This window comes from Heteronotia binoei, unplaced genomic scaffold (genome assembly GCF_032191835.1).
Source record: "Heteronotia binoei isolate CCM8104 ecotype False Entrance Well unplaced genomic scaffold, APGP_CSIRO_Hbin_v1 ptg000154l, whole genome shotgun sequence".
NCBI classification, from domain to species: domain Eukaryota; kingdom Metazoa; phylum Chordata; class Lepidosauria; order Squamata; family Gekkonidae; genus Heteronotia; species Heteronotia binoei.
Window position 1 is genome coordinate 703,979 of NW_026799997.1, and position 288,358 is coordinate 992,336.

General features: G+C 40.5%; 2 protein-coding genes across 12 annotated transcripts; one reads left to right on the forward strand and one right to left on the reverse strand.

The window, feature by feature from the left end:
- Positions 1–30,876: 30,876 nt before the first annotated feature.
- On the reverse strand, positions 30,877–38,003 carry LOC132590532 (cytochrome c oxidase subunit NDUFA4-like). Of its 2 annotated transcripts, none has more exons than XM_060263450.1 (4): positions 37,479–38,003; positions 35,854–35,942; positions 35,305–35,365; positions 30,877–31,112 (listed from the first exon to the last, which is right to left on the reverse strand). In XM_060263450.1, the coding sequence occupies exons 1-4, from the start codon at positions 37,518–37,520 to the stop codon at positions 31,056–31,058; spliced, it is 249 nt and encodes an 82-aa protein (XP_060119433.1). In that variant the 5' UTR covers positions 37,521–38,003; the 3' UTR covers positions 30,877–31,055. The 2 variants fall into 2 exon arrangements, with proteins under 2 accessions (XP_060119433.1, XP_060119432.1); XM_060263449.1 differs by having other exon boundaries at positions 35,854–35,938; positions 37,475–37,646.
- Positions 38,004–62,357: 24,354 nt separating this feature from the next.
- LOC132590533 (PHD finger protein 14-like) lies at positions 62,358–231,692 on the forward strand. 10 transcript variants are annotated; one of them, XM_060263454.1, is made up of 21 exons: positions 62,424–62,606; positions 63,076–63,186; positions 72,536–73,215; positions 80,919–81,063; positions 89,244–89,403; positions 97,714–97,825; positions 98,900–99,037; positions 99,617–99,763; positions 100,735–101,005; positions 101,748–101,854; positions 104,026–104,121; positions 106,007–106,110; positions 107,789–107,920; positions 115,701–115,869; positions 128,308–128,358; positions 128,468–128,589; positions 160,738–160,855; positions 169,338–169,370; positions 191,683–191,796; positions 231,354–231,424; positions 231,506–231,692. In XM_060263454.1, coding segments are annotated over exons 1-20 (2,841 nt in total). In that variant the 5' UTR covers positions 62,424–62,605; the 3' UTR covers positions 231,384–231,424; positions 231,506–231,692. The 10 variants fall into 10 exon arrangements, 9 of the variants coding, with proteins under 9 accessions (XP_060119435.1, XP_060119437.1, XP_060119440.1 ...); XM_060263452.1 differs by lacking the exon at positions 231,354–231,424 and having other exon boundaries at positions 62,358–62,606; XM_060263457.1 differs by lacking the exons at positions 231,354–231,424; positions 231,506–231,692 and adding an exon at positions 190,966–191,020.
- Positions 231,693–288,358: the final 56,666 nt, after the last annotated feature.

Below are 288,358 nucleotides of genomic sequence, written 5' to 3' on the forward strand. Positions count from 1 at the left end.
CCCAGGGTCCCATCAAACACTTCTGGGAATTCCCGGCACACTTGCTCAAAATTTTGTGTTCGCATCTGTTGCACCCCCACTATTTGAATACCCAGCAGTCAAAATCAGGCCAGCCCCAATAATGTGGTGAGCTGGCGTTTGACCACAAGAATGTCCAGCTTGCCCTTAAAGTTCTTAAACTCTACCCTTACAGTGGCCAAACCCAAAATCTGTACAGGGTTTTTTTGGAAGTCCCGCAGTATGAAGTCCACCGGTCGCAGCTGGGGCCGGCCATGGGGACAAAGTTTTCTTAGAGACTATGAAATTATGGAGATGGAGGAGCCCGAGTCCAGCTCCATTAGGCATGGAGCACCCTCGATTAGGACCGACACCCTGACCTTATCTGGGGTGGTGAGGGGCAAGTTCATTACCTGCAGGCTAGTCGATGTGGTCAAGTAGGCATCAGTCGAGTCGTGGTTGGTGGACTGGCGTCTGCGGTGGCCTTGGCCCGGCAAGCCCGCGCTATGTGGCCCACAGTTCCTGCAGTCCACATTGCGGTGGGACAGTCCCAATGCTCGTGTGGATCCCCACAGCTGGTGCACTTGGTGTTGGCTGGTCTCTCTGTTGCTCATGGCTGCGTGGGCACTCTTGGCCCCATTCCTGGTTGGTGACGTAGCTGGTTTGCCTCCTCCTCCTCTGGGTTGCCGGTGCCATCTCCTCCTGGTGGATGGCTTCCGCTCACGGGTTGTTGTAAGCTTTGGTTGCTCTTTTGAATGCGGTGGCTTTGTTGAAGGCGAGTTGGAGGGTGAGCTCTTCCTTTGCGAAGAGCTTTTGCTGCAGTCTTTCATCTCGGAGGCCCCAGACGAAGCGATCCTTCAGGGCTTCCTCTAGCTTGTCGAAGCTGCAGTTCCCTGCAATTTGGCGGAGGGCAGCCAGGTAGACGGCGGATGTCTCTCCCGCCCCTTGATCCCTCTTGTGGAAGAGGAATCGGCGGGCGATGATGGAAGGCTGGGGCAAGAAGTGCCCGGTCAGGAGTCTGACTATCTCCTCGTACATTTTCTCCATGATCTTCACAGGGGCTGAGAGACCCTTTGCGATATCAAATGTGGCCTCCCCGCAGACACTCAGGAGCACGTCTCTCTTACGGCTGTTGTCTGTAATCATGTTCGCTCGTAGGTAGCAGTTGACCCACTCAGTGTAGGTCTCCCACCTATCAGGGTTGGCGGGGTCGAACTCTGCAAGGTGGCCCGTCGTCCCACTTGGGTTAGCCATGGTGGCAGCGGGCGCTTCCGTCTCCCTCGAATGCGTGCCTTCCTCATCTCTGGCCAGGTCAGCTAAGTCCCGCTTGGGGAGTTACCTGGCTAGAATCCCACCTTCGTCGCCACTGTAATGTACTGAGTGACAAGACGTGTTGAAGGCAACATGCTTTATTAGCGAGTACATCACAAGGTAAGGCAACGCAGGCCGGGTCTGCCTGGTTGTGATTATATACATACATATGGGGAGGGACGGTGGCTCAGTGGTAGAGCATCTGCTTGGGAAGAAGAAGGTCCCAGGTTCAATCCCTGGCATCTCCAAAAAAAGGGTCCAGGCAAAAGGTGTGGAAAAACCTCAGCTTGAGACCCTGGAGAGCCGCTGCCAGTCTGAGAAGACAATACTGACTTTGATGGACCAAGGGTCTGATTCAGTATAAGGCAGCTTCATATATTCATATTCATACCCTGGAACAACCCTCAGTCTGGCCAGGTCCAATCCTGGCCAGTTAAACTTCCCGCCACAGATCTTGATTGGCGGAGCTACATCCAGGGACCAGTGGACTTCCACTGGTCACCTCCATAGCGTCTGCTGTGTTGTAATTTCGGGACTGAAATGCAAGACACAACAGTGACCAAACTTGCTTAGCATAATGTCAGATGTGTGAGAGCCACAAGACATGAATATTGGATATTTGAGAGCTACAACACATGAACGACAGAAAAAGAAGGAAGGAAGGCAAATAGATGGGGGATGGGAGGAGAGGTGGAATGAAAGCAACTTTAATGTTAAATACATTCTCCAAGCTGCCGAGAAGTGATTTAAAGAGACAAATGCCTTCTCCAAGCCAGCCAGCCAACGGGGTTGGGAGGGGGCTTCAAGAGCCATACAAGATGTGTGAAAGAGCCACATGTGGCCCCCAAGCTGCAGTTTGGTTACTCCTTGTAGAAGATACTCTCAAAGTTGCTGGTTACCCTGCAGCAGAAGATACCCAGTTACCAAATTTGTTTTTGGCACCCCCAGAGAATGAGAGATTTTAAAGTGGAGCTGGGATTTGAGCCCTGGTCTCCCCAGTCCTTCTCTAACACACTACATGGGCTTTTGTAATAGCAACAAAGATCAGACAGTTCATGTGGCTGGTCTTAAAAAATTTCAATCAGTTGGCCCTGATCGGGCAGAAAGGCAGAACATACATTTTGTAAATAAATAAGCTTATGGTAAAGGCAGATGCGAGGTGGTCATGAATCTCCATCTATTTGTAACATTCTAATTCCAGTCTTGCACAGTCTCAGTTTGCATCAGGAATGGCAGGAAAGGGAGAAAGAGGTTTATCCGGAAACCTAATCAAAACTGGGCAGCCCAGTTTGTTGCCAGTATTTAAATGCTAATTGAAGTGTGTGTGTGTGAAAGTGCTGGTTTGCAATTAAATAAAGCTGGGGTTGAAAGGTTAAACCCTCTTCCCTTTCCCTGCATGGTCCCAATTCAAATTGGAGCTATACAAGCCTAAAAATTGCATTTTACAGAGAGATGTCTGTTTTCCTCTTACATTATTTCCTAATTCCTAAACTAGTATTTTCATGTGGCTCCCCCCAAGTTCTAGCCTGTGTTAAACACACTGGGCTCTTGTGCTGTACCCTCACAGAGCTTGTGTTCACAAGCTGGCTGTGTGTGCGACTACTAAATGCAAACTTTGTAAACCTTCTCCAGTTCAAAGAAAACTTTATGCGGCCCTTGGTATGCAGTCCATTGCCCTCTTCTTCTTACAACTATTTCCATACAATACTTTAAATTGCTGGTTTCTTTCCTCAGAAGGCATCTGAAGAGTCTTAAAAGAGAGTGAGGGAAAAGTTGTGCAGGACCAAAAGCCAAATGTCATGTAAGGAGAATGGAAACACTTTAACATTCTTTAGAATGTGAGATACCCAGAAGACTACAATGAACAGAAATTTACTGTTTTTCAACTATAGGGCTGAGTAAAAAGAACTCTCACTATTAAAAAAAAAGAGAGAGAGAAATGACTGAGTAAAACTTTTTCTTGGTATGTATTGCACTTTGAATCACAGTGTTTTGAAAATGTCATGTCCTTAATCAAATAGAATACAGTCTGAGAGAGGACACTATAATGGATAACACAACAAAAAATACAAGCTAGTGACCAATTTACTAAGAAATGTATAGAAACCAGTCCAAATGTTCAAAACATGTACATTCAAGTCCCAATGTAGTGTGGTGATAAGCCAATCAATTAACTACTTGTTTCTTTCCAGTCTTCATCAGACCTGGGACCACTAACAAAAGAAAATAATGGTGCAACTAACATATTTAAAAAAGCAAACATCTCAATGGCAGCTGTAAATGAGATGTTTGCCTTTTTAAACATGTTAGTTGCACCATTAGGGTGCGCAAGAAGCCTCATACTGAGCTGTAGCCGATGTGAAATTGCTGTTGGAGACGCTCTGCATCCCCTTTTTTAAAAATTATGTAAAGAATCTATATAATTGAATCAATATGTAAGTATGATATTTTTTCACTGGAAGAGGGTTGGTGGTGTCTGAATGTCCTTCAGATATTTTTGTATAATATTTTCTTTTGTTAGTGGTCCCAGGTCTGATGAAGACTGGAAAGAAACAAGTACTTAATTGATTGGCTTGTCACCACACTACTTTGGGACTTGAATGTACATGTTTTGGACATTTGGACTGGTTTCTATACATTTCTTAGTAAATTGATCACTTGCTTGTATTTTTTGTTGTGATGTCCTTAATCAAGACCAGTAAATGATACCTACTCTCCAAAGCAGGTCTTTCAAAGTTAATCAGAATACCATTTTTTATTATGCACTTATTGTGAATTGATGTCCTGGAAAACCACAGGTGTCCTGTTACCTCTGATTTACCTAAAGCCCTTATGGTTTGATCTTTCTTCACAGAACAACCAGCTCATAGCCATGTCCATTCCAGTATGACATCTATTTAAAAATTGGGAAATGCGGAAACCAAGCAAGTGCCAACACATCCCCTGTCTTTTTGTTCAGTCGCACAGTCAAGTCCAACTCTTTGCAACCCATGGACAAAGTCACACCAGACCCTTCTGTCTTCCACCATCCTCCGAAGTCTGCTCAAATTCGTGTTTGTTACATCAGTAACGCTGTCCAGCCATTTCATCTTTTGCCGTCCCCTTCTTCTTTTGCCTTCTGTCTTTCCCAGCATCAGGATCTTCTCCAGTGAGTGCTCCCTTCTCATTTGGTGGCCAAAGTATTTGAGCTTCATCTTCAGCATCTGACCTTCCAGGGAACAGTCTGGGTTGATTTCCCTTAAGACTGACTGATTTGATCTTGCAGTTCAAAGGACTCTCAAGAGTCTTCTCCAGCACTACATCTCAAAAGCATCTATTCTTCTGCACTCAGCCTTCCTTATGGTCTAGCTCTCACAGCCATACATTACTACTGGGAATGCCGTCGTTTTGACTATACGGACTTTTGTTGGCAGGGTGATGTCTCCTTTTTATTTTACTGCCCAGGTTCGCCGTAGCTATCCTCCCAAGGAGCAAACGTCTTTTAATTTCATGGCTACAGTCACCACCTGCAGTGATATTGGATCCCAGAAATGTGAAACCTGTCACTACTTCCATGTCTTCCCCTTCTATTTCCCAAGGTGTGATGGGGCCAGATGCCATGATCTTAGTTTTTTTGATGTTGAGTTTCAAGCCTACTTTTGTGCTCTCCTCTATCACCCTCAACAAGAGGTTCTTTAGGTCCTCCTCACTTTCTGCCATTAGAGTTGTGTCATCTGCATATCTGAGATTGTTGATGTTTTTCCTGGCAATCTTAATTCTGGCTTGTGCCTCATCCAGGCCAGCATTCCACACGATGTACTCTGCATATAAATTAAAGAAGCAGGGTGACAATATACATCCTTGTCGAACTCCTTTTCCTATTCTAAACCAATCAGGTGTTCCATATCCCATTCTGACAGTTGCTTCTTGACCCTTATACAGGTTTCTCAGGAGACATGTGAGGTGGTCTGGTACTCCCATCTCTTTAAGGACTTGCCACAGTTTGTTGTGATTCACACAATTAAAGGCTTTAGCATAGTCAATGAAGCAGAAATCGATGTTTTTCCAATACTCCCGTGCTTTCTCCATAATCCAGCAAATGTTGGCAATTTGATCTCTAGTTCCTCTACCTCTCCAAAACCCAGCTTGAACTTCTGATAATTCTTGATCAACATACTGCTGAAGCCTAGCTTGTAAGATCTTTAACATAACCTTGCTGGCATGTGAAATGAGTGCAATGGTGCGATAGTTTGAACATTCCTTGGCATTACCCTTCTTTGGGATCGGAATATAAACTGATCTTTTCCAATCCTGTGGCCACAGTTGTGTTTTCCAAATTTGTTGACATAATGTGTGCATCACTTTAACAGCATCATCTTTTAGGACTTTGAATAGCTCAACTGGGATACCATCATCTCTGCTCACTTTGTTGTTAGTAATGCTTTCTAAAGCCCATTTGACTTCACACTCCAGGATGTCTAGCTCAAGGACATCGTTTTCACTGTCATGGTTGTCCGAGACATTGAGATCCTTCTTGTATAATTCTTCTGTGTATTCTTGCCACATCTTCCTGATCTCTTCTGCTTCTGTTAGGTCCCTATAGTTTTTGTCCTTTATCATGGCCATCTTTGCATAAAACGTTCCCTTGATTTCTCCAATTTTCTTGAAGAAATCTCTTGTCCTTCCCATTCGATTATTTTCCTCTATTGCTTTGCATTGTTCCTTCAGGAAGGCCTCCTTATCTCTCCTTGCTGTTCTCTGGAAATCTGCATTCAGTTGGGTGACTCTTTCCTTTTCACCTTTGCCTTTTGCTTTCCTTCTTTCCTCAGCTATTTGTAAAGCCTCATCAGACAGCCACTTTGCTTTCTTGCATTTCTTTTTCTTTGTCATGGTGCTGATTGCTGCCTTCTGTACAATGTCACAAACCTCTGTCCATAGTTCTTCAGGCACTCCGTCTATCAACTCTAGTTTCTTATTCTTCACCGCCACTGTATATTCATAAGGGATGTGATCAAGGTCAAACTTGAATGGCCTAATGGCTTCCCCAGTTTTCTTCAGTTTAAGCCTGAATTTTGCAATGAGTAGCTCATGATCTGAGCCGCAGTCAGCTCCAGGTCATTTTTACTGACTGTAAGGAGCTTCTCCATCTTTGACTGCAGAGTATATAATCGATCTGATTTCTGTGTTGCCCATCAGGTGATGCCCATGTGTAGAGTTGCCTTTTAGGTTGTTGGGTGTTTGCTATGACCAGCTTGTTCTCTTGACAAAACTCTATTAGCCTTTGCCCGGCTTCATTTTGTTCTCCAAGGCCAAACTTGTCAGTTGTTTTGGTTACCTTTTGACTTCCTACTTTGGCATTCCAGTCCCCTATGATGTGGAGGACATCTTTTTTTGGTGTTAATTTTAGAAGGTGTTATAGATTTTCATAGAACTGGTTCACTTCAGCCTCTTCTGCATCAGTGGTTGGGGCATAGACTTGGATTACTGTGATATTGAATGGTTTGCCTTGGATATGGACTGAGATCATTCTATCAATTTTTGAGATTACTGCCTTCCTCACTCTCTTGTTAACTAAAAAGGCCACACCATTTCTTCTATAGGACTCTTGCCCACAATAATAGATGAGGTGATCCTCTGAGTTAAATTCACCCATTCCCGTCCATTTTAGTTCACTGATTCCCAAGATGTAGATGTTCAGTCTTGCCATCTCTTGTTTGACCACATCTAGTTTACCTTGATTTATAGATCTTACATTCCATGTTCCAATGCAGTATTGTTCTTTGCAGCATCAGACTTTTCTTTCACCATCAGACACATCCACAGCTGAGCATCCTTTCGGCTTTGGCCCAGCCACTTCATTCTTTCTGTAGTTACTTGAACGCTCTTCCCCAGTAGCATATTGGGCACCTTCTGACCTGAGGGGCTAATCTTCCAGCACCATATCTTTTAGCCTTTTGTTTCTGTCCATAGGGTTTTCTTGGCAAGGATACTGGAGTGGTTTGCCATTTCCTTCTCCAGTGGATCACATTTAGTGGACATTCCCTGTCTTAGGGGTCACCAAAATAGTGCCTCTATTGGCACCCACCAACACCTTTCCTAAAAACACCAAGGTGATAAACAGGAACAGCTCTGAGAGAACACCAAGTGTTTTTTGGCTGTGAGGGAGTGGGGCTAGCTGAGGTGAAGAAGCAAAAGAGGAGGAGGAGGAAGAAGAGATTGGATTTATATCTCATCCTTCACTCACTGTCTCAGAGCAGCTTACAATATCCTTTCCCTTCCCCTCCCCACAGTAGACATCCTGTGAGGTAGGTGGAGCTAAGAGAGCTCTTTCGAGATCTGCTCTTGAAAGGAACAGCTCTGAGAGAACTTCTGGCTGAGTCAAGGTCATATCCAGAGGTGCATGTGGAGGAATGGGGAAGCAAACTCAGTTCTCCTAGATTACACACTCCTAACCACTACACCAAACTGGCTCTCAGGGTTTCTGATTTCTAGTAGGGTTCCTCTTTGACCACTGGGGATCCAATGGGCCTTGCAGATTAAAATAATTTTGTTTTGATGGCAGCCCCCTCCTGCAACCATTTTGTCGGAATTCCAAAGGTGCCCACAGGCTTAAAAAGGGTGGGATCCCTGTCCTATCTCTTCCAAGTTATGCGGCATGAAGTAATAGGGGTATACATGAAGGAATGCCTAGCATTTGCCCTGAAACTGTTACATTACGTCTTGTGAAGGTTGAAACTCTGGTGTTAGGAGGGCCAGTGTGAAGCATTGTAATCATCTGGGAATACAGTTAGTTACTTTTGAATTTCCTTGGTGTGAACTTAATAGAAGATTATTTACTATATGAGCTCCTAATAGTATGGCTGATGCTACAGTAGTGTTGCATGAGTGTGTGGGGGATCTAGTTAACATTATCTTGGTACTGCTGTTGCATGGTCTAATCCCTGGGTTAGGTGGCCTATCACTATTGCTAAATATCTATTATAGATTAGAAAAACTGCCTATAATCAGCATATCAAGGACTGTAAAACCATTATCAAACATCTCTATTGTGAAGGGTTAAAAGAAAAAACTTTATATTCTTAGGAAGAATTTCTGCACAAGAATCCCATGCTATACTAGCAGCACAATCCCTGTACAAAGTTACTCTTGTCTATTCCTATTGAAATGAATGGGTTTAGACTGGAGTTACTCTGCCTAGGATTTCACAGTCACCCATTAGTTTATACTTCTTATAAACTGCAAGCAAACAGCTTTGAACATAACACATTACTTTAATAAACTTGCAGTGACAATGTAAGCAGAAAGAACACTTTTATCAGGTAAATTTCTGTTGCATCTCTTATTTTAAACATAAAAATTTAAACCAGATAAACATTTTCAGTGCTATTATTTTTAATAAAAATGTGACTAAAAATAATTACTTGGATTGAAAACATTTCATCATATTTTGTAATGAAGAAAGCACATTTTAATAACCTACCTATATTGTTAACTCTTCCAAACAGACTCTATAACAGAAGAGCTGATAACCAAAATCCAAAGCAAAGATATGAGAACAGGATGTTCTAAATGACAGAGGAGAGCTACAAAGATGTCATTTGGGCTCTCTAGAAGTCAGTGCAACAAAGAGAGTGCTTTACATGCAAACCATTTTATTTCTGCTAGAAACTGATTTCTATAGTCTTGACATTTCATTTTTGTTTGCATACAATTTGTGCCTCACTGACTAAATAATTTCCAAAATCACCTTGATCCTGTCATCCTCATTTATTGCTTGACATAACAACCAAATTGTTTTTGATCAATTTACATATTAAAAGCAATAGAATACCTTTTGCCTAAAGAAGTGACATGTGTGGCTGTGTTTTAATACAGTCACAGATGAATGAAGTAGTAATGAAACCTGGATTATTAGAGAACAAATCAGATTGGATCGGGGTGTGTTTCAAGACCAATTTGAATTAGTAGGAATCTTTTGCTTTTGCCCTGCAACATTCCACCGATGAAAATGGGGACAGATGTGCTTGTAAGTAATGCTCCAGTTCTCATAGGGATAACCTCATTCGCTCCTTTTTGACATTACCCATTATTGTTGGATATATACTGTGTTCATTTATTCAGGAATAGTTTGTCCTTTGTGAATTCAGAGCCAAGAGGGTGATGTTCTTTACGGAATACTAGAAAAATGTTATTATCCTGCAATATGTGGTCAACAATAAAAACTAAAAAACTGCAAAATGTGAAGTGGCAAGGCTGCACACCTAGCTAGATAAGTTATACATAGGGATGCCAGATGCATCACTACAAACCCCAGAAGACGTCGGCTGGTGAGGCATAGGAGGAAAAAGATGTTGCGTACATGTTGATGTCACTTTTGGCAAAAGCCTAGAAGTGACATAGCTGATGCGCTATAGTTTTACCTTAGACATCAGCAAAATCCTACAGCATCAGTGATGCCACTTCCAGGCTTTTGCCAGAACTGATGTCAACACATTTGTGATGCCTCTCTCCCACCATTCATTTGAGCAGCAGTGGAAGTGAGGAGTCAGTGGCGGGAGATCCCCTGCCTCAGACGATGAGTAGGCAAGCCTAATTAGAGGCCGAAGAGATGAGGAGTGTTCTTGGCTGACAAAATACCTTGCACCAGCCCTGGACACTTGGAGATCATGATTAAATTCCCACCCCAGCATTCTTTTTTTTTCATTTGCACTATGCAAGGTAGACATAAGATGTATCCCTTCCCCAAAGCAAATCAAGGGAAAACCTGGAGAGTGGGGAACTGGAGGAAGATATGTGGATGCTCTGAAAAGCATGGCTGTAGTTTGGAATCCAAGGCAGACCAAAACAGCCATGTGAATACTGCCTGAGCAAGATGGCTTCCTGGATACCAGAAAGATAGCTCCCAAGGGTAGCTGCAATGGTCTGCCATAGAAAAACTAGATTCAAATCCAGGAGCACTTTAGAGACCAACAGGATTTTTGAGGTATGAGCTTTCAAGAGTCAAAAGGGAGCTTTGACTCTCAAAAGCTTATACCCGGGAAATCTGTTGGCATCTAAGTGCTACAATCTTCCTGTTGGATACCAGTCACCCCAACCTGATACATGTTATTTATCAATTTCTATTCTGAACATATTTGAAGCCTTCTTTATTCCCAGTTTCATTCCAGAAAACATATAGGCCTGGCATTCTATTTTAGAGTTGCCAGTAATAAAGGCATATATTAGTGCTCTCATAGACATATACCTGCATGTATTGTCACAGCACACATGCACTATAAGGAACTACTAGAACACCTGCATTTTTAGATCACTGAATGTAAATGTATATACCTTACTCTGTCATGGTAGAGATGCCAGTCTCCAGGAGAGATCTGGGGATCCCACAGAATTGCAGCTCATCTCCAGATGATAGTGATTAGTTTCCCTGGGGAAAATGGATGGTTTGGAGAATGGATCCTGTGGCATTGTACCTCACTGAGAATCTGTCCTCCCAGATTCCATCCACAAATCTCCAGGAGTTTCCCAACCTGGATGTGGCAAACCTACCCCCATCCCTTGTCAATGGACAGGGGGACCTGGCAACCATAGTCATGTGGCAATATATGCCTCTAAAAGATGTTCATACACTGCTCTGCAGAAACAAAATGGTAGTACAGAAATCTCCTAGCATTGATGGTTAGAAACTCTCTAAACCTAATTCGACACTTGATTCAGCTCTTCAGTCATCCAGACTGAATATTTGGACATCAAGGTCCTTAATATGGCAGTCCTCTTACTGAACATGGAATTTACGGAGAAAAGTCAAAATAACTCTTACAAAGATCGGAGGCAAAAGAAACTGGCCATTTTTTGGAGCAACAGAAGAGTTCTGCATAGGCACGGCAATAATTTTTTTTATGCCGGCAATTCTGACAAGCAGGGAACTCTCAGTCCATTGTGGTTTGCCTTTTAAACAGACCCAGTTATTCAGAACGAGTAAAAAGAACAGCTAAATAATATCCAAAGTTCTGTTCAAATAATGGCTTGTTCTGAAGCTATTTAAAGAACATCACTATCACAATAAACTAGGGCAACGTTCTTGCATAAAGTTACAGAATATTACCTACAAGGTATATTACAGCTGCATTATTTTTAAAAGGGTATATTTCAGTGATAGCACCTCCATCTACCCTGAAAACAGCTTCTAAATGAGGTAAGACAAAGATTCCTGTGCTCTCATTCTGCCCTAGAGCAAAATGACTGCCGAGATGGGAAAACTATAAATCTCTTGAAAGCCAGTAACTTTTATTTTTGCCGCAGCTGCAGTTCTTTGCAGGGAAGACCAGCTGGAAGATTGTCTTTTTTTGCCTTAGATCATGTGCATGTTTTGGAAGTAGTTTTCTCACATATTGAAGATGAAGGCTTGCTGCTAATTTTAAAGGGATTTATTGTACGCCTTGCTTATAGCTATCTAGAAGCCAGCTCATTTATACAATATTTTGATCCTACAAATGAGCTCCTGCCCCTTATACCCCAAAAGTAGATGCAAGAGTCACGTAATGGGTTCAAGTTCATTAATCTGATGGTTGAACTGCACATTGTATTAATGATTTCTACTTCTTTAATAGAAGAAATAGAAAGGTTCCGTAAAAGCTAGCCTAGGAGCCCTGTGGCACAGAGTGGTAAGCTGCAGTAATGCAGTCCAAGCTCTGCTCATGACACAGTGGAAGCTGGGTTCAAGTAGTCGACTCAAGATTGACATCAGCCTTCCATCCTTCTGAGATCAGTAAAATGAGTACCCAGCTTGCTGGGGGTGAAGTGTAGATGACCGGGGAAGGCAGTGGCAAATCACCCCATAAAAAGTCTGTCAAGGAAACATCATGATGTGACATCACCCCGTGGGTCAGTAATGACTCGGTGCTTGCACAGGGGACTACCTTTATCAACTAAAAGGTAGCCTTAAGGGGCCCCTAATAATGAATAGTAAAGCTACTGCCCTCATTTTTCCTGGCCTGCACAGAAACATTTCTGATAGACATTCATCAGACACATTTCTCTATGTTGGGTAACATGAGGGTTCAAACAATGATGCTCACCTATGAAGAAATTCTCCTCCCAGACTTCAATAAGGTCAGTCAAGAACATTTGGTTTTGGTACATTCCCCCGTCCTCAGATGCCACAAGTTGCTTGCCAATGCAGTTTAATTTTAGCCTCTACACTAACCTGATACAACATACAACTTAAGTCATTGAGATCATGCCTATTTCATAAAATAACCTTTCCAAAATGTTGTGTATGTGAACTGGAATGTGTATATTTAATGGTGTTCTTGCATGGCTCGCTGGAACCTGTAGGACTGAGCTTGGGGACTTGGGAACAATGGGCAGTAGGATCCAAATCCCTGCTGCCCTGCTCCAATCTCAGGCCCCCTGCTGGTTTGAATGATCCAATAGCATGCTTGTGCAGGAACCCTGAGTGTAAATAAGTTGGCCCCATTGACCCAGTCTGCAGTCTTAGAGTGCAGCGCTATTCTATGCTGAACTGAACTAAAGAGCTATGATCACTTTCACCTCACCTCTTCCTTGCATTGAACCCACTATATTATACAAAAGCAATGGGAAGTCAGGGAGAAAGGTCCCTCTAAAAAGCAATTGGAAAAGAAAGATAGTGGCAGCTTTGCCAACCACACCTAGTACAGAGGGATAGGAGTAGTTTTTCCTTTACCTTAGCTATTGACTAAGCTGCACAAGGCAGCCAATGAGGGACCCACACCATAGACCTTTCCATCTCTCTTTCATAATGGAAGTAGAGACAAAAATTGCTCCCATCTAAGGTTGCCAGGTCTGTGTGGGGAAATACCTGGAGACTTTGAGGGTGGGGTTTGAGGAGGGGAGAGGCCTCAGCATAATACAATACCATAGAATCCACTCTTCAAGGTAGCCACTTTCTCCAGGGAAGCTGATCTCTGCCAGACGGAGTTCAATTGTAGAAGTGGGAGATTCCCTGGTGAGGGATCCCCTGGTTTTGCAGGCTCCTCCCTGCAACAAGCCTGCCAGCAGGTGGGGAAAGCCCTGCCCCAATAGCCATGATGTGCATTTAAACCTTGGCAGTCTAAAAAGAACCTTGCAAGCTGCTTGTATTTTGGATTGTGTGTACGCCTTTAAATCTCAGATGGAGGAAAGTTGTATGGGCGGGGTGAGCAAGCAGAGCCATGTGGCTCTTCCCAGTGAGTGTGTGAACCATGTGAGAAAGGAAGTGAAGTCCCTCTGTTTGTTTTGTGTTGATTTCAGAAGTTGTGTATATAGTAAAATGGAGTTAACTAGAACCTGATTAGGGAATGGAGGAAAACTCCACCCCTTAGGCAGCTCTCCTTTCATTTAAGAACATAAGAGAAGCCATGTTGGATCAGGCCAACGGCCCATCCAGTCCAACACTCTGTGTCACACAGTGGCAAAAAATTTTATATATACACACACACTGTGGCTAATAGCCACTGATGGACCTGTGCTCCATAGTTTTATCTACCCCCCTCTTGAAGGTGGCTATACACAGGGGAACTTCACTGCTATATTTTGGTGTAGTGGTTAAGTGTGCGGACTCTTATCTGGGAGAATCGGGTTTGATTCCCCACTCCTCCACTTGCACCTGCTAGCATGGCTTTGGGTCAGCCATAGCTCTGGCAGAGGTTGTCCTTGAAAGGGCAGCTGCTGTGAGAGCCCACTCGAGCCCCACCCACCTCACAGGGTGTCTGTTGTGGGGGAGGAAGGTAAAGGAGATTGTGAGTCACTCTGAGACTCTTCTTCTTCTTTATTTGTTTTAGAGAACAGGAAAGTCTCCTGGATCCACCCCCAAAGTCCCCAGATATTTTCTGAGATGGACCCAGTGGCAACCCAACCTGAAGTATCCCTAGAAGTTAAAATGATCAAACTGAGACTACTGTACTTTGGGCACATTGTGAGAAGACAAGACTCACTGTAAAATACAATAATGCTAGGGAAAAATTGAAGGTAGCAGGAAAAGAGGAAGAACCAATGTGAGATGGAGTAATACAGTCAAGGAAGCAATGGCTTTCAGTTTGCAAGACCTGAGCAAGTCTGTTAATGAGGACATTTTGGAAGTCATTATTTCATAGGATTGCCATAAACCAGAAAAAACTTGACAACGATTAACACTCCAAACAGAAAACAATATAGAAAAACATAAAAACTACAAGAAAAGCACAAGAAGCCATAGAAAAATAGGGTACCAAAAGCCAAACTACTAACTGAAATGTCAGCTTAAACGACAGCAGCATATTTTTAAAAAAAATGACATTACCTACCATATCCCAGTAGTAAAAATTTTAAAAACCCTAATAATCAAATATTAGCACAGGAATTGAAAAAAAAATAGTAATACAAAGTAAGAAACAAAAAGACAACCCGGTCTCTCGGAGAAAATCTTCCACATAAGTAGGTAAACGGTTTGGAGGTTTGCATATATGCAATACATGCTGACCCCATCAGACTGAGCTTAAACATAAAAGGGCCTGAATACTAGGCTGAGATCAAGGAAACCAAGCAGTGACAGAAAAAAAGTAATCTCTCTCACAGAAGAGCCATTGGGCTTTACATGCCAGGAAATCAGGAAACAGCATGGGCTGGCTGTAAGAATCCTACTGACAAGTCAAAGATGTATGAGGGAGTAGGATTTTCCAGACTGATCAGCTGGAAGGGCAGAAATTGAACTGAGAAAAGGATGAGGGAATAAAAGTGAAAGAGTAATTGAGACCCCAAGCAATGTACCTGTTTACCAAAAACATTTAAGGCTTATCCATATAGAAAATCTGATGAGCATTCAGTTTGCCTTTCCCCTCCCTCAAAGTCTCCCTCCTCTGAACTGTACTGGAGATATTCTGCTTTAGGGGCATTTTCAACTCCAATTCATAGCAAACTATTTTGTGTAAGATGCCAAATCAGCATTAGTTTGGCAGATGCATCTAATATCATTCACCCATCATTCTGATCCTAAAGGGCAGGGCAAACAAGGCCACATTATAGCAGCTCAGCCTGATTCAGGTTGCGTTGAATTCATAGAAAGCTTGAAGTGAGAAGGACAAACTAAATGGATGGGCAGGAGGAGGACATTTTCTCCTTTTCCATTTTTCCCAGCATTTTTCTTCCTGTGGAGGATTAGTTCTGGTCTCAGAATCCCACTGTGAGAAAAACAGTTTGGGTATGGAAAGTAGGGGACACAATTCAGCTCTCCCCATTCTTCCCTTCAAATAGCTCCCCACCCTTACTGTTTATGAGTTTAGCAGCAACCCAACCCTTAACCCTATAAAGTCTAGTTTAATCTCAAACTGGATTGTCAGTCTGTCCACAGTCTTTTTTCTTTTCTTTTGCTTTCAGAAAGTAATTTAAAACTGTTGGCAGATTCATTTTTTCCCTATGACCTAATTCACACCGCATCCTAATAATACAAAAATAAATGAATCACATTTCTATCTAATTATTGTGCACACACTGAGCAGCTTTTGCATTTTCCATCCCTGAGTGCACAAGGACACATTTTAGAAAACTCTCTTCAGTTTGTTTTATGACAACTTCAGCGGATTTTTCTCTCTTTAAGTTACCTCTATGTGCCTCTACATCTACAAAGTTGTGCCATTTCTGACAGGAATTTTGTGGTAATTCCTCACAAATTTATAAAATATTTTCTTCTAATAGTTTGCATATATGGAAGGTCAAATTAGTTGTAGGTTTTATTTTCGTATCCCACCACTCTGCCACCAAATACGTTTTCTAGTGTTCCTCAGGGACAGGATTTTCCCTTTGTTTCTATTTGCCTTTCTGACTGAGCGGTCCAGGTGGCCTGTTTTCATCTTTCCTGAAGAACTCTGGCTGTCCCACCCTGTCTCAGGCCCTGTTCAGACGCACAGTATAATCAGATGTCACTGCTGTTTCCTTCTGGATTTAAAGTGACTGATCAGACAGCAACATCTGCCTCCCGGTAACAAAATAATCCAGTTCCGAGAAGGATTCTTAACTCGTGGTAGCCCTCCCCCCCAATCCTTCTCGGAAACGGATTATTTTGTTACCTGATCCTTTGCGGTGTTTTTTAACTTCTCCGGTTTCACCTCATAGTTTTCTCCATCTGGATAGTTCGGCTGCAATATTAACCAACTTCCAGATGTCTGAAGGCTGTCCCAGAGCAAAAGAAGCCTTAGACATCCGGTTTAAGGTCACTTTTTTTTTTTTACTATTTAGCGATATGTGCATAACCACATAATGTTTAACCTATGTGCATGCGTATAATGCACGCATGTGCATAATAGTGGAGGAAAAAAACTGTGTGGTGCCGTCATGTGGACAGCAGAAGACGGTTTCACCACGGAGTGATTCAAATTGCAATATGGCAGTCTGATTGATAATATCCGGAACAAAGATATTCGGAACAGAACTGGGTCAGTTTAACATGGACTCAACACAACATGAACAGGGCCTCAGTGTGATATTTTACTGCCAGTTCATCCCAGGAACCTGAAGGAAGGGTTGTGATCACGCTTTAACTTAAACCACAAAAAAATGGCACTTGAGACATTTTGAAGTTCAAAATTAACAAAATATTTTATTCAACATAGAGGGGAAAGGTCAGGTGAAATCAGGGGCAGAGATTTCTGAAGTAATTCAACATAGATAACTCTGACGTAATACTAGTACATGCACAAACGTTGAGAGTTTTTAACAATTCAGATTTACTTACAATCTTTATGTTGAGAGGCTTTTGTTTCAATGTTTTCCAAACACTCCAGTACACTTTCTTTGACTATTCACTAACTCTTTTGGTTTCCAGAAGGCTGGTATGCTCATTCCAGTATCCCAAACACCTTTCCTTGGAACACCAGTACCCATCTTGAGTCAAAAACCTGAATACAAACACCCCTCTTTCCCCTTCTTTTTTTCAAAGCAAGCTGGAAAGAAAACCAAATTTGTGCTCTCCTTCTCTTCCATTATTCTCTCGAACATTGTCTGGCTCAAATAAACAAACATTAGCAAGAGTGAAATCCCATCACAATGGGACCTAATAGATACCCTTGTCTTGCTTGTCCTGGATTGTGCCCTGAGTGTAGAGTGATATAGGCATATAGTCTCCTCCCTCCCTTTCTTCCAAGAGCTGACTTCTGTGCTAAAAAAAAAAAAAAGCAAACCCAAAGTTATGGCAGGAGAATAAGATATAAAATTTAAGATTCTTAGTCTATTTTGTTTATTTTATATCATTTATGGTACTTCTCATTTTTGATGAATTTGGTTGTATTTAAGAAATGGACTAAAGTAACAGAAAGCATCAAGAGAAGGAAAGGGTGTCTTTATGAAATGGTCTTTCAAGCCCCATTCCTGTTTGTCCAGGTGTTTGGATAGGGTTGCCAATCCCCAGGTGGGGAAGAACATTGGAGGATTACAGACCAAAAGACAACTTGTTCTGTGAAATTGACAAGAGACACTTAAAGAGCCTTACAAGCTTCTAATTCATTACTACAGAGCAAGTTTACTTTGGAAACCAATCCACACTTTCAAGAAGACATTCAGTACAATTAATAAACCTCATATAAGGAAATATATAAGCACTTTATAAATAAATATAAAAATAGAAAAGTCTGTCATACAAAAGTCCACTAGGACGCGCTACTCCAATGTAGCGATGTTGTGATATTGACACGCAGACCTCTCCATGAAGAAAATAAATGTTGGGGGAAAAAAACTTTGAATAGATTCTTATCTCATTTGATGAAAGAATTCAGATTCAGTCGTGATTACACGACTCCTAGGTAAATTTCATGTTTCAATTCAGGCTTCCTCTGATCAATATACTTCCTTGTTCTGGAACTAAAAAATATTTCTTGCAAAGATGATATAATACTAAACAAAAACATAAACAATTACAGAAATTTATGAGCAACATTCTACTTACCCAATGCTCAAAATAATTTACACACAGCAATTTCATTTCTTACAACAGCATTAGCGGTTCTCAGAAAGGAAGACGCTCAGTCTCGGCTTTATATACAATCAGGTGATGTTTAAAACATTTCTTAAAGGAAGAGTCATAAGCCTTTACCAATGAAGATATTACATATGTGCAAATCATAAGAAGGGAGTAAAGTCCAAAGATACATTTAAGCCAGAAGGCGCAACTGTATTAAATTTTTGAATAAAATATGTTTCCTTTTGCAGCAGTTTATGTAAGTCTTTCACATCATATGTATTATTTTGCTGCACCTTGTATATAATGCCACTTCTAAGTTGTTTAGGATCGTGACCACACTCAACCATATGGCTAACCATTGGAGCCTCCATGACTTTCATTTTAATGTGAGACAGGTGTTCCAAAAAGCGGACCTTAAAAGGTCTAATTGTAGATCCTATATCATACAGTATAGAGGTGCAACACAAATAATAGATAATTCTAGAAGAATCACAATTAGAATAATGTCTTATATACCATATGAAGTTATTTATACACACCTTATTCAACTGTATAGTATGTTGACAAATAGTACAGTTCCTTCTGAATTTAAAATGCCCAGAGGGTAAGTTCTTGGAGGTGGAGTCTCTCTTAAAAGACAAGTCCAAGTCCACAAGCATATCTTGTAAGTTTCGTCCCCGCTTCCAACCTACTACAGGAAAATCCAAGCATCCTAAAGCCGTCTGCGCTACGTGCCAATACTTATGCAGGATCTGAATTACTTGCCTGCCTTTTGAAGAATAAATCATAGAAACAATCATATTGCCCTGTTCTTTACTCTTACATTTATAAAGGTCTTTCCTGGAGACAGAATCAGCCCTGCTTTTAGCCTGTTGTATAACCTCAAAAGGATAGCCACGACTTCTAAAAACATTTGTCAATTTCATGCTGCTAGTCTGATAGTCATGCACAGAGGTTGAGTTTCTCTTTAAACGCAGAAACTGGCTATAGGGTAAGTTTTGCTTTATATGCTGTGGGTGAAAAGAATCAAACTGTTGTAAGGCATTACTATCTGTTGGTTTTTGAAAAACCTTAACTCCCAAAGTGGTGGAACTGCGGAAATAGACAGTGGTGTCAAGAAAATTTATTTGTGAACCACTGCTGGAAAAGCTAAATGAAATGGTCCAGTGAAGTGTGTTATGCCAATTGACAAAAGGTTCAACTATTGAGGAATCACTCACCAGGCAAAAGATATCATCTATGAACCTATAATAAGCCACAATATGATGAAAAAAAGGATTAACATCCATATTATAAAAATTCTCAATCTCGAATTGCTTCATGAAGAGATTGGCAATAGAGGGCGCTGCATGGCTGCCCATCGATACCCCACAGACCTGTACAAAAAAGTCAGCCTGGAATCTAAAATAGTTATGTTCTAGAATACAATCAAAAACATCCATTAAGAAATGAGTTGGTGGCCATTTCTCTGTCCTAAGATCCAGATATTTTTCTACAACAAGCCTTGCTTCTTCCTGTGGAATGTTAGTTTACAACGCACCAACATCCATAGTTTAAAAAATCAAAGAACTGCCTGAGACAGTAAGAGACTCAATGATCTGAAAGAAGTGTGCCATGTCCTTAACATAGGATTTAATATTAGGAACAAAAGGTCGCAGGAAATGGACCAAATATCTAGACAATGGTTCCAATAGAGACCCTGAGCCCAAAAGAATAGGCCTGCCAAGGGGATCAGAAAGAGACTTATGAATTTTCGGAAAAGCATATAAAACAGGGCATTTTGGAAACTTGTTTATTAAGAAATTAGCAACCTGCGTGCTAATATATTCCTGCATCTCTGCTTCTGTCACCATTATTTTGATGATATTGAAAATATGTTGGGTCGGGTCTTAAGGAATCTTTTTATAATGCTTTTCAATGCTTAACAAATTAGAGACCATTCCAATATATTTAGATGAATCCATGATTACAATGGAGCCACCTTTATCAGCAGGCTTGATTACTATTTCATTATTTGACATCAGGCTTTTTAAGGCACTGCTTTGTGCTCAAGTTAAATTATATCTGTGAGTAAAATGAGGATCCCTCTAAGAAAAAGGGATGTCCTTTTTTAGACAGAGGTGCCAAGAAACGTCCTATGAATACAGGCAATGAACAAGGAAGCAGAAAGAGCAGAGGAAAAATAGAGTGGTAAATTTATCTAGTAAGGTTTTATTATCAACTGAATTGGAAGTTCTTAATCTCAGTTTAGGCTTTGTCCCGGTAACTCAGTATAATTCTTTTGATACCAGGGTTGATTTATTTTGTTTTTTAAGAACGTGAAATTAAGATTCATGTTTGGTAAGGATTCTGAAAAACATGTGGATATATTTAAAAGTAAATCCTCCTTTATGCCAGGATAGGATAGTTATTTAAAGTTGCAGCATTTAAAATCCTCTATACCTACGTTGTCAGAGTCTGGGGCTAATTCTTTGCTTACAACAATTATTCCATAAATGCCTGCACTGATTGGGTATAATTACTGCCAGGTTGAATCTTCATCTAGCCTACCTTGTTTCCACAGTAGACAACCTCTGGGCACTCTCACCAAGAAGGGCACACAGGTGATGCCTTTCCCTTTCAGTCTGTGCCCAGTATTTGATATATTACTTGTTGTTGTTGTTCAGTCTCACAGTCAACTCTGACTCTTTGCGACCCCATGGACCAAGTCACACCAGGCCCTCCTGTCTTCCACCATCCTCCAAAGTCCACTCAAATTCATGTTGGTTATATCAGTAATGCTGTCCAGCCATCTCATCTTTTGCCATCACCTTCTTATTTTGTCTTCTGTCTTTCCCAGCATCAGCGTCTTCTCCAGTGAGTGCTCCCTTCTCATTTGGTGGCCAAAGTATTCAGTTTCAGCATCTGATCTTCCAGTATACATGAAAGTTCCAGTTACCATGGTTCATAGCTGCTGAAGCATTCACCATATAATAAAGATCCAAGTGGTAGGATGATCTCTTCAGCATGGCAGGAAGTTCCAGCCACAGGAGTAAGGAATGTGCTCAATAGCAGTGAAATGAGGGAACAGAAGAATATCGTATCCTTCTGTTTTCAGATATGATAGTAACAAAATTTTAAAAACCCTATTAGGGTCCAGTTTGGTGTAGTGAGAGCCAGTTTGGTGTAGTGGTTAAGTGTGCGGACTCTTATCTGGGAGAACCGGGTTTGATTCCCCACTCCTCCACTTGCACCTGCTGGAATGGCCTTGGGTCAGCCATAGCTCTGGCAGAAGTTGTCCTTGAAAGGGCAGCTGCTGTGAGAGCCCTCTCCAGCCCCACCCACCTCACAGGGTGTTTGCTGTGGGGGAGGAAGGTAAAGGAGATTGTGAGCCGCTCTGAGACTCTTCGGAGTGGAGGGCGGGATATAAATCCAATATCTTCTTCTTCTTCTTCTGTATAAGGTATTGTGAGGAAAATACCCCTATTTCCAGAACATTGTAGTCACCCTCTGGGCTGCCAGGGTGCCTGGAGCCTCAACTCACACACATCTGCCAGGAGAACGGATGGTTTCTAGTCGCTCCATGGGATACCCATCTCGGCCATGGAGCAGAAGAAGCTGTGCCACCAGGAACTGTCCAGGCAAGTGGTTTTCAGCCTTGACCAGAGAATCCATCTTGGGAGGCTTACACCACCAGCGGCTATCTTCCTGCAGTGCCAGACTCCATTACAGCGAAGCGGGAGGCTCACGTACTCAACAGATGTTACCTATGCATAAGAGCCATCAAGCTTATCTTAGGCGGGGATACTGTCAGACCATCTAAGCCTTTGTCCAATGGACAAAGACTGGTGCCAATAGAAGATCGAAGAGGAGGAAGAACATCTTCACCCAGAGCCAAGTTTCTTTGTATAGACCGGGTGTTACCTAGGTAGCAATTTGGCCATCTATTGTCATCTTTTTAGATAAGTTTGATAGACTTAAGTATCCCCCACCTTAACAATTTTTCCCATTCTTTCCCTTAATGGTCATCCTGGAGCCTCCCCCTTGGCCCATTGTTACCTGGAAGTCCAATCAGGTAACTAAGGCCAAGTCTGCTCATTAGCTAGTTATGAGCATCCAATCGGGGAACGCCAATGAACTGGCTATTGGCTACTGCAGAAGTCCAGCCCTTATGGTCACTGCAGAGCCTCCCCTTTTTCTGAGGTCATGTACAAGCTGACCACTGTCATCCACCCCTGTACCTCCCATCCCCTGAGGGCTCAAGGTAGTCCTTATAACCTGTGACCCAGCTCCTCACAGGTGTGCATCTAGAAGTACCCCAGTTCCGCTGTCTAGATACATCCCCGATTCCTGATCAGTTGAGGACCCCTCCCCCTAGTCCTCATTTGTCGCCATTGGAGCCTTCCTTGAAGACTACAATCGGTAATTATCACCCTGTTTGTCCATCCTTGTGTTGTCTCTGAATCTCTCTTTATTTTTGTTAGGACTGTATGTATGTTTTATGAGTTATTTGTCTTGTATATATGCCTGTATTTTTCTGGAATAAATTTTAATTGTTTTTACTTAATTAGTGTCCCTGGTAATTTTAAGCAATAATTTCTGGACATGTATCCTGTATACATAGATTAAAAGATCCTGTTTAAGCCAGGTGCCCACCTGTCAATTCCCCAACCTCATTTTGAGGGCATTTTGGCTTACAGTATATTAAATCTCTGGAGGGAAAAGATTGTATTTATATGTTTTGTGCTTATAATTTAAGATGGTACATTTGATCCTAATGTAATTTACACTATATTACCTGTCAGTTTACAGATTTCTGGCCATAGATTAGGAAGGGAGTTTTAAAATAAGGATAATCCTCCTTTAAACTATTTATTCAATTTACACTCCACTTTTCTCCCCCATGAGGACCCAAAGTGTCTTACAACATTCATCCCTTCTCCCTTTTATTCTCACAACAATCCTGTGAAGTAGGTTAGTTTGAGAGTGAATGACTTTCATGCTGACAGCTACACCATCCTGACAAACGAGCTGATGTCATAAATCAGTCCTGGCAAATGGAAGATGGAAATTTGGTCATGTTGTCTGTATGACACCATAATTTAGCCATTTTATGTTTGTTTAGTAATTAAAAGCAAAATTTATGAAAACATTTTATTTAAAATTGTTTCCCAGGCTATTAGGTCTCTATTACTATTATATTACCTGAAAACAAAGGGTATGCTGGTTGCTGGAAGTAACATTTCTCTCAATTGGTTGTTGCCTTTTTACTTCACCAGAAGACAATACAGCTTTAAATAGTTACATCTTTCTAACTCCCTTGAAGTTAGTGGGATCAGAAGGATGTAGCTCTGTTTTGGATTGCACTGTAAATACTTTGGACATGAATTGCCCAAGGTTGAGCTGTTTAATTTCCATGGTTTGCACTACATATGAAAAACAGGCTATTGTACTTGTCTCTGAATTGCAGTACTGGTTTTAAAGTTGTCTCCTATATTGTGATTAACTATAAATGGTAGTTATTATTTTGCTGACAAAATTCAGACTAATGAACTGTGAAATATTGGGTGAGGTGGACAGTGTAAAACCCACTGCCAGCATATATGAATTCTTGCCAGTGAATTCCATTGATATTTGCCTTTAAAATGTGCACATTCTTAGGCTGTCTTAAGGGTGGGGGCGGGGGTGGAATTCTCAGCTCCAAAGTGGTATAACTAACAATCTTTCTCTCTGCTGTTTTGAGCACATGATGACTGCTCAGTACCCTTTCTTTAGAATTTAGATTTGAGGCTGATGCAGCTATCAAACTGTCAGGAGCCCTAATGGCATTGTTCGGACTCCATCTCTCTAAAAAAAATCCCCACAGTTCTCACCTGGCCTCACCCAGAGCAATCACAGCAGCTCATTCAAGCTCCCTTTCTGAGAGAAAGAAAAATGTTCAGCAAGCCAAAAATGCAAAGCAAGAGATAAAATCTTTGGAAATACATTAATAGGGTACAGCAAAGACTTACATTTCTCACATTTATTTATGAGTTGGTAATGCCCCCTCCCTATATTTGGCCTGCCATTTTCACCTAATGAGGATTTCTGAGAGCCAGTACGGCGTAGTGATTAAGTGTGTGAACTCTACTCTGGGAGAACTGGGTTTGATTCTCCACTCTTCCACATGCAGCTGCTGGTGTGTCCTTGGGTCAGCTACAAGTTCTCAGCAGAGTTGTTCTCTCAAGAGTAATTCTCTGAAAGCTCTCTCAGCCCCACCTACCTCACAAGAGAGGTGTGAGGAGAGAAAGACTCTGAGTGAAGGGCAAGGTATAAATCTAATCTTCTCTTCTTCTGAGCATGGTCCTGCTAAAAAAAAGAAAAAGAAAAAAAAGCCCTGCTTCTTCACATGCTGCCTCCGCCTAGCTCTGAGCCAATGACACGGACCTGGTTGCTAATTGTGCAGAAGGAGGAAATTATGGGGTTGCCAATTCCAGCTTCGGAAATTCCTGAACAGTTGGAGAACATAAGAGAAGCCATGTTGGATCAGGTCAATCATGGCCCATTCAGTCCAACACTCTGTCACACAGTGGCAAAAAAAACCCCAAGGTGCCATCAGGTTCATCAGTGGGACAAGGACACTAGAAACCCTCCCACTGCCTCCCCCCAGCACCAAGAATATAGAACATCACTGCCCCAGACAGAGAGTTCCATCAATTACACTGTGGCTAATAGCCACTGATAGACCTCTGGGTGAAGAAGTACTTACTTTTATCTGTTCTAACCCGACTGCTGAGCAATTTCATTGAGTGCCCATGAGTTCTTGTATTGTGAGAAAGGAAGAAAAGTACTGCTTTCTCTACCTTCTCTATCTCATGCATAATCTTGTAAATCTCTATCATGTCACCCCTCAGTCGACATTTCTCCAAACTAAAGAGTCCCAGGCGTTTTAACCTTTCTTCATAGGGAAAGTGTTTCAACCCTTTAATCATTTTAGTTGCCCTTTTCTGCACCTTTTCCAATGCAATAATATCTTTTTTGAGATGCGGTGACCAAAATTGTACACAGCACTCCAAATGAGGCTGCACCATTGATTTATATAGGGGCATTATGATACTGGGGAACTGGCTGATTTGTTTTCAGTTCCCTTCCTAATAATTCCCAGCATAGCATTGGCCCTTTTTATTGCAGTCACACACTGTGTCGACATTTTCAGTGAGTTATCTACCATGACCCTAAGATCTCTCTCTCTCTCTCTCCCCAGAAGATAGTGCCTGGGGAGGAGAGGGAGCGCAACAGGAATGTGACACCATAGACTGCATCCTCCAAGACTGTAATTTCCTCTAGGGAACTGACTGGAGTAGTCTGAAGGTCAGTTATAATTCTGGGAGAACTCCAGACCCCCCCTAGAGGTTGGTTTCACCTCAGTGGGTATCATCACACCTGGGTCCAATCTGTGAAGCAGCCAGTGCTGCAGAGACCACTCAATTCATCTTCCTTGGGAACCATTTTAACACATCAATCCCCCTCATGAATGCTATTTCTCACAATATATTTTTTCTTACATCAAAGCCATGTAAGATTCATACCTTATAAATGAGAATTTTAAAGGATGCTAATCTACTTGGACATACATCCAGCAAAATGCAATTACTATGTGAAACCTATGGACAATATGGATCATAGAATCAGAGAGCTGGAAGGGATCTCCAGGGTCATCTAGCACAATGCAGGAAATTCACAAATATTGCCCCCAAAATTCACAGGATCCTCAAGTATCAGCAGGAAGATGCCACCATGATGAAAACAAAGCCAAGAATCTGGCATTAATTACTGGGGTTAGTGGGATCATTCACCGAAACATAGCTCATAGATTTTTGCTACCATGGATGAAATAAAATTTTGCCATTGACTGACAGCATTTTGTAACCAGCATAGGATCAGCATATTGGTTGGTCAAGATGACATTATCTTGTTGATCAGGTGATGACATACTTACTTTCTTCTCCTTACAACTGTATCTATGCTCTATAAACCATATCCTGTTGTTCCAGGATTTGGACAGATCCAAAACCTTGCTATACCTAAGCAGATGTGGTTCAAATCAGTGTCTGATGGGAGATCACTTGGGAACTGTATATACACTGCCTCAAGATCCATGATAGAAGAAATGTGGAATATAAATGTAGTTAGTAAATATACATCGTGTCCCCCAGAATTTAGTCATGTGTTACTAAGTTGTCTATGTGATCTTATTCTGAAAGTGTCAGCTGCTCTAGAATTTTGGTGCCCCAGATGGATAACAAGTGGTTAGGGTGGTCCTACATTCACCAGATTCACTCAGGTAGAGACAATTTTTAGTACTAAAGCACTTACTGGGAAACCACCAAAAAGATCTTCCCAGAGAATGATTCCAACATGCTTCTTACTGTGTGAAGCCCAGCAAATAATCTGAGAGTATACAACGTCATTGGACTTCAAGGCATTTGAACCTACACAGGTGATTAGCATAAGCCCCAGGGGTTAGATCTAGAGGAATCCTTGCATATACAGAAGGCATTTCTTGGGAATTTTCACCAGTTTATTTTCTGACAAGGTCCTAGCAGACAGCAAAAATCTATCTGGGGACCTGATGAAGTTCCATAGATGACTAGCTGACAATTTGGGTGGTTGGTTTTCAAGTTGGGCAGACCTCCTATAAGCACTACTTTCCCTTCCATTTCCCTTTATTTAAATAATAGGAGGTAGACATGTGCTGCCATATGTGCAAGAGATACAATAGACATTTGTAATATAAGCATTACAAATACATAGGAGTGATTTTACTTTCATCTGTGAAGCAAAAGAGGTTATGAAATAGTTAAGTATCAGAAATAACATGTCCCCTAGAATTAGTCTGAAGAACATGGTTAAAGTGATGCTCTGTATTCTTGGTGCTTGGGAGGGGCAACAGTGGGAGGGTTTCTAGTGTTCTGGCCCCACTGATAGACCTCCTGATGGCACCTGGGTTTTTTTGCCACTGTGTGACACAGAGTGTTGGAGTAGATGGGCCATTGGCCTGATCCAACATGGCTTCTCTTATGTTCTTATGATTTTAACAATACTTCTCAAGAACCATGAATGTGAAAAGCAGAACACACACGGCAAATTTTTGTTTTTATTTTAAAATAATAGCATGTAAAGTAGGGGTATGAACAGCCCATGGCCTATGGCATAGAACTAATTAACAGCCTTCCCTTTCAAATTATCCTTCAAGTAATAACCATTAGTTCTCATTGTTTCAGAAGAAGTATCTCTTTCTCAATCAGTTAAATTCAAAATAATGGTTAGAATATTGAAGAGGATAAACTGCTTTGACTTCTCTGCCTATTCGAAATTATTCATCTCTTGTTAAAGTATGCTATCAGCCTTTAGAACTCCTCACCTTTGACTTCAGAGAAATATGACAGTTCAATCCAGCTTCAATGGAGCAATTACTCAGTTTTATAGGTCATTATATAGCCATTCTTCCAAGTCACCTTTTAAGACAAGACAGAGTTGAAACATATCTGCAGTACGACTTCTCAGATTATATTTGACAAAAGAACCCATGCAAAATTAAAGTAATTCCCTTCAATGCTAGGCATAGATTAATTCATTTTAACTTCCAACTGTCTGACATTCATGACAAAATTTTATACCTCATTCTTTTGTGCTGTTCTATAAATACATAGGGCATTATAGCATGCTCATTTGTCACGTTGTTTCAGATGCAATCACTTGGAAAGGATGTATTGGCTCAATCCTAAATCAACAGCATGAAATTTACATATTATTACTTCCTTTTAAGATCTGTGAAACTGGAGGTAAAGAATTGTCCTTTTAATTAATCCCCAATAGGTGCTCTTTGCCTGAAAAATGTTGCTGATAGATTGGCTTACAAGCTTCTGAAGGCAATCATATAGGCTTGTGTGACAGACTATAAAGTGTTAATGCATAACAGGAGGAGAGTGACAGATTGTTCAAACAGAATTCTGTTTTATTTAATTATTTGATTTCTATCTTGCCTTTCTTGCAAGTGGGTTCAGGGTGGGTTACACATAGAAATATCTAACAAGCCAACTAAAACCTAAAACACATCATTTCTTAAAACCAGAGGAAAGTCAATTGGGCCAGCAGAGGACACCCTAGTTTCTTCAGATACTCAGATGGGCATCCATTTTAAGTAGCACAGAGCTCTCCAAGATCAGAAATCAAGACTGCTCCAGCACTAAGGTTCAAGGCTATCCTAATTTTTCCACTTGTTTCAACTGAACTATAGGCATTGTCAGTTTCTTCTCATATCTTTTGCTTATTTTTAACAAGTCATTGTTTTCTTGAGGAGGGATGAAGGCATACAGGACACACTTGTACCTATGATTTACAATACAGATATTCAACCTCAACTACCAAGGAGATAGATTCACTCTTTTTGAATAATTATTCTACTCTGATCTCCCTACAATGACATTTCCTGGATCACAGAACAAAACATGTAAAGCTCTCTGTGTACAGTGAAAAGAGACACATTTTCATAATTGCATTAGTACAAGCCTAGCAGCAGTGAATTAAAATTAGGGGAGTGTTATTTCTGAGTTTCCAAATTCGTCAGCTGTCTTTGAAATTCACAAAATAAGCACATCACTGATACGATACGAGACTCCACTTGCATTTTGATTATGATCAGTTTAGAAAGGCTTTCTGCAGCCCTTCCAGGAGCTAGCAGTTGAGCAGAACACAATGAAGTAGGGTCCTTAGCCATGTTTTGCTTTCATCTTCAAAATGCTCACTGTGTTTCAGAAGGAAAACATGGAAATAGTTTACAGGAGTAGGAATGGTAGAGGCAAATAGCCTATGACTAACACCTGTTTCTGATATGAAGCTATAGTTCAATGAAAGCTAGAAATAGTTCCCTTTAATATGCTATAATGAATTTAGAGGAACACCAGTTCCTATATTGCTTGAAGTTGCTTTTGGTGTTGCACGGCTCCAGACATTCTGTACGTTTGTACAAATTATTCACCTAATTCAGCACATTATATAGCAATAGCATACACTGAATGATTTTACAGAAAGGAAAACTAAAGTCTTATTTGAGAGTAGGCAGAGGAACAGAGGCAGTTTGGAAATGAAATTAGACAGTCACCCCCCCCCCCAAAAAAGGTATTTCCCTAAAAGAAGACAATAGGTTTTCATTTTTCTATATACATCATGGATTAAAACAATGGTTGATTTAATCTGGCATTCTTCTTTCCACAGAAGTCTACTAGAAGGCCCAGGAAAGCACACAAAATATACACACACAAAGGCACTGTTATTCCCTCTTTGCAGCTTTCACCACCTCATATGACCTCATAAGTGCCCTATAAGATGCTCATGCCACTTCATTGGAGTGCGCAGCCAAATTCACTCAAGTCATCTAAGTTCCCACTTCATCCATGAGTTCCACAGTATACAAGGGGATGACCTTTGACAGGAATGAAGAGGATATCAGGAAACTACCTCTTTGAGGGCTTCAGAAAGGCATTCCAATCTTTCTCATCCAACAAGCTGCCAGAAAGCATCAGATTCCACACAGCATCCTGGAACCCAATTGGGTCTATTAATCTCCAAAGACAAGTGTAAAATCCTTCCCCTCCTTTTGCCACTAAATACCAACTAACAGCTCTCTCTGGTAGAACATCTGTGTCTTCACCATTCTGATCTTCCTATTCAAAGGCAGACACTTGTAGAAAAGCTGCACATTATTATTTTTTACTTTATATAGAATATATTGGATTTATATCCTGCACTATACTCTGAAACTCTGAGTCTCAGAGCAGTCACAATCTCTTTTACCTCCCCCCAACCACAACAGACACCCTGTGAGGTAGGTGGGGCTGAGGGAGCTCTTACAACAGCTGCCCTTTCAAGGACAACTCCTATGACAGCTATGGCTGACCCAAGGCCATTCCAGCAGCTACAAGTGGAGGAGTGGGGAATCAAACCCAGTTCTCCCAGATAAGAGTCCGCACATTTAACCACTACACCAGACTGGCTCTCAAAAAATGTATATCCCTAATTTCTCCCCAATGGGAAGCCAAAGTGGCTTAAATCATTCTCCCGTCCTCTGTTTTATTCTCACAACAGCTCTGTGAGGTAAGTTAGGCAGAAAGTGTGTGACTGGCCCAAGGTCACTCAACAAGCATCCATGGCACAAGTAGAAATCTGAATCTGGGTTTTCCAAATCCTAGTCCAACACTATAACCACACCACCATGCTGGCAGAGACAGCTATTTGAACTTTTAGCCTCTCTCTCACAACAGATCCTGCAATATTCAGCAGGAAACACAAGAGAGTTATGTAACAGAAAGCATGGTGGCTTTGCCTTCTACAAGGGCACACTAGAAGAAGATTCTTCCAAATTGCTGTGCTTTTTTAAAGGTCTGTAGGGGACTGCAACCCACTGAGGTTTATAGGATACACTGCAGAAAGAAATAATGGAAACAAAAATAAAAGGCTGTAAGTACTTTTTGTAACTGGTTTTAATTTTTTTCTTTTTTGAAAACTTATTTTTCATTCATAGTTCACATAAGAATTTTAGCTAAACTGTATTTTTGAATCAGTGACATATTTTCTGCAACAGCCCAAGTCAGGAAAATGTTTCACAAAAGATGACAGTATTAATATTTTGAGTTCACAATTTTATTAGGCCCCAACAAGCTCTTTTCCAGAACATGATTGAAGTGCCACGTGCAACAAAATTCAGTATTTCCTGGATGATTAAGCATATGAGTTGTGCGGACAGCTTCTGGAAGACCTAAAGACCTTCATTTTGTGCAGCTTGTAAAGGGAGTATGTTTGTTCTTTAGAAGTCTGGACCTTCTTTTTTCAGTTTTTTGTAGTCCATGTTAACTGCAACAAACTAGAGAAAGGAAAAAATATTAAGACGAGAATCATGTTTGTATAAAAATGTTATATCTAGTTTTCTGTGGATATGTGCTATTTTATACTTTCTTGCAACATTAGAGCCTGCAGTTACAAATTCATTAATATGAGCCCATTACTTTCTTTCTACTTATGTTTACAGACATGTCATTCCTGTATGGCCTATAAGATCTAAGCTTAAAAGAAGCTTCAATTCTCCTTTAATCCCTAGTTTTAGATTTATGCAGTGAATCACTATACAGTGAAAGAGCCGTTTGCAAAGGCATCATAATTACAGTCCCTTTGTCTAAGTTCAGCTATTTAAACAGACAACATTACGGCTGTTGGCCAGCTGCGGGAGATAGAGGGAAGCTGTTGTCACCTCATGAGCCAGACAGGCAGAGGCAGTGGCACTGCAGGTCGGTGGAGGGAAGGAGAAACCGCTGCCACCATCACTCCCTAGACTAGTGGGAAGGGGAAATGGTAGGCAGGCAGAGTGATGAGAGAGTAGCAGTTCAGGTGGGCAGAGCAGCAGGCAAGACTCCCCCTCTAATTGTTTGCTGGTTCCTATTTGTGAAGGAGTGGGAGTCCAAGAGTGGCTAAGGTGAGTGAACTGGGGGTGGCAACATTGGCACCTACCTGCATGAGTCTCATGGATTCACTGTTATGATTCAGTACAGTGGTGTATAAACACTAATGCCAACAGCACAGTACCCCCACAGTACCAAATAGTAGATATATATGCCACATGTTCTAGCTGTCATACAATCTTATGTGGCATAGACACTACCATAGTTCTGCAAAATTCAAGCCATCTGAAATCAGAATCAATTTCAGCTCACAAAATGGAAGAAATATTTACATTTATTTCCACAAGAGTACTACAATGTTAGTAAAGTTAAGAATGTTCTATTTAGGGCCCTGATTTCCAGAAAAGTCTGCATCTATGATAAACTCTGAGCAGAATCAGAAAGTTGATTAAAATTGTAGCCAATTGTATAAGTTTTAATCAATCATATATCAACACATAAAAACTTTGAAGGAATGCACACTATCTTGAGATGACGCATGACTATGCCATGGCAGGCATATACATGAACGTGCACTGAGTTTCAGCATCTCTAAACTAGTTTCCCTCCTACAGATCTTGGGATAATGTTCTGCCAAGGAAGTGTTACTAAAACATCTGAAGTTATTTTAAGTCAAGTCTACATATTTATTCTTTCCACAAGCCTTTAGAGCTCCTTTTAGAAACACAGCTGGATAACATCTTTTATACAAAACCAAATATGGGAGAAATGAAGCTAAGATTGCCTTAACTGGTAGGCTGTTACACAAGTGCAGCTGGCTTACACTGAATCTGCTTACAAGACATTTCACTGTGGCTCCAAATGATTTCCTCAGACAATAGAAACACAGGAACACATTTTCAGATTAAATAAACTAGGTCAGCGCACAGAAGGTCTACACAGGCAGTTTAATTCAATTTTAGAATTATTTTGCAAAAATGACACATTCCCTATAGGAATCAGTCAAAATGTCTACATTCTGAGGTGCAAGACAACTCAATAAAAATCTAAGTCAAGTTTGATTTTTTCAGCTTCAGATTTCAAAATCTCCTCTTCCCAGGAACAATTAAGAATCAGAAGGTGGCTGGAGTTCTACATTTACTCAGTCAGAAACATTTACAAAAGAATTAATTTTTAAAGTAAAACAACAAAAATTCCAATTCAAAACTGAAATGTGACCCTGTGAGGCACTTCCCTTCCTTGGCACATATACACAATCTTATAAAAGGTTTACTTTTTTTGTTGTTCAGTCGCAGTGTCGAGTCCGACTCTTTGCAAGCCCATGGACAAAGTCACGCCAGGCCCTCCTGTCTTCTACCATCCTTTGAAGTCTGCTCAAATTTGTGTGAGTTATTTTGGCTTTTACTATAACTAATAATTTTTAAAATGTAGGTTTATATTTCCTTTTACTTTGAACTCTGGGGTAGGGAGTGGGGACTCAATGGTAGAGCATCTGCTTGGCATGCAAAAGGTCCCAGGTTCAATCCCCAGCATCTCCAGTTAAAGTGTCCAGGCAGTTAGTGATGTGAAAGACCTCTCTGCTTGAGACCCTGAAGAGCTGCTGCCAGTCTGAATAGAAGAACCTGACCAGAAGAGATAAAACTGACCTTGATGGACCAATGATCTCAATCAGTATAAGGTAGTTTCATGTGTCCAATACATTTCAGCTGTCTTTGTTTCTCATTCAAGAGAGTTTACAGCTGATCCAAGTTATGTTAATTCACAAACCAGAATTCATTTTATAGAATTCATTCTACATGAAGCCAATACAATAGGCCAGCATTAATTTAGCTGAAAATATTTTCAGGTCAACATGCCGCCAAAGTTTATTTATTTAGATTTATATTCCCACCCTCTCCGCAAACGGACTCAGTGATATCTGCCTTTCCTAATTTGAGTTATCCATTTTGCCATTTGAGGGTTCTACCTCAAAATATTTTAAACTGATTCTATGAGACCAAATTAAGCTAAAGAAAGACATGCCAGTTATCTACCTAAGCATGGCATCTGTTATATACTGCTTTGTCTCCAAGAGTACTGAAATCCTGTTTGTAATTTAATCTGAAGTAATGTCTGAAAATCAGCCAACAAACTGAGCATTAACAGGCTGAAACTAATGTCAAACAAGACAGAAGGGATGTTAAAGGGAAATCTACTGCTCTAGGACTCCAGCATTTTACCAAAGAAGGATACGCTCCGGGAATATTCCTGAAAAAACCAAGTGTCAAGACAACTTCTAGCAGCAATATATCAGCTACATCCCTTTGGGTGGGGGGCTGGAATCTACCTACTATAATTCATGTAGCCTCTCAGACTGATTATCACAATGAATTCTGCACATAGGAGATATACCACTGATAAAAATTACCTTTTATTTATGAATATTGATCTCATGGGGGTAAGCGGTGTCATGAGACAGGAAATGCAAGGAACCTTTATATATTCTGTCTAAATATACCTTTTCTCTATGCAGCCCTTCTAGCAACTTTGTGTAACAGACTTGTCCAAGCACATCAGAGTTGAGGTAAAGGGAGCAGCAATAACCTATACTGCTACAGTAGTCCCACAGAATGAAAAGGTACTTTTGTTTGCAAATAAAAGTTTTTCTTTTCAGTCCATGGTGTTCAAAGGCCTATACGATAACTAGTTGTGACAAAAAATTTGCATCACTGTGACCAGAAAAGGGGAGAAAAATACAACCCTACACAAGAAAGGTAACCAAAAAGGTTGAGACAACTGCCCCCCCCCCTCAAAACCCTAAAACAGGGGTGTCGAACTCATTTATTATGAAAGCCGGATCTGACCTAAGTGAGGCCTTGTCGGGTCACGCCATGTGTCTCATAAAATGTAATGCCAGGTAGCAGAGACATACACTTTATAAAGGACACAGACAAACACAATTAAAAGTTGTTTTTTTTAAAAAACCTTTAAATAAAACATGCTTAAAAGATTAGCACTCTTGGAATATTTTATTTAACAGTCTCTGATAACTGCAGTAAGCAAGAGAGGCAAAAGGAAGCAGACTTGCTTGTGGGTCTGATAGGAGCCTTCTGGGGCTTCATTCGGCCCCTGAGCTGAACATCTGACACCCCTGTCTTAAAATATACCTAACGCACATAGTGTTAAAGTACTATATATATATATATATATATATATATATATATATATATATATATATATATATATATATATATATATATATATATAAATAATTTAAATACACATTTAAAAGTGCGAAAATTTCATTTAAAAACCACAACCCTATGGTTCAGCATATAAATACCTAATCCTGATATAAAGACAAATGTCCAACCATATTAATACAGGTTAAAAAGTATACATTATATCCATATAGAAGACCCAATACCAAATGCATTTGGCTAAAAGCCTTCCTCAGTGGTAAAATTCAAACTGAGCAGTCTACAAATGTAACAAAAATATACATAAACCTCACTGTATACAGAATGGAACTTACACTGAGATATTCACTAGTGGAGTAAGCGGTGTTAATCAACTGTACAATATTTCATATGCCCATAGATCTGCTTAGGTTGAATAGGGTTGTGGTTTTTATATATGTCAGCACTTTTGAACGTATTTTCAAAGATTTCTGCATTATACCTTGTATTGGTCATTGGGTCCCAGCTTGTTGTAGGGCTCCGGGTTATTCTTCTTGTCCCAGCTACACAGAGAAAGATTACAAAAGTATATCTTACAGCAACCACTACACATTCATAAAGAAAGTTAATAAAATGTATGGCATAAACCCTGTCACCCATCACCACTTATAAGCACAGAGATCTTCTGCAACCCAGGTTATAACAATTAAGTGGAGTAAGTTTCATTTTAACAACCATATTTTAAAATATCATTTAAAGCCAAAATTGTATATCACAGAAATGTGAAGTTCTGCTGCCATTTTGGATGGATGCTTGTAACTCAATCCTACATATTCTATAAGCAGTAAATTGGGGGGGGGGGGGGGGGGGAGAGCCCTGAAAGCCATTTTTAGTTAAGTTGTTCTTTACTATGCACAATACAAACCCAAAGTTTACAGTTTAAGCATTACCATTTAATTTCACATTGAGAATGCTAAGGAAGTTTTATGCTATAATAGGCCATCTTCTACTGCACAATTAAATAGAAACCCCACTTAAAAATTATACTTACCAGACATCAGGATTGAAAAGAGCCAGACGCAAGACATACAAGGCTGCACCAGTTCCCCCGGCGCCAATAAATATGAACAGAGGAACTAACTATAAGAAATAAAAAGTCGTGATGTTAAAGAGCAAATCTCAAAAGTTATGATTTATGTAGCCAATCTGTAAATCATACATTGGCACACAATAGATAAATACTTGGTCGGTCGCTAATTAGGGATGAAAAAGATGGAACCGAGTGGTAATATGCAAAGGGGGAAGAGTTTCATGGGAAAGAAAGAGTACCAAGTTCTTGTGCTAGCCAACAACATATTAAACCTGCCAACAATTGCAAAGAAGACAAAAAGAGTTATGGGTAAGAGAAACAAGTTTTGTAGGATGCAGTACTGTTTCCACACAATTTATTTTCTAGTGGATGCCTTCCTAATCTACTTCCATGGCAATTTTAGACATCCCAAGCACCTTTATACATCTCTAGGGAGGCACCCAAGGGTCAGCAAATCAGCAGAGCATAACCTCACGTATATCATTAAAACAGGGTTTCAGGCTTGAACAACACTCGAAGCATGGGACCTGCAAGTTTGAGAAAGGAAGGTGTTGACCTCTCTCCAACAAAGTCCAAGTCATAAAATATTTTTTAAAAAAACAAAAAACCTGAGGCCAGCCACCTCAAACTAGCTTGCATTTGCAGTAGAAAAATATCCCATTTATGAAGTTAATTAGTCAAAGACTATAGTACGAGATTAAACTCAGCCTTTTCTTTCCATTAAGAGCCCCGTGGCGCAGAGTGGTAAGCTGCAGCACTGCAGTCAAACTCTCTGCTCACGACCTGAGTTCGATCCCGACGGAAGCTGGCTTCAATAGCCGGCTCAAGGCTGACTCAGCCTTCCATCCTTCCGTGGTTGGTAAAATGAGTACCCAGCTTGCTGGGGAGAAAGTGTAGATGACTGAGGAAGGCAATGACAAACCACCCCGTAAAAAGTCTGCCGTGAAAACATAGTGATGCGACGTCACCCCAGGGTCGGAAACGACTGGTGCTTTCACAGGGGACTACTTTTACCTTTTTTTTTCCTTCCATGGGTTCGAATTAAAAGAGCAGAGTACCCTTAGCAGGCAATGGCAGCCCCAACCACCCCTCCTGTGACGGCGTGGAAGAGGTCAAGGTAGAAACACTCGAGCTTGGCCGAGCTCACGGCGCTTCCTCAGTCCTCCATGTTCCCCGCCCCCGAGAGCAATGATTGTAGGGGGAGAGAGAATGGGGAAACCCAAGCAGTTTGCTTAACTGTCTCAAACGCGGTATTTTCAAGCCGCCTGCCATACACACATATCTGAAGACCGCCCGCTGCAGGGAATAGTGAACGAAAGAGCCTGCGAAGCATTGCAGTGCTTCATCCACAACCTTCCTACCCACCCCAATGAAAACAGCAGGACTGGAAGCTGTCAGGGGTTCACTGCCACATAGAGAGAGCCCTTCCCTACCTCCACAGGTGGCCAGAAAAGAAGGGACAAATTTCTCTAGCTTTCTTTTGTTTTTAACTTTCCCACTGTTAGAAAAGGTGGGAGGGGGGTTGTAAATTGGGGCAATGTGCGGGAGGACCGGCGCCCGCCTCCGCCAGCCGCAGAAACACTCACGCTTGGGTGTTTTTTAGCATGGCTCAACATGAGGCGGAACATGGCGACGAAACGTCCGAGAGCCCAGCGGCCTCCTCTCCCACTTCAGGTCGTCTCTGCTATTCTTGAGCGAAGCGCAATGTCACTTGAGGACCCTCCAAACCTTTTCCGAGGGCCTGCTGAGGTTGTCTAACGTAGAGCCTGGAAAGCGTTTTCTCTTAAGAAAGCGGTTGCTGCCCTGACCGCGCACTCAGTCAAATGACATGAACGGCGCGAGGAGTTCGATCCGAGATGCTCGTTTCCTAATTTGTCCTATAAACCACTATTCCCTTCACTCCACGCCAAAGAAAACAGGCAGTGGATTAGACACTTGCAAAGGACGACTGCAACAGGAGAATAGCGCATGTGCGAATTTCAATAGGGGAAAACAAGAGGGAGAGGCGGTGTGGTTTTCCCACCAATGAGTTGGGATTGGTGGGTTTTGTCACCGCGGTGGCCGCTCGTGCACGTTGGAACGTGCCTTAGCGAGACTGGCGTTCGCTGCGGGTGGGTGCTTGATGATCCTCGGCAGTTTGCTTATATTAATGACAGCCCTGAGCAATTCCAGATGGATAGCAGTCTTCGTGTTTAAATGCCGCAGGACACCTGCTTTACCGTTCTACTACAGACTAGCAAAATGTATTCCGGTGTAAGATCACGAAAGCATTTGCTAGAATCGGTTTTGTTCGTCTTCAAGGGGCCACGGGACTCGAGTACAGTAGATGTCACACTCCTCTTGTCTTAAGAGTAGCTGTTAAGCACCTGAGTCCAAAGTACCAGCGTTTTGTGGTACCTTGAAGACTACTGGATTTATGGTAGCAGAAGCTTTTGTGAGCCACAGCCCACCTTGTCAGATGCATGACATGTTACATGCAGGTGGTAGGGAGTTCAACAGAGACTTCAGCGTTGCTGAGCAATGGTAGCTTTCCAGTGTGTTTCCTGAGGTTTCCTCACCTAGCAGCCTCCGACTAGGAGCCAGAGTACATAATACCCCTGCCCTCCAAACTTCATCCCACTACTATATTATTTCTCAGACATATGTGTCAAGTCCCAGTGTTCTGTCCATAGAATCCAGTTCGTGAAAAGAAGATATTAAAAATAAAGCATGCCTTCTTGGCAATACATGTTTCATCTTGAATTCAGCACATCACACAATTGCATTCATGCTTTTTTAACAATTCGAAACAAGTTTTGAGTGTTTTTCATCTGTGCTGTGGAACCACTGATTGGGTAACTACTTTTGGTGCTTACAGTACTAACATCTTGCTGGTTTGGCTGGGTAATGAAGAAACAGCTGTGGTGCAATGATTTAGCGCTGGATTAGGAGTTAGCTTGCTGGGGGGAAAGTGTAGATGACTGGAGAAGGCAATGGCAAACCATCCCGTAAAAAGTCTGCCATGAAAACATTGTGAAAGCAATGTCACCCCAGAGTTGGAAACGACTGGTGCTTGCACGGGGGACTACCTTTACCTTTTTTAGGAGCCATACAACAGTCACCACCAGACTAGACTACTGTAATTTGCTCTGTGTAGGGCTACCCTTAAGACTAGCCCAGGACTCCAACTGGTAACAGAATGTGGTGGTGCATGCCCTGACGGAGGCCCTTCAAACAGCACACATATTCAACCTGTGCTGAGCGAGCTGCACTAGCTCCTGGTGGAGTACTGGGTAAGGTTCAAGGTTTTGGTGTTAACCTTTCAGGCCCTTGGTGGTCTCAGACCCACATATCTTCAGGACTGCATCTCCTGCTATACCCCCAGAAGAACATTGCTCTCAGTGGATAAGAACTTATTAGTGGTCTGGTCACCAACTCAAGAGATATCCAGCTGTCCTCAACCAGAACCTGGTGGAATTCTCTGCCAGACAACAGCTGTGCCCTGTGGGACCTAATGCAGTTCCCCAAAGGCTGTAAGGTCGAGGAAAGTTACAGTTCCATCTGTCTGGCACTCCTGTTCCTGTTCCCTGCCTTCCCCCTCACTGTGAGGCAGTGGCACAACTGGAAGTTTCTAGCGTCATCTATTAGGCTGGTTGTTCTGCTTTTTACTGTATTTTAAATGTTTTAATTATGTATTTATTAATGTATCCCACCCTGAGCCCTGGTTTTTTTCACAGGCAAGGGCAGTTTAAAATCCAATTTAATCAATAAAATATTATTTATCTCCATGTTGTGAAATGCTTCAGCTGCACATTAAGCCTTTTTCTCCATGCCTGTTGCCAATCCTACTTAGAAGCCCTGTCTCCATATGATTAACATCTCAGTCTATTTTTTAAGACTATGGAGGCACACTTCTTGGGTTGGCATCCCTAAAATATTGGTGCTAAAGCAACTGTTGGGGGCTGTGGGATATGCTGTTCTATCCCTTTGTCTTTGCTTCTCTGAAAACACATATTCAGTCTGTTGATCAAATCCTTACTGTGTGTTCCTGTTTGCTCCCATCAATATATGTTTCAGATTGCCTGTGGTTCAGCAGAAGCACCTTTGCTTTGCTTGCAGAATGTTCCTGATTCAATTCTTGGTATTTCCAGTTGAAAGTACCAGGTGGTAGTAGGTGATATGAAAGGCCTGAGCCTGAGACCCTGGAGAGCTACTGCCAGTCTGAGTAGAGAATACTGAACTGGATGGACTGATGATCTGATTCAGTATAAGGCAGTTCCATGCATGTTCACTTCTCATTTTTCCCCACTTAAAATTCTGTTATATTTACAGTGCAATCCTAAACAGAGGTGATCTAAGCATGTATTATTATTAAGCTGAGCCTTGCCAGAGGCTGAGCACATTTCAGAGAGTTCTGAGAGAGAGCAGAGAATAAGTTATATAAGCTGGGGAAGTTGCTGAGAATTTCTGAGTTTGTGTGACTGCTGAAAATTCTGAGTTTGTGGTTGCTGGGGAACTGCTGTCTGTTTGGTTTGAGCGGGCTGAAGGTGAAGGTGATTGAAGGTGATTGTTGCTGATTGATTAGGAGTGGCTGTGTTCCCCACCCTCTTTGCGTTATTAAGCTGAGCCTTGCCAGACAGCTAAAGGGCTCTTGGCCTGTGGCTCTTCACCTGGGGGCTCTGTAAGGACCAGGAACCCAGATCCCTAATTTCCTTGTGCTCCCAATAAGGTAAGTTGACCCTCCAGAAGGGGAGCCACATAAACAAACAGGATTTAAAGGGGACTGTATATATATTTTTTAAAAAGCTATCATGAAGGTAGAATGCCAGCAGGGGGGTGGGGGCTTTCCAGTGTTTTGCACTGAGTGTCACTTGTATGACTATCTGCCCACAGGACAGAAGTCTTAGGTGTGTTCTCAATGCAAGGAGCTCCTGGTCCTCAGGGAGTGAGTTCGTACCCTTGAGGCCAAGGTGACTGACCTGGAGAAGCATAGACAGTCAGTTAGGCACTTGGGGAAGACTCTCGGGGACATATTAGATGAGCCCTGCTCCGAACGTGGCAGCCCTGTTGCTGCCAGGGAGCATGAGGGTCAAGAGGGAACACGGCACCATGCTGAGGATAAGGGGAATGCACCGTCAGAAAGGACCTCTTCTTCAGTTGGTGAGCGGGAATCCTTTTGTGCCAAGGAACCATCCCTGGGCAGGGAGAGAGGAGGGGTCTTGGTAGTTGGTGATTCGATCCTTAGGCAAGTAGACAGCTGGGTGGCAAAACCGCGTACTGACCGTATGGTGACCTGCCTGCCTGGTGCAAAGGTAGTGGACATTGTTAGTATTGAGTCTGCCTTTACACAGTTTGACAGCTATAATATGACAGCAGGTGATCTAGCTGGCAGGCTAGGTCACAGTGACCTTATCTACAAGCCGGTTCCAGCCAGTAAAGGACAGGTGGAAAGAACCTGCTGAGTCAGCATGACTGTGGACTGCCAGGATTGGCTGATGGAACTATATATGGACTGCACTACCAGTGCACAGGTCTCTCTTCGAGGAGTCACATGCTGGTGGAGCACTTTGATCCTAAGGTTGATGTATAGAACTGCACTAGTGGACACGTTGTATATATTCTGTAAATACACTGTTTTAGCACTAGCTGCAGGTGTCTGGCTCACTTCTTTACTGGGGCTCACCGTTGTACATATCACACTGCTCACTCTGCAAACACCCGCACCGACAGGGTTATGGGCCCAGTGCGGTTCCGCTGTACGGAGGAGCAACGTGAGTGTTGAGCTGACCGAGAGTTGTGAAGGAGCCGGAGGCGAGGAATGCCGTGGAGAACGAAGCTACCAGCTATCTCAGTTCGAGAGCCAGGGGGAGGACGGCAGCCAGCTGTTTGGAGGAGTCTGCGTCATGGCTCAGCAGCAGCTTGGACTGGCCGTGGAGAAGCTCAATTCAGCCAACTACGCGGTGTGGAGCCTACGAATGGAACACTATCTGAAGCATGAGGGGCAATGGCTGTTTGTAAGTAATCCCCCTGCCGTGTTATCTCCTGACCAGACTGTGTTGGCCGAGAAGGCGCTGGCAAATATTGTGCTAGCCATGGGAGATGACCAATTAGTATATGTGCATGGGAAGGACACTGCCAAGGCTGCCTGGGACGCGCTCAGTGGGGTATATGTTAGTGCCACTGCAGGCTCCCTAATGGCCTTGACCAGGAAAATGTTCCGCACTTTAATGCCGGCTGGAGGGTGTGTGAGGCAGCACATCAAGAAGCTGACAGACTGCTTCGTGGAGCTTGAAGCCCGGGGCAAAACTGTTGCTCCTGATGACAGAGTCTATATCTTGTTGTCATCGTTGCCGCCGGAGTTTACACCACTAATTACCTCCCTGGAGACGGTTGATGTGGCTACTCTGACTATGGAGTACGTGTGCGCCCACTTGTATGATTTCCAGGAGCGGATTGCAGCTGTGAGCCATCCGGGAGTATCGGCTGGAGAGCGTGTGGCTATCGGAGTGTCTGGGAAGACGTCCAAGCAGGAGCCGGCTTGTGCTGCTGGCAGACAACCAAAGGCTGAAGAGGAGCCGACTGCACTGTCGGTCAGGCATTGCTTTGGTTGTGGCTCATCCTCGCACCTTTTACGCGTTTGCCCCGAGAAAGGGAAGCGGCGTGGACGGAGGCAGCGGGGGCAGAGGACCACCAGCAGATGTGAGGAAGAAGCCCGGCTGGTCACTTCTTTAGGAGAGAGTACCGGGTCTTTGTGGATATTAGAATCTGGTGCAACAAGCCATCTCTGCTGCGATGAGAGGCTGCTCCGAGATGTTGACATTCCTGAACTCTCCCATGTGAGATTAGCCGACGGTTCTTCTGCGGCTGTAACATGTACTGGCAATGTAAATTTTCCTGTTTTGAATTGCACATTCCAAAATGTATTATGTTTCCCCTCATTAAGATCTAATTTGCTAAGCGTCAGCATGTTAATTGATGACGGCTATGAGGGGGTATTTAAGAAATCCTGTTGTAAGATCTTAGGAGGTGGGGGGAAGCTACTTGCTACTGGCAAAAGGGATGGAAATGTATATGTGGTCAAGAGTGATTGTGCCCAGGCTGCACAAGTGTCTAATGTGCCAGTGCACGACCAATGTATCCATCTGTTACATAGAAGACTTGGGCATTGTGGGTTTAATGCACTGAAAAAAACCCTGCAGATGGTGCCAGGTTTGAAGGTGAAGCCCTGCAAGTGTTACCTAGACTGCCAGGTCTGTAAGAAGACCAAGAGCAGGGCTTGTGCTGTGGCTAGAAAAAGCACCAGAGAGAGCAAACGTGCTTTAGAGCTAATACACCTCGATGTAATTGGCCCATTTCCCAAAAGTCTGTCGGGGAGGCGGTACTGCCTAGTGGCTACCGACGACTATACAAGGTATTCCTGGGTGTTTGCCATGGAGCACAAGTCCGAGGTGTACAAATTGTTTACAAAATGGGCTAAAGCGGTTGAAAGGGAGTTGGACTTGCATATTAGGGCAATTCAAAGCGACCACGGAGGAGAGTTTACTTCTGATGAGTTTAAATGTTGGCTGGAGACCAAAGGCATTGCTCACAGGTTAGCAAACCCAGCCACGCCCCAAGAAAATGGGCTAGCTGAACGGCATGGTTCAATCCTACAGAATTTAATGTATTCTATGTTAGAGGATGCCAACTTACCAATTGCATATTGGGCCGAGGCCATTTGCTCCGCGGTGTACCTGTATAACAGAATTGGGAGCAAAGCTGTGTATGAGATACCTTATAGAAGGTTATATGGTAGAGTGCCTGACTTAAGATTTTTAAAGGTCTTCGGGACGCAGGCTTGGGTTAATATTCCCTCGGAGAACAAGAGGGAGGGAGCTGGCCGGGCAGTACGCTACAAGCCAGAAACTAAGTGTTATCGCTTTTGCGATAAGAAAGCCAAGCTGACTTTCAGTCGGTCAGCGAAGTTTAACGAGCACACCAGCTGGCCTGAATTGCACGGTGAAGTCGTTTTGCTGCCAAGTACTGATAACAGTGCTGGAGTCCTGCCAAGGGAGATTAAGCAGGTGCCAAAATCTCCCGGCCGAGAGCTAGCACCAAAGGAGGCTGAAGAAGGTGAGCCCAATGCTAGCGCAGAACCTCAAGTGTCAAGTCAGGAGGTGGAACATGCAAGCCAGGAGGTGCTGCCAGCCCAGGAGGTGGCAAGCAGTCAGCCTGGAGAAGACGAGCCCAGTGCTAGTGCAGGGCCTCGAGTATCCTCCAGAGCTACTAAGGGTATCCCTCCTGCTAGGTATAAAGTACCTCATGTAACACTGATAACTAAACCAGACCCACCAGGGTTTCATGAAATGCTAAGGAAAAAGGCTGAAGCTTGGAAGGTCTGGGTTGCAGAGTGTGAGGCACGTAACAAGGAGGCTGAGGCCAAACGCCAGAGGGAACTGGCTGACCAGGACAGTGATGATGAGTGCCTGGATTGGAAATTGTAAATCTGTAAATGACAAAGTGCTAATGTATGATACTGCTGTCCAGAAAACAATGTACAGGCATGTGAGTGAGCACTGCAAAACATTGTGTATGGTGTGAAGTTGTCAATAGTCTATGTAAACTGTGTACGGTAGACCAGGAGGTGTGTTAGTATTGAGTCTGCCTTTACACAGTTTGACAGCTATAATATGACAGCAGGTGATCTAGCTGGCAGGCTAGGTCACAGTGACCTTATCTACAAGCCGGTTCCAGCCGGTAAAGGACAGGTGGAAAGAACCTGCTGAGTCAGCATGACTGTGGACTGCCAGTATTGGCTGATGGAACTATATATGGACTGCACTACCAGTGCACAGGTCTCTCTTCGAGGAGTCACATGCTGGTGGAGCACTTTGATCCTAAGGTTGATGTATAGAACTGCACTAGTGGACACGTTGTATATATTCTGTAAATACACTGTTTTAGCAATAGCTGCAGGTGTCTGGCTCACTTCTTTACTGGGGCTCACTGTTGTACATATCACACCGCTCACTCTGCAAACACCCGCACCGACAGACGTTACACGTGTAGTAAGGCTGATAGACAGTGCTGGGGAGGAGCCAGTGGTCGTGGTGCATGTTGGCACCAATGATGTGGGGAAATGCAGTCGTGAGGTCCTGGAGGAAAAATTTAGGCTGCTAGGCGGGAGACTTAAGGCCAGGACCTCCAAGGTAGACTTCTCAGAAGTGCTACCTGTTCCACGTGCAGGGCTGGAGAGACAGGCACAAATTAGAAGTCTCAATGTGTGAATGAGACGATGGTGTAAGGAGGAAGGCTTTAAATTTATTAGGCACTGTGATGCGTTCTGGAACAAGCGGGAGCTGTACAAAAGAGACGGTCTCCACTTGTCCCCAGATGGAACCAGGATGCTGGTGCTTAAAATCAAAAAGGTGGCAGAGCAGTTTTTAAAATAAATCTTGGAGGAAAGCCGACAGGAGATGAAATGTCTCTGGTTCGGGAGGACTCATCTCAAAGAGATGGTTAGCTGTTACTTTTCTACTGGGTAAGGGATCAGAGTTGTCCACTGAGATGGTGGCAAACCGTATGGACTGTCTGCCAAAGTCTCGAGGCGGCAGGAGGAAGGTTGCGGGCCTAACTTGCCTGGGAAATTATAGATGTTTGTATACAAATGTTAGAAGTGTTCGAAGTAAAATTGGTGAGTTGGAATGTTGAGTTTAGTGTTGGGGAAAAACATAGACATTGTGGGAATTTCAGAAACTTGGTGGAATGAGGAGAATAATAATAATAATAATAATAATAATAATAATAATAATAATAATAATAATAATAATAATAATAATAATAATAATAATAATAATTTTATTTTTATATCCCGCCCTCCCCCGCCAAAGGCGGGCTCAGGGCGGCTCACAGACATGGAATTCCATGATTCAATAAAACAATGCAAACAGTCTCAAATACAATCAATTACATAATAAATTATTTAAAATAGATAAAATATATAAAATGGGTGCTAAAATACTGTAAGTCATAATATCCACAAGATGGCTAGGTGGCTGCACGTCAAGTTAATCAGGTTCTGTTTCAAAAGCAAGCTGGAAAAGAAATGTTTTGCAAGCCCTGCGGAATTGATTCAGGTCCCGCAGGGCTCGTATCATCTCTGGAAGGTGGTTCCACCAACGCGGGGCCATTACTGAGAAGGCTTGCTCCCTAGTAGCCTTCAACCTAGCTTCTCTTGGCCCAGGGACTGTTAGAAGGTTCTGAGAGCTAGATCTCAGTGCTCTCTGGGGAACATATGGGGAGAGGCGGTCCCTTAGGTAGGATGGTCCTCGGCCATATAGGGCTTTAAAGGTGATAACCAGCACTTTATAGCGAACACGGTACACAACCGGCAGCCAATGCAGATCCCGCAGCCCAGGCCACACATGTTCCCACCGTGGTAGTCCCTCTAGCAGCCTGGCCGCCACGTTCTGGACTAACTGAAGTCTCCTTGTTCGGTATAAGGGCAGCCCCATGTAGAGGGCATTGCAGTAGTCTAATCTCGAAGTGACCGTTGCGTGGATCACAGTTGCTAGGTCGCTGCGCTCCAAGAAGGGAGCCAACTGCCTCGCCCTCTTGAGATGAAAGAAGGCGGATCTAGCAGTGGCAGCTATCTGGGCCTCCATTGATAAAGAGGATTCCAGTAGCACTCCCAGGCTCTTGACTTTGCACACTGGTGTCAGTGGCGCACCGTCAAAAGCCGGTAAGGTAATCTCCCCTCCCGGTCCGCCGCGGCCCACACAAAGGACCTCAGTCTTCGCCGGATTCAACTTCAGCCTGCTCAGCCTGAGCCAGTCAGCCATGGCTTGTAATGCCCGGTCCAGATTTATAGGGACATCACCAGCCCGGCCATCCATCAATAGATAGAGCTGGGTGTCATCTGTATATTGATGACAACCCAGCCCATACCTCCGTACGATCTGGGCAAGGGGGCGCATAAAGATGTTAAACAACATCGGGGAGAGAACTGCTCCCTGGGGCACGCCACAGTGAAGTGGGTGCCTCTGGGACAGCCCCCCCCCCAATTGCCACCCTTTGTCCCCGACCTTCAAGAAAGGAGGAGAGCCACTGTAAGGCTAGCCCCCGAATTCCTGCATCGGCGAGGCGGCGGGTCAGCAGCCGATGGTTGACCATATCGAACGCAGCCGATAGGTCTAGCAGCAGCAGTACTGCCGAACCGCCTCGATCCAGTTGTCGTCGGAGGTCATCCATGAGGGCGACCAGGACTGTTTCCGTCCCATGGCCCGGGCGAAAGCCGGACTGGCATGGGTCTAAGACGGAGGCGTCCTCCAAAAAATCCTGTAACTGCAACGCCACAGCCCTCTCAATAATTTTGCCCACACAGTGGGCAATCAGTGGGACACGGTGATTCCTGGATATAAGTTATATCGGAAGGATAGGGAGGGAAGGGTTGGAGGTGGGATGGCTCTGTATTTCAGAAAGGGTATACAGTCCAGTAAGACTGAGGTCACAGAATTAGATTCCCTTCTAGAAACGCTTTAGGTTGAAATAGAGGTCCCAAAAGAAAATTTAACTATGGGAGTTTGTTATTGCCCACCAAATCAAAAGATAGAGGACGATTATAATATGATGGAAGGATTAAAGATAGCAGCTAAATGTAAAAACTGTGTCGTAATAGGTGATTTTAACTACCCGCAGATTGATTGGGTCAATATGTGTTCAGGTCGAGAGAAAGAGATTGAGTTTCTAGATGCTCTCAATGACTGTGCTATGAAGCAGATGGTAACGGAACCTACCAGGAGTGGGGCGATCCTGGATTTGGTCCTATGTAATGCCCAAGACTTGGTGAGAGATGTAAAAGTGATCACACTGCTTGGGAGCAGTGACCATAACGTTATTGATTTCACCATTTGTATAAATAGAGAGCTGCCCCAAAAGACCAGCACAACCACATTTAACTTTAAAAGGGGTAAATTCTCTGAGATGAGGCATGTGAAGAGGAAACTGAAAAGAAAGGTAAATACAGTCAAAACCCTTGGGGAAGCTTGGAGGCTATTTAAAACTACAATCCTAGAAGCTCAGATAAAATATATACCACAAGTTAGGAAAGGCACAAACAGGTATAAGAAAAGGCCTGCATGGTTAACAAACAAAGTAATGAAAGCTGTAAAAGGTAAGAAGGACTCCTTTAAGCAGTGGAAAGCTAGTCCAAGAGAGTTTAATAAAAGGGAACACAGGCTGCGGCAAATCAAATGTAAGACTGTGATCAGGCAGGCAAAAAGGGACTATGAGGAGCATATTGCAAAAAAACATAAAGACCAACAATAAACAATTCTTCAAATATATTAGAAGCAGGAAACCAGCCAGGGAGGCAGTGGGGCCCTTGGATGACCAAGGGGTAAAAGGATTACTGAAAGAGGATAGGGAAATGGCTGAGAAGTTGAATGCATTTTTTGCCTCCATCTTCACTGTGGAAGATGAGAAGTGTTTGCCCGCTCCAGAATCACTTATTTTGGAAGGGGTGTTGAAAGACCTGAGTCAGATTGAGGTGACAAGAGATGAGGTCCTACAACTGATAGACAAATTAAAAACTAATAAGTCACCAGGTCTGGATGGCATACATCCAAGAGTTCTGAAAGAACTCAAAGTTGAACTTGTGGATCTTCTGACAAAAATATGTAATCTTTCATTGAAATCTGCCTCTGTTCCTGAGGACTGGAAGGTAGCAAATGTCACCCCATCTTTAAAAAGGGTTCCAGAGGAGATCCGGGAAATTGCAGGCCAGTCAGTCTGATTTCAATACAGGGAAAGTTGGTAGAAACCATTATCAAGGACAGAATGAGTAGGCACATTGATCAACACGAGTTATTGAGGAAGACTCAGCATGGGTTCTGTAAGGGAAGATCTTGCCTCACTAACCTGTTACATTTCTTTGAGGGGGTGAACAAACATGTGGACAAAGGAGACCCAATAGATGTTGTTTACCTTGACTTCCAGAAAGCTTTTTATAACATTCCTAAGCTCAAGTGTCATGGAGTAAAAGGACAGGTCCTCTTGTGGATCAAAAACTGGCTAATTAATAGGAAGCAGAGAGTGAGTATAAATGGGCAGTCTTCACAGTGGAGGACGGTAAGCAGTGGGGTGCCGCAGGGCTCGGTACTGGGTCCCATGTTCTTTAACTTGTTCATAAATGATTTGGAGTTGGGAGTGAGCCGTGAAGTGGCCAAGTTTGCAGATGACACTAAATTGTTCAGGGTGGTGAGAACCAGAGAGGATTGTGAGGCACTCCAAAGGGATCTGTTGAGGCTGGGTGAGTGGGTGTCAACGTGGCAGATGAGGTTCTCACAATACAAGAACTCATGGGCATTCGATGAAATTGCTGAGCAGTTGGGTTAAAACGGATAAAAGGAAGTACTTCTTCACCCAAAGGGTGATTAACATGTGGAATTCACTGCCACAGGAGGTGGTGGCGGCTACAAGCATAGCCAGTTTCAAGAGGGGGTTAGATAAAAATATGGAGCAGAGATCCATCAGTGGCTATTAGCCACAGTGTGTGTATATATATATAATTTTTTTGGCCACTGTGTGACACAGAGTGTTGGACTGGATGGGCCATTGGCCTGATCCAACATGGCTTCTCTTATGTTCTTATGTAGATGTCAAATGGAAACACTGCTTATGAATGCAAGGCAAATAGCTAAGAATATTTGTGTAATACTTATAAACAAACCCCTATCTTTTAAAAAAACAACTTTAAAATGAGCTTAGAGAATGAAGAATGTTGACCAGCCATGGGTACGAACTGGGGAAAATGGGGGTTCATGTTGATTCATAGTTTGTTCAATTGTCTGAACCAGTGGTTTGCATTGGTCCATGATTCGTTTGATTTCCTGAACTGGCTCATTTGGTCTGGGAAGTGCAGAACAGCCCCCTCAAAAGTTAGTGATTCCAAACTCACTGGGAGTCTTCAGCAGGCTCTCCTCTACCTGGCCTCCAAGTTTGGAGAATATTGGATTTGAGTGTCAGTTATAGCCCCCCAAAGCAGGGGCCCCCAGGAAAGCTCAGCTTCAGCTCTCATGACAACTAACTATTCTCTCTTCATGCTGCAAAGTGAAACCTACTGAGTTGGGGTGTCTACTCCCACAGAGCAGAATGTGAGCACTGTGTCTGGCTCCCAGACCTATATCTATAGACAATGCTATAATCAAGCTATAGACCTCAGTCTTCGCCGGATTCAACTTCAGCCTGCTCAGCCTGAGCCAGTCAGCCATGGCTTGTAATGCCCGGTCCAGATTTATAGGGACATCACCAGCCCGGCCATCCATCAATAGATAGAGCTGGGTGTCATCTGTATATTGATGACAACCCAGCCCATACCTCCGTACGATCTGGGCAAGGGGGCGCATAAAGATGTTAAACAACATCGGGGAGAGAACTGCTCCCTGGGGCACGCCACAGTGAAGTGGGTGCCTCTGGGACAGCCCCCCCCCCCAATTGCCACCCTTTGTCCCCGACCTTCAAGAAAGGAGGAGAGCCACTGTAAGGCTAGCCCCCGAATTCCTGCATCGGCGAGGCGGCGGGTCAGCAGCCGATGGTTGACCATATCGAACGCAGCCGATAGGTCTAGCAGCAGCAGTACTGCCGAACCGCCTCGATCCAGTTGTCGTCGGAGGTCATCCATGAGGGCGACCAGGACTGTTTCCGTCCCATGGCCCGGGCGAAAGCCGGACTGGCATGGGTCTAAGACGGAGGCGTCCTCCAAAAAATCCTGTAACTGCAACGCCACAGCCCTCTCAATAATTTTGCCCACACAGTGGGCAATCAGTGGGACACGGTGATTCCTGGATATAAGTTATATCGGAAGGATAGGGAGGGAAGGGTTGGAGGTGGGATGGCTCTGTATTTCAGAAAGGGTATACAGTCCAGTAAGACTGAGGTCACAGAATTAGATTCCCTTCTAGAAACGCTTTAGGTTGAAATAGAGGTCCCAAAAGAAAATTTAACTATGGGAGTTTGTTATTGCCCACCAAATCAAAAGATAGAGGACGATTATAATATGATGGAAGGATTAAAGATAGCAGCTAAATGTAAAAACTGTGTCGTAATAGGTGATTTTAACTACCCGCAGATTGATTGGGTCAATATGTGTTCAGGTCGAGAGAAAGAGATTGAGTTTCTAGATGCTCTCAATGACTGTGCTATGAAGCAGATGGTAACGGAACCTACCAGGAGTGGGGCGATCCTGGATTTGGTCCTATGTAATGCCCAAGACTTGGTGAGAGATGTAAAAGTGATCACACTGCTTGGGAGCAGTGACCATAACGTTATTGATTTCACCATTTGTATAAATAGAGAGCTGCCCCAAAAGACCAGCACAACCACATTTAACTTTAAAAGGGGTAAATTCTCTGAGATGAGGCATGTGAAGAGGAAACTGAAAAGAAAGGTAAATACAGTCAAAACCCTTGGGGAAGCTTGGAGGCTATTTAAAACTACAATCCTAGAAGCTCAGATAAAATATATACCACAAGTTAGGAAAGGCACAAACAGGTATAAGAAAAGGCCTGCATGGTTAACAAACAAAGTAATGAAAGCTGTAAAAGGTAAGAAGGACTCCTTTAAGCAGTGGAAAGCTAGTCCAAGAGAGTTTAATAAAAGGGAACACAGGCTGCGGCAAATCAAATGTAAGACTGTGATCAGGCAGGCAAAAAGGGACTATGAGGAGCATATTGCAAAAAAACATAAAGACCAACAATAAACAATTCTTCAAATATATTAGAAGCAGGAAACCAGCCAGGGAGGCAGTGGGGCCCTTGGATGACCAAGGGGTAAAAGGATTACTGAAAGAGGATAGGGAAATGGCTGAGAAGTTGAATGCATTTTTTGCCTCCATCTTCACTGTGGAAGATGAGAAGTGTTTGCCCGCTCCAGAATCACTTATTTTGGAAGGGGTGTTGAAAGACCTGAGTCAGATTGAGGTGACAAGAGATGAGGTCCTACAACTGATAGACAAATTAAAAACTAATAAGTCACCAGGTCTGGATGGCATACATCCAAGAGTTCTGAAAGAACTCAAAGTTGAACTTGTGGATCTTCTGACAAAAATATGTAATCTTTCATTGAAATCTGCCTCTGTTCCTGAGGACTGGAAGGTAGCAAATGTCACCCCATCTTTAAAAAGGGTTCCAGAGGAGATCCGGGAAATTGCAGGCCAGTCAGTCTGATTTCAATACAGGGAAAGTTGGTAGAAACCATTATCAAGGACAGAATGAGTAGGCACATTGATCAACACGAGTTATTGAGGAAGACTCAGCATGGGTTCTGTAAGGGAAGATCTTGCCTCACTAACCTGTTACATTTCTTTGAGGGGGTGAACAAACATGTGGACAAAGGAGACCCAATAGATGTTGTTTACCTTGACTTCCAGAAAGCTTTTTATAACATTCCTAAGCTCAAGTGTCATGGAGTAAAAGGACAGGTCCTCTTGTGGATCAAAAACTGGCTAATTAATAGGAAGCAGAGAGTGAGTATAAATGGGCAGTCTTCACAGTGGAGGACGGTAAGCAGTGGGGTGCCGCAGGGCTCGGTACTGGGTCCCATGTTCTTTAACTTGTTCATAAATGATTTGGAGTTGGGAGTGAGCCGTGAAGTGGCCAAGTTTGCAGATGACACTAAATTGTTCAGGGTGGTGAGAACCAGAGAGGATTGTGAGGCACTCCAAAGGGATCTGTTGAGGCTGGGTGAGTGGGTGTCAACGTGGCAGATGAGGTTCTCACAATACAAGAACTCATGGGCATTCGATGAAATTGCTGAGCAGTTGGGTTAAAACGGATAAAAGGAAGTACTTCTTCACCCAAAGGGTGATTAACATGTGGAATTCACTGCCACAGGAGGTGGTGGCGGCTACAAGCATAGCCAGTTTCAAGAGGGGGTTAGATAAAAATATGGAGCAGAGATCCATCAGTGGCTATTAGCCACAGTGTGTGTATATATATATAATTTTTTTGGCCACTGTGTGACACAGAGTGTTGGACTGGATGGGCCATTGGCCTGATCCAACATGGCTTCTCTTATGTTCTTATGTAGATGTCAAATGGAAACACTGCTTATGAATGCAAGGCAAATAGCTAAGAATATTTGTGTAATACTTATAAACAAACCCCTATCTTTTAAAAAAACAACTTTAAAATGAGCTTAGAGAATGAAGAATGTTGACCAGCCATGGGTACGAACTGGGGAAAATGGGGGTTCATGTTGATTCATAGTTTGTTCAATTGTCTGAACCAGTGGTTTGCATTGGTCCATGATTCGTTTGATTTCCTGAACTGGCTCATTTGGTCTGGGAAGTGCAGAACAGCCCCCTCAAAAGTTAGTGATTCCAAACTCACTGGGAGTCTTCAGCAGGCTCTCCTCTACCTGGCCTCCAAGTTTGGAGAATATTGGATTTGAGTGTCAGTTATAGCCCCCCAAAGCAGGGGCCCCCAGGAAAGCTCAGCTTCAGCTCTCATGACAACTAACTATTCTCTCTTCATGCTGCAAAGTGAAACCTACTGAGTTGGGGTGTCTACTCCCACAGAGCAGAATGTGAGCACTGTGTCTGGCTCCCAGACCTATATCTATAGACAATGCTATAATCAAGCTATAGACAATGAGTATTTCTAGGGCTCCCAGAAGTCCACCCCCAGCATTGCCTAGAAATTAATTGAACTGGCGCCAGGCTATCTGGAAAAATGAACCAAATCAACCACCAAGGAAAAAAGGCAGTTCATTTTCCAGTTTGAACATGGCAAAACCAAAATAATTGGTTCAAAATGAACCACGAACTGGCCTGGTTCATGCTCAAATCGTGGTTCATTTTTCAGTACATGCCTATCCCTAACGTTGACTTTTTAATCTGCACAGGTGATGGCCATCAGGGCTTAGCCAGTGCAGTCTTATTCTGAAAGGGGGGGAAGGAACTTTGTGTTTATCAAAAGTTTGATTAATTATAACTGGAAATCCATCTTCTGCTAGGAAAAAAGGTCTAGAAAGAATGTGTACACATGTACAGTATCTGCACTGAGCACCATGCTTCCATGAGAGGATTATAGTTTATTGGTGCAATCATTCTATACATATCTTGGCCATAAGTAGCTTCAGATCATGAGTGGTAACCATCATGAAGATTGTTTTAACTGAACACATGAACACACCTCATGCTTGCAGACCCAGCAATGCTTGTGAATAACAGTATCTCTGATGCAAAGCACAGTTTATGAAGTTCCGCTATAATTAAAGGAATTTACATATGAATAAGTGCATGTTTTAGGCCCACAACTTCAATGTGCCAAAATTATTCATCAATACAGCTAGATGTAATAAGGCATACAAAAGCAGGTGGCAGGTTGGTTCAATCAGATAGTTTTATGGCTTCAGTGATAAAGAGCATGCAATGGGGCCAGAGTGGGAAAATCTGAAAGAAATTACCAGGGTTACAATCTTCGTTCCGGATTGTAGCATTAGGAACTTTTTCTCTTTTGTGTGCTCTGCCAATTACTGTGGGGAAATATTTCCTTTTTCTTAGTCTAATATCTTTGTTCTTAAAGACATTTCCATTTAAATGAAGACGGCTGCATTAGTACATTTCTGAGGAAAGGGATAATGAGGTGTTTTGATGTGAGCACTGAGGCCTGTCTTTCTCCTTTGAAGCATATGTACAATATGTCTGCAAAACCCACATTGTATGATTGCATGTAATATATAGCTGTGATAAGACTTCAGAGATAGAAATTCTTATCTTCCTTTATTTGATCAGCACAGCCTAGATTGAGGTGAAAATTATGTGATAAGGGAAATACAGCATATTTTGAGACTCCGTTTTTCTTCATGGAGCAAAGACATCAAAAAGCTCCTTTGAGCACAAGGACTCATCACACAAGCTGGCTCAGGAAAAGAAAAATGGGGTTAATAAAGTACTTAGGTGTTACTGTGTGAAATAGCAAATTTCTGCTCTTCAGCAAAAGAGGGAAAAAATCAAGAAAAAGACGGAAAGCAGATTGTTTACTTGCTCCAGAATCTTCTCAGCCTTGAAGTTGATGGCAAGAGACCTCCTGTCTTCCACTAAACTTATCCATCTGAACAACTCTCCAGACGGCACATTGCTCCACTGATGCTGTCTCTGTCCATCTGCTTTGCCTCTCTGGGACTTGCCCCTAAAGCAACAATTCCTTCAAGCTGCCATTCTCCATTCACACAGACATGATTAAACACACTCCTCCCCCACCAGCCCCACACTGATAGAACATTCTTAAAAACATTCATCACATTGCTAAATGGCTTGGGCACCCACTTTCCCCCTATACAACAAATATTGCAACAACTCACTTTTTTTAAAGAGTTCTTTGTCCCATTAAATATGTCTCCCACCACATCTAACTTCAGCCCAACTTGTCCAAGACTCTTTGGCAAAGGCAGGACATATCTTAGGCTTATCAGTCCCCAGATGAGGCCTGGAGATCTCCCAAAATTACAACTGACTTCCAGGCTACAAAGATCAGGTCCTCTGAACAGGACCAGATCCACATTTTTTTTTGAGGGGGGGGGGCAAAATTTAAAAATGATGCCCCCTTATGGGCCCATTCTATTTTATGGACCCATAGAATAGAATGGACTCCATACCCAATTTGGTGCCCCCTCTGGTGGAACCCGGAGCAAGTGCCTTTCTGCCTCCTCTAGATCTGGCCCTGCCTCTGAAGAAAATGGCAGCTTCTATGTCATGCTATCCCCATGGAGCTCCATCCCCTCCCCAAACATTTCCTTGCACATGGTCCATCCCCAAATCTCCAGGAAGTTCCTAACCCAGAGTTGACAACCTCTCTTCTATTATCTTTTCTAACCAACAGAACATAAGGAACATCTAAACAACTTGTAGGTTCTCTCAAAGGTCTAGAGAGCCCTAGGCCGTTTGCAAGTTTTAACGCCTCTAGCGGTAATAAAGATTAAAAGATGACATATGAAAACAAAATAAGGCACCCCAAAATGGAACATAGTTTGAATACTGTTTGTCTTAACTCAAAGCCCCCTTTGAACATATGAGTCTTTGTTCACCCATCCTCCTCAATACTCCTTGACCATAGGGTTGCCAAGTCCAATTAAAGAAAAATCTGGGGACTTTGGGGGTGGAGCCAGGAGACATTGGGGTGGAGCCAAGAACAAGGATGTGACAAGCATAATTGAACTCCAAGGGAGTTCTTGCCATCACATTTAAAGAGACAGCACACCTTTTAAAATGCCTTTCTTCCATAGGAAATAATTAAGGATAGGGGCACCATATTTTGGGGCTCATAGAATTGGACCCTCTGGCCCAATCGTTTTGAAACTTGGGGGGGGTATTTTGGGGAGAGGCACTAGATGCTATACTAAAAATTTGGTGCCTCTACCTCAAAAAATAGCCCCCCCAGAGACCCCAATACCCACGGATCAATTTCCTATTATTCCCTATGGGAATCGTTCTCCATAGGGAATAATAGAGTGCCTAGTAGACATTTCCCTCCCCCCCACGCTTTCTAAAGGGGGGAGGGCCTCCAAACTAGGGAATCCCCTGCCCCCTCCCTCTCACACACACACACTTTCCAGATCTTCCTCCAGACAACTCTACTTCCTGTGAAAACGAAAGCAAAGAAAGGGAGGGGCCGTTCTCAGAAGCCCTTTCTGCTTCCTGCCCAGCCTTAAAGGGGCAGACATTTTGCAAACGGCTCAGGAGCTCTACAACATGAAGCCTAAAGGTATGTTCTCCCCCCCCTCCACCCCCACCCCCGCTTCCAGAGTTTTGAAGAGCGGGAGATGAGGCTGCGAACCCAGAAGTCTCCCACCAGAGCGGGAGGTTTGGGAAGCCTACTTGACCATCACTTTTACAGATCTTAGGTGATAACAATCACACAGAAATAAAAGTATCATTTGCTGCATGAAGTAGCCCTTATCCTGTAGCATCAAAGACCCCTGCACTTATCACAAGAAACATCAAAGATCATACTGGGAAAATGGCTCTTCAATTGGCTGGTTCCAGGACTTTAATGGTCAAAATCGTATCCTGTGTTGAGACTGGAAGACTGTTTGTGATAAAGCTGGGTAGAATGTTAGACTAGGATCTTGGAGACTCAGGGTCACATCTCCACTAATTCATGAAGCTTGCCTGGTGATCTTGGATCTGTCACTCTTTCTCTCAGCTTAACCTAACTCACAATGTCGTGGTAAGGACAAAATGGGGAACAGAAAACAACATGCTGCCTTGAGTTGTGTGGAGAAAAGGCAGAACAAAAGAAAGGTAGTAGATACCTTATTTACTGGAAAGGACAATGAGTCTGACTGTAAGACAACCCCCTTAAAATATGTGCACACACAAAAATACTATTGTTAGATATAACCTTAACTTGTATGTAACTGTAAGATAGTCCCTCTATTTTTTTAATGGCGTACCTGTGAGAAAACATGTTTTTGCATTTTAAATAAATACTGCAGTTAACCAACTGTCAACCTTTGAAATTCATGTCACATTGATACTGCATGATTCCAGAGAAATGACCCCATAAGAAAATGTGGCAAAATATTCCACAACAGCTGAAGCCACTAGAAACTCTTCAGTGGCAGCCACACATAGAATATGTGAGAAAGGGGCCACATAGATTTTATAGCACTTTTAATATTGACTGTGCAGTAGAATCTATTTTGCCCAGTTATAGATACAGCAGTTGGCTGTGTCATGTACTTGCTCATCCAAATGAAGGGGTCTATCCACACTCCCTTGTTTTTTAAAAAGGTTTCCTTTGATGCACCTTATATGTTTGCCCAGCAGTAGACTGAACATATAGTATATAATGTCTGATTTTGGATAACCAGATTTGGTTGACTGAATGTCCTGCTGACTCCTGACTGCTGGCTCCTTATCTACCTTTAGTCCAGCATAAATGCATGAACTAGTGTCTCCGCAAGGACTTTATACATGCAACTTTAGAACTGCCTTGACGCTAACCCGAAGACTACAGCTAGTGCAGAACGCTGCGGCATGGCTGTTAATGAGACTCCCTCGATGGGAGCACATTCAGCCGGTGCTGAAAGAGCTGCACTGGCCTCCTGTTGTGTTCCGAGTTTGTTTCAAGTTGTTTGTACTGACCTTTAAAGCCCTTTATGGTCAGGGACCTGTCTATCTGCGGGACCGCCTTTCTCCGTATATTCCCCAGAGAGCACTGTGTTCAGGGACGAAAAATCTACTGTCCATCCCAGGACCAAAAGAAGCCAGGTTGCGTATGACATGAACCAGGGCTTTCTCGGTGGCAGCACCAGAACTCTGGAACGCTCTCCCGGAGGCCATAAGGGCCCTGCGGGATCTGCCTACGTTCCGCAGGGCCTGTAAGACCGAATTGTTTCGACAGGCCTTCGATATCTAAATGAGAGAGAGCTGCCACTGGACATCATATAGAGCACCAAGTAGAGTACTGGTGGTCACCACCAAATTTTCAGAACCGCCTGTACTGTACTGTATTAACACAGCACCATTAAATGGTTTTAAATAATTTAAATATGTAATTATGTTTTATATGTTTTATTGGTTTTAATAGTAGTAATGTAATGTGAGCCACCCTGAGTCCGCTTGCGGAGAGGGCGGGATATAAGCTTAATGTAATAATAATAATGTAATAACAATCAATAAAAGCATTTTCATGCCCCCTTGGAACAGGACTTTTGCGTAGACTTGTTTAGAATAGGATTACTCCCATCCTTACTCAGCTGTGCTAGAAGAGTGGGAATGAATCCTTCTATCCACCACACATGTAAATGCAAGTAAGCTCCCAAATTCCTTCCTTCCAGAGGGAAGAGAATTGTCAGTATGTTACAGACAACATCAATAGCTGGGTTCATGTAGTGGCCCCTGAAAAAGGGCCACTGTGAGCAAGTTATTATAGTAGAGATTGTGGTTCACACAGTTTTAGGGCCTCCATGGGATTCCCCGCAGGTTGTGAACCTGTGAGGTAGGGTTGCCAATCCCCAGGTGAGGGCAGGGGATCCCCCAGTTAGGAGGCCCTTCCCCCGCTTCAAGGTCATCAAAAAGCAAGGGGAGGGAAATGTCTGCTGGGCATTCCATTATTCCCTAGGGAGACCGATTCCCCTAGGCCAGTATAATGGATAATTGATCCGTGGGTATCTGGGGCTCCAGAGGGGCTGCTTTTTGTGATAGAGGCACCAGAATTTCAGCATAGCATCCAGTGCCTCTCCTCAAAACACCCCCCAAGTTTCAAAAGGATTGCTCCGAGGAGTCCAATTTTATGCACCCCTAAAGAAGGCACTCTTATCCTCCATTATTTCCCATGGAAGGAAGGCATTTAAAAGGAGCATGGTCCCTGTAAAGGTGATGGCCAGCACACCCTTTGGAGTTCAGTTGTGCTTGCCACACACACCCTTCTCCTGGCTCCACCCTCAAAGTCTCCAGATATTTCTTGAGTCGGACCTGGCAACCCTGTGAGGGAACCTGAGGGTATCAACAAGCATATAAATCAAGCCTATGACTGATGTTGAGCCTGACTTCTTTTTCTCTCCTACTGAATGTTATGTGAAGGAGTCTTTGTTTTGCCTTTTCAGTTCATAAAACTGTTTAGTAAGTACCAATTATATATATATGCAGCCTTTCTTCTCGATGTGATAGGTTTTTTTATCTGTAAGGATTGGGTTTTTTAATGTGCCAGTTCACACAGTAAAATCCAGTTGGAAAGTGCACTGAAAGTGGATTGAAAGTGCATTATTTAATGTGTATGATTGCAGCTTGGGACCCAAGGCAGATTACACAGACTGAGTTTGCACAATCAACTAGATGGGACATTCAGTAAACACATTATAAGTATTAATACAACACATTAAATGATGCAAAACTACACAATAGAATTCAAACCTACACCAAACTAGACACAATAGTACAGACCACAGTCCCCAATAATTTATCCAAGTAACTTTGTGAAGCCTTTGGTGCAGTGCTACCCTATTGCCTGAATAGCCAACTTATTTGATGTCATGTACCCGTGAAACATTATCCTATAAAATTTTCTTTAAGATTAACATTTAATGTGAACTTCAGAACCTTCAATCATAATCTTTCTCACTGCTCCATCTGTTGTTACCCACCCAAAGCCCATTTGGGAAAGGGCGGGCTATAAATTGAAAATAATAATAAAATATATAATGTCCAAAATTCTTAGCCCATTTTATCATACAGTCTTTCACTGGTTCTTCTGCTATTTTATATTTCAACAATTTATACGTTTTGGCAATAAGAACACCATCGGTACATATCTTTTCAGTTTAACTAGATCTAAAAATATCTTGGCATCAAAGCAAAATACAATCACTTATTACAATAATCCAACTTATTCCTTTTAATCATAACATTTCACTCAGGAAGATGGAAGAGATGCCATGATACCTGAAGAGGGCCAAAATGATGTGTGCTGTTTCAAGCTTTATGGTTTTGTCTTTTCATCTCTGCAGTTGCAAACTTCCTTCAGTGTCGTAACAGAAAGACAGCTGAGAAATATGTGATGAGCAGAGATAAATAACTCACTGGACTAGTCCCCAGGATTATAGAGTACAGACCCCTGAACCATGAAGAGTTTATTACAGTGCAATCCTATGCAGAATCACTCTAAAATCACTGAAGGAAATGAGCTTAGACTGGAATAAATCTGCATAGGGTTGCACAGTTAGTTTAGGGGCTTGCTATGTTTTGTCTTGCACGTGGTCTCTTCAAATTTGCACAGTCCACCAGTGTGTTTTGAATTTACAAAGCAAGAATATACACTCAAAAAAAGCAGGCATGACTTATCTATGTTAAGGGATTCTGAACATGGTCTGTTGCTAAAAAAGTATAAGAAAGTGTTTTGCAGGATCAGACAAAGTTCAGCATGTTTTGCAAGAATTCCAGCAATCAAGTGGTCCAGGAGACTTGCTGTGAAATCCTAAACAGAGCTTCATACTTCTAAAGCCATTTACACTGAAATACTTAGACTGTTATAAGTCTTTTTAGGATTGCACTGTCAGTTGTGTTTGTATCTCTTCTGATGTGGGGATTATAACCTAGTTCTCACCAACATCAGATGAGAAGGTAAACTTGTGTCTTCAGATTGTATTACTTGCATATGCCTTTGCCTTCAGGATTTATGTAGTTTATTTATAGTTCTTCCTTATTGCTGAGACTGAAGATGGATTAAAACTAAAAACAATGCAGTAAGAACAATATAAAAAGAACTGTCAACAGTGAACCAAACTTTGTTAAAAACCCAAGATCAATGCACTAAGAACTGCATGCCATAGACACTGTGACAGTACAATATACATATAATGTAGGGATAACAGGCAAGATGGTGACCAGCATGCAGCCATACCCTACCTCACTGCAAGAGTTTTAGTGTTTGTTTTGCCTTATTTTAAACCTATTTAAAATTGGAGAAGCGGTGGTTTTGTTTCTAAATAGTTCTTGGCACTCTACATATAATATAACATTTATTGTATGTTTATTAAATTTATAAATAATATGACTTGGGTTCATGATATACAACGAAACACAGCAATCTTTCATATGACATTGATTTTGCAGCCCAAACTTGAGGGTTTCCTCCCCCCAAAATTAAAAGTCAGAATTCTCTCTCTCTTTTTCAAATTAAAAGTCGCAACCCCTTTAATATAATAAATTTATTTTGATTGGACCAAATCCCCATCTAATCTAGTATTATTTTCCAACACGAATCAGGCACGATTGTGAGATCTTCCTGTTGTCTGTTTCCAGCATCTAGTATTCAAAGGTACGCTGACTCTGACTGCAGAGTATTCACTCATCATGCTAACAGTTGTTTGCATAACTGATATTATGCAGAACAAAAGATTCTGTCGCTTGCCCTGATCCATCCCCACCCTGGTACACAATGAAAGAATGTCACCGATTGGATACAAACTACTCTGCCTGTTACCAAACCATGCATACAAGCATTTTCCCATTAACTGCAGTATAACCAGGGCTTTTGGGGTAGAAAAAGCCCAGCAGGAACTCATTTGCATATCAGGCCTCACCCTTGTTGTCACCATTGCTCTGTACAGGGCTTTCTGAAGGAAAAGCCCCGCAGGATCTCATTTGCGTATTGAACACCAAGCCTGTCGGAACTGCGTTCCTGTGCATCTCTGCTCAAAAAAAGCCCTGAGTATAACGCCGGAGCGAACAGTCTGTTGGACTCCAGTTTTTTGTTTTTTTTTGGGGGGGGGGGGGCTGTTGTGTTTAATGACTGGACGTGCAGAGAGCTCAGTGCTAAAGGCTGACGCTGCTACAGTTATCCTGTAACCAGCTCCCTCTGTTCGAACATCACCTCCGTAGAAGCAGGTTTTTCTTTTCTCTTGGGCGTGTAGCGGGGTTGAATGGGAAAGGTTACTCCGGCTGCAGTACCGCCCAAGCCAATGCAAGGGTGGGCACAACTTCGCTCCGATCAACGCGCAGCTGCGGATTCCGCTTAGCGGAAGTCGTGACGCTTGGTTCCTCTTCTCTCTTTTTTGGGGGTGGGGGGGAGGGGAGGAAAGAAGTGCATCCGGGTTGCGGCTTCGCCTATTGTCTGGGTTACGGGGCTTGCCTGGGGACGCTGAAGGCGCTCTTTTCAGCCTTAGCTGAGATTTCTGACTGAAAGGGAGCAAAGCGCCCTACCGGGCTCAGGCTGCCATCTATGTGCCCGGGAGCGGCTGCTTGGCGCCAGCGAGTAAGTCCAGCATTGCCTCCCCTTTCCCCTCGTCCCGTAGCATTCGCCAGTGCCCCGCCGAATGCTGCTTCTGACTGGCTCCTTCACCCAGGCAGCCGCGGGAAGCTGCCCTGGCCCGTTGATATCCTTCTCGTCTTCCCTCATTCAGCTTCGTCCGTGTGCGTTGCTTTCGCTTCCCACCCTCTCACCCGGCCCCTTTATGCTTTTGTCAAAGAGGGTTTTGTGCCGGGGTTGGGGGCTCTGTTGGAAGCATCATTACGCCCCCCGGTATTTGAGCCACTTAAGGGGACGCAGTTCTTTCTTTCCCTCGGGTTAACCCGTATATGAATGTGGGAATGAAACCGGGTTTTGCGTGTGAACGGTTGTTATGGAAGATTCCCCACCACCACCACCTTCTTGCCTCCCAATTTCGTCCAATGGGTCAGAGAGGACAAAAAAAACCCTCTCTCTCTTTTTTTCCTCCCCGCAGTGGATCGGAGCTCGAAGAGGAGGCAGGTGAAGCCTTTGGCAGCTTCCCTGCTAGAAGCGTTAGATTATGACAGTTCAGATGACAGTGACTTTAAAGTTGGAGATGCTTCAGGTAAATGCTTCCTCTTCTCATGCATCAAAATACTCCCACCCCCTCCCAGTGGATTCTTATTTCTTAAATGCTATTCTTTTAAAATTAAGATTTATTTTTTTTTAGTATCTTAAAGTGACAAGAACCCAGGGGTCTAAATGAAACAAATATTTTAGGAATGAAATTTCAGATTAGCCACTGAGGAGAGACATGGGGAATTCTTAGATTGGCAGGATGTTGCAGAACTGAAGAAGTGGCAAATTTTTAGATATGTAGTCAACCAAAAATACCTCCAAATTCTGGGTATCTTTATTACATTCTTTAATATGCTCTTCTCTCAGCATCCAACAAGAAGTTCCTATGCCTCTCTTCCCAGCCATCTTACTAATTATCTTTTTGCTCATTTTTATGCCCCCTCCCATTCTCTGAAAGCCATTGGTCTCTAGATCAAGTTGGGTAGACATTTTAGTCTGTCTTTAGCAGCATAAAAGAGTAGCACGTTAAAGACTAACAGAATTTGTGTTAAGGTATGAACTTTTGTGATCTGAAGAAGTGAGCAGTGACTCATGAAAGTTTATACCCTACCACAAATTTTGTTAGTCTTTAAGGTACTACTGGACTCCTACTGCTGTTGGTCTGTAAAATCAAAATTATCTTAGTCAGGTCTCTAACACCAAGATTAATGTTAATCTTGCTCATTTTCCCTCTCTGTCTTAGCTCACTAGCGCTAGGATTCCCATACTTTCAATTATTTTTCTGGTCCTGTATCACTCCTTCAACCTGTCTTCTTTTCTGCCTACAAATGTTTTATTAAAGCATCAAAGCAGTCAAGTCACTGGTTCAAAGACTAAAGGGTCAGGCAGTCCCCAATGATGCACCTGCAAGAGCAGTAGTTCTGTATGGGATCATTTCATGGGGCCCATGGGTCTTCAGCTGCACAGCCACAAATATAGTAAAGCTGAGCATATGGAGTTCTTGCATGTAGGAAGTACCTTACAGATCTGGATAATATTCTTCTGTTTTGCAGTAGGTTATATGGTTAACTTTACATTCTTCTGCTGGCACTGTCATTGTCTTATAATTTTGTACTACATAAAGGCAACTTTGGATGTATCAGGTGACATTCTTTTTTTGTGCAAGCGGTGAACTTTCTTAGGCAACTCTGTTTTCACCACAAACATGCTGTTAGTCAAATCCAGCAGCAAACTTTAAAGTAAAGCACTGTTAGAATATAACACTTTTGAAAATGAAGATATATTGCATTGTTGTAGAAAAATAACTGTGGACATACTAAATGTATGCCCAAAGCTATCCTAAGGTAAGCATCTTTGTAAATGTTCAATCAGAACATACAGTTTGAGGTAGAGTTGTGTTCTATGGATTACATACTTGAGTTAACTTTAGTGAGACTAAATTTTTTTGCAGTATTTAATGCGATGAGCTTATATAAACTGGTTTAATACTTTGTAGGCCTAAATTGTGACAAATAAAGTTATGCTATCAGTAGGTTTTGCTTATAGAATTAAACCACAAACTGTATAATCTTTAAAATGAATCTTTTTACTGTTAGGAAAATGTAAATATAATGCAAAGTATAATATTTTTCTAACATAGAAGTAGAGTTAAGTATGAGTAAGTGAATGGTGTGTCCTGTGTACTTTGAGTCTTGATTAGCATAAAGAAATGACCATGTTCATTGATTGTGTTTTGCTGGAAACCATTCTATCAGTATGTATAGACAACAGTGAAACTTTCTCAGGAAAAACAGTTTTCAAGCGCATCTGGCAAATTAGTTTCAGATTGTTGTTTGAAATCAATGACTTGTAATTTTCACTCACATTAAAGCAAGTTGATTTTAAGCGGATCTTGAGAAGATGTACCTAGTGGAAATTTGGTGGAAGTAATGTTCCAATAAGCTTAGGAAAAACATGCTGTCATGTCACAACTGATTCAGGCAACCCTTTGTTCTACTGGAGGAGTAGGTGATTTGGTTAAGTTACTGCTAATGCCTGGTCCTTTTGGCTTCTGCGGTCCTATACACAGCTGCCTAAGGGTACTGATGTTGGAAGCATAGATTGGTGCTCGTATTTAGATATTTGGCTTTAAAGCATCCAAGTACAGGGCCTTGGGTATATAATAGTCAGGTGTGCTTTTTTGGGTTGCTTGATGAAAAAAATAGTCTTTAATAGAGTTGGGCATTTGATCAAGCAAAAAAAAAAAGATTTGGTCAGTTGACTTTCATATCCTGGTCAGCTGGCTGTCAAATAATAGATTTTCTAAAAGCCTCAACTTTCCTTTATATAATAAACCTTTTTATGGTGGCAAAAAGGAGCACCCTGGTTGGCTCTGTGCTGTATCAACTTTTGGCCCATCAAAGCATCAGTCAAGAGTACTTGCATGCCATTGGTTGAGTCCACTTCTCTTTCCTACCTAAGTGGCTGTTGCCTGCCAACCAAGCTGATTCTGCCAGTAAATGGCAAACAACCTTGGTTCCAACAGTTTCTGGCTCTCCCTATTCTCCCATTGGCTGAGCTGCCTGTTGCATTGCTTTGCAGAGGATAGAAACAAAGCCTTTCCTCAATTGGTGGAGGGAGGAGCAGCGAAAAAGCCAGAGAAAGCCATGCCTCGATTGGGTGAAGGAGGAGGAGGGAAAGAGCCAGAGAAAGCCTTCCCTTGATTGGCTGAGGGCTCCTCCCTATCCTCCTCTGACTGGTCAGATTGGTGTTTTGACTGTGCAGGCATAAGTGCATGGAAAGATTGAAAAACAAGCCATTGCCTTAATTTGTGAGATTCCTCCTTTACTTTTTTTTTAAAATCATATTTATTGTCTGATCCGGTAAGTATTACTGCTAAATTACTGGGAGCAGTTGTAGCTCTGCCTCCAAAGAGGTGACAGTGCCAGTTGAGTTGAGATTTATCCCCTGTAGCTTCCTTCTGCTTCTATGCAGTGAGCTGTTGGTTTAAAGGAACTTGCCACACAGAGAAGCTTACAGTCTCTTCTGACCCACCTGATATTTAAATAGGTGGATCACTTCAGAGATTTTGCTGTGGGAATGCAGCCTCCCCCTGCCCCAACCAGTGAAATAATTTTAAGAAATCTCTTTATAGCATATCTCAATTGGCATTTGCTTTTCAGTTCATTAGACAATGACCTTTAAAAAGCATATGCATTTCTAAGTTCTTGATACTAACTTTTGCTTGTGGATCAAATGTTGAGTCACTATAGGAGACCCAAATCCATACTGGTGTAAAACTCTCTGGTGCCACTGGCCCAGTCACAGTCTATCTTGTAGTGTTTTTGAAAAATGATACAAGATATATTGAAACAGTTCAAGTTTCCAGTGCACTTTGTCAGAATACATTTTCACAAAATTATATTAAAGGAAAGGTTCTGGCTATAAATTTGTTATTTGCTACCCTCATATCTCTTTGTATAATTTTTGGTATTGCAAAGAATTTTTAAAACTTCTAAACTAATAGTGTAGCTTTTTGTTATTATAATCTGAAAATTAGTGGTTTGATTCATTTTAATGGATATTCAAGTTTGCAAAAAAGTAACAAAATATTGCCGTTCACTTAGCTCCTGATTTTGTCACTCATGATTTGTGCATAATTTTGTATCCAGTTTGACAACATGCCTTGACTTGTATATTTCTGAAATCTTTAAATGAGACTGGTTGAAATAAATGTAAGTATTTGGGATTTGTTTCTATAGTCAGGGTTACTTGAGTTTGTCCCCTTACCCCAAATTAAATTCTCAGCTGATTCAGTCTTATCTCTCTTTTTAAAACTCCCCTAGTAATTACATATGACTACAAGAAACTTTATACACACAGCTCTCTTAAATATTGGAGAACATCAGCCTTCATTGTTCACACTACCAATTCATGTGACATATGTGACAGATGAGTCTAGCTCAAGATTTCACCATGGTTTCTCTGATTCATCTTTGAACATACAAACAAATTAGAGGTTAAATAGAGCAAAATTTAAAATCCCAGAATGGCATAAACAAACTATTTCTTTTTTTAAAAATCCCAGGGAGCTGGTAGATGACTTCATACTGCCTCCTCTGCAAGCCATAGGGTCAGACAGCCTCTTCTTACATGTGTTATTGATATGTATGTCCTTTAGCAAACCCAGTTGTCTGCTTCCAGGAACACAGTAGATGGAAGAGAGGGTGTGTCCATTGTAGAAAATTTTCATATGTGAAACATGTATAAAGAGGAGATAGTGAAGAATGACTGGATGTTGCATTTCATGTTTATAAAATGAACAAATAAATTTTAGCAGTTAAATGCATATGATATCAAAAAGACATTCTGTTTGCTAATGCCTGTGTGGCTAGAATTGTATGTGCGTAAATTATGTAAATTATATGTAAGCAGTATATAAATATGGATCCAGGTGGGTGGTCGTGTTGAACAGATTTTGAATCCAGCAGTAGAACAGATTTTGAATCCAGTGGCACTTTTAGGACAAAAAAAGTTTGTTCAAGGTGTGAGCTTTCATGTGCATACTGTGTGTATCTGAAGAAGTATGCATGCACACAAAAGCTCATACTTTGAATAAACTTTTGTTGGTCTTAAAGGTGCTGCTAGATTCAAATATGTTCTATATATAAATATATAATTTAAAGACAAAAGCTGTAGATAATTTAATATTATAAAATACGGTTTGATTACATTTTCTTACAATAATATTATGGAAACTAGTGAACTAATAATCGGTAATAGGTGATTTGTATAAAAGTTGAATATTCTACTTAAAAATATAGGACTAACTTTCAAGAAATGTTAGTGCCACCTGACACATGAAGCTTTTTCTGCACCTACTGTGCTTAAAAGCTTTTTAAAAGTTGATTTGCTCTCTCTAGATATTTTGAAGGGTAACTTTATTTAAATCTGGATGTTAATTGTAAGTCCCGCCTGTCACTGTGGAAAGAGCCTAATTTTCAGTAAACTTATGGACAAAGATAGTTTAACTTAATGGTTTCCTGATCTTCAGGCAGGGTAGGCATTTTTACTGCTGCTGTTTTTAAATCTGGTCAGATTTTATATCTGTGAGATTGGACCTCTTCTTTCTCCAGCTCCTTGTTCAGATTTTTTTTTTCCCAGTTGGTCATATACACACTTCCTGGATACTTATGGGATTTTTTTTCTTATTGGACCAGAACATTAAAATGGTAAGGGGTCCCAGATATAGACTTGGTTTATTATCCATTTGTGATCAGTAGTGAGAAGGTGTTAACATCGACTCCTGTCCTGACTCTGTTCATTGCAAAGAATTCAGAGCAGGGGTGTGTACATTTATCCTGTATTTGGGAGCATTGCAGCAGACAGAAGCAGTGCTGTTCTCTCACTGCTTCTGCCTGTTCTAAAGCTCAGTGTAATATGAAAATTCCCCCTCCATCAAATTCTGGGCATGTACCAAAGGCTGATGATGTCTCTCATTTTGTACCAGACTTTAGAAAAGACAAAAGTAGCACAAGAGTTTCTCATTTCTGTCTGCTTCTGTGTCTAGGGAAGCATCAGGAAATGGACACCTTGTTGGGATAAGGAGTTTTTGATTTTGTGTGTGTAAAATGCTGTCAAGTCACAACTGACATACGGTGATCTCAGCAAGGGGTTTTCAAGGTGAACTTTAGAACAGGCAGAGGACAAAGGAGAAAAGAAGGAGCATTGGATCATACTGTATAGATGATAATTAAAAAAGAATATAGAATTTGCTTCTTAACTAGATGCAATTGTACAGGATATGAATTTCAGAAAACTGGTGACTACATCTTGTCCTTACTGTCACAGACTAATTGTAAAAAATGTAGCGCCAAGTTGTTTATCAAGTGACTATTTTCTAGGCTATCTGCCACCTTATGATTGTGTCATAAAAACATGTTATTCCTTTGTTGGGCTTTTATATGCAATTGTTCTTTTTTCTCTCCTCCCTTTTTTCATAAGTAAAATGTTCAGCATTCATGCTATAAATTTCAAGAGTCCTTTGGGCTTCATTCATGTGGAGAACATAATGTGCATGCATCTGATCAAAGATGCATTGTGGCCTCCTGGAAGTGGTTTTCATGACTGCAGTAGCATGCTTCTCAACTTTCTAGGTTGCCAAACTAAATGCTGAGAACAGTTAGAGTATATCACGTGGAGAAAGTTTTAGGTATCTGATCTGACCTACGTTTCAAAGGCAGTAGAATATAAGAATTCTAATACAAAGAAAATAGATGCTGAAACCAAAGAGATTTGCAGATGATACCCAGCTGTATTTGCTGTTGGGCGACTGGTCAGCCATGATCCCATCATTGTTGTGTGAGGGTTTAGAGGTCATGGTGGGCTGGCTAAGGAAGAGCAGGTTGAAGTTGAACTCATCAAAGATGGAGGTTCTGTGGCTGGGGGGAGCTGGGCTGGAACATAAGAACATAAGAGAAGCCATGTTGGATCAGGCCAACAGCCCATCCAGTCCAACACTCTGTGTCACACAGTGGCAAAAAATATATATATATATATATACACACACATTGTGGCTAATAGCCACTGATGGACCTGTGCTCCATATTTTTATCTAAACCCCTCTTGAAGGTGGCTGTACTTGTGGCCGCCACCACCTCCTGTGGCAGTGAATTCCACATGTTAATCACCCTTTGGGTGAAGAAGTACTTCCTTTTATCCGTTTTAACCTGTCTGCTCAGCAATTTATTGAATGCCCACGAGTTCTTGTATTGTGAGAAAGGGAGAAAAGTACTTCTTTCTCTACTTTCTCCATACCATGCATTATCTTGTAAACCTCTATCATGTCACCCCGCAGTCGATGTTTCTCCAAGCTAAAGAGTCCCAAGCGTTTCAACCTTTCTTCATAGGGAAAGTGCTCCAGCCCTTTAATCATTCTAGTTGCCCTTTTCTGGACTTTCTCCAATGCTATAATATCCTTTTTGAGGTGCGGCAACCAGAACTGCACACAGTACTCCAAATGAGACCACACCATCGATTTATACAGGGGCATTATGATACTGGCTGATTTGTTTTCAATTCCCTTCCTAATAATTCCCAGCATGGCGTTGGCCTTTTTTATTGCAAACGCACACTGTCTTGACATTTTCAGTGAGTTATCTACCACAACCCCAAGATCTCTCTCTTGGTCATTCTCTGCCAGTTCACACCCCATCAACTTGTATTTGAAATCTCTCAGTGGAGGTCCAGGTTACACATATTGCCAAGTTGGCATTTTTTCATTTTTTCATGGAGTTGGAGGGCACATTTCCAGCTCTTGACAGGATGCTATTAACACCAGCGCCAACCATCAAGAGTCTGGGAGTGACACTGGACATCTCTCTCTCAGTGGAGGTCCAGGTTACACATATTGCCAAGTTGGCATTTTTTCATTTTTGCCAAGCAATTGGCTCCGCTCCTGTCCCGCTCAGACCTGACCACAGTAATCCATGTGACAGTCACCTCTAGATTAGACTACTGTAACTTGCTCTATGCTGGCCTACCCTTGAGTCTGACCTGAAAGCTCCGACTGGTCCAGATTGCAGTGGCAATCTGGAATACCATGGATGGCACACATTCAACCTGTGCTGTGCCAGCTACACTGGCTTCCAGTTGAGTACCAAGTCAAAGCTAAGGTTTTAGTTATGATCTTTAAGGCCTTGAGCAGACTGGGACTGATGTATCTATGGGACTGCCTCCTTGCTATGTCCCTGGAATGGCATTATTTTCTTCTGGTAGGAATTTGCTGGTGATCCTTCACCCTAAAGAGGTCCAGCTGTGTTCCACAAGGGCTAGGACATTTTCCAGTCCTGGCTCCGACCTGGTGGAACGCTCTGCTGGAAGATGCCAGGGCTCTGCAAGATCTTTGACAGTTTTGCAGGACCTGTGAAGCAGAGATGTTCTGCCAGGCTTTTGGTTGAGAACAGCGGTGGTTGCTGAGCTGGCACCTCTTTTCTCCGTATCCTTTTCAAGGGTCCCCCCCACCCTTGATCCAGTATCTAAAATCTGGACTTGCAGTACTTAAAATAAGACATCATTAGGATTTGTATTTTGTTGTTAGCTGAATTGATTTTATTGGTTCAATAACTATATTTTATTTATTGTTGTACATCACCTAGAGATATAGTGATCCAGCAAGTTGATTGAATGAATTAATATTATAATAATATATTATTTTAAACTTTATACCATTGGTGCTCTTGAAGAAACTTGAAAAGTCAATTAAACATACCCCATCTTTTGATCCAAAAGTTTTCCCAGGATACTCAACAAAATATATTAAAATTCAGCTAATAGTTTTACACTTAAGCAGCTTAATGTCATACTTTTGCTTTTGTCTAAAATAACACAAAACCTTAGCATTTCCAAATGAAAACTAGGTCGGGAGAGAAACTATGCATAGATTGTGATGCTGACTATTGTGCATTCTGGTGATGCTAGTTTGTGAGCAGGATGCTATGCAAAATGAAATTGGGCAGTGAATACTGATGATAAATTGTAGAATAACAGTGCATCATAGTTTGAGAGTTTCAGAAAAACATAATAGTTACCTGTGCTTATGTATTAGGTAAAATTAGCTCATGAAAATAAGTGTATAGATTCCATCATAAGCCAAAAATTTTATTGTTAAGATTGGTGGATAGTAATAACTGGTATTGATACTTTTATGTTTTTCAAATGCTTGTAATTTTAATCTTAATTTTAATTATAGTTGTAAAACCTTAGATTTAGTACAGAGATAATCTAAAAAGTATATGATGTAATGTTGTCCTTATTTATGTTACTTGACAAAGATTTCATTATATTTCCTAAAGATATATTTAGTATCATGATGGCAGTCTAAAAAATTGTTTTGTATCTCAGGGCATACATACTAAATGCTTATTGCTTGAGCCTCTGCAAGGCTGTAAAAATGTTTTGTTTTTTATTGATATGATCAAAATTTGAACCACCCAAATAACATTGCTGCCTGTTATGTTAAAATGTAACTTGTTCTGAAATGCTCTGTGGCCAAAACATTGTAAGTTAGCTTGCTTATTGCCTTGTTGGAATCAGTTACTCAGTTTAATGTAGCATACTACAGTGGGGACTGGGCTGTTTATCTAAAATATGACTTCTTATTCATATTATGAAGTGTGATAGAGACAAAGCTTCACATTATTCTCCCAAATCAAACATTCTTCACCAGTAGGTTTACAACATTAAAACAGCAATGACAAGTGAAAACAAATTGGGCCAGTGGAAAATAGGCTAAGTTGCCATTAAGGGAAGAATATTTAGTTTGACTAAGTTGGTAGCCTCAAGCCTTTAAATTTCTTTTCTTTTTTTTGTTCATTTTGTTTTGGAACACCTTTTTTAAATTTTCATATGCTCAACAGATTCTGAAGGCAGTGGACATGGCAGTGAAGATGGATCAAAGGATAGCGAAGAAGGATCCTGTAGTGAATCAGAGGAAAATGTCTTGGAAGAAGACCTGGCAGAAGGAGGAAAGATAGAGGAAGAACAGCCTAAAAGCTCAGGTGGAGAAGAGCTGCCAATAACAGAAAAAGAGGTGATTAAAACCGAAAAAAAAGAGGATGATGAGGATGGAGAAGGAGAAGAGAAACCGAGGAAGAAAAAAGAGAAAGAGAGAGAAAGACCTGCTGAAACAGATACTGGCATTGATGAGCAAACAAATGAACCAAAAAAGTGGAACTTGCGAAGAAATCGCCCTCTGTTAGATTTTGTATCCATGGAAGAGCTAAATGACATAGATGATTATGACAGCGAGGATGACAATGACTGGCGACCAACTGCTGGAAAGAAGAAGGGGAAAAACACACTGCGGAAGGAGGGAAGTGACGGAGATAATGAGGATGATGAAGATGATGGGAGTGGAAGTGATGAGGATGACAATGAAGAGGAAGGCAATGATGAGGATGACGAGGATGATAACAGCAGTACTGCTAGTGATGGTGGATCCAAGAAGAAAAAAACAAAAGCTCTTAGCAGGAATAGTGCTGATGATGAGGAGCTGACAAATGATAGCCTGGCCCTTTCACAAAGCAAGAGCAATGAGGTAGAACAGCCAACTTTCTATAATACCTCTGATGAAAAATGGAAAATACTCTGCAGTGTGATTGTTTTGAAATTACTCCCTAAAGCTAGGCATAGTTACTGGACAGTGATCGCATTAATGAGCTGCAGAGTTATGCTAAATTAAGATACATTTGCATCAGCCTTTTGTCTGAATCCAGCACCCACTGAAGACAGTGGGACTCTGCTGTTGCCTTCAGTGTATCTTGGATTGGGACTTTAGACTTCACTGCAAGCCTTTACAAAGCAGTTAGCTTTTCTTTTGTATACTGTGCTGAGCATGAAGCAGCCATACCATTAGGATGGGTTGCAGTAAATGCAAAACAAAACAAAAGCCAGTGAAAGGTAAGGTAGCATGGCTGTGTAGGCTAACCATCTGACTGGTGCTAAGAACAGTGTGTTGTTACTGTTATAGAAGCTGTTAAATACTACGAGATTTAGCCAGAACATACAGATTTGTTGTAAAAACATGTTACTTTTGTGCTTTTTAAAGTTATGAGTAACATAGCAAATTTAAAGAAAGGTGAAATGTAGAATCTTTTTATTTGTACCGTTCTCAAGCTGAGTACCAAAGGTTGTATGCTCCTACAAAATATATTGTGTATTAAATAGCTAGGTTTTTTGGTGAAATATTTGTGCCATGGAGCTTCTGAGTTACGTATACCAGGGATTTTTTATATTTAGAATTTGAAGCTACACTGGTAGAAGCTAGGATACTTCGTTACTTTAGTTTAAAAAGAACCTAGTAAAATTATATTTTTATTTAAAGTGGAGCAGACCTGCAGCCTAAACTTTTTTTATTTTGCTGATTTGACATTTTTAATTTTTCATCTAACATGTATCACTGTTTAAAATTCCCTAGTAGTGTTTAAAAAACTCATTTGGGTGCTTCCTGTTATAACCTCATGAACCAATCCTTAATTTGCTGTGTTAATAAACACATTTGTAGAATTGAGCTTGAATATTTCCTGTTAAGACACCAGGAGAAGCATTCAGGATCATGGTGCCATTATGGAGAGTTTGAGATGTGGTTATCAGAGACTTGACACAAACAAGAAGAAGGCTGAAATGCAGACTCTCCTTCTTGGAGTCAGTAGAATTTGCCTTCAGATGTGTGTTGAGGACAGCAGTAAGATGTTTTCATTGATACAGGTTCACACAGTACATTTCTAGTCTGTTTTAAGATTTCATAATGTGACAGAAACTCTATCTATTACAATTGAATCCCTTGATCTTTGTACATCAGTGTAGTTTTTATAATGTCTTTTTGGCCTTCAGGCATACATCCTATTCAAGCATCTCACATTTTGCTTCCAAACTTTGCTCCTAAATTGATGTGGGATTATAATGGCTGCAAGTCCAAAGAAGCTGTGCAAGCATGTGAGAAAAGCTGAACCTGTTTTTAAAGTACTCATTGTGACATGGCTTGCCAAGCTCACAAACCAGCTTTAAAAACCAAACAGTAGCCTATATATCAGTGGGAGTTGCTGGAGTGAAAACTTTAAAGGCAGCTGTGACTAAGCATGAGAATGTTGAACATTTGCATAGGTTCTTTACACTGCAAATTACATTTCTGCTGTAAAGAATGAGGAAAATAAACACCAGAGAGATTAATTGCACTGAATTCAATACAGTGCCAAATAATTTTCATTCCCCTAACGGCAATCAGTGCTGAATATTGAAAAATCAGTTTTTACAGGAGACTGGTGAGGGGGGTACAGCCAGTTTATCCAGTTCTCCTGGTTCTCATTCTTCATTACCTTTCACAAGCAATCTTCCTTTCTTCCAGAACAGAACACTTCAATTTCTTCATATTTTTCTTCTATACTGCATTTCCCAGAGCTCTTTAATTATTAAAACTTGGAGAATTTATTTTGGTTAAACCAATCATTGGTACTGAAACTTGACCTGAATGGCTCAATCTTTTCAATATGATCTACTTTTCTTTTTAAAAGTCCTTGGAATTTGCTTGGTGTGTCTTGTATTCACATCTATCCATTCCCATGTTAAAGAGGTGCGTATGTGACCACTTTAATGCCCACTTTCCTACATGTGTGTTCAAAATATAAAATGATAATATTTCCACTTGGTCATCAGAGACCAAAATATAGCATTGTTTCATGTAAAGATAATGATGGAGTCGGGCTTCTGGAATGTAATGTAAAAAAGTTCTCTTTTGTAGCAGAGTTGATTAAATATTTCTAGTTTTGATGACAAACTCCTCTTCACCATGTTTCTCCTGCCACATTTTTCTGATAACTTATAAATGAAACCACTGTACACAGTGCTGCTGAGCTTATGTTATTTTTGAATGATTACTTGCCTACCTTGGCCTACCATGTTGTCTAGTTTTATCTAAATATTCTGATGAATAGAAGCATAAGAATACTTGACCTTTTCTGATAAATACATTTTCATGTAGTCATGATCAACTTGTCCTAGTGATTTCAATGGAACTTAGGCATAATCAACATTTGTGGGCTGCATATGCTATCTGTATCTTCATAGACAACTGTTTGCAATATGTACAGTGCATCTTATATTGGAAAGTTTTCATTGTATTTTGCTACTGTTGTGAAAGCTAAGTACATTAGTTGTTAGATTTGAAATGCCTTTTATTTGTCACAGTTAGTGAAGAACACAAAGCCTGAGACCATTATACAGGCTAAAAATAGACAGATGTAGTCTGACAGTATTGTGTTCCAACAGATGAGTTCCTGAATGTTTTACTGTAGATTACTGTCTTGTAAATTGTGTAGACTCATTTCAATTACATTGTATATTTTCTTTGAAACATCTTCATTATATTTATCAACTTTAAAAAATCTAATTTAAGTGGTAAAGCAACTAACATGTCCAATGCTGAAATTAGAAGAAAACAACCCTGCTACCTTGATTTGTCATAAGCCTAGATTCCCAGCCTGACTGTCCCTTTCTTATACTGGGACAAAGTGAGCTGGGTTTGTTATTCTTTTTGTTGTTTTTTTTTACTTTGAGCCTAGGGAAGTGTCAGAAGGAAAGTACTGCACATTCTGTGGTGTATTAAAGGCTCCAGGAATGGCTATACTAGAGACAGATAGGCTAAATGCTAACTCGGGTGTTCCAGGGAACCATTATTATACTGAGTACATTAATGACCAGTTGCACATCCTTTAGGATAGGCTGCTGAAGACCAGGGTGGCAAATCTGGCCCCAAAAGTCTTCCCACCTTATCCATCTCTCCCTTCACAAATACGGATTTGTATGTATCTCCATTTTCTGGCAAACTGAGCTGCAGACACCAGGCTTTCTTGACCCTCACTTCTAAAGTATGAGTGTCTTAGTAGAGCCTCCTCACTTAATTACTTCCACATGAAAATGAAGATTTAGGTAGTGAGCAGCTTAGATGCCCATAGATAGAATTTTATTTATTTTCATACTTGGGCATGGGGTGGGAATGGGATTGCTGTTTTAGAGTCATAGGATTAAGAGCCAAAGAGCTACTTAGGTTCATGCAAGCAACTTGTACTATCGCAAAAGAAATTTGATAGGGTCCCCCCCCCCCCGTCCTTTGATGACACTTATGACATAAACTGCTTGCTCAGTGGTAAAACTTGACAGTCATGTGATCTGGCTTGTCCTGATATGCTGTTTTATTTTACAGCACATTTTTCTCCTCTTACTCTTGACTGTAATGTCTTTCATAATTATTCAGGGAGTAATCAAATTTTCAGTTTTAGTATTTTCATAAGTTTCAAGCTTTCACTGACAAATACTTGGGTGGATTTGCTATTGATCTTTTTAGTCTTTATATATGCCATGTTTCCAAAAAATGACAAGAAACCTCATTTTGACATCTGCTACTCCCTCTATTACAAAATCTGGCTTCAGAGCAGCAGGGTGGAGATTCACTGGGTCTCTGCAGGTATTACTGATTTATTTTAAGAAGCTGTGGGTTAGTTTTATATCAGTATCAATCCAAGCATAGACTTAAGATGGCCCATTTGTAAGTTAAACATTTATTTGATAATAAAGTCAATATGCTCAAATTCGCATATGATACTACATCAGGCTACAAGAGATTTACTGAATTAGTGTTTCCAAAAACTCTTACAAATGTTTGAACTTGAATTATTTTCTGTTCTTGTATCCAGAAGATTAATAACTTTACCAAACCACTAGCATTTTTAAATGGTTTTCCTATTCCAGAGGGGTAGCCGAGTTAGTTTGTTGTAATGAACAAAAGGAGCCTTGTGGAACCTTAAAATCCAACAAATTTATTGTGGTTTTGTGGCATCTGGTGATGAAGTCTCTAGCCCACAAAAGCAAATGCTGTTCATTAAGATGTCATAAGAATCTGTTGTGTTGACAGTATCCATGCTGGTAACAGTTATGTTGTACTGGTATTTGTGGGAAAATAAGATCATCTCTAGGAAAACAGTGCTGAATATTAGATAGTAGAGAATGGAACTATGGAACAATGACTGGAACATTATATTAGTAAAGAACCAAACCCTTGAAAATGTAGCATGCATATGGAAACAAATAACTTTGCAGTTACATAAATTCATGTATCAGTTAATTTGGTCTACGATTAAAATTACTACTTAACACTGTTGTGAAGGCGTAGAATTTCCCCTTTCAACAGCTGACCACCAGTAGTGTTTCAAACTATATTGAAACTTCATTCAAGGATTAAAGCAGTTGGCTCATCCTTGATGTAGTATTTGGAATGCACTTTTGCTATAATAATATTGGCTGAGAACTTAAATTTGCAAATTTGTGATCTTGTAGTTTGATATAGTGGCTACTTCAGTGTTTCGTCAAATTATCTGAGTGCAACAGTCTGTATTGTTTTCTTCTTCCAAAGATCTTGCAGTGGTATTTTAGTAATTCCAGATTTTACCTGGAAGATGCTTAATGCCTGCCTTTAAACACCTTCTGGATGAACTTGCCACTTTGGAGTTCACCCACGGCATGGCTAAGTTGCAAAAGGGATTAAAAGGGACCATGTTCCCTTTAAATCCTCCCCCCTCCATTGGAAATAATGGAGAATGGGAGCATCTTCATTTGAGCCTCATAAACTAGACCCCCACTCCAATCTTTTTGAAACTTGAGGGGGGGGGTGTTGAGGAGAGGCACCAGCAGCTGTGCTACAAATTTAGTGCTCTAACTCAAACTCCACACCCAAGACCCAGATACCCCTGGATTGATTTTCCATTTTATGGGGGCTATATAATGGAGCAATAAAATTCAGGTTTCCTGAGTATTTTCTGAATCCAAGCACCATGGCAATATTGGGATTAGGGAATATCAGGAAATACTGATATTGGGGGGAGGGGGGGTTCAGTATACCCAAACTCAGAAAATACTGATTTTTTTTTCACCCCTACCTGGCACCTCTCCATGGGTTAAGGAAGTGAGGTCTTACAGCCATCCTCAGACAAGGCAAGGAGGAAGGTAGGAAGTGAGAGTATTTGTCTGGCTAAGATCTGAGCCAGAGAAGTATTCTTGGAACACTAATTTTCTCCAGATATTGAATATGAGAATCATAAAACTGCAAAGTTTTAAAGTGAGCCTAGTAAGTTCAAACATTAAAAGAGTTACTAGTATTAAGAGGGTAGGAATCCAAGAGAATCTTGGTGCAAACAAAAATATGTGATGAAATGAGTTAATACACTGATGCAGCATGATGAAAAATGACTTTGAGGAAATCGATATTTATAAAAGTGCAAATTTTCAAAATAAAAATACATCCTTTATTATAATCCATTTACTACTTTTGTAGTACCCCTTTCTCCCTCAGATTGGAAGCATATCGCACAATTAAAAACAGTGCAAATAAGGACAATATAATACAAACGACAAACAGAAAATATGATTGGATTGAAAAGTTAAGGCCAATGTACTTCAAATAGTGTAGAGAATATAGTGAGTAATTCAGTGAACTGCCTGCAGTTTTAAAGACATGGTGCCTTTTCCTTGTGTCTTTAAGGCATTTTTACAATTCTACGGTTAAAAACATACAAAGTACAATAAAATCAGATTGCGCCCCCCCATTTATGTGGCTTAACCCCTTAAAAGCTCTAAAAAGTAAAACAACCCAGAGCACCTCCTAAAAACTTCTAAAAGTGGTTTCCATTTTGCCTCCTCTTGGAGGCTGTTCTGCAGTTTACTATTGAGTGTGAATGGTCTCTAGTAGATGGCCAGTGGGCCACTTTAGGGGGGAGTAACTAGACAGGGGCAACCAGAAGACCAAAGGTGGCATACAGGGACATTTGGGGACAGATTTGTGATGTCTAAGCCATCAGTAACTTAACTTTAACATTCAGCTCTTTTACTTGAACTCTGAAGTAAATAACCAGCCAATGTAGCTGTTTCAAAATAAGCAAGCTGTGTTCCTGGATGGATGGATGGATGGATGGATCTTAGCGACACCATCAGTGGATCCAGCAACATCAGCTATACCATCTCAGGTTCATACTGTTGCTCAACCTCTAGTGTGATTTATGCCATCACATGTCAGCAATGCCTTTCCACCCTCTACATTGGACAAATAGGCCAGTCCCTTCGACAAAGAATAAATGAACCGAAGTTTGACATTAGAAACCACAACATTAAAAAAACAGTGGGGGGACCTTTTAACCTTCCAGGACATTCAGTTGTTGACCTTAGAGTAGCAGTTCTCTTACAAAGGAGTTCCAAAGAGAGATTAGAAAGAGAGACTGCTGAATGGCAACTGATAATGAAGCTCAAGACGAGGCATCCTTCTGGGCTGAATTGAGACCTAGGTTTCCTGTCTCAATACCAATACTGATTTCTCTATGCCTACTCACCCTCTGCATATCATACCTAAATCAATTATGCCTGCTATAGTCATTCATTTACTGTTTTCATTTGCCTGCTATTGTCATTTGGCAGCTGAAATCATGCCACTCTCCAAGATATATGGACAGATGGACTCACGTTCTAGTTGTATCTGAAGAAGTGAGCAGTAACTCACGAAAAGCTCATACCCTGCCACAGATTTTGTTATTCTTTATACTGCTACTGGACTCTTGCTCTTTACTACTACTACAACAGACAGATTAACACAGATACCCATCTTGATCTATTCCCTGCTAATAGTCATGTTGCTGTATTCTCAACCAGTTATTGTTACTGGGTAGCCTTCAAGGATAGCCCAATGTAAGCATGTTGCAATAGTCAAACTTGCATTTGTTTGAGCAGGTTGGCTAAAAAGTAGAGAGTTAGCAAACTAAGTGAAGCTGATAGAAGGCTCTCTTCTTCACTACTGCATCATCCTGCTTTTCAGACAGCAAGGTGGGACCATGAGCACTTCACACCCAAGCTTTTAACTTGTTCTGCAGATGCCTGTGGAGACAAATGGATCCAGATCCTTCCAAAACATCAGCCTTCCTAGCATTAACTCAGTCTTGTCTGGACTCAGCTTCAGCTTGTTCTGCCTTAGGCACTGGACCACAATCCTCAAAGTCCTGATTCAGAGCCAAGATAGACACATCTAGGAACTTAGATAATGAGATAGAGAGCTGGGTGTTATAAAAGGAATAACACAGATATGAAGTAAAGGCATTCAGGGAAAAAGTAAATATATCTGCATTGTAAATGTGAGTTTGCAAGCACAAATATTTGTGTAAGTTTGTGTCCTTTCCAATATAACAAGTGCACTTTTATTTTTCATAATAGGACTCGCTGATTCTTGAGAAGTCTCAAAACTGGACCTCCCAGAAAATGGACCATATTATGATTTGCTGTGTTTGTCTTGGGGACAACAGTGAAGATGCTGATGAAATAATCCAGTGTGACAACTGTGGGATAACAGTGCATGAAGGTAATTATACTGTGATGTTGATCTGCAACAAATACCATTTTTAAAGTAAAATAGGATCAAGCCTAATCAATGCCTTATAATTGTTTATACATGCCTTATGCATTTACTATTGATTTTTAAAAATATTTGTCACCTAATATTATAATCTCTGTGTGCCCACTCATTCTCATACTGTGTCATTTTAAAATAAAAATTATGTATATGAAGTTATAAGCAATTGTCCTATCCTGAGTCAGCCCAAGGATATGCACAGGTAAAGTCAACCTCGACAAACAGCTGGGTTTCAAAATTAAATATATTGAGCCAAGCATAATGCTGACCTGTTGTTGCTTGATTATCTTTCTTGTGTTTAATTCTCCTACTAAATTAAATATAAGCTATCAAAGATTTCAGGTTTTCACGGCTGGTAACATCATTAGGATTTGTAGAATCTTTCGGGCTCAAGTGCCGTGTTCTACTGGAGAAAGTTTTTCTTCCAGACGTTTCGTTCTCGGCTGTGGAGAACATCCTCAGTGGCGTTGCAGCCGGAGCAGGCGCTCTGACCTTCTTGGCTGCTGTGCATTGAGTGAGGCCAGGGCTGCTGGAAAGCTGCTATTTCTAGTCTGGAGTAAATAAGTAAGTAAGTAAAATTTTATTTGTATCCCGCCCTCCCCGCCTAGGCAGGCTCAGGGCGGCTAACAACATTTCATAAACATACAATAATAAATATAAAAACTTTAAATTTAACCATATAAACTTTAAATTTAACATCCTTTAAAAACCAGTCAATATAATTAAAATTATATAATTTAATTTAATCTGACAGTAATAATGGCATTTTGACGCTAATTTCTGTCAGTTTGCATAATTTTCATGATGACATAGGTCCTTAGACAGGACCGTGTTGGCGGACCCTTGATTAATAGCATTATTCAGCAGTCCGTGTATGCTAATTTGAAGAGGGTGGTCTTGCAGGCCCTGCGGAACTGATCAAGGTTCCGCAGGGCCCACACCTCAGGAAGCTGATTCCATAGGGCAGGGGCCGCGATTGAAAAGGCCCGTGCTCGGGTGTTCTGAAGCTTGATCTCTTTCGGCCCAGGGATAGCCATCTTATTTTTCCCGGCTGACCTCAGTGCCCTCTGGGGTTCATATGGGGAGAGACGGTCCCTCAGGTAGGCCGGTCCTCGGCCATATAAGGCTTTAAAGGTAATGACCAACACTTTGTACTGGAGGGGGTGTGGTGAAAGGGCAATAGGTTTGTGGATGCGCCCATTGTTTGGTGGGGCTTCTTGGAAGGGTAGTGATAAGGAAACTGGCTGTTGAATGTGACCATTGTTCTGTGTTAATTGCTGGGAGGGTTGGTAGGGGTGTGTAGAAAAGCTGTTTATTTATCCATGTTCAAACAAAACAATGTCATATTATAAGATGAGGAGTTCTAGAAAACACTCAAATGTGCATAAAGGGTAGCCAAGAAGGGTAGCCAAGTAGCAAGGCTCTTGCTTCTCTTCAGCTTCACTCCCCACCTTGTCCACCTGAAAGTTAGTACCTTTGCATTGCACTCTTCTGTGAATGTCCCCCCCCCCCCCCCCACGGTGCCATGTTTACCAGTTTTGAAGGATTTAGGGTGGTAGTGGGTTAGCCCCTAAATCTTTAAGTTTTGGAATTTTTCTGAAATTCTGGGTTTGTCCCCAGATTTCAAAAAAGCTCTGCCCATTATGGTTACCTCCTTTCAGTATTCTTTGATCCACATGTTGGGGCTACCCAACCCTATTAGATATATGGTGAAAAGACTGGAAAGCATTGTGAAAAGCTTTTGTTTGGTGTTATTTTATAACATTCCCTGTATATCTAAGGTAAACTCTTTATACTAGTGCCTGGAGTCAGTAATGAGATTAGTGAGGATGAATAAACTGCAATTTAGTTTAGAGAAGATTGAGTTGTTAATGGGAAATGATCATGGCGATCTTTTTGTTGACCTTCTAAGGGTGGGTTGCTCTGCCCCTGAAGATCAGGCTTAACAGTTGGAAAAGTCTCCTGCAACTTGCTCTCAAATAGCAACTGTTGTCCAGGAGCACTTTTTTTCAGATTTAGTCTGCCAGCTAGGCCTAGTTCTGGTAAATGTGACCTAGGTACCATAAGTCATTCCCTGGTAACTTCTACACAAGGTTGCTGTAGTTAGCATTACATGAGGCTTACTTTGGAAAGTGTCTGGAAACTGCATATAGTCTAAAAGAAATCTGTTAAATCCCCGCTAGCTGAGGAACATGCAACTCCAGTTCCAAAACAATTGTGCTCATCACCTGTAAGTTTCCAGATCCAATTCAAATTGTGGGCTGTATTCTTTAAAGCTCCAAAAGGTTTGGTCATTGGTTATCTGAAGGTTATGCCTGTGTCATGTTTGAACACATGAAAGAAGCCTATTAAGAGAGTCTTCCTCATCAAGTGTTGTGGATGGTAATCAGAACCGAGAGCCTTCTCTATTATAGATTTTCCTTTGACCGTAAAAACTTGGCTGGATACTTCACTTGCTGATCAAGGTCTTCTTTTTGAAAAAGCTTTTATTACCTATAACTGCCACTGACATGCTTTCTGTTGTAGTTTAGTTGTGGTTTTATTGTTGCATTTTATTTGTATGCATTTTTATCTTTATTGCAAGTAAGTTCAAGGTACTTTTTGTGGTTGGAAAACATAGTATAAAATGATTATGTTCCATTCTTGGCAAAGTGATGTTCGGCTGAATGTGTCTTCTTGCCTGATTCTTTTTTATTTATGGTCATACATTTCTAAAAGTTTATTAAATTTATTAAGTATTTCAGAAATGGTAAGTAAAACCATTTCTGAAAACTAAACCAGTTTAGATGAATATGATTTAAAATACACAGGCATTAGCGTCTTATATTATTTTCATTAACTTTAAAGTATAGGTCTAAGATACTGTTCATTTGAAGATCATCTGGATTGTCCTGCTTCCTTGAAGTGTAACATCATCCAGACTACAGTGCACTCAGTGAAAATGAACTGCATTAATTATAGTTCCATGGTGTTTCAGCTAAATGCTAATGGACAAAATCCATTATCTTGGATTTACTGTTACCCCCCAGTCCATCCCACACTTTTCCCATGTACTAGCTGATTTGATCATATATCTAAGTTTATTACTTTCAACATGTAGATTGATGTAACTCTGTGTAGGATTGCACATCAAGAAATTGAAACCAGGGTGATGCTTTGCAGCTAGAAGTGTTCTGCAGTAAATTCTGTTCTGTGAGACCAAATAAGCCAGTTGCAATTGGCAGGATTGTTGTAAGAAGCAAAACCACCACAAAACTCTGGTCATCATTGGGAAGTTTATCATGCACTTGGAGGCATCCCTGCTTTATTTTCTCTGCTAAATGATCCCACTCAGACCAGACTGAGGTAGGTGTGAGTAGAATAGTAAGGGATACAGTTTCCCACCTGTCTTTAATACTGTGTTACAAAACCTTCACAGTATGAACCTGTCTGTGTTGTTTATAGTAGGGCTCTCCTTTTTTTACATACAGTCACCCTAATCATAAGAGTAAGCACTTTGCTAGTTAAGATATTTAGAACACTTTTCTGGAGAGCCAGTTTGGTGTAGTGGTTAAGTGTGCGGACTCTTATCTGGGAGAACCGGGTTTGATTCCCCACTCCTCCATTTACAGCTGCTAGAATGGTCTTGGGTTAGCCATAGCTGTCTCAGGAGTTGTCCTTGAAAGGGCAGCTGCTGTGAGAGCCCTCTCAACCCCACCCACCTCACAGGGTGTCTGTTGTGGTGGGAGAAGATATAGGAGATTGTAAGCCTCTCTGATTCAGAGAGAAGAGCAGGGTATAAATCTGCAGTAGTCTTCTGCAGTCTTTTTAAGATTTGGTCACCAAATGTTCTCAAACAGTGCTTAGTGGTGATGTTGTTCACTAAATCTGGAAAAGAATTAATTTTTAAAGTGTTCCTTCATTAAGAAACATGCCCTTCTGTGGGCAAATGAAGTTTTAAAAAATAAAATCCTTATGCTCAGTTTTGTCACTTTAAATAACTGCTTTTATGCCAAGATCTTCTAACTGGCTTATTATAGCAGAGCACTCCTAATTGTGATGTCAGTCCTACTGATGTACTGATTGTAGTGTGTCTAAAGAAAAATGTCTGATATGTATCATAGCATGTGACGTAAATGATGGTTATTCACTTGATGGAAATTGACCTTGGATTGTTATTAATTAAAGACTTGCCACAGGTATCCTAAAATATTTTGCTATTTGCTTATTCTGATGCCCTCATTGTATACACTGGCGCACATGCCCATAAGGGTTTATTCATTTGGAACCTTGGCCTGTAGTAAGAGCCATGCTCTGTGTACTCTTCTTTGGAATTCTAAGATCTTTCTTCCCTTTTCCGTCCATTCTTTGAAGCAGGCCTGTTTGTTTTCAGGTGGTGTTTAGTATATTAGTTAAAAACAAAATGCAATGTGTAAGGAGAACATAGTAATCACTTCAAATATTGCAGCATTTTCTAATACATTGTGCATGAAGACTGGCCACTGAAGTAAAGAACATTCATGTGTGCAAATTAAGAAAAATGACTTACTATCAGAAGATCTAAGATTGTACCAGGCTACAATTACACAGAATTATAGAATATAACCCTTAATAAGTCATTTTGTAGCACTTAACAAATTTCTGAAAATTACAGCTTCCCTTCGCAGAAGGCACCAGTTGTATGGTTATAGAAAGAATGCATAGACAGTTTCTTCCATTGCTTTCAAATGAGAAAGTATATTTTCTTCAGTTGTCTTCAAATGAGAAGGCGTATTTTCTTGTGATTGTGGAATAAAAGTTCACTAAGAACAGCTTTCTGTCTCTCCCATTATACATAAGGCTGTATATGCCTCACTAACCTGTTACATTTCTTTGAGGGGGTAAACAAACTTGTGGACAAAGGAGACCCGATAGATGTTGTTTACCTTGACTTCCAGAAAGCTTTTGATAAAGTTCCTCATCAAAGGCTCCTTAGAAAGCTTGAGAGTCATGGAGTAAAAGGACAGGTCCTCTTGTGGATCAAAAACTGGCTGAGTAATAGGAAGCAGAGAGTGAGTATAAATGGGCAGTCTTCGCAGTGGAGGATGGTAAGCAGTGGGGTGCCGCAGGGCTCGGTACTGGGTCCCATGCTCTTTAACTTGTTCATAAATGATTTAGAGTTGGGAGTGAGCAGTGAAGTGGCCAAATTTGCGGATGACACTAAATTGTTCAGGGTGGTGAGAACCAGAGAGGATTGTGAGGAACTCCAAAGGGATCTGTTGAGGCTGGGTGAGTGGGCGTCAACGTGGCAGATGCGGTTCAATGTGGCCAAGTGCAAAGTAATGCACATTGGGGCCAAGAATCCCAGCTACAAATACAAGTTGATGGGGTGTGAACTGGCAGAGACTGACCAAGAGAGAGATCTTGGGGTCGTGGTAGATAATTCACTGAAAATGTCAAGACAGTGTGCCTTTGCAATAAAAAAGGCCAACGCCATGCTGGGAATTATTAGGAAGGGAATTGAAAACAAATCAGCCAGTATCATAATGCCCCTGTATAAATCGATGGTGCGGTCTCATTTGGAGTACTGTGTGCAGTTCTGGTCGCCGCACCTCAAAAAGGATATTATAGCATTGGCGAAAGTTCAGAAAAGGGCAACTAGAATGATTAAAGGGCTGGAACACCTTCCTTATGAAGAAAGGTTGAAACGCTTAGGGCTCTTTAGCTTGGAGAAACGTCGACTGAGGGGTGACATGATAGAGGTTTACAAGATAATGCATGGGATGGAGAAAGTAGAGAAAGAAGTACTTTTCTCCCTTTCTCACAATACGAGAACTCGTGGGCATTCGATGAAATTGCTGAGCAGACAGGTTAAAACGGATAAAAGGAAGTACTTCTTCACCCAAAGGGTGATTAACATGTGGAATTCACTGCCACAGGAGGTGATGGCGGCCACAAGCATGGCCACCTTCAAGAGGGGGTTAGATAAAAATATGGAGCAGAGGTCCATCAGTGGCTATTAGCCACAGTGTGTATGTGTGTGTATATATATATATATATATATTTGGCCGCTGTGTGACACAGAATGTTGGACTGGATGGGCCATTGGCCTGATCTAACATGGCTTCTCTTATGTTCTTATGTATATAAACAGTAGTATTATCAGAGAACTGATACAGAGATGCTAGAGGTACACCATTGCAGCTACTTGGTAACCATACCCATTGATATTTTTCAGTTCAGCTAATCACTGGTCAAACAGATATGGCAGCTAATTTGGTCACATAACATAATGTATAAGAAAAACTGAACATGTATACCTTTTGAAGGTCTGTGTATAGTTTTTAAAAAAGCAATATCTATCCACATCCAGTCTGTGTTTTTACGTCTCTTGCTGTTGTCAGTCTGAATTGCATTGATGGCCAACTGGTGGTTTAGTGGGTTATATATGTAAATGTAAATATATTTAAATATAAATATTACAGATTGTCTGCTTGACCAGTATATGCAACTTAACTAAATAGAATGTGTGTACCTTTCAGAACAGACCTTCTGATCCTTATTTTAGTTGATACTTTATGGTAATATGTTGATACTTTTGTTCAAGTAATAACTATTATTCAGAATCTTTCCCAGGCAAACTCTGTACAGTCTGTTTTGTTGTTGATATGATAGAGATGTACGAAGCACTGTTGCATGGGCTGGGTTGTGGACTCCTGAGCATGTGATAGGATGGGAAGGCAGGGTCTCCTAATTATTTGTAAAACTGTATTGATTGCTTAAATTTGAATATTAGTGACACCATATAATGTACTATTTTTTTCTCTTATTACATTAGGTGGGAAATATGTGTGAGAGCTGAATTGCTTTGTCTTTTTTAAAGTTCTTATTCAGTTGAATTATTTTAATTATGAGCTATATATTCTGCTCTTATGTTGCTTGGGAATTCTGATTGAATATCATGTACGATGAAAGACAAGTGCTTTTCTTTGCTTTAACTGTTGTCTTCTGTTCTTGCCAAAGTGCTTTCTGATATTTTTGAAAATAAAAGGTAGATTTGCAAGTAATTGGGGCATCCTCACACATTTATTTGTTTAGGGTGTTTATAGGTTGCCTTTCTACCCATATGGGTCCTTAAGGTAGCTAAAAAATCTAATTTATAACATATAAAAACCAAAATTAAACTATACAATCAAACCAAATATCAGTCAAAATCAAATATCACAAAAGTTAAAATAAAAACATCAAGACAACACCAGAGATTATAAAATATTGTCCAATTAATTTAAACTCATTCAAAGGAATGTAAAGGAAGTCTTCAGTTGACTACAGACAGCCTGTAAGGGTAGCATTGATGCTTCCTACTAGGAGAGGTATTCAGCAGTTTGGCGTAGTAATTGGTTCTGCTAAGGCTGGTGGCTGCAGGAAGGCTCATCATCCCTTGACCTCAGAACTGTGGCAAGCTGACAAACTTTCCTCTTCTTCCAAGGTAGTTTGTAGAATAAAGGTTTGATTGGAAATGATTTAAACACATTTTTGGTTTAAAAAGGCCTGACCCTGTTTTAAATTTTAGAGATTCTGGACCCACAGGTATTTTAAAAACTTTAATTTCAAATATTCATAAAATCTGGGTGGAACCATAGCTGAAAGTTGTTCATAAAAATAAAGGTTGGTGAGATCGCTCATTCCCCCCTCCCCCCCCCAAAAAAAGAAAAAAACTGATTTTAAAATGAATGAAGATTAGGTTTCTTTGCACAAAGCTTACATGTTTAGTAAAAACTTGCAGTTTTAAAGCACCATGAATGAGCAAGTAGAATATACAATGAAATCAAATTTTAGCATATGATTTTACACTTGAACACATAGATGATTAGTGTTTCTGCAGATATGTTAAAACTAGTAAATCATTTCAGGTACAGGGGTCATTTGAATGTTTTTATGTCTGTTGACACACAGCACTTCCAATGCCATTCATGGCACATTTATGAGCCTGGCCTGCCACTTACCATGGATGAGCATGCTCAGTATATTACATAGCCTTCAGAAATGAAGGAAACACTATCCTCAATGTCCTTATGCTCTATCGCTTTCCCTACATCCTCTGGTTCCTATAATTAAATCTCTTGGCATAACCTTCAATTTTGATTAGTGTGAATTTCTTGCATTCCTAGGTTGTTATGGTGTTGATGGTGAAAGTGATTCTATTATGAGCTCTGCTTCAGAAAACTCCACTGAGCCATGGTTCTGTGATGCTTGTAAATGTGGTGTATCTCCAAGCTGCGAACTCTGTCCCAACCAAGATGGAATCTTCAAGGAGACAGATGCTGGCAGGTTAGTTTAAATGAAATACTAGTGTGATAGTCAATCGTTCCAATCTTGTATACTCTCCACTGAGCCCTTCTGAAGAATCAGATGTAACTTCTCTTACCTCTGAGGAGCAGCTGAGAAAAAAACAAGCAAGAAACCATAAGCACTTCCAAGTCAGAACTTTCTTAGGGTAACTACAGCTTAGCATATTGATCCACAGCAATACAGTTGCAGCTACCAGTAGGTTTTTGAACAGTTACAAATACTAGATACAAATTGGGGGCTTGCAAGGAATCTGGAGAGGAGTAGTTTGAGCCCCCTGTCCTCCCCTTGGTTTCTCCCCTCCAGTGTTCTCTTTCAGAACCTAGAGCAGTCTGTTCTCCCATCCCCCTTTCTTAGCTGATCTTCATACTCTATCCATTGCAGAGTATATTTAGGCCTAATCAAGCGAATGCATATTGTGTGTGTGAGTTTAGGGTGTGTGTAGTTAATTTACAGGGTAATTTCTTTTGCACTGCTGGGGAAGCCACTCAAATAGGTAGAGACTTGTCTCTTACCTGTAGGCAGTGTTCACTCTAAGCTGAGTTAGTGTTCGCTGGCTCAGTTTTTTTAGCCTCTGGCTCACGCGTTTTTGTCTTAGTTCAGGAAAAATAACCCCAGAGCAAGCTAATTTATGCATTAACTTACAACTTTTAATGCCAGTAGCTCACAAAGTAGGATTTTTGCTAACAAGATTCCACAGCTTAGAGGGAGCATTGTCTGTGGCTGCCTCTTTTACACAGTTTTTGTCATCTAGACACTGGGTAGCTTATTTTCTATTAGATATATAGATGTTTTAATGCATTGGAAAAAAAAATCTGAAAATGACAGTAGTGAAGCACTAATTGGAACATCACAAAGTAATGAACATGCATTTGTGTTTGGCAGAACTAGGGTTGCCAGCTGCCTGGAGAACAGAGGCTTAGTGTTATGCCATGAAAAGTTTTAATTGCCCATTTCCACACAAAGTATTTATATAAAGGACATGACATTTTTCTCCAGATCTGTTAGCAGCCCTAGGCACAAATGGCAATCTGTTTTGTTACCTGATAGATTTATAGCACTATTTTGATAACAGTCCATTGACTTCAATGGATTTAGAAGAATAAAGTAGCGATGTTTAGGACTGTACTGTTAGTACTGTTATCCAAGTGGCATCTCAGATTCTCCATCTTGCTACAACCAGCAGTCTGGGTGGCTTTTCCATCATGTCCAGGAAGAGTTTTCTCTCTTCCCCTTTTAATTTTTTACTGAACTTCTAGTCTAAAGAACAGTATTGGAGAAATGGAAATATTATTCACTACTTTGTAGAACAAAGCAGTAGTCAAGCTTGCACCTTTAAGACCAACTAAGTTTTATTCAGAATGTAAACTTTCATGTGCTCTAAGCAGACTTCATCAGACAAAAATGGAATGGCAAGCAGTCCTAAATATAGAGAAAGAGGGCAGTGAGTTAGTATGTAGAGTAATGGAAATGTTTTTAGCAGATTAAAAGAATCACAAATTGGGGTCTGTGTTTGCTAGTTGGTGTTGTTAACTGGCCTGAAACAACAATGGAGGGTGATAAAAAGCAGATTGATGTCATAGGTGTAAAGTGCCATAAATATGAGTTTGTTGTTAGTTCTGGGTTTAAATAGAGGGCATTAGTTTCTCAAGAGATTTAAACATCATTCTATTTTGCCATTAGAAAAAAAGAATATATTAAAACATAGTGGAAGATGGGTTAGTAGATGTAATGAGATAAACAGCCAGTATCCCTTATGTGAGTATGTCAATACAAAACCCCCCAGTATTCTGATACACTGTTTTAAAAGAGAAATACATTCTAGTTTGCCATTAGAAAAAAGGGGTACATTAAAATATAGTGGAAGATGGGTTAGTATATGTAATGAAATAAACAGCCAATATCCCTTATTTGAGTATGTCAGTACAAAAAAACCATTATTCTGATGCACTATTCTAAAAGCGAAATACATTGGAATACTGTAGATGTATAGCTATACCCAGTGAGAGTTGATATAGCATATGTAATGAGATAAAAACCAATATCCCCGTTCAGTCTTTGGGGAGGTATTTGTTCCAAGTTTCATAATAATTTGTAATTCAGCAATTTCTCTTTCCATTCTGTTCTTGAAGTTCCTTTGCAGTAAAACAGCTAACTTTGAGGTCACCCATTGAATTTTCAGGAAGGTTAAAGTGTTCTCCCATAGGTTTCTCAGTTCTGTAATTCCTGATGTCAGATTTGTGTCCATTTATCCTTCACCATAGGGCTTGTCCTGTTCGCCCGAAGTAGAGAACTGAAGGGCATTGTTGGCATTTAATGGCATATATAATGTTGGAAGATGAACAAGTGAATGAGCCTGAGATGGTGTACTTAATGCTGTTAGGTCCAGTGACTGTGTTGTCCGGGTGTATGTGGCAGCAAAGTTGGCACTTGGATTTATTGCAAGCTCTGGTACTGGTGTTCATGCTCAGTTGAGATGTTGTATTCTTATGGGTGAGGAGTTGTTTGAGATCTGTAATAAAAGGTATTACAGCATATTTACTTTTGGATTGTTATTTTTTTGCAATAACTATAAGAGGCTTAAGTTCCTTGTCCCAATCACATAGTCTGAATCATTAAAATATGCATTTTTGACACAGCGCATTTTCATGGGATTCTATCAACCCAGTTTAGAGTTGCATATTTGAAAAAGTCAATGTGTGAATGTCATGCCCCATATCATAACATTCCACCATTCTGCAGTCTGTGACCCTGTATACTTGGTTTCAAGGCACAGGAGCATATTCAGGGTTACCACTTTTGGGAAAGTCAAGGAAAGTCAGGGAAATGGAAATTGGTCAAGGAAAGTCAGGGAAATTGTGGTTAAAATATGTTCAAACCGTGGATTTTTGACCTGCTGCTGCAAGAGCATGATCTGTTCTTGTGGCAACCGAAATAAAGAAGTAGCAGAATACAAGCAAAACTTAATGATGCCCTTTCCCAGCCCCAACTTTTTCTCAATTCCACCACCCCAACCAGCCTAGTGTGTTTGTCAAGCTCTGTCCCTGCACGATTTCCATGGTCTGCCTGTAGCATTTGCAAAGCAAGGCTATTTTAAACATTTACCAATATACAAACTTTAAAAATCTAATTGTTTTCATCGCCACCTGCTAGTACTTGTTCCTGCTAGAATTTACAGAGTACCAGCTTTCTCACCCTCTTTCCTGACTTCTCCCATGGATAAAGGTTGCAAATGAGGATTGTCTGCTTCTTTAGATTGCAGAAACTCCATCTCCTTTCTTGCTGCTGATGTGCTCATTGGAAAGTTCCTACTTGTTAGCATTCAGAGTTTTCTTGAATTGAAGTTTGTATCTTGGTGTAATTTTTGGTGCAATTGCAAAACATGTTGCTGCAGTTAATGTTGAAAAAAGCTGATATTAAATCTCTTACTTTGACAAATATTTTTGCAGTTGAGATTTGTGTAGTTGAAGAGTGGAACATTTCGTTAAGCCTTGCATTAATGCAACACGACTTATTCATTTTTTAACTTGTGTTTATATTTGAATGGTGGTCAGGGAAATTGACAAATGTTGGTCAGGAATATTCAGGGGAAGTCAGGGGAATGAAAATAAAATTTTAGTGGCAACCCTGATATTTCTGGGCCAGGTATTAAACAAGCATTCCCACCACACTATTTTCAAGCATAGTCAGTTCCATTATTCAGGTTGTTAGCACATTACCCTTCAGGTTGTTAGCACATTACCCCTGAAACTCCTCAGGACTTTCACGTGGTAGTGACTGAATATAGTTCCATTTGCCATTTTGTGTTCAGAGTATCCTGAATATATTAAAACAGGAGTCCCTGGAATCCTAAGCCTTTCATGAGTTGGTTGTATTTATGGCTTAGATTTGCCATTTTGTATTTGGCACTATTAGAAAAGTCTCTTATTGAGATCTTACTGGCATTTTAAATCACAGCCAGTAGACTGTAATTTAACTGTTTGCATTCAAAATAATAGCACTCCAATTGTAAGAATCCTACCATCAATCGCTTATGCAACTGTCAATGTTTTGTTCTGAACAAAAAGTCAGTGTAAGAAAACAATCTGTTTTGTAAATTCTCAGGGCTTCATAAAATTGTATTAGTGGGGTGTATATTTTAAAAAATCAATTTAACCTATATCCCCATAAAAACACCTTTATCCATGTGGAAGCATTTACAGCTTTGTTTATTAATAGAGACTTTATATAATATTGACATGGAATTCTACAATGTGCTATCAATCTTATTGTGAGTTTAGGATGTAGAAGTAAATCCTATGTACAAGATTACATAGCTTTCCTTTGTAATTTAAAATTATTTAGATGTTACATTGAGTCAGTTAAATTCTCTTTGTATGAAAAATGATTCATCTGATCTTTCTGTATGAGAAAGGAATAGATAATGAAATGGTTAATTCAAAGCGAGTCTTATTCTGCACACATTACAGCACAATCTTAAATAGTTATACCCATCTGTGTGCATACATATGTTATATCCCAAGCCCACTTGCGGGGAAATGGGTTAGAAATCGAAGATTTAAATAAATTAGTCAATTCAGGTAAATGGACGTAAAGGTAAAAAAGGTAGTCCCTTGCGCAAGCACCAAGTCATTACTGACCCATGGGGTGATGTCACATCACAATGTTTTCTTGGCAGGCCTATTGTTATGGGGTGGTTTGCCATTGCCCCAGTCATTTGCACTTTATCCCCAGCAAGCTGGGTACTCATTTTATCTACCTCAGAAGGATGGAAGGCTGAGTCAGCCTGGAGCTGGCTACCTGAATCCAGCTTCCTCCGGGATCAAACTAAGGTTGTGAGCAGAGCTTGGACTGCAGTACTGCAGCTTACCACTCTGCGCCATGAGGCTACAATGGTCTTAAAACAGGGGTGGCCAACAGTAGCTCCCCAGATGTTTTTTGCCTTCAACTCCCATCAGCCCCAGCCATTGGCCAGGCTGGCTGGGGCTGATGGGAGTTGTAGGCAAAAAACATCTGGAGAGCTACCATTGACCACTCCTGTCTTAGAAGGTTGTTACTCTGTTTAGGGTTTGTTTGTGTGTGTAGTGAAACCCTTTTCTTTTGCTAGATAGCAGAAATCAGCTCAAAATAAGGCCATTGTCTAGCTTTTAGCTTGGTTTTTCCTCCCCATCCCGGACATCTGTCATCTTTGCTTCAAGCAAAATGGATGAGAAAGTAACAAGAAAGATTATTCTTCTTTGATTACCCAATTTGTCTTAATTACAAGGTTCTCAAACATGTGCAGCTAAACAAATGAGCAGGAAAACATTTAGGCTTTGGTATTAAAAGCAGCTGAAGCTGCTTCAGCTGTGAACTTGACTGACTTCTGAGTATTTTAATAAAAATTCAGGATGGAGTTAGCACATAGGTGGCTAAGGAAATGAGACACTTGTGTGCCAATCATACTGAAATGGCAGTTTAAATCTGTAATACTACAGTACTTGTGTGACATGTACTAAAACATTTTGAGAAGGTCAGTAGGAAGCAAGCAGCCAGCTGTTGGGTTTATCATAGATAAACTCCTACAGAGTGCAGCAGCATTTAATACACCAGTGGAGCATGAAAAAACTGTGCAAATTAAATTGAGAAGCAGCTGCTTGTTGAAGATGTGTATCTTTATATTGAACTGTGCTGGGTGCAATGGGGGAGGATGTATTAAAAGTTACTATCAAACATCTCCAGCCAAAACCTTGGCTGCTTAAAAGAAAATACAGAAGATAATGTGAAGATGGGTAACTTCCCCCTCTACTCCCCTGTTTCTTTGGCAAAATTATTCTTTGTGCCACATATTGATGTCATTTCAGAAGAAAGGAAATGCTTCTAGATTTCCAGAACCATGAATAATCTCTGCTAAGGTTATGGACCTGATTTGTTGATCTTTTATATGTGTTCTGGATTCATGAGTGAATTGTCCGATCTTTTAATATTTGTTGCCTAAAACAGAATTTCAAAATGTTAACTGAAATGTGATACTTCAAATGACAAGGAGATATGTAGGTAGGTGGGTGTATAATGTATACAAGCATATGTATAAATATGTGAGTATGTGTCGAAGAAAGAATAAGACCGTAGTTTTAGCTCCTCAGTAACATACAAATAAGGAATTATAAAAATAGAAGTAGGTATGCACATGCTATTCTCACCTGTGGAATGGCCTTTCTCTTAAAGTTCACCTAGCCTCTTCTCTCTTTTAGGTGCAAGGCCAAAACATTTCTTTTAATCTAAACTTTTACGTAAAGCAGGGTTTCCCAAACTCCCCGCCCCCCCATGGCCCAGTTATTTTTACTCTTCTTCATGGCCTACTAAAATTCAGGGGTAGAGCCAGGAGACTTTGGAGGTGGAGCCGAAAGACAGGAAAGCCTGTCTCTTTCTTCTATAGAGGTCTCCAAGGAAAATGGAGCTCAGGCTTTGCAGCCTGCGTCAGTATTCAAGCCTAGCTTTTCTCTGCACAACAGAGAGACGGGAAAGGAAAGAAGCAGAGCAGAGCTCATGCTTTGCTGGGAGCGGGGCTAGTTTTGGCTTTTCTTGTGACCCGGTATTGAGTCTTCCATGGCCCGGTACCGGGTCATGACCCTGCAAATGGGAAACGCTGACCTAAAGGGTTCAGTCTTTTCAATTTTCTGATCTGAGGAATGTTTCAAAAGGATAGTTCCATGCTGTTTCTGGCCTTTTTTTTTTTTTTTAAGCTCATTCGTTCTGAGAGCCGGTTTGGTGTAGTGGTTAAGTGTGCAGACTCTTATCTGGGAGAACCGGTTTGGTGTAGTGGTTAAGTGTGCGGACTCTTATCTGGGAGAACCGGGTTTGATTCCCCACTCCTCCACTTGCACCTGCTAGCATGGCCTTGGGTCAGCCATAGCTCTGGCAGAGGTTGTCCTTGAAAGGGCAGCTGCTGTGAGAGCCCTCTCCAGCCCCACCCACCTCACAGGGTGACTGTTGTGGGGGAGGAAGGTAAAGGAGATTGTGAGCCGCTCTGAGACTCTTCGGAGTGGAGGGCGGGATATCAATATCATCATCTTCTACGCCATTTTTATGATTTTACCATATATTACTTTGTGATCTGCCTTGAAGGTTTCTTGAGAGGCAGCATATAAAATTCCCAAATAAATAAAAATGAGAACAGAATATATGCAATTAGCTCAATGTAGGCTTTTTATGAAGTATCACACTTAACAGCAGTACACCCTGATCCAAAGTAGCATGCACCAAACAGCTGAATCTGCCAAGTGGCCATTGTACAGAGGAGAAAGAATTGCCAGGGGAGGGGGTGTGTGGACAGGGCAGGATCCTAATTCCAAACAGCTAATCAGTGGATTAGTAACCTTTTTGAAAGGTATCTTAGCTTTCGGATAGTGAGTATCTATTTTCACACACTATTCCACATTCAGAAGCATGGTTTTGTTTACAGAGCATCCTGTATTTGGTCAATGTAGCCCTGTTCAGGAGTTCTTGAGCTCTTTAGCTACATTTGTATTAATTTTTGTTTGTAATAGATTGCCATAATAAATATTTAGGCTTTCTTCTTAAAAGAACTTTTTGCTCCTCAAGAACATATTTGTTGGTTGTGTATATTATTTATTCTGCAGTATTTGTATCCTGCTGTCCCTGTGTCCAGGCTCAGAGAAGGTAATTCTAAAGGGAGAGGGGGAGAAAGTGAATAGAGGGGAGGCCAATCAAAGATGGAGCCCATTGCTGTCCTCAACCATAGGTCTGGTGCAACAACTCTGTTTTACAGGACCTACAGAATTGCACAGGGCCCGGATCTCAGCTGGAAGAGTGTTCCACCAGGCTGGAGTCACGGCCAAAAAGACCCTGGCTCTGGTTGAGGACAGCCAGACATTCCTTTGCTGCTCTATACAGAATTAAACCATAGTTCAGTACTGTCTACCCTCATTGGCAGCATTTTCCAGAATATTTCTGTGTTTTCCCCATCACCAAGTGCTTGAGAACCTTATAACTAGAGATGTCAAAGATTGAACCTGAGACTTTTTGAAGGTGCTCAGCCATTGCTTCTTTGGGTGTCTTGGGCCATCTTTATTTCAAAAATTGTGGATTTTAATATTAATACAAAAAATATAAAGTGACTTTTGCATTACTTGATCACTCTGTTCTTGTCCATCCTTAGTTTTAAGAAGCGTGTGTGATAATTCTGGCTGAAAGGTTATTGTTCTTTTTAAAATAGGAGAACAGTATTCCTCTGATCTGTATCCTTGTTTTGCTGCAGATACAGTAAAGCAATTTCCTTTTTTCTTATAGGTGGGTCCACATTGTTTGTGCCCTCTATGTTCCAGGAGTAGCATTTGGAGATATTGACAAACTGCGACCTGTGACACTTACAGAAATGAACTATTCCAAGTATGGAGCAAAGGTAAAGTTAAATGTTAAGTTATGTATTGTAGGCAAACTTCATTGCTGCTTGGTTTTTGTGTTTCCTTTAGCATTCTTTGTCACTGAAGACTCAGCATTTTATGAAGTTAGGAACACCATGCATTTTTTTCCATACACCTTTGTTGGATGGACTGTGAAACCATAAAAATTGTTGAACATGCCTAAGGCATCCTTACTTGTGTTCAGAGCTAATGCCCAGTGTTGAAAGCTGCTACAAAGTCTTGATTAAATATAAGGCAGTTCAACTAATTATGTGTGGTGAAAGGTTTAAAAGCCGATTTGAGACGTACTTTAGAATATTTTTAATCTTAGTTTTCTCCCACAATGGGGTCTCAGAGAGGCTTTCAAAATGAAATACTGATAAAAAATAGATTTAAAACCCATCCCCAACTTCTAGCAGGTAATGAGCCACAATGATGTCCCGTGTTAGTGATGGTTCTGCCAGGATGGCTGCTCTTAGACTATAAATTGCCTGCAAAATAGGTGGGGCAAATGCTTGACCAGCTGTTACTCAGCTGACTTCAACATCCCCAGTTCCCTGCCTCTCTGCATCTCTGGCCCATGGCCAGGCTTTACTACCTGCAAAAATATTTGAAACATCTGAATTGAGTCAATTCTTGAGGACTTGCCTCTGCCTCTTGACAACAGTTTTCCTACACTTGTCTCCATTTGATACATTTTTCACATTTGATTTCCTCTATGATACTTTTCACTTTTAAGTTGAACTTGAATCTTCATGTGGCGTATCAGATTTCCTAAAATAATGTTTTTAAAACCAGCAGTTTGAACATGTAGTCTTTCCTCTATCTGTGGCCTTCTTGTGTATTATAAAAACCAAGACTAACTTTTCTGTAGCATTTTTACTATAAAAACTATTGTTAAATATAGGAAATAGCTGTAGTTTTCCTATTATTTCTTGCTTGTCTCTTCAGTTGTAAACTGCTTAGTGAAATTCTTTTTTTCTTTTAAGAAAGTATCTATTATAGGTTTTATACATAAGCAATGTTCAGACTTAGTCTCCTTTTTGTAATAACTGACTTTTGATCTGCGGCAGGAATGCAGTTTCTGTGAAGATCCACGTTTTGCCAGAACTGGTGTTTGCATTAGTTGTGATGCTGGAATGTGCAGAGCTTATTTTCATGTGACTTGTGCTCAGAAAGAAGGCTTGTTATCTGAAGCTGCTGCAGAGGAGGTGAGATTTCATTATAAAAAGACTAGCAGATGATCTCCAGCACAGAAATCTTAGTTGATGTATGTTACCTTACCACTAAAATCCACTTAGATGGGCTGTAGTGATTATTAGTTTTATAAGAAGTCAAAACGGTAACACTAATCCTGAAGTATCTGAAGAAGTGTGCATGCACACAAAAGCTTATACCCAGAATAAAACTTTGTTGATCTTAGAAGTACTACTAGTCTCAAACATTGTTCCAGTAAAACTAATGTATCTCTTAGGTGTAGATTAATTTTATTCATTAAAGTTTTACCAATTTAGAAAAACCTAAATCAATACCACAGTGCTTCCTGTTTTTCAATACATGTTTCTACAACTCCACACACCCCATCCAAAAATAAACATGCTCATGTTAGCCCCGCAACCTGACAATCAACTTTTATGGGGTTGGAAGGAACTGTTGTGGGTACGGATATGGCAGTAAGGGAAAAATCCACTCAGATTGCTGGATCCAAGTAATTACCGTTTCTGTTTCTGACTGTCTGAAACTGTTTTCTTTGACAAACTTTCCTGTGTTCCATTTTTCTTCTAAAATAGGATATTGCAGATCCTTTTTTTGCTTATTGTAAGCAGCATGCAGACAGGATGGATAGAAAATGGAAGCGCAAGAACTACTTGGCTTTACAATCATATTGCAAAATGTCTTTGCAAGAGAGAGAAAAACAGCTCTCTCCAGAAGCTCAGGTACTGTACCAATGTCAATATTGTATTTACATTTAATACAGTATGCAAAACCAAGCTGGTGGAATGGCTATGGTTGGAAATAAAGCCAGGATTGTTCTCAAAACACTGCAGGCTATTTATTTTCTTGTACACAATTTAGCCTAACATGAATTCTCTGTCCCTGTTACTAACATTTACATTTACTCTCCCAGCTGCACAGTCTGCTCCACAGCTTTTACAATTTCCCCATTAAAATAAACCCAACTTCCTAAATCCCAGACCTTTGTTGTTGTTAGAGGTTGTTTTGATCTGTTTTCCACTGCCAGTTCCAAGACTATCAGTGTTCTGTGCTACCCCGTGTCCTGCTGCTATTGTCAATCTTGTCTATTTCTCTCTGAGCTCACTCAGAAAGCTGGGGAAAGCTTTTTGCTCTGGGAAATAAATAATTGCTAACATTCATTCTTTGCGAATGCTGTGAATTTTTTAAGTTTCTGTAGTATTTGAAGAAGTGTGCGTGCACACAAACGCTTATACCCAGAATTAAACATTGTTACTCTTAAAGGTGCCATTAGACTCAAACTTTGTTCCATACTTTTCACTGGGATAGAGCAGATAGCTACCTGTGATTTTCTTGAATTTTTAAATATATTAATTTTGTTTCTGAACTTATAATAATTTGTTCGTGCTTTACATTTTCTGATCACAGAGAGTTAAGTATAAAGGTAGCCTTCTGCTCACTGTACAAGTCCTTTCACAAGCAGATGTCATTCTGTAAATTGGAAGGCATGTTTGTTTCAAACATGGAATTTCATGGTCACTGTCTAATTGTTCTAAGTCACTTTGCATATGTTTATTTTATGCTATAAAGATCAGGTTTGCCTCCTCCTACTACATAAGTGTGTACATATTAGAAATGCAGATGAGGTTTGTTAGCAAAAGTATTCTGGATTCCTCTTATTGTTAGGTTTGTGTGTTTTTATTATTAATTGTAGGCACGGATTAATACCAGACTGCAACAATATCGTGCCAAGGCAGAACTAGCACGTACCACAAGGCCTCAGGCATGGGTTCCAAGGGAGAAACTGCCGCGACCACTCACCAGCAGTGCTTCAGCAATTCGCAAACTGATGCGCAAAGCTGAATTAATGGGAATCAGTACAGACATCTTTCCAGTGGATACTTCAGATACTAGTTCCAGTGTGGATGGAAGAAGAAAACACAAACAGCCAGCTCTGACAGCTGATTTTGTGAATTATTATCTTGGTAAGGGTACAAAAATGTTTTCCCCACATTTAGATAATGGATAATCCTCTAAACTGTTTTTTTTTAAATGTAGATAAATGTTGTTCAATGACACCTGTGTGTGTACACATGTATGAGCTTGCCCATTTTCTTTATCTGTGTTTGTGTGTGTGTATCAGAGAATTGTCCCCTAGTTCTAAAGCAAAAAATTTGCCACTGAGTCACTTGTGCATTGCTTAAGGAGAGAATGTTAAGTTTAAAAACATTTTTTGAAGCCTTTGATAATTGAAGAATGGACATATTTTTAAAGTACTAGTTTCTGCAACCCTTGCTTTGTGATCAGGGACAAGAGCAGCACTGCACAAACCTGTAGTAATTTTATTAAGAGTTGCTCTTCCTTGCCTGTGTGTGTGTATATATATAATCTTCAAGGAATAATCTCTGCTTATTAATATGAACCTTAACCTTCACTATTTGACTAAAGTAGGAGTCAAGTGCACCTTTAAGACCAACAAAGTTTTATTCAGAACGTAAGCTTTTGCATGCAGGCATTCTTCTTCAGATGAGGGGAGTCAAATAAATACATTTTAATATACATTTTATTTTGCCCAAAGTTAACTAAAGCAGACTGTGATAGTTATGTGTATGCAGCTGAGAATACAAAAATGTGTTCCTGTACTCTTGTTATTGCCCATACTAATTCCAGCTTTTTTAACTTGACATACATAAACTGTAACTACTATAACCATAACTTTTATTTCAGAGAGAAACATGCGCATGATCCAGATCCAAGAGAACATGGCTGAACAAAAGAAGATTAAAGATAAGCTGGAGAATGAGCAAGAAAAGCTTCATGTGGAATACAACAAGGTAAAAAAATACAAGATGTAAATTGTATGTTTTGCTTAATAAATTTTTTTAAAGATACTTTTACTTCTTACTGTTTTTACAACCTAAGTCATAAGCAGCAAACTGTCATCCCGTGGAAGGAGAACCTAAAAGTTAGTTATTGTGTAATTTAGCTAGAATTGCCAAAAATATTTGCCACACACAAGGTGGTTTGTTTATCTTTGTCGCTGAGTAGCCAGGATGATTTTGCTTCTGGAGAAAGAGAGTTCTGATTAAATAATGGGGAGGTCTGTTCTGAGAATTTAGGACAATCAAAAAAGATGTGGTCAACAGAGTCAATCTGGGTATGGATTTCCACTGCATCTTCCTAGCGTCACTGCTTAAGGTAGGACATTCAGGTGCACTATCATAAAAGCCCTTCTATACTTTGGAATAATTAACCCAGATAATTTGGCATTTTTGTTGGAGGGAGAATGCCAACCGAGAAGGATGAACATGTTTTGCAGGCTCTGATCAGTGTGCTCTCATAATTGAAGTCCCTAAGACGGGGGTGTCAAACATGTGACCTGGGGGACCAAATCAGGCCCCTGGAGGGCTCCTATCAGGCCCTCGAACAACTGGCTCTTGTCTGCTTCCTTCTATATTGCAGCTTGCTTTGCAAGGCTTGCTCAATCCCACAGGAGCTAAAGAGCAAAACCTCAGTTTCTCCATTGATTGAGGCTCCTTCCCCTCCTGGTCCCCTGGCGAAGGAGGGGAAGAGCCAGAGCTTCCTTTAGCCAGTTCCCTGGATCTCATGGGAGAAATGCAAAGAAAGCACCTTTAAGACTGAGTGATAATGCGTTAAGCATGTTTTAAGTTTTTTTAAAAAAAAATCTTTAATTTTGTTTGTTTGTGTCCTGTATAACGTTTATATATATCTCTACTATGTAATCTTAAATAGATACATACATGGCCTGACCCGACAAGGTCTTATTTATGTCAGATTTGGCCCTCATAACGAATGAGTTCGACACCCCTGCCTTTTAAGATGTCTTCTAGTGAGCTGGGTAGATTTTTGACTATTTAGTCTTTCCATCGCATTTACAATCCAGTAGTCTATCCCAGTCACTTATGTGGTGGTCCGACTTTATTAGTCCAAGGAAGCTTGATTCCAGATTTGATTTTAATATCTAAATTTCAGGTTAAACATTCTTTCCCAGGCCTTTACTTCAAAGAACATCTGCCCAACTTTGGCTTTCAGAGTTATTCCAGAAACACACTGAGGAACTCCTAAGGTATTGTGCAGGAAACTTAGTAGTGAATAAAACACTTTTTATGGAACTGAAGTGTAATGACATCCAGAATTATTGACACATCTCCTTCCCAAACTTTGTTAAATTTTAAATTTTGATCATGACCGCAGAAAGGAATTTGATCATTCCAGTAAGGAATGAATCTGTTGCAATTTAATCTCCTATGGACCTTTTCCCATCTGACATCAGTGCCTGAGCCTTGCCCTCATCACACTTGCTGCTGGTTTGTGCATCTGCATATTCAGTTTGTTACCTGGACAACTGACTTGAGAAGAGCTGTTAGCATAAAGTAAAAATCCCTCTCTTATTTTATTTTTGGAAAGCAGCTGATTCTCTAGTGATCATTGATATCATAGTGATTGCTCTAGGATGAATAGAAGAGGTTACTGTGAAGAGCCAAACGCTGCAGATTGTATTGTTCCCATTTGCTTTCAAAAAGACACAAGAGCATGAAGGTGACCCTTGATGTTGGGATTGTCAGAAATGATGATACAATTCCCAGTTAAACTTACAAATAATAACATGGTTTTATATTTGCTTTTGTCTGGTACCAAGTGTGCAGGTGTGTAGCTCTGATATGTTGATTCTTAGCATAGAAATATTTGGCACAGCTTTACAGATAGAAATAACAGAGTGGAACTGTTGTGATGTTTCTTGACTGCTATTATAGCCTTACTGTCAGACAAAGTACTTCTGGTTCTCTCTTACTAACCAGATGGATGCCTGTGTCTTCTTTCTGGTGTTATGGAATGGCTGATTAACTTTACTGATTTCTGTTGCATTGACATGAATGAGCAATTTCTTTATTTAATTATCTATTTGATAAAAGGTACTGTAAGTAAAGGATGCCTCCTCCTGGATAAAACAGCTAAATAAACTCAATGATGTTTTCTTTTTCAGCTGTGTGAATCCTTAGAAGAACTTCAGAATATGAATGCAAAACTGCGAAATGAAGGGCAAGGAATGTGGGCTGTGCTTGGTAGAATTATTGGGCAGGTTGTTTTTTTTCCTTCCATTCTTTCTGCTTTCCCCCCTTTCTTATGTCTTGCTGGGCATATTCCTAAGAATAGCCTTTTCTGTTTGTCACTTTTTGTGCTGAAATGATATATTTGATAAAGTCCTGGCCTTAACTCTGTAGATAATGATTTCTGATTGAAATATATCTAGAGCTCTGCATGCTACCTACTGGGAACCTGTAGCGTAATTTTGTTTTTGTATTAGCTATCTTGTTTGCAAAATTCTTTCATTTGCTGTAACTGATTGACCTGTCATTTGTGATGAAGCTGAGCCTGAAGCACAAGTTAATCTAGCTGTATTCCTCCCTATTCCCCCCCCCCCCCCATTCTCACACACACACACTCGTAGCTTTCAAACAGCAGGTTTTATTGGAGGGGGGTATATTGTTTTCTTGTGGCTCCTTTTCCTGAATTTATTCATGGCTAAAACTATGCATCATTGCTGTAATTATAAATTAGCTATGCAAATGAAATGTTTTCTGTTTTGGGAAACAATGAGGGTCTAGGGCTTTTTCTTGATAGCGTTAATGACCATTTTGTCGATTGTGACAGGTGGATGCCGCAGCCTACTAATTATCGTACCACTTGAGTTTTAAAGAGTGAGAAGATTGTAAATCAGGGGAATCAAATATTTTTATTGGGCCATATTTTCACTCATGTTTAGAGAGGGCCTGGATCGATTTTCCCAGTTTGATACTTGTTCCACCCCCATCTCCCAAACTGTGGAACCTGTGTGTTCCAATAAGTCACTGGCTGTGTCTGAAACACTGATAAATTTCACTGGCCTTTCATTTCATTGTACTTCTCATCACCACTTTAACAAAAAGAGGCTTTATTCAGCACAGTTAACAGATTTCTCAAGAATGTGAATGCATTTTGTCACTCCCGATGTAAAGGACCTTCTGGCTTTTGTGTACATTCCGTAGTTAGCCTTTTAAAATTATTAAAAGTGAAATGCTTTCAAGAAGCTGGACCTTAGGCCAGCTCTAGCTGCATAAGTGTTCTTTTGGTTTTGTGTTAACTGTTGGATTCAAAATGTCTGCAGGAGTGTTTTTCTGCTCAAGTGTGCAGGGATGTTTAATCCAAGCAGGTTTATAAAACTATTATATATGCATGAAAATCTGTCTTGATGAATAGGCGTTTGCTACTAGTACTTTCCTGCCTTTTAAAAAAGATGAATTTTACAATTCACGAATGTGTTTGTTGGTGCAATCATTTAATAATAATAAAAAGTAGCAGTTTCATTTGCACAGCTTGCATGACACTTTTTTCCAGTTGGTTGAACAGATGCAGGCCCACAGGGCCACTGAGAAATGACTTTGATAGATGGTTGCTGTCTGTGAAGCTAGCACACTGCAGATTAGTAGAAACCCAAAGAGAATCTCTCCTGCTTTGTGGAGAGTTTGGTCCAATAAGATAATTTTTCTAATTAACCTATGGAGCACCACTGTAGCAGGGATGCTGAGGAAAATAAACTGCTTCAGTATTCTTTTGTGAAGTGTAGTGGATTTTTCTTTTTTCTTTTTCGTTTTAACCTTCTAAACCAGCTTGTCCTTGTCTGTCTCTGTTAAAGCTTCCTCTGTTAAAGGGGGAAAAGTTTAAAAGCCAGGGTTTTTTATCTCTCTTTGCTGTTTTCCCCCCCATTCAAAATATGGGAATGCAGTCTCATTTTTCATAAGACTAGCTTAGTGACAATACATATAGTGTAGTCATTTTTGCAACCTGACTAAGCAGGTTTCTCTCATAATTTTTAGCATATTGTGCGTAGCCAAATTTCAGTGGCTGCTGTGTGACAAACAATGGAGGATGTTACGGTACATCTCTCTCACACGCGAATTATTCTTGTATTTCTTCAAAACCAATAGAAATTGAATATCCCAGCAATTTTGCGGGCACCCAAAGAGAGAAAGCCCAGTAAAAAAGAAGGTGGAACCCAGAAGACTACAACCCTTCCAGCAGTCCTTTATAGGCAAGTAGCAGGAATATGTTGCAATATCTTTTGGTTGTAAATAGAATAAGATGTCTGTGTAAACGGAAACATTTATTTTGAGTAACTGAAACTGATTTTTATGTTTTCAAAAGGAGAGACTCCATTTATGTTTGTTTGTCCCAGGAGTCTCTGGGGCCTCTGATCTGCACACAGTATCATGCAGTCTAATTAAGTCTGTAGCACCTCCTAGCCTCCATTTCAAGATAGCTTCAAACTGTCAACATGCCCTGAAATGTCTTTTCCCCCCTCTGTCTCCCTTTTTCTTTTAACATAGTGGCCAGGCTGATGAAGGGTTCTGGAAAATCCAAAGCTTGTGCTTTACTGCTTTGTCATATTTTGGTTGATCCTAATAAAATGTATTGCACTGCGGCTGCTTTGGATATTTTCCATGAATTGAACTACATATAGTTTTAGAATATAAATGGATCACCTTTTGTATTTATTTCTAGATACAATTGCAGTGTGTTGTCTCACAGTTTTTTAAATTTAAATACACACACATATAGTTATAATGTAAGGATAAGAGTATCAATACTAGGTTTTCTTCATTGGCAGCAATTCCCTTCTATATACTGTGTTGGAATCTTTTTTATGATTGGAAGGCCTCCACAATATAAGTTTTGGACTTAATATGGTTCAGGAGAAAGCTGAGCACAACAACTGTGGACCTGTGCTTTGTACATTGGGAGTTATTTTATAAAATATTTAATATTTTAAGTTTAATATTCCTTTTCCAGTGTGAAGTTCAGTATGTTATTGATGTTAATTACATGTGTTTGTTACTTTGCCTTTTCTTTTCACCATTTATCTTTATGTCACTTAGAACCCCAACACATTTTTTAAAATATAAGAAATTATTTGGCATATTTTATGCCATCATTGTGTCTCCAACAGTAGCTTTCCAGATATTCCTGGGAAGCTCTCAAACAAAGTGTGGGTAATGATGGGCATTTCCTATTATTCTAGCATTTGATAATCAGAAATGTACTGCTTGCAGACATGGAGGTTCCACTTAACTATGATAACTAATAGCCACTGATGTACCTGTCTTTCATGGTTTTGACTGATTGTTTTCAAAAAGCTATCTAAGCTTGTGGCCTCCACCACATCTAATGGTAATGAATCCCTTGTATTAATTCTGCATGGTATAAGAAATACCTCATTTTAAAAATAATACCTGATTGCTTAAGTCCAAGACCAAAGATGATTTCCATCACCACTGTTCTTCTTTTGTTTGCTTGGATTTTTAAGCTGTGACTTGAAATGATCATTTACTATCTCATTAATTGAAAATAATAATAGAATTGATCATGGTGCACCTCTTGCAATATGGAGAGAGTTTACTAATTGAATTGCATTTATCCTCACAGCATAGTAAGTGAGTGCTATTATTTTTATAGAGGAGGGCCGGAAAATGAATTCTTCAGAGCTGTTAAGAGTTAAATTAAGGTCTCTCACATGTCAGGCCGGCACTTTTTCTGCAGGACTAAACTGACCTCATTGGGAATTTAAAGAATATGCTCGAAGCAAATCAGTGTATCAAAAGTTACAAACAGCCATCAGACATGTAGAGGAAATATTAACCTTGTAAACGTTGAGATAATTCAGTAAAGTATGTGCATTGTCTCAAATGAAACTTTTCTCCTGCATTTCCAAGTTGTGGAATTTGCAAGAAGAACCATGATCAACATCTCCTTTTGCTGTGTGATACTTGTAAACTGCATTATCATCTTGGATGTCTGGATCCGCCACTTTCAAGGATGCCAAGGAAGACCAAAAACAGTTACTGGTAAGAATATTGTAAATGCATTTTACCACAATGCATTTTTTAAAAACAAACTTAAAACTACAATTTAGAGGATCAATTTCGTTCAGGCTTTTTTTTGCTTCCCAACTTTTTTATTCTGTGCCTTGTAAGTGTTGAGTCCTTTTGATGTTTCTTCGTAATTGAGCCAACTGTTAAGTTTTCTCTCTCTCTCTCTCTCTGGGTAGAGAAAGTGTGTAGAAGCCATGGAAAAAACACATGGGGGAGGAGGACTAAAATTTTGGGAAAAATCGAAATATAGTCAATACTTGACTGTTAAAAACTAATTTTACTGCTTTAATGACATAACATGCATCATTTATACTATACAGCATATAATATTGCAATATTTACAGAATTTAAAAGTTATAAATACCTTAGTTTTCTACAAGCAAAATTATACCCTGTACTTTAGAGAAAACTGCAAGCTGATACACCCTAATCTATTTTTAGCACATGAACCTTTATTCCAGGTAGATGCTGTCTTGCAGCTGCTGGTCAGAGAGCTCAGTTCTCAATGAAACTTTCAGAATTTTCCTCTGAGGCTTTGGTGCAGTCCCCCCACCACCCAAACTTTTTCTGATTATTTTTACCCCTTCCAGCAAGATAGAGCAATATAATCTCTTGTTGCCCGGTCTGTTGGTATGTGTTGCAGTGGTTTGTGGGAGGGATGAAAAGGTCAACCACTAGGGAAGATCCAAGCAGGCAGCCGTGTTGGTCTGAAGCAGTTGAACAAAGCAAGAGTCAAGTTGCACCTTTAAGACCAATCAATTTTTATTTAGAACGTAAGCTTTCGTGTGCTCTTAAGCAGTGGTTTAGAATGTAAAATGAGCATGCTACTCAGATCAAAGGTTTGCTCAATTTGTTAATTTTACTATTCTGTCATTGTACCATTTTACATGCTAAACCACTGCCTACCAGATAATTTTACTTCGCTGTCATTGGTTCTTAAATCTGTACCATTTTGCATTCTGGGCCACTGCCTACCAGCTGTGTATGGTTCTGCTCAGCTTTGTATGGCTTTGCTCACTGTGCCGGATTCCTCGTCTGATGAAGTGCTTAAGAGCACACAAAAGCTTATATTCTAAATAAAAATTGGTTGGTCTTAAAGGTGCAACTTGACTCCCATTAGGAAAGAGTCAGGTCAGAATGTCAGCAGAAGGCCTTAAGTGTCAAGGTGTTTCCTTGCCATAAGCACTTCTATGTTGGTTCAGATTCTGTAATACTGGACTATTGTGCTTGTAGATGAAGATGGCTTGCTAATCATGACAGTTTCTTACCTTGAAGTATGTAGTACACTTGGGTATTCAAGGTTGTAGTCTCGGAGGCTATTGCTTGGCGGTGGCTGGTTGTAACTGGAATGGAAAGGGGGGGGAAGGGGTGCTGCTTCATAGGTAGAAAAAAGGCACTTTTTACTCAAATGAAATAATGGTCTGAACCAACCCATATAGTTGATTGTCTGTACTTAATTCTTCAGTTCTATCAAGATTAAGTCTTGCCTGAAACAGCTTTGTTAAATGAATAAAGCTTTCTGTGATTAAATAAACATAGAGCTCATCATTAATGAAAACTGTGCAGTACTTGACATATAACTTAACCTTGACATTAAGAAGCAGTAAAACTTCTGTATCCACCCCTCATGAATATTAGATACCCTTCTAGTGCAGAAATGTATTGTGTATTTAAGAATGGTGTATATTTACAATACTTTGCCTTTAAAGCATTTCACTCATTCTAAAAGAAAATATTCCATAGGCGTTTTTTTTTTTTTTAGTTCTGTGTTAATCCTTTCATCCACCAAAATGTGCTATTGGAGCAAACCCACTGACACTACTGAATTAATATTTCTCTCAATCTTCTCTAGTTCTCAGATGTTTTGAAGGATTTAATAAATTTTGGCATAACTCAACATTTTAGATTGGAGAGTGTTTGGCAACTTTAGGAGTGAATATTTGTGTGTACGTACATACAGAGAGAAAGAGAGACTAGGGCTGTGCATTCAGCATAAACTGAATGGAAAAAATACCTGGAAAATACCTTACTGGTATTTTTTGTATGTTATTTAAACCAAATACAGATCAGAGAATATGATCGGCTACTGTTGTAGCTGAGCCTGAATAAAGCAGATTCTTTTTTCCAGCTTTTAATCAGTTATATTGAGCTGTACCAAATGGCTGGTGGGCTTCCTTTGCAGCTTGGTTTAAACCTGCAGCCCAGAACTAGCTGGGGCAGCAGGAGCTGAGAGCTCTGTGCTGCCTCTGAACTCCAAGATGAAGAAGAAGAAGACTGCAGATTTATACGCCACCTTTCTTTCTGAATCAGAGACTCAGAGTGGCTTACAATCTCCTTTATCTTCTCCTCCCACAACAGACACCTTGTGAAGTGGGTGGGACAGAGAGCTGTCCCAGCAGCTGCCCTTTCAAGGACAACTCCAATAGCTATTGCTAACCCAAGGCCATTCCAGCAGCTGTCCCAGAGCCAGTCCCAGCTGAGGCAGTGCAGAACTCTCAGCCTCTGCCGTCCCAGTTGATCCCCTCTTGCCTTCCTGCTGCTTGCAGATCCTAGGGCCAGCTTCTCTTGCAGCACAGTTTAATAGATCTGAACAGAAAAATACCAAGGCTTGGGTGGGTTGCACTCCCCTAAGAGAGACCCAGAAATGGAATCTGGGTTATTTTATACAGATGAAGAATCAAGGCTGTGGCAGGACTACTTCAGTTGTCGGTATCTTCAATTATAATTTATACAAGTGGGAACCCGCATCTCACTTCCCCCTTTCCCATTGTTTCTTCTTTCCTGAAAGCCCCATAGCTTTTCCCCTCTTCCTGCCTTTTCCCCAGGTTAGCCAACCTCCAGGGGGGGCTGGAGATCTCCTGGAATCACAACAGATCTTCCAGCTACAGAGATCAGTTTCCCATAGGGTTGCCAGCTCAATGTTGGGAGATTCCTGGAGATTTGAAGCTGGAGCCTTCGGAATGCAAGATTTGGGAAGTAATCTCAGCAGGGTATAACGTCATAGATTTCACCCTTCAAAGCAGCGATTTTCTTCAGGGGAACTGACTGTCATCTGGACGGCAGTTGTAATTCCATGAGATCTCCAGTTCCACCAAGAGATTGGCAACTATAGTTCCCCTGGAGAAAATGGTTGCTTTGGAGGGTGGAGTCTCTGGCATTATGCACCTCTGAGGTCAGTCTCCTCCTCAGGCTCCCTCCCCCCAAATTTCTAGGGATTTCCTAAACTCCTTCACTCTGCTTGGTAATCACCACATCCTCTTCTTCATTCTCTCCTTCTCAGTCACTCTCCAACCTTCCTGTCTTCAGTTATATTAATTATTTATTTACTTCATTTATAACTCACCTTTCTCTACAATGGGGACCAAAGCAGCTTATGTTATTCTCTTCTTTTTATCCACACAACAAACCTGTGAGGTAGGTTAGGATGAAAGTATTTGACCAGTACAAAATGACTCAGTGATCTTTCTTAACAGTATGGGGATTCAGATGTTGGTCTCACAGACTCCACTCTGAAGTTCTAACCATGATACCACACTGGCTTTTACCAGGTGGCTACTGTTGAACCGTAGCAATTAACCAGGCCTAGTTCAGTCATGCAAGTGAGGTTGTATCACATCACTCAGAGGCTGCTTCCAGGCCTAGGGTTACCAGTCTCTAGGTGGGACATGGAAATATCCCAGAATTACAACTGAACTCCAGACAACAGAGCTCAGTCCCCCTGGAGAAAATGATTACTTTGGAGGGTAAACTCTATGGCATTATATTTGGCTGAGTCCACTCCCCTCCCCTCCTCTCCTCATACTAACCCAACATCTCTAAGAATTTTCCAACCTGGAGCTGGCATTCCTAGCAAGGCCTAATCCCAGTGAGTTCTCCCTCAAAAGACAACATATAACTGAAAATGGCCCTGCTCCTCCTGCCTTTTTACTGGCAGAAACTGAAGCCTGAAGGACTATGGCTGCCTAGCAACTGCAGGAAATCTGTTGCTTAAAGCTACAGGTGATCTTTTTTATAATTTTTGGATTTTAATTTTTGGATTTTTTTAAACCTGCCCAGGGTTTTCTTTCTTTTCTTTTTTAGATTTCGCATTTTTCTACAAACCTAGGGCCCATTTCAGGTTTGTAGAAAGATCTGTCTTGCCTGTTTACAGCTCCAGTCATGGGATTTAAGTATCCAAAGATATCTTGACTTCACTGTAGATAATGAAGTAAATGGGTTTTTCCTTTTAATCCAGACTTGAAGTTATTAAGGGCAGGGAAACAGATTTTTTCCATATACTGCAGTGACATCAATTTATTTATTTCAGTTATACCCTGCTTTAAATTGTGTTTGTAAACATCTGGTAACTTTTTTGGTTGAAATTTCTGGTTGAATTTGTAGGTGAAATAATGTAATTGTATTTTGCTAGAGCACAGTTGACTTTTAATCACCAGATTACATTGTGTTGTCATTCACTGGTTTTAGTTTGCTTTTTAATGGAAAGGATTCATTTAAAGTCTTCTGATAAAGAGAAATGCAATCTATACATCTTAAGGTCAGGGAGTTAGCAAGGCCATCTCTTTCAAAAAGCTGCCTTGTCTGTGTCATGAATTTCATGCTTCATCTACACTTCTGATCACAAATGTGGTTTTCACTTTTAATTTAGCTAGAACATACTCAGTGGGATAAAATTATAACAGAGAAGTGGGGCCTTATTGATTACATCCTTTTCATCTTTAGATGTGTCTTGTTATATTCACTTCAAGATTGGGAAGAAGAGTATAGAATAAGACATAAGAACATAAGAAGAGCCCAATATATCTATACATGGCCATTACAATATTGACCATTTTATTCTCAATCCCTTTCCTAATAATCACTGACATAAAGTTTGCTCCTTTCACCTCTGAAATACACTGGGTTGACACTTTCATTGAACTATCCACTGTGACCCCAAGATCTTTTCCCCTCTTGGTCTCAGCAAGTTCAGTAGCCTGTACTTGAAGCTGCGATTTTTTTTGTCCCAAATGTGCATCACCTTACACTTAAGTTGAAGGAAGAGCTTAGTTGTAAATAAGTAGTTCAACAGAATGTTCTCCCTGTTTGTAGACTGCTTGCTATTTTGAGTATTTAAACCCTTAGACAGCTCTGACTGTACATATTCAAGCAGCATCAGATTTAACTTTCCTCCAATATTACTATTATTGGAATTTAGTTTGATATTAATAATACAAATGGTCAGAGGTGGTTCTCAAGACTGTGCTAGTAGAGTTCCCTAATTCAGTTTCCAGGGTGGAAGGCCTATAAGGTAGTGGAGAATTAAATCCGGTTCTCCCAGATAAGGGTCCGTGCAATTAACCGCTACACCAAACTGGCTCTTACAAGTATACACACAAATTGGAGAGCATACCTACAAGATATCAGAATAAAAGGATGTAGCAGTTGGGTGCGGTGCTTTAGGGGGTTCAGAGGTTTCCCAGGATGTTTGGGTGTCTCTGGTCAATAGAAAGTTCCCCCCCCCTTCCCCCATGGCAGGACTGTTGCCATGTTTACAGCCTGCCCACCTGCCCTTCTGTGTGCCAAGTGGGTTGCCTGTTTGCTTGATTGCTCTTCTTTTCTCCTGTCAGCTCTTTGACCACCTTTGCCCACTTTTTTTTCCTGCTTGCCCACTGTGTTCTTCCATTCTGCATATTAACAGTTGTAGTCTTTTCTGGCATGGTAAAGGAGAAGTGAAAAAGTGTAGTGGAGAACCATAGCCAGCTCTAGTTTCCTGTTTCACCTGTTTGAGGTGGCTGTTGCCATGTTTTTGCATGGTGTCTGAGGTTGCTATAGCTAACCTATATGCAGCCCAAGCCCTCTTCTCCCCTCTCCCCCTGCATCTACATATGTGCAGATTCTACTATTTTATTTTTCTCCTTTTGAAAATTTGTTATTTTTTTGCAAGCTGAGGGGCGGTGTTTATAAAAATGGCTATCTTGGCCTGTGTGTGTGCCCCATGGATTCTTTTTTTATCAGCATGGATGTGGACATGGGCATACTTAGCTATATCATGAGCTAAAAGTAGTAAAGAAGCCACCTGTAGTTTAGCAATTTTGGGTGGAATGGCTGGCTTTTCTCACACTAATCTAAAGATTCTGTTATCATGGTTATCACAGAAATGGCATAACATTGCACAAGGTGTGGGACATGGGTTGATTGTGCTCAAGATGCTGATTAAGCCCTGCTTCTCAGTTCTTGTACCCCAAGTATTACCAGGTTTTGGTCCCTATGCTGTTGCTAAGTTGACTCTAGTGCAGCGCAGGCAGGGCATTGTGTCACTGCATCTCAGACTTACACTGAATTACATCATTCTGAGTTGCACTGGCACAAGTCTTAGTTTCCTTCCTGTGATGGTTTCCATCCTAAACAGTCTGGCCTCAGCATTGTGCTGAAAGTATATTTGTATCTGAAGTGTATTCTGGGTTTCAGATCCAAGCATTTTTAGTACAGTAGGATTCATTATGCTGTGCTGTGAAATTGTCATCTCACTAGATGTTTCTTTTGCATTTTTAGTTTACTGAAGGAAAGTCATCTGTTGTCAAGGAGGGTGCCTGTTGCTTGCACAAGTTTAACTGCATAGTGCTTCCTCTTAGCGTTTTCAAATTAAACATTTATGTGTAGAAACTGTATTGCACATTCATATCCAGTGAGCTGTAACTGAGACAGTGTCTCATGCAGACTTTTTGCTTTGCTTAATTGATAGCAATGAAATGTGGTTGACGTTGTCTCTTGGATTTGTATAGGCAGAAGTCTCAGCATCCTCTATAAAATGTCTTTGCTCAGAAAGTTTCATTTATAAGCCTTCATAACCACTGTAGCTCTTACAGTGGTAATTCCTGTTTAATCTCAATGTGAATTATTAATTTTTATTTAAAATGTTAAGGAGATCTAAATGTATGATTGAAAACTTGTTGGCCATTGCTGTGTTCTACCATTCTTTTAGCACTCTCTGGATTGAATGGTTTCCCATTAGAAATCTAACCTTTTCTTTGAATTTAGCCACTACCATCTTTGAAGTGATTGATTGTTTCTTCCAGAGGTGACCTCCCTTGTCAGTCTTTCTCCAGAGAGCAAATTTAGCATAGGATTAAAAGTAGCAGCAGCTAATGAAATTACTGAGGCACGGGGTGGGGGTTGTAGAAGGAATTCCTTTGCATATTAGGCCACACATCCCAGATTTAGCCAATACTCCAAGAGCTTACAGGGCTCTTAGTATAGGGCCTACTGTAAACTACAGGAGGATTGGCTACATCAGGGGTATGTGGTTTAATATGCAAAGGAGTTCCTGCTGTAAAAAAAAGCTCTGCTGAGGCATATATCCTATTAAAAATGTTTATCCATTGAGTTCTGAATTCCTTTTTATTGGTGCCAAATGGGGGAGAAAAAGTGTTTATAAGCAATCTAATTTTGGCCCTGTTTCGGAGACCCTCTTTACATGGACAAATCCTAGCTTACACCCATATGGCACAAGGTTAAGTTATTTTTCTATACTGATCTCTTTCCCACCATGCTACTGAATTGCAAAGTGCTTTTAAAATTCTGAGATTAAAAAGTAGTATATGAAGGGGAGCAAGAAGTCCTGATACAAATTTTTCCTGCACAACTCTGTTTATGAGACTGTTTTGCATTGTAGGGAAAGTCTTTCTCATCCTTTGGGTGTTGTTTTTGATGGCTGCATGCAGTTCTTTTGCTGTGATATCTGCTGTCTTCATTTTGAATTTTTCTGTGCTTCCAGGCAGTGTTCCGAGTGTGACCAAGCAGGTAGCAGTGACATGGAAACAGACATTGCCATGGAAACTTTGCCAGATGGTACTAAACGATCAAGGAGACAGATCAAGGAGCCGGTGAAATTTGTTCCACAGGATGTACCACCAGAACCAAAGAAGATTCCTGTCAGAAACACGGTAAATGACAGCTGGCTGGAAATACACTCTTCTGGTTTAGACTCAAAATTCTAAAAGCACCAGGAACTTCAGTGTGAAAAGTTTATTATATTAAAAAATGAATATGTTTATTGAAAGGTTTGTATCCTGCCACTTCCCATGTACCTAAGTTTAATATATTTTTATTGTTCTGGAAAGACAAATGTTTTGAATAGAAAAGATGCATTTGCTTTAACTTCATCCTCCCTATAATTCTCTTCAGGGTTTTTTGTTGTTGTTGGGGGGGCGGATTATTTAATAGTATGACTTTTTAATGTTTTAATTTAACAGGTACAACTGTACACTGGGTTGGTAATATCAGAATTTTAAGTATTGAATTCAAAAAAGCTATTATTTATTGTGTGGTATGTCCATATCATATAAACATTCCATATGGAAAAAGTTTTTGATGAGGTAGCCCTGTTCTGGAGAGGGTCACATATGCGGGTAATGTTTAGATGTGGGCACAAACTGACTCACAAACCTAAATTTGTGGCAATCTGGGTCTGTTTCGTGGCTCACCAACCAAGGCTCGTGCCATCCTGTCCCCCTAATGAACCTCCCACTAACCTAACAGGAAGGTTTGTGTCAGCAGTCACATTGGTGCCAGTGGTGGAGTTTCTTTAAATGCCTTCAAGCTGTGGTAGTGTAATTCAGCTAGTGAACTCCAAAGGCATTTAAAGCAGCAGCTTGCCATTTAAAGGGGATCCCTTTTGCACATTGGCTTTGGGGGAAAGATCCTAGGGTCCAGTCTGCACACAGCTTAGAGAGCAGGTAGAGGGACATCCTATGGAGGTCCACTGTGAGTATGATGACTAGCTTTCAGGGGGCTGTTTGACACACTCCCTCCCTTTTTACACATTGGACCCTAGGATCTCCTCCCCACCCAGCCAATCTGCATGCAACTTGGACAGTGGGTAGAGGAGGTCTGCTGCAAGTTTAGGGAGGTCTGCTGCAAGTTTGATGCCTCTAGCTTGCAGGGGGGTCATTCTACTGAGCCACTCCCTAGTAATGTTAGATGAACATCTGCATGCATGAATATATATACATTAAAATAATTTCTGTTGTGAATCCAGGCAACTTTCAATAATCTTGTTCATTAGCTAAATCATTTTTGTTTCCATTTTTGTGGCCAAGTCTTTCATAGCTTCATAGTTTTCTCTCTCTGAAGAAACAGATTGTTTCCTTATAGTGGAAATATATTAATCGAAATGGGCTTAGGAGGATGCCCCCCTCCCACAAATAGCTGGCATTTTTGACTGAACCATTTAATTTTAGGGAAATATTTGTCTACCTCATTGTGTGATGCTAAATTATTTGACACTTCTAGACTTAGTTTTAATTCTCAGAGGCAAGGTGTGAGGGTTTTTATTTATTTAGTAATTTTGTCTTGTGGCAATATGTTCTGTATGCTGTAACTAATCTATTTTTAATGAGGTCTTGCTGCAGTCACTTGTCAAAGCTAGACAATAAACTTAAGTCACTTAAATCCCTCGTTCTGGGATGTGTGTGTGGTTTGCTGCCTTGACAAGATTAACCTTCTCTGTGTAGACTGTGGCCTGCTGTGGGTGATTAAGTTCTGTTTTGTAGAAAATGTTCTCTGTGTAGCACTGTCTTCTATTGCCTGTATTAGCACTTGACAGTGTTCTGTGTTACAGTTCAAGAAGTAAGAGGGAATAATATGACAGTAAAAGCAACTTGAATTTTATTCGCTCTGCTTTAAAAAAACCTATGAATGAGTATGATTATTTGTCAAACTGTATTATTAGAACATCTATATGTTTATAGATGTTAAAAAACCTTGTCATAATACAGTTCAGTTACACTTTGTGCTGGTCTTCATGAGATAAGAATTTAGATGAATTTATGTTGCAGGGATGAACCCCCAAATGGAGCATAAATATTTGAATACAGACATGTTTTTCACTTCATTTGAAAGCATGTCTGGTAAAATGTCATAGAAAATGATCACAGAAATCCATTGGATCCCATATCACATGATGTGGACACTGCCTGCCATTTTCTCGTGCTCCTGATGCCATTGAGGGGAGGGGGGAAATACAGGTAGACACCATAGCACCATAGCATTGATCAGTTTCTTGAGGAAAAACAATGTATTGCAACTACTCTTTTTAAAAATTCATTTTGTGAATTTAGCATATTTCTATATCACCTTTCCTCCCAAAGGTGCCAAGACAACTTGTAAGCCCACAGGGCATCAATTAGATCAAATTAATACATGATCATACAGTCCACCACAAACAGCCAGAGAGAAACAAAACATGAGTATGGAAAAAATGGCTTATATCTTTATCATATCTTTTTAGCATCTAAAAAGCCCACTAGGAGGATGTCATATCCTTAGAGAATGGAACCAGCTTAGAGGAGCACTTTTGGTGCATAGGCTTATATGGAGTGAGATGGTCCCTCAGACGATCTTGTAGCACTGTCTTTCCAAAGACTAAAGGCACCCAAAGCATATTGTATCCAGCCCTGTTACTGCTTGGAAGAATGGACGAGTGTATTTTACCATTCATTGCTCACCTGGAGCAACTGCAGTATGCTCCAGGGCACTAAGGAAATTGCCTGAGGGAGTTAGGGCTTTGCAGTGTAATGCTGTTGCTTATATTTTGTTTATTCGTTCAGTTACACTGTTACTCAAATTGCTTTGCAGTCCACTATTTTCTACAATTTTCTTGATTTCTTTTGTACCACCCCTTGTATTCTTTCCAATATGCTATCAGATCTCTCTTACAACTTTATTTCAGCTTTGGAATAGAGATCATTAAAATTTAGTAAACAGTGATTTTTCATTGTTAGATTACTTAGGGCATGATAATGGGAGCAAGGCTGTTTTTGTTCTGGCCATTTTTCACCAACAGAAATAAAAATCTAGAATTTTGTATTGGTCCCAATACTAGGAAAGTTGATCAAGAAAGGAGCTATTCTGTTCTTAATAGAACTGATCTAGTCTGCCACCTACTGTCTCTTTTCACAACCTGTTTCTGCAATGTAGTTTTCCTCTGTAGTGATGTCATTGGTAAAACCCGTTTTCATTAATAATGCACATTTACAATGAAGTACCGGTACCTTTAAGGTTAGGCTTTAAGACAGCCCTGTTCCCAAACATTGTATAGATCTAAAGAAATTGTGGTTTCAAAAGATAATGATTAAAAAGTATCAGGAGAATGTACATGACTTGTCTCTTTTGCCCTTGGTGTTATATAAAACCTCTAGAATAGCACTATATGAAGAACATATACAGGCTTGTGTGTGTGGGGGGGGAGATAATTGACTATAATATCAATATATCTCATTCTCAACATGGCCAAATCTGTGGATACAGAGATTGGAGCTGTGAACAGACAAGGAAATTTGAAATGACGGCTGCCAGGGAGGGGAAAATGAGATGTCCCCTGTATGTCCTTGTGGGTCCCCAACTTGTATTCCCTGTCTGCAAGCAGGTTCCTTAAGATGATTGATATGTTTTTTTAAGGAATCATGCGTCTGCTTATGTACTAAAATCGTGTGAAGAGCTTACCATTTCTTAAAAGACAAAGGAATATACGAACACATGAAGCAACCTTATACTGAATCAGACCATTGGTCTGTCAGGATCAGTATGATCTACTCAAACCGGCATTGACTCTCCAAAGTCTCTGGTAGAAGTTTTTCACATCACTTCTTACCTGATCTTTTACACTGGATATGCTAGGGATTGAACCTAGGACTTCTGTGTGCCAAGCAGATACTCTACCACTGAGCCAAAACCCCTCCCCTATTAGTTATTGGGCCAGTTGGTGAGACTGTGCAAGCTTTTCTTTGCAAGGTTTTTTTTTTAAGGCAGGCAAGAACTGTGACAGAGCCCACTAACCCTGTGTTATAATTCTTTGTAGAACAATATCTCTCATTATATGACCTGGAGGCCAATTATATTGTTTGGTATGACATCTTGAGAGAATAAAAACTTTCTCCTGGAAGCAATGTATTTTGATTCCTGCTGTGGTGACCAGCTTCTTTTAGATCTTTCTGATTGCATATATTGTTGACCTCTAATTTAAGAAGCCAAGGTGGCTAAGATTCAGAATAAAGAGTGTGTAACAGTTGATGTCTGGCATTGTGGTTATTGGTCACAATATAGAGATTCATTCTGAAACTTAGTGTTCAGACAAGCACATATAAGGGGAGGAATATCTTTGTGTATCCTAGACTCAAACTATGTATAACTAACACATGCTGAAGAACTAGTTTAGAAGCAGTAGTAACCAACAAGGCTCTATTTGAGTACTGTTAGTTTGACTAATACACATCATAATTTGATATATTTTGTACCAGCTGAAATTTCCTTCACAGGCAGCTTATCAAAAAGTACAGTGCATTAGTCCAAACAAGAGGTCACCGCTGTCTGTGCAGCTGTAGCACGGCATTTCTTTTACAGGAAGGAATACAGCTAGTGTATTAGTAGAAGCTGACAGATTGGGTCCCTGGTTGCAGCTTCTGACTGAGAATCCAGAAGGAGCTCTGCATGCAGAAGCAGCTGTAACCTGGGAACAGTGCAACACCATCCAACTCCACCAGCTAAAAACAGAAGCACAGATCTTCCTATGGTTTCTAAATTCAGTTATCATGTAAATTCAGTTTTGCTGCTAGCTGGGGCTGTGATCTGATAAACTCCTAGCTCTTCAGCACTAATCAGAATGGTTGTCTGTTGACCATGTTGAGTGAACAGAGCTAAGTATCCTATTTGCTCTCTTGGGTGTCAGTTTATTGAAAATAATCCAATAAAATCTAACTTGAAGAAGAAGTGGGTTGCACTACTTTTTACTCAGAAAGTCCTTACTGGAGCAGATGTGAACTATGCTTATCAGGTAAAAACTCTCCAAAATTGTGAAAACAAGTCAACAGAGGTCCTCTGAAGAAAGGGCAGGAAGATCTTTAGTTGCATGAAAAACTCAGCTTGACAGTGTTGTGTAGATAAAGTGGTAACAGAGGAGTAAGATTTTCAAATAAACTCTAAGTCTCTATGATTTTTCCTTCTCATCCCTACCATTCATGTTTTTTTTCTGCTACCTTCTTGATCCTAATCATTAAACCAACAGTCATGCCAGGAATTTAATTGTGGAAGTTGGGGTAGATGCCCAGGATGTACCATGGTGATTGACCAAGATTGCTTCTTGTTCCAGGAATCAGCTATGGTTTGAGAGGGCAGTTGCCTAAAGAACTTTCCCATATATATTCTTTCTAATTACTTGTCAAGTAACATTGCATTTTCTTTGTTGGACTTTTTAATATACTGGTTGCAGCTATTCTCTGCTAATTTATATCACTTGTCCAATTGAAACTGAAAATCAGCTTTCCTGGTAAAGCTCATCAGCCCAATTTCTGCTACTATTTAGATATTAGCTCTAGGGCCATAGTTTTAGCACCTGGTACTTTTATATTTCTCTTTAATTAAACCCAGATGTAGTTAATTAAAATTTGCATCATGAAAAGTTTCTCTCACTCTCTCTCTCCTTCCAGTTTCCCATTGTCCTTGGGATGACATCCAAAAATAACATCTTAGATGATTCTTACTGTAGACAAAGTGAATGCAAACTAAAAGTAATGTAAGAACAGATACAGATGTAGGCTGCAAGAGTTCCAGATCTGCCTACTGGTATATCTGAAACATCCTGACTTCTTCAACAAAGAAAGCTCTCTGTCATTTGTGAGCGTCCCACCCAAATATGGAGATGGTCTTAGACTGTTTGTTTACAAATGTGCATGGGTGAAGGTATTATTAACAGTGTACTGAGAGTGCAGGTTTTGTGAGGGAAGCAAAAGGTCAGCTTAGCTAAGATCAATGTAATAAGCTTAGTCAGGAGGAATTGCTAGCAGTTAGGAAAGCTGAGAGATGAGAAATTCCTTGATGTACCAAGATTTGGGGGAGGTGAAGGACAGGTTAATAGTGGGAAAAGGAAGAAAATGGGCGTATCTTAAAGCATGTGTCTTGAGATAGGTAGAGTTTGAATTTTTTGTATTTGAGAATTTTTTAAAAATGTGACATGCAACACCTCTAAAAATAACTGCTTAAATTATTTATTAAATTCTGACCTCAGCTTATGGTGCTCATATCACCAGTGACCTATAAGGCTGGAACAAAATTCCACTATCCAATTTACACCAGTATCATTAAGAGCCAGTTTGGCTGTCATTCCCTAAAAGTGTGCTTTTTTCTATTTAAAAAACCACTTGATTTCCTGTTTTAAATACCTGATTTCTGTTTGTTTGGAAAATCTCTGTGCTATTTCTGGAAGGAACCTGCCCAGTTCTAAATTCCTGCAGACCTGAAAAGGGGCAGCTTTTCTTGGTACCCCTAGCTCTGCCTCTCTCAGGCTTCACAAATTCCTTAGCTTGTAGGAAGAAGTCCTGCTATCCTCAGAGGGACTGTATCTCTTGATGGGTGGCTAGGCATTGGAACTGCCACATTGATAGCCTAGTGTTCCATCTGGTGTCACATGTGTTTACAGTTGGTCTTTGACTGATTTGAGGCTTAATTAGTCAATACATATTTTTTCATACCATGTTACCATTATGTCCTCATTTTTTAGATACAGTATAATGGTAGAATATCAAACTAGGATCTGGGTGAGCCAGGGTCAAATCCATACTCTGCCATAAAGTTCACAGGATGACTTTGGACCAATCATTCTCTCTCAGTCTAACCTTCTTCTCAGGCTTGTTAGAATAAAATAGAGTGGGGAGGAACAATATTAACCACCTTGTACTTCTTGAAGGAAGCATAGGATAAAGGTATTCAGAATAAATAGCCAAGATTTCACCTCCTTCCCCTCCTTTAAAAAGATTACCTCTCTGAAGTCACAAACTTAAGAGCATGTTTAAATGCTTTAATGGGGATTGTTTCATCTCAAATATACCTGTAAGACATTACTTGTTTGACCATACTCTCGAGATAAGCAAGTATCCCTGCACAGGCACTGTCCTGATGGGTAAACCATTATAAATAGGGAAATTATAGCATGTGAGAAGAAATAACAGACAATGCAAATCATTTTGCATATTGTAATGATAGAAGCTATCCAAATAATTGGCTGCTGGTTGTGGTGGTGGTTTTTAATGTTCTTGTGTTTTAATGTTCTCATATATATTGGTCTCCAAGCAGTTCATGAGTGAAGAAAAGATTACTGACCCCCTGTTTCACTGAAGGTCTCATTTAGTATCCTACAAAAGATCTCTGGAAACAGCCATCAGAAAAACCTGGCAGTGGTTGTCTGTTTTATGGGACGGTATTTTGCTGCTACTGGGCAGCATGACCCATGCTGCTGTCGTCTTCTCTGGCATTCTCTGAGTGGCTCCTTGTATCAGAAAGTTTTTTGGGGGTGAATTGGCAGCCATCTCACCCCTACTCAGGTGTTACATTTGCTTGTTTTTAAATCCACAACAGTCTGATTAACTAGCAAAAATCTGGCTAGACAAGGTATAGATACAAAGGGTAGGATAAGTACAAGGGATAGGTACAAGGAGCAGGGCTTTGCTTTCACTGGGTCACAGATGTGTGTATTTTTAACCTGTATGATGTTTTTACTTTATTAATAGACTTAACATGTTTTATGTCGTAAATGTTCGTGATAGTTAGCTGCCTCTAGTCCTAGGAAACAAGCAGTGTATAAATTATTTACATAAATAAAATCTCTTGGATGTTGTGAATCACAGTAGCTCCAAGTGTCAAAAGTTTTAAACCAAGTAACTAATTTTTACAACACTGAAGCTCGGAAACTGGTACAGATTGTGATAACCAACAAATAGGCTCATGAAAGAACCAGCTAACACAATAGGCGTGAATATCAACAGGAAATAGAACTTGTGGATTTTTTATTCCCCCCCCCCAAAAATGGGTTTTATTTTATGCAATCACTACATCAAGCTGCAAAGAAAACAAGTCTAGAATAGTAAAGCTCTGGGACAGCATCCTTTATAGATCACAGCTCCAAGCTTCAAGGTGGAAGCTCCTGAAGATAGGCAAGGAGTCTTCTAACAGTAGCATCAAATAGCCTTGATAAGAATCGGAGCATCATAACAGATCCTCTGTGATTGTCTCCCTTTTTTTAAGTATCTAAAAATTGTCATGATCAGGCATGCTAATGGAATAGATAGAATTCTGTTCCAATATAATCAGGCTTTTACTGTGTTCTTTAGATGACTTTATGTTAATTAAATAATTTTATCAAAATAATGTAAGTAATATTGTCATCTAAAATTTTTATTCATTTATCTCGATCTGGATGTCTATATATGGCTTATTTTTTTCTCAAAGGGTGGTGGTGTGGTTCACTGAGCCTGGTAATTTTTAGTTGGTTTCCTATCCTTGACATTGTTAGTGTAAATTAAATTATGTTGCACCATCAATTGGCAGTGCTGGAATAGTTGCCACTTCTGTAGTGATAACCATTCCATCTGCTTTGTGCTAGTAGCCAATAAAAGCAGATGGTGTTGCACTGTGTTGAAATATGTTGTAGATTTCCTTTTTTAATAAATGGGAGAGCTTGGATTTACAATTTGTTTTCCATGCTTGCTTGTTTTCATTGTTGAAAAGGAGTTTGGATATTTCCATATGTCTGTGATGTATCATTAGTGCTGTAGCTTCATGAGTTTATGCCAATAGCTTTTAGTATCATTTCTTAATGCATTTCAGTCTACATTAATTCAAAATTCTATAGTTTGACAAATAGGTTTGGTTTTATGGCCCTAGTTAACATTGAACAATTGGCATTTCGTGAGCCGAGAGGCATTTCTTTCATTTGCATAGGATTAAAATTTGGAGATATTTAATCAAGAATGTAGATGTGACAGCAGTGTGTTCCATTGTTTATAAGAAAGATGTTTAACCAATTTATGATAGTAATGAAACTTCACAATAATAAATCTGGACTCTGAGCCAAACTCTGAAAAGGTGGCATAGAAATATCCTAAATAAATAAATGTGATATATATGGGATTAGGACCCTGCTGTGCCATTTGGTACTGGTACGAATTCTGGAATATATACTGTTTTAAAATTGTACATCTGTGAGGCATTTGTATAATGTGTATGTTATACATATGTAAATAATATGAATCTTGAATCTATGAAACATTTAGGGAAGATACCCTTCCTCCCCTTTCTGTAAGGAAGCTATCAATTTTTCCATCAAGTGACAGCTGACTGATGGTGACATTGTAGGGTTTTCAAAACAGATGTTCAGAGGTGGTTTGCTATTGTCCAGTTCTGTGTCATGACTTTGGTATCCTTTGGTGGTCGCCCACCTGAGTACTAGTAGCTAGGGCTAACCCTTTTTAGCTGACAAAATCGGGCTAGCCTGGGCTTTCCAGAGCAGGGCCGATGGTTTTCAAATGGTATCATAATCTCCCTAAGTTCAGCAGGTCTTAAACATTTATCTGTAATGCTAAACTTATTATTTCTGAAATAATGTCCTAAGCCTTTGTGTCTCAAAGGCAGTTCAGTTGCATGTTGTTTTTCTTACACTGGTTGTAGAAAGGCAGTCAAACAAATGCAATATTGTTTGTTTCAACTTGGATTTGTCTACTGGAATTAGTGTACATACATTGCTGTTAGTTGGCTTTATGCCATAATACTTGAAGCTTCTCTCTATGCATGTATCTGAAGTAGTATTTGTTTGTATCTTTAGGGACAAAGTACTCATTTTCAGAATTTTATTGGGCTACTAAAGTTATAAAGAACTGGTTACATTCTGATCAGTTCCATGACTTGTATGAATCCAGGGTTTGTGAATACCAAATGACCTTAAAGAGCAAATCCCAATATAATATTGTTTTATGATCATAGTAATGACAGACTTTTGCTGCAAATTGAAACCTGCTTATTGAAAAGGAAGTGATCTTGATTTCAGTAGAACTTCTATAGAACTTTCTCTATAGATGTGCTTTTGGTTACAGCTATAGCACATCTTTGTTTTCAGCTGTACCTGTGATCTTCTAAAGTATATTGAATGTTGTCCGAAGAGCTACTTTTAAGCATACCAAGGGGCTTTGGCATACCCACTGGGAATTTAAAACTTTTAAAATTTCAGCAAGAATCCCCTTGCTATATCATAAACTTCCATTGAAAGTTTTCTCAGTTTAAAGAGCTTTGCCATGAAGGACTTGAGTAGAGGCGTGCAGCAAAAAAAGAAAAGAAAAGTGATCCGGATATATTGGAGCTGAACAAAATTTGGTAGGCTTGGTTTTCTGAGTTCCATATACTGTTATGGTATTCAGATCTGGGTTTTCCCTCCAGGTTTCCATTATTTTTCAGCTCCATTATTCACAATGGAAAATTGTATGGGGAGAGGCCCTTGCGGTGTTTTTAAAGGTTCTGGCACCACAATTTCAGGGGAGCTGTAATGTAAAACCTAGGAAAGCTATTGAAGCAATTGCTGAACCAACCAATGTAACACCTGATAATCTGAAACAATATAAAACACAAGAATCCACCCACAAAACACCAAAATTTATGAACTCAACACAAACTAATTCCAGCAAAGAACAAACTTAAACAACAACACTTGAAAGTTACAGAATCCCACTTAAAGCAGCCTGTACCAAGCCAGTACCAAGACCCAGGAGACAAAGAAACAATAGGGGGGCAGAAACAAGTTTTGGCAGCCTGCAAATGCCTGCTTCTGAAATTCCTGGTTAATTCCTACTTAATCTTGAATATTTTCAGGACTCTCTCTTGATATTCCAAAAAAATCACATATATATTTGGGGGAACTAAATATATCTGAAAAATACCAATAGGATATTTTTCAGATATATTTTTGGTTCAGTTTTACCTGAATTCACATTCCTAGATTGGAGAAGCTGCTCTGCAGAAAACACCTTTGGCATTGCAAACTACTTGCATTGTTCTTTGGATTTTGGCCATAGAAATCAAAATGTGCTTAGAATTGAGGTGTAATAACTTTTTGAAATGCTTTATATATTTATTTGAAATTCTTGGTTTTATTCTTTTTTTAAAAAGGGCATATTCAAGTTAAGTTTGGAAGCCACATGTTCAATTCCTTGTACACTTATACTGCTTTGGATTGTAGCTGTAATTAAGAAAATGATATTGGATTTATATCCCTCTCTCCTCTCCGAAGAGTCTCAGAGCGGCTCGCAATCTCCTTTACCTTCCTTCCCCACAACAGACACCCTGTGAGGTGGGTGGGGCTGGAGAGTGCTCTCACAGCAGCTGCCCTTTCAAGGACAACCTCTGCCAGAGCTATGGCTGACCCAAGGCTATGCTAGCAGGTGCAAGTGGAGGAGTGGGGAATCAAACCCGGTTCTCTCAGATAAAAGCCCACACACTTAACCACTACACCAAACTGGCTCTCCACATCATGAATATAAATGCCGCATATTTCTTACAATGTTTTCAGTCTATCACTGAATTTCGTAAGTTTCTGTGACCTTTTCTTGATGAAATGCTGTTCTCAATTGTTCAAAGCATTCCCTGAAATATTTGATGGGGGATTGTGTGATTTAAATATTATGTTCAGACAAATTCAGAGATTTACATTGAAATTGTTTTCGCTGAAGTAATACTTGTAAATTTAAAAATAATATTGCATTTACTTCAACGTTATTTAAATTGGGGGAGGCAGACAAAGGCTCACCTACTCCAATCTAAGCCCACTGAAATAATTTTTAGCACATCCTAAGAACCATGCGTGATAGCTTGTGTACATAGCTGTTACTATTTCAACAAATGTATCTATGCCATGTTAGTCACTGTAGGACCTCAGTTTCATTGGCTATAACATCATTTCCCTATCAGATTGGATATTACAATATCATTTCAACCATGTGATAGGATATATATTAGTAAACATTGTAACTTTGGCTGTGCTTATCAGATCATAACCAATCAGTTGAATTCATAACTGGAGTTTTGGATTATTATATGTATTTGTAATTTCTCTCTCTTCCACACTTATAAATCATTAAAACGTACATATGCTCTCTCAAACAATGGCTAAAGATAATCTGAAAAACATTCATTACAGGTTTGAAACTGCCAGGTTTGCTTAATATTGCATTACTAATGGAATCCATTCATTTTTATTAGCTTTACAAAACAGTGAATTTTTAGAAATGGAAAGCACTAGAAAACTTTCTAGAAAATTTTCTGCCTCACCTTTCTAAAAGGAAGAAGTAAAATTTCTTAATAGTTTTTATATAGAACTTTTTAGATAAAAGATTTGATTTCCCAAAACTTTCCTCCCTGTTTGAACCCTCATAACTGGCACATACGTGGAGACAGAATATGGAATCTCCGTTTGTTTATGGAGAGATTTTTTTTATAAAGAACAGCCTCTGATCTTTGGACTCTTCTGTTCAAGTTGATTGGTCTTAATTTGAAAATATATTTATTTTTAGAGAACTAGAGGAAGAAAACGAAGCTTCTTTCCAGAAGAAGAAAAAATTGAGGTTGGATTATTGTAATTTATTTATTTTAAATTGAGTCAATGATCATATTAATATCTGAATAATGTGTAAAGTTTTAAATGTCTTTGCTTTTTCTGTTTTTCAATAATAGGAACGCATTCCTAGAGAAAGAAGACAAAGGCAGTCTGTAGTACAAAAGAAGCCAAAGTCCGAGGATCTAAGAACTGAATGTGCCACATGCAAGGGAACTGGGGACAATGAAAATTTAGTGAGGTATGTTTGATGTGACCATTTCCAGTAGGGTTAAAGTTCCATTGTCTTCACTTTCTCATCATAACTATAAAGAACACCTCTTAATGCAGAATGCTTTTTAACAAAAAAAAATCTGTTATGGGGGGAAATATTGCTTTGGAAACATTGATTTGATCCACCTTTTGACTTGCCACATATATTTATCCTACTATTTTTGTAACATAGAAAATTTTATCAGACTTCATGGCTGGTGTTAATAGCAAGGATACGCAGGCCAGATTTTTTAACAACATATTACAGTGTCCACTGCTGATCTTACACATGAGAAATCCATGTGAGGTTAGTAACTTGTAGTTGACTGCTTTAAAATATCTGGTTGTTTTAGCCCAGTGCAACCCCCCTAAAATGCCTCATGATGACATGTTTTCCTATATTGAGTAATAGTAATAATCTGACCTGTTTAAGATTCTTTTGTGATTCAAGCACAGAAGGTGCTGTGATCAGATGATTAACTTATATCCATTCACTACTTAAGCAAAATAAAGTGGTTTGTGGCTGTATATGACCCTTTATTTGCCTTGCAAAAATAGAATGCTTTCATAAAGAGCTTGACTTGCTGTGAAACAAAATTAAGATACGACTGATCTGAATATCTGTTTCAGACAAGATAATTTGTCTTATGAAAAGTATAAGCTAGAAGGAGCCTTTTGGCCTTCTCTGTAAGAAAATGCACAAAGATCCCTTCATTTTGTTTTTTTTGAAACAAGGATTCAGAAAAAAATTCAAACTAAAAAATGGGCAAGTTCCTGTGGGATCATAAAGTGGAAGGATTGCTCTAGGAGATAAGTGTGGCAAGCCAGTTAGGGAACAGACAGAATAGTCTGAAGTAAGTGCAGTAGGCATGACTGAGAAGTAGGTTATGACAGTTGTAGTATGTGCTTCTGTTCTAGAAGAAAAAACAATAATACAGAATCTGAAGCAATGTTTGACAGTATTTTAATTGCGAGTTTATAAAGATATATTTAATGTTTGTCATTTGAAACCCTACTAAAATATTGTATGTTTTGTTATTTTGTGAGATGAATAGTGAGCTGCATTGGGGAAATGAAATTTTTAGAAGTAGAGAATTTGTCCTAAAAAAGATGTGCAGTTTCTTATTAATTATGAAAAGAAAACTACAGTATTTTCTAAATCTCACAATAGGTTGCTTCTTCAGAGATTCCATGCACTACAAATAAGGTCAAGCTACATACTTGGTGTTTCTTTGTAACATCCCACACCATGCTACCAAGTTGTAGCAAGAACTGCCCTTCTGAACTGTGCTCTTCCTGTGGCCACCTGTGCCACCTACATATCTTGCAAGGAAGTTTACAGCAGGTACCTTGACAGCAATGCTGTGATTCTGAAAGTCAGTGTTACAGTCCTTTTGTTGCCTTTCAGCGTCTCAGCATGGCTGTATGGTTTTTTAAAAATAGAGAATTGTTTTTACAAGTCTGTAATCAGCAGTCTTTATATGTGTATATTTTGGACTGTATTGAAGAGATTTCTAAATGTAGTGTCAGAAATTAATGTTTTATTCAAACGGCTAACGTTTGCTCTGAGAATTTATTTTTGAGATGTTGATCAGTTTTTCACACTTAAAATTAATTTCTTTATGTGCATTGAACAATATGTTTGCTGGGCTCTACAAGTCTGCAGCAGTGATGTTGTGTCTGTAATTTTGGTAAAGCACCTGATCTATGGTGGTATGCCAGTGTAACATAATGCAGCCAACTGTGTGGTGAAAGGTGGTATTCCTGTATTTTAGAAAAATAGTAATATGTAAACATGAGCATGTATTAACTAGTACAGCAGTTCAGGCAGTCTTTCTGTAGTTTTTTTCAAAAATGGATTAATACTACTTTTTAAACATACCAAACCTCCTTTTGTCAAAATTCTTCACTGGAGATCTTTGAATTCCCTTCTTTTATTGCTTTTACTCTGCAGCAACCTTTCATCAGCAATGTCATTTAAGGGATAGGGTTTGGTGTTTGAGGTGTACCTGTTGAGAATGGCTGTTAAGTCTGAGGAGCCCCATCATTCCAATGACATCTATTATTAAATGCATCTCTTTGTCCAGCAGCCAAGGCTAAAATTGTTCCCAGTTCCACCATCTGTCAGCAGTGTGCCTTTGTTTTAAGAATGCACTGTTTTTTAAAACAGGTCACAAGAACAGCTTCTGTTCTGCCTTTCAACAGCAGCTAGGAGCATTATTGATTGAATTGATCTTGCTTCTCAGACAAAGACTGTATTTAAGAGGATGTATATGATCAATTGAAGTCTTTTGCTCTAAGAGACGTCCCCAGTTATGCGAAAACTTTACAACATTATTTGAAGCTTGCTTCCTATTTCTCTTAAGAATATGGCTTGCATAAACCTAAATACCTTTATTCCCTTTTGAAGTTGAACAGTATGTGCCCCTGGTGAGATGGTGACTGATTGCATATTCATGTAAAGTATTAGGCCAAGTGTATCTACTGTTGAATTTTCATCTGCTGTTTTTGTTCATCCTAATATTTGAAATTGTTGGTTATACAGCAAACAATATAGCAGTATATGCTATGTGTTAAACTATAGCTGGGGAGTAAATATTGATGGAAGGACTGAAACTAGATCACAGCTACTCTGAACATAATTGTGTCTGGCAGGTTTTAGGCCAAAAGAAGGAAATAAAGTAAAACATTAGTATGGAAAATGGAAATTTCTCGTTTATTGATAAAGTCTAACATAAGTCTTCTTTGGAGGCAGCTACAAAACTAGTATGCATCTCCCCACTAATTATGGTTTCAGCCATGGTGGTTCAGGGTGTTTTCCTCCACAAACCCCTCCCGCATGTCTTACCACTGTCATCCCTGCCCAAGAACCAGAAGAAATGACTCTCCTTACATCATTGCCCTAGCAATCTTTTAAAAACGGCAATGCAAGCCATGTATAAACTGGTTTATGTGCAGCCGAAACTTTAATTTTAGTAAAAAATTAAATATACACATACATACACACACAAATACATATATAGTCTTACATCTGCTGTTCAGAGCTAAAAGTTGAGACTTCCTCTTTCCTATGGAACTCTTCTTTGATAGAAGAGACTTGTTGCATTGGGGGAAGACTCCATACTCAGCTGAGTGGACTGATAAATTACAACCCACTTTTTAATGTGTCCATTTTAGGGTCTGTTTTATGCTCTTTTTTTGCACCCCTTTCTCCCTGTCTTTAGAGGAGACATCTGATGAGTAGACATGTAATAATAAATAAACAAATAACTATGTAATTCAATACTGGTTATTCAGACAATACCTTAAGCTTTAACATTTGAAAAAGTCATAGAGGGGCCCAGTGGTCTGACCATCACTGCTTTAAAAAGTTCTTTCATGAATGATGATTATAGTAAGTCATGCACTTTTCTTTTTCTTTACTAAAAAACATTGACATTCCTGGCTAGTTTAGCTCATCCAACAGCTTGCATGTTCTGAGGGAATTTTTTTCCCTCCTGTAAACAGCAGCCATTCTTTGATGTCCTATACCAAACTGCTTTTGAAAAAACCCTCATGTTTCTTCAATGTAGTGGTTTGCCAGGTACCAAATCACTTTTGAAACCTAGTCCAAAGGCCCTTTAGGTACACAGCACTATGTGCCAGAATTTTTATTACCAGGCACATTTGTCATCTTTAATTTTTCACAATAATTTTTTTAAAAACATAGTTTTATAGAAAATATTATGTAGCCGTTTGTATCACCCTGGTGAAAACTGATAGTTTGCAGCTGTCTGACAACATGGCTTTAGTTCAGTGGTCTCCATCCCATAGATATGGACCTTCAGATGAGCTCCTAAAGATACATACTATTTTTGTTTGTTTTTGTTGTTGCTAGCATGTATGGATAGAGAGCAAAGATGCCACCTTTTCCCGCTGTTGGTGCACATGTTGAGAGAAATGACAGAATAGTGGGGCAAGGTTCCCCACCTGTGGAGAAGATTTATGGCTCTGACCCATGACTTGTCTCTCACTGTAGTATACTACCTTATGTTTAGCTTGGGTCTCATGTCATAGCTTTCTTTGTCTATTGTCCTGATCCTGGGCTTGACACCAGCAAGGTTATCTGGCTTTTTTACTTCTTGCCATGTGTTTCCAGTTCAGTGGGTCCACAGATCACTGCTTTAGAATGCCTCTTGAGTATATATTATGGAGCAATGTCAAGACACCACAGAATTATTTTAAATAAATAGCTTTGCTTAATATAATGTTTTTCATAAGCAAGATAGTCATTTTAATAGGCTTGTGAGTGAAAGTCCTTGTATTTTGTTGGTGTCATAATTTATAGTTGGATCTTTTTGTGGTACATTGCATTATCATTGAGAAGCTGCATCCTACTGCTTGTATTATACTCCTTTTTGATATAACATCTCCCTTGTTGCTGCTTTAGCTGATTTATTTTAATATGCTGCTGTGTATCAGCTTGTGACCAAATCTTAGGAAAGAATAGAAATAGCTTTTATATGTAGAAGAAAAACATAACTGTGAAAAAGATACAATGCTTGCCATTGACTCTTCTTCTCCCAGAGCTATTTTCTGCAGAGACTGTCCTATCTGGTCATTATGTAACAATTGCATATGTTATTTTAAGAATTGGTGATTATTTTCCTTTTTCTTTCCTGTCCCCTTCTCTGTTTTGTGTTATATATTATATTTATATCAGAAGTTTGGTATGTAAAGGTAGTAACTAAATAAGTACTTAAGGATGAGCACATCAAACTAGATGATTTAGGTGTCTTTTGTTCTTAGGAATAAAAAGTTTTCTATCCTATTTTTATTCCACCTCTTCTCCAAGGAACTCAGGGCAGCCTACACAGCTCTCTCTTTCTCCATGCTATCCTCATACCAACCATGTGAAGAAAGACTTTCAGTGGTTGGCCCAGCTTTTATGGCTTTGTGGAGACTTGAACCCAGATCTCCCTCATTGTATTCTAACATTATACTTTATACATTATACATTATGCAGTTCCAGCTGGCTTTGCCAATGAGTTCCCACTGGGCTTTTCCTACAAAAAAGCCCTATGTGAAACAATGGTGACACCAAGGGATGTGGCCTGATATGCAAATGAATTCCTACTGGGCTTTTTCTACCACATTGATTCAAGCTAAAGGATAAATAAAGGAAGGGTCTTTTTTGTGAAGAGGGTCTTTACAAGTAGTGGATTGATATTACTTGGGAAATTTATTATCTTTCCTAATCCCGTACTCTGTATTCTTAATCTAAAAATGCACAGATAAATTGAGTGTGTTCTTTGAAGTTATTTGTTCAGTATACTTTAATCTTGCCATTTGGGGTAGCACAAGTCCTCACAATAGCCCCGAATGAGTTTTGGGCTCAGGAAATGTGGGTGGCCCAAGGTCACCCAGCGAGCTTCCATGGCAGAGTAGGGATTTGAACCACACTGTAATAAAAGTATTCTTCAGAAGTAAAACAATCCAGTTTATAAAAATTCCAAAACAAATGAAGGGATCCTTGTGCAGGATATATGGGAGACATCAAATAGCACTCATAGGCTTTGAAAATTTGATGTAGCAAATATTTATAATACTTCTGGAACTAACATTATCATACTTGACATTTTCATGAAATATTTAAGCTTGGTATCCTTTCAGAACTTATGAAAATGCCATACTTTCCCCCTGGAGCTGCAAGACCAGCAATCTTTTTCTCTAATTCCAACCAACTATGATATCTGCAATGAAGCTATGCTAAGGGAATGTTTAATGGAAGCAATGAGTTGACATTGCAAGATTGTGTAGTAAGTGACTTTTACCACTGCACATAAACAGAGCACTTATTCTAAATCATAGTATCAGTTTCAGTCAGATAACCACTAAAATCACTGCACTGTGGTCTGCTGAAAATGCCATCATCCTTCATCTGCCACATTAAGCCCAGGGAGAGAAGGCAGCAGTAGTGCCTCCATTGTTGTGCAGAGGGATGAGCCCTGAACCAAAAGAAAAGATGTTCTGAAAGCACAGTAACCTTTCCTATGATGTGTGCCTTTTCCATTACATTTTTGACACAAAATGCTGCCGAATGATTTAATGGTGACATTTTGTTTTGCTGACTTCTCTTTTTTTTCTCATTTAAAAAGAAACAAAGTTGGCTCAGAGAAGGAACAAGTAGCCAGGCATTTTGAATTCCGCTGCAGAAATCCTAAGTTATAAAATCACTAAATGCAAGGTTTTTCTATAGTGCAACTAGAAAGTTTTGTTTCTTTTTACTGTATTTTTAAAATACATACTATTTCCTTAGTTCTTTAAGGATGATTTATATTGTTTGTGCAGAAATCACAAAGCATTTTAATAAACTAGGATCATGTTCTTTCTAATTCTTTCCAGTTATCAGGTGCATGGTCCTCTGCATCAGATCTATGATATTGAGCCTTACCTCTGCTTTTCTAATATGCAGTATTAGAAGCTATTGTAGAAAGCAGCAAGTAACAGTGTCAGGGCACACCAAGCCCAGACCCAGTACAAATGATCTGAAAAGGTGATTAGGCCTCCTCCCAAAGCCAGTCTGATCCAGCAGGACTTTCCCCATAGGTAAGGGAGACAGACAGAGAGCAAGCCAGGCAGTAAGTTCTTGAATACAGAAGTAATATTTATTATGCTCACACCAAGGACATTTTTAAAAAGCAACCCATTGTATTACACTCATACACAGGAGCTATATGTACTTAGCCGCCTTGAGCCTGCCTTGGCGGGGAGGGTGGGGTACAAATAAAAATTATTATTATTATTATTATTATTATTATTATTATTATTATTATTATTATTATTATTATTATTATTATTATTATTATTATTATTATTATCAGATGATACAGTTCAAATTGGAGAATCCCAACAAGTGGTGAAGGAGATTCTGGTCCACCCAGGTCTCCCTCATTTTATTATAGTTATTATACCATGTTATAATTGTTATACCACCATTTGCTAGTATTATACTTCTTTTTGTCTTGGACCTTGTATGGTTTCAACCCTTCTTTCTCAGTATAGGAATCAGCCAGATACAGCTGGGTGGTGCCACAGCTTTTTTGGGAGAACAGCTTTAAGAACATGAAAAAAGCCTTGTTGAATCAGGCCAATGGCCCATCTAGTCCCACTTTGTGTCACACAGGGGCCAAAACCCAGGTGCCATCAGGGGGTCCACAAGCAGGGCTAGAACTCCAAAAGCCCTCCCACTGAGGCCTCCCAAGCACCAAGAATATAGTGCATCACTGCCCCAGATACAGTGTTCCATCTATATCTTGTGGCTAATAGCGACTCATGGACCTCTGCTCCATATCCTCTTGAAGCTCTCTATGCTTGTATCTGGCATTATGCTAGAAGTGCAGCTCCTGAACCTTTCTGACAGTTCCACCTCCTCCTTCCCACTTGTCCATTGAATAGTAGGCGCAGCTGCAGAACAATCCCTGGATGAGCTCCACCTCCTTTTTTTCTACAAAATGACCCAGCATTTGCATATAAATATCTATAATTCCCCAGACGTGTTAGGCCTGCAACCTTCCTCCTGTGGACCTCCCTACACCATCGTCTCATCCACACAATGACACTCCTAATTTGTGACTGTCTAGCTGGCCCTGTGCATGGAACAGACAACGCTTCTAAGAAGTCTACCTTGGAAGTCTTGGCCTTGAGTCTCCTTCCTAGCAGCTGAAATGTTTGCTCCAGGACTACACAACTACATTTCTCCACATCATTGGTGTCAACATGTACCATGACCACTGGCTCCCCAGAACTATCTGCTAGCCTATATAGACTATGTGTAATGTCAACTCCCTTTGCACCAGGCAGGCAAGTAATCATGGGGTCAGTACACGGGTTTACAGTCCATCTATCTACATGCCTAAATATTGAATCACCAACTACCAAGAGCCCCTCTCCCTCCCTGTCCAGGATGGTTCCTTGTTGTGAAAGGATATTTTTTTACCAACTGCAGAAAGGATCCCTGACAGTGGTGGTGCTGCCTTTCTTGGATTGGGACCAATGTTTCCTCTAAGCTGCAGAGTCTTGTGAGCAGAAATTTTGCTTAGTGAACTACTGGCATTAACGTTGTGAGTTACTGCATAAATTAGTGTGCTCTGGTGTCATCCTTCCTGAGCTAAGACAAAAATGTGTAAGCTGGAGGCTAAAAATCTGTGAGCTAGCTCACACTAACTCAGTTTAGAGGGAACATTGATTGGGACACATCTAATAAGTTCCCTAAAGTCTTAGCTGTGTGCCTAACTGACTGTCTCAGCTTCTCCAGGTCAGCCAAACCAGGAGCTCCTTCCACTGAGCACACTCCAGCAGGCAGATAATTATGCATGTTGCACTCAGTGCAATTCACTGAATAGCCCCCTATCCTCTACTAGCATTCTACTTCATAATCTTTAAAATCCTTTAAAAAATAAATTTCCTATTTACATAGATCTGTTTCTGGAAAGTGTCCTTAACATTTTAGAGATGTGGAGACACTAGTACCCTGTCTTCCTCATCTTGCTGCTAAAGCCAGTTGTCTGCTGAAGTCACCTGTCTGTTTCCTTGTTCCAGACACTGCTTATAGGAGCCTTAAATAAACAACTTAGGCCAAAACCCCATATCACACTGGATGCCAATCACACTGATTTGGAGCTAACCAATAAAGAAGGATGAGCCTCTGATTGATTAACAAAAGGTATTGATGAAAGGGAGGTACTCAGATAAGAGCATCTCTCCTTCCCAGGCTGTCTTTTTAATTTTATTTCAGATGTTAATTTAGCCTTTCTAGGCTTGGATTAAAGGGGACTCTAGCTGAATAGCTTCAGCAGTTGTAGAAGGCATTGTACTGCTTGTTTTCTTATAGCAGGGGTGGCCAACAGTAGCTCTCCAGATGTTTTTTTGCCTACAACTCCCATCAGCCCCAGCCAGCATGGCCAATGGCTGGGGCTGATGGGAGTTGTAGGCAAAAAACATCTGGAGAGCTACTGTTGGCCACCCCTGCCTTATAGAAAAAAAAACAACTTCTTTAAAGAATGTGAAAATTATCTTAAAAATTAGATGTAGTTTAAAATTGGGCCCCCTGTTTGTTTGTTTTTTAAACCCAGCTGTATTTAAATCCTAGCTACAGGTTTTATTGTTGTTGTTTCTGTCTTTTTCTGTTTCAAAAATCTGCCTAAGGTTAATATCTGTGAATTTACTATCCTTAGTCCCTGGTATTAGTACATTAATCTATAGGTGTAATAAAGTTTAAAAGTGATATTAGAGCATAAACTAGCCCTGTGACCTGAGTTTTAACCCTTTGTTGGATCCTCTGTTTAACCCTTCCTGTACTGCAGTAAAACTAGCCAAGAACCTATGAGCCTGTTTAATACTAAAGTTAGCTACCCCTGGATAGTTTGATCAGCTACAACAGACCAAAAATTAGAACTATACCAGAAAATTAGATAAGGACTAAAATTAGCTATACCTGAGTAGTTAGAACACTGAGAAGATAGGCAATGTTGTTACGTTTGTCACCAGAGCTGGGACACTTTGGCACTAGAGTGCAGCCTGCTACCTTGCAGAGCTGGAGCTTTCTGTTTGGAGAGCCTGCTGAAAATGTCTGTTTTCCCTTTTATCAGTTGGTTGTGCTTGGATGATCATGGAGACTTAGTCGGTCTTAATCCAGGGGCATCTTTAGTATCTTGGCCAGATATTACCAGCATAGATACCACTGCAGACCAACTGAGGTGGGAGAGGCAGTCATTGCAAATTTTGTGTTCCCTGCAAAGTAGAAAAAGTATCTTTTCCTCTTGTAGCTTGTTTGCTGCAAACAATGGGAAGACTAATCTGCTTGTTGTCGCTTGTCTTTGCACAACCTTTAAGTGGACACATTTGCATCCAACATATGTTTATGCCTAGCAATCTATAAAACAAAGGTCTGTTAAGAATAAGAAATGCATAAATTCAGTTACACTGGGCACAGGTTAACATTGTGTGTTAGTTAAAAGAAAGTATAATTAAATCAAGCATGGGTAATTTTAAAACATAAATTCAGTAAGCCAGTTCAAAACTCCTTTTAGGTTCTCACAGTTAGAGACATCCAGAAAGGTCACTGCTCGCCACAAGGAATTCTCTTTTTTAGAGGAGAGGAAAAGCATAATCCTCCATTAATAAACTAGAGGGATGTATCTGCATTTTAAAATCGTATTTTCTGAAGTGTGGCGAGAAAAGACAAGTTCCACAGCATGAGGTGCATGCCCTTGAGGCAGCATACAAAGAAGAAACTCTTCTTACTTAAACTTGGTGGGATGACACTCACAATTGGAATATTAGGATCGAAAGGTACAACTTACTTAAAAAGGACAGACAAATATGGAAAGGCGGAAAAGTAGCATTATATGTAAGGTGGTATATACTTAATCTGAGCATGGAAGTTCAGTTGAGATCATGAGAAGGAGGGCAGAAAGGGTTGCATCGGTGCTTAGTTCTCCTGAGTCCTGCTTTCATGCTCATAGAAATGCTGTTTGCCACTTTGGGGCAAACAGGAGTTTTTTCCAAGCCAGTTTTGCCAGAGATCCTGGAGAGTTGTTGGGTTTTTTCCCCTTTTCTTTTTTGTCATCTTCTGGGCTTGAAGCAGGGATCACTGGGTGTGTGTGTAACGGGAGGTACTTGCGAATTTCCTGCATTGTGCAGTGAGTTGGACTAGATGACCCTGGAAGTCCCTTCCAATTCTATTATTCAGTGATTTTATGAGAGTCTCTGGGTAAAAGGGGGTAAGAAATAACTGATATTATGGTGGATATCTGCTATAGACCACCAAGCCAGGCAGAGGACTTGGATGAGGCACTCCTACTTATCTTGCTGACAGCTTCATTTTCCAGAAAGTGGAGAGGGAAACAAGGGAATATGCTATCTTGGACTTGATTCTCAACAACAGGGAAGAACTGGTTGATGAGGTGAAAGTAGTGGGCACCTTGGGTAATAGTGACCATGTGATTTTGGAATTTACAATCTTGGGGAAGGGAAAAGCTGTACATAGTCAGACATATACTCAGAGGAACAGGCTTCCTCAGGAGGTGGTGGGCTCTCCTTTCTTGGAGGTTTTTAAACAGAGGTTAAATGGCCATCTGACAGCAATGTAGATCTTGTGAATTTAGGGGGAGGTATTTGTGAATTTTCTGCATTGTGCGGGGGGTTGGACTATATGACCTTGGAGGTCCCTTCCAACTCTATGATTCTATATAGGTTGGACTTAAGGAAAGCAAATTTTAACAAACTTAAAGTTATGCTGGGTAGTATTCCGTGGTGAGAAATACTTAGATGAAGGGAGTTCAAGAGGTGTGGGAGTTTCTTAAAAGCAAAATATTGAAGGCACAATCACAGACAATTCCAGTGAGAAGGAAAAATGGGAGGACCCTAAAGAATCCATGGTGGCTCCATAGCTTTCTAAAGACTTAAGAAATAAAAAGACTTATTTAGGAAATTGAAAGAGGGCCTTATAGCCAAGGATGAATATCAACAAATCATCAGTGCTTGTAGAGAAAGAGTTAGGAAAGCTAAAGCTCAGTATGAGCTTAGGCTAGTGAGAGATGCTGAAACCAACAACAACAAATAAGTTCTTTTCTTATGTACAAAGTATGAAGAAGAGCAAGGAAATGGCGAGTCCATTATGAGGACGGGAAAGTTGATGAAGAAATGCTCAATCTGCTTCTCAGTCTTCTCTTGAGAGGGAAATGGTGCTCATCATGACAAAAACAGAACACATGAGGAAGGAAGGGAGTTGCAGCCTGGGATCAGAGTAGGGGTAGTACATAAATACTTAGTTTCCTTAAATGAAACTAAGTCCTCAGGGCCAGATGAACTGCATCCAAAGGTACTAAAAGAACTTGTGAACATACTTTCTGAGCCTCTGGCCATTATTTTTGAGAATTCTTGGAGAACAGGTGAGGTGCCGGAAGATTGGAGGTGAGCAAATGTCCCCATCTTCAAGAAGGGAGCAAAGGAGAATCCAGGAAAGTCCCAACCCGTCAGCTTGGCATCTATACCTGGAAAAGTTTTAGAACAAATCATCAGTCAGTCCTTGAACATTTAGAATGGACATCTGTGATCACTAAGAGACAGCATGGGTTTCTCAAGAACAAGTCATGTTAAACTAATCTTAACTCTTTCTTTTTTTTAAGGTTACTACCTTGCTGGATCAGGGGAATGTTGTAGTCATAATTTTGATTTGAGTAAGACTTTTTATAAGGTTCCATACTGTTCTTGTTGACATTGGTAAAATGTGGTTTGGATCATGTTACTGTTAGGAACTGGTTGCCAGATCACACCCAAAATGTGCTAGAGAATGGTTCCTCATCCTCTGTGAGAGGAGCAACAAGTGGAGTGCCTTAGGGATCTGTCCTGGGTCCTGTTTGTTCAACATCTTTAGAAATGATTTGGATGAAGGGGTAGAGCGGATGCATATTAAATTTGCAGATGATACTAAATTGAAAGGAATTGCAAATACAGTAGAAGACAGAGTGAGGATACAGGATGATCTTGACAGGCTGGAAAACTGGGCTAAAGCAAATAAAATAAATTTTAACAGGGATAAATGTAAAGTTCTGCATTTAGGTAGGAAAAACCAAATGCATTGTTATAGGATGGGGGAGACTTGTTTGGATAGTAGTATGCCCCAAAAGGATCTAGGGGTCTTATTTGATCATACACTGAACATGTCAGCAGTGTGATGCGGTAGCTAAAAAGGCAAATTTTAAAAAGGCAAATTCAGTTTTGGGCTGTATCACCGAAGTATAGTGTTGAGATCAAATGAAGTGGTAGTATCACTTTCCTCTGCTCTGGTTAGACCTCTCCTAAAGTATTGTCTTCAGTTTGGGGTACCACAATTGAAGAAGAATATAAACAAGCTGGGATGTCCAGAGGAGAGCAATGAAGATGGTGCGGGGTCTGGAGATCATGTCCTATGAGAAAAGGTTGAAGGAACTGGGTATGTTTAGCCTGGAGAGGAGATGAATGAAAGGTAATATGATCACTATCTTCAAGTATTTGAAAGGCTGTCATATAGAGGACAGCACAGAATCTGATGTTTTCTGTTGCCTCAGAAGATCAAACCAGAATCATCAGGAAATTAAATTAAAATAGTTTCTGGCTAAACATTAGGAAGAACTTCCTGACAGTGAGAGCGGTTCCTCAGTGGAATTGGTTCCTTGGGAGGTGGTGGGCTTTCCTTCCTTGGGGGTTTTTAAACAGAGGCTAGATGGCCATCTTGACAACAATGCGAATTAGGCAGATCATGGGAAGGAGGGCAGGAAGGGTTACATCAGTGCTTACTTCTCGTGACCCTCTCTTGCATGCCCAGGAAAATGCTGACTGACACTGTGGGTTCAAGCAGCAGTTTTCTCCAGGCCAATTTGGCAACAGATTCTGGAGACTTTTCCCATCTTCTGGGCATGGAGCCAGGGGTCACAAGGGATGTATGTATGTGGGACTTATTTGTGAAGTTCTTGCATTGTGCAGGCGGTTGGACTAGATGACCCTGCTGGTCCCTTCTAACTCTGTGATTCTATGTCTCAGAACTGAATATATCAAATTTTTAAAACTGAAAATTTAGATCTGATTTTAATACTTCTAAGTTTCAGCTTGTAAGCTAAAAACCACTAAGGTCCATTTCAAATGGGATGAATACATGAAAAATTCTGTCTTAGTAAAGAAAACGGTTCTTTAGGATGTATCTAGATAATAATGGAAAACTATTTAAGCTGTTATTTCATTCCATGCCTCCTGAAATAACTGAAGAGATAATAATAATAATCTTTAATTTGTATAAGAATATACGTATTCAGTTAACCATGTCTTCCTGCTTTATAATATTTCTCTTGTTATAGTTCATAAAATTTCAATACATGGTATGAAAGTAATTTGAGCTACATATTGTCAGTAATGCTTACAGATATATGGTCCTGCTGCTTTCTTACCATGAAATATTGTGTCTGTTTTTCTGTATGCTATGTGAAAAAGATTCTTTCAGATTTTTTAATTAGATTCCTACCACTTAGTTTAAGAAATATTTTGAAATGTTAGATTCCCTCAGTTTGGCAGGATTGTTACGAAGGGAAGTTTCTGCCCAACTCTTCAAAATTACATTTTCTGTTTAACTATGGCTGTTCATGCTGTATATGCCAGTGTTTGATATCTGATGTCCTTTCACTGGAAATGTTTGTTTTACTGCATTGGCTGTTAGAAAATTGTTTTATTACTACTAATGTGAACACATGTGCCTGCAGCTAAATGGAGGCACTAGTATTTTGGTTAGGTCTCTTATCCAGATATTTGGAGATAATAGAAATGTTCAGAAGTGATTTAAAACAAAATTCTCTATAAATACTAAGGATGCAATTTAAACAAGTTCAGATGAGTTTTTAGTGTTATACTTTGACTTAATGGGAAATGTCAGCAAAGCAAGTATAAATGTACACACATCACTCAAATTGCTATTTTGTAACAGTCTAAGCAGAAGTTCCTAGCTTTAATATTGTTGACAGCTAGTATATTATGGATACATACTGTCCTGTAGTATCCATGCTGGACAATAACTTTACTTGGAGTTTGGCAAAGGCCAGTTCTGCAACTGGCAGATTCACTCACAGGCTTTGGAATTGTGGGATGGGGGTTGCAGACCTACTGTCATTCCATCCCTGTTTATTATGACTATGATAGTTGGATATTTTTCCAGTGGCACTGCAGTGAGATTGGAAAGCTTCAGACTTCACTGACACATATTATTTTTTAACATTAAATAGAGAAGCAAAGATTCTAGAAACTTTGCAGCTCCGTTGTATCATAAACATAGGATCTACTCTTGGCTCAGACATAGAGGTGTCCTTGAAATATGTCCTATAGCCCCAGGCCCCTCTTTTAATCTTAAGTTGACATGGTGAGACTTCTGAGTTCATGGTCAAAGGACAGAAAGAGGAAGACCAGAGGTTATGACCTCACAGATGTCAATACCAAGATCATGGGCAACAGAACAAGAACAAAGAAAACATAGACCACTGCTCTGTAGCCTATTAGCACATTTTCAGTAGTGAAAGCTTAAAAGAAGCCAGGAAAATGGTTTTTGGTGTAGATACAGTTTTATTTTTAAAAATAGCTGTTTGGGGGACCCAGCACACCCACCTACATCCATATGGCCTTGATATGTTCTGTGCCAAAAAACTAAGCCAAGCAAGAAAAGTTAGACAATAGTATAAAGATATTTCAGCAACAACTGTTGCAGGTAGTGGGTGCCAGATGAATGTGTAAAAAATTTATTCTAATAAAAATGCTTCAGGAAAGATAGTGTACATGGCTACTGATCCCCGTATATGACAGATGACAATTCAGGAGAAAAGCTGCAGTCCACCCAAAGTCACAGCACCCATGTGGGAGCTGTCAGAAATTGATCTGAAAAATTCTAAGAAATGAGCAAAACACATTTCCATGACAAAGCTATAGAGCTAAAGAAAGCAAGTCTGACACTTGACAGGATAAATTTCCACCCTCTCCACCACTACATTTTATTGATGAAGATGTCAGAGAAGGATTTTCCTCCCTTTCCACAAAAGAAGCATTGGCTTAACCAGTGAACCTAAAATAGTGGAACTTAAATATACAGACTTTTATGCCAGCCACAGAAGATGGATCAAGTTCAGAATGTGTCTGAAATGAAGGCAGAATCAACTCCCATTCCTCAGTCCATCAGCCAGGATAGCCGTCAGCATTGCAAGTAAAACTACAGAGTCAACTGTAAAACAGTCTAGTGAGGAAAAGCAACTTGTTCGTTAAGTCTGAAACATTCATGTATAGGATCTAATTGAACAAGAATGTACAAGGTATCTCTGAGGGCAAAAGTAATTAATTCAGAGTCAAGACAAAGCCCAAAGCAAAAAGGTTGGTAGAATGGCATTCAGTTCATTACAGAGATACTGTGAGTAGCTTCAGTGTGAATGATTTTTGCATTGTATATAGACTCACATTTTAACTTCAAATACATTTAAAATAGGAGTTGCAGAGTGACTGAGAAGTGTAACTTTCCACAAATGCTAGAGAATATCTATATGTGGAGAGCCCTGTGGTTTAGGTGATGTTCTGGTACTTGATTAAGCATAGCTTTTGCAGTCTCATTACAACAAGAAAATGAAAGGGGGGGGTTGTTTGTTTTTTAGGATGAAGTCTGTGCAAAAGTACCTTTTATTAAATTAATCCAAGAATTTGTGATGGTGACACTTTTTGATTCTTTTAACACCACTTGTTCAATGCACAGTGTAATTGTGTCAAATTAAGAGTGGATATGGGCTCCATCCCTCTGTCTCTTTCGGACTGGAGAAATTTGCCCTCACTACCTTTACAAGCAATAGCCATGGTTCCATCACTTGGAACCCCACTTTAATTGTGAAGGAGCCATGGCTTAGTGGTGGAGTGTCTGCTTGGTATGAGGAAGGTTCAAGGTTCAATCCCTTCCATTTAAAAGGATCAGGTAATAGGTGAAGACTTCTACACAAGGCTCTTGGAGAGCTGCTGCCAGACTGAGTAGACAAAACTGACCTTGATGGACCAATGTTCTGGCTGAGTATAAGACAGCTTCATATGTCCATGTGTAATCCTGGTTTCTGTCAGTGCACATGTAATGTAAAATCATGATTAATGCTTACAAAGGCAGAAAGAGGGGAAATAGTTCAAGAAAGGCAGATGAGGACAGAATAGTAAGTAAGCAACACTCCACACATCTTAACCATGACTTAGAATTTAGTGGCAAATGCATGTACACAGAGCCATTTTGACTTAATTATGTGCTAGCATTAGTACCAAATCTATCCTGCCATATTGCTACTGCTGCTGATTGAAATTGGTGATTACAAACATATTAACCAAGATCCAAAGAGCAGTCTAAAAGCTTGGGAGTGCTCATGGACTCAGCCTTGTTATTTGAAAAGTCGGTTGGTATAGTGGCCAAGTATCAGTTGCATCTGTTTCATCCATTGCTGTCGTTCCTTAGACTCAGCTGTGATCTGATCACACTGATCCATGCTTTTAACCTCTTGGTTGGCTTACGGTAATGTGTTCTGCATTGGGCTGCACTTGAAGACAACCTAGGTCCTGCAGCTGGTTCGGAATGCAGTAGCCCAATGAGCTAGCTGATGAGAACGTATTTTACTTAAACAGCTACATTAGCTGCCAGTTTGTTTTAGAGTCGAATTCAGGATTCTGGTTGGTGGTGGACTGTGCCTTCAAGTTGCGGCCATCTTATGGTGACTCTGTAGGATTTTCAAGGCAAAATATTTCAGAGGTGGTTTGGCATTGCCTATGTCTGTGTAGCAGTCCTGGACTTCCATGGTGGTGTCCCATCCAAGACTGGTATAGACTGGCTGCTGGTTATGACCAGTGTTCCCTCTGAGTTAGCGTGAGTTAGCGCACAGATTTTTAGCTTCCAGCTCACACATTTTTGTCTTAGCTCAGGAAAAATGGCCCTAGAGCACAATCATTTATGCAGCAGCTCACAACTTTAAGGTCAGTAGCTCACAGCTTTACTGCCAGTAGCTCACAAAGTAGAATTTTTGCTCACAAGACTCTGCAGCTTAGAGGGAACATTGGTTATGACCTGTCTAAAGGGCCATCACCTCCAATATGTTCCTGTGCACCTGTTATTATCTTCAGGCTGCCACCTATTTGCTATTCCCCTACTGAAGGTGGCCAGCCTGGCGTCTACTAGAGCCTGTGCCTTTGTCACTGATTCACTTTGTGGAACAGACTCTATGAGGCGGTAAAGGGAGTGCTATTGTTAGAAATCTTTTATTCCTCATGGTTTTTAGTGAGGTAAAGATCATAGGCATCTTTGGAGACTAAGAGGTAACTGGGGGTTTATTCTATTGTTTTTAAATCGCCTGCTTTAACTGTAAGCCATATACATATAGTAAATAATACTTCTTAGCTAGCAAAAGGCTTGTGCAATTTTATACATGTGCTAATTTGGGGTGAAGTGTCTGTTCCAACCTTATTTCAGTTTTCCCTCTGTTCCTTGTCCATATCACCCTTTTCTGATTCTGCCATCTTACCTATTGATAATTTTCTTCACTTCACTTCCTCTCCCGCCTTGATAATCACCCGCTGTTACCATTGTCATTATGCCATCTAGCCCTATCCATATGAAGCTACAGAAGGGCTGTTGCTCAGTGGTAGAACATCTGCATGAGGTTTCAGGTTCAATTCTCATCTTCTCCAATTAAAAAGATCAAGTAGAAGGTTAAAACACCTTTTCATGTGACTCTGGAAAACCTCTGACAGCCAGAGTGGCTAATACTGATCTTGATAGAACGATGGTCTGCCTGTATAAGGCAACTTTATGTATTCATGCGATTTAGATCTTTCCCTAAAAGGTACCCCTGTGTGACCTGAGGGAGGGGTTGGTGTGTGGAGAAGGCTAACTTTAAGGAAGGGGATTGGGCTGTATCAGTTATCTTAACCTTTTCAGATGGGCAGTCTGCCTTTGAACTAAATCTTGCAGTATGGAACATGCTGTTTTCTAACTATACCTGTCTAACTTCCTGCTTTTATCTCTAGGGCAGCCAGATGTAAGGAAAGACAGGGCTCCGGTACCTTTAACAGTTGCATAGAAGAGGGGAATTTAGTAGATGCAGCTTAACATACAGAGGTGGGAAAAGCTATACTCGCTGAAATTTCCCATTCTATGCAGCTGTTAGGGATGCAGGAGCATGTCTTCTTTTGCCTTTGGTCATTTTCTCTTGGTCTTTTCTTTGTCTTTTTTGTTTTTTAAAGGTGGTGATGCCACTGCTGCGATCGACATTAGGTCAGGGTGCAACCTACTTGTGGGTCCTGAACCAATGAGCTAGATGATCTTTTTGATCCCTTCCAGATTTATGATTGTTAATGCCTCCATCTATTTAAAGCAGTCAACCAGCTTAATGGTAGGTAGTACATGTTATTTTAAACAACACAAGATAATAGAAAAGGTATCAAGCCATTGTTTAGCCACTAGCTGGATAGGTTATAGTTTGACAAAGCTTATAAAACTGTTTAAAGCAATTTTCCCAGCTGCACTGAAAAAAAGTGTTCAGTATTGCACATAGGTCTGTTAAACTACCATGGATGCTATTTGACAGTTTAAAAGGAAAGTAATTTTTTAAATCTTAAGTTTTCAACCAAAAAAGAAAGAAAACAGAAACTTTGTTGTTTATTCTTCCTCTTAACATTGGGCCATAATGATAAGATTTTCTTGCATCTAATCCAATGCATTGACTTAATCCCATGGAAAATCTAATGTCAGAGATCATTAAATTGTAGTGGAGACATGATGCTTATTATATGAATAAAACATTGTACTCAAGGTCCTTCTTACATATGCAACACTGCAGGTCTACAAATGGCTAATATATAGTTACTGTTAAGGTCCTTTCCAGATGGCAAGAAAACATGCAGATATCTTTTAAAAGGGAAGAGTGCAAACCTCACACAGACCGGCAGGATAACTTCCTGTGTAAATGTAGAATGTTTCCTTTTTTTCCTAAAAAAAAAAGTGTAAGTCTTCCAATGCTGGATAAGCTTTGCATGCCACCTTCAACTGATAATTTCACCAGTTAGATGCATTGGAAGGGGATGTGTAGCATTGCTACTTAGCCCATTTTTGTACAATGCATGGTTAGATATAAAAAAGTGTTTGGAAAGATCCTGTTACTGAACACCAGATTCCAGTCCTGTTAATGTGTTACACGATAGAAGTTTCTGGAGATTAATCAGAGAGCTGCTGATTTGAAAATTGCTGCAGGCTCCTGCTATTATGTATGCTTTGTGATGTTAGCAAGAGCTAGGAAAGAACGCAGTTGTTCTGGATCTCAGTTGTTCCTTATCTGTCAACAACACATGGGTGAAACATAGCAGGCAGCTTCAAACATACAATACAATTTAACAGAAGGTGTATAGATGAGGCTGTATGAAAAAACCAAAAAGAGCTAATAGAAATCCAAATCTGTGACTATCAGACATTGTGATGTTGTATTTCTAACACTTTAAAAATGTAATTGTCTTAACAAAATGTATACCTTTACTGATAAAAAGGTTTATATCACTTGTGATATGTCCCACTTGTTTAAAAATCATTGCTTACACATAATATTAAGAATTTCATATTGTCACATGGCCTCACACTTGAAGAGACAGCAAAAAAATTATTGTTCTCTTCCTTAAATTAACATGTTAAATTAACATGTGACCTGTCATCATCAGGTTCCTAATTTGAACAGTTATTTGTGTGCATTTAGCTGAGGCTCACTAAAGCAAATAAGCTATTGCAGTAACCATTGCTGCTGAATGCAGGCCACTTTGCATCCCCTTTAAAAGTCTGTAAGATGATGTTCCCCTTGTGTTCATTCTAAGTGAAAGGAGATGCACAAGAAGTCTGTGATGTTCTTCAGTGTATCACATTGAAAATATGCATAGCAAACAAAACAAATTTAGTAATGTGTAGATTTAGTAGAGAGCCAGTTTGGTGTAGTGGTTAAGTGCATGGACTCTAATCTGGGAGAACCAGATTTGATTCCCCACTCCTCACACATAGCTACTGCTGGTGTGACCTTGGGTTAGCCACAAGTTTTCAGCAGAGCTGTTCTCGCAAGAGCAGTTCTCTGAGAGCTCTGTCAGCCCCACCTACCTCACAGGGTGTCTGTTGTGGGAAGGGAAAGGAGATTGTAAACTGCTCTGAGACTCCAAGTGAAAAATAGGGTATAAATACGATCCCTTCTCTTCTGTGGAAGAGAGAAAGTGCATCAATCAATAATTCATATTTCAAGTGACTGATCATTTCCTGGAACAGATTTCTCTTCTCATTACCCTTTATTGTCAACATTGAAAGTACCGTAATGTCACAAAGTGTGCCAGAACAGTTTCTTTTTCTTTTTTAAAGAGTAATCTGAATTTTACGTAGAATATGTATATCCATTGGTCTTCAAAGCAGCTATATGCCAAAGTAAAATAGCCTTTGAATTTATCGTGTGAATCTGATACCCTGTTTGCTTTTCAGATTCCATAGATTGCGGTCCAAATATAGAATTTTGTACGTCAACATATCAGAGGTCAAAGAATGCTTCATGTTTTTCCACAAATCATTACTAATCAGCAGTTATGATGCAGTAGTGAGACAGCGCTCCTTGTGTGCTGTTGACAGTCTTATGTTCTTAATTTGGCTGTTTAAGCAATTTTCTTTCTACATGCATGCGCACATCTATTTTTTTAATCTGCTCTTTGGTTGTGGAAATCCAGCCCATAGTTATCCTTCGTTATTTTGCCTTTCTTTCATGACATTTTGGTTGAGTCTCTAATTTCTTAAATTAAAAATAATCCAATAAAAGTTTCCAATAAAAAGTTTAAGAGCATAATTTCGGAGTCTGTTCACATAACAGCTTTCCAAAGTGAAGATGGAATAAGAATTCATTTTATTTGCATATACAAATTGCTTAATACGTCATTCACTGAAATATTTTACAATATTTTCCATGTTTTCATTGACTCTGAAGTGTAATATCTACTGTGATACCTATTGTCAGATTCTCTTCCTGTCTGCACCTTGCTAGGTCAAAAGTGAAATATGTAAATAGTGCCTTTTATTTATAATTTGATAGAAATTTCTACATTAAAGCACCAGATGCAACTGTCAGCATGACTACGGTCTTCAAAACCATATTGGATTGTCACTAAATCTAATCAGAGCATAGTTTCCTAAAAGTTGTCCTGCAGTGGTTGAGTTAAATTTAAGTAAACATAATTGAATTAAATCAAAGTACATTCATTTGGCAATGTATATTTGCCAAATAATAGCAGAACAGTCCCATTTGTGTGTGTGTGGGGGGAATGTACATGTAGGCAGTTCTTTTTCTTATCAAGCCTAAATATATTTTACTGCTTTAATAGATTAAAATATGTAAATTATAGCTTAGTATACAAGTTTTTACTGTTTACATACTTATGGGATTCACAAGTATATCAGTTTTTAGAAACAAAATTATGACAGTAACCATTACTATAGACAGCTGCAAATTGCTGCATCTGTTTTGCTGTCAGAAAGGCAGAAAAATTGAAGCCAAAAATACAAATGATATAATAAACAAAAGAAAATATTATTTAAACAAAGAGTCATTAAATTACAGTAGGACTAGCAGAATATTTGGGTTTCAATTTAAACTTTATAGAATTGAAACATTGACTTGTTCCATGGTGTATCATGTACATTAAAGCATATTTACGTAATTTTTTATCTTTGTTGAAAAAACTGTCTTACCTGGAAGACCCAGGCAAGCCTGATCTCATCAAATCTCAGAAGCTAAGTAGGGTTGGCCCTAGTTTGTACTTGGATGGAAGACCACCAAGGAAGTCCAGGGCCACTACATAGAAGCAGTCAGTGGCAGACCACCACTGAAAGTCTCTTGTCTTTTAAAATGTACAGGGTTGCCATAAGTTGGTTGCAGTGTGACAGTACTTTACACACAGAGACACATACCAGACAAAATAGTTATAGTTAAACAGTAAACACTGAAAATTGTATGACTACAGTATACACAGGACTTAGTATGTAATGCTGTAGATTGTCTTTCAAAAAATCTCCATACTACAAATTTTGAGTAACAACTTGTCTTAAAAAGTATTTCATTCTCTCTAAAAAGTAAAATATGTCATAAGAGTGGCTTTCCAAGTTCAAAATTTCTAGTTTTTCCATGGGAAATTTGAGAGGAAATTTTTCCTGGCAGATTCTTTGGCCCTAATATCTCTACATTTGCTGTATGTTCAACAAGCCAGATGACCTATTTAAAATATTTTTGTTAAAATGTTTTTGTTCTTAGTCAATACTTGCTACATCTGGTTGGTCACAATATCAGTATGCCATATATGTACGGATATAAGCATGGATCTTTTGTTATAGTCATGCTTATTTTATATTTACTTTACTTTACTTCATTTGTATCTTGCCTTTTTCCCATTTGGGAGAATTTGGGATCTATTCTCCTTCCCTCCATTTTTATCCCCACAACAGCCCTGTGTGGTTCGTTGAGAATGACACTGGTCCAAGGTGAATTTCTATGAACTTCTATGGGCAATTCAAACTTAGGTCTCCCAGATCCTAGTCCAGCATTAGGCTAGTATACCACACTGGCTCTAGGACCAAAAAGCTGATATTTTACCACTTTCTACATTAAAAAAATCTCTTTCCCTCTCTCTCTCCCCCTCTCTCTACCTCTCTCTCCCCCTCAGAGGGAAATAGATAATTGACAGATAACATGCACTTTGGACGTCTGATCAAGATGGGTGGCCATCTGTCTGTAGCAATAGAAAAGAGCAAGAGTCCAGTAGCACCTTAAAGACTAACAAAATTTGTGGTGTAGTATGACCTTTCATGAGTCACTGCTTAGTTCTTCAGGTATCTGAACAAGTGAGTTGTGACTCATTTAAAAGTGTGGCATTAATCCTAAATTGTTACTTGCTAAATCTGTTACGATGTTGAAATGTTTCATGAGACAAAAGAACTGCTAAGATTGGTAAATGTTAATGTTTTTTTCTTATCACTTTACTGTGTAGATACTCTTCCTGAGATTCTGCTCTGCCACAACTCGTCCTCGGAGGCAGTCCTGGAAACTTCTTTTATAAATGTGATTTTTAAGCTGAGGATAAGACTTTCACTAGGACACAAATCAAAGGGAAACAATATATTATCCTGTCTGTATTACTAGTTGTCCCAGGTCTTATAGAATATAACCAATTGGTATGTTACATGAACTGACAAGGCAGTTAATTCACTTGCTGTTTTCTTTATACTAATCAGGCATATTTGATACGTGCATTGCTGGGAAATACTGGATAAATGCCTTGTCAGAATAGTTCTATTAAGTAATTTCATCTCCCATTGTGATTCCTTGGCAAATGATGATGTACAGTACTTGGACTCACTGAAGAGTGACAGGAGCCTATGGGACTTCATACTTATTTGTCATGATATTGAATGGAAAAAGCAGTACTTTGTCATTTGTTAGCTTTTCTGTTTCTGTGCCTCTTAATAAGTATATACTCCTATATAAAATAATGTGTTGCGTAACTATATGTAAAAGGCTTCTTTTTTGTTCAGAGAGGTGCAGTGAGATGTGTAAAACATTTCACACTTGCTATAGGAGAAGCGATTTTGTTCATATTAGTCTGAACAAATTTGTTTCATTTCAAAATTTACCAAGTGAGCAAAAACCAATCCACATTTCTCTCTAGTTAAGTAGCTATGATAGAGGGAAAAACATCAAACCCTGCGAGGCTGTCTTCATGGGGTTTCTGTGTTCTGAGTTTTGAGACTGTTGCTTTCTTCCCAAAAAAGGAACAATTCTTGCAGAGTTCTAGTCAAATAACAGTTGGTTATTCACAATTGCCAAACTTCTAATATAAATATAAAACAGATATTTCTTTCCACAGCAAAAGTCTATTCTTTCCATATTTAATTCTGCCCTGCTTGAAAGAAGTTTGTACATAGGTGCATTAATGTCTGTCTCTGGACTATATATGCTGCAATTCATCCAAGATGTATTACCCATATGGGGAGGGGGCTACAGTTTCATTGCATTTGCTTTCACCACTGAAAATAAAAGGTGCTGCATTGTAAACTGGAAGGTATTTTGGCTTTTCAGCATTGCAAAGAAACTTGTAGAAAATTCTCCATGTGAGTTCTTCTCAGTTTGTTGGTATTGGAAGTTTGTGATATATGGCAGTATAGTAATATTTTGCAGTATTTTGTAAAGCCCCCCCCCCCCGTTTTAAAATATGTTTCTTAACCAGAACATACAAAATGAAAGATGTAAATCAGCTAATTACGAATTGGTGTATTGAAATGGTTGTGGCTAGAGATTATGTTATACAATATTTGGATTGTTCAATAAAATAACTTGATTTCATCAGTTACAGTGTTTGAAATAGGCCTTTTTGTCAATATGGTGACACTCAGATGAACACGGAATTTAACTGTACAAAGGATCAGTCGAAAAGAGGTTGGATATCTCAGTGGTTTGATGGTCATGTAATAGATCATTATGCCCCTAGAATTGTGCATTCTTTACATAGTATTGATTTTAAACCATTTTTTACAGAAGAGATACAAAATGCATACATTTGCAGCCCATAATTTAGACTTCACCTGTGCATTTAATAATATGTATTTGTTTTTTTAATATGAGAAAGTTATTAACAAATACCTTGTTAGTAATAGTTAATAGGTGTTATGTAATGCCAGGCCCATCAATAATAAGACCTCCATCCTTCGGGAATTCCTGCTTGAGCAGGACATGGACCTGGCATGCGTGACCGAGACCTGGGTGCGCGATGGGGAGACCGTAGATCTCTCCCAGATGGCTCCCCCAGGATATTCGGTCTCTCACCACTCGCAGACTAGCGGGCGGGGGGGAGGGGTGGCATTGTTCATACGAGAGGCTTACTCCTTCCGGGCCCTCCCGGCCCCGGAGATCAAGGGCATTGAATGTGCCGGTCTGGCGTGGGACGTTGGGGAGGGGTTGGCGATCTGGCTGGTGTACCGACCGCCTAACGCACCGACCAGCGCCTTACTATCCCTGATGGAGGCCGCAGCAGGATGGGCATTGGAGCACCCGAGGCTTCTGATCCTGGGTGACTTCAATGTTCATGCCGATGACGCGACCTCCAATCAGGCGATGGACCTGGTGTCTTCCATGGCGACACTAGGACTCTCCCAATTAGTTACAACGCCCACTCACCAGGCGGGGCACATGTTAGACTTGGTCTTCGCGGCGGGAGTTTTAGTGAACGGTCTTGCTTCTATAGCAGTGCCATGGTCAGATCACTATGCCCTCAAGGCTCGTGTGGATGTCCCACCCCAAGCCCGTTTAGGCGGCGAGCACATTTTAGCTCGCCCGCGGAGCCTGATGGACCCAGAACGGTTCCTGATGGCCCTGCGGGATCCCTGCTCCCCCTGGTGATTTCCTAGATGACCTGGTGGAGGCTTGGAACGACAGGCTCTCCGGGGCCATCGATGAGATCGCACCTAGGCGTCCTCTGCGCCCTCGTTTAAAGCCGACACCTTGGTATAACCAGGAGTTGCGGCATTTAAAACGGGGACTCAGACGACTAGAGAGGCAATGGCGGTGTACTCGAGACGAAGCGACTCGAACATCTTATAGAGAGTTTATGAAGTCCTATGAGATGGCAGTCAAGGCCGCAAAGAAAACATACTTTGCGGCCGAGATTGCGTCTGCAACTTCGCGCCCGGCACAACTGTTTAATATAATTCGGACTCTTACAACACTGCCACAGGGCAGACCAAATTCTAACGAATTGGAAATTGGCTGTGAGGCTTTTGCGGATTTCTTTGCGGATAAAATCACGTCGCTCCGCTCCGACTTCCCTGCCATATTAGATACAGTTAGCGAACCTGAGCCTCCGTGCCTGTCTTCGGATTGTGTTCTGGACAGCTTCGGTGCTCTTAGCCTGGAAGAAGTTGACAGGATCCTCCTATCTGCACGCCCAACAACTTGCAAATTGGACCCGTGCCCCTCCTGGCTTATTAAGACCTGCCAGAGGGAGCTGAGATATCCTGTACGGGATATCATAAATAGATCCCTATTGGAGGGGCATTTTCCATCAGCGCTTAAAGAGGCGGTGGTCCGTCTCCTCTTGAAAAAAAAACCCGCTAGATCCGGCCGAATTGGCACCTTATCGGCCGGTCTCGAATTTGCCCTTTTTGGGCAAACTTATTGAGAGGGCAGTGGCGTTGCAGCTACAGAGCTTCCTGGAGGACACTTCTGTCCTTGACTCCTGCCAGTCTGCGCCCCAGAAAACTTGGACCGGGCGTTACAGGAGGTGGCTAGGTGGCTTAGGCTGAGTGGGCTGAAGCTGAATCCCGCGAAGGCAGAGGTCCTTTGCTTGGGTCGTTGTGGCCCGGGAAGGTAAATCCCCCCTACCAGTCTTTGACGGGGCGCCGTTGACAGTGGCGCACAGGGTCAAAAGTCTGGGGGTACTGTTGGAGCCTTCACTGACAGTGGAGGCTCAGATAGCAGCCACTGCCAAGTCTGCATTTTTTCATCTTAGGCGGGCGAGGCAGCTGGCTCCTTTCCTGGAGCACGACGACCTAGCAACGGTGATTCATGCTACGGTCACCTCGAGGTTAGACTACTGTAATGCCCTCTACATGGGGCTGCCCTTGTGCCGAACCCGGAAACTGCAGTTAGTGCAGAATGCCGCCGCCCGGCTGTTATTAGGGCTCCCAAGATGGGAGCACATTCGGCCGAGGCTTCGGGATCTGCACTGGCTGCCAATAATATTCCGAGTCCGGTACAAGGTGCTGGTCATTACCTTTAAAGCCCTATATGGCCTAGGACCTGCCTACCTTAGGGACCGTCTCTCCCCACACGTTCCCCAGAGAGTACTAAGATCGGGCTCGCAGAACGTACTAGTAATCCCTGGGCCAAAGGAGGCCCGTCTGAAATCCACCAGGGATCAGGCCTTCTCGGTAACGGCGCCTTACTGGTGGAACCAGCTGCCGGAAGAGGTGAGGGCCCTGCGGGACCTAGGGAAGTTCCGCAGGGCCTGTAAGACAGTCCTCTTCTGGCTGGCCTACAACAACTAATTGACACTGAGAATTTTTGGATGGCGCTAGAATTGCATTTTGACAGACCGCTGGTTTTTATGTCCTATGTTTTATTAATTTATTGTTTTAACTGTTGTTATGTAATTGTTTTTAAGCCAAACCTATGTAAGTTTTGTGCGTTGTGAGCCGCCCTGAGCCGCCTCGGTGGGAAGGGCGGGATATAAATCGAAATATAAATAAATAAATAAATAAATCACTGACTTTAAGGGAAAAATCACTAAAATAATGAATTATTTTGTCTGTATGTTTTGATCTAGTAATTCTTTGCAAACAGAGGAGCTCTGTATGTGTTCATGCAGTTTGCATTCCTGTATTGATTTTGGGTATTTTACGTTATATTTTCTTTAAAAGAAGTTGATATTTTTGTAAATAGATTTTCCATACAGGGATGAGGTGAATGGCAACAGTTGCATAGATGTCATCATAGTACCTGTAGAATTCTCAAGGGGCAGGAATAAATAAGTTGGCTTATATATTACTTTTGTTCCATGGTTGATAAGTTGCTCATTTAGTGCTCTTTTTTAAATTGTGTATCCTTCACTGTTCATTTGTCTAACAGTGGATTTCACTGTTTGATGAAAGTTTATCTTTCTGAAAAGCAGTCTTCACAATAGTTGTGACAGCACATATTTCAGTATTGCAATGGGCATAGATACCCATTTTTACCCATTTGTAGGCTGTGCACTATTGCAAAGAAGGATGTTTGAGCTGTATGTGGAGATGTTTACATACTTTCTCCATTTATGGCCTATCACATTTGAAAACAGCTATCTTTTGTGTTATAATGTAAACTGCTACTAGTTCATTTGATAGATTAATTTACAGCCTCTAGAACAGTAGGAACTAGACTACATCTAGTAATAAGAAGTAATGGTTGGTTTTCTCTGTGTGGTGGGTAGATTCCTCTCCCCCCTTATTTAATTCAAGTGATCAAACTTTGAGAAGGAACTACCATAAAGAAGGATGCATGAGTTTGCGTTCAGATAAAGCAGTATGCATACTGCTGAAAACTAGCACTTGGTATATATGTTGTGATGACGGTCTGACCTATTTCTTTATTAGTGCTAAGTTCCAACAAATATTTAGATGGATCACAGTGGAAACAGGTACTAAACTTGGGGAAATGTGGATTTTATTTTTATTTTATTTTGGTTAATTTTTATTCCACCCTTTCCCACGAACGGAATCTAGAAATGGTTGTGGTAGAGAGGACCCCAGCTGGTCAGTCAGAGCTGAATTCCATCTTTTGTACCCAATTGTAGAGGTAAGATAGTTCAGTTAAGGAAAACATCAAGTGCCAGCTTTAAATGTTAACAAAAACCTAATAATTATTTATACCACTACTTGTGATTGGAGACATGAAATGGCGTCCTTTCTTAGGTTTGTGGCTCAAAATATCTGTTTTTCATTGTTCCACAAGCTGGACTGTGCCTATAAACCTTACAGTAGTGTAAAATCAACGTTTGATAATTTAGAAGTTTAGAAACCTTCCCAGTCAGGTATTCTAATGTGAGAATGTGCAGTTCAAATTGTTTCAGTCTCATATCTCATCATAAAGTCACTGTAATGTGTACTGCTTGCATGTATTCAAAACTTACTTAGGGTTTCTTTAAAATCGTATCTTTTGAGAAAGACATAGCAGACAGTGTTAAGTGGTACATAAATGATAGTTCTGGTTTTGAAGTAATATTTGTAAAGTCTTTAACGACTGTATTTATTAATAAACTGTTTTAGGTAAATTACTTTTACAACTAAGCATTTACAACATTTTACAACTAAAATGTTTCAGGCTATCTTATGAATGCAAAGTGATTTTTAAAATTCTTTAGAGCATTGATTTTTACAATGAATTACGGTGACTTACAAAACTACAAAGTGTAAGCACATTTTTTTCAGTGTTTAATTTAGAGAACCCTCTCCCCCCATGTTCACTCTAAGACTTCTGCAGGCCAGCTGATAAGACTCCCTCCAGTGCAGGTAAGCGTGATGTAATGAAATTGGACGTATGCACTAGGCTTTGTAAATAGAATGAGATTGACCCCCAGCCATTATCTCATTTATCTGATTTACATTGTAAAATCAGGATCTACAGTATTGATTAGAGCATAATTAGCTAATTATGAACAGGAAAATACAGAGTTATGTGGGGTTTGAACACAGCAGGCTCTACTGCTGAAAGATTTCCAAGGGCATGAGCAGATGGAGTTCACGTTAATAAAGAATAAAGCAGACGTGTTTCAGGTATGGAAGTATCTAATACACTTCTCTTGCTGTGCAGAGATACTTGACCTCAGTTCTGTATTTTTGTTTGTGAAAAGTATTTTCTGCCAGCTTGTACTTTTTTTTTTTTGCTTTGGTTTAATGTCCTGATCCAATAGCTGCTATCATTGGACCTTTTCACCATTCTCTATTATTTAAAAGCTGGAATTTAACTACTAAGTAGATTTTATTGTGTTTATTATGTCTTTGCCAGTGGACACTGTCTAGAGAAACTGCTAACAATTGTATTTAAAGAAAACATTGCTAATATTTTATTCTGTTCCAACATATCTAATTTTTATTTTTCTCTGGTGTAAATGTTGGGAATGAATATAGAATGATGTGGAGTTCTACCCTGGAAAAAATTGCTTGAGCCTTAGTAGATGATGTTTGATCAATCACAGTTGGTTGGAATTGGGAACAAAATTATCCTTAGTTCAGATTGTGGAACGATTGGGTATTCCTGTACAATATGGCTTGGCTCTCTTCACTTACTTGAGCTATTTGCCTTTAGCATGTTTTTCAGCACCATTTTTAGAACACTTCCCTCATGTTGATGGTAATAAAAAATCTTCCCATAATAAAGATTAGTAAAAAAGGAAGGGAGTGAAGACTATTTATCTTGTTCCTTTTTTTTTTGGTGGCAAATGCAAGCCATGTCCCCTTTAAAGTCTTCAGAGATATCCTCCTATTGTATAAACAGTTGTTAATCCTTCTGTTCCACACACACACAAAGGATAACTTTGGAGAGGAAAGTATCCAGACTTTTCTCAAAGAAAGCCCATGAGGTTCTGCTAAAGCATCTTCCTTTCAGGTAGTCTCTGTCATGAATTACTTACTATAATATATAATTTCAAAATATTTAAAAGCTATTATCTCATTGGTATAAAATGAAATTCACATTTAAAATAACTTATTCTTGCTTACAGTATTAAGCTTTATATTTACTTAGCTGTTTCCTTTATGTGAAGAAATCTGACTAAATTTGTTTTGAAAATACATGCTCATTAATTCATAAAAATAGGATATATGCAAATGAAGTGAAAACAGGTGCTTGTAAGAATAATTTCTTTCAATGTGATATAAAATTATTTTTCTTCCTCTTGAACATGTTGTTTTGTGCTGTATAATGTAAATACTTCTTTGGGCTGACCTCTGAATGCTGATTGGAAATAAACCCCACAGTTTTGTAAGATTTACTGCTAAGCACATGAGGACAGGACATTTTAAAAAAGGTGACACGAAAAATTCTAGTTTATGAGTTGCACAGAAATTATCAAAAGTCTTGCTTAAAAGACCACCACCACAGAAAGTTTAAGAGTTCAAATTAGGCTTCTATACTTTTTCAAGAACTTGGAACATTTATGCAATATTGGGGTTCAAAAATAAGTAAATATGTGGTAGCCAGACATTGGCTACATAATGGAAATCCTGCAAGCCCCTCTGACCCCTTCTCCTTAGGCCCATGTGTACTAACTATACTACAAAATATGTAAGGGGGCAGATTGTAGGTGTAGTAGTTTCCACATCCACAGGAATGCCTGCTTTCTTCCACAAATTTTGACATTGTAATGGAAACAATATTAAAATTTAATAAATAACCCTTTTATTGAGCAGTGAAGTCTGTCACACAGAGGTTCCAGTGTGCAGTTGAAGTTCTTCCACTTCAATGGCTGTCGCTTTTGCTTATATGCAAGTTACTTTACAGTGTAGTTCTTATTGAAAAACTTCTATCAGTGCCAGCCCTAGACCATCTGGCAAGGCTAACTTCTGGTGCCCCTCCCCACACTGATAACCAATTTACAAAAACAGATAAATTGTGGGAAAATTGAAAAGCACAAAACTTGAAATTGCTCCCTAACCTGGATAGCCCAGGTCGCTGAGTGACCTGAGAAGCACCCAATTTAGCGCCCCCAGAAGGTCGGTGCCCTAGGCAACTGCCTAGTTTGCCTAGTGGCAGGACCAGTTCTGGCTATTATATCATATTCTTAATAGAAATATGTATGGTATCAGGATGTTCTAGTTGACTAAAATGGCAGACTACTTTGTTATATGGCTGACAGGCCTTTCAGAAAGTTCTCATCGTGTTTATGCCTCTGCTGGAATTTTATTTTTAGAATATTTGAAGCAAAGAATTGTAAAAATGCCATATATAATAGCTTTGATGCCAAATTTTGAAGAAAGATATCTATTTTTATGCAGGTGTGATGAGTGCAGGCTTTGCTATCATTTTGGCTGTTTGGACCCTCCCTTGAAAAAGTCGCCCAAACAAACTGGCTATGGGTGGATTTGTCAAGAGTGTGATTCTACATCCTCTAAAGTAAGTTCATGAGTCTTGTGCAAGTGCAAAGCCTTTAGGAAATATTTCACAACTTCTGGATTGTATATGAACCCACCACTTTTTTTATTAAGTGAGTCTGCTGCTATTGAAAAGCCACACTACTAGCTGGTTTTGTTTAATATTACTGAGAATGGCTTGCTGGCTTGCTTGCTTGTTTTTGCTAGACCAAAGTTTCCTAGAAAGTTTTGGTGACCCATTTAACAAATGAAGGATTTATACTTTTTAAAGTTTAGTAATAAATATTTGTGGAATGCATATACTGAATTGTTTGATACTGCTTGACCATTTTACTTTAAAGAAACCTGTCTTCTGGATATTTTAGTTTAGTAAAAAAACAGACTAACTGTAATATGAACAGACATTTAACAATATGTCAAACTTAATTGAAACCTAAGATAAATGTCACTTGCTATTGCAAACTATGCTTAAGTTATTTCAGTGGATTTATCTGTAATGATTTGATGTCTTGCTTTTTTAGTATTCTGTGTGACATTGCTGAAACAATCTGTTTTCAGAAAGACAGAACCTCACTGTCCAATCTGCTTTTCAAATAATTTATTTTCTAAACTTCTTTAGTAGCTATGGACATCCAAAAGCATAAGGTAAATTGCTAGTTTTAAGTTGCATTTACCTTTCCAAATTGGATAATGCTTTGTGCTGAATATTGGTTATTAATCAAATCAGTCTGCTTTAAGCACATACAGTGGTTGGTGTAGATACTTAACTGTGTGGTGTAACCTGCACACATGAGTCCTGAGCACAATTTTGAGGCAGTGTTCAGTCCTTGGGTGAATTAAAATTCATGATGAATTGCTAAGAGGCCTTTTAGCTAATGCTGCTTCTCTGTGTACCATGAATTAAAATGGTCTGTTAGTCATTCAGGATTTCTTACCAACAGCATTTCTTCTTGAGAACTATAAATCTTGGGTATGATAAAATCTTAGGTTGCATTGTTTTCAGCATGGACAAATTTTATGGCATCTGAATGAGCAAATGGTACCCTAAAATTGTCTTATGAGGCCTCCTTGTGGCTCTTTCATGTTACTGTTTGTCATTTGTTTGTTCATTTTCATTTGAAGACAGCTTATGCTCTTTTGTGTTGTCAGAATCCAAGATAAGTACCCTACAGCATGCCACTTTGCTTTTGGTGACAATTGTTTTATGAAAATGTAGTGACTGCTTGTTTTAAAATTCACCCTTTTGAAACATTAATGAATAGTGTACATTTAGTTTGTTATGGGTTTGAGTGCATTTGGCAAAGACTTTAGCTCAGTCCAAATCAAATTTAATAAAAATTACTTGTATCTACAGTGAAAGGAATTCCGAATACAACAATCAGATATAACTGTCAGTGGGTCAGTATTGTAATCTAATAACTGTGTAGATCTAGCCTCAAATAGTACTATGGAAAAAGTGAACATAGCATCATGCAGGCAGCCTTCTGCTGTTCTTGCACTTCTCTGGAACATGACTTCAGCATGAACTTATTTGTGCATGGATGCACATATTCTCTCTCTCTCTCTCTCTCCTCCCTCCGTTGGAAACAGTGCCAAGAATTCTGCACTTGCTTTCTCTGAATTCCAGAATTGCCACACTTCCTGCTACTTTATCCACTGAGTCCAATTCTCATCATGTGGTTTAGTTTACATACTCAAGCCATGAGATATCATTATGTTTTTGGTTCTTGGCTACTAGAGAAATCAGAACTGGAAAGTACCCTTTCCAGCAGCAGATTAATAAGTAATGTATTATCTTTTGTTGAAGAGAATGGTACCCATTTGTTAATTATATTGACACAAAATGAATAGTGTTGTTGCCAAGTGTTTTATGAATGTGCAGTCCTTGTTCACATTGCTTTGTTCAAGCCAAGGTTGACAATTACTAGGGGCAGTCTTGCAAGCTAGCTCTTGTATATAAGGGCACTGGTATTTCTCTAGTTCTAATAGCAGTTTTTGTATCATTCATAATGAAAATATTGAATATCAGTTTTTCAAATATTGTTGCTTGAATGTTTATAGACATGTGATTTGTTCCCAATAAGTGCAAACACTATTATATAGACATAGTAGATATGATAAAAAATTTCTGTCCCACTGATAGTCTACTTACATTTTGTTCATAATACACCATGCAACTCTCCTGCAATCTTGTCAAGTTATTTCCCTGCCTGTGTAACATATTCCCATATTACCCCAGCTGTCAAATAATGACAGTGACTTTGCTTTAGGGCAGGAGGGCAGCATCTTCTCTGCTAGTAATAGTGTCACTTTTATGGAATGGGTGATACTTACCAAAGAGGTCTGACAAGCTTTCTCATCTGAACAACACTGAAAAAGAATTGCTATATAAAACACAAAAAATAGCTGTTTCTGTAGCCTTGCATCCTTTCTTTCAAAAAATGACTGCTGTGGTTTTTGTATTGCTCACTTTAATGTCCTAAAACAAAAAAGTGAACAAAATTTGGGAATCGTGGCATTGTGTAGGTAATAGATTGACTTCACTTCAAAGACAGATTATTTTATCTTCACAAGCAATAGGTCTCTATGACTTCTGTACAGTCGTACACATGGGTACTGTGCCTGCACTGAGCCCAAAGTCAGAATTTTCTAGAGCTATCCCCAACCATTGTGATGCACATTCTTCTCAGGGCTTGGGGAGTGAGCATGCTCCTCACCTGCTCAGACTTGAGGGTAGGGTGTCTCCCACTCAGTTCCTCCTTAACTGTCGCCAGAGCCTGACCTCATCATTCTTCTCATCCTCACTGCTTGTAGCCCTTCTTTTTCTCTTACCTTCTCTTCTGTCTTTGTTTCCTTTGCAATTTGAAAAAAAAAAATCTATTTGTTCATCTTGTCATTTAGTCTGTGTCTCCCCCTTCCCCCCTCTTCCCCTTCCCTCCACCTGTGAGGCTTGGGTAGTCGTGTATGGGAGGCACAGATTTTTTCAAAAAATTCCCTTCCTCTGATGGACACCAGCTCTGTCTTTTTGTGAAGTTCACTCATCAGGCCCATTGAAATTGTACCCTCAGATTCCAGGGTCATCTTTTTCAATCACCTACAATGCCATCCTCAGCTCACAACACTTAATTGATTCCATCAGGTTCAGGATCCAAGGTTATGGATCTGTCGGGATCGTCTTTTACATAATCGATTCCTAAGACAGTATCAGCCAAGTGTTCATTTGACCAAGAAGAAAAAGATAAAACACACTCATTCACCAACATCAGTGGCAACTGTCCCTTCTTATATCTGGTCTCTCCAGCTCAGCTGTTCAGCCCATTGATGTGGGACCATCTGCCCCTTCTTATCTCTGGTCTCTCCAACTCAGCTGTTCAGCCCATTGATGTGAGACCATCCGCCCCTTCAACTATAGCGAGGGCACCACCATCACCTATTTTGGTGGTTCCAACTCCACCACTCATAGCATTCTACAACTTTCACATGGGAAGTTTCTGTATCTACCAAAAGCTTGGGACTTGCTCTCCCAACAGGGGAGTTGAGTGCTCCATCTGGATCCAGCTTTCTTCAAACTAATAGCATGGTACCTTCGACCATAGACTTCCCTTCTGCTGTACAACACATATTCTGTTGAACGTGAGGGAACTAGCCACTTGAAAAAACTTGTGAAGCTAAGTGGAAATGCTTCTCCTCCTACACCTCCAGTAGACAATTGGATCCCTTATCCACTTCCCTAACTGATGTGCTGTTTTATCTAGTTCTCCAGGAGTCCGAATTGGGATTTTCCTCTCTTAAGATTCACTTAGCAGCCATTCCTGTGTTCCATTATCCCACTGATGGGAAGACACTGTTCTCTCACCACACCTCCAAGTTGGTTTTGAAAGGCATGTTGAGACTTCATCCACCAATCAAACCAACTGTACCAATTGGAGCTTGTCATAAATGCTCTCACAACTAATGCGGAAGCTTTTTGAACCCATGGCCACAGCCCCAATCCATCTTATTTCTTGGAAAATGACCTTTCTAGTATCTCTTACTTCAGCCAAATGCTGCAGTGATTTTTCAGCTTTCAGGGCAGACCCACCATATGTCTCCTTTCATAAGGACAAAGTAGTTCTGCAGCCAGACCCTGCCTCTCCTAAAAGTAGTGTCAACCATTCCTCTCTCTCAGCCAACTATATTGCCAGCCTTTTCTCCAACCCTTCCAATAAAGGGCAGCGAGCTTTGCATTCTTTAGACATTTGCCAAGCACTCACTTTCTGCCTTTCATAAACTGAACAATTTCTCCGACCTCCACCTCTTGAGGACAACCTAGACAAGGTCAAAGAATCTCGTCACAATGGATCATATCCACCATCTCCTTTTCTTACAAACTTGTGCATCAACCACTCCCTACTCACTTGTGGGCACATTTGACAAGATTAATCTCAACCTCTTCAGCCTTCCTGGGAGGTTCATCACTGCAAGACATCTGTAATGCAGTGACCTGGTCATCTCCCATTACTCCTTGGATGTTTGTTCTTGTTGTAATGTATCCTTCAGCCAGACAGTTCTTTGGTTGATTTTCATGTAGATCCAACCAGTACTTTCAGGTGAGCCTGTACCACCACCCCAAAAAAGACCCCACAAACTCACTAGTCATCCATGTGTGGGACTGCACAGAAGCCACAAAGAAGATAAACAGGTTGCTTACCTGTAACTGATTATCTTCAAGTGGTCTTCTGTGCAGTCACAAATGCCCACTCAGCCTTTTCCACTGCTGGCACCTTTCACCTACTCACCATATTTGTTGGAACCTGAAAGGAACTGAGTGGGACGTGCCTTCTCCGCAGGTCTGAGCATGCACACAGCGTGTTCACTCCCCAAGCCCTGAGGACAACACATACCAAAAAAAATGGGGATATCTCTAGAAGATTCCAACTTTGGGCTTGGTGCAGGTGCAGTACCCATATGTTTATACATTGAAGTGTAACAGACCTGCCCCAAGTGATGCTACAGAACAATTTGTCCATATGGGTATCTGAACAAGTTGCCTGCATCAGGGAACACCCTTTTAAAACAGTGTCAGGAACTGAAAAGAAGGCCTCACCTGAACACACATGTCTCACTGGCCAAGGTGAGAACCAGTGTGTGGTGTAGTGATTAGAATGCCAGACTGAGTTCTAGGAGACTCAGAGTCACAACCCTGGTCTGCCATATAGCTTCTCGGGTGACTTTGGGTACACAGTTGTAGCCTGCTTCACAAAGTTATTGTGTGAAGGAGACACTGATATGTGCTGTCTAAGCTACTGAATGAAAGGAAAGATTTTAAAATGTACTAAATAAAGAGACAGGTGGAGAATACCCCCTTCCATTTTCTAACCATGCTTTAAGCAATTCTCACTAGATTGGTCAGCCTGACTGCCCTCCTATATGTGCATTCATTTCTAGTAAGCAGTACATTGCAAAAATATCTGAACATAGTTGACATTTCAATGTATTATGTAATGGTTTATATCCATGACATGATGTGAGACAGAATGGGATACTGACACTGCTGAGCACAAGTCATAACATTTCAGTATCCAAATACCTTTATTGGCATGGAAAGTCATAGCATTTATTGCTTTCCTCTTCCATACACTGGGCATAAACTAGGTGGGTATATCTTAGTGGTATGGGCAGGCAGTCTTCTAATGCGGAAAACCATTCCACTTTACTGGGTATCCTGGGGATGGAATATAGTTTAACTCAGCAGATAATATGAATGTCAGTCAGCCTGTGGCCACCAACATAGTGGTACTGCTGATGTACCCAAATCACCTTAAATGAGCACTGCATGGAATTTCCTTATATGAACTTCCCTCCCAGCATGTTGTCTTTGCCTGATATCCCAGGTACTGATTGTGATGGACAGTACCAAGTGGTGTTGAAACACACAATGTTACAATTGAAACAAGATGTACGTATTAAAATGTCTTTGACTCCATCAATCAGCAGCAACTGAAGTTCTTAACAAAGGATAGTGTCAGAATCTCTTCAGACTGACTATAGTGGGTGGGAAGGAGAGAACAGAGGCAAAACCAATGTAGTGCCTTCTCCTGGATAATGACCCCTTGATAAACCTCCAATAGCAGATTGCAGCAGGTACCATTTGGAGAATCACCTGGAGTACCATTTCTAGTCCAGCCCTCCATCCTTCCAATAATGAGCTGTCTATCTGGGAAGCAGTATATTCCTGTAGTCGGTGCAAGAAATGACTACCCTACTGCCATGCACTGCCAACTGTCAGACATCTCTGTTTTAGGTACAAATGAATGCTCTTTCCAGGCAGAAAACAGTGTGGTTCTAGAGCTACAAGTGTTTCACTTGGCTGATGCTTTATGCAATATTTGCATTCATTTGTTGATGTTAAAAAAGTATCAAGGATCTAACATGTCCAGAATGGCACTGATTCATTATCCACAATGATAAAACCTGTTTGTTTGGTTCTCCAACAAATGCATCCTATGGCATAAAGATTAGTTTAAATTTGATTTTCTAAAAATAGTGTCTGTTTTAAATCTTTTTCATTCTTATGTTTTCTGTTTTAGAAGAACTTTGGCATTGCTGATATTGTTAAAGTGTTGCACCAATTTCCCATATAGCCAAGCATGCAGAAAAGCAGAGTTTTGCAGGTTGCTTCTCAGGCAGTCGCCATTATCTATATTGTGTCATTATTACAGTTTTGAATTGTAAACCTCTGTGGGATCTAATCTGGTTTGCAAGTCTGTTAATGCAAATTTGGTAAAATATTTAGAACATGGAATAATTGGAGCCTTGTTGAAATACAGTCAAAATATTCGGTATGTGTAGTTTTCATCGTATTCAAAATTAACAATATACAAAAGAGAAGGAAACTGTTCTTGAATGATATTATTTAATCAAACTTTATGTAATACCAGAGATCATTAAGCAGATTTTGGAATATTTTCCTTGTATAGTAAAATGGTTTAATTAGAGTAAGCAATGGGGACAAATATAACAACTATTGGAACTAATATTACAGTACTATTTTTTTGTAATGAGAGATTAGTTTTTTTTTTTTAAAAAATTCCTCACACCTTCCCAGGTTCCGTTAACCAGGCCCAGACCTTAGATTCAGAAATGGAAATATTCCAAAACTTGAATAGGTAGCAACAGTATATTTCTTTAGCAAAGGCAAGTATCTTGTTTTTCCTTGATCACCCTCACACTGCAATTGAAAAGCCAGCTGTATGGATTGCCCATCCCTGGAAGCTGTGTGCATTACTGCATACCACTGGGGACTGAAAAAATTGTAGGAAGTGCTGCATCCATGTCCTTGATCCCTAAAACTATGCTGACATGTTTATACTATTTCGATGTATTCTATTTTTAGGTTTCTGCTGTTTAATTTTTGTATTTTTCCCTGAGCATCCAGTGAAAAAATATCAGGGCAATTATATAAATAGTGATTTCAAAACGTTCCTGCCTTCCCTGCTCATAAACCAAAAAAGACTTTCTGTTACTTCTGTGAACTGGAAAGTTGTCCTAGCTACTTATCATGAGGGCTGATGAGCAGGTGCTGCATTCATTGCTTCTTTCATACTGAAGCAGCCTGTTTCCTGTACAAAGAGTTGAGTTAAGGGCAAGTGAATGCCTAAGATACATCTAAATAACCTGACCTTAGGAATACATGCATGGGCCATATTTCAGTATCCTGACCCCTGAATTGCACAGGGGAGTGCATGTGGTGTGAGCCATGCTATATATCGGTAGATCTCCTGTTTGATCCAATAGGGAGCCAAATTTTGAACTGTTCTAAACCAGCAAGTGGTCTCGGATATCAGATGTGCAGCATAACAGTTGAGCAGAGAAGCTGAAAGCTATACTGAAAAGCTGAAGTCTTTGAGAGGACAACCTTTTTGGCACATATTTAAATGTGACAATAGTAGCTTTTTCTTGCACCAACAGGGTAGCTTGTTTTCATGCTCTATTATCAGATCTATGGCTAGTTTACGTTACCTTCTCAGTTAGGGAGCATATATTTTCATGCCCTTGGAGTATTGGCTTCCAGATGGGACAGGCACACTTTCCTGAAACAACTAATAAAGTATCTGTGATGAGAGAACTTCCATTTACCCTTTGTCACACCCTACTTTCCTAGCCCAGACATCTGTATTGACCTTCTCCCAGTACATAGCTGTTTTTAGCAGCAACACAGTTAATTTGGGGGAACAGGGTATTGTGTGTCTGTCTGGTGGCTACATTCTTTTCATAACTGCTGACAACTACATCATTCTTCTGTGACTTAATACTATGACCTATTAGAACTCCTTTTCTGTCTTCTAACTCTTCTGTCAAATAGCGCTCACCTTTTTAGGATCTTGATGTTTTTGTTTTCAGATTAATGAAGTATGTGTTAATTTTTTCCCATTGAAGTCAATGCAGCTTAAAAGTACTTAACTGGCTCTTCCCTGTTCTTTTCATTTCTACTAACTGCAAAATACCTTATGTGTTAAATATAGGGAGAAGTGGATGGAATGAAAAACAAGTATCAGGTAACTGTTATAAAATGTAAAAATAGATATCTATTATGCAATTTGAATATATAGTGATGATGGCAAAGATATATACGTTGACCTTCACCTAAAGATAATACTTAGAGTGTAAAAGAGTAATCATGGATACTAACATGCATAATTTCTGATTATGGTAAAATATGTACTGAGTAAGACCACAGATCCTTGAGATCTGTGAATGCAGAGCAGTAAGATACCAAAAGAGATATAAACACATTGAGTTGGAGTGGAACAAGCTGCAGCTTTCATTACTAGTACAGTCTGTTAGGGTAGGAACCTGAGTATGTATGAAAGCAAGTGATTCCCCTAGCTGTAAATCCATGAAATAAAATGGGAGAGGCCTGCAGTGAGAAAAGGTCCAAATCTGCTACACTGAAGCAGATTTTGGGATTAGCAGTTTAATCCCTGTTTATGGGATCTTCACAGGCTGCCCTGAGCCTCCTTTGGAAGCCCCCTCAATATCTGCAAACACTTCAAACAGTGGATTTCCTGCCTTCTGATGAAATCATACAAGGATCTGATAGCTCATTAATTGTCACTTAGATCATTGGTTCTCTACTGGTGGCACACTTACCACCAACGGGACTCTGAAGTAGTCTAAGCAGGACAAGATTTTCATAACAATTAGCAAGAGTTCTCTTTCCCTCAATCTGTACCATCTGCAGGTGAACAGCCATGACATTTTGACATGCTAATAGTGATGTTGGACATTCAGTTTTTCTCCTAATTCCCTCCAGTCACCAGCTGCATCCTATCGACCTTACCTACCCAGAATTATGCCATGTGCTTCTGCCTAGCAACTATTTTAAATCACAGCATTGTCCTAATCATCACAGTAGCTTTATAGGAAATACTAATAAATCAAGCAAGAAGTTCTTATAGATGCAGTAAAGATTGCTAAAATCCCACTCTCGGATGATAACAGTTATGCATCACATTGAAAATGTATTGAAGCTTAGTTTATTGGCCAAGTGAAAAAGTCAGTTGTTTGCACTTCAAATGCATGCTTCAACAGTGCATTTTTAACAGAATTTGTTCAATATTCCAGTGAGGAGAAAGTGCTTGAGGATGTGTTCATGATTCACAATATGCCTACACAAACAGCAAGTGCAGAAACATTAACAATTATTGGTGAATAATTTTTGAAGAATGGTCTGGACTGGAAAAATATTGTACTGATGGTGCTGCTGAAATGATAGGCATCCTCTCTGGAATCATGGCAAAGATTTGCTAAGTTGCTAATTTTCAGGCTAAGCACTGTATTATCCATCATGAAATGCTTCCAAGCAAACATATGATTCCTGATATGTTGTCTGATTACATAAATTATAAATCTTGCCAGTTATAAAAACCAATTATAAATTATACATTTATATAATTATTTATTTATTTATTTATTTATTCTATGACTTATATCCCGCCCTTCCCATAAAATGGCTCAGGGCGGCTCACAACAAATGATAAAACAATGAACAGAGTGCAAAGTTATTACATTTAAAAAAGTCGAAGCGTTTAAAACCTAAAAACCTTAAAATCTTAACGTTAAAACTATATTATAAATCTTGCCAGTTATAAAAACCAATGCACTGAACACCTGCATCTTCAGAGTATTTTGTAAGGAAATCGGTGCTGAGCACAAATGCACATAAGAATTTCAGAAGAGCCATACTGGATCAAACCAAACACCCAACTAGTCCATCATTCTGTTCTTACAGTGGCCAACCAGCTACCTCTAGAAGGCCCACAAACAGGAAGGCCTATAACAGCATCATCCTGTTGGCAAAATGAGATGATTGATCTTCACAAGAATGATTGGTGGTATATAAGATGCAAAAAATTGAAAACTACTGACTTGAAATCATTTTTGCCAGCTGGAGTGCAGCATCTGCTTAATCGTAATATTCTGCTGAATATGCAGTAGAAGCTTGAAGTGGAATTGTGATAAAGCTATTCACCCTTTCTGTGTTCATGCAGCCCCAGTTATGTGCCTTACGTTTTGTCTATTCTCTGATATAATATCTGTACCTTTACTTGTTTATTGAGTGTAAAGGCAATTAAATGTTTGCCCTCTCAAAATATCTTTCTCCAAATGAGATGAGATGAAAAAATTCTCTAGTTAGAACCCAGGGATAAAATAATAATCATGTGCCTTGTTGCAGAAGGAGAGAGTTAAAAAGTAAAGCCTATGCAGAAAAGATGTTAGGGCTGAAAAAAATCCATAATATAAAGGATTTCTTGCAAGTCCTCTATACCAAATGTTTTCTGCGTTAACTAAATGCTGTTTTGTTGCCTGAGATTGCAGTTCCCTGCAGAGCTCTATCTGGAAGGTGGAGAACTATTATTTATTATACAAGGATATTTAACTGAACAGGTGGCAACTGTAAGCAGAAGTTGCCTTTAAGTAGACCAGGGGTAGCCAACGGTAGCTCTCCAGATGTTTTTTGCCTACAACTCCCATCAGTCCCAGCCAGCATGGCCAATGGCTGGGGCTAATGTGAGTTGTAGGCAAAAAACATCTGGAGGGCTACCTTTGGCCACCCCTGAAGTAGACTATTTAGAAACATGAATTGTTTCCAATTTTTTTTGTTAAGCAATGTAGATGAAACAGCATGATGAGTAACTGGTACCCATAAAGGGAATTCCAAGTAAAACCAGTGAAGAAATTAACTTAAATACCACATCTGATTCATGTGTAAAAGATCAGCTACTCTTAAAATGCTTTAGTGCTAGTTGCTAAAAAATTTACAGAGCATTCAAAACAGAAGGAAGAATTCTTAATTCTGATTAAAACTATCAACTTCTCAGCCTTAAGAAATAGTTTTTAAAGGTTTTTGTGTAATTAACAGAAATTGGTATTATATATTCTGAAACTAATATCTGCTTCCTTGTTCATGAATCCATTTTTTAAACCTTGGGCAAAATGGTTCTTGACTGGAAAACAGAGGGTCAAGCAAATCAGAGATGTAAGATTTCCAGAACATTTGGATGGTGGTGGTGGGGGGAGATACTTTTTCCCCCCTGGGCAAAATTGGAAATTATGTGAAAAAGTGAAACTTATACAGTACTTTTTAAAAAAATCAAACCTAGACATAGATGGTGCTTTAATAACATAACATGCATTACTGATGGCTTAATTGTGTGTATGCATGTGTTAAGTGCTGTCAGGTTGCTTCTAACTTTTGGCAACTGTGTAAATTAATAACCTCCAAAATATTCTATAATTAACAGCCTTGCTCAGTTCTTGCAACATGAAATCCATGGCTTCTTTTATTGAGTCAATCCATCTCATGTTGGGTCTCCTCTTTTCCTACAGCCGTCAACTTTTCCTAGCATTATTATCTTTTCTAGTGATTCTTGTCTTCTCATGATGTGACCAAAGTACAGCAGCTTACTTAGCATATAAAATCGTACTAATTGGCATATTTATCAAATGTGGAATGCCTTAAGTTTTTTACAAGCAAAACTGAAAATATACCCAGTACTTGAGAGAGGGAGAATGGCACCATACATCAGTTTAGCTTATGTATCCTAATTTATGCCTTCTGAGAGAAAAAAAAAACACTGAAATTAGGAAATTGATTTTATTATAGTTAATAAGGTAACATGTCTATTATTTAGACAAACAGTCTCATATAGTTCAATGTTCCCTCTAAGCTGCAGAGTCTTGTGAGCAAAAATTCTACCTTGTGAGCTACTGGCACTAAAGTTGTGAGCTAATGTATAAATTAGTGTGCTCAAGGGCCATTTTTTTCTGAGCTGAGAAAAATGTGTGAGCTGGAAGCTAAAAATCTGGAACACTGGTCATAATAGGTGGGATTTGCAATGCATTTATATATCAAATCCTCAACATAGTTCCATTTGCAGATACTTAAATCTGTGGATTGGGGCCGTTTGCAGACTAGGGATATTTTCCTGCAAACTTGGGGGATATCCTTGGTTTGCAGAAGAATCTAAAAACCAGTGAAAAATGGAGGAATGAGTTAAATTCCCCCAAACAGGATTACTGTCTGACATCATGCAGTGACTGTCAAAGGTTATTTGTCTGTGCATATGCAGAGGTAGCTGTGCTGCTGGTTGATAGAGAATAGAGCGGGATAGATGGGAGAATATAACTGCAGGAAGAGGGATGGGCTGGTGGACAGTCTCATGGTGAGAAGTGCAGGAGGAACATATGCCACACACACACACACACCCCACACACACAGTTTGAGTATAACAGGTGGAAGAGCAGCCACTGCCCCCTGCTTGAGAAGGTCAGGAGAGAGGGAACTGCCAAGAAGGCAGTTGTTTTGAGGATAAAATGCTGTAAGCTGCTATGGGTTTCTATTGTGGAGAAAAGCACTGCAAGTGAAGTAAATAAATAATAAATATAGCTGAAGATGAGGGACAAGTAAAAGATAACTTGGTGGGTAGAAAGAAGAGAAGGAAGCAGGGAAAGGTGAGGATATGGGGATTGCTAGGCATTGAGGAAGAGAATGTAGTGTGGAGAGGGAAATACAAGAGGAAGTAGGGGAGAGAAGATATAGTGTGGAGAGGGAAATACAAGAGGAAGTAGGTGCTGCTCCAAAAGGAAGGAAGGCTGAAGGTGGTGCTGGATAAATGTAGATTGGCTGATGGATGGGAGGAAGTGAAGAAAGCAGGGAAAGGAATGGTTATGGGGGCTTCCAGGAAAAGTAAGGAGAAAATATTGAGAAATGGGAAAATTAGATGCCCCCACAAGTCCTTGGAGATCCCCCTCACCCCATTTGAGTATAAAGGTAATTTTGAAAACACTGGAATTTTTAATACTTTGTCCTAAGGAGTATGTCTTTACCTTAGAAATTATTTCAACCTTTCCAAAGGGAAAAAAAATATATTTCAGTACTCCAGTTTCAGTTTCTCAGGGAGGAGATAACTTTTTAAACAACCACTCTCACTCCTCTTCTGTCACTGAGTTGTCAACTACAGAACTCTGTGGTTCCTGTAGGGAAGGACTGGTATTTCCCTGGGACCTTTAGTTGCTGATATGTTGCCTAGAATAAGGCACATATCAGATTCTTCCTGAAATATATTAATTTTATAGTGTTCCTTCTTGGATTGCTTCATAACGTGTACACCACTGATGGCCAGAAATACTTCCATGTCACAATCCCATGGTTTAAAAAGCTGCATCTACCATTATGACAGCACCTATGTATATTATTGGATAAACTGGAAAATGCATTCAGTTCCATTTCTTTAATGTAATTGTATTGTTTTTTGAATTCTTTAGATTTCATGCTTTTAAATTAGTGTGCTTATAATTAAGGTCTCATGCTGACAGTAGAATTATCAACAAATTTGCCAACAAATGGTAGTTCACTTACTTTCTATTAACTGCTTGTGATTGCAAAGTTTGGTTATTATTTACTTAATTACTAGCACACATCGACTTTTAATAGGGTAGTACTACCGGAAAAATAGATATGGCTTTTTCATTAGAACCCTTGTCATAAACTTTTAATGACTGTGAAACTTCAGGCTAGCTAAAAATGGGCAATATTGGCAGATAGTGCTTCACAGTCATGAGTCATATTTGGACAAAGAATGAACACGCAGACCACAATAGTAGGTACACACACACACACACGTATAATATATTTCTGAATTTGCAATTATATGTCATATATTGATGATAGAGGTTCAGAGCCTCTTGTCTAGTATTTAGAACTTCAACAGGATGACTGCTTGGGAAAGAGGGACCCTGGAGATCACTTAAAATGAGAGAGAAGCTAGTACACCAATGTCTTTTATGCTGCTAATCCCAGTAAGAAGGAAATTGCTCATGGGGCAGGACAAGATGTTTGGAGATCTAAACAAACAAATTAGAATTGAGGATAATTCTGCCACAGTTGGGGAGCTGTTGGAAATAGAAATGATGGAGCATAATACATACTTTTGGTAAAAGCAAGGTTTATAAGCTTATTCCTATGCAGCTTTCAGCAAAAGGCCCCAAGAGAGGCCATATGTCAGACACCTTTTATAGGGTGGCAGTGAACCTGAAGAATCCTTTTACCCTCATATTAGGTAGAGCCATTCATGTCCTTCTCCCCCAGCACAAGCTTGCATGCTCTTGTCCCGCTGTCCACTGCTACTCCACACTAGTTCCAACAGAATACCTTGCCAAGTGTAGGGTTCCTATTTCTAGCATTCCTTCTCACTGTCACATTTGGAAGGGATGCAACACAATGCCTGGTAGCTTACTTTTCTCCTTTACCACTATATTATTGGGATAACTTTTTGTATGGTAGAGAGTATCAGAAAAGTTATTGCAGTAGAGAATACTAGAGTGATACTACTCCCTAGCAACCAAATCATGAATGTAGCTTACCTTTAAATGTACACAAGTGAAATTCCTATTGCCCTAAAAAAATTGCAGATTTATTTAGTGTCAGTAAATTAGTTTTATACAAATCACTCTGTTTTAGCAATAAGTTATCAATAGAGGACTTGAACCGGGGCGGGGGGGGGGAGACCTGCAAGGACTTGTGGGGGCATTTTATTTTCCCATTCCTCATTATTTCCTCTGTACTTTCCCTGGAAGCCCCCATAACCGCCTTTCCCTTTCTTCACTTCCTCCCACCCATCAGCCAATCTACATTTATCTATAGAAAACCAGTGATTAGGGTTGTAAGGGTAGGATCTCGGGGACCCAGTTTGCGTTCTTATTCTGCCACATAAACTTGTTGGGTGAACTTGGGCCAATCCCATACTCTCAGCCTAGCCTACCTTGCAAGATTGTTATGAGGATAAAACTTAAGTGATGTAAGCCTCTTTGGGTCCCTACTGGAGAGAAAAGCAAGATATAAATAAAGTAAATAAATAAACATGCCAGAAGGTTGAAGAGTCCAACATATATCGTTCAGATAGACTATGAATAAGTAAAAGGGTAGCCACACCTTTACTTGTGCAGAAGTGAATGTCCTGTGTTTTTCTATGTCCTAATAAAAGGTGTGTTTTATAATTGCATAACTGGAGTTTTGTATCTGAGAGAGCCTTAAAACTGTCACACATATTGTGGCACAGTCTTTTCATGAACCAGAGTCAACTTAGTCAGATGCACCAATGTGTTTTTGTCTGTTTTGCTGTTTTTTCATGTGAAACCTTTTTCACTCTCATGTGAAACCTTCATGGATTTTTGCCTTGTGGAAGGGTCCTACACTCATTCAGATTTCTGGAATCCATGCAAAGGGCAGGTTTTATTCCTCTTTGTGTAGTAAACTAGGCATTGTAAAGCACATTGGATGTTTTCTGTAGACTTACTGATGGAGTTATTGTGTGAATAATACTGGGGCCATGTATATTACAGGTCACGTATGTCTATCCATATAGCTGACACCTATCCATATGGGACTCCTAGACATTAAACTTAAATGTAATTTATCTTAAAAATATGACACTTGACAAATCAGACTATTAATGCTTTGTTTGCAAAGAATTGTCTCTTGGGGATGACTAAAATGCCTTTAAATAAAAATCTTTTTCATGTAAAACTAGTAGTCTCCTTTTAACTTTTCATAGAAAATGGTGGGTATCAGTACTAAAGTTGGAAAGTAGCATTCACAAGTAGTAGAGTGAGCCAAATTTACTCTCTTGTTTGTAAAAGACAGCTGGCAATTTCTTGTATGTGTTATCAGCTAGCTGCTCAATGTACATAAAAGAAAGGGACCATTTTTTTTTAATTCTTCTTAAAAGTTTCTTCCTTTTAAAATATATTCTACAAATAGTTAATGTGTGAGTATAATTTTAAGTGTGTTATAATTAACTCTGCCTAGAGATTGCACAAATATTTTTTATGATTTTCTAACTGGCTTTGAAAATATCTTCTCTAAATCCTGAAGACGTATGCTACATTGTTAAATTCTGGCAGCAATTAAGTTTATCTCTAGCTTTTCACTAAACATATCTTTGGTAAAGGATGAAAGTGATTATGTGGTTCAGTGGTTTGAAAACTCCTTTGGGTATGTTTGGAGAGTCTTGCATATTTTGCATCTTCTGCCTTGAAAAGTTCATATGCTCCAAATAGTATCACGAGGTGAGGAAGCTTGGCAATACTTAGCAGCCAAAAGTTGCTAGCTTAGCAGTGTAATTCTAAACAGAATTATATCCTTTTAAGGCCATTGGACTTGGGGAAAGTGTAGCTTTGTTTAGGATTGCACCAGAGGAACATAACATAAGAGAAGCCATGTTGGATCAAGCCAATGGCCCATCCAGTCCAGCACTCTGTCACACAGTACCCAAAAAACCAGATGCCATCAGGAGGTCCACCAGTGGGGCCAGGACACTAGAAGCCCTCCCTTAAGACAACAAGTGCTTCAACAACAAAATGCTTAGGAAAGTGTGTATTAAAAGCTATCATGAGTACCTTGCGCAAATGTGTGTAAACAGTTGTGTTATCCAAATGGCCTACATATGAATGTTGCTTGACTGTAGGAGCACTTCCCATAAATGAAAAGCACACCTTGCATCCTGCACAATTTCATCAGGCCTCTGTCACATGGCTGCCAGGATTTTCGATTTAGACAAAGATTCATATAAGAGTGGGAAGATTCCCAGAAATAAACAGGCATAAGTTTGAAGTTGAATGTTTATTAATAAAACACATAACATTAGCAAGATAATGCAAGTACAAAGAGCATGCACAGACATTAGAAAACAGATCTGTAAATCCTAACTTGTGCAAGATTCTAATATCAGCAACTTTTACTAGTCTAAAGAGAGAGATGGAGGGAATAAACACAGAAGCCTGTCTGATGGCTGGAGTCCCAGAAGGCTAACTGTGCTGAAAGGAAAAAGCTACTGTGTTGTAAACAGTATGGAACCAGGTCGCAATCTTCAAGGCACCTGCACTGGGACTCAGGGCAATGTGACTTTACAGATACATTTCCACTCCACACTCCTACTGCTGGTTCACCCACTCGCACAGTATCAAGATTCCCAGGGATATCTTTATACCCAGAAAATGTGAAGATAAGAGGAGGAAATAAGATGCCTCTCAGAAGGAATTGAATTGGAACCAAAAGTTGCAAGCCTTATTGATCATTCAGGCAGATAATAGTTAGGAGGGGAAAGTATGGTTGCAAGAGAGGGACATTGAGCAAATGCTGTCTTTTATATGAGATTTATAGCCTAAATAGAATAATGAGGTGAGGTATATTGCTTTCATTTCATTTAGAATGCCTGGAAAAAACATGTGGCAGTGGCTGGGTGAAGGGGGACAGTTAAGGCTCTGAGGCAACTGCCTTCTGGACTGAAGAATATCCAGTCCCTCACTTTGGCCTCTCCTATAGATTTCTTAAACCCTGAGCCCCAAAGCGGGGGGGGGGGGGGGGGCAACGTTTGAATAAAGGATTGGTGGTGTATAGGTTATGTGTTCCTGAAGGGGCTCTTACTTGAAAAACTGCTAGACCAAACATAGCAATTGTTTGTGAGGTAAATCTAAATCACTTTTTCCTTGATATTTGACTGGATCCAAGACCCAGATGGAAATAAACATAGGTTTATTTAACAGAAAATAAAGTGTTTAATAGAGTAAATGCTCTGTGTGGGTGGCTTCAATATAGAAAGGAAAATTGGCTCTCAACTTCATCTCCTCCCCTTCCAAAAGGTGAGCCTCAAGAGTAAGTAAACCCTGAAAGGAGATTTGATTCCCCTTTTTCAAGAGAGGTTACCGCAACAGGTTCAAGGCCGCTGTTTTACCACACAGAGTTCCTTTCCACAGAACCTGTGCACATAAGCTAGGAATGATGGATCCTTAACAGGATGCTTATCTGTCACACGAAAACAAGGTTTCTTTCCTAAGCCAACCCAAACCCTAAGTAAAAACCAATAAAAGCTACTCTGATGCCCTTATCCAGAGCCATAAATTACTGAGAGATGCATATCTTTACATGTCACTGTTAAATATCTGGCAGATCCTGTTGTGTATTTAGATTATAAGGTTCCAGCTGTCTCATGGGGTTCTGGTTTGAGACCTGATCTGTGAGTTACAGTTGTAACATTAAAAAGGCAAAGGTGCAAGCACCGACCCATGTGGTGACATCACAACAGGATGTGTTGTTTTACAGGCTAGTTTGCCATTGCATCCCCCAGTCATCTACATAATAGGAGCACGAATGTTTAGCCAGCTTCATTCTATTAATTTGAACTGGCACCTCAGCTTTCAAAAACTTTTGAGCAGGCTTTAATATGTTTGAATATAGGTCACGGGGGTGTGGAATCTGGGTGTAAGGTGTAGTATTAAAATTCACTTGTATAAAAATGAAGGGAATATGAAAGCCAACAACATAAAATGAAGAAGAGAGAGAAAACTGGGACGTGCAGGCTTGCTAACTGGGTAAAATAAGAATTGCAGCATATGGATGTACTACTACAGTTTCTTTGCTACCTGACCTGCATCCAGTGTGGAGCCTTCTAGGCATTCCTGTCTCTTTTCTCAAATAGAAGATATTTTCCCAAACCTTACCTTTGTTAAGTGGGTTGGGTGGGCGCTGTATTAGTTGATGTGTGTTCTGTGAATTAAAAAAAGACAATATGACACAGGGATGCAAAATACCCTGTTTTACAGCATAATGGCTTTGACATATCTGTAACAGAACCCCCAGCAGAGCAGCTCATAGGGATGAGCCATTATTAGTGCAATGTACTGAACATGAAACCTGGTTTTTGTTTCAAATAGAAAACTGCCCTTGTACAATGTAAGTGCAGCAAAAAATGAATTTAAGATTATGGTAATAAGTATTTGGAAAGTAGTGAAGAAAACAAGGGGGGAGAGAACAGAAGACCCAGAATAATTTGATAGAACTAACCCCATGTATGTGCAACTATGGAAAGTGACTTTGGGGGAACAATACAGCGCATATTTTTCAGTATTTTAAATTTATGATGACTGAAGAATTTCTCAGTTTTTGAAGCAGGTCTGGTTTTGACCTTTCAGTTACTGTGAGCTCAGCAAAAGGTTGCTGATTAATTTTGCCCCTTAAACTGGTAGCTGGGCCGTTCATTCCTTTTTAATAAACAGGTCGAATTTTAATGCTGCTGACTTAGATGTAATAAAATATTCTTTGTGTTAAGCTTCCACTGTATTAATAATAGTATCTGTATTAGCAGTTTACAGTTAAATGGCATTGGAACATTCAAGTAGCTTGCATTAAATCAATTTTATAGCTGGACTGCTTTGTCTGCCTGATGCTTGATATTTTTCAGCCTTTTAGGGCAGACTTGTTTCTGAGTAGGCCTAGAATGTAGTAACATCTTTTGCAGAATTCTTACAGAAATAAAGGATTTATTTTCAAATACCTATTTTTATTTTCAGTATTATAATTAAGTATGGCAACCACAGAATTGAAATAAATGTTGGCTGTGGAAAAAGAAATAAACGTTAGGATGAACTAAAATGATACATTTTGAATTTGTCTGACTTAAATAATATAAGTTGAGTGATGAGACTGCAGTGGCTGAAAGATATAAGGAATGTATGTACACTATAGCCCCGGAGAAGCTTTGGAGTACCTAGAAATGGCTATTTACCATGTGTTTGCTGTTTATAAGTAAACCACCTGCAACGGAGTGAGAAGTGAGCCTGTTTGCCAGGGTAGGATGAAATATAAATTTCCTAAATAAATAAAAAGTTAATTATGGTGCTCAGTGACATAGTAAAGCAGTTTTTACTGATTATCCACAGCATCAGAAAGCCAAAGAAGTAATGACAGCTAAAATTACTTCAATATCTGGCAGGTAAAACAGTCATTTGACTTTCCATGTAGTTGCATGAATACCTCTATAAATTTATAGAATTATCCATAAAATTGTAAAAAAAAAAAATCTGTAAAAATTATAGCTATCCTAAATGCTCTTTATATATAAAGGATTTAAGCCATTTGTATTGCAATCCTATGCAAAGTTATTTTAGTTTAAGCCCATTAATTTAAATGGATGTAGCTTAAAGTAACTATATAGGATTGAAATATCTTTTCCATATTTTTAAAAAGCAAACTAGATTGACAGTTGGCCGCAAGACAACTATGAAAAGAATGAAATCTCCTATGAAGACCAAATACAATAATGATGTTATCCCACTAGGCTGAAATCACACGAAACTATGAGGAAGTGTGCATGCACACAAAAGCTCACACTTTGAATAAAACTTTTGTTGTTCCTAAAAGTACCAGTGGGCTCCCACTTAGTCCTGTTGCTTCAGTCCAACACGGCTACCCACCTGGATCTATCACATGAAACTGCAGATCTCACCATGTTCATTTGGAAGTCAGTGCTGCTGTCAAATAAATGTGTTAAGAATTTTCTTAAGAAAGGTTAGGAGAGGTGTTGAGAAAGGTTAGAAGAAGCATGACTTGAGAATATTTGGGATACCTGTTTTTGCACTGTCCCTGAATGTGATGATGGCATTTGTCAATCTGCTCATCATTACATCTTGCAACAATTTAAAACAACTATTATTACTTTTTAATTTAATATAAGTAAATGGAGCAATCCTCATTTATTGTGAAGTGTAAAATTATAATAATGTACACTAGAATATTATTTTCATACATCCCTTTCAAAAATACTGTTGTTACCACCCCATAAAAAGTCTGCCATGAAATTGTTGTGAAAGCAACGTTACTCCAGAGTCAGAAACGACATGCTTATGCAGGGGATAACCTTTACCTATAACCAGCAACATTGCAATCAGAATTTTACAATATTTTAAAAGGAGATGATTTTTTTAAAAAAAGTGCAAGGTGTTTCCCCATTATTCTTCCAGGGATTTTTTTGTTATGCTACTCTGAGAAGGGAACTACTGTCAATCAGTTTTTTCAAAAAGTCTTTGTTAGTAACTTTGGTTCCAAATTCACTACTGCAGTCAACTAGTTCAGAGCCTGTTGTAAGAGATAAACCCTTTTGCAAATGAAGACAGCATCCATTTTCCTTATACCTCAGGCCACATAGAATTGATTGGGGTAATAAAATGACAGCACCTTGTAATATACTGACGGCTGTTTAATTTGAAAACTAGCTCAAGCCTGATTCAAAGCTTGTTCAAAGCTAATTTATGGCTTATGCAATTCTCAGATGAACCCTGGGTAAAGGATGATGTATGAAATCTGATAGTGAATATAATATACTCAAATTGTCCTGTTGGGCTGAGGGGTTTTTTTTTTTTGTTATAGGTAACAGTGGTTTTAAAAATATGTGTGTTTGGTATATGATGCTATATAGGAACGTATATTGGAATTTCCTGGCATTTTATTTTAGATATCTTGTACTCTGTGTATATGTATAGACATTGTGGTGTATGTATAAATTATTATGCTTTGAAGAATCATCAAGAAAATTTGGTGCTTTGTTGTGTGAGTATAACTACTATTGTGCATGAAGAAAGATGAACAGTATTTTTGTATCCTGCTGTTATGATTGCAGAACAGTTTTTATAGACATAGTCCGCAATTAATGGAATTAGGATAATTGGCTTGCTTTTGGTTACCTGGTAATTTGCATTTATTTTGCATGGATTCAGTATCATCATCATCATCATCAAATGAAAGTGACAACATTTTTAGCACTTATTTACTACAAAGAATTGTACTGAGAGGTGCTAAGCTTCACCAACATCCACCTATGCTATATAGTAGCTGGGATTTAGTTGAATGCTGCCTAGTACCAAGGGAGCACCCTCCTATGCACTCTTGTGATATAGCTGAGAAGAAGCTGGCTTAGATGAAGTGGATGGATGGATGGATGTCTCAAGATGCTCACCAAGTTTCCTGCCGATCTCATTTTTGAATTAATTTTAAAGTTCATCTACATTAAGCATGAACACTTTCCTAGAAAATATATATTTATCTGATAAATTATTTTATATTTGATGTAAAGTATATGCCTCTTACACACTAAGGCACATGGGAACTGTTTCCCATGCAGCTGTGAAAAATGAATTAATATTACCACTAGGTGTAAAGGGACAAACTGATTTTTCCTTCTGCAGTGATCCATACATTCTCCGGTGGTCCCTGGTAGTGGGACGGTCCTAAACTGCCGGGGAGTAGGCTCCTCCTCCGGAACAGGGTCATTGATCGCTTTATCCGGCCTGGGGGAGGGGCCGCTCCCTTAGGAACTCCTCAGTCCAAACGGCCTTGTTGAGAGAACAGGATGTGTTCGCTGTGCTTGGAGAGCACATTGATCAAAGTGACGGAGTTTTTTCTCTTTGAAGTCTCTGCTTTCTAATTTCTAATTTTCAGCCGCATCGGCGGCAGGCAGAGCGTTCTTGGCCGTCAGCGTTAAGGTTTCCTTAACAAAGTCGGCTCAAACTCGGAGGTTTCGTCCAGTCCTGAGGAAGCAGGATCCGATCAGGCACCAGGGGATGCTGGGCGCTATCCAGCATCTACTGGACATCAGGGCTATAGAAACGGTACCCTTGGCTCAGAGGGGTCTAGGGGTGTACTCCAGCTTGTTCCTGGTTCCGAAGCAGAATGGCGATACCCGAGCTATTCTGGACTTAAAATGGGTCAACCGATTTGTCAAAACCAAAAAGTTCCGGATGGAGACGTTGCGTTCCATTCTTTTGGCAGTGCAGGAGTGAGAGTTTCTAACGTCCATCGATTTGTCCGAGGCCTATTTACACGTGCCTATTCGACCAAGTCACAGGCGGTTTCTCAGGTTCGCTTACGATGGAAGGCACTTCCAGTACCGGGCTTTGCCGTTCGGACTGAAGTCTTCCCCGCGAGTGTTCACGAAGATCCTGGTGGCGTTGGTTGCTCAGTTACGGATGGGGGGCGTGGCTCTTCATCCGTACCTGGACGATTTGTTGGTCAGGGCCTCTTCGTACCGGCAGAGCCTGGAGGACACCGAGCGGACTATTCAGGTTCTGCAGGACCACGGGTTTGTGGTCAACAGGACAAAGAGCAATCTTACTCCCACGCAAGAGATAGTGCATCTGGGTGTCCTGATCGATACTCGGAGGCACAGAGTGTTCTTGTCAGAAGGACGACAGGTGAAACTCAGATCCTTGTTGGAGGAGGTGTTGGCACTGACTCAGGTTCCTGTGATGACTCTGGCAAAATTGCTAGGGGTTCTGGTATCTTGCCAGGATGTGCTGTCTTGGGCGCGTTTCCATTTGCGGCCCCTGCAACGCTTTCTGCTTCCTTATCAGAACGTGATAGCTCGCAAGTTGCACAGGATGGTGATTCTCCCACCGGAGCTGAGGCGACAACTCCAGTGGTGGCTAGAACCTTTTCGCTTTCAACAAGGGGTTGCTATGAAGGAACCGCAGAGGATAGTGGTGATGACAGATTCCAGTCGCTCCGGCTGGGGAGCGCACTCTCAAGGGGTGATGTGTCAAGGTCAGTGGTCTCTGCTGGAGTCTCGACAGAGCATCAATCTGTTGGAGCTGCGGGCGATTCGTCTGGGGTTGTTACGCTTTCAGACTACACTTCAGGGGTGTCACGCGTTGATGAAGACAGACAACGTGACAGCGAAAGCCTATGTCAACCGACAAGGCGGGACCAGAATCAGGAAACTGTGCAGCGAGGCCAACAGCCTGCTGAGTTGGGCAGAGAGGTATCTCTTGTCCATAAAGGCGGTGCATGTAGCCGGGAAAGACAACGGGCTAGCGGACTGGCTCAGCCGTCAACGGCTGGATCAGACGGAATGGTCTCTGGACACGAGAGTCTTCCAGGCTCTTCAACGCAGATACGGCAGAGTGGCTGTGGACTTGTTTGCAACCGCGGACAATCGTCAAGTGCAGCGGTTCTTTGCAAAACAGAGACATGATCAGGCGGAGGGCGTAGACGCTCTCAACTGCGACTGGCCGGACAGCCTACTGTACGCCTTTCCGCCACTGCAACTGATTCCTCGTTTGGTGAACAAGGTTCTTCAACAATCCGTGGAGCTGGTGCTGATTGCCCCCTTCTGGCCGAGACGGGGGTGGTTCCAGGATGTCTTGCGACTGTCGATGGAGAAGCCTTGGCGTCTTCCAGTATCCGAGACGCTACTGACGCAAGGGGCAGTACTCCACCCTCAACCGGACATGTTGCAGTTAACTGCGTGGAGGTTGAGCGGTCGCAGTTACTTAAGTTGGGGTTTGACTCAACAGTGATTGACACTATGCTGGCATCTAGGAAGGGTTCTACCACTCGGGTGTATAATAACACTTGGCGGGTGTTCTCCAGTTGGTGTGCAGAAAGGGACTGGGATCCTTTGAAGTTACCTGTTCGGAAGCTGTTGCTGTTCCTGCAGGAGGGCTTGGATAAGGGGCTGGCCACTAATACCCTTCGTAGACAGGTGGCGGCTATTTCGGTGGTGCGTGGAACTCGAAAAGGGGGTTCCTTGACACTGCATCCACATGTTAAACGTTTTTTGAGGGGGGTGTCTTTGTTAAATCCCCCTACAGCACATAGGTTCCCTACTTGGAAGTTAAATGTGGTGTTGAAGGCGTTGTGTCATGCACCTTTTGAGCCCATGGCTACCTGTAGTCTGAGAGACCTTACCCTTAAAACATTGTTTTTTGGTGGGGATAACTTCGGCCCGCAGAGTATCTGAGTTGCAGGCCTTGTCCGTAGATAAGGACCTTTGTACCTTCCATAACGACAGGGTGGTGTTAAGACCTGATCCGACGTTTGTTCCTAAGGTAAATTCAGTGTTTCACCGCTCACAGGATGTGGTTTTGCCTTCATTCTGTCCTAATCCCAAACACGAGAGGGAGGAGGAGTGGCACCGGTTAGATGTGAGGCGGGCCTTGAGTTTTTATATAGATAGAACCAAGGACTTTAGGAGATCGGAGTCTTTGTTTGTTTCCTTTAATTCCCCCTCGCGGGGAAAACCAGTTTCTGCTTCTACTCTGAGCAGGTGGTTGGGGCAGTGTATTTCGTCTGCATATACAGCGTCAGGGCTGGAGCCTCCAGGAGGCGTCACGGCGCATTCCCTATGGGGAGCGGCTACGTCTGCAGTATATAAGTCCTTCTCCTCTCTAGAAGGCATCTGTAGGGCAGCCACCTGGAGTTCTGTCCATTCCTTCACCAGGCATTATAGGGTGGATAGGTGGGCAGCGGCTGAAGCGGCCTTTGGTCGCAGGGTATTACAACAGGTCATACACTGAAGGTAGAGGTCCCCGCCCAGGGTACATATTGCTTTTGTATGTCCCAGCAGTTTAGGACCGTCCCACTACCAGGGACCACCGGAGAACAGAAGATTAGAAGCTCTTACCGTGAAGCTTCCTTCTCGGTGGTCCTGGAGTGGGACGGTCCATCCCACCCAGTGTATTATCTCAGTCAAGTGGAGGTTGGTTCTGACTGTTTACCATTACTTCTGCTGTTTGCAGTTATTAAAATGGAGTTACATCAGTATGGTCTCCGTGTGGTTTGTTACCATGATGCAGAATTTTGTTTTATAGATCCAGGTCGATGGGGGAGCATGGCTGTTCTATGGACTGAGGAGTTCCTAAGGGAGCGGCCCCTCCCCCAGGCTGGATCAAGCGATCAACAACCCTGTTCCGGAGGAGGAGCCTACTCCCTGGCAGTTTAGGACCGTCCCACTCCAGGACCACCGAGAAGGAAGCTTCACGGTAAGAGCTTCCAATCTTCCGGTTTGCCTACCCACACGGTAGCAATATAATGTACATATGTTGTAACTTTATGTGCGACGATACCATAAGTAACAGCTCTCATGTAGTATACATCTATGTGAGAGATGGAAGGAGGGAGACTCTCAGCAATACTCCTAGTTCACATTATCCTTTATATAATAAAATCCTTTCGTGGTGTCAAAACAGAGCGCCCTGATTGGTTGGGATTGTGCTGCAACAACCTTTGGCCCATCAAACCATCAATCAAGAGTAGTGGTGTGCCATTGGGTGGGTCCGCTCCTCTCTCCAGCCCTAGTGGTTGTTGCCTGCCAGCCAAGCTTATTCTGTCAGTAATTAGCAACCAACCTTGGTTCTGGCAGTTTCTGGCTCTCTCTACTCTCCCATTGGCTGGGCTTCCTGTTGCACTGCTTCATAGAGGAGAGAAACAAAGCCTTTCCTCAATTGGCTGGGAGAAGGAGGGAAAGAGCCAGAGAAAGTCCTCCCTTGATTGGCTGACGGCTCCACGCTATCCTCCTCTGGAAAAGAAACAGTCAGAGACTATGGGGTGGGATTCTTGTCCTGTAGCAGCAGACCAGATACAGAGAGAGAGATGGGAGGGGGAGCGAGAGGCAGAGAGAGAGTGAAGTCCTGTGCTTAAGACCAACAACATTATCAGAGAGAGATAATAACTTGCTTTGGTCCCCCCCCCCCCACACACACTGTGGAGAAAGACTGTCCTTTTCCTACATAGAGGCTGCAGGGAGGGGGGAGGCAATAGAAAGCTGAAGTCAGAGGGCCAGATAAAGAGAAGGAGATAGGGTTGCCAATTCCAGGTTAGAAAATTTCTGGATATTTAAGTGGTGGAGCCTGGAGAGGGTGGGGTTTCAGAATGTGTGGGACCTCAGACAGTACAGTGGCACCCACTGCACCCTCCAAACCAGCCATTTCCTCCTGTGGAGCCACTGTTGCCAATCTCCAGCTGAGGGCTGGAGATCACTCAGAATTACAACTGCTCTCCAAATTGTTGAAATCAGCTCCCCTTGAGGTGGGGCAAGTGAATGCCTTCACTTGAATGGGTGCAAAGACAGGAAGAGGGGGCACTTATCCAGAGCCTCTTTCTATACCCCATTGTACTTTTTCCACAACGGTCCTTATTCCTAGTTTCCATATAGTTATGTTGATCACAGAAAAGTATATTCAGATGGGTAGCCACGTTGGGCTGAAGCAATAGAACAAAGGTTGAGTCCAGTGACACCTTTAAGACAAAGTTTAATTCTGGGTATAAGCTCTCATGTTGAACTTAAAGGTGCTACCAGACCCAGACTTTGTTCCACAGGAAATTATATAATTGGGTGCTTCTTAAGAACCTAAAGGAATAGAATCCTCTGAATTCCCTGAGCTTTGGTTTTTATTTTCTATTTTTTTGCCACCCTTGTCTGATAAGGCACCAGTTATTACTCTTTCTTATTCCTAGAGTGGCCCCAGCAAATCAGATGGTCACATAGTTGTCCTTGTGACAACACTGTACAGTATAGCCCAACTTAATTTGCTATGTGATATCATTAAGGAAAAACAAAGCCAGATGCATGATGCTTGCTGAGATTATATGCAGGCAAGTTGCTGTTGCTTAACCAACCAGCCCTACATGCTGTATCCCCCCAGTTGTAGTGCTGCAGTTTATTTGCTTACCGTCACTGTCATCAGCATGGCACTGGAAGTGTTAGCCTGGTTGTCTTGACAACAGAGACTCTCTTACCAATAAATCATTTTTGTCACCTTTCACTGCATCCCTGCAAAAGATCTCAAGGGCATGTGCTTTTTGCATGAACCCAAATATTCACAAGGCGTGCATGCTTCAGGTACGTTCCATTTTTTAACCCATAACCTGGATTGGTTGGATCAAACATGTTTTCTAATATTTATCATAGCAAAATAGGAGTCAATTGCACCTTTAAGACCAAGTAGTTTTATTCAGAACGTAAGCTTTTGTGGTTTTATTCAGAACGTAAGCATGCACACTTCTTCAGACATGGAATGAGGTACAGTAAGCAGAGCTACATATAGCTGGTGGGGTTTGGAATGCCAAGAGGTACAAAGTTAAAAACCAATAGCAGAATAGTAAAATTAACAAATTCAGAAAACCTTTGATCTGGGTTGAATTATCATGGAAAACCATAAAACAGTAACATGTCAGAATGTGAGAATGTCTGTTAATTATTCTATTGCTAATAAACCTGGGTCAAAAATAAGGCATTTCTTTCCCAGAAGTTTTTCCTTTCCAATTTACCTTTTAACATGAAACATAAATATATACATCATTCTAATTTGCCATTAGGAAAAAGTACATTAAAATATAGTAGAAGATGGATTTAGTATATGTAACGAGATGAACAGCCAATATCCCTAGTTTGGGTATGTTAATACAAAAGCATTATTCTGATACACTATCCTAAAAGAGAAATACATTGGAATACTGTGGATATATTGCCCTACTTGGTGAAAGTGGGTTTAGCATATGTAATGAGATAAAAAAACAAAACAAGTCTGTTCAGTCCTGGGGAGGTGTTTGTTCCAAGTTTCATAATAGTTTGTAATTCAGCAATTTCTCTCTCCATTCTGTTCTTGAAGGTCTTTTGCAGTAAAACAGCTACTTTGAGGTCACCCATTGAATGCTTTGGAAGGTTAAAGTGTTCCCCCATAGGTTTCTCAGTTCTGTAATTCCTGATGTCAGATTTGTGTCCATTTATCCTTTGGTGGAGGGTTTGTCCTGTTTGCCCTATGAAGGGCATTGTTGGCATTTAATGGCATATATAATGTTGGAAGATGAGCAAGTGAATGAGCCTGAGACGGTGTAGTTAATGCTGTTAGATCCAGTGATTGTGTTGTCCAGGTGTATGTGGCAGCAAAGTTGGCACTTGGGTTTATTGCAAGCTCTGGTACTAGTGTCCATGCTCAGATGAGATGTTGTATTGTTGTGGGTGAGGAGTTGTTTGAGTTTAGGGGGCTGTCTGTGTGCAAGAAAAGGTTTACCCCTCAGTACTTTTGAAAGAGGGCTATCACTATTCAATAGAGGTTGTAAGTTGTTGATGATACATTGAACTGTTTTCATTTGAGAGTTGTGTGTGGCCACTAGTGGTGTTCTGTTATTGTGTTTTTGGGTTTGTCTTATAACAGGTGGGTATCAGAAATTCTGTGTCAGAGCGATGCAAAGTGTATACCTCTCTGCACATCCTAACCAAGTGTCCAGTCACCCCGGTGCCTAACTGAATTTCTCGCCAGGTTATTCATGTTTGAAGCAGCCCAGCAATCTTATGGAGCTGTTGTCGATTGCAACTGATTGGGTGCCATTGTCATCCCTGAGGCTGAGAGAAAAGGTATTAGGTTTTTGTTGTGCTTCTCAACTGTCTCATCTCTCAGTCTCTGAAGTACCAGTAAAGACTTCCATGATTCACTGTTCAGTAGTGTCAAACTGGTAATCACAGGTATTGTGCCAACTTTGGCAACTGCATTTTGTCCCCTCCTATAGACCAACTCCTAGGCAGGTAATTCTGCTTGCCCTTTCTGTGATTTTACAAACTGATACAAGTGAATAAGTCTGTGTACATTATTAAATTTAGTTGGACTTGTAGGTGAGTGGTACATGTTGACAGTAGTAAATTGTTTCAAATTGAACTTCATATTATATTCTTACTCCATCATCTTAATTTCTATCCAATCTATGATGTGATGAAACTAGGAGTGAAATTACATTTTGAACCAGAAATTTGACAGCATAATTCTTAAAACCAATATATGCACTTTTTGGGCTTAGTTCTGGGTTTGGGTGGCAGGTCACTGTATTGTGCCCTGTATTTGCTGAAGCGTTTTTCAGCTCTTTGCAAAAATGGCCTTTCAGTTCTGTTTGTATTATTTCACATAGATATAGATAGATAAAAATATAAATCCCTACATTCTTAAGGCTTGTACATTTCTTATGGGATACTTCTTTTCTTTCCAAAGGTCCTGCTGCTAGTAGACTATACAGGTATTGCAGACTATGCATGAACATATTCAGGTCAGTTAATAAATACAGGAAAGTATCAGGAGGCTATTAAAAGTATAATGGTAGCTAGAAGCCTTTTGAGCAGTAAATCTCTGAAGTTTAGAACTCCTTTATGGTCCTGGATCCTATAGCAATGAATTTGCATAATAGTGAAACTTTTTCCAGATCCAGGTTCTTCCTATGTCTTTCTCTTTATAGAGCAAATTGCTGACTGAAAATGGAGCGTTAGCCACAAACTTTAAAGTTATCAACTTTGATTCCTTCAGCATTTGTGGCCAACTAATATGCTAATTCAGACTACATAAATGCCAGTTTGATAGGAGGGGGAGGGGAAAATTTAATTTGATAAAGCAGTGTGTAAACTCTTGATTTTGTACTCTTCAGTTCATGCCCAAAGTTACTTGCTAAATTATGTCCTTGGTTGATTCAAGGGCAGAAATTACATTTTTGATTAGTAGTCAAAATACCTTTGTTTGGAATATCTATACCTCCATTGTACAAATAAACACAGAGGGTAAATGGCTTTAGTTACCTCAAAGAAAATTACAATTTTTGGGGTCACGAATACAATGTTTCAGTATTTTGGGACAGACCACACTGCCTTGCTAAAGCTGTCTTGCAGAGTACTGCTTTGGCATACTACTTAGGGGTCTATTTGTCTCTGTTGCCCTCAGGATTCCGAACCGTCAAATGAGGTGGTCTCAGAGGCCCCAACTAATGTTGTGCCCTCTACTTCAAGAAGTAGTTCTGAACAACTGGTATCGGTGGCACAGAAACATCCAGAAGAGGTAGGAATTCTGTGTCTGTTATCTTAATAAACTTGATTGTTGGGTCCTTAAAAAAATCATCCAACATTTTTTTCTGCTTTATATTGGTTTGTTTCCATTCAAAAAGACAGTGCATTTTCTGTCTAATTCCAGTTTGTGTGTTGTGGTAATCAGTGTGATAACACTACCACTAACATGGCTATTCTTTGTACTCATGTTTTTTATTTTCTTTGACATCCAGATGCCTGAAAATAGTCTGGTTATGGGCAGTTTTATTTCTTAATAAATCTATCCACCCAGAGTTCAAAAAGAAACCCAGAGTTTCAGTGTCTATCAGGTAATGAAGTTCCCATGTTTTCAAATGTAATTTTAAAAGTTAGTGAACCAATGTGTTTTGGTTCTAGCGATGGACTGGAATTGGGAAGGTCTGGGTTCAAATCCTCATTTTGCCAGTTAAGATCACTGAGTGATCTTGACTGATTTATTTACTTTACTGGCTGGATTCAGTGAAGTTCTGCTTCAGTTAGTTTTCTGGTGCTCTTCCAAGGTGGTTCCATTGAAAAGCTGAAGCTGCTAAAATGGAACTATTTCTCTCTCTTTTTTTGTTTTCTGTGTCTCTAGGTATTGTGTGTCTTCTATTACTTCTCATCCTTGTTCCTCCTCTGATGTCAGAGATGCCTTGTGTTTTTGGTGCACAGAGGTCAAAAAGATGAAACTGGTAGATGCAGGGCTGGCTTGCTCACTAGGCAAACTAAGCAGTTGCCTAGGGTGCCAGGAGGAAAGGGCGCCGAATTGGGCTCTCCCCCAGTGCCCATGACAACCACCTAGTTTGCTGCCTGCCTGTCCCCTCCCTTCCCTTGCGCTTTGCCTGCCCCCTGGCGCGATCAGAGGAGTGCATCAAGGCTTGGCCTTACTAGCTTTGATGGGCGGCGCGTCATTAATCTTTTGAAGCATGCATGGGAGAAGGCTTTGCTCCCCCTCACTTCCGGTTCCAGGAAGGAGGGGGGAGAAGCCTTCTCCCACATGCGCTTCAAAGGATTAGATGCTGTGCCGCCTGCATCAAAGCCGGTAGGAACCAGCGCTGCGGGGTGGCGGGCAGGGAGCCTGCCTGGGGTGCCATGTGCCCTAGAGCTGGTGCTGGGTAGATGCTAACTGTAATCTTAGTGGATAGGATTCTTTGTATTATCTTGTTCCTGCTTATGGCTAGTCTCAAAGTTTATAAAGTCCAGCATAACTTTAAAATTTTTGTCATGTTTCTAATATTTCTTGAAATATATTTGTTTTATACATTTATATGGTGCATTCTCAATTGTGGAGAGTTCTCTTTGACTTGAAGGTCATGTTTCGTCACCAGTTAATAAGATATTCAGACAGTTCATAAAATTCTATTGTGAGTTTCAGTAAGGCAGGGAAATTTTTTTTGTTAGAAATTCATCTGCATTGAACATTAGTTTAAACTCCTGATGAAGTTTGATACCTTTTTATTCTCATACTGCACACACTGATGGCTTAAGTTAGAATCATAGGATACATTTGACAGCCTTGCATATGTATATCTTGAACATGGGTATCTATAAAACATTTTAACCCAATCAGTATAGTCTTTTGGGTCTTGGAATATGACTAGAGACTTATAAGAAATTGGGGGAAATCTGATTTTAAAATTTCCCATGAAATTTGTCAAACACTTTCAGTTTCTGCTGAAAGTATCATGAGATGTGTTTCCGTTTTCTGTAGCAGCAAATAAGTCCTAGCAAGCAGTGTGCCCCTTGTCTCCTACTTGGCTGTGGTAGAACATTGTGGACCATATTTGTTGGAGTATCTTCTAGATGGTTCTGTTGCCATGACTTTGACGCTAACATTTTCATGAGGGATTTTTGTTTATAGTTCAGACATCATCTGAGTTCTTCTGCCAGGCTTTAAGTATATCTTAATCACAGCTTAAAATATAAATAATGATATGAACAATTCAGTATTTATAGCCCTCTCTGTTTCAAGTGCTGATAATGGTTGTGTCAGAAGTTCTCTCCGGTCCTCCTTCAGGTTGGAAGGTATTTGCATGTTACAAAAGAGGAACTAGTATCTGGGGACAATATACATTTTGTATTGTGCAGCATTAAATAAAAATATAAATTGGTTATTGATTGCTTTCTGAGTTACTGAGCAGTATTTCCACTGTCCCTAATAATATGTTGTGTTGTGTATTGTCTGTGTGCAGCTTTTTGAGATAGAATCGTAGAAGTCTACTTGAATCTCAATACGCTTGATGTAGGAGTGTGCATTCTGAAAATATATCAGTATTTTTCAAGTATATTTTGGTATCTCAAATGTATCCTGTATTTTTCAGAAGAACTGAAAAAATCCCAGATATATTCAGGAATTACAGGAAAACCTGGCACAACAGTTGTTGAGGAGTTGGAGCAGATTGCTTCCACCACTCAGCTTCTTTTGGAGATTTTTTCCACAATCCCTTTGAACAGGGAGTGTTTGAAGGGACTGCAGAAGGCAGCCCAAAAAACAGCTGAGGGGGGCATTCTCCCTGCAGGCTCAGCTGGGGCTCTTTTGAGCTGTTTGACCAAACTATCAAAGAGAGCCCCAGCTGAGCTCTTCCCTGCAGACACCTTTGCTTTATGGGCTTTGTTGGGCAGTCCAGTTTAAACTGGGTTGTCCAACAGAGCAGAGCCCCAGTGGAGCCTATGGGGAGAACCCCAGCAGAGCCTGTGACCTTGATAAGGTTCCGCATACTATCCTTGTTGACAAGATGGTAAAATGTGGTTTGGGTTCTGTTACCATTAGGTGGATCTGTAACTGATTGACAGGTCGTACCCAAAGAGTGCTTGTGCATGGTTCCTCATCCTCTTGGAGAGGAATGACAAATGTAGGATCAAGGATCTGTCCTGGGTCCTGTTTTCAACATCTTTATAAATGATTTGGATGAAGGAATAGAGGGAATGCTTATTCCATTTGCAGATGATACTAAATTGAGAGGAGTTGCAAATACAGTAGAAGACAGAAACAGGATACAGGATGACCTTGACAGGCTGAAAAACTGAGCTGAAACCAATAAAATAAATTTTAACAGGGATAAATGTAAAGTTCTGCATTTAGGTAGGAAAAATCCAGTGCATGGTTATAGGATGGGGGAGACTTGTCTTAGCAGTAGTATGTGTGAAAAGGATCTAGGGGTCTTAGTGGATCATATGCTGAACATGAGTCAACAGTGATGCGGCGACTAAAAAGGCAAATGCAATTTGGGGCTGTATCAACAGAAGTATAGTGTCAAGATCACATGAAGTGATGGTATTGCTTTACTCTGCTCTGGTAAGACCTCACCTGGAGATTCAGTTTTGGGTACCACATTTTAAGAAGGATATAGACAAGCTGGAACGGGCCCAGAGGAGGGTGACAAAGATTCTGAGGGATCTGGACACCAAGTTCTATGAAGAAAAGTTGAAGGAGCTGTGCATGTTTAGCCTGGAGAGGAGGTGGCTGAGAGGTGATATGATCACCATCTTCAGGTCCTTGAAGGACTGTCATATAGAGGATGTTGTGGAATTGTTTTCTGTGGCCCCAGAAGATAGGGCCAGAACCAATGGGTTGAAATTAAATCAAAAGAGTTTCCAGCTCAACATGAGGAAGAACTTCCTGACCGTTAGAGCAGTTCCTCAGTGGAACAGGCTTCCTCAGGAGGTGGTGGGCTCTCCTTCCTTCGAGGTTTTTAAACAGAGGCTAGCTGGCCATCTGACAGCAATGAAGATCCTGTGAATTTAGGGGGGAGGTATTTGTGAGTTTCCTGCATTGTGCAGGGAGTTGGACTAGTTGACCCTGCAGGTCCCTTCCAACTCTATGATTCTATGACCCGCTGCTTTGCGAGCTGTGTTGGATAGTCCTGGTTTAAACCAGGCTGCTGAGCAGAGCTCCAGTGGATCTTGCAAGGAGAGTTCTGCCTGCAGGATCTGGTGCTTTGCAGGATCTGTTTAAAATTTTGAGTTTTTGTGTAATCACTTTTATTGTGCTGTTCTAAAGCTGGATCTTTCAGTGTGAATATTACAAGGGGAGGAGAATGCATATCCATGAGCTATTTAAATCATCCTTTCTTAGGAATCTTGAGAACAACTTGTGAATAAATCTGCACGTTTTAATGCCTTTGCAATACTGAATTTTTAAAAATTTTTTAACTGAAATAAATGATTTCAGGTGCTCCTAATTCTGCGCTGAATTGCAACATTAGGAGAATTAATAGTTACTACTAAATTTCTTCTGAGATATTTAGATCCATTCTGTTAGCATTTATTTCAAGATTGTAGATATGAACAAACAATATGATTTGTATGTCCATGTTTGTAGCATATGTTTAAATTTGCTTTTTAGTACTCCAGCAGAAACAATAACTTGCATATATTAGCTATTAAAAGCCCAAGACACACCCAACTTTAAAAAAAATTCAGTATTGCAAAGGTATTTAAAAGTGCAGATCTGTTCTCAAGTTGAATATTAATTGTGCTAATGCAAATAATTGAGATGTTGACCAAAATGGTTCCAGAAGTTCTGTAACCGAGTTTGTCTGCTTGTTTATAAGTCTTGGTGGCAAGATTTCAACCTTCCTTTTAGGTATGTGCAAAAAAAAAAAAGATAAAATCCAAAGTCAGGGTTATTCGGGGGCAAGATATTCAGGAACGCCGAATATCCCCAAATATGAGATTTTGTACCAGAATCTGATTCGGGAGATATTTGGCTATTCCTGAATTTAGAGCTCCATTATAGTCTATGGGCTATTGAAGTAGATGGCAAAATACAGTATAATGAATGGCGGCTGGGGGACAGAGGGTAGAGATACATCCCCAAAATTGCAGGACAGCTGCAGGAGCCTCTCTCCCACAGAACTCCCAGGTTTCAAAAAGATTGGATCAAAAGTTCTGTTTCTAGTGGCACCCAAAGAGTGTGCCCTCATCTCACCATTATTCCCTATGGGCCACTGAAGATTGTGTCAGTGACAGTGCAATACACAGGACAGTTCACATTAGAGAATCTCTCCGATTCACAAATTGAGATGGGGGCTTTCTCCAGGGACTGCAGCACAGAACCAGTGCATTGAATGCACTAGTGTCAAGCAGCAGAGATGAGGCATAGACTTTCTGCATGCAAAGCAGTTGCACAGCCATACAGAACAAATACCTTTGGGGAATCCTTTAACACTAACCTTGTTTTGCTGGGCACATAGCACTGTTATGCTCCTTGCAAGCAAGCACCCTCACCACAGTTGACTTTCCACTGCAAAGATTTTCTAGCAGAATCTGACTACTGCCTGGGGTAGTTTTTCCCACCATAGGGAGCAGTGACCCTCTTTGGGTGCCCCTAGGATAGGAACCCCTGGTCCAGTCTTTCTGTAACATGGGGGTTCTGGTGAAGAGAAGCACCTGAAGCTGCCCTGCAAATTTGGTGCCTCTCTCTCAAACCCCCTTGCTGCAAGAGTCATTTTTCCCACAGTGATTACAGTGGGAAAAGTTGACAGATAGGTTTTTTCCCCCAACATAGGGAGAAAGGGCTCTCTTTGGGTGCCCCTAGATATTCGACCCCCTGGTCCAATCTTCTTGAAACATAGGGTTTATGTGCGAGAGAGGCCCCTGCATTAGCCCTGCAATTTTGGGACCTTTACCTCAAACCCATTGCCCCCTAGCTGCCATCCATTATATCCTATTTTGCCATTGACTTCAATGGCCCATAGGGTTTAATGGGGCCGAATACCCCTCTATACCATCAAGTACTGATTTGGTGGTATTCAGACAGCTGTATTCAGCCCCTGAATAACATTAGAGAATACAGCTGAATCAGCTGTTATTAGTGGTTATTTTAGTTCAACCAAACCAAATGAACACCCCTACTCCCTTTTATCCACAGCCCTAGTAGCTAATGCATAGGATCAAATATTGAAAGAAAGAAAGAAAGAAAGAAAGAAAGAAAGAAAGAAAGAAAGAAAGAAAGAAAGAAAGAAAGAAAGAAAGAAAGAAAGAAAGAAAGAACTAGATTTCCTCTTTCTTTCTTTCTTTCTTTCTTTCTTTCTTTCTTTCTTTCTTTCTTTCTTTCTTTCTTTCAATCTGTGTTGTCTCACATCAATAAAAATGTGAGAAAACACAGATTCTAAGAACATAAGAGAAGCCATGTTGGATCAGGCTATTGGCCCATCCAGTCCAACACTCTGTGTCACAGTGGCCAAAATACACACACACACACACACTGATATAGGACCTTGATACAGAACCTAGCAGCCAGGGGCTTTCTTCCCTCTACTATAACAAGGAGAAAATCAATCGAGAAATCTTATTTTATGATGTTACAGAGTTTTGCCAGACAATTCTTATTTAAATCTACATAGCTAAGGATGTCTTCTGAAAACAGGATTTGTGTCTGTATGAGGTCCAGGCACCATGATGCATCATTAAATTCAAGTAGTAGCTGCTGTTGTTTCATACTATTTAAATATTCTTGTAAACTGGTTTATAGGTTGGACTCGAGCTGCATTTTGTTGGTTAGGTTACTACATGTTGTTTTACAATGCCAGTGCTAGTAGCAAAAATTATTTTTTTCTGGTCTTAAAAATTGAATATCAAAAGGAGGATGGACTTGTAATTCCAAGTGAATTTAACTGAAGTTCCTAGTATAAATTCTGTAGTATTATATTAAAACCAATTATGTAGATTACAATTGGTAATGTGGAAATTAATCAATTATTCCAGAAGATCAGTAGTAGAACTGATATTTGTCCCTGGGTTTTTATCTGTATTAGCTTCACAGGCTGTAGGTTTTTGTGTGCTGTTGGATTTCATTGTGTTTTTCATTTTTACCCTGTATTTTGTCTGTTTACATTATCTGAATAAATAAAAGCATTGTTTTCTCCACTCCTTAGTACAGATTTTCCTCCTCTTAGTATCACTATTGCCAAGAGTGCATCTTCTCTTCTTTGTTTTAGTTTGCGATATGGGTGGGGCTGTAGCTGAGCCATGATTGGGCAGCCCTTAGTAACTTAGTTGCTTGCAACTTCTTCACCAGATGGCATGAAAGGAAAGGTATTTTTATAAGATTACTACTGTGACTGTGCTTTAAAAATTCATTTCTCTCTCTCATACTCACATCTGCACCTTTGTTATACTGTTGTTAAAAGAAACAAATCTCTTTTATCGTGTACAAGGGGGGGAATATGGTCTTACAAGTTAATTTATTATGATTGTTTAGGACAGGGTTGCTTAGTTCTGTTAAAACATTTTCACAAATCCAAGGCATTTGTCTTTATTTAACTTTTTCTTTAAAGTACACTTGGCCCTACTTCTTCTGTTACTCAAGAAGGTATTTAATACTTGACTTAGTGTCATTTGCATTATACAAGATTAACTTTACAAGCTGTGCTATTAATCTAAGTAGCTCTAGATATTGACCTGTGAAAGAGCATAATTGTTAGCTTAATTAAGTTAATTAATTGTCACACTCTGATGAACTTAGTATTGAGAGGAGATTAAAGGCAAAAAAATCAGCATTCATTGGTTAGAAGTCTCATTTCATAGAATTTTACAATGATGCATTTTCTTTAAATGACAGCAGCATCTATTGTATAGCTATTAGTTTTGGGTTAACGTGTTTAAAACCAGGAATTTTTGTTCATTCTAATAGTCTGACAGCCTGTTCAAAATCAGGTTCAGATGTACCTTGAATGTGTTTGCAAAAATTGCAATATATATTGGGATAGCTCATTCACATATTTCTTCATCATGTAATGCTTTTGAATGAAGCAGCTATCACATAGAAGCAGTTGCTTAACAAACATTCAGGTTCTATTAAGAGCAGACTGGTCTGATCCCACGTTTATAAAAGAAACCTCTCACCCTACCATTACCTATGTTGGGTTATGAATATGGTGAATAAGCTCACATATAAGCAGATTTGTTTTTATATAGTTGGTTAATTTGCTGCTATTCAGCTCTATGTGCGTGGCTCACAACAATTTAAGAAACAGTTGTATGTTCAAAGAACATAAACAGAGGATACTGTTTGGTGTAGCAGTTAAGTGTGCAAAAAAGACTCTTATTTGGGAGAACCGGGTTTAATTCCCCACTTCTCCACTTGCAGCTGCTAGAACGGCCTTGGGTCAGCCATAGCTTTCATAGAGCTTGTCCTTGAAAGGGCAGTTTCTGGGAGAGCTCTCTCAGCCCCACCTACCTCACAAGGTGTTTGTTGTGGGGAAGGAAAGTAAAAGAGATTGTAAGCTGCTCTGAGATTCTGAGATTCAAAGTGGAGAGTGGAATATAACTCTAATATCTTCTACTACTACTGCTGTAGAAACACAGTAAAATAGAAGCATGACTCTATCAGCAGCCATCAGTCAGTTCAAGTGACTTCCAGAAAAGTTTTCAATTTCAATTTCAATTCTGAAGATTCAGAGGGGACAGTGCCAGCCTCCTCTCCTGGGGAAAAAAAATATCGAACTGAAACTGCATTTCATTGAGTCAGACCATTGATTTAATAAGTTCCAGTTGCCTGGCAGCAGCTCTCTACCTGGTCTTTCATAACATCTGCAACCTGATATTTTAAGTGAGAGCTTTCTGCATCCAAGGAAGATGCTATGCCACTGGGCCACTCTTCCCCCCAAACAAACAAACAAACTAGGGAACAGCTGCCAAAAGGGTCTTCCCATTCTTGCCTTAGATCAGGGAGGGAAAAGATACTGTGGTCAGAGTCAGTGCCTTGAATTGCACTGGGAAGCAAAGTGGAAGCCAATGTAACTGTAATTGAACGGGTATTGTATATCAATTGCATGTAGTTTGAGAAAGGTCACTAAGGTTAAAGTATTTGAAGCTTCTAAATTGTCTTCAAAGGCAGCCATACAAAGGGTATTTTGCACTCTGAATACACAAAATACCCAGTTTCAACACATTAAAAGGAAGACAGATACTTAACTATACCTTGTAGAGGTGTGGAACTGAGAAGGGAATTGGGATGGAAATAGTAGAGGCAATGAGCAATTGCCACAATACAGCAGTAATTTACATGTGGAAAGCAAAAAAACCCCCAGTTCCTTTTGCAGAATCTTAGTGCACTTTAAGCTAAATATCCTGTTAAAGTTAATTTTTGGTCCAAATCATGTTCTTCCCACATCACTACTCCAGGAAAAGAGAGAGAGGGAGAAAGGGGAGGGGCTGCCAAAAGAAGGACCAAAAGTTGTAATGGGATAAATAGGAAGAGATTTTTGGAATAACAAGGGAAGGACTCCCTAGCCAAGTGAGGATGCTGTAGAGAAGGATCATCTGGCAGTAAGGAAGAAGCTAAGAGATAGGAGTTGATAGGAGGTCATGGAGAATGAATTCCAGGCAGAGAAGCAGAATGGGAGAAGGAGAAAATCATGCTTCACCTGTTTTCACAAGGAGGGTCTTGTGGGAAGGAACAGGGACACCCTATGATTTCAGCATTGGCAGAAGTTCCAGAAGGAGAACCAACTGTGAAAATGGATGGCTTGGAATTCCATTCTAATACCCTTTCTTATCTCAAATCCATTGTTGAGTACTGGAGGTACTATTGCTAAAACACCTCCTAATCAGTTATTTGTAGTCTTGGGAAGTCTGGATAAGTCAGTAGATAGGTGTTCATGCCATATATCAAACAAAATATTTTTGATATATGAGGAGAAGGGACCTTGATTATAGGGGACCAGAACTCATGAAACGAAGCCTCTTTGCTGCAGTCATCTTCAACATGTGGGAAGCAACAAACATTTGAAGAAAAATGTATGCAATTCTAACATCACATCTAAACTTATTTTACTGCTTCATAATTTCATAATTCATATTTTTTTATTTTAATCCATTCTAACATTGTAATATTCCCAATTATTATGCATGGTATGAAAGCTGGACAATGAAGAAAGCTGACAGGAAGAAAGCTGCTTAATTTGAAATGTGGTGTAGGAGGAGAGTTGTGCAGATACCATGGACTTCTAAAGTGAATTATAGATCAAATGTAGCCTGAACCTTTCCTAGAAGCTAAAAAGGCTAATCTGAGGCTATCATACTTTGGTCACATTATGAGAAGACAAGGCTTACTGGAAAAGGAAATAATGCCAGGAAAAGTTGGAGGCAGCAGGAAAAAAATGATATGCATTGTCTCAATCAAGGAAGCCACAGCCCTCAGACTTTAGCAAGGCTGTTAATGATGTTTTGAAGAACGTTTTGGAAAATGTTAATTCTTAGGTTTGCCATAAGTCAGAAGTGACTTGATGGCACTTCACACACATACACACACCAAGTGCTTTCTCTAGCCCTCACATTTCTAATTAGCATTCACTTATGCTGTCTTAGTTATGACTTTCTTGTTATGACTGGAGAGCCAGTTTGGTGTAGTGGTTAAGTGTGCGGACTCTTATCTGGGAGAACCGGGTTTGATTCCCCACTCCTCCACTTGCACCTGCTGAGATGGCCTTGGGTCAGCCATAGCTCTGGCAGAGGTTGAAGAAGAAGATATTGGATTTATATCCTGCCCTCCACTCCGAAGAGTCTCAGAGCGGCTCACAATCTCCTTTACCTTCCTCCCCCACAACAGACACCCTGTGAGGTGGGTGGGGCTGGAGAGGGCTCTCACAGCAGCTGCCCTTTCAAGGACAACCTCTGCCAGAGCTATGGCTGACCCAAGGCCAAGGTTGTCCTTGAAAGGGCAGCTGCTGTGAGAGTCCTCTCAGCCCCACCCACCTCACAGGGTGTCTGTTGTGGGGGAGGAAGGTAAAGGAGATTGTGAGCCGCTCTGAGACTCTTCGGAGTGGAGGGCGGGATATAAATCCAATATCATCTTCTTCTTCTTCTTGTTCTGTCTTTAATTTGAGCTTTGTTATTTGATTACAAGGGTGATGACATAGTTAAGGCACGGGTTTTTTTCAGTTCAAATACTTTATTGGAAATTTAAGAGATTACAAAGAGATAAAAAAGAGGATTTACAAAAGGAATCATGCAAATAAATGAAGAAAACAAAATAGATAAAACAATGAAAAAAGAAAACTTAAGCCAATTTAAACTACCAACAATAACAAGCAGTAATAATAATATCAATGTTAAGCCAGGATCAAGGCATTGTCAAGATTAAATTCTTTACTTAAAAAAGGATGCCATTTTGCTAAGAAAAAAGAATTTTGAGAAGGCTTCTGAGGTTGCCCTAAAGCATAAGTTAGCTTGTCCGAGGCAAAATACTCCCACATTTTTAGTGATCAAGAATGTAATGAAGCAGCTTCAGCAGTTTTCCATTTTCTAGATATAGCAAATTTCGCTGCCATAAAAATTAGTTCCATTAAATCTTGAGCGTATTTGCGTATATTAGGAATTTCCCAGAGAGACAGTAAAGCAATTTCAGAGGTGAACGGAAGAGAGAAAGTGGTAATTGGCTGGGTTTTAGGGAAAAAATTGTTTAAAAAAATTAGCAATATGGAGACACAGCCACCAATTATGAAAAGTGCCATGTGCACTACACCTTTTCCAGCAATATGGAGTAACTGAGGGCTTAAAATGTGATAATTGAGTTGGCATCAAATACCATCGAGCAACCACATTGTATGCTTGCAGTTGAATATTAAGAGATTTTGATAAAATCGGTGAAGAAGTCCAAATCAATCTGTAAGAGTGCATTTTAGGTCCATACACCAAGTCTTTTAATAGTGAAGAAGATCAGTAGACCTGATACTTAGTAATAGTTTATAATTTTTTATATTAAACCTTTTATCAGGGTTGCATATACTTTTTTTTTTCATATTCAGACAATAGAACCCTTAAAGAAAAATCAAATTTATGTATATTTAAAAAATTTTGGATTTGCAGATATTCAAACCATGGTAAATTTATACCATGTTTGGTATCTAAATCTAATGTGACCCCCTGCTAAAATAATATAGAAACGCATTAGGCCAACCCTCCTCCAAATCAAAAAAGAAGATAATGAATGACCTAGTAAAAACTATTGTTGGCCCATGAAATTTGTAAGAGAGGAAGTTGAAGTGCTAATAAAGCATGATATTTGATCCAAACCTTAATAGTCATGTCTAAAAAAGGATTAGAATGAAAATATAAAGATAATTTTCAAGGCAAATTTGATATTTCAGTATTCTGAATTTTTCAGAATTTTTGAAAATTCTGTTCTTCATAAATGAGGTCATTTGTCTTATCAATCTGAAATTTGGCATTGAACTTCTGCTTGCAAAAGGGAGTGACTTTCCCAAATTTCAGAAGAAAAATGGTTTTTGGTTTTGGTGGTAAAAATTTGCAACCAGCTGTTATATATCCAATCACATTAAATTTCTCCATTTACCAGTTTGCATTCTGTTAAAAAAAAAAAAGCAATATTCAAGGGGTTTTATCATCCTACTTTGGCAAAAAATGCAGTTTGCATTGATACAGTTAGTTAAAATATTTTTATATTGCCTTTCTTGGCAGAACTGCAAGCTGAAGACTGTTCATAGGTAATAATATAAATAGTAAAAGTCCCCACTTCAAAACACTACAAATCAGGCACAATAACCTGTCAGACAGTCATACCTTTTTATGGCAATTTTGAGTATCATCAATTGACTATAGTACCCTCGAGTCTTGGCCAATTGCTCACAAAAAGAACAATACTTTTGTGGGCCATACATAATTAGGGCAGGAACAGAAAGGCTCTAACTTCCAGTGGCAACCTTTTTCCATTGGGGTAAACACCAAAAAGCCCTGAAAAGTGTCACTGTTGCTCAAATTTCATCTGTCAAATGGTGTTGGCCTGATGAACAGAGTTGACACACAGGTTCATGGAGGGAGAGGCTTCAAGTATATGGCTGTGAAGAGCTTTAAAGGTTAATTTCAACCCAGACCCAGAAACACAATGTCCAAGAAAAATGTAATATGACAAAAATAATGTGTCTTTGTAAGCAAATGAGTTGTTGAGTCCTGAACCAGTTTAACGTCCTGCATTGTCTTTAAGGACGTCCCCATGAAAAGTGCATTGCAGTAACTTAGTCTTGCAGTTATTGTAGCATGAATCATCATGGTTTGGGTTGAGGGTAATCTGGTTTTGAGGGTAACAAGCATGAATAAGAACAGCATCTACATCAATAGTTGGGTCCAAAGTATTCCCAAGCAGCATCTTACTCATTCTGCCAGAGACACACTTCAAGTATAGCTTCCTCCAGACTTTCAGATTTTTTTTTATGAGCATCACCTCTGCCTTACCTGAATTCAGTTGCAGCTTGTACTTTCTTAGCCACCTGACAGTGCTATCTAGGTACCAGCCAAGAACAGAGATGGTTGCTTCTGGAGGACTAAGTTAGCATAGATCTGTGCCTCTATGGATGGTCTCATTTGATTGTTTAGCATAAACAGCATGGGTAAGATGACCAAATTGTCAAACATCCCACTTGTTAACTCCAAGGGACCAAAATTGAGATTTCAGAGTTCCCATTTGAAGTAAGGGATGTACCTAAGTGTTTTATAAGCCAAACCTCTCTAGCCCATCTTCCACAAAAACAAAAATAGTAGCCACTTGCCCAGCTAAACATAAGTGGGTATCTTGAACCACAGTAGCAGACCCACCATTCTGAGATGTGGGGGTCCTTAGAGAGGAAGAGGTAGATGGAATAACGGAAAAGGTTAATTAATATCCAGTGACTTGCCATTGGCTCTTGTATGCAGTGTCTTCATTAACTTGAATATTTTAAATTTTGAATGTGTTGTAACCCAGGTTGTTTGTAATTCTGTCCTCTGCCTTCTTGAAACAAAATTCATTGTGCTAAAAATAGTTATTGTTTGTGTATTACAGAAGTGTTGCTGTTTTGTTGCTCAGTAACCTTTGATACCCTCAAATTAAAAGCTGGCAAATGTTCCTTGCCCTTTACTGTTCTAACAATAACATAAGTAACAATTACTCATCATCTTGTAATGAATCATTTTTTATCAGAGTCTTATGTCTCTTCTGTATATATAGAATAAATATTTATGTTTTCTCATTTTTCTGAAGTAGAAGATACAGACAAAATAGGCTGGAAGTGTCAGTTATAATTCATTGCTTGCAAAGAACAGTCTTATTCTGATACTGTGTGGAAAGGAAAAAACTCTCTAAATCATTTCAGTGGCAAGCTTATAACCAAGATAGCATCAGCATTTTTCTCCTTGAAAATATATCTGCCATAAATTAAAGGAAATCTTCAGTATTAAAATGTGTGTGACAAGTTTAACCCCACCATTGCCACATGTGTTTGGAATAGCAAGGAGTTTGTGAATCATTTTAAAAGAAAGGACAAATGAAAGTTAAAATGGATTTGTAGCCTACTGTCTGTAAATGATATAAAAAAACAAATTTGGCTGCTGAGTAAAACAGAACACATAAATCATTAATTTATTTTCTTAGCCATATTGAAAGTTTGAAGTCCTCTGACTGCAGTTCTGTAGGAACCATTTTCTGTATGGCAGTATATTTTGTAAAATGAAATATGCCAGTTGTCAAGTCTAACTTTAAACTCTGACATAAGATCTGAGACCTCTGTCATCCCATCTCTCCCCCCCCCCCAAGAATATAAGTGTGGTATTCAAATATAGGTCACTACATCAATTAGATATATCAACTGGGAACAATCATCACAAATAAAGATTTTCCCACTTAACTGTTTTGAGATTTGCCGATTACAAAAGAAGTTCACCTATCACAAATTATCAAATAAATTGTTTCAAATTTTTGGAAATATTGGCTATATTTTAAATAGATTAATTTTGTCCATATCTTTCTTCTGTGGCATGTTATTGTACTAATGATAATTATGGTCCATGCCTTATAGAAGCATACCTTAATTGTGGAGGAGGTTGCTGTTCTCTGAAGGCTGATTGGCAATTAAGTGATGAGGCAGTAGAAGGTACTCTGCATAGGCTTAAAACATGCTGCTTCTTCTTTTTTACTTATCTTACAGTTCTAGTTACTACATCATATGGGAGATCATGAATCAAGCCTTATTGTTATTATTGAAAATGCTATTAGAGGTTAGTGGTAGTGGTTGTTAAAGGATGCACAGCCAGGGCATGGCAGGGAATTATATTTTATTCTATGCTCCTGAAGCCAAAAAGCTACTGAGATACTACTCAGTTAGACTTTGTTGGTGGATTAGTAACGTGGATCAGTTATTAATCAATAGTCATTGTGCACAAGGCTGTAATACACTGTAAAATGATTTCAGCAGGAAGTAGGTTGACTTCTTGGTCTACTTTCATAGATACACTGTATGTTCAGGAGAAAAGAGTAAGAGACCAGTAGCATCCTAAAGACTAACAAAATTTGTGGTAGGGGTATGAGCTTTCATGAGCCACACTACTCACAAGCATTTTATGTTCAGTAAAGTTAAATCTGTACTATCTTGGTATTCTTTCAACAAGCAGTCATGGATAAAAGCACCCTGCTGTTACTGAAATGTAATGTAACTGTTCTTATTCTGACTATGTTTAAGAAGGCGATTCCTTGGATCCTAAATAATATGAGAAGCATCAATATGGTTTTCTGTACTTCTCCCTTCCTGCTATATCCCCTGGACTCCACGGAAAACTGCTGTTGAGGATCAGGAAATTGGGATGCGATGCAAAGGGTTTCTACAGAAGGAGAGGAAATGGGGTGGGGGGGATCCCCTTACATGAACATAAGCTGTATTCAAGCCGAATACAGTCTTTCAGTCTTTATTTTTGAGGAAATTTGGTTTGCAGTTTTATGTACCTACAGCTACAAAAATGTGATGACACAAGTTCTACTATTACCTTAGAAAATGGAGTTTTATGTCTCTGGTGACAAGAAGAATATAACTGATCATGTGCTGGTTTCTGGTTTCAAATTGCATTAGCATTTCAGTAATGATAAGAATATTATTAGTGTGATGCAGAAAAATTAATTACTTCGATAAGGCAATGAAACTTGTTTAATAGAGCATAATCAGTAGCTTAAGTTTTCAGCACATTTTTATTCCTCTGTAGGATAAAAAAGAGCTATGTCAGTGTATGAACAAATAAATCTTAAGACAAGGCATGAGCAAGCAAGTATTTATATACTTCCTTGTAGAGCAAAAATGGTTAAGAGTATTCAGATTTCCAGTCTTGTAACATGATGGATTTTTGGCGTGTATATATAGAAATAGGACAGTTTTCAGTAGGCACATTTACAGTTATGAATACAAATACTTAAATGTTAGTCATGATCTTTGACTACTTTAGGTAAAGTAAAACCAATAATAGAATCTGTGAGCTGTAACTGAGTCTGGAGGACTATATGGTGTCCTTTCAGTACATTTGTCAGCAGAAAATAGAGTATTTCACTACTGTTTAAAAGCAGTTATGAATTACATTAAATAAATATTAAATAGATAATGCCTCTTGGAAAGAAGTATTGAAAGCTAATTTATCATTTTTGATGAGGTACCGTCCTGTCATTCATCTGTACCCTTCATTGAATTTTTCATGGTGCAGTTTTGCTATATAGCTACCTTCCAACAAGCAAACTTTCCAGTTGAAACCTCAGCTGGTACAGTCTTATAGGCAGGCCAATCCTAGCTTACGTGGCAGCAGACTGTTCCAATGTAGGTGTAATTGAGGCGCTGTTCGTCCACTCCTAAGGGCTAAGTCACACCCGAGCATGGGGGGGAAGCATAGCTCACTGCATATGAGACCATCCCCATGGCAACTCTGCTGGAGTGCAGACTTCTGGCGCACAGTGGAAATGACAGGAGGGGAGGGCATCCCAGGCCTGCCAGATTGGCCAGTCCTGGCGTAGGCACCGTTGCTCATGACAGCCAGGGTGGGGAGAGGCAGCCCTGGAGAAGCCGATCACTGTTCCCCACCACCACCCCCTGACAAAGAACAATCACAGGCATATGGTCAAAGTCATCTGCTTCATGGGCTCGGGCAGGCTGAGGTGCTACCCCTGGGCCGAGGCCACCCTCCCTCCCATGGTATGAGTGGGGAAAAGACCTCAGACTCCCCTGTCCAGCCTCGTGTTGAGGTGACTCTTTGTTCCCCCCCCCCAAAAGCAAGCGATCTGGCCCCTTAGACATTCCCTGGGGATCCTGCAAACAGAGTGGTGGGGTGGGGGGAAGCAGAGGGACAGATGAAGAAGCCAGGAAAGAGAGACAGAGACACATTTAAGGTTTTTATTGTGCTGGAGTCAAGTGGAATGACATCCCAGAAGTCAGAGCAGGTCATGAGACTCCACACTGAGAGGAGGGCAGAAACAGTTGACTGAGTAGAGCAGGGGGGATTGGACTCTCCAAAACTGGAAGCCGCTCTGTCAAATCCCCACCTGCAAAACAGAAACAAATCCCCACCTGCAAAACAGAGCACCTGGGGAGGAGTGCCAAGCCACCTGCAGCCAGAATCAGCAGAAGCATAGAAGGGAGTTTGACAAAACACACCCACCCACCCCTCAGCACATTATGGGACCAGCCGACACTCAGCCTCCTGTCTGGGGCAACAGCACTCCTGGATTGCTTGCAGTTCATCCCCCACAGCAGCGTGAGCCAGCGTTTTGGCCAGGGACTGTCTTGAAGGGACAGTCACTGACCTGCCAACCCACAGGCATCAGAGCAGCTGCCAGACTCCCCCCCCCACGCACCTGGTGCCCTGCCAGGGATGGGGATGAGGCAAAGGAAAGACCATCTCCTTGGGGGGGAGCGGGGGGGAGACTCCAGTGGCATGCAGGGGCCACAGCAACAAGCGGCATGGTCCCTCCGCCCAGCCTTGTGCAAGGGGAGGAGGAGGCAGGTTTGGGGTGCACTCTCGCACCCACCTTTCTTTGTGCGACCAGCCTTATGCACTGAGCCTCCGGAGGCCGGGTACCTGTTGGGACTTGGAAACGGGAGAGGTTAGCCACAGAGTAGAGACTTTGCTCTCCTCCATGCATGTCAAAGAGCTTGCTCTGTACTGTCTTAGTGCCCTCTCTGTGCAGTGCCCACCACCAGTGCCTCACCCCTCACTCTTAGTCCACATGGCAGGGAGCTCCAAGACAGAGTCCCATGCCACGCGCCCTACCTAAGGAAGTGTGCAGGGCTGGAATGGACATTTATCTAGGAGGGGGGAACAGCGATCGTGCAGCGGGGGGGGGGTACTATTTTCAGGATCAACGGGTGCTTATAAGATGTGCCAGCCTTTTTGTTGGTGTAACTTTGCACCTCTTGGAGGGGGCGTGCCAGGGCTCAAAGTTCTTGGGGAGCCAACTAAGCCTGGGCACGCCTCTGACTCTGCCCCCTTCTGCGCCGTGTGGCTGCCTATGCCTCAGTTGTGCCACTGGCTGGAAGCAGCACCTCTCCACCTGAAGCCAGGAGCGGGCGCCTGTCCGAACACCCGTAGACGGGCGTATCTCCCATTTCCGCCAGCGTGGAGGGACTTAGAATGGCACAACTGGCATTTACGCCCACGTAGCTGTTAGCTTAGGATTGTGCTCTAAAGAACTGTACGATGTCACAATAGTTATTTGGACTGACATGGGTGACTTTATATCAGATATCTTCCAAAACGTTGAGCACAGTAGAATAACAACTATCCTGCCCACCACTGATCTTGATACATTTTAAAGATTAATCTTTACTCACAGCTTTTGTATTAATAAATTTATGTAAATGTCAAATTAGTTAGTGTTTCTTGTTAGTAGCACTACCATTGCTTCTATGATGAAAAAATAAAAAAGCAGTATCTGTGACAGAAAAGGCATCAACTTGAAACCTGAAACAAGCTGCAGTGTTTGTTGTTGCTCTTGATACTAAGTCAGACTGCTGCATTGCTATTTTATTAGTATTGCTATTTTATTGAGCCATAACCTTTTACATGTGTGCGTCTGGTATGTTTTGGTGGTACTTACAGTCTGCTTAGGCAGTGGAAGTTCACTCTTTAGCTTCCTCGTAATACTACTGTATGAATTGTGCAAGTATATGAGAAACAATAACTGCCAGCATTCATATTGGTTAACCATCTTTATAGCATAGTGCAAACCATTGATGAGTGAGGCGAGAGACAAGAAAGCTGACAAAGCAAAATATGGATGCTAATTTTTTTAATTCCTTCTCTTGCTGCCACCCCACCCACCCCTGCTCACACAGCTGACAGTTGCTTTAGGTTGTAGTGGTTATGGTAAGAAAAGATACCTCTGTCCTTGCAATTGTTAATTCTCCTCTTTTAACATGTATGTGTGCATCATGAGAAAAAACAAAAAGATGAAGATCAAGTAAATAATAAATGTATTATAATGAAAGATCACCTTCCCCCGGGACAGCTTATGAATCCATGCATTCAACTACCCCAATGAAACCACTGTTATAATTTGAAATTATGTTTATTGGGAGTCACATATTTACGGAAAGTGTGCAGAAGTGTAATAATTGATGCTATGTAGTGCAGTAAATGTAGTGCTATGTTGCTGTAATCATATTGAAGAGTAATAATGTTTTTATAATGTATAATGTATTCACTATTTCTGTTATGGGAATATACAACTCTAATTAAAGATAAATTTGTACTTTGCTCTGGATCTTTATTTACACTTTTCATAATTAACTCATGGACTGCATACACAACACCCAAACTGTATAATTCTGTAAGTATCTTGCTTGTGGCTACATATGTTGTTTCAAAACTGTACAAAAGCATTAGTAAATAACTAGGCTCATAATGGCTACAGGCCAGAAAAATCATGTGTAGCCAGCTCTAACCAGTCACTGTGAAAAGCCAAGATTACATGCACAAACCATTGAATAGGTAACAGTGGGAATTCATTGGCTGCACATGGAAATACTCCCTTGCTGGATGGCAGCCATAATCTAAAACAGACCAGTGTCTGCTCTTTGGCTTTGACATTGACACTGGAGCAGGAAGACTGTCTTCCAGTTTAAATTAAAGCTATGGTTGGTTGGATGTGTTGGAAAGTCAATAGAGAATATTTGGAGGAACATAACATTTATAATTTTTTATGAAACTAAGAATTACATTTCTGAATGTGGATATCTGGAAAAAAAATGGTGTGACTGTAATAATTTCTTGCATGGTCTTGCAAGTGTAGCGTGTATGTTATATACACTCATATGCATACTCACCAGTTGTGACCTTTGTGAGTAGATTTGCTGGAAGAAAACCTATCACAGTACAGCTGACTGGTTTGTTTCTGACTAGATCATCTCTCAGGGGTGCTTCCAAGCTTGTTCTGTTGAGCAATAGTTTGGGATGCCTCTTCATGTATTTTTTTCCCCATGTGGAGAAAGTCACACAGAATCACAAGAAGCTCTTGCCTTGACTGAAGTAACCAAGTGATTATGCCTTCCAGGGACCACTTTTGCTTGGTCCCTTCAATTAGACCTAGCTGGTTTCATTTAGTGGATTATAACGTTAAGCCTGCTTTGGAAGTAAGCATGTTTAGTTTATTTGTGAAGTTAAATCAGATGTTAGACTGATGGCAGATTACAGTTTGGGAATTCTTTTGTGAAGAGGAATGTTTTTTATGCCAGTCTCCATAATAAGAGGATTTCTCAAAGGCCTGAATGGCAGGGCAGGAAGCCAGGAGAGTTTGCAGTGAATTCATTAAACTGAAATGTAAGTTATTTTGGATTTCAGAGGATCATTGTATGAAATAGGCAGCCATAAAGTAGTTGTTAACACTAATTAACATACTTTCTGAATATAAGACAAAAAGAAAGCAAGTACTTAATGTAACATTTCATTTACAGACTGTGTTCATGGGTGGTAGTCTCCCCACTCACACTGTCTGGATATAAAGATGAGCCTGAATTTGAGTAGATTTTTAACATGTATGTCACAGATGAAGAGATAAAACGTCAGATAGGATCTCTCGAGGGTTTTGTCTGGAAGCTAGAAAAGAGATGAAAAACTTCAAGGGTTTTTATTTTTGTTTGTATTTTGTGATATCTATGGTATTTACCCTACATAGTCACCCAGTAATTACATGAAAGGCACTCAATTATGCAATATATAACAAACCTTCATTTTAATTGAAGTTTTAGGTTTCATAATAGTTATTAAAGTAAAGACCAAGTGAATTGTTCATGTCATTTTCAACTGTGAAACTGAAGGTGAAGTTAATGCATGTTTAGCATTAATCCTTTATAATAAAAGCATAGTGGTATTGGCAAAATGCAGCTCTTCCATTGGCTGTGGTGTGTACTCTATCAATCATTGGCCCATCAACCACCACTCAAGGTCTGTTGCATTCCACTGGCTGAGGACTGAGGCGCTGCTTCACAGAGGAGAAGAAAAAAGTCTTCCCTTGATTGGTAGAGGAAGAAGGGAACCTGCCATAGAAAACTCTCCCTCAGTTGGTTGAGGGTTCTTCCCCCTCCTCCTCTGGGCAACAAAACAGCCAGAGAGACAGAGACCATGGCATCTCTTACCTGCTGAAAGTGATGTTTTGCTCTCAGTACAGAGATAGAGAGGGAGAGGAAGAGAGAGAGAGTATGGAGTCCTGTGTTTAACACTGGGCCACTGGTGAAGCTGCCTTCAGTTTCCCCTTAGTGCCTGTTGCTAGCCAACCAAGTAGGCTTGTCAGTCCCAGCGGCCTGTTTCCCACTTTTGCAAGCTCCTTCCTGTCCACCCCAACAGCCACCATGTGGTTCGGCGGGCTTAGCAGAGGCCTGCAGACTGTCTCTATCTCGGCGGGCTTAGCAAAGGCCTGCAGACTGTCTCTATTTTGGACAGTGTGTGAGACCAAGAGGAAAGCTGAATGGGTGGGACAAGTAGGCAGAACCACCTAGGTCTTCCTGGTGAGTGTGTAAAAGGAAGAGAAGTGAACAGAGTCCATCTGTTTGTTTGGAGGAAAAATCCACCTCCTAGGCTGCTCTGCTTTCGTTTTCCTGTTAGTCTGAAGAAGCTGGTCAATACAGCAGGTGGTTACATTCATCAGCTCCAGTGAGTAAATTGCCTCACTGAGATCACAGAAGTGTGTGCTTGCAAACTGTTTATGTTGTCTGCTTTGTGAGTGTGTATACGCATGTTCACTTTCATTAAGTGGAAGTGCAGCCAGCTGCTGAGGGACAAGGAAATGAAGACAGTATTCAGGGGAACTGCACTGCTGTATTTTCTGGGGGTGAATGGGAGAGTTTCCTGGCTCCACCCCCAAAGTCTCCTGGCTCCACCCACAAGATCCCCAGGAATTTTCTGAGTTGGACCTGGCAAACCCACAACCAAGCTTGGTCCTGTTGGTGAAAGGCAGGGGGAGGAGTCCCTTTCCAGGCCTATTTTGACCTTTGAAGGAGAACTTGGGGCGAGTCCTGACAAGGGTTGCCAGCTCCACGTTTGGAAATTCCTGAAGATTTTGTGCTGGAATCTATGGAAGCCAGACTTTGGGGAGGAGTTAGACCCCAGCTGAATATAATGACATAGAGTCCACCCTCCAATACAGTTATTTTCTCCAGGGGGAAGAGAATTGTTGTCTGGAGTTCAGTTGTGATACCAGGAAATCTTCAGCCTCCAAATGAAGATTTCCTACCCTAGGCCTGGCAATGCCCTTTGGGTGACTTAATGCCCTTGATTGGCATGACTTAACTAGGCGTGGCTGCATGCTCTTATGAAAAAGCTCATGAAAGGAATCATATGAAATCATCAATCAATTACAGGTTTCTCTTAATTCCTACCCTCCACCAAGAAAGGCCTAAGAAATGGAGATTCCTTTGTTGGTTATCATAAGGATTTTTCAATTTATCATTTCAAGCTATTTAAGAGAGTTGTGATCACCATTTCTTTTTTTAAAAAAATTGATGTAAGCTATTGATTAAACTACAAACTTCTTTTTATTTGTTCTAAGTATATTGCTGGTTTAATCCCATTCCATGTTTATTATTATGAAAGAATCCCCTACACTAACGGTACTTTTATAAACTTCCATCTTATACCTCATTTCATCCCCCCCCCCCCCCCCCAAAATGTAAATGTCATGACTTGTTGAAGTTTTACTTTATAGGGGAAAATGCTTCTGCTCTTTTATAACTACTCTTTCTTTCCCTTGTATTAGTTTTATGATTTTCCTTTTCCCTTTTTTGGGAGGACAGGACCAGCCTGCCCACTAGGCAAACTAGGCATTTGCCTAGGGTGCCAGCAGGGCAGGGGTGCAAAAATCGGCCCCTGTCCATAGGCAGATCCCTAGTTGCCTCCCCCTCCCACCCAATTTTTACTGCCTGGGGAACCAGCAGTGAAATGCAGCTCCCGGGGCTCTTTCATGGCTGCCCCCCCCACCAATCAGCTGATCAGCGGGAAAAGCTGCACCAAGGCTGGCGGCTCCTGTGCTGGCCTTCCGGCATTCTCAGCACTTTCAGTGCTGGGATGGTGGCAGCGGGAAGGATAGCAAACCACTGAAAAGCAGCAGCGGCCGCCACTTCTTCCCCACTTCCTCCCCAGATCACGTCAGAGAGAAGTGGGGAGGAGGCAGCAGCGGCCACTTTTTCAACAGTTCACTGTCTTTCCCACCCCAGCGCTGAAAGTGCTGAGAGTGCTGGAAGGCCAGCATAGGAGCCAGTGGTGGCTTTTCCCACCAATCAGCTGATCGATGGGGAGCAGCCTTGAAAGAGCCCAGGAGCCAGCACTTTACCGCCAGTTCCCTGGGCATTGAAGGGAGGGAGGGGAGATGCCACAAAGGGGGGTGGGGGCGGTGGGCAGTGAGGCTTGGGCTGATCCTGTGGGGGGAGGGTTATGAAAAGAGTAGGAGAACTGTATATACCAGTCTGTATATACATTTCTAAAGCCTTGTGTATATAAGATGGCTCAAATGCTGATACCTTTGCTTTTTTAATTTCAGTGGTTTCACATTGAGCATACTTCCTATGTGCACTTTCTATGATGGATTGAATCCAGCACACTTTTTCATTTAATTTTGCCCAACTCCCTTTTTTATTCCCAGCTCCCCTTCACTCATGGCTTCTGTCTATACAGACCCTGTTACCCCTGGCAGAGTCTCTTCGGTGGACAAAGGAACCCCCTCCTCCTTAGTGGAAAAGTTGGATGGATCCAGCCCTAGGACCTCAAGATACCTTTCCTGGTTGTTACAGTCTCATTAAAATATAGATGAAGTTGGAATTGTTTTATTTGGTTCCACAATTTGGGATCTTATATTTTCTCTGAATATCATCTCCTGTTCTGTTGCCTGTTATACAGAATTGATGGTTTACCCTTTTGAATACTTCAGTGCCAGTAAAAGCATTCTTTTATTTTCTACTTTTTCTTTTTAAATACTATCACTAATTTATGAACAACTCAAACTATAAAGAAGATTCAAAATACTGAAAAGATACATTCTAATGCTATATATAAATTTATTACAAATGTCCTTTCTTATAGCATTACATTATTTGTCAGGTAACCTTATCAAAACACCATTAGTTACTTTCCCACTCGCTATACTAGGATCTGATAAATCACTTGCAAGAAACATACTTGCTGTTTTTAATTGGAGAGCACAGACACGCTTCATATAAAAATAATAAACTTTACCTACAAAATGACATTTCAAACATTATTAATTCATTGTATATATACTGTTGTGTTTTCAATACTCTGTAGCCTGGACGGAGATTCATTCATGTTTGAAACCTAATTAAAAATGTACTCACCATTTTAAGTATAATTTTAGTAGGTTATAAATTTTGCCCTTGTACAATTTTTTTTTTAAAAAAAATTGTCATTAACTTCCCTTCTTTTATTTAATAATCATCTGAATAATGAATATCCAAGTGAATATCAGCAACCATTTTCACATTCTGCCAATTGATAAAAGTAAATTATTCGCTGTAATTTTAGGATGAAAATGCCTGATCTATACATTTTACGAAACATTTTACGTATATTTTAACCGCCTAAAACTATGACAACCTTAAATTGTCATACCCTTACAAAAGGCATGCTTTCCCCACATATTGCCTAACTAGATTTTTAAAATGATGACTCAAATATTAGAAATATGTCCATATACAGTATCGATGTGAGAGGAGGCCATTTATCTCTTCAGTGTTGTAACATATGTATTTTAGCAACATAAAGGGCATGGAGGGTCCATTTTGGTTGACCATCAGTTAGTCTCCAGAAAACAGGCAAATAGTTTCAATTCAATGCAGTTTTAATATGGTCTGCAGCCAGCACAGATCTAATACAAATTACAGAGATTAGAATACCATAAAAAAATGTTAAAAGGTATACAGGTAAACAATGCAAGGTCAATATAAAATATTTAGGGTGAAAAATTAAAATTATAATAGTAGTTAATACGATAAACAATTTAAAATAAAATCTCTCTCGGCTTGACTTCGCGAACGAAGATTTAAGAAGGGTGCAGTAGTCCACGTCTGCTGCAGGCTCGCAGATAAAATGAATATTGTTAATATTTTACTTTGGTACGTAAAATACATTTGCGAATTTTACAAATGGCTTAGAAAAACCTTACGCATCTGGCTGTAATCTGCGGATTGGCTCCCGTAAAAAACTTCCTAGTGATCTCAGAATCAGAATGATCTGGGAATCTACTAGATACAGGAATAATAAACTTAATATTAATCTCTCACCACAAGAGCAAAACATGTTCAACAGTTTCGACAGCACCAGTGCCACAAAGGCAAACTTTCTCAAGCATCAGGATCTTTCTATATCTCCCGTATAAGACCACAGAGGGGAGTACATACCATCTAGCTACGGAAAATGCTTTGTGGTGGGCAGGATACTCCAAGGATGAGATGTATGCAGCCAGCATTGCAGTATATCTTATGTTGTCCAATGCCAAAAGATATGGTGCTCCGCTAATATCCTGTTGCCATTTAGTGTCAGTGACCCTCTGTTTGATTATGGCTTTTGCCTATTCTAGACCTATAGGGGAAAAACCTGCAAAAAACCTAAGGTTATCAGCTTATGATAGACCGCAGTTAGACTAATATAAAATTGATATAAGGAACTACTTCCATACTTCTATACAAATCTGATTTAAAAAAGAAAAGAAAAGAAAAAAGCAAGTCTTTGTATGTACTAGAATCCATGATAACTAATGCTCTAAACATGCAGTTTTTAACTGATCACGTTAAATATGATTTTTTTCCCTGTTACATAAAAAACTTTCCATTCTTTTTACAGTAAATTTAATGTAGCATTTCCTGTAAGTTCATTTCGGTATCTGTCATTGCCCACCAAAGTGGGAATTCATTGCTGAATCATAAATTAATTACCCTTTATACTAAATGATATAAGAATTCCAAATATGCAGTATCAGGAAATTTAATTGTGTTTCTCAATTGCTTAACCAGTGCATTGGAAACTGAATCAAGAAAGAAGAAAGCAGCCAAAGGTTGCTTAATGTAGCACATAACATGGATTTTGAACTTTACTTAATGATCTGAGTGTTTATTACTATGAAATAAATGCACCATTTCAAGAATTATGGTGGAATTATAAAACATTAAAATTCTAATTAATTTTGGTTGGAACCATGCATTGTGCACATTTTGCCTAAAACATCCACCCCCCACCCCAAGTATTTTCAGTAATTGAGATAGATTTGTGGTTGTCATGCAGTACTGGCACCTCTTATAGTTGGAAGTGAACCTATAGCTTCATTGTGGTTCATTAGGATACTACCTTTAATGTGTTTATAGGTAGAGGGAAGTTTAGATTATGTGGAAGAAAGTACAGACAGGCAATAAAGTTACAATGACTGAAAGCTAATATTAGATGGCTGTTATACCCATAGACTGTTTCCTAGAGCATAGTCTGAGGAAAGCACAACTCATGGAACAGGGATTCTCAGTCTGACTCCCTCTTCCAAGATGATCAGTATCTGCCTCAGGTTCAGTTTTTGGCAGGAAGAGATCATTCCCAGGTCTGGAACAGAGTTCTTGCTCTGTTTGCCTTACAATGTATCACATTGTAGGGAAGAGAGGCTCCATAGTTATGGACCGTAAGACTCTGCCCACCCTAACAAGTTGCCGTCATGTGTTCCAGTCACCCAAGTTCCAGTTGAATAGCAGCAACACAGACCTCTGGTATAAGTCCTGGAATCTTTCAAAGGCAATCTATCATGACCGATGGCAAGACAGAAGAGTCTCTTTTTTTTAACCAGCCTCACCTTCCCATCTTGGCATCAGTGGAGCAGATGAAGAAGATGGACAAGCAAACAAGGCTCTTCCAAGAGAACTCCAAATGCATTATATGTATTCAGAAGAGCAATGTAGAGAAGGCCTTGTATGTCTCTAAACTAGAGTTGCCAATCCCCAGGTGGGGGAAGGGGAGCCCCCGGTTTGGAGGCTCTCACCCTGCTTCAGGGACATCAGAAAGCAAGGAGGGGGGAGACGGAAATGTCTGTTGGGCACTTAATTATTCCCTTTGGAGACCAATTCCCATAGGGTATAATGGAGAATTGATCACGGGTATCAGGGGCTGGGGTGGGGCTGGATTTTTTTTTCAGCATAGCATCCAGTGCCTCTCCCCAAGCTACCCTCCAAGTTTCAAAAGAATTGGACCAGGGGGTCCAATTCTATGAGCTCCAAAAGAAGGTGCCCCTATCCTTCTTTATTTCCACTGGAGGGAAGGCATTTAAATGGTATGCAGTCCCTTTAAATGTGATGGCCAAAACACCCTTCAGAGCTCAGTTATCCTTGTCACAACCTTGCTCCTGGCTCCACTGCTAATGTCTCCTGGCTCTTTCCCCAACGTCACCATATATTTCTTGAATTGGACTTGGCAACCCTACTCTAAACCCAGAGGATAAATTGGGTTTTCTCAGGTTGAGGCAACAGTTCATTCAGTCCTTTGGGATTGCCTCTACCATTGGAGAAGGAAGCAACTTACAAAACATGACTTCTCTACTGGGGCTCTTCCTTCCAAGGCCAGCTAGGGAAGCAGGGTTTAGAGTGAGTTCTTCAGAGCTCCTACAATGAATCAGCTTGTAGGATTGCTTTCACTTTCATTTTTGCTCTCCCAATGCAATATTATTAAAAGCCTTGGGACCCCAAACTGAAAGGGAAGGGGAGCTATATAGGTGCTCCCCACTTAGCTAGCCAGCACGAAAGCTTCAATGGCAGTCACATTTAGAGAGGCAAGACAACTTGCCAATTTAGTGCCAGCTCGACAATATGGAGAGGAGATTAAATGTATAAAGTGAGTCCTTGAAAGCTCACATCCAGCAGCAGCAATAGCCCTTTATCCACAAACTGGTTAATCTCGATATGGACAAGTCAGATCTTGATATGGACAAGTCGATATGGAAAAGTCAAAATTTTAAAGACCAAAAGAACAGCTATATGACTTTCCCCCAGAGTATTATCCTGTTATTGAAATTAACTGCAAAATGGCTACCAACAAAGAATAGCCTAACATTTTTAATGAAAAATGGACAGCATTTTGGCACTCCACATCTCTAGAAGAGGGAAAATGTTCCAGAACACTGAAGCCATGCCCCTGCCTAAAAAGGGCCTGTGCTGTAGCTGAAAAGGTAGTTCAAAGGGAGGGTTCAACCAGAAGGAGACCCTGGGGGGACCTGAGATGATGAACAGGCTTATAACAAGGAAGAAAGTTAACAATTAGGACATAAAAACAACATTCTGGGTGCAGAAGCTGTACGGATTAGAAGTCTAGCATCTGGGATTCTATCCTTGTTGTAGGGTGAGCAGCAGGGCTTTTTTTTGTAGCAGGAGCTCCTTTTCATATTAGGCCACACACCCCTGATGTAGCCAGTCCTCGTGGAGCTTAAAGTAGACCCTGTAATAAGAGCCCTGTAAGCTCTTGGAGGATTGGCTAGATCAGTGGTGTGTGGCCTAATATGCGAAGGAGCTCCTGCCAAAAAAAAAATTAAAGCCTTGGGGAGCAGTATTAAACAATGCTCCTGTGCCAGCTGAGAGAAGCCATTGTAAGTTGGGAGAATTGGCTGCTTAGAATCCCAGATATCTCCTACCCTTCAATCCCCACCCCTGTTCTGAACAAATACCCAGATGTGTAGTTTTCTTCCTGGGGAGCAATATTACTGCCATTACGAATAATTTACACATTGATATTTGCTTGGAGAACATACACTGTATGTACGCTACCTTGAACCATGAGAGAAAGCCGGATATAAATGTTTAATAAATAAATGTGTCCAGAATAAAGACAGTGGAGAAGCTGAAAGAATACATTTATCAGTAAAAGAGTGTGTATTTGAAGAGCTGAGTTTAGTAAAAATTAGCAGATGATGATCATGCAGTTCATATATGTGCAAGACATATATTTTTTTAAATATATAATGCATGTTTCATTGAGCCATAATCCTGTGTTTCTGGTGTAAAGTGCCATTTGGATGTTGCTTAAATTAAATAGATTTATTACTTAGGCTCTACAGATACTTCCGGTATGGGGAATCTCAACTACCCTGCATTGAGAGAGGAAGAGGAATTAAGCTGGAAGGGACATTTAGGAACCATCCAGATCTATAGTAACTTTTTTCCCAATAAGCCTATCTAATACCTTCAGAAGTAAGCAAATAAAGTGTTTTAAATACCTAACAAAGCATCATATTTCTTTCAGTAGAGTAGACTTGGCTGTACTTGTAAGGTTCCAGTCACCACCTGCCCAGCTGAAAACCGCAACTGTAGTGGCAGTCATCCAAAAGGGCCACTCTGCAGAGAGACTTCCTCCAAAGCTAGAGGAGAAACAGATGGAGACTACAAGAGCTGGCATAAAATCCTAGAATGGTAGTGAGCAGTAAATGAATTTTGGCTTGGAGGAATCTGCAGTAGTACACACATCCCTTTTTATTAGAATTAGGAGTGAGTTAAATGGAAAATACAGAATTTGGCAGACTGCTTTTTTAAGCCTTGAAGTTTTTGTATCAGCACAAATTAAAGGAGCTCATTTTTGAGATAAACATGCAGGTGTTCATAGACCCTAAAAGATTCTTTGTTAAATCTAAACTAATAATGTTTCTAATCTAACATGGTCTTGCATTGCCATCTAGAGTACTTTGTCAGTACTACGTAATTTTAATGCTCTTCTCAGTGTCTCTTTAGGTAGCTCTTTGTGATGAACAAAATGAGGGTATATGGTGCTGCAGTTGTTAATTGAGGTCAATTCTTACTCGCAGTAAAAGGTTACTTTGCTCATAGTCTCAATTTTAAAACTATAAGATTTGAAAGATTCATTGTTGGGATATTATTTAGGTTTTGACAGTAAGAATTAATGGAGATACACAATGAAAGGTAAGATTGTCAACTTCCCAGTGGCCCCAGAGAGTGCATTTTCTTGATGGCTGGTTCAGAATATTTCATGAAGTAAATGTCAAACTTGTCAAGCTTGTCACTATGAAAATGATCCATGTAGCAAGGGTCTCCTTTCCTTGGGAAATAAACAGCTGCCTTATCGCTAAATAGATGCGGTGACAGGAACCTGCCATCTATCATAAGAAATTTATATTTGCTTGTAATATCCAGTGCTAAAGAAGTGTTCCAGTCATATTCTCTTACTATGCTTCATTATAAGGTTTGTCAGCCACACTTTTTAAAGGAGATAACATGAAACAGGAAAAGACCCCTGTGCAATTGAGAGTTCACCGTGTGCTCCATGCTGATTTAACTGTTTGATTGATTTATCTCGGAATCTATTGCCCCCCTTTGAGCATATTTTCTTTCAAATTTGGCACATTGCGTTAAGCAGGTGAGAACTCTATGGGCACAAAACAAAAGCAAAATGTAAAATCTGTGCCCTCTGAGGAAATACTTTGAACATTTTAACAAGCAATGACAGTGTAGTGTCTGTTACATAACTACTAAACTACATTAGTGGTACCGATATAGTTCATATTATGGTGTGCAGAGCCTGCTTAGGGAATGCATATTCAGCCCATCTACAATATTTCTTTTTAAGAAAGGATGGGCCAAAAATAATTGGATTCTTCTTTGTATATTAGATTGTTTTGCTTTTCAGATATAACAGTAAGTGCCCATTCATCTCTGAAAGGGGGCTTTACCATTTATTTTCTTTTATTATCATTGTTCTACATTCTGAGCTGTTTTCTCTAACCTGTTACACTCTGCTCCTTCACAGCTCAAGAATTTCAGCTGCTACTCTGGTTTTGCACAGTTTATTTCTTAACTGTTGTTTATAGTTCACATTCCTTCCTCAAGGTGTTGCAAGGTAATGTGGAATTCTTAAGTATTCAAAGTGGAATGTTTCTGGGACATGGGATCACACACACACACATGCACCCCTTTTCCCCAGATGTGTATTTTTTGTTCTTTTGATTGCTGTGTGGAATGCTGCTACTGCAGAGAAGTGTTATAAGCAACTGTTGGATATTGTTTCTCCTGTGATTATTGTCCAGTGACACAGATTTTGTCCCAGATATATTCCACTGTGCTGAAAATCTTTTAGACCAGGAGTTCCCAACCCCTGGGCCGCAGACTGGTATCGGTCCATGACATATTGGCAACCAGGTCGCACAGCTCCGCCACCCCATCCACCCTCACGGCGCCTCCTATATCTCCGTTTGTACAAGTTTAAGGTCGGGGAAGGCAGTGGTAAAGCGCCACCCCTGGCTCCCCCCTCCCCCCACCAATCAGATGATCAGCAGGGAAACTGCGGCAGCAACACGAGCAACCAGCTGCCCTTACTTCTTTCCCACACCCAGGAAGGAAGTGGAAAGGAGGCAAGGACAGTGTGGCTTTTTCAGCTGGTCGCTCGCGCTGCTGCTGCTGCGGTTTCCCTGCCAATCACCTGATCGGCAGGAGGGAGGCATCGGCCTTTAAAGAGCCAGGAGTGGTGCTTCACTTTCACCTTCCCTGGCCTTAAACTTGTACAAATGGAGGGAGAAGGAGGCATCGTGGGGAGGGGGGTGAGGAGGAGGAAGCACCATGGGGGGCTGAATTCGGTGCCCCCACCCTGCCGGCCCTGGGGCCGCGGTGGGTGGCCAGCCCTGGGGCCAAAACGTTGGAGACCACTGTTTTAGACTATACCTAATGGTTTTTTAAAAATAATTGTTCTGTTGACACAGCATGTTCCCTTTTGTACAATTTCTAACCATATTTTTAAAAATGGCTAACAGCAGCAGTGCCTGTCCCACAAACCAACACTTGTACTGTGTCATGAAGCATTTTGTTTTAATTTAATTTTTAAATGCCCCTTAGAGTCTGTTCTACACATACATTGTCAGAGTTCTTAAACCAAGCAGCAGGTAGCAGCACACCAGTCCCCCTTGCAACAGTTCTTTTATAGATAAAAATTCTCCATTACTCACTGCTTAGCCTCTGAGTTCTCTTTAATATTTGATTCTTGTTATCTGTTTCTAGTTGCGTGTGTGTGAAGTGCCATCAGGTTGCTTCTGACTTAAGGTGGCCTCATCCATTAATGACCTCCAAAACTTTAACAACCTTGAAAACTGAGGGCCATCTCTTCCTTGATTGAGTCCATCTCTTGTTAGATCTTGCTCTTTTCCCTGCTACCTTTGACTTTTCCCAGCATGATTGTCTTTTCCAGTGACTCTTCTTTTTTCATAATGTGACCAAAATAATAGCCTTAGTTTAGTTGCTTTAGCTTTGAGGAAAGAGTCCAGGCTAGATTTGATCTAAAACCCACTTATTTGTCTTTTTTAACGATCCACAGTATCTGTAAAACTTTCCTTCAATATCACATTCCAAATGAATCAACTTTTTTCCTGTCAGCTTTCCTCATTGTCCAATTTTCACACCAATACATAGTAACAAGGAATACTATAATATGAATTTTCTTGGTCACCAATGATACACTTACAGCTATTTTTAAATATTTTTAATAAGACATGGCATCATATCCTAGGTATATGGATACAGTAGTGATAGTATTATAGGGGTTTTTTTTTCCTTTCACAGTGAACCTAGCAAGGTATATTGCCTGTTATTTTTGGTTCCGTGAAATCTGTGATATGTGTCTTATATCTGATTTGCCCAGAAAGGAAAATTACAGGTATGGTTTATAGCAGATATTTCTGCAGTTGGTTTTTTGGCAAGATTACGAATTGATTGATTGATTGATGTACGTTTTAGTCTATGTATAGAATTCTCTTAGTTCCTGTAGAGATAATAGTTGTCTGACACTTCTTTCTCCAAGTCTAAATGTAATCTTCTGATTTAAGGGCAGAAATTTGTCTTCTAGTTTACAAGGGGATGCTGTAAGTTAGCACTCAAACCTATCTGTTTGGTACAGGTCAGTCTTATCTTTCCCCTTCCCTCCCCTCTCACCAAGTTTTCTCAGCACACTGAAATTTTAATTATTTTTTTACCTGCAAGTTATCTAACACAGAATGTTTGACTCTATAGCTGTATGTCAAGCAGTGGTAAACAATAGGAAGAAACTTTGTAGCCAGAACTCAGCCACAAGATTTCAGCAAGTTTCTTGCACTAATCAAAATGGGAAAATTCTTCCACTCCAGATGTCTTCCATAGAAATGGTTGTGTTTGATGTTCTGCTCTGCCTCACTTCCTGTTGTTTTCTCCTTCAGCTTTCCATTACTTCCTTTTAAAAATCATTTCCCCATTCCCAAGTATGATGCATATCTGATCCATGTCCCATTTTAAAGAAAATTGTTGGTTTCTCCTTATGCACAGAATTTTTTTTAAAGGAAGGTTATACACTAATCTCTCCTGGACTTTGAGGTATTTGTTTGTTTTTAAGTTGCTAGAAAAAGATAATACATGCATACTCTTTAAACAAACAACTGAGCAGCTTTACATTGACTAAGACTTCAAATGAACTAAGACTAAAATTCTATGCCCATAGTTACTCAGGAGTTATTTTCTGAAAATCTCAGAAGCCCTGCAAATGACTAAGAGGTTTACTGTTATTTTTGCTTTGCCAATGCAGGGAGAAAAATGCTATCTGGTTAAATTCAGACATTTGTTAACCAGATGGGCAACTGTTCCGTTAGTATTGCTGAAAAATAATATATTAGGGCAAAAGGAAGAAACTAATTAGCTTACATGGTCAAGGTGACATATGTCAGTGTGAATGTGGTCTAGTTTTTAATTCCATGCTAAAATAGCCTGAGCATAAAGATGAAATATCCCTTCCACTTCCTCTCCTATGCTGCACCGATGCTAAAGTGCCCGTGAGGGCAGCCCAGGTGAGGGCGTATAAGACTGGCGGCTCCTTGGCAAGCGTGAGCTTGGTGGCAACTGCCACAGGGCTCAGTGCGCACACTGGCTGTCCATCCCTCACGTCTGTGCTTAGAAATATAGACATGAGGGCACGAGCGGCTCGCTATTTCTCTCACCTCTAAGAGCAGCTGAGTTAGGGGCCGTCTCTCTCTAGATGAACAAAGGCAAGGCTATGCAACAGAATCCCAGAGCTACAGAGGAAGACCCCGATTCTGGGGTGGGGGGCAGAAGAATCTAACCGGCACCCTCCTCCCAGGGCTGCACTCCAAGCAGCCACCTCAGGCTGCCTAATGAACGCACCGGCTCTGCTCCTATGTTAAAGGCGCTGCTGGCTTAGATTCTATAGCAGATGTAAATGAATGTCCCCGGTCCGGGCAGAGACCAACATAAACGGCTCCAAGGATAAATGCTGACAAAGTTACAAAGCTCGTCTTACAAGCTCAGAAGAAATATTGAGAATCTGAATAAAATAAAAACTGACACAAATTTATCAATGCATATAGTACAAACAGCTGCACTGGAAAATTAGCAAGTTCAACTACTCAAATCAATATCAGACATTCAGCAATAATACACAATAGTGTAAAACCCACTAAAGAGAGCAAAATATTCCAAGTGTTCATATGCTGTGCAGTGTCCTTTACTCAAGAACAGACAGGCAAAAGATCAAAGAAGCAGACTGAGATGATAAGGCAGGTCTGGCAAACATATGGCCATCTATGTGTTCACGTCTGCCAAAGTCCACTTCCTATAGCAAGAGATTTGGACAGCCTATAATCTAAAGTTGAAGAGCTGATAGACATCTCACACATGTCCAGAACAGGTACCACCATGGCTACACAACCATGTGGTTTGGGACCAGTAGGATTATAGCTTCATGGTAGGGTTGCCAGGTCTATATTGGAAAATATCTGGAGACTTTGGAGGTGGATCCAGGAGAGGGCAGGGTTTTGGGGCCTCAGCATGGTACAATGTCATAGAGTCTACCCTTCAAAGTAGCCATTTTCTCCAGGGGAGCTGATCTCTGCCAGCTGGAGATCGGTAGTAAAAGCGGGAGACTGGAGGCTGACAACCCTACTTCATGGTCTGAGTGCTGAATGATTTGGGGGAAAGAATCTGAGAATAATAGGAAATTATTATTTTCTTTCTATGCCTAAAAAGAGAAGAAGTAGCATGGTGTGCAGACAGATACACTACCTTATTGGCCAAAATAGAGGAGGGAGGATGGTTCAAAGTCCAGGGATTATTGCCGAACAAGATAAAATAAATCTCCAAGAGAACAGGCAACACTTTTAGTTGCCTCATGAAATTGAGGCTTTTGGCTGGCAATTTGAACTGTCAAAATCAGTCTAAACGGAAGCCTTTTAGTGACAAATACCAGTGTAAGTGAAGATTCTTTCTTTAGCAGTGTGTTAACATAACAGGGTACTTTTTGTGATAGCCTTGATTGATAGCTGAGGTCTTTATTAACAATCTGATAGTAAGTACCAGGCAAGACTTTTCTCTGGAACTGCTATTGCCTACAGTAATTGTGAGGACATTACATATAATCCCATTCCTTCTGCTGACTCTCCTGCCTTTGTTATTGTCATAGGCTTGAAACATGTTGACTCATCCATGCAAAAACAAGAAGAGAAGTTGGTTCTGGTTGGGGGGATAGATGAAAAAGTGGCTGCTTGGTGGAACAAACTGGGTGCCCTACAACTAAGATTAGTTAACACCTAAAATTTCTATCTAAATGGACCACCTTGAATTTTTCCAGCTATACATATAAAATGGAGAAAAACTCATGTGTGAACCAGCAGGTTACAGATTTCAGTGACCAATGGCAGTGAAAATCACTGCTAACATCAGTGATCTGCTGGTTACATATATTGAAACTGCTTTTCTACCCCAAAAATATTATGTTTACTGACCCTGGGTTTTTACTAGTCAAGAATCTATGTCTGATGGAACATCTCTTCCATTCACCTAAGATTTGACCAAAAGGACACTAGTTTAGGATAGCTTCCTCTGAAATTTGATTTGATTTCAACTAGAGAACTGACCACTGGGCAGGGCTTCCCCCTATCAAATATTGTATTATAAGTAAATGTGATTTGTACCAAATACGAGTGAGTGAAGAGAACTCATATAATAACTCCTAATCACGTGAGTGCCTTTAGGATGAGGTTATATTGAATGTTGATAGCAATTAGTAAAGCAAATATATTAAACATGTTTAATCTGCAGTCTGTTCAGCATCATTCCTTTATAATTAGCCTAAATAGTCAATTTAGCAGAAAGCTCAAACATTGCTAATCACTTCAGAAACAGTGCCAGTTAAATATTCTGTATACAAAAAGGAAATGCTTGTTAAAAGTGGTGTGAAAAATATTATCCAAAACTCAGTGAAACTCTATGGCTGCAGTCCTGTGCAGCTACCTGCACAAATGCTGCACCTATTTCACAGGCACATAATTTTGAGAAATTGTGTGTGGATCAAAATAAATCTAGTTCCCATGGGGATAGGTAACTATTTTATAATTTTGCAAGCCATTGAAATGCCATTTGACTCTAGTATTATATTTGGGAATACATTTGATGCAATGCAATGGTCTAATGTACTACTTAGTTGCAGTTGGCTCAGCAGAACTAGTTTGTGTGTACATCTGATTACAGCAATTAAATCTGTATTTTAAACGCCTGGGAAAATGTTAGGAAATTCTGATATGTATGCAGATAATTAATGCATTCATTGTTGATTAGAATAGTTTACAAGGAGCTGCCTGAATTTCATGTTCTAGCTTCCATAATTAATTCTTTCGAGGTCACCATTTAACATTGGGCACAAGGTGCTATTCATTTCTATGGATGCTAGCATTGTGATGTCACTTCATTTATTCCGGGGGCTCCAAAGAAGCTTGCCATGAATTATGAGCCCAACTTCTAGAGCTGAAGCTGTAGAATATTGTAAGCATGCGGTTGCCTGACATGCTCATGTTTCCTATTTTAGACCTGACTGATCTTCAGATAACATATGGCGGTACAAGTAATTGGAAAATTGGCAGACCTGTCAAGAAACCTTGCTAGATGGGACAAAAATACGATGCTGCAGCACATAAAGTGTCTCTGAAGTTAAATTTATTGTCTTTTATCAAATGGTGAAGAAAACATATCTGGTCTCCAAAAAATGAAACACTTCTATTCCAATGGCATATGCTGTTAAAAAGTAATTTTTAAGTACAAGGGAAGTTGTTGCATTTTTGAAGCATTTTGAAAACTTCTGAATACAATCTAGAGAAATATGCGGAATTCTGTCTTTTTATTTCAGGACTTTACTAGATTCCGGTTTTTTGGAATTTTGTGAAGTAGCTAGTAAATGAATTGATTCTAAGGATAGAATAGGGTTCCATTCACAGCAGCACCTGGATTATATATGAAACTGATAAATTAGCATACACTTTCTTCAAAAAACAAAATTGTAAATATAACATAGCTTAGTACTGCACACTAGATGCATGTCCATCCTACCTAGTATAAAGTTGCCATAATTAAATTGTGGCTTGGTTCCTTCTGCACCCATATGATTCTGGGGATGTGTGTTAACTTCCTCTTTCAGTTTAAGTGGTGACATGGCAATTTCAAGCTCACTTACATGAAATGGATTTTCTAGATACATTTCAATCTGGCTTTATCACCAGGTTTAAGATTAAACTGGTTGCCTTGTTAGATGATCTTTGTTGGGAGACGGAATGATATAACCCAATTAATCTTCCGAACCCTTGATTGTGCTATTTTTCTGGATCACTTACAGTGGTTTGGAGTTGGAGGCCCTGTACTGTGATGATTCTGCTTCTATATCACAGATAGATTCCAGAAAATAGTCAGGAGAGGGTACTGTGTGATTGTGTGGCAATTCTGCTGCAGTCCTGCAGGGTTCCATTTATCCTTCAGGCAATGTAACATCTACATGAAATCACTGAGAATGGTCACCTAAAGCTGTAGGATGACATGTCCACAATATGTACAGACATTTGGCTCTGTTTCTCCTTTTCTTCAGATCCAGGTATCTCAGTGAAGTCCTTGAATTCCTACCTGGCCATAATAGCCTGTATGAGGGCAAATAAACACAAATTCAGTCTAGTTGCCTTGAGCTATTATTTGATAATGGGAAAGGCACAGTATATAAATATTGTAGTAAACAAATGAAGATTGAGTTGCATATGACTGAAGACATTAGGTGCACTGGATGAAGTCCACAATTCTGATAGGCAAGGTTTTTAGGTTGAAAGACTGGTTGGTTTCACACTGCGAAACTGACACGATTTTATCCCATTGCAAAAAAATCCACTGCTGTTTGAACCGTTTCTGGGCTACCAGACAGCCCCTGCTGAAGCAGAAGGTCCTGACAGCAGTCAGTGGTTGCCCATTCACACTGCTATCCCGGCTCAAGCACGGACCCAATGCAGAAAGAGTTGTCTCTTTAAAAAAGGCCCCTATGTGTGCACACCATTGGAGAAGCGGACAAGCGCACCTTTGGGGGGGGGGGGAACTCCCGACCTTGCCAAAAACGGCTCAGCACGATCACACAGCTCTTCCATTTATGAGTCGACCTGGGGCATTCAGACAGTAGCCGATTATGCGACCTACATCCGATTCAGGGGGGGGGGGTGATACCGGGAAATCCAGGTAGCTTTTTGGTGCGGATAGGAGGCGTCTGGAGACGGGGTGAGAACGGGTTTGTGCTTGTGTGATTGTGCACTTTTAATCTGAATGGGAGGTGGGGCTAGGTCAGGGCAAATCTCCTGTGTGAAACCACCCTGTGAGATCCAGACTGTGATTGCTTACGTGGTGACATTGCCAGGTTTGTGTTTTACCAGCTTTAGCAGATGCATCAGCTGAGTCCTGCCCTAGAAAACAAAGATCTTACTACTTTGTTGGATGTCTTCCTAACTTCTGGATTAGCTATTTTAATGCATATCAAATAGGCCTATTTGGAAATTTTAAGTGGCCTAGAATATGGTGGCCAGTTGCTGTCCAGGGCTGCAAGCAGCAAGAATATTACACACCCAAGTATGCAAGAGCTTCATTGGGTTACATTTCAGAGACTGTCTTCCTCTACATGAATCACCTGAGAATTAAGACCCAGTCATGAGATGCTATTATAGGGTCCATGGGAGGGTGAGATTGTCATATTAGGAACTGTGTATTCTTGATTGTAGTTCCTGTTCTTTGGAGCTCCCTCCTTAGGGAAAGCTTATAGCGCTATACCCTTTGCACTTTTAAAATGTAGTAAAGATATTTATTCTGTTACGGCATTTAAGTTTTTATTCTGTGTCAGACTTTTCAGGAGGTATTCTTACAATGTATATTTCTAAACTCCGTCTCTTGTTGGCTTTATCTGTTATTGCTTTAGTATGAATATTGTTCTCCTGGTTTTGTTATTTTGATTGTATGCTGCGAGAAAGCTGCAAAATTGAAAAGTGGCTTATAGACTGAAAATAAATACATCACACAAAACTGTTGCTCTGAAAGGTATGTTTCATATACAGGCAACAATGCTAAATGTATTTTTCCTGAAGGCTTAATAAAACATCTCATATTTTTGTTTTACAGGAGGATGAAAATGAAGTGGATGGAAAAAATTCACCTCCAGAGCCAAACATGGAACACAGAAATATGAAAAAATAGAACTTACTGTTGTCTCTGAAATATTTTCAAGTAGCGCTACAGGGATTAATGTGTCTCACTGTAAAAATTTTAAAAAATGTTGTCAATAAAAGACATTGGAAATTAAAATGTATGTGCTTTGGGAAATTGTTTAGTTGTCTCTCAGTAAAATTTATGATTTTATGAAAACATACATTTTCAGTACTGAAGAAGGAAATGATTCTGTGTATAAAAGTTTACAAGTAACAGGCAGAAGGGAAATATAGACATCATTCCTGCTAATTTTTTGCTATACTTCTTAATTGTGTAAATTTAATGTAATAAGGCCAAACATAACTCTCATATCTGTCCCCTGCAGTATTGATGTATGACTGGTTATTTGCTTTTATGTTCTTGAGTTTGAATCAATATGCAAGGTGCAAAGGTTTTAGGTCCAATGACAGCACTATAACACCTTTTATTGGGAGAGCTAGATTCAAGTCCAGTAACACCTTAGAGACTTCAGGGTAGAAGGTCATACCCCCAAAATCTGGTTGGTCTGTGAGGTGCTACTGGACTTAGATCCAACTGTTTTGCTGCAGACCAACATGTTGACTACCTCTGAAACTTTTTATTGGGGTCACCCAAACTGTCACAAGGCAGTGAACAAGCTTTTGAATTATCCAGTATCCTTCATCATGCTAGATGCTCATACAAAAGGGAAAAAAATTAAATGGATTTTTTAGCCATTCTATCCTGGTAGCCTTTCATTGATTTTGAATCCGGTTTGACACTCAGCACTCTCCAATTCAATTAAGTATGCAACACATCCTGTGTTCATTTTAAGACCTACAAACTGCAGCTCTTGAGGCTTCATCATACCCTTTTTAAATACTAAATATCCATCCTGGTGAATAGTTCTAGGGAATCCTAAAGCTTGCTCACTCACTGTTTTGTGACATATGGCCCTGAGGGTAGCAAACTACTGATGTTTGTGTGTTTGAAGTGAAATTAATAATGAGAGATAGTAGACAGATTCTTTTGAGATGCAAAAAAATCTTTGCCAAGTCCATGTCTCTTGAACTCTTTTTTTGCCCATGAACCAGATTTTCTGTTGTGTAATCATTCTTTACAGTCTCCCTCCCACCTCCGATTTACTTAGGATTTACCTAGGATTGTTTCTTTATCTAGTAAATGTCTCATTGGCTCTGACATCACTGCTACTCACCTAAAGTACACCCATCTCCAAATGCAAAATTAATGCAAGTTGTCCACGTAGCAAGTCAAATTCCAAGCTGTAGTACCCTTTAACACAAACAGAACTCTTTCACATATGTAGAAGAATCAGTCACTGTGATGATCTTTCTTTGTCTTTTTTCATTGAATCTTGAGTTGGGCCACTGGGATGTCAGATAACTGAAGCCATAATACAGCTGTAGCAGGCTTTGAAGCATCAGTTTGGGAGAAATGGGAAAAACATATAAATCCCTTCAAACAGCAACAGTGTGAATTTGGCTGTTCCATTGTGGAATGGCTTTACAGATGCATGGTGCACTAATCATTGTTTTGCTTGTTTATTCCACTTCATATCTATGCTGCACTTTGAAATAAATATGGCCTGTTGCTCAGAATCTGGACAACTGTCATCCTCTCCATTCTTCTGCTCCCTCTGCTAACAATGAAAAGGGAGTATACATGGTGAGGTTCATGTGTTTGCTTCTGACAATAACACTGTAATCCTAATTGCATTATGCAGATAAATCTGCAGTATGTAGTAGGATTGCACCAATGAACACAGACAGTTCCATACTCTACAAAATTATACCCTTTTTAAGTCAGTTGGAGTTAATGGGTGTAGAAGGATATAACTGCTTAGGACAACACTATGAATTACTCTGTAGCATGTTATAATTGAACTTTAGTTGTGAGGATACATCACATGGCTGTTGCCAATTTTGTTGAGGAATGCAAAGGAATGAAGATTGAAGGTACTGACACTAGCTATGTGAGAGGCAACAAGAGTCTTGGGCAAAGTAGCCTCCTATGCATCCTCACTTATCCTGTGGTGGCAGGCTTAATGGGAGCTCTCTCCCACCCTACAGGTTGTCCATGCATAAGTTACTACTGGGCACAAAATGGAGCAGATTTACACCTGGTGCTGATATCACAGAAGCTAGGTATGGTGCAAAGACAGGTAGAGATTGTCTTGTATCAAAGAAACTAGGTATCATTTCTTGATGGCAATTCTAAGCCAGAAATTAATTTTATTTATAATTATATTAGTGTCACACTAATATTAGTGTGTGACACACACGCTCTCTCAGTGATAGCGGGCCCACTCATTCCATTTTAATCACTTTTAAGCAGCACATGGTGCTGAACTTTTTTCTCTGGAGGCTGAGCATTAGCAGTTCTCAATAACTGGATATAACTTACATGCTACGTCCTAGTCATAAGTTAGGAAGCATTATCTGAGTAATATGCATGTGTACTTTTCAAGATGAACCTCAACTCCATAGAGGCCTGTTAGTAGCAACAGTATGCAAAGCTACACCCCCCACCCCCCAAAAAAAATTCAATAAAGAGATAAGCATTGCTGTTTCCATTTTAGGGTCAAAAAAGGTCAGATCACAGATTCTGTACAAAAGACCTCTTAAAGGGAATTTCTCAACCAATGTGTGTGTACACATACTCGACTGGATCATTACTCTGTAAATTTGTATACTGCTCTGCTGTGCGCTGATAGGATAGCAATCCAAGTGCAGATGTGGTATCTGGCTTTTCTGTGTGACCTTTTAGAATATACCAAGCTGTGTGCCATTCTGCTCAAAATATTTTGTGTAGGGTAATATTACTGAGCTGTGTTACTTACTAATTGGTCATGGCTCTTAGTCTTACATTAATACCCAGAAGTCTTTGGTATAGTACTATCTTAGGTCAACACAATCTGGAACTGATATGGAGATGTTGCTAACTGTAGGGTCCTTGTTAGATTTTAATAATCCCAGCTTTCTTCCAAGGAATTTGGGATGGGTCTCCCCACATTTGATCTTCACAATGTCCTTGTGTGGTAGGTTAAGATGACTACTCCAACATCACCCAGTGAGCTTTCACAGCTGAGTCAAATCTGTCTGATGGCACATTTGTACCAATATCTTTCATAGGCAAATTTGTATTTATTCACAAATTGTTCTGGAAAACTGTTCACCCCAGAGAGAATGTAAGATCTGAATTTACTATGGCTTCTGTCTTTATTCTGGGCTCCTGCCAAAGCCTACTTGTTTAGTTTGCTCTTGCATCAGACTCAAGGAGACTAACTTTCTCTGACACTAGCCTGAATAGGTTTCATGCTATGAAAAGTGAAGCTTGATTAGAAACCAACTCTATTTCACATGTCCTAAAGAAAACAATTTTTACATACTGATGAGTGAGCAAGTTCTGTCACTTTTCTGAAAGACTGTGGGGTTGCCATCGGAGTAGGTAATAAATATTTCCCCGCAGTGAAATCATTGTTGGGTTCTGTAGTGATGTTCTCTGGGACAAAGAGTCAAAACACTCAAGGCAACAGCATGAAAATGCATGCAACTATGGTATAATTCTGATTTGTTTTAGAACGATTAATTTCCTTGTTACAATGCCAAGAATGAACAACCCTTTAAAACCATTGAACCATAAAAGCCATTTCCTCAAGGGTTTTAAATTTGGGAACATACTCATGAAATTTATAGCTTTGATGAGATATTCTTTGCCTGCAGTCAAAATGAGAGTCAGATCATTGGTTTCTCAGCACGACACCTATGTATTCTTGTGTGGAGTAGATATCATTAGGCTCATAATAACACAGTTATCTCCACTTAATGTCTGAAAAGGTTCATGTTTGATACTTAGTTTAAAACTCCTATTTACACCTCCAGAATACTAAACAGTTGGATTTTTAAGAAGATGGCACTGTAGAGCATCATAGATACATAGGCCGTGCAACTGAGCAAAGGCTTACCATAGGCTTAATGCTTAATCTAGTCTGGGCCCTGTTTTTGTCTCTTCACTTTCTTTTCACAAAATAGCCATAATAGATATGCAACAATGGGTGAAAAGAGCACTTTGCATACATCAGTATGTTGCAGAACACAGCAAAAGCTGCTCATTTTGTCTTAAGTGGTGCAAACGGACAGTGGTGCACATTACAGAGATTACCTCTTCATATCATATGCTGTGTCCAATAGTATTACCGTGACTGAAAATTGACATAGAAACATAGAAGGTATCTACATACACATTTATGTAGTAGTTTGTAGCTGCTTGTCTCCCAGGTGGTGCAAGTCCCAAAACTGATTTCTTACTTGTCTTTAATGAAAGCTTGAACTATTTCCTGAAGTCTTTTCTCACCTCATTTCACTACCTCTGGTTAATCATCAGATCTGAGCACCACTTGGTTGCTGATGAAGCATTGAATAAGGAATAAAATTCATTCTTGTAAAGGTAGATTGCTTCTTCCTGAGTCATACTCAGTTTTAACATACTTGCATCGGAATATGTGGGGACTGAGATTTCGGGACTGCTTTCACAATGGAGACAATTGCCTTCATGTAGTGTGCTATTGCTTATGGCAGCTAATATTAATTTGGGAGGGAGAGTGGCTCAGTGGCAGAGCATCTGCTTGGTAAGCAGAAGGTCCCAGGTTCAATCCCCAGCATCTCCAACTAAAAAGGATCCAGGCAAATAGGTGTGGAAAACCTCAGCGTGAGACCCTGGAGAGCTGCTGCCAGTCTGAGTAAACAATACTGACTTTGATGGACCGAGGGTCTGATTCAGTAGAAGGTAGCTTTATATGTTCATATATGTTCCACAAATTTAAAAGGGGAGGGACGGTGGCTCAGTGATAGAGCATCTGCTTGGGAAGCAGAAGGTCCCAGGTTCAATCCCTGGCATCTCCAAAAAAGGGTCCAGGAAAATAGGTGTGAAAAACCTCAGCTTGAGACCCTGGAGAGCCGCTGCCAGTCTGAGAAGACAATACTGACTTTGATGGACCAAGGGTCTGATCCAGTATAAGGCAGCTTCATATATTCATATGTTCATTACAGCCCATTGTTGAGTCAATAACATTTGTATGTTGGAATGGTTTGACACGAAGTAGCTGCTTTAACTAACTTTCCATTCCTGTGAACTTCTAATTATTTTTTTTCTGCATGTCAGCCGGACAAAAACTACTGAATCTCCCACCCTCCAATGACTATTCCTTGTCCAGTTAGCCTAATGGTGCGGTGCGAGTAATCTAAATTCCCTGTAACAATATATACACTCATGATTTTGTTTTGTTTTGTGTTTACATGGATAATGTAGGTGGACACTGCTAGCATATTTCTATTATTTAAAATATTTTATTAGAGTATGCTGTCTCTTTGCTGCTGCCATAATTGATAACTTTGAATATGTTACCAATCATAGTATCTTAGGATTTTTCCCCATTGAAGCATTATTCCAATGTTTAATGATACTCTCAAGAGATGTCTTCAAGCTGGTCACACCACAGGTGGCTGAAATTGTGAATAATGTAACTTCCAACATATCACAGAAGAATATAGATATGGTCATATTTTTCACAGTCCAATTCCAAGACATCCCCTGGGGATGTTATTAAGAATCACAAGAGAGAACTTGGAAATAAACAAAATTAGTGAGACATTTCAATGAGATCTAATGTTTAAACTATTGTCTTCTGACAAATATTCCCTATTACACAGTAGATCCATCTTAATATTCAATGTAAAGTTTCTATTTTTTATCATCCATTCCCCAAATGCTAACATTTTCAAAATGTCAAAATTTGGATTACCCAGAAAATGGAGAGATCCTGTTCCAGCTAAAGAATACTTGATAAATAAGCTTAGTATTGAACAAAATGACACAGAATTCTGTGGCAGCCCAAAGGCTAATGAATTTATTACGAAATGAACTCCTGCATCTTAAGGTTGCTTATGTCACAATAAACTTGCTATTCATTAATACAGGTTTTGTGACTGAATCAAATGGAAAAAAATGAAAAGAACCAATAAAATTGTGAAACATCTTAAGATGTGGTGTCATACTGATGCCTTGATATTTGTCAGAGGTTAGTTCTCATGTTACAGAGTCCATGTGGCCAGGTGAACTATCAGCAGATGTGGTGTGGGAATTCTGGGGTAGTGGAAAGTGCCATCTTTCCAGCAGTTGATTTATGATCCCATAGAGTTTTCAAGGCAAGAGCTGTTCAGAGGTGGTTTGCCATTGCCTGACTTTGTGTAGCAACCCTAGACTTCCTTGGTGGACTTCCATCCAAATATTGACCAGAGCTGACCCTGCTTAGCTTCTGAAGTCTTATGAGATTGGGCTAACCTGGGCCAACCAGGTCACAGCATTTTGTGCTGAGAACTGCCATGGAAAGCTAGCTGCTTTTTGTCCCCTTGGTGAAACCTAAATGTACTGATGGCTACAGATAAATTACCTCAGTGGGGAAAACAGTGGCTTTTCTGGGCAGTTTTATATCAGGTACATGGTGCAGGGGAGATGCTTAAGTCCCCTCTCTCTGCCTGCTCTGCTTCTGATCCACATGTCTGCCTTCTGGACTTAATAATGTGTGAATTGGCTGTTGAATTCATAGATGTCAGAGGGAGTGATTCAGCAGATTAGTAAATGTCCTGTTGCTTAGTCATAATCAGAGTTAGCACACAGCTTGCTGCCAAAGAGGATTGTATAAATAGGTCTGTCCAAACAGTTTCCTGCTTGAGAAAGTCTTTGGCTTTTGATAAGCAGTGGCTCATGTTTGTTGAAGCTACTCTATGCTTCTGTTTCTCATTCCCTAGGTTCAAAGACAGATTTTTGCTGGTACATCCTGCAGACTGGAGAGGGGGAAATGCAGGTCACTGCCAGAAACAAAGACAAGCAGCTCTCTGGCATTAGTTTGCCACTGGGCTGGACAGATGGCAGCACATGTTTTGTTGACCTTGAGGATAATAAGAGTTGTTAGTCCACATCTTATAAGGAGCAATGTCAGCATACCTTGTGGAATTCCCCACACACACTCTCTCACACACTCATTTATTTGCTAGTGCTCCACCATGCTCCCAGTTACCGCATGCAACTTGATGCCACTGGGGAAAGGGCTATAGGCAGTGGGGAACATGGGCAGTGGGAGATCTTATAAGGGCAGGGTAAAGACACACAGGCAGGTGTGAACCATGTGGGAAGGGGAAAGAGGAGGGCAACTGTGGAACCTGGTGGTAGGTGGAACAAGGCTTCCCAAATCCCCCGCCTGGGACCCCCAATTTGGAGCCTCCTCCCCCTGCTCACCAAAAATCCGGAAAGTGGGGGGGGGGAGGGGGAATGGCGGCCCTTCCCACCCAGCCCCGATCCCAGCAGCTTCTCCTTGCCCCTTCCCTTCCCACCGATCCCCGATGCTTCTCCTCATCCCTTCCCTTCCCACCCCGGATTGCAGCAGCTTCTCCTTGCCCTTCCTTTCCCACCCAGCCCCGATCACAGCAGCCTTTCTTCCATTTTCCCAGGATGCTTCCTGCCCCCAGTCAGCTGGCTGGTGGGGGGGGAGCCCCGCCCCACCCTCAGAGGACCATGTGCCTTTGCACCTCCGGAGGCTTGACTTGAAAGGCTTCAATTTGGGGTGGTGTGTCTGTGTTGCTGTGAAGAAGCTGGAAGCAACTCGTGAGTAGAGAGGCCAATCCCCTGCTTCAGACTCTCCAGGAATGGAGGGGGGAGAGAGAGAGGGAAACGTCTTCATTATTCCCTATGTGGAGATCGATTCTCATAGGGTATAATGGGGAATTGTTCTGGAGGTTTCAGGGGCTCTGGGGGAGCTGTTTTTTGAGGTAGAGGCACCAAATTTTCAATATAGTATCTAGTGCCTCTCCCCAAAGTACCCCCCAAGTTTCAAAACGATTGGACCAGGGGGTCCAATTCTATGAGCCTTAAAAGAAGGTGCCCCTATCCATTATTTCCTATGTAAGGAAGACATTTAAAAAGGTGTGCTGTCCCTTTAAATGTGATGGCCAGAACTCTCTTGGAGTTCAATTATGCTTGTCACACCCTTGTTCCTGGCTCTGCCCCAATGTCTCCTGGCTCCACCCCCAAAGTCTCCTGGCTCCACCCCCAAATTCCCCAGATATTTCTTGAATTGGACTTGGCAACCCTAGGTGGAACAGGGGAGGAGGGCCCTAGGGGTTCTCTGCCCAGGGCCCATCAAAACCTGTATCATTCCCTGCTCCCTACAGTCTCCTGGTAGTGTCTGCCATTTTTTCAAAAAAAAAAGATTTATGCATTGCAATCAGTAACTCACATATCACAATGCCGAAGAAGTTGTGACTATTCAGATTTTTGCTATTGTTGTTAAAGAAAAGCAGTTCCCCCATTTGGCAGTTCAGTTTAACAGTGTCTGTGACCAATGATCATGGAGGGCAAACGGGAACCTAGACGTTCCCCCACTGATTAGCATTAAAAAGAATTTTGAGGCCTCTACCTTGTGATTTTGGCCTCAATTCTATAGTTCCACAGGGCCTTAGATAATTGTTCTTAAACTGTATGCTTCTTATGGAATAATTAATTATTTGTATGGGGAATTTCCTCCCACTGGATCCTAAAGTGACTTATGATGTCATTCTCCCTCCTGCTCATTTTATCATCACAACAATAACCCTCTGGGGACAGGTTAGGCTGAAGGAGAGTGACAGGACTAAGTTCATTCAGTGAGCTTCTATTGCAGTCAGAATGGACATTCAAACCGAGGCCTCACAAATCCTAGCTCAGCACTTTCACCACTGCACCATGCTGGAATTTGAGAGGGAGGTTTATTTTTTGAACTTATTAATAAGGCATCCATATTCCCTTTAAAGCCCTATATGGCCGAGGACCTGCCTACCTCAGGGACCGCCTCTCCCCATATATCCCCAGGAGAGCGTTAAGATCTAGCTCCCAAAACCTCCTACAAATCCCTGGGCCAAGAGAGGCTAGAATGAAGATAACTCGGGAGCAAGCCTTCTCATTAGTGGCCCCGCGCTGGTGGAATCAACTCCCAGAGGGGGTGCGAGCCCTGCGGGACCTGAACCAGTTCCGCAGGGCTTGCAAAACCTCTCTTTTCCAACTCGCATTTGAATTAGGACCAGACTAACTCGATAAAATCATTCTAACTCTAGCCATCTTATGTTGTAACTGAAGCTGATAATATGTAATTGTGACACCAGAAATTATAGCACCTATTTTTATGTATTTTAATCTATATATGTAATTGTATTGTATTCATAATGTTTATCTGCTTTTAATTGAATCATGACGTAGTCATGTCTGTGAGCCGCCCTGAGCCCGCCTTTTGGTGGGGGAGGGCGGGATATAAAAATAAAATTTATTTATTATATTTATTTATTTATTTATTCATTCCTCCCAAACTCATTCCTTTCACTTGGTTTCTGAGCTGAACATAGATTTACTTTGACATTGTTTTAAAGATATGAACTAAAAGTGATAAAATGCCCAGCCCTGCCACTTAAATGCACAGAAATACAAATGTAGACTTTGCATCTCTGAGGACTGCTGCTGGTAATTACTTCCTCTTTTATTTTTTATTTTATAATGCCATGCCTGCATTTAGCATTAATCACAAGCAGTTGTAAGCAGGATTCACTGCACAAATTGCTGACAGAGAAACTCTGCCTTAAGAATAATTCATCTCTCTACTTTCATCTGCAGAACAGTCATTTAGGAAATTACTATATTCAGAAGCTTATTGGAGAGAGACACTATTTTTAAGAAAGCAAAGTAGATTAAAATGGCAAAGAAAAACAACTGAATGAGAAAAGACTGAAATGGCATCAAGGGGATTTAAATAATGGCATCAATGTGGAGAGGTACAAGTAAAACCAGAAAAGAGGCTTGCTGAGATATAATTTTGCTTATCATAATAAATATCACACTGGATATTATGTAAAAATGTGGTGCTTAATCTATAAAGCATTTTATCCACCATCTCTCAGTGAGCCCCAGAAGAATCTGATATCTTTCTTTAAGAGATGGTAATCTGTGGGAAAACAGTATTAATTGTAAATGTGTACTAACAGTATCTCACCATCCATGAATTTGAAACTAGTTCTGTTTGCAGTCAAGAAAGCTGTTTCAATGTAATTTGAGTAACCCAAAGCTTACCCAGTAAGTGTATGGGTGTAAGGCAGGATTTAAACTCCGGTTTCTCATATCAATGGTGTATCATTTCCCCTCATAATTCATACTGAAATTTACATTTGAAATTAGATAATGTGATATTTAAATACATCATATTAATGTAGGGCTCAGCTGAAAATTTCATGTATTTCCAAGTGGTACTTAAGCATCTCTTTCTCATTGAAACCAGTGGAATTTATAACTTTTCCTGGACTTAGCCTATGTTCATGAGCAAGTCAGTTTATTTAAAGCAAGTGCTTTACCTCTGAAAATTCTCACTGTCTATCCCTTTAGTATCTTTGCCTTTCAGTCTGTAAGCTATTGAGACGAGAACTGGTTTTGTTCTTAGAGCAGAGGGCACTACATTTTTCTGCCAGCTGCCTATCTTTAATATACAGGTTTCAGTGGCTCTATCATGTTTGGACACTGGAACTGGTAACTTCATAAATGACTGAAAATGTAAGACTTCACACAGTGTGCTGATCATTCAGGTAGAGTTGGGATCACATAGCAGTGCTCCAAACTAGCTGGGGTGCCATCAGGGCCTTTTTTGAGCAGGAACACAGTTCTGGTTGGCTTGGCGTCGGGGTGTGGTCTAATATGCAAATGAGTTCCTGGTGGGCCTTTTTGACAAAGAATCCCTGTGCAAAACAATGGTGATGTCAGGGGGTGTGGCTAATACACAAATGAGTTCCTGCTGGGCTTTTCCTACAAAAAAAGCCCTGGATGCCATGATGCTGTCACCAGTTGTGGTAAGGTAGGAGATAAATAAATAACAGTGCTTAACTGTCTGCACTCCACTATTTGTGCAATTGCATAGTTTTGTGGAGCTTTCTATGCTCTTTTGCACCTTGCTCAAATTGCAGAAAAGTAATATAGAGACAAGATTAAATATTTAATTATTAGGGAGCTTTATTCTTGCCTGTACGGGGGGGAGGAATCTTTAAGGAAGACTACATTAGACCTGTACTGCCTGACAAGCACCTCTGGCCCCAAAGTACAAGGCATTTATCTTCATTTGGAAATTACAATGGACCTATATGATCGTCCAGTATGTTCCCCTGATGGAGCTGGCCTCACAACATTACATCAGATCCTTTTTACCTATACTTTCAGTGACATCTTGGCATAAAGTTGCTCTGTTGATATTTGATAGGCTATATGATCTATAGACCTATATGATCGTCCAGTATGTTCCCCTGATGGAGCTTGCCTCACAACATTACATCAGATCCTTTTTACCTATACTTTCAGTGACATCTTGGCGTAAAGTTGTTCTGTTGATATTTGATAGGCTAGGAAATTTTTCATTTCATCATTGCAATTTGCTCAGCTGTAAACTCTTCTGTAAATGACATCTGTACCAGAACAGATCAGCAAATTCGGAATATCCGAATAACAATTAGAAATGTCACTGCGCTTCATGCTTATTAGCCCTAAAAATTAAATGGTTAACTAGTGTGTTTAAAAAGGCTTCCAATGAAGAGTTGCCTGGATACCATAATTAGCACTTTGGGTTGCCATGCATTGCTGCCCACCTAGATGGCATTGCAGCCGAGCCGTGATGGACAGTTGCTTTCAGGATATCTCGATTTTTTAAAGCTTATTTTCTCATCATGAACACCAAGCCAACAAAAAGACAAATTAATTTAACTACTGTGACTTGTGGACTCCCTTATGAGCTGCACCTTGGTTGCTTTTTTAACAGCATCACTTTATCTACGTTACAGAAAAACAGAACTGACTTTTATCAGCCTCCACTACAACCACTTCTAATTTTAGTCAAGTTCCCTATTTGAGAGCTTTATCTCCTGACACTTTAAATCCAAACTCATCAGAATGCAAGTCCAGCTATTTCCCTAATGGTATTTATCAATTAATTAACACTATAGATTTAATGACTTGTATACTAAACTGTGAAAGGGTGAGAAAGCTATAAATTCCCAACTCTCTATGTAATATGTACATATATACAGAGCGAAGGATGCGTAACTTGGCTGCTGGTACATTGATGTAGTATATTCTCATGATAGATTTTTTTTAAATACAGTGGGATATCCCTCCCCCCACACACACACACGCACACACCCAAGAGCACTATTTTCTTCTTGGTACTATGGACATGATTTGAAGAATTAAACTATCTTAAAATATGGGTTGGATTCAGCCAGCTTTTTCCATTCAACTCTCCCCAGTTCTCTTTACTACAGATCCCTTCCCATATTGCCTGTGTCCATGCTGGTCCCATACTTCCTTAGTAAAAGGAAAATTTTACTTGTTCACTTGTTTACTTATTACTTCCTTGTTTACCAGTGGACAAAGTGGTAAGATCCAACCCTTTGTGGCTGGCATTCTCTTGTGCTTTTTTAACTCTTTAAGTAATAAGACTGAAACAGTGAGGTTTTTAAAAAATTTCTCAGCCATGGGAATGTACTACTAAATTGGGGGAAGGGGGAGATGAAAATGTATTACCAAGTGGAAAAGCCAGATTTTTTAATAAAATGACTTTAGTTTCAGTCTTTCCCTTTGCATATATGTTAATATGGGGTGAAGCTTGTATTTAAGTGTCAGGATGTCTTCCTTGTTTAAACCATAGAAGTATATGAAAATTGGAATTTGTCTATTGTAATGGCAGCACAGCACAAGGAGCCCTGTGGCGCAGAGTGGTAAAGCTGCAGTACTGCAGTCTGAGCTCTCTGCTCACGACCTGAGTTCGATCCCAGCAGAGGCTGGGTTCAGGTAGCTGGCTAGGGTTGGACTCAGCCTTCTATCCATCCAAGGTCGATAAAATGAGTACCCAGCTTGCTGGGGGGAAAGTGTAGATGACTGGGGAAAGCAATGGCAAACCACCCCGTAAAAAGTCTGCCGTGAAAACATTGTAAAAGCAACGTCACCCCAGAGCTGGAAACAACTGGTGCTTGCACAGGGGACTACCTTTACCTCTCTCTCTCTTTTTTTTTTTTAATTTCAGCACAGACTCAAGGCAGATTACATAATGTAGGTCAAGTACAATTAATGAAATGGGACATCCAATGAATAGTGCAATAGGGTTTGGACTAAAGAAAATCTGAAAATAAGAAAAAAACTAAAACAGAGCAGAAACAACCTGAGACAGCATCAGCATTTAAACATGACACATTAGATGGTATAGAAATATATAGTTAGAGAGTGATAGACAACAATTCAGTATAAGCCATTGTCCCTATCCCTTTACCAATGCAAATTTCTAAATCATTAAAATATAGTTATATAACCTGTGCAAAAAACCCTCGTGAATAAGTCTATTTTGCATAGCTTGCGGAAACCAAGAAGAGTTGGGAGCCTTCCTAATCTCATCAGGTAGGCCACAACTGAGAATGCATGAGTATGGGATGGTTATTGGTTTTGTATGGAATGGTTATTGATTTTGCCCATTTGGAGGGTGGCACCTGCAGAAGACCCTGCTGAGATGAGCAAAGCTGTCATGGCAGAACATGAGAGAGGTGGTCCTGCAGATATTAAGGACCACAGCCATGAAAGACATTGTATGTGATATTCAATACCTTAAATTGAGCCTTGTAACTGATGGGCAGCCAGTGGAGTGACTGCAGAATGGGAGTGATAAGCATGTTCCACCTAGCTCCCAATAATAACCTAGCTGTGGAGTACTATACTAACTAGAGTCTCCAAATTTACTTAATAGGGGAGAGCTATATAGAGTGCATTAATTTTTGTTACCATGGCATGAACCTGGGTTGCCAAATTGGCTGAATCGAGATAGGGGGCTATTTTGCAGGCTAATCTTAGTTGGCAAAAAATGTTTTAACTTGCTTCGCCAGCAACAATGCTGGATCCAATATAACCTCAAGGTGCTTAACTAAGTCAGCAAAAGTCGTCTGAACCCCCATCAAAAGTGGGAAGCACACCCTGACCTGGATAGCCTAGGCAAGCCCAGTCTCATCAGATTTCAGAAGCTAAGCAGGGTCAACTCTGGCAAGTATTTGAATGGGAGACTTCCATGGAACATCAGGAGGCGGGAGGCGAGGGCAGGCTTTACTCAGCCACTTCTCTGAATATCATCTGGACCCTCAGTAGAGGTCAGTCACCAGAGATCACCATGACTTCCATGTGCACATAAAAATACAAAAATATCCCTTGAAAAATTATTTGCTTTCAACCATTAGACCATAGTAATGCAGGACCTACTGCATCACCAGGGGATTTGGTTAGAGAAATGTAAAGTTAGGTATCATTTGCATATGAATGACATCCGATTCCAAAGCCACAAATAATTTCTCCTAAAGGTTTTACATAGAGACTGAATAACATGGATAAGATTTCTGCTCTTCAACACACATTAAGAGTCCAAAGCATTTGTGATAGAAAGAAGTGACTGTGTGGATACTAGTACAAAGGCAATAAAGCAAAGACACCATGAGCTCTTTTCACTGATTAATTGTATGACTTGAATGCCTATATGAGACTTAAGATGCGCCATTTCTCTATCCTTTATTGGGTACAATAACAGGATTAGTTTTCCCCATCTGATTTCAATGTGTGGGACACCCAGTATTATAATAATACATAGCTTCCTTGTGACACAGTAAAGCCAGCAGGAATTAATCATTGCTAGGATTTCAGTAGCAACCTTCACTCATAACCTCTTGAACTCTCATTCAGCTGGGACTTCATCCTTCCCTTCTCCTGAACTGGGCAAATTGGAATGAAGAGTACTGCAGTGGTAACATATGCAGTTCTCTTGAAGAGAATGAGCTGACAGTTTTCTGCCAACTTTAGGTAGCGGCTTATCTTTGGAGTGGTATTGATTACCTCATGAGGAGGAAGCTGTATATTCTTGCCCCTGTGTCCAGAGCAAGGTGATTTATGCCAGGACAGGTAATAGAAGTGACTGTGGGGAAGGGGGAAAGAAAGTGAGGCCACAAATGAGATAACTTACAACAGGCACTAGATGGCTAGAAAGGGATCTGTGATAAAAAAAAAAAAGGTACTGCAAAATCAAAGCACCCAAATCCTCATCAAGGAACAACCTACTCTAGTTTGGCAAGTGCCAGGCCCATTCCAATGACAGATTATTATACAACTATCTTGTTTTGCCTTTCTAAATGATTTGGCATCTGTGCCCCGTGAGGCAGCAGATTTATTGTGACACCACAAGTGTATCACTAAGGCAGAGCAGTTCTTTGTCATATGTCTTTCTTCAGACAGTAGCTAGGCAAAACTTGTCTTGTAATCTCAATTTTAAAAAGTGCTGCTTGCAGCCTCAGGGACCCTAAGCTTTATTTTCACTATTTAAATTAGATGATTACATCAGTTTCCCTCATTTATGTATGTGAATGTGAGGCATAATGCCATGACATTGACTGCTGCATCAAGGATACTTGGAACTCAGACAACAAGAGGTGGACCCTCACTTGCTAAAGCCCATACAAAGAGTAGTGTGAGTGGGCAGGATATGAGACAGACTCTCTGATGAGGATTTTTGTTCCATTGAGGGTAGATCGGAAAGAGTTCTTATCACATCCAGCTCATTCATGCATGTCCATAATGATACTTTGCCACTGAGAAACCCAGATGAGGTGATATTTATCAATAGTGGGTTTTCATTATGGAGATAATCAGATATGCACATTTATGTGAGATGGGATTGCGGGACTATTCCAGATGGTTGATTACATGAGTCCATAACCGAGCTGTGACTTAAATGCAGATCTTCCAGGCCCTCATCTAAGTGTTAAACTGTATATAGGCACCATTTTGTTCCGAGGTTTGGCCCTGACAATGTCAGGGCTTAATCTTAGAACGTATGAAGTAAGGATAGCAGAAGGTGCCCTTGAGCTAGTGTATTTCATCCACAGTGAATGTCTGCAGAGTCCTGGAATTACGAGGGTCTTCCAGATCAGAAGATATTTTCTACCTGCAGCCTTGGCCTTTTATTTCAAGAAATCAAATACTGGCCATTTACATCTTATATTTCTAAATCTATGTATAGAAACAGCAGGCTGGGCTCAGAAATTGTCTTCTGCTCATGTATGAGGTGTTTCCATGAACAGAAGAGTATTTTTGGATTGTTATTTTTGCTATTTATTATTTACTTAATTTATACTCCACCTTTCTCACCAATGGGGATCCAAAGCAACTTACATTGCTCTTATTTCTTCCACTTTCTCTCACATTCATGTAAAGTAGGTTAGGCTTAGAGTGTGAGACTGGTTCAAGGTTACCAGCAAGCTTCCATGGCAAAGTGGAGATTCAAAGCCGGGTTTCCCTAATCCTTGTCCAATTCTCTAACCACTAATCATTTTTTCACAGCTTGCTACAAGCTGGAAAGACAAGGCTGTAAGGAACTGTGAGAGGTATGAAATAATCTGGAAATCCTTATCACACCACCAAAATCCTGCCCACAAGATTATAAAAACTTCTAGGGGGTTCAGCAAATTAACTACCTCCTAAATAGTGTCAACATTTTCCACACACCCTAGAGCATGTTAAATTCACAGATACCATTTTTTTAAAATTCTGATTTATTGACAAACACACATTTTTCTGAATACCTTAGGAGTCCATGTGAATATGTAGCAACACCCACCCTATCTGTGGGAGGCTCTACGGAGCTGCTTTTGGAAACAAAAGAGGAGCAACTATGCTACTTTATTGCAGTAGTCCAAGTGATTTACATATCATAAAACACTTAGCAGCCTTAGCAGTTATTGGCAAATTATCTCAGACCCTTGCACTCATACATTCTTTAAAAATACTGCAATTAATTCAATTTAGCATAACAGCAACCCCCTGAAGGCTTATTGTATAGTTATTCATGTTTGCTAACTAGGCACAAGCAAGGGGGGGGGGGGGAGCAACAAATCTTATACATTTTTCACAGAATGTAGAACGTTTCCATATTGTCAGCTAATTTATACAGAAATATTTACAAAGTAGAATTTTAACAGCTATCATAGGACAAACAAGAGAGTGATTCTGTTGTACGAAAAGGCCAGCAGTTTTAATTTTCTCTCAGCAGAAGCTGATTTATTCAGTATCCGTTGATTCAATTTATTTATAATTATACCACGTTGAATAAATCAAACATAACCGAAAAGCAGTTCATCTCTGTGTACTAATTACTCATACAGAGGAAAAGAGATGCTGGAAGATTAAAGGAAGAATGTCTTGGCATGCATTAATGATTGTGGGTGTTTCTCTTATTACCCCATACCATAGCTGTATAATAGAATAATAGGGTCACTGCCATGAGAGGGGAGGGCAAGCTGTACTTAAACTGTTCCCAAAATGAGAACAGTGGAATAGTTAAAAAGGCAAAGGGCCAGAACAATCAATTCACAGAGTGTTATCTGACATGCCTTGTTTTTCACAGCTGTTTGAGAGCCCATATTTAGGACCCCATTTACGAAATTAACTTATCCAAAAGAGAAAAGAAGAGATTATATTTTTAAAACTTGCCTATTTCAATTTGTTTAGTCAGTTGGAGAAACAGCAGGCCTTTCTTTTGTAGAAGAATTTTGCCACTTTTTCAAAAGGACTTATCTAAGTAAGGTTTCCGAGGCAGTTGTTTTGACATTAGACATTTCTTTATTATGCTGAGCACTGAACAAACGTTGGTTGCCATGTGATAAAATTCACTAGAGAGTCTTTGTGGTTCTATCAAGTGCTACCAAAAAACATTTTGATTTCCACATTGCCACTATTTATCTCTGTAGGAAAAGTCCTTATTTTGAAATCCCCCAAGGAACTTGCTCTTGTACGTGCTAATTACTTTTACCATTTCCCTGAAGCTTATCTTAACTAAAGTCTAAAGTTTCTGGAAGAAAATGAGAATATAAAAGAAAGCACAAAAGGAAATAAATGGAAGGGAGTGGGAAAACATTCATAGAGAAAGAATTTGAAAATTAGAGACCACATGTCTATTATTTTGCTGTTGCACATATTTACAAAATGGTACACAACAGGATTTTTTTTTCCAGATTGGAAGGTTTGGATGGGGTCAAAACACCAGTCTTTCCACCTCCATCATCACAGTTAATTAAATCATCAGCAGAGGATATAGTCAGCAACAAGTAGAGCAGAAAAGCAGCTCTGGCATGCATCGCCTAGGACAGATGTCAACCGTGTGTTCAGAACCTACTCTCATAACAAGTTCAACATTATGTATCTGTTAGAGCAGGGATGTCAAACGTTCCGCCCAAGAGCAGGATCAGGCCTTCAGATGGCTTTTCAGTCCCACAAGCAACTCACTGTCATTTGCCTCTCTCTCTCTCTCTCTCTTTTGCTTCCTTCTGCATCACAGCTTGCTTTGCCAGGCTTGCTCAATTGCACAAGAGCTGAGGAGCAAAGCCTCTATTTTCTCCATTGGTTGACCAGCATGTGAAGCAACTTATGTAAAAAAATTCACAATGCCCAGCCATTTCATATTTCTCCCTGGGTCTTAAGCTAAAAATATTGACCATGAGATTTTTGTAATGAATGTCAATAAATCAAAAGTAGGTTTGCAACTTAAACACACCTGAACAATAACTGAGCAGCATACTCAAGATTCCTACAGCACAGACATTGTCTCTAGATTTTGATGCAATAATTCAAATCAAGAGGTGTCAGTTATCAGAGACTGTTAAATAAACAAAGTATTGCAAGAGTGCTAATCTTTTAAGCATATTTTAAGTTTTAAAAAAACCTTTAATTGTGTTTGTGTTCTTTATACATCTCTGCTACCTGGCGTTACATTTTATGATACACATGGCCTAGCCCAACAAAATCTCATTTATGTCAGATCCTGCCCTCAGAACAAATGACGTTGACACCCCTGTGTTAAGAGTATGAGCCTATCATCTGGGATACCCAGATTTAAATCTCACCTCTGCTACAGAAGCTTGCTTAGTGACCACTTTTTCAGCCTAACCTGTTTTATAGCTTTATTAGTGTTTGAGGATAACATGAAAGAGAATGATGATGTAAACCACTATGGGTTTACAGAGGCCCTTCCCTAGTTCAGTGGTGGAGCATCTGCTTGGCATGAAGAAAGTCCTAGGTCCAATCCTAGGTGCCTCCATTTAAAGAGAGACAGTTTGGTGTAGTGGTTAAACCATGGACAGTAATCTGGGAGAACCAAATTTGATTCCCCACACATCTCCACATGCAGCTTGTAAGCCAAAATGCCCTCAAAACAAGGTTGGGGAATTGTCAGGTGGGCACCTGGCTTAATCAGGATCTTTTTACCTATGTATACAGGATTCCACATCCAGAAATTAATGCTTAAATTTATCAAGGACTCTAAGTAAAACAATTAAAATTTATTCTAGAAAATATAGGCATACATACAAGGCAATGTGCTCATGAAACATACATACAGTCCTAGGAAAAATAGAGAGAGAGAGATAGAGACAACACATGGATAGACAAACAGGTTGATAATTACCGATCGTAGTCTTCAAGAAGGCTCCAATGGCGACGATAGAGGACGAGGGAAATGGACCCTCAACTGTGGCCAGAATCGGGGATGGATCTGGACAGCGGAACTGGGATACTGCTAGATACTGCTGAGTGGAGTTGGGTCAGAGGTTAAATAGACTACCTTAGACCCTCAGGGGATGGGAGGTAAGAGGGAGGAGAAGGGGGAGGCTCTGCAGTGACCATAAGGGCTGGATCAGATGATATGAAACTGGAGATCTGCTGTCAGTCAGAATAGACAATACTGACCATGATGGTCTGATTTGGTTCAAGGTTATGTATTGAACTTCAAAGGCCTATGCAGACTGGGACTAACATATCTAACATCTCATTCCCTATGTGCCCCAAATAGCTCTGGACTCTGCTGAGCAACATCTGCTGGTAATCCCTGGCCCAAAAGATGTCCGCTTAGTTTCAACCAGGGCCAGGGCATTTTCTGTCCTGGCCCCAACCTAGTGGAACTTGTTCCCACTCAAGATCTGCTGGATTGGGCTTTGTTGTTAGTTTGTTATGCCCTGCCCAGCAGGAGGCATTGGTGGGCACCAGAGACAGTTATGTGCTGTTTGTTTTAAATTTTAATGTTATTTATTGTATTTATTGTTATTATTCTATTTGCTATGACTTGCCCTGTGGGAAGGGTGGGATACAAATCTAAGGATAGAGTAAATTAATTAATTAATTAATCCAGTAAAGGGTTGTCTGGTCCAACTCAGAACATACCCGGGAACTTTCCCATTGCCTAAAATAATTAAATAAATCTATAGCAGCGCAGTTCCCCTGAATAGCCTTAATTTTGTTGTCCCCCAGCAGCTGCACTTCCACTAAATGAAAATGAAATACACACGCAAACTCACAAAGCAGCCAAAATAAATAGTTTGCAAGCCCATGTCTTTGTGATCTCACTGGGGCAATTACTTTATTAATGGGAGTTGCTGAATGTAACAGTCTGCTATATTTCCATGAACTTCTTCAGGCTAACAGGAACATGAGACTATAGGAGAGAGAGGTCTACTCTAGGGGTTGGAGTTTTCTTCCATCCTGCCTGGACCTGGAGGCTGACAAGCCTAATGCATTATAAGGCAGGTTCATGTTTTCAAAAGTGGGATATAAATATCTTTTCAACCCATGCTGAGCCCAGTAAGGACATTCAGTGGATCTGGGGTTGGGCACACCACTACCACCTTCTTCTCAAGCCCAGTTCAGATCATATAACTGTAGTAAATGAGCATGTGTGCATGACTTTGGGTAGGGGCAGGGAGGAAAGCTAAGTACTTTCAACTGAATGTCTTAGCACTGTCAACTGGCCACCCCTCCAGTGACCTCAGGTCTGAGTGACCACTTTGGCCCAATCGGGTAGATATCTGTTGGGGCATGGTTTAGTTTTAATGTTGATGTTCTGATTTTTAACTGCATTTTAATTAATGGATTTTATTGTGTGCTTTTATGATGAAATCCACCCTAAGCCCACTTGCAGGGAGGGCAGGATATAAATGAAATCAAATAAACAGAAAATTTAAAAACCTCCAGCTTGGAAAATTCCTGGTAATTTTTGGATAGAGCCTGGTGAAGGCAGAATTTGGAAAGGGGAAGGAGCTCAGCAAGGATATGATGCCGTAATGTCCACCTTCCAAAGTTGCCATTTCCTCCACAGAAAATGATCTCTGTGATCTGGATAACTGCTCTGACTTGTCAGATTTCAGAAGCTAAGTAGGGCTGGCTCTGGTTAGCATTTGAATAGGAATACCAGGCTAACTACACAGAGGCAGCCAATGGCAAATATCTGGACATTTGTTGCCTTGAAAACCCTGTGAAGTCACCATAAATCAGCTGTGATTTGGTGACAAAAAAAAAAGTAAGTCTGGAGATCAGTTGTAATCCCAAGAGAATTCCATCCCCCACACTGAGTTTGGTAATCCTAGAACGTCTGCAGGCAGCCAACAAGCACATGGTTCTTGTCTTCTATAGACTGGGGATGCCTGCTTTTTCAGGGTTTCCAACTGCATAGTAAGTGCTCTATGTGCATACAGTTGTAGACACAAGTAGATTCCATGTGGTAGGGTCCGCCACTGCAATCCCATTCCCTCATATACACACACAGACACTACTGTTATGCCATTTCAGTAAGGTTTCTAATGTTAAGAGTTGTAAGAACTGTACAATTGTCACTTCTAAAAGTAAACATTTTGTTCACATATAGAACTCAACAATTTGGCATTAGGATGCCTTATTTCTAGTAATGCCTGATTAGTGCTTATTGTGATTTTGCAAAACAACTGGAACATTCTGTACTGATATGTTTAAAAATATGAATTGACTGATTTTTATAATCCCAGCAAGGTGCATATGTGCAGAGAAACAGTCTTCCACATATGAATTGTCAGCCTGTAATTCAATGATGTTTCAACACTGCTGCACAGATGGTCCACACTGGCAGCCCTGAGGACATTCATTACCTGTTTGAGACTGAGGAGACTGATTCCAGGCACCCCTCCCTCGCCAACAGGTGATAAGTACTGACAATACAGACCATCTGTTTGACAGGGCTGGTAGGAAAGATAATGGGCAGCGGCACGAGTTTTGAACATGAAGATCTTTGGATGGTAGTTTGTGCCTATAAAAAGGTTCTATGGACAAAGCAGAATTGGTCCAATTGCCCTCAGATCCTCTGACCAAACACAGCATCATTGGGGAAGCAAAAGTTGAATGAAACTTGTTAGACATTTCTGTTTTGCTTGTACTATTGTAACATGCAATTTACTGTTGGATTGTTTTCCTCATGAACCATCTTGAGCAGGTTTCCAGCAAAGTGGCTTATATATGATAGTATTTCCAGATGGGCAACTAAGGCTGAAAGGCAGGGGTATTTCCAAATCCAGCCTTTTCTGTCTGCTGACTGGACTGAGCAGGTTTCCATTTATTATTTTGAACATTTCAAAAGAACGACTTATGCAAGTAGCATACAAAATTGATTTGGGAAAGAATGGCACACAAAATGTAGGAGGAGTTAACAAGATCTCTTCTGCAACATGAAAATGGCTGATAAATACAATAGGAAAGTACACGGATTCCTCTCAGTTCAATAAGGTCTGCTTGTCTAGATAGGCAAATTGGCAGCTGATGAAATGGATACCAGCATCTGTTCTAGTTATCAAAGAGAACTAGAAAGGAGGAATGTACCAAGAAGAAGAGGTTCCTATATATCATATTCTCTTCATGCTACACTATAAAACTACTTTGGAATGCAAATTTGCAACTGACTCAGAGTCCCAGCTATGTTACCAGAAGAAACCAGTAACCGTTTTTGCACACAGCTTACCTCGCAGTCACAATCCTGTTGCCTCTGCAGCGTCTGTCAGATTTCCCACCATCTGCGCCAGAGTTACAGGAAGTGCCACGGCTTTTGCGTAGCAAACATAAACTGGGTTTTAGCGGCTTATGTTTGCTATGCGAAAGCTGAGGCACTTCCTGTAACTTCGGCGCAGATGGTGGGAAATCCGACCAGACGCTGTGGAGGGAACGGGATTGTGACTGCGAGGTGAGCTGTGTGAGAAAACGGTAAGTTACTCTTTGATCAGTGCTCAGATTGGTTTCTGGCAATTGCTCCTTAAAAAAAAAAAAAGGTTCCTTGAGGATTCTGTTGAATTGGCCTGTATTTTAGTATATTTTAGATACAAGAATGGGGGAGATGCAGAATGTGAACAAGCAGGGAGGGAAACAAAATGATTTAAGGTGGTGTGGAGAACACAATGGCTCTGAGTCTTGAGGGATTTGAGTCACATAAGAACCAGGTGCTCTGAAAAGAACACTGTTACAAACCAGGTCACACTTTTCTTTGTACCTCTAAGGGGTAAACAAGAATGGTCTGGATGGAAAGCAGCAGTGCACCACTTTGGCTTTCGTATTAATGCATCCTCCAATGCATTAGACTGTTTTACAGTTCTTGTTGTCATGTGACTTTTTGTTTTCTGGTAGGGCTCCTGCAGCTTTTTAAAGCCCAGGCACAACAGGTGCACCTCTCCCCATCACTGCATCTCTCTCTCCTGGGAACAGTTGCAGCTGCTTCATTCTATCCTTCTCCACCCCTACCACCTATTATGGTACTTTTGAACACACAGCAGGCCTGCCACAGATAATCCCATACAGTACCTAGGAGGGGTTTAAGAGATTGTGAGGGGCAGGCAGAAAAGTTGCGAGCAGTTCCGTTCTGAACTGATCTGAACTCACCTGCCAAACTAACCATAGAGACTACTAGACAACATATAGACTTGACTGTAAGGTTGCCATGGACCCTCCAGATAGGGCCTGGAAATTTTCTAGAATTACAAGTGATCTGCAGGCTACATAGATTCATTCCACTGGGAAAAAATGGCTGCCTCTGAGGTGGGCTCTGTGGCATTCATTATAGCTTGCTTGGTCCCTCCCCTCCCAAACCTCCCAAATCTCCAGAAATTTCCCAACTCAAGAGTTGTCAGCCCTAATCAGACTGCTCACTGACAGAGAAAGAGACCATTGTCTGGGTAGCCCAGCTGAGCTATTTCATCTTCCTTCAGCTCTCTGGGCCACAGACTGTTTAATTATCTTTTTTCTAAACTGAGAAACCCTAGACTCTTTAGCTTTCCTTACAGGAAAGATGCTTCAGCCCCTTAATCATCTTGGTTGCCCTCTACTGCAACTTTTCTAGTGTATAGTGATCAACTGTGTTCACAGTATTCCAAATAAGGCTGCACCGTAGATCTATGCAAGGGCACCATAATATTGGACATTTGATCTTCAGTCCCTTTCCTAATAATCTCCAGCATGATGATTTGCCTTTCTGCCCCAGTTTGCCCTTTTACTACAGGCACCAGTAAGTAGATATTAACACTGAGCTATCTATGACAATCCCAAGGGCTCTTTCTGCCAGTTCAGACCGTATTAGCATGTATTTAAAGTATTAGCATGTATTTAAAGTACATTAAGCAGATGAAGGAAAATTGGACTAATAATAAGACTAATAAATATGATTTTTCACTTAGAATTCATATGTAACAAGTAAAGTTCATGTAGTATTTAAGATGTAGACGCATGCTATGATTCCAAGTAGCTTTTTTTTGTTGTTACCCGTAAGATACATATATATATTCATGTCACCTCCAAGCATAACAAATACAAAGGTCCTCTCTTCTAAGTTCATTCGTTTTGCAAGCTGTATCTTTAAACTATCCCAGTGAAACATTTTAAAGTAATTGTTTTTATGTTGTATAATATGGCCCAAATATTGTATTTTTGTCAGCATGTCTAATAGGTTACTCAATAACCTTGTCCTCTCCAGGTCATTGGATCCATTCATGTTCAACGATATATAGTATGAGTATTCATGGGTAGTTTGATACATCTTCTAATATAAGGTGAGTAGAAATAGCACAAGTTTATTTTTTGACCTTCGAGAAGTGTGTTCCCATCATAAATGAACTGTACTTTTTAAAAAGTCTATTTTTTAAAGAGACCTTGGAAATAGAAATGTTGAATTATGCCAAATTAAAGCTTTTTAAAGTTGGGGAGTCATTTACTATGATTAGCATTAAAGATTTGATTAAGGAAAATGTTATAGAGATTAATCATTTCAAAAGATGAAAGGTCAGAAGAAACTGGCTCTCTTTGTTTTTTGGTGTGTTGGGGTAGGGGACTGATTTAGGCACTGCGATAGTCCATGAATCTTTTAATAGCCTGTTTTCCACCCTCCACACAAGGCTCTTAACTAAATTGGTCTGTTCAGGACCTTTTGCTAAGGATTGTCTGTGAGGAAGAAATTAAAATATTTGATCTCTGTAGCAAGTAAAGCTTGTGTGTAGTGACTTTCAAAAGTTTAAGAATGGTACAGAAGGACTGCAAGTGAGACTGGCTTTAAATCTGGTAAGTGAGACTTCTTTACAGCTGAGAAATCCTAAAATAAAATGGCTTTTGGCTTTTGTCTGCAAGTTGGCCATTCACTAAAATACACACACACATACAAAACAGTGCAGATCTACATATTGCTTCTTCTGCAATTCTCCACCCTCCAGCTTTTTTTTTTTTTTAAGGTTGCATCCAAATGGCCTACAGTTAGTCTGATACAATGGAGAGTGGCCATTTAACTTCCTATTTATTCCCCCCCCCCCTTTTAGTAAAATTAGCTTGTGGGTAGTGACTTTTGGTGGCTAAATGACATAAAGAGTGGATATTCCCTCTCTTCCCACTCTGATCTTGCCCTGAAATTTCAGCTTCTATTCCTGCATCCTGCTAAAAACATTGTTTGTAAAAATATAACCATGCAAGTACATGTAACGTATAGTTCTATTCTACTCAGGGGTTATTGGTACAGCTTCTATACCATCAAGGGCAAAGGCAGTAAGGGGCTTGGGAAAATAATGGCCAGTGGAAGAAGGATTCGGTGGGGGGGGGACCCTAACACAAGGTATAAGGGTAAGTATGAATCAGTGTGAATGGTACAGAAATGCTGTTGCAAAAGGTGTGAAAGGGTTACTGTATTTTGATTTCCCAAATATTTCCCAAATAACTACTTCAAACAAGTGATCACTATGATAAATCTCATTTTGAATATACTCCTACTAATTAAACTGTGATTATTGCTACTAACTAGGACTATCCCTAACCTTCCTATCCCAAAAGAGGACATTTTCATCCATTTTTTAAAAGGAGTCCAAAAGAGGACATCTGGTAACCCTATGTGAATGGCACAGAAATGCTTTGAGGAAAGGTATGGTGTAGGGTTGCCACATGCTCCCCAGCCACAGACAGGGGATGGAGAGTGTCAAACAAAGATCTGGGAGACTCTGGTTTAGATTCATACTCTGCCACGGAAGCTTGCTGGACAACCTTGAGCCAATCTTACTTACAGCCCTTTTGAAAATACAAAAGGGATGAGGTCTGTATGCATTCATCTGGGAGACTGTTCTACAGGTCTGGGGGTGGACAGTGTAAGCCAAAATGCCCTCAAAACGAGGATGGGGAATTGTCAGGTGGGCACCTGGCTTAATCAGGATCTTTTTACCTATGTATACAGGATTCCACGTCCAGAAATTAATGCTTAAATTTATCAGGGACACTAATTAAGTAAAAACAATTAAAATTTATTCTAGAAAATATAGGCATACATACAAAGCAATGTGCTCATGAAACATACACACAGTCCTAGGGAAAATAGAGAGAGATATAGAGACAACACATGGATAGACAAACAGGGTGATAATTACCGTAGTCTTCAAGAAAGGCTCCAATGGCTACGAAAGAGGACGGGGTAAATGGACCCTCAACTGTGGCCAGAATTGGGGATGGATCTAGACAGCGGAACTGGAGTACTGCTAGATACTGCTTAGTGGAGTTGGGTCAGAGGTTAAATAGACTACCTTAGACCCTCAGGGGATGGGAGGTAAGAGGGAGGAGAAAGGGGAGGCTCTGCAGTGACCATAAGGGCTGGACTTCTGAAGTAGCCAATAGCAAGTTGATTGGTGGCACCTAATTGGGTACCAATAACTGACCAATGAACAAGCTTGGGTCCGGGTTACCTGATTGGCTGTTCAGGTAACCATGGGCCAAGGGGGAGGCTCTACAATGACAGTTGGGGAGAAGAATGGGAGAAATTACTGGGTGGAGGGGTGCTTAAGATTATTAAACTTATCTAAAAGGTGACAATAGATAGCCAAATTACTACCTAGGTAACACCCGGTTTACACAAAAGAACTTGGCTCTGGCTGAAGATGGTCTTCCTCTTTTTCAGTGTTCTTCTTGCCTCCAGTCTTTGTCCTGGGTTCCCTTGGACAAATGCTTGGGTGGTTCGGTAGGGTCCATGCCTGGATAAGCTTGATGGCTCCATGGGTGGGTAACATCTGTTGCGTAGGTGTCCTTCCCGCTGTGCTGAAATGGAGTCTTGGCACTGTTGGAAGATAGCAGGTATTAGCCTCCCAAAGTGGATTCTATGGTCAAGGCTGAAAACCACATGGCCTGGATAGCTCCTAACAGCGCACTTTCTTCCGCTCCAAGATAGAGATGGTGTTCGCCCGAAGCAACTGGAAACCATCCATTCTCCTTGCTGGTGCTCTTCCAGGGACATGGAGCACTGCTTTAGCATTGTGGCTGTTAGTACTCATAAGTCCTTTCCAGTATGTGCACCCAAGGCATGAAGGGCTTTAAATGTTGGCATCAGCACTGAAGGGGGACCCCTGAATAATTAATGAATACCCCTATGATAATGAATAAAGCATGCTTCTGCCTTCAGAACTAGGATGTCTGATGCAATTCTTCGTTAGAAGCACAGACAGCCCCAAGGTGTGAATTCAAGGTTTTATATTAGATAAAGAGACAGTGACCTCATTGAGGCCTCTGGATGTGTATTAGATAACAAAGGGGCCTCAGAGAAGCTTCTTGCTAGAGCTGATAAAGCATGGAGATGGGAGGAATGGAAAAGTACTAGAAAGAGTTACAAGGGGGTGGGGAATATTGAATCAGATAAGCCTGTGTGCCTGCACTGTTGGGTGTTTGTGTGAATAAAACGGTCTGTATGTAGAATGATTTTAACTTAGTCATTTTTGGGGGCCCATGGCCGACTAAATTCTGCTCTTGGCACCAAAAGTAAACCTCGTTTCATACCAGTAATGTGTGCAGATCTCATTATTTCTCTGCTTCAGCACCTTGAAATTAAACTGGAAATGTGTGGGCAGCCAACATAGTAATTGTAAAAAAAAGAGCAAAATGCTCCTTGTGACATGCCCTTGATAATAAACAGGCTGCCACAGGCTGCACCGACTATAGTTTCTGAGTTTCTTCAAGAGCAGGCTCATGTAAAATATGTTACAACAAAAGGGCCACCTCTTCCTTTTTCCACCAGTGTAAATCTGTTCAAATAGGCCCTATGGCCATCCTATGGGCTTACATCAGTTGTCTAACAAGTCTTTATTACTTTTGTTCTCATTTCAAAGAATTTTGCTCATCACTACCATCTCCATGTTATTCTGTTGATTGGCTCGCAACTTTGTTGCATATTAATTAGCCTCATTTTTGCTCCTTTGTTGAAAATACTTTGTGGGGATGAGCCAAACATCAGCTGCCTTTTCCCAGTTTGCTCCCTGGTCATTAAGAAGAAGAAGAAAATATTGGATTTGTATCCCACCCTATACTCTGAATCTTAGAGTCTCAGGGTGATCACAATCTCCTTTTACCTCCCCCCACACACACACAACAGACATCCTGTGTGGTAGGTGGGGCTGAGAGAGCTCTTACAGCAGCTGCCCTTTCAAGGACAACTCTTGCGAGAGCTATAGCTAACCCAAGGCCATTCCAGCAGCTGCAAGTGGAGGGGTGGGGAATCAAAGCCAGTTCTCCCAGATAACAGTTCGTGCACTTAACCACTACCCCAAACTGGCCCTCTCCCTCTTGAGAGATAGGGCCAGATCATATGCCATCAAAGAAACTGGTATTCCAAATTTATTGTGAATGGGATGAGAGGAAGGACAAAATGTTGCAAGCTGCTTTAAGGATATTATATTTGAAAATCAGGATATAAAATTCATCAATGTGGCAAGACATAATGGCCTGGTTAACTATTGACCTTTCTTATCCTATGATGTATCTGAGTCCAGAACTCCCTGAACAAATTGTTTGCATCCAGGTATTTTTTGTATGCCTCCTTAGGGGTTTTTTTTGTTTTGTTTTGTTTTGTGAAACAGAGACAGGACATAATTTCTTTCTGAATAGTTTATTAGATGTACATATAAGTGAAAAAGTTATTTAATGTATGTCTTTTTTCATTCCATGTGGGTAAGCACTCTATAGGAAACCATGTATCATCTAACCATTTATCACCTACTTAGGATCCTACTCTGGTCTACTGAATGGGGCTTACTCCCAGGAAAGCATTTTTAAGATTGTATTTTTAAGATTAAGAAAACCTGTTTACTAAGTTGCAAGTTGATGTGATTCCACATCTGATTCCTTGACTGGAGGTCTTACCATACACACAACCCACATGATCATTGTGTAGATGTCAAACTTGCTCTCGCTTCTCATTTTTACTTAATTTAATTTTTTTTGTTGACCTCCCTCTGGGTACCATCATCCAATGCAGTGTTTAGCCCAAACATAGTAGTTGGCAGACAGAGTTTGTGGGTTTATCAGCTATCTACATCATGGCTTTCTGCCCAACAACTAAGAATTTTTAAAAGCTCAAATAAAATGTACGCATTCATTAACACCCAGCAGGACTGATCTTGCAAAAATACATTTTTATGCAAGAATTAAGATTAGGTCTCTGTAATCAAGCTACAGGGTTTCTTCCCCCCACACAAAAGACCTATCTTCTCTTGATAAAATATTCAAATTATGCCATTTTTTAATCCATCATAATATTAGCAAGTATACAAATAGACCAAGTTGGCAAACATGAATCACAGGAAATGTGATTCCTCTAAAACGCTTCACAGTGGCGGGAAAGGAAGAGGGTCACTTCTGCAATTAGTGTCTTATACTGCAAATTCAAGAGTTTCTCTTTCTTAAAACCTTGAGACAAGTTCACACAACCCTGCATGTCTCTGAGTACCTAAGTCTTGACAGTTCATAGCTGAGCATGTAACTATATTATCATAGAGATAATATAAAAAGTACAAAAGGTGGTGGTGGCAGTGCAGGATTGTTAATCTGGCCCTGGGTGGTGGGGGTCATTTCCTTGGGTCATGATGGCTAGAAAGGGTCCATACTTTGTCTCTGGCTGAGTGGGGCAGCCTGGCACACAAGGGTCAGCACTTGGGAGGGCCCTAAAAAAGTACTCAGTACTGATGAATACCATCACAAAAAAGCCATGACTAAATTAAAATACAAGTGCGTCTAAAACTATCACCATCAATCTCTCAGCACCCCACCACAAACTTGTGTGTACGCATGTAAACATACTCATTGGCTAACTCTAGTGCTCTTAGGTTTCTGGTAAAATGATAAATTGGGTTGCTGAACACTAAAGATAGCCACAGGCAGGGCTTTTTTAAAGCAGGAACACACAGAAATACAGTTCCAGCTGGCCTGGCATTAGGAGGTGTGGCCTAATATGCAAATATATTCCTGTTGGGCGTTTTCCACAAAAAACCCTGTGTGAAACAATGGTGATATCAAGGGGTATGGCCAAATATGCGAATGAATTCCTGCCGGGCTTTTTCTACCAAAAAAGCCCTTGATTATTGTTCTCCATCATATTGTTCTGCAACATAATGCCTTGGTTATTGTTCTTCATCAACTTTCCACTGACTGTGGGTGTAGATGGTGGCAGGATTGAATCTTTTAAAGAAAAATAAAAAAGAGGTCTTGGGGGGGGTGCGGTCATGGTAGGGGAAAAGGCTAGCAAGTTTTGAGGCAGCAATTTAATGGGTGGAGATTGTGGTCAAACTAGGACCTACCCAGGATCTACCTAATCTGTGGAATATCTTTAACAGGAGCTTAACAGGAGGTTGGGGTGGATTTTTTTTTTTTTTACCTCCATGTTATTAAAAGCTTCAACAGCTCATTTCCACACAGGGCATTTTCCGTTTGTGTTTATATTTAAGTCTGTCAATGTTTTTTAAATTGTGTGTTCAGTATTTTTGTTGCAACCCTAATGTGAATGTGAAAAATTATGTGGCTCATAGGTTGGATACAGACAGGCAGCTTCATACACACTAGAGGCTCCCCAAACTGTGCCACTCCAAAATGGAGTGGCCAAATCCCCTTTATAAAAAAAAATATTGGTAAGTGCCTAGAGTAGATTGGCAGGTTCACACCACCAATCTGCCTCGCTTGTGCATTCCCATGTTCAGATGGCCAGAAAGACAGATGGAGTGTGGCAGAAGAATTTGATCCATCTCAGTGACATCAGAGGACAGGGTGAGTACAGGAGCTCGATGGGTGGCAGCTGTGCCAGGCTGACGTTGCTTTTTTAAATCCGCCTAGAGGCCATGCCTATGTCGGCTCAAATTGGCCATCTGAATTCAGCCACAGATGATATGTTCACACATGTAAAACTTAGGCATCATGTTTCAGGATGGAGTCCGGGTTATCATTGCTCTTTGGAAGTCTTAATATATCCACCTGAGGGGGAAGACTTGCATGCCATCCTCTGCATAAGATGAGCTGCTCAAACTGGGTAGAGCAGCCTTTTCATTTTGTTTATTTTGACACAGAGGCACCTATATGAAAACACTGCATCTTTATATCCAAGTGGGCAGCCATGTTAGTCTGAAACAACAAAGCCCTTTGGCACATTTAAGACCAACGAAGTTTTATTAAAAATATGAGCCTTTATGTGCATGCACACTTCCTCAGGTACATAGAAATGGAAGATAACCGTTTAAAGTTTTAGACAGAGGCTGAACAGCAAATTAACATGTAACATAATGAAGATATTTTAAGATATGTGGAGGTAAAACAGGAATAACAAGTTACATTTATAGGGTCAAGAGTTGTTTGGATTTAATTAAGGGAAAACAACAGTGAAGCAATAAATATGTCAAAATTGGAGATAAATATGCAAAAGAATCCTTTCTAATTCTGCGAAGTTGACTGAGATTGTGTTGCAATGCTTCATTTTTCTTCTCTCAAGCATAAAGATAAAAACAGCTTTTTTCTTTTGTTGGGGTGGGGTACAGTGTTATGTAGGGAACTATATTTTAATTTTCACTGCATTACATTACAATCACTATACCACTATATTGTTCTAAATACTATACCAATATATTGTTCTTTAGAGGTGTTATGCTATGTCTCTGTTTTATTGCAAAGGAACTTCTGGAATAACTTATAACTGCTGAATTATAACTTATTACAACACTCAGAACAAACGCTTCCCGGAACTTAACAGGATATCTGTTTCTTATCTCTTTACATATGCTAAACTCATTCTCACCAATAAGAGCTTTACATCCTCTGTATTTTAATGCATTTCTTTTTTGGAATAATATATTGGAATAGTGATTGTAACACAATTCAATATATAAGAATAAATTTATCTGACATAACATCTCTAAAGAACAATATTTGTTATTCCTGTTTTGTCTCTGCATATCTTAAAATATCTTCATCAAGTTACATGCTAATTTGCTGTTCAATCTCTGTCTATAAGTATGATGGTTATCTTCCATTTCTATCTATTTAAGGAAGTGTGCATGCACATGAAAGCTCTTCCCTTGAACAAAACTTTGTTCATCTTCTAGGTGCCACTGGACTCTAATTTTGTAGTAGCAAATATGAAAATCCTTTGCCAGAGATCCTGAAGAACCAATGCCAGTCTGAGTAGACAATGCCAACTTTGATGAACCAGTAGTCTGATTCAAGGCAGCTTCATGTGCCCTGTGTGACATGGGTGTATCTTGTAGGAACTGATGTGTGTTAGCCCAGTTCTGAAAAAACAATGAATTGATTTTTTTAATTATACATGCTAGTTGCAAACATTTCTGCTTCACTGATTTGAGAGCTATGAAATAGTTTGTCTTGCTCAAAATACAGGCAAACAGAAAAAACCCAGAAAATTCTGAAAATGTAAATAATGAAGCAGGGAGAATAACATGTTTTGAAATTGGCAGCAATATTATTCAGTATATTTCTGGAACCTCCAGAAGCTTCCTTAAAGATTGATTAAGAGCATGAAACTCTGCATCAAAACCCTACTCTCCAACTGGGAAACATCTGGCTGAGAGATATTAGAGATCATAGTTATGCTGTTTAAAAGGATGATTCTGAGAAGAGCTAAGAGTATTTAACATTTGTCTTATGAAGGACAGACAATTCTCTCTTTAACAGCATTTCAGCTTTGATGAGTTAATAAAAAAGGAGAAAGCGGTTAAACAGACATTAGAAGAAGCATAGAAGTTTGAAATGCAAAGAGGGATTTCTTTTTAAGTTCTTCAGTCACAAGGAACAAATTTGTGTTATCAAATCATTTGAAGAAGGGTTAGAAGCTCTTTTACATCTAAATATTGATTTCTGAAGGCTCAGAAAGCATCTCAGTATCTTACACAGAAGCAATTTGGCTGCTCAGATACAACCATACTGCTGAATTCTTGATATTACAGTATTTGTGAAGTGACTAGAATTTAGATTAAGCTCAGATGTATATCCATTCTTTCTTACAGTGTGTATTATTCAATCCTGAGTAGTACAGCAACTAATTTGAATTCACTTGAGGCAACTGGGCTATATTGTTATTAGGTGTCTGCAAATAGTACTTAAACATTTATGTGCTACCCAATATGTGCTTAATAAATGAGGCAGGTCCACCCAGCTATGTTTCTTGTTGCAATCTAATTTTGAAAGATAATTGCCCAGTATCCTACCGTTCAAGTCCAGTGGCACCTTTAAGGCCAGCAAAGTTTTATTCAGCTTTTATGAGCTTTTGTGTGCTTGCACACTTCTTCAGATAAAATGAAATGGGGGAAAAAAACCATCCAAACTTATAGACAGAAGTTGAACAGAAAATTAGCATATAACATGATGAAGATATTTATAGACAAAACAGGAATAACAAGTTAAGTCTATGCATTTAATTAATCTGTTTAGATTTAATTAAGGGGAACAACAAGTGCAGCAATAAATATGTCAAAGTGTGTAAGAGAATCCTTTCTAATTGTGGGAAGTTGAGACCAATGTTCCCTCTAAGCTGCAGAATCTTGTGAGCAAAAATTCTACTTTGTGAGCTACTGGTGTTAAAGTTGTGAGCTACTGGCAACACTTCTTTAAGGCTCTGCTAAACTGTAGTTTGAGAATGAATGAAATGGAAATTGGAACTTTCACCTAGGAATTTTTTCTCCAGACGTATCATAGAAGTCATGTTTATTCTGCCTAGTTTATCTTTTCTTTTTTACTTAGGTGGATTAAATGGAAAGTCTTTAAGCTTGCTTTTTGAAAAAAAATGATTTTTACAAAGCTTCTACTACAAAGGTAAAAATCAGTGACTCTGTTGGCTTTCTTAGTAGCTTGCACCTTAGGGAACAACTCAGCATTTATAAATAAGGCTAATACACTGGTCTGATAACTTCAGATAAGAGTCTATTCAAAAATCTGTTTTTCACACAGCCCAACTAATGTTTCAAGGAAGAAATAGAGCTCACAGAATCTTTGTCTTTAATTGCATTTTTGACAGATGATGCCATAGTTTTGTGGCCCTGTAATGTAGTGGCAACTTTGGTAAACTGGAACTACACAGGAAGGGCTTCCCTGGGGCTGCTGATGCTGACATGGGGAAAATCCACATCATCCATCCATCCACCCTGTATGGCTTGCAGATGTTACAGATGAGGCATACAGAGAGACTGGATGAATCACACTCCAGTTTTGTTTTCAGGCGAGTACATTCACGCATGCAGTAGTGATGCTCCCAAAACATGCTGTTCTATGCAAGGTACTCTGGATCATTATCTAGAACAGGGGTAGCCAAACTGTGACTTGGGAGCTACATGTGGCTCTTTCAGACGTATTGTATGGCTCTCGAAGCCCCCACAACCCGGTTGGCCAGCTTGGAGAAGACATTTCTCTCTTTAAATAATTTCTCCAAGCCAGCTGACTTTTCCTTCCTTCCTTCTTCCTGTCTTGTGGCTTTCAAACATCTGACATTCATGTGTTGCAGCTCTCAAACGTCTGACTTTTATTCTATGTGGCTCTGATGTTAAGCAAGTTTGGCCACCCCTGATCTGGAGGGAAAGTTCCAGTTGTTTCAGTCCAGTTTATTTCTCATTGTTCTTAGGGATGTGTATAGTGTGTTGCAGTGTAAGTTCATGTTTTATCTCCATGAAACCTGGTTATACAGACAGAGTATAATAGAACTGAAATCTACTTATTTGGATATACATAGTAAAGTCTTTATATTAAACTCTAACCAAATCCATGCAGTCCAAGTTATGGCAGCTTACTCTGAAACCTAAGATGTCTTGCTTTGAGGACAGAGATGGGGAGTAGATAAGGACACGTGGATCATCATCTATGATAGGGAGCATGTGCAGTTCCAACTGGCTTGGCATCGGGGGGGGGGGTGGCCTAATATATAAATGACTTTCTGCTGGGCTTTTTTTGCAAAAAAGCTCTTTGTGAAACAATGGTGATGTCAGGGGGTGTGACCTAATATGCAAAAGAGTTCTTGCAGGGCTTTTTTGCCCTCCTCCATTTTAGCCTCACAACAATGTTGTGAGGTAGATCAGGCTGAGAAAATGTAACTATGGTTGCCAGGTCTTACCTGACATCTAGCAAAGGATCTTCCTTGCACACGCTTTGTATGGGAGGCTGGGAACTGTAAATGTAACTGGCCCAATGTTACCCAAAGCTTGGGTGGACTCTATGGCATTGTACCATGCTGAGGCACCTCCCCTCCCCTCTCTTGGATCTACCCCCAAAGTCTCCAGGTATTTTCCAACACAGACCTGGCAACCCTACCCTGGGCCAGTCATTGTCTATCTCAGAGGAACAGATGTTGAGTCCAATGGCATCTTTAATACCAACAAAAACATTATTCAAGGTATGAGCTTCCATGTGCAGGCACACTTCTTCAGATATCTGTTGCTGTTGTGGTTGTTGGTCTTAAAGATGCCACTGGACTCAACATCTGTTCTACTGCTTCAGACTAACATGGCTGCCCAGCTAGATCTATTTCAGAGGATATACAGGAGGTTAAAATGGAGAGGAGGGTGCATGCATACTGACAAGAGCTTGTTGGTGCACGTTCAGAATAAAACCAAAATAAATAATCAAAGTCAAGCACTTCTTAAACTATAACTCACTATAAGAAGAGGTTGAGGATTAGAAGTTTGAGTCTAGCATTCTGATTCTAGTTCTGATTCACATTAAGGGGATGGCTGTCATCTGTTGTAAATGTGGGTCCTATATTTATTAATGACACCATGGAGAGCTATTATTATGCGTAATGAAAACCACATATACATATTATTATTTGGCAAATGCAGGAGATTATGGCTTAAAGAGCAATGTGCCCCCAAACATCTGAGTCTGATGAACACACTGTCAGACTTAGCATGTTGTGGGTAGGTTCCAGAGTCTGTATCATTTTCCTGCCTATGGACTCTTTGTGTCATTTTTTTTTCAATTGTTTTGCTTAGAGTGCAAAAATATTTAAGGTTAGCATAGATGTGAATAGCCATTTTAGCAGTGGAAAAAATTTCATCTGATACAGAACAACCAGCTGCACACTTCCAGGTTGTATACATGCAAGCCACACCATTTGCTCAGCTCCTGAAGTAACTGTTGTTTTTTTCAGTAGAGAAGATTCTACCAGTTTAATTTTTGCTTTTTGATATTTTCCAGACTACTCCCTGATTGAATCGGAGCCCATTTTTGTTCTCCACATGACCCATCAAAGATAACGAATTTGTTTACTGTAAATTGCACACCACTCTCTACTCTGTGCCATCTGCCACATTGAACTGCCGAGTGCTTTGGTTTTCTAATAATAGCTTTTTCTGACTTAACCGAAAGAATCTGGGGGGCATTTTATAGGCACTAGGGAAGTCTGATGTTTACAATCACTTTTTTAACCTTCCATCTTTCCTTCGTTACATACTAGACTTATCTAGTTTAGTGTCAGTGTACCTTCCAATATAGAGAACTATCAGAAGCACCTAAGATGATGCATGATCTGAACAGTCAAACACTTTACTCAGTTTACTTCATTTTGTTTTGAACTGAACCCATGGACCCCTGAAATTCCAAACTGCTATTGAACCGCCTTAGAATTTGTAATAATAGTTTGTCATGCTGTGTGTGTGTGTGATTTCAGGCACAAAAAGTCTTTCCCAATACCTGCTACATGAGAACTACCAAGGATTGAATTTAGGGCCTCCACAACGTAAAGCCTGTATTTTACCAATGACCCATCGCTCCGCCTGATAAGAGATTAAAGGATGCATGTGTCAGGTGCTCTAAATGGAACAGACTAGAAACAGATAATACATATATGGCAGGAAGTATTGAAGAACATAAGAAGAGTCATGTTGGATCAGGCCAATGGTCCATCCAGTCCAACACTGTGTTATGCAGTAGCCAAAACCCAGGTGCCATCAGGAGGTCCACCAGTGGGGCCAGAACTCCAGAAGTCCTCCCACTGTTGCTCCCTCAAGCGCCCAGAATATAGAGCATCACTGCACCAGACAGTGTTAGAAGACGAAGAGGAGGAGGAGATTGGATTTATACCTTGCCCTTCATTACCCGAAGAAGTCTCAGAGTGGCTTACAATCGCCTTTCTCTTCCCCTCCCTACAACAGACACCCTGTAGGTAGGTGGGGCTGAGAGCTCTGACAGAAACTGGCCTTTCCAGAACAGCTCTGACAGAGTTATGACTGACCCAAGTTCACACCACCATGTGGAGGAGTGGGGAATCAAACCTGGTTCTCCCATATAAGAGTCCATCCACTTAATCACTACACCAAACTGTCTCTCTATACCATTTGGCTAGCCACTCATGGACCATTGCTTCATATGTTTATCCAATCTCCTCTTGAAGCTGTTTGTGCTTGTAGCTGCCACCACTTCCTGCAGCAGTGAATTCCATGTGTTAATTATTCTTTGGGTGAAATACTTCCTTTTATCTGTTCTAAGCCTAGTGTTCATTAATTTAAGTGCTCATGAGTTCTTGTATTGTGAGAAAGGGAGAAAAGTTCTTCTTTTTCTACCTTCTCTTTCTAGGCTTACTAGTCTCCAGGGATCCCCCAGTTTTGCAGGCTCCTCCCCGCTGCCAGCCTGTTGGCCAGTGGGGGAAACCCTGCCCCAACAGCCATAATGTAGCTTTAAATCTAGTAGGACATTTTAGAAGAAGCTTGAAGACTGTGTTTTGGAATGTGTGTGCCTTTAAATCTCAGAAGGAGGAAAGTTGCATGGGGGCAGGGATGAGCAGGGAGAGCCACATAGCTTTTCCCAGTGAGTGTGTAAAGCTGTGAAAAAGGAGGACAGCATAGTCTCTCTGTTTTGCATTCATTTCGGAAGTCATTTGCATAGTAAAATAGATAGTAAATAGTAAACTAGAACCTGATTATGGGATGGAGGGAAAACTCCATCCCCTACTGCTGTCTTCCTTACTTTCATTTTCCTGTATTAGTCTGAAGAAGTTGGTTGAAATACAGCAGATTGTTACATTCAGCAGTTCCTGTAAATTATCACAGTGAGTGTGGACTTGCAAACTGTTTGTGTGTATTTTGGCAGCTTTGTGAGTTTGTGTGTCCCTTAATAAAACCATGCTTGGAAATGCTACCAAATCTGGCAAGGGACTTGTGGAGGTATGGCAAATTTTACTTTCATTTAGTGGAAGTGCAGCTACTGGGAAACCCTTTGAAGGTAAAAAAGAATATGAGGAAATGAATATTGTATTCAGGGGAACTTCACTGCTGTATATATGTATTTATTTATTTAGGGAATGGGAAAGTCTCCAGGCCTGAAGTCCCCAGGTATTTCCTGAGTTGGGCCTGCCAACCCTATATCCCATGCATAATTTTGTAAACCTCTATCATATCACCCCTCATTCATCATTTTTCCAAGTGAAGAGACCTAACCTCTTTAACCTTTCTTCACAGGGAAGGTGTTCCATCCCCTTAATAATTTTAGTTGTCCTTTCCCAATGCTGTAATTCTATTTATTTGGGGGGGCTTCTATCCCACCCTACTCCACAAGCAGGCTCAGGGTGGCTTACAACAATGTATGCTATAACATCTTTTCTGAGATGTGGCGACCAGGACTACACAGTATTCCAAATGAGGCCGTGCCATAGATTTATAGAGGAGCATTATAATACTGGCTGATTTGTTTTCAGTCTCCTTCTTAATAATTCCCTGCATAGCATTTGCCTGCTTTTATTGTAGTTGCACACTGAATAGACATCTTCAATGTGTTATCTACTCATCTCCAAGATCTCTCTCCTAGTCAATTACCATTAGTTTGGACACCATCAATGTATATTTATACTTAGGACTTTTGGCTCCAATGTGCAATACTCTGCACTTGCCCATGTTGGACTTCATTTGCCATGTTGATGCCCACTTGCCCAGGGTTGATAGGTCCCTCTGGAACTCCTCACAGTCTTCCCTAGTTCTTACAACTCAGCAGGGCTTTTTTGTGCAGTAACGCACAGGAACTCAGTTCCTGCTGGCTATGGAAGCATTTCTGCTAGTTTACAGAGCCTTCCGGCTGACTCGGAGAGCAGGCAGGCATTTGAGAGACTGTCTGTTGAAATGCCTTCCCCTTCAAGCCTGCTTCTCCAATCGAGTGGCTTGGAGAAAACAGGCATTTTTTACGACGGCTAACTGCCTGCCTCCTAGGATTGCCAGATCCCCAGGTCCTAGTTTTGCAGGCTCCTTTCCTCCCCCAGCCAGCTGGCCAGCAGGGAAGCCCCAGTCCAAGCAGAAACCATGTTCCTTTCCACTTGGGAAGGTTAGAAGAAGCTGGGGAAGTGTTAAGCCAATTGCCCTAAAAATATGGTTTTGGGGAATTTAGAGTCGTGGTCAATCAGCCTTTTAGCAAGATCTAAAAACCTGTTTATACAGAAGGCATCTGCTTTGAGAGTTACCATCCCAGTAATAAGGCAAGATGGTCTAATAATCAATGGGGTGTTTTATTTAAGGAATAAGGGCAAACATACAAGGGTATAAAATCATACAACATACATACAGGCCTAAAAAAACAGATATGACATTGATAGAGGGGTAACACAAGGGAAAAAACATAGCATATACGACCTGTTCCTGGTGGCTTAGGGTCCAGTCACAACTAGAAGATATAGACATGCACTGCAATGTGCCATGCCTGATGCTCCTTACTTAGAGTAGGGAGGAACAATCTGGTTACTTATTGCTCAGGCATAGAGACAGTGAGCATGGCTTTCTTTCTGGTTATATTATTTTTGGAAAGGAAAAGGTCCTCCCAAAAAGGGGCTGGCTTGTTGGTGGGCAGTATCTAGTCTATTCTGGGTACCTGATTGGATGCCCATCTCCAGCCAATGAGCAGACCTGACTCTGGTCACCTGAATGGATCTCCAGGTAACAATGGGACAGGGGGAAGCTCCAAAGTGGCAGTTTGGGCAAGACATGGGTGGAAGCATGGGTGGAGGGGATTAAACAAGCTATCCAAACTTATCAAAAGGTGACAATAGAGGGCCAAATTGGTACCTAAGGTGATACCCGATCTATACAAAGAACTCTGGCTCTAGGGGAGACTGGTCTTCCTCTTCTTGCTCTTCTGGCTAGCACAGTCCTTTGTCTGAAATTCCGTTTGACAAAGACTTGGGTGGTCTGGCAGGATCCACGCCTAAGCTAAGCTTGATTGCCTTATGTAGATGTAACAGCTATTGAATACGTGAGCCTTTCGCTTCTCTGTCATGGAGTCTGGCACTGGAGGAAGATGGTTGCTGATGATGTTAGCCTACCAACATGGCTTTCATGGTCAAGGCTGGAAACCGCTTGCCCGGACAGTTCCTGGCAATGTGACTTCTTCCACTGCAACAGCTGAGATGGTGCACGCACAGGGTGACTGGAAACCCATCTGTACTTTTGGCTAGCACTCTTATAATAATAATATTTAATTTGTATCCCGTCCTTCCCTCTTCAGAGTTCTTTTCACATACCTTTGTGTCACTATGTTTTCAATAGTTCTTAATATCTGGTTATATCTATCTTTGTCACAGCCATTACAATATGTTTCTTCCTTTTGCTTTGGGGAAGGGGAGTTGAACAACTATTTGGATGATTTGTAGTCATGGCTGTGAATGTTCTCTCTTTTTAAAGGAGATATATTTAGATATATCCTTCAGGTACCCCTTTACTTACTGAGTGAGCTTTCTATTCAAAGGTATTCAGCCTTTGAAAACAGTTTCAAATATTCAAATAACTGCTTTAGAAGTATTAATTTCTCTGGTCAGATTTTATTTTTTTTTCATATATATTAGTGTTTTCCACTAATATTAGTGTCTTATGATTTGCTTTTCTTCTTCTTTTGTAACCTTAGAAGCTCATTGGTTTCTTGAGCAGAAAACACTTATATCATTTTTTTTAATGCAAGGACTGAGACAAATTCCACAATTGCTAGAGTGTTCTTAGGATACTTATCACTGAGCCAAAGAGTCAGTTTTTCTGGAGTATTTGGGGGCAGGGCTTGTGATTTTAAATGAAACATGATTTCCCTTTTTACATTTTGCTTTATAATTAATTTCCCACCTTTTGAAGGTATATGAAAAACTCTTCTATGGTCTTGTATCTGTCAGCTTCCTTTATTCCTCAGCGCTCGTTCAGAAATTTAAACACACACAGTCCTGAGTTTCTCAGTGTTCTGTTTCCTTCATTTAAAAAATTAGCAGCATGGCAACCTCTGGTAACTGTGTTGGAAACTGTTTTAAAGCTAAGGTACATGGGGTGCTTGTCTGCTGGAGTGACTATAGTGTCTTTACTCTCTCTAAAACTTCCAGCATCAATCACTAGAAACTCTGAGGTGGGCATGGCTGGATGACCGCACTTCTTCTAATGTCAGAGGGTGTGGCCTAATATACTAATCAGTTCCTGTAGCCATGGGTGTGGCGTAGTATGCAAATGATGGTGATGTCAGATGTGTGGCCTAATATGCTAATGAGCTCCTGCTGGGCTTTTTCTACAAAAAAACCCTGCCGCTCAGAACAATTTTGTGTCATCCACAAACTTAGCCACTTCACTGCTCACTTCCAACTCTAAATCATTAATGAACAAGTTAAAAAGCATCAAACCTAGTATGGAGCCCTGCAGTCCCCCATTGATTACCTTTTACCATTGTAAAAAGTGCTTATTTATCTCCACTCTCTGTTTCTTGTTAATTAACCAGCTTTTAGTCCACAAGAGGACTTGTTCTCTTATCTCATGACTGCTGAGTTTGCTTAAACAACATTGAAAAGAGAATCACCCCCTGTGGCATTCCACATCCCAACAGGTACCACCGAGACATCCTCTTTCTGAGTGCCACCCTCTGTCCCTAACCATGGAGAAAGGAGGAGGGCCATTGTAAAGCAGTCCCCCATATTCCTATGCCAGCAAGGCAGTAGGTCAGAAGATCATAGTTGACCATGTTGAATGCCACTATTAGATCCAAAGCAACAGCAGTGCTGACCCGCCTCAATCCAGGTGTCTCTTGTGCACTTTTCCTGAGTATGCATATTTGTCTATGCTTTGTGACATTTTGGACTGGCTATTTATAACATTTATATCCTGTGTCTCTGGAGATCTGCTTAAGATGGCTCACAAAATAAAACATGTATGTAATAGGTCATATTTCTCCCCCTGCCCCTCCTCTTGGCTGTTGTCATTAAACTGTCCTTTTGCAACCTTTAATTTGTGTCCTTCTAAAATCAAGGAATTGTCTCTTTATTTGTAATTATAACATAATAAAGCTGGGGCAACTATTCCAGGTCCTCCATCCCTTCCCCTTTTCCTCCACAGTATTTGTTCCTGTAAATCAGGAGCCTTAGTCTCATAAGACTACTGTAATTAATACATTTCTAAAAGAATAAATAACAGCACATTAAAACGGTGTATGTACTTTGGGATAAATACCAGTCATTTATATTTTATTTCAACAGTTTCATAAAGTGAGGGAAATTTCTCCTTTCCCAAAACTGAATGCACTGTACAGCTACTTTTAAAGAAAGTATGATTTTATTATGCTATTCATTTGATTTATGATTCACAAAGAAGCTTTGAAGAGAAGCTAGCCAATATGAAAGCCAACATACTGGCTTTAAAGAGATGCTTTGGCCATAATTCTCACCACTCTGTAAAGTTCAGCAAGGAACCATGGAGAGAGTTTAAACCTCGGTGTCTTTAAAAGTGAAATCTGATAAAGGAAGGCTCTCCAAAAGCACATTTCCTGTAATGAAATGAAGGCGCTTGCCGACAAGAAAAAGGTACAAAAGATGTCTGGCCCCATGCCATACAACATCAATACATCTCATGTCACACCGGAAACATTTTTGTACTTTACTTTCTTGGTGATTAAAAAAAAAAAAAACCCTTAATGTATGCTAGTCATGCAGATGCCTAACTGGGTGTCTTTTCAAGTAGGTCCAAAACAAATGGCTGCTAGAGTTAAGTATGAGCAATATCTATATAACACTTACTATAATTAGTAGAAAGGCTGGGAATTGAGTAGCCTCTGTTTTTGAAAGGCAGGCATATTATATGATCTTTATGCAAAATGGATGAATTGGTGTAAAAATTTTCATTTAGCATCTTCAATAGTAAAAATCAGGAACAAATATCCACTCTGATCCTTAGCACCTAAGTGCCAAAATGGATAGATACCAAACGGAATGGAGCTGGTTCCTCCACATGTTCTGGGAGAATTCCATGTTGTGCTTTTACCAGGGCCATAGCCGGGATTTGGAAGATCGGGGGGCATTTACATTTTTCGGGGGGCACTGATGCCCACCAGCGCCCCACACGACCTTCCCTCTAGTTGTTCTCCCTCTCTGACACCCTCTCCTCCCCCCCAAGGAAGAGAGGATGGTGATGAGAGTGACAGGCAGGAAAATGAGCAACGATCGGGGCTGGGAGAGAGGGGAAGGAGGCGAGAAGGTGGCCATCAGGGGTGGGAGGGGAAGAGGCCAGGAGAAGCTGGATCGGAGCTGGGACTGGGAGGGAGGGGAAGGAGACGACGAGAAGGCGGTGATTGGGGCTTGGAAGGGAGGGAGGGAAAGAGGCCAGGAGAAGTCGGCGATCGGGGCTGGGGCCAGGTCTGAGACTGGGAGGGAGGAGAAGGAGGCAGGGAGAAGGTGGCAATCAGGGCTTGGAAGGGAGCGAGGGAAACTGGGAAAGAGGCCAGGAGAAGCCAGTTAAAGGGCCCGATGATCAGCTATTTCACGGGCCCTTTAACTAGCACAGGGGCTGGGGGCTGCTTCTGCTTCCAGCCCCGCAGTGCTATTTTAATGGCTGGGAAGGGAGGGTGGTGGTGAGGGGCAGGCAAGGAAGAGCTTCCCTTTCCTCCTCTCCTCTCCCTGCTGCTTTCCCCGCCACCACTCTCCCTTCTTCCCCACCATTAAAATAGTGCACAGGGCTGGAGGCAGAAGCAGCCCCAGCCCCTGTGCTAGTTAAAGGGCCTGTGAAATAGCTGATTGGGGGCCCTTTAACTCCAGTGGGAGGCTGGAACTGCTTCTGCCCTCACCTGCCAAATGCTCACGGGGCCAGTGGCAGCCCGCAGAACCCTGGGGGCTGCTTGGGGCCTCCAGTCAGGGGGCCTCAGCCAGAAGTCGGGGGCTGTGCCCCCACAGGCCCCCTTGTAGCTACAGGCCTGGCTTTTACTGTTGCACTTTCTATTGAAATGAATGGGGAAGCTTCACATGCATGATACAGCAGATGCTAGATATGTATTTGACCATGCATGATCCTGTTTACAGTAAACCTCTAGGTTATTTTGTTCACTTTTTACATTTTTTTTGCCGTTGTTACTTATTTGCTTGTTTACTTACTTTCTTGTGCACTAAATAAAACTGTATGAAAATATTGCAAATTCCAGGTGAATGGCTGTGTTAGTCTGTTGCAGCTAAAATAACCAAGTGTTTCAGAATACCTTAAAGTCTCAATAATTTATTGAGGCTTCATGAGGCCACTAATTTAGATGCATGAAGTATTGCCATCAGTTGACAAAATATATGTATGTGTATTCAAATAAATTTATGCCTTCCTGTTTATTACCATATTTATATCTCTTTTTTTTTTAAGTATATGCTGCTTTCTCCCAAATGGGCACTTAAAGCTGCTCATGTTCCCACCTTCTCCTCCATTTTATCCTCACAACAGTGACCCTGTGATGTAGTTTAGACTAAGAGTCTGTGACTGGCCCAACATCATCCAACCAGCCCCTGTGGCAGAGTGGGGACTTGATTTTGGGTCTCTCAGATCCCAGTCTGCCACTCCAAACACCACCACACCATAATGGTTCTTCAGTCTTCCAGCGGGGAAAAAAAAATCACCTCATACACCAGAAAAAGTGTGCTCTGATACAGTACATTGAGTATTAAACATATGAAGCTGCCTTATACTGAATCAGACCCTCGGTCCATCAAAGTCAGTATTGTCTACTCAGACTGGCAGTGGCTCTCCAGGGTCTCAAGCTGAGGTTTTTCACACCTGCTTGCCTGGGCCCTTTTTAGTTGGAGGTCCTGGGTATTGAAGCTGGGACCTTCTTCTTACCAAGCAGATGGTCTACCACTGAGCCACTGTCCCTTCATCTTTAAGTTGCCAGAATTATATCTGATGATAATAGATGCAATATGTAATATAACTGACAAAAGCAGCCTGGGGTCGGTGATGGTATGGATTAGAGCCATGGCACTGATGAAGGGATAGGAGGATAACTTTTTCGTGTAATTTCCCCAATTAAAAAAGGCCCCTGAGAGGATTCAAGCCCCAATAAGAAAAAGGCATTTTGACTTGGATGGCCCAGGCTAGCCTAATCCCATGAGATCCTTGGAAGCTAAGCAGGGTCAGCCCTGGATGGGAAACCACCAGGCCTCAGATTCAGCAGGCGCTCACAGGTGTGCAGTTCCTGAACCTTTCTGAGGGTCCAGGCAAGTAGGCATGAAAAACCTCAGGGGAGGGACGGTGGCTCAGTGGTAGAGCATCTGCTTGGGAAGCAGAAGGTCCCAGGTTCAATCCCTGGCATCTCCAAAAAAGGGTCCAGGCAAATTGGTGTGAAAAACCTCAGCTTGAGACCCTGGAGAGCTGCTGCCAGTCTGAGAAGACAATACTGACTTTGATGGACCAAGTGTCTGATTCAGTATAAGGCAGCTTCATATGTTCATGTTCAGCTTGAGACCCTGGAGAGCTGCCGCCAGTCTGAGTAGACAGTACTGACTTTGATGGACCGAGGGTCTGATTCAGTATAAGGCAGCTTCATGTGTTCATATGTTCCCCCTCTTCCTCCCCACCTACCTTGTCCATTGAATGATAGGTGCAGCTGCATAACAATCCCTGGATTAGGAGAGCAGGCACTTTTTCACAATATGTACTCTCATGAATCTCAGTGACAGGTCTAGTTCCCCCCCTTCTTGACAGGCCTGTCATCACTGCACATGAATCATATAAACATTTAGCAAATCAATCAGTCAGCCATTATAAACTAACACTGTGGGTTTTTTTTTTAAAAAAAGTCTTTCCATGAAGTGTCCATGTTATCAAAGTTATGTCCATGTTATCACATTCTGGCATAGCCTCTTTCCTACATCATTTAGATACCTAACTATCCATGACCCTGGGAGAGAATCTATTTCACCTACTTGGGTTGCAAAGCCCCTGGTGGAGGGTGAGAGATTCCTGGCTCCAGGTACAATTGCCTGCTCCTGCTTAGAGCAGCCATGGGAGAAAAATTAAAGTGTGTGTGTGGGAGGGGGGAGCAGCTTCATCTATGTACCAGCGTGACAAAGGGTAGCTCAAGAAATCTTACCAGTTTGGTGTAGTGGTTAAGTATGCGGACTCTTATCTGGGAGAACCGGGTTTGATTCCCCACTCCTCCACTTGCACCTGCTGGAATGGCCTTGGGTCAGCCATAGCTCTGGCAGAGGTTGTCCTTGAAAGGGCAGCTGCTGTGAGAGTCCTCTCCAGCCCCACCCACCTCACAGGGTGTCTGTTATGGGGGAGGAAGGTAAAGGAGATTGTGAGCCGCTCTGAGACTCTTCGGAGTGGAGAGCGGGATATAAATCCAATATCTTCTTCTTCTTCTTCTTCTTCTTACCACAGAGTTTCCAGCAATTCCTGAAATAATTTCTGGGGTAACTCTGGGAATTGCAAAAAACAAAAAATCCCCACCTATATGGTAAAACCATACAGTTTCCAGAAATTCCCACAGCTACCCTTTGTCTCTTCTTGTATAAACTTCCAGTAAGTACAGATGGTTGCATTTTTTGGAGAAAAAAATCCTCCCACAATGCTGTTCCCCCCAAAGCCCCCACCATTTACCAGTCACTGCCCAGCAACCCTATCACCTTCTGAGATACAAAAGTGCCCACAAGTGCCCGGCCCCAGCCACCACCACCCCTCCTGAACAGCCCCAAAGCTGATTGATTGATAGATGTTTGACGGCAGCAAGCCAAACATGCTCCAGGCACAGCTCATATGTGATCATGGTTGCAGGAGTGGACAATGGTAGCCCTCCAGATGTTTTTTTTGCCTACAACTCCCATCATCCCCAGCCATTGGCCATACTGACTGTGGCTGATGGGAGTTGTAGGCAAAAAACATCTGGATAGCTACCGTTGACCACCCTGAAATACTGTATGTTAATTTTCTGAACCTATTCACTGCAAAATCAATGCCATCCCTACATCCCTTTCAGCAACTGGGGGGCAGGGGGAGGCTTGCATCGGTTAAATGGCATGTTTATCCAACAGTACAGCCCCATCTACTTTCCTTCCCTCAGTGGCAGCTTTCTACTAATAAATAAAAGCATGCAGGAAGACAGATCTCCTGTGTATGGAACATCCAAATCAAATCAAATGTAACATACCATGCCCACAGGATAGTATCTTATTTTTCCTTCACTGTGTATGTGAGAGTGTTAAGTGCTATCATGTCACCCTATGACATAGGTAGTCAGAAATCCTTAAAATTCTCACAGGCCTGGCCCCATAGAACCAACCCCATCACTCTTGCTCTCTGATATTCCGTAATACTAACAGGGCCACAATAATAATTAAATAATCTCCCAGACTCCATCAAAGACATTCAGTTGTATTAGTCATGAATCTGTTTTGTTTCTTAACGGTCATAAGAGGCTATATAATGGTCCTAGGCTTGCAGTATGCAAGAGACTCCAGGACACAGTAAAATGTACTTACCAGTCTGTGCTTGTCCCTAAATAATGCTGGTGAATTCTTGTTGCATTAGATTTATTAAAGAAAAAAATATTTATAGGCTAGGTATAGCCAAGACTTTTATGTTCTAATGCTTATTTGTTTTGTGTAAATAACTTGTAACTAAATTCTGCATGGAACTTTGCTTTAAATGAGGCAATCAATTATGCAGTACTAGAAGGTATATTTCTGAAGGATATCTGCTAATTGTAGGTGACAGCTGAGAAATAATTAGGCTTCACTACATGAGGCTACAGAACAAAATAAATTCTGTGAACAAAAGGCTACCATTTGGTCACTGCTATGATTATAAACTCAAATTACTCCCAGAGCTTCACTTTATAATCTTTCAATAAAATCTGAATCCCGTACAAACATAAGCTTCAGTTGCTGCTAATGTCTCTCTTTATAGATACATACACTAGAGGGCAAATTTATTACTGATGTTGGCGATAAAATTCTTTAATTTGCAACACTGAGACATTGAACTTCAATTTTTATTTTAAGGCTTTGAAGGTGTCCACAAACACAACACAAAATAGTAATATGACTTCCAAAGACCATTTTTGGCATTAAAGCAGGCTGGCCCACATAGCAGAAGTCCCATAGGCTGTAGTCCTCTTTCTGTTGGTTCATCTTAGAATATCTGTGATCCATGTAGACCTAAACAGTGAGAGCTACTTTTGTTAGATTCTGTAGGTCGATCAATGCTTTACACTTCTAGGCATACACCTGTTAAGAGGACAATTATGTGTAATTAAGAATAGTGTTTATAAATGCATGTGACATACTGATGAATTAACCAAAGAGCTGGGATTAGTTTCTGCTGTGAGTCAGATACACTCCACTGAAAAACTAGGTTAGCTGCCACATAATATTTGGAAAGTGTATTAATGTGGAAATTGCTGAGTTCAGCAAAATAGGAGGATAAGTGATCTGAAGGAGGAGCAGAAACCAAAGATTTAGACCAAAAAAAGGAAGCAAGGGATGAGGATTCAGGGAGATCCATGGAGCTGAGAAAGCAAGGGAAAAGAGAAAGCTACTGACACAGAAAGACTCGGCTTCTGGCAGTAAAGAGAGCAAGGTAGGAGTTGCTGTAAGAGAGCAATTACTTAAGGTAGGCAGTGAAAAAGAGGGAAGGTTAACAGAGATGACAGTGCAGAGAGGCACCAGAGTGACCCTGTTGTGCAGAGAGCAGAGGGGGAGAGGGTGCTAATGGAGAGTGGGTGAGAGAGAGAACAGTTGATTAAAATGCTTTCCCAGGGTTGTAACACAGCCCTCTTGAATAAAGAAAAATGTGAACATGGTTCTCTGAGTGATTTTAGTAGCACAGTCCTGCATTAAAGAATCACTCAAATTTATAATGAGCACACACATATCCTCCCGATGAGACTAATGCTAGCTTCAACATTCAGTAAAATCAAACAGTGCCCTTCAGCATAAGTAGGGAAGGGGCTGCATGTTTGATTCTCTGGGAGTAAAAATCTTGGCATGGAAAAATAGAAACTGGGGACAGAGCAAAATTGCCTTCCCCTACATGCTGATTTTCTGTATGCAAGAAGATTCTTTTCTGGGGGTAGGGGAAGGACATTCAAACATGGGGTCCTCCTCCACCAGCAACCTAATGCCACTTCCCTGACCAAGTGGTGCATCTCTATGTATTCACTAGGTAAAGGTGATTGTTGTAATAATTATATCTAAAGTGAATGTGAGGATTGAATGTGGGATGGCACCTGGGTTTTGGCCACTGTGTGGCACAGCGTTGGGCTGAATGGGCCACTGGCCTGGTCCAACATTGCTTCTCTTATGTTTTTAATTTGTTATGTTCTTATCTCATATTATAATTTAGCTTAAAACAGTGCACTGAGAGATCCTTTATCAAGGTTATACAGAGAACCTTTGAATGTATCCCTGAATATAAATCCAATAGACAAGACAGGGAGGGATGTGTTGGGAGTGGTGTTGTTTTGTATTATCAAAGAACACAGTGTCAGTTAAGCATTAGAGGAAGAAACTCCCTGTTGTATATGTGGTTGGAATTGTATCCATGATATGTAGTTCTTACCCAACAAGCTAATCTCCTCGCGTTGCACACTCTGGCCGGCATTCGTTTCCCAAGGAAGTATTGGGTCAAGCCATCAGCAGGATGACTCAAAACATAAAAATGAACACGAATAAATATTTTTAAAAACATTCACAGGGTGATACTGAGGCTCAGCAACAATGAGAAGCAAGCGATTTTTCAATAACATGGCATTTAATCAGAATGATACTACAGAAATGGCCCGAAATTACGTTGTAACACAAAGAGTATGCAGGTTTTTTAAAAAAGAGGTATGAGGCGCCATTGTGGGTGGTGTTGAGAAAAGCTTTCACTGCATCATCGTATGAGTCATTGGAAGGGAGAATGGTGGGTGTGAAGATCTGACAAGGGGTGGGCAATCGTTCGCCAAATGTATGATTTCCACACACACAGCTTCAGCTTTAAAGAAGGAGCAAAAAATATGACTCCACAAAAATAAGGAGTCCAGAAAACTTGCGTTAGAGGCGAGAAGGACCAAAAAATTGATCAGGAGCAGCATGTGCAGAACTCTTCACTAAATCCAGTGCACGCTCCTGACCTGATAGGGGGTAGGAGACTGTGCGGAAAAGGCCTTTGTATGTATATGTAGTTGGCCCTGTTGGCCCAGTCTTCAGTCTTTTGAGGCAGCTTATACTATGCTGCATTCAATAAAAGAGCTATGCTCACTACCACCTCGCCTCATCATTGCATAGAAACCACTAAATTATACTCCCCCACAGAATATCAGGGGACATACCATACCTTTACACTGAGTGGTGTATTATCATCCCCTTGTTCATGCAGAAAAGAATAATCCAGCAGACATAATCAAAGCTCCTGAATAAATTTAGCAGCCATGGGATAAGAAGACAGATCCTCTTAATCCATAAATTGGTTATATGGCAGGAAGCAGAGAGTGGGGATAAATGAAGAGTTCCTGCAATGAAGGGAAGCAAGCAGTGGAATTCCACAAGGATCATTATTAGGACTGGGACCAGTGCTATTAACTTTGTGACCGATTTCCCACTCACGCTGCTCTCACATTCCTCTTCTTAGTGGGGCTTCCTTCTGATTTCACACTATCTGCCCCAGAGCTGCAACTAGCATCTGCTTTTTCGTTCAGCAAACAGAAACCTCTAAAAACCAGTTTCTGTTTGCTGCACAAAAAAAGCTGATGCTAGCTGCACTCACTCACAAAGCAGCCAAAATAAAAAACTTTTTTGATCTTACTGGGGCAACTTACTCACAGGAGTTGCTGAGTGTAATACAGCAGAATGCTGAATGCTGTATTTCAACCAGACAGGAACAGGAAAGGAGAGAAGCCTAGGGTGTGGAGTTCTAGCTAACTCTTTCCTATCCATTCTACTATAGAAACAAGGCAGAGACTCTACTATCTGCCTTTCTCACACATTCACAGACCCATAGCTCCAGGGGGCCTGTGGGGGCCCTGCCCACAAACTCTGGATGGGGTCTCTTAGGGCCCACAACCAAGCATTGGGGGTTTTGCCATGGCCTCACTCCCCGTGATTGATAGCAGGAGCAGACCCCAGACTTCACATGCAATTTAAAAGGCTTTAAATCACACAAGGAGGCTGGGGCCTGCCTGCTGTCTCTCTGACACAATTTCAATCATGGGGAGGGAGGAGGCCACCAAATTGCAGCAGAGGCCACAGGCCGCCCCCTATTCCCATGAAAGTTAAGAGGGTGGGGGCCACTGCCTCACTCCTGGACAATTTAAATCTCTTGGGGGGGGGTGCCCAGGAGCAGCCACCAGCCTCCCACATGATTTAAAGGGCCTGCCAATCAGTGTCCCTTTCAACTGCATGGGAGGGGCAGCAGCTGCTACTGGATGCCCCTCCTGCACTATTTAAATCACTCGGAGGGGAGGGGAAGTCCCCCCCCCTTAGCTTTCATTCCTGTGGCCCCTCAGGAGGAGGAGGAGGTGGCAGCAGTGGCGGGCGGAGGGAGGGCTGTTTAAAATGTGCAGAAGAGGCAGCAGGAGCAACTGCTGGCCTCCCACAGTGGGCAGGGGGCTGCTAAGTACACCCAACTATTGTTCATGCCCCCTCCCACTGTCAGAAATCTTGACTACAGAACTGCACACTCATGGCTCTGCCTGCATGCCCTGCCCCCTGCTTTCCTGCTGCTGAGATTTAAAGGCACACATACTTTCCAAAACACAAACAGTTGAAAGCATCTTCTATGCCTGCCAAAGTTTAACAGCACGTGGTGACTGTTGAGGTGGGGCTTTTCCCCACTGGCCAGCTGGCTGGTGGTGGGGAAGAGCCTGGGACCTAGGGACTGGCAAGCCTGCAGCCAATATTGTCACGCCCTTGCATAAAGCTATAGTGCAGCCTCATTTGGAACAATGTGTACAGTTCTGGTTGACATATCTCAAAAATGATATTGCAAAACTGGAAAAAGTACAAAGGAGGACAACCAAAATGGAGAATGGAACACCTTTCCTATGAGGAAAGTCTGGAACTTTTCTTTCTAGGAAAAAGATGGATAAGGGGAGGGGAGACATGATTCAGGTTTATATAATGCTGCAAGGGATGCTAAGTCTGGCAAGCTGTGGGATGGTATGGGTGCAAGGAAATGACTGGACTGGTTTCACAAGTGTGATTATGTTACTTTTGGTTACAATCCAGAACTAGCTATGGGTAGCTCTAGCAAACACTGGAAACCCTATGGTTTTATCATGCCGTTTCTTCTTATTAGGTAGAGCATCTGCTTCATAAGCAGAAGGTCCCAGGTTCAATCCCTGGCATCTCCAACTAAAAAGGGTCCAGGCAAGTAGGTGTGAAAAACCTCAGCTTGAGACCCTGGAGAGCCGCTGCTGGTCTGAGTAGACAATACTGACATTGATGGACCGAGGGTCTGATTCAGTATAAGGCAGCTTCATATTACTCTCCACTACAACCCAGAAGTGAAGTCATTCCACTCGCAATGGCGCTGAAGTTTATTTTTTTCCACTTATACCCCCACCTCTCCAAGCAACAGCAGGCAACAGGGACTTTGGGTGTGGGATCCCCTTCCTGAACTAGGGGGCTTTGCAGTTCTAATGGTGTACAGTAAACAGATAGAGGACACTTTTTCTCCCTCTCTTGGATATTAGAACTCAGGGGGCACCCAATTACACTGCTGGACACTAGGTTCAAGACAGATAAAAGGAAGTGGTTCTTTACTTAGGCAAGTAATTAAACTGCAGAATCCACTGTTACTGGAGGTACTGATGGCCAGAAGCAAAAATGGCTTTAAATAAAGAAAAGGTAAAGGTAGTCCCCTGTGCAGGCACCAGTCGTTACCGACTCTGGGGTGACATCATATCACGACGTTTTTGTGGCAGACTTTTTTACATGGTGGTTTGCCATTGCCTTCCCCAGTTATCTACGCTTTCCCCCCAGCAAGCTAGGTACTCATTTTACCGACCTCGGAAGGATGGAAGGCTGAGTCAACCTCGAGCCGGCTACCTGAACCCAGCTTCCACCGGGATTGAACTCAGGTTGTGAGCAGAGAGTTCAGACTGTAGTACTGCAGCTTTACCACTCTGCACCATGGGGCTCCTAAAAGGGGGGGGGCTTTAAGGGGGGTTAGACAAATTAATGGAGAAGTGGCTACTAGTCATAGTGACTGAAGGCAGTCTGCATTCGTGGAGGCAACAGACCTCTGAATACCAGTGCTGGGAGGCAGCAGCAGAAGTCTCTGGCCTCTATGCCCTGTCCATTTGGCCCACCAGGGCAAATGGTTGGCCACGGTGTGAAACAGTATGCCGGACTAGAGATTTTATTATCCAGCAGGCTCTTCTCATGTTCTGATGTTCAGATATACAAATGTTTCAGAATTAGGATTAAATTGTGCCTTGGAAACAACTGACGAAACATCTTCTCATTTGCACAGGCAGAACCTCAGAAAGCACTTTACACTTTAGTGAATGCAAAAGAGAGAGAGAGAGAGAGAGAGAGAGAGAGAGAGAGCACATTTATTCTCTCTGCTTCTTTTTGATTTAACCTTACCTGAGTGGTATTTCATGCCAGTTTGTGCTTTCAAAACATGGTTTCAGTATTGCTGTTAATCCACTGTCTGTGTTTGTTTGTGTTCCTTGTTTTCAACAAAATTATAGTGAAGAAGGACAGGGAAGCGACACAAAGAACACAATGGAAATAGTAGAACAAAGCAGGAATCAAGTGGCACCTTTAAGACCAGTTTTTATTCAGAACGTAAGCTTTTGTGCGCTCTCTTAAGCACACTTCATCAGACGAGGGGATCAGGTATATCACAATACCTGATCCCCTCATCTGATGAAGTGTGCTTAAGAGAGCGCACAAAAGCTTACGTTCTGAATAAAAATCAGTTGTTCTTAAAAGTGCACTTGATTCCTGTTTTGTTCTACTGCTTCAGACCAGCAGGGCTGCCCACTTGAATCTATCTACAATGAAAATAGGCGGCCTTGGATAGGGCCCTGGTTGTTCCAAAAGTAGGCCTCTGCTGCCCTCTTGCGGAAAGCGGAAAACATTTCTTGTTGGTCATTTGTTTGGACTTTAAATAGTGCACCCAACATAAAGAATCACTGCTATGTTGCTGCTTTCATATTCCTGCCTTTGAAAAATGAAGCATGTTCCTTTTTGTTTGTTTGTTTCTTGAAGTGAGTAAAGGGTGTCTAATGACTAATCCAAAGCAGTCTAATTATTTTGGCCCCATGTTTTTTGTCATCAAGTCACGGCTGAATTTATGGCTGGCAACCCTGTGGGGTTTTTCAAGGCAAATGACTGTTGCAGAGTAACATTCCCAACTTCCTTGGAGGTCTCCCATCTAAATACTGACCAGGGCCAACCCTGCTTAGCTTCTGATAACTGACAAGACTGGGGTAGCCTGGGCTATCCAGGTCAGGACATTCTTGTCCCATTGCTGTTGAATTTTGTTACTACTTGGCAAAAACAGGCACTAATAGACAAAACTCCCCCCCCCCCCCGCCAAGATGTATGAATAGGGTTATCAGGTCTGACTCAGGAAATATCTGGGGACTTTGGGGGTGGAGCCAGGAGCAAGGTTGTGACAAGCATAATTGAACTCTGAAAGAAGTTCTGGCCTTCACATTTAAAGGGACCACATTTCTTTTAAATATCTTCCATTAATTGGAAATAATGGAGGATGGGGGCACCTTTTTTGGGAGCTTATTAAATTGGCTGCCTGGCCCAATCTTTTTGAAACTTGGTGGGGGGTGGAGGTGGGCAGAGGCACTAGATGTTATGCTGAACATTTGCTGCCTCTATCTCAAAAAACAGCCCCTCCAGAGCCCCATGGATAGATTCTCAATTATATCTTATGGGGACCAGTCTCAATAGGGTATAATGGACTGCTTTCTGATAACTCTGAAGTGAGGGGGAGGGCCTCCAAACCAGGGGATCCCCTGCCCTCAATTGGGGATTGGCAACCATATGGCATGCTTGTCAGGTCTCAGAAGATAAGCTGTGTTAGTCCTTGGAAGGATGAGATGCATAATATGGCTGACATTTCCCTTCTCAGCTTCTGATTGCTTTAAAGCTTTACCTGAGAATACAGCTTCCAAGCAGTACTATAATCTCCTGGGTTAATTTTGGAGCTTTCTGCTCATCAACTGTGCACCACCAAGAACACCACTACAAATTTAATTTTTGTATTGAAAATATACAGGGCTGGTTTGTGCCTTAAATAAACATACTTGTGAATGCCAAACGTTTTGAGCTGACGGGAGCATGTGCTTGCCTTCTTCCCCTGAGTGCAGGGCTGCCAGGAGCCCCCATGGGACTCCAGACCACACTTCCTGTGAGGCCTTCCTAGTCTCAGTTCCAGAAGGTCATGTGCAAAATGCTTGATGAGAAGAGATGCTCTTCATATCCATGAGCAATACCTTGCCAGGCTCCCAGGCCTCTCTAGGATGACTCGGCTCCCTTTTCTGGATCTCAGAAGCTAAGCTGAGTCAACTGTGGTTAGTACCTGTGGTTAGTACCTGGAAAGTAACCAAAGCCAGAGGTTGACATGACTTCCAGGTGCAGACACACGCACACATGTGCTTGCGATATGTGTGTGTATACAAAAAAGAGAGGGGGGAAATTGTATCCCTGACCCACCCTGGGTAGTCCAGCCTTCCCAGAGATTTTGAGAGACCCCTGGTGGAAACATGCAGTTGCCCCAAAGTCATAAACTTCACATGAAGCAGACTTAGGATCTGGGTCCAAAACATCAGACTTGTCATTTGGCTGCTTATTTTATGTTGTAATATAAATTT

Bases quoted from the DNA above. Each gene is read 5' to 3' on its own strand.
- LOC132590532 (XM_060263450.1), bottom strand. From the start codon at position 37,520: ATGTTCCGCCTCATGTTGAGCCATGCTAAAAAACACCCAAGC. The intron at 35,366-35,853 runs GTAAGTATAATT...TTCTCTGTGTAG, and splicing joins CTTTTCAATCCTGATGTCTG to CTGGGACAAGAAGAATAACC. The intron at 31,113-35,304 runs GTATAATGCAGA...TCCTTTCTCTAG, and splicing joins GACCCAATGACCAATACAAG to TTTGTTGCAGTTAACATGGA.
- LOC132590533 (XM_060263452.1), top strand. The intron at 97,826-98,899 runs GTAAAGTTAAAT...GATCTGCGGCAG, and splicing joins ATTCCAAGTATGGAGCAAAG to GAATGCAGTTTCTGTGAAGA. The intron at 99,764-100,734 runs GTACTGTACCAA...TATTAATTGTAG, and splicing joins AGCTCTCTCCAGAAGCTCAG to GCACGGATTAATACCAGACT.